The sequence below is a fragment of the Anticarsia gemmatalis genome, chromosome 1, assembly GCF_050436995.1.
Source record: "Anticarsia gemmatalis isolate Benzon Research Colony breed Stoneville strain chromosome 1, ilAntGemm2 primary, whole genome shotgun sequence".
Classification (NCBI taxonomy): Eukaryota; Metazoa; Arthropoda; class Insecta; order Lepidoptera; family Erebidae; genus Anticarsia; species Anticarsia gemmatalis.
In genome coordinates, this window is record NC_134745.1 from 15,010,754 (window position 1) to 15,299,111 (window position 288,358).

At 34.8% G+C, this 288,358-nt stretch overlaps 2 protein-coding genes across 6 annotated transcripts in view; both read right to left on the bottom strand.

Annotated features, from left to right (window-relative positions):
- Positions 1 to 832: 832 nt before the first annotated feature.
- On the bottom strand, positions 833 to 185,869 carry Dscam3 (Down syndrome cell adhesion molecule 3). 3 transcript variants are annotated; one of them, XM_076121587.1, is made up of 39 exons: positions 185,747 to 185,869; positions 162,376 to 162,491; positions 135,608 to 135,779; positions 102,300 to 102,442; positions 65,421 to 65,579; positions 64,056 to 64,205; positions 61,853 to 61,973; positions 28,313 to 28,535; positions 18,714 to 18,960; positions 18,282 to 18,435; positions 17,751 to 17,902; positions 17,507 to 17,597; positions 16,626 to 16,792; positions 16,052 to 16,197; positions 15,701 to 15,836; positions 13,596 to 13,715; positions 12,956 to 13,129; positions 12,490 to 12,634; positions 11,938 to 12,086; positions 10,714 to 10,930; positions 10,264 to 10,409; positions 9,696 to 9,864; positions 9,373 to 9,521; positions 8,968 to 9,114; positions 8,385 to 8,537; positions 7,931 to 8,060; positions 7,423 to 7,595; positions 6,788 to 6,967; positions 6,337 to 6,525; positions 5,865 to 6,053; positions 5,481 to 5,626; positions 5,060 to 5,201; positions 4,561 to 4,711; positions 3,994 to 4,145; positions 3,426 to 3,569; positions 2,932 to 3,054; positions 2,656 to 2,722; positions 1,833 to 1,910; positions 833 to 1,740 (listed from the first exon to the last, which is right to left on the bottom strand). In XM_076121587.1, the coding sequence occupies exons 2-39, from the start codon at positions 162,419 to 162,421 to the stop codon at positions 1,689 to 1,691; spliced, it is 5,592 nt and encodes a 1,863-aa protein (XP_075977702.1). In that variant the 5' UTR covers positions 162,422 to 162,491; positions 185,747 to 185,869; the 3' UTR covers positions 833 to 1,688. The 3 variants fall into 3 exon arrangements, 2 of the variants coding, with proteins under 2 accessions (XP_075977702.1, XP_075977694.1); XM_076121579.1 differs by having other exon boundaries at positions 2,932 to 3,084; XR_012959712.1 differs by having other exon boundaries at positions 1,685 to 1,740; positions 2,645 to 2,722; positions 2,932 to 3,084.
- An 8,371-nt stretch (positions 185,870 to 194,240) lies between these two features.
- Positions 194,241 to 288,358, bottom strand: part of LOC142981905 (cell adhesion molecule Dscam2-like) — a 221,668-nt gene continuing 127,550 nt past the window's right edge. The window contains exons 4-37 of one of the 3 annotated variants that reach the window (XM_076128169.1): positions 278,452 to 278,594; positions 252,664 to 252,825; positions 235,972 to 236,121; positions 235,487 to 235,604; positions 233,116 to 233,326; positions 228,326 to 228,536; positions 213,443 to 213,596; positions 212,950 to 213,098; positions 211,924 to 212,014; positions 211,249 to 211,430; positions 210,842 to 210,987; positions 210,635 to 210,770; positions 210,211 to 210,330; positions 209,709 to 209,882; positions 207,052 to 207,196; positions 206,716 to 206,864; positions 206,300 to 206,507; positions 205,859 to 206,010; positions 205,705 to 205,775; positions 204,211 to 204,451; positions 203,823 to 203,950; positions 203,382 to 203,550; positions 202,948 to 203,074; positions 202,506 to 202,678; positions 202,020 to 202,202; positions 201,267 to 201,455; positions 200,619 to 200,807; positions 199,660 to 199,947; positions 198,796 to 198,931; positions 198,259 to 198,392; positions 197,683 to 197,862; positions 197,143 to 197,274; positions 196,521 to 196,689; positions 194,241 to 195,927 (exon numbers count right to left, since the gene is read on the bottom strand). In XM_076128169.1, coding sequence (XP_075984284.1) covers positions 195,876 to 195,927; positions 196,521 to 196,689; positions 197,143 to 197,274; positions 197,683 to 197,862; positions 198,259 to 198,392; positions 198,796 to 198,931; positions 199,660 to 199,947; positions 200,619 to 200,807; positions 201,267 to 201,455; positions 202,020 to 202,202; positions 202,506 to 202,678; positions 202,948 to 203,074; positions 203,382 to 203,550; positions 203,823 to 203,950; positions 204,211 to 204,451; positions 205,705 to 205,775; positions 205,859 to 206,010; positions 206,300 to 206,507; positions 206,716 to 206,864; positions 207,052 to 207,196; positions 209,709 to 209,882; positions 210,211 to 210,330; positions 210,635 to 210,770; positions 210,842 to 210,987; positions 211,249 to 211,430; positions 211,924 to 212,014; positions 212,950 to 213,098; positions 213,443 to 213,596; positions 228,326 to 228,536; positions 233,116 to 233,326; positions 235,487 to 235,604; positions 235,972 to 236,121; positions 252,664 to 252,825; positions 278,452 to 278,594 — 5,362 coding nt within the window. In that variant the 3' untranslated portion in view covers positions 194,241 to 195,875. Of the gene's footprint in view, positions 195,928 to 196,505; positions 196,690 to 197,142; positions 197,275 to 197,682; positions 197,863 to 198,258; positions 198,414 to 198,795; positions 198,932 to 199,659; positions 199,948 to 200,618; positions 200,808 to 201,266; positions 201,456 to 202,019; positions 202,203 to 202,505; positions 202,679 to 202,947; positions 203,075 to 203,381; positions 203,551 to 203,822; positions 203,951 to 204,210; positions 204,452 to 205,704; positions 205,776 to 205,858; positions 206,011 to 206,299; positions 206,508 to 206,715; positions 206,865 to 207,051; positions 207,197 to 209,708; positions 209,883 to 210,210; positions 210,331 to 210,634; positions 210,771 to 210,841; positions 210,988 to 211,248; positions 211,431 to 211,923; positions 212,015 to 212,949; positions 213,099 to 213,442; positions 213,597 to 228,325; positions 228,537 to 233,115; positions 233,327 to 235,486; positions 235,605 to 235,971; positions 236,122 to 252,663; positions 252,826 to 278,451; positions 278,595 to 288,358 lie in introns of all 3 variants that reach the window. The other 2 variants (XM_076128079.1, XM_076128247.1) reach the window with 2 other exon arrangements.

The window sequence follows — 288,358 nt, forward strand, 5'->3', positions numbered from 1 at the left end:
GAAGTGTGAACAATAATTACTATGCTGACACTCTATCCAGACACATTTTTTCTTTTTAGTTGTTCGGAGTCAGAAAAGGACTGCGCATAAAATTAAAATAAGCTAGCTAAGAACGGTGGGAAATGTGAGAGCTATGGAAGTTCGTTCAAAGGTTCACAGGTGGCGCTGAACGAAATTTTTATAGGACGAAAACTGCCAAATTAATTAAGCTGGATTATACTATTATCAAACAATAAGATACATATTTTTTTGCTCTCGATATCCAATAGTTACTGAGTAACTTGGTGAAATGAAGGATGTTTTGCGTAAAAAATATAATTAGTCCATTCAAAAAAGCAAGTATAGAGTGCGTGAGCGGGATCCTAAGCAATTTCTTCAGAAATTGATTCAGGATGCTTAGAGAATAAACATATTAAAAATACCCGCCCCTAGGGAGGGCGCCGGAGTGGGGGGAGGGGGTTAAAGTTCCCAATTTTTAGTTTTTCACTAATATCTTTAACATTATTAATTTCGGGACGTTATGTCAGCAGTGAGAGTGGGCTCTATCGATTCTAGCTCCTTGAGCAGAGCTTCTCATTTTCAGTACCTAAATAACTGTTATCAAATAAATAGGTAGCTACGTACCTATAATATATGTTATTAAAATAATGACTGGTACCTATTTAATCTTTTTTTAAATGTTTTTATTTGCCGTTATCGTAATTGCCTAGGAGGACATCACCTTACCTATACTTAAGTAGGTGCGAACCTTTTATTAAGTCTGCTGTCTGATTGTTTTCCATGCACTAATACCGAATTAAAGATTCTCAATAAAAATAAAACTTCATACCACAACACACATCTTTATTTCTTTCCTCCGCACTAATATCAATAATTTTATTATTACACAACATGTATATAGAAAGATTTTTATACAATAGTGTATAATTAATACCTATTTAACTATATTAATCAACAATATAGTAAAAAGAATTACGAATTACTTATATACTGGCAGTCTATTTTAATGATATGTATCTTTTGCAGTTTGGAACAGCCGTTTAACATTACTTAGTGCCTAACATACTTTAGTTAATTACTTTAAAACGTATTTTATGTACTAAAAATATATTGTGTGCATCTCGGCTTACACGCTTTGCGCAATCGATACTAAGCCAGATGGACACACCATACTTTTACGGTTCAAATTTGCTGTGAGATCTTTATAAGCAAATAATTGCGATTTTACTTTCTATCACGGACAGCATATTCTCCATACACTCATCTTATTAATTTCTATGAATCTCACAGCAAACGGTCAAGTAGTAAGTAAGTAATTTTACAATTAACATCTGCTAATATTTACAATTCATTAGATACCATTTATAAATCTAAACTGTCATGGATCAACAGCATTTAAATAAATCACATTATTATAAATAATTTATTTAACAATTTTTAACATTAAGTAAATGGGGAGTCACAAGCGTGACATAATCACATTTATAAATTAAGCCCTTTTTACAAACAATTGACCGCAAACGATCCGTTTTGTTTTCTTCTAATAAAGTATTAGAGTTACTTGAAACTTGCTTAAGTCGCATAGGTATAGAAAAATGTCTTTTATATTTATACATTATGTCTTTTTCACTTTATTTACTCGTGATTGGACTTTTTTCAATTAGAAAATAGTATTAAAACATTTAATGCTACACATGGATTGTACATTCACGACGTTCTTGTTCTTTTCTTTGTTGATATCTGGGGAAGAAAGGAAAAGTAATAAATATTTAGACCACAAATAGTTTATTATTGTTTACAGTTAGATGAAATAGTTTCAGGCGATCCCTTACTTGTCAATTAAAGAAGATATATCAGCGGGGACCGGGGCGAAGCTCCCCGAGAGGCCGTCGCTCCCGTTCGGGCCTCCGCTGTCCAAGGAACATAGCAGAATTAATTAGTATGGTGTGCGTTTGTATTTTACTTAAACCTATTATCAAATTTCATAGCAAAGCTGGTTTTGAACAAGCCTTGTGTTGGATAATTTACTAAACTAAGTATAATAAAATAATATTTTTTATAAAAATCTAATAACAATCACTATTAAAACTCGGTTATTCACTTTATAAAATTAAATAATACGTTCAACTACTTAGAAATTATCCAATTAAGTACTAACAAAAACAAAATAACTACTTCTAAGATGGTCTATGACACTTTAATTTCTAGAGTGCTTTCTATTTTATATTAGAAAACTCGAGTACTATTCAGTAAAAATCATGATTGTGATGTGTTATTAGTCATCATGAGTTAAAACAAAAAGTGGGAAAAAATCACAATGAGAATTGGGCAAAATATTTCTATAAGGAGTTTACTCTCATGTGGGCCATCGAATGATCATGATCATTAAACCTGAGGTCGTTAGACTGGATTTTTAATACCTAAGTATGCTTTAGTGCAGCGGGGTAAATAAGGTTTATTTTTAATATTACGTTTCTTAACTCTTTATGTCCCTTTATTATTATTTCAGGAAATTACCTAAACATGCACGATCATGACAATACTTGAATAGTACGAGATTCCTAATAAGTGCGTTTCTAGGGTGGAGGCTTGTGAGCGTGGTGGCTCGTGGTGGCTCGTGGTGAGGAGTGAGCGGGGGAGGTACCTGAGTTCTACCTGCTGGTCGTGCGGGCGCTGCGTCTGCCGCTGCCGTACGCGCTGCCACACGGCGATGTCCCTGAACCTACACCAACGAAATACCGTTCTTAACATATTTTTTTTCATACGAAGAATAGCGATAAATTCGATTTCAAAGATTTCCTTCAATTTTGTCAAATGATCACTATTTTAGCTTGGTATAATTGAAAGTTTCTTGTTTTCTTTGTTATCAAAATCGGGCGTGTAGACAGTCTTGGTTTATACCCTAAAGATACTTTAGTTAGTAATACTAACCTTTTGTTGTAGTGTTAGCAGCACTATCGCTGTTATCATCAGAATCAGTGTGCGTGTCCCGCCAGTTGTTGGAGCCGGGGCCGGCGCTGGCGCAGGCTGCCCGCATCCGGTGCCGCGCCTCCACTGTCGAGCATTTAGACAGGCTCGATTCATCTGTCGGGCCAAATGCAAACATCGGACCAAGCGACTGCTTGGTGTAAGTAATACTAATCTTTGATTCTTTGGCCAATTGTACGCGACATCTGAACGTTATAATTTTGAAACCAAGACGAAAGTTCGGAATACTTTTTTGATTTTAGTGAAATGTATTTTGTATTTCACAATAATACATCATGAATCGACTATGTAATGTATGTACCGATATGTCACAAGACTAATTATTTTTGACAGATAAATAATGGTTCCCGCCAAAATTCAAAATAATTTTTCAACAAAATATAAATTGTATTGGATTTGTGAAAAAGATGAATTAGCTCATTTGTAAAGATAGTAACCGTATCGATAGTGATCGCAGGCACGATGTCGGCGACGATGCGGGGGCGCAGCGTCGTCGTCGCGGCGAGCTAGCGTGCGGAACTGCAGCGAGTGCGCTGCTGACACGCCGAATGTTGCGTATGGACTTATCTCGTACAACTCGGCTGTGAAAACAGCAGTAAACATTGATTAAGTTACACGTAATCAGTAAATATGTATTAATTAAATGTTTTAAATAAAAGAGGATTGATCTAAGTTCCCTTACGCACTAGCGGTTAACCGCGGGAACGGCATGCCGCACTGTTACAGTTTAGTATGCAGCCACGTAAAAATTCATGGCGGTTAAGTGTGTAATGCTATGACAAGGTGGTTGCATAGGAAACTGTAAAACGGTTAGCCGCGCGGCTAATCGCTATTGCGTAAGCAGGCTTAGAGTTAACAATTTAATACAAAGATGTTCTATTAAATGGCAGTGTAGGATTTTCTAGGAAAGATAGGACTGGTTACGGTCCATAATAATTGAACTTTTTATTGTTGAGACAGCTCCCGCTCTAAGGACTGAAAATTTCCAACCTCCTTTGCCCCTACCTGAAGAGTCGTCATTAGACTTTTCATTGCCGTTGATAGAAGAGGACGAGTATAGTTTCTGTCCCTCTCTGAGCTTTTCCCTCTCAGCTTCGTTGCTTTCGCTCAGTTTTCTGTCATCTCTCATGTAGTGGTCACTTGATATGCAGAAGAATCTGAAAGATAGTGAAATATATTGATTAATACTGTTCCTTTTGTCGACGTGATTGTGAACGCCTATTTTTGTGGTCTGAAGTTCGGACTTTAGCTTATCTTTTGTTCTTGCTATTTTAATTTCAGTATCATACATTTTTATATTTCTTTGGATACTAAAGATAGGGTAAGGTCACAAAATTGCGATGTGTCGACGCATCGCTAACATTTTATTCTTGTGATGCGTCGTCGCGACTCAGTGTTGTGGCCTCCCCCTTATTTCGAATCTTTTTCATAGAGGTGTCTTTTTCATCATATTCAAATTCGAAAGGAATGTTAACGTCGAATGAGCTCCCATTCGAAACGAGACGAACCATATATTGCGGCACGGAATCGCCTTTCTTTCTTTCAATACAGTTTAGAGAGGCAGGTACTTACTTCTTCTTGCCATGCACAAGACACACTATAGCCGCTAGTGTAACGACGATGACGACGCCACTCGCGACACACGACACGAGCACTGTCCGTAGTGATGCTGGACGTGACCCCCCTGATAGTGGGGATGATGGCTTCATTGGAGGAATACGACCTAAAAGCAGAATATTGAGTCCTTACAGTAGGATAGTTAAATACCAGTCAAATGGGTGCCTAATAGGTATATACCTAATAATGTGTCAGTATATAGAGGTAATAAATAAAGGTACTTCAATATCATTTACGCAAAAAATAGGCACAACTTGAGCATTTACCAGTACAAATTTAATAATTTATCGGTAACCCAGTCGACTACCCTATTATCCCGGTATTCAAAATTAAAAAAGTACCGTATAAATATTGATTAAACTCGTAAAGACTACTTTCGCGTAGAATGAAGAAAGCGTAGGAGATTAAACTCAAAGGACTTTTACTCTATTATATACATTTAAGTTTGTCTTACCTCCTGCCAAAGTGTGTGTATCAGCTCTGAAGGTGACCCGTTCTACTCCGGCGTCACTGTACGCTTCCACACACAACTCGTACCATGTGGCCGGCGTCAGCTCGCTCACCACGTGGCTTGCTGAACTAAGTCCATCGCCCACCTGATAACATGAATTGTAGATAAAATTGTGTGCTTAAGCATCGTTTGAGTTCTAATCCTCCAAAGCTGTAAAAAGATAAACTTTGTAAAAGTGCGCTATTTTAAAATAGGTGAAATAAAAACCACTTGGAAGTAGACATTTGAAGTGTCCGATAGTCAGAGTTTATCGCTTTTTGAGGAATGCAACTTATGTCATGATAAATTACTGTTGATGTCTGTCAAACAATATACATATTGATTTTAATGATTTATTCAAATGCTCAGTTGTTGGTCATGTTACCTTTATCCAATGTTCAGAGCCCGCTCTCCGATACGATACTCTGAATCCAAGTATGGGACAGCCGCCGTCTCTCCACGCGTAGAAGTTAATCTTTATTGCCGTGGAGTTCATGTGCACGTGGTCTTCTGGTTTCGGAGGCTTTGGACCTGAAAACGACCAATGAAAACCCTAAATTAATTATAAAGGTTTGCCAGGATTTTGCGCTTTAAAAATGCTTTTCTTATAAGGTAAGCAAAGCGGGTCTTACAAATAGAATTTTGTTTGTTTCATAATTTTGGGAATTCATCTTATTACATTTAGATCATTATCATCTTGCAATATGGCGTTATATTCAATTTGTACTATTTCTATTTCGACTCCTAAATTCGAGAATGATCCACTTACGTCCTCCTCTCGTAGTAGCAGTAAGCACTTCACTAGGTGGTCCTATAGAGATCTTGTTCCGTGCTTGTATCTTGGCATTGTACGTGGACCCACACTTGAGCATGTCCATCACGTAGTTCGTGATTTCAGGAGACAGTTCTACTGTGTGCCAGTCGGTCTCTGACGCTTGTTTGTAGTGGAGGAGGTAGCCTGTTGAAGAAAATAAAATATAACATTAATATTAGTTAATCTTGTATTGTAACAAGCAAAGAACAAGTCGATAATTCTATAAACAGTTCTTAAAATGAAGAAATGTCCTCAATCCTTTCTTAGCTAGCAAGGTGGACTCAAATCTTAACTCTTGCTCCCTTTTGGGAGGGTTTCCTTGCCCAGTAATGGAACAATGGCTTTTAGTTACTTAAACAAGACGAGTATAGGCTAAGTGCAAATAAATGAATGAAATAAGGAATGTTGCGTTATTGTAATGTCATACCTAATATAGGCTCTGCAGTGTCTCCAGGTAGCTGCCAATGCAACTTGATGCTGGAAGTCGTTGTGTATTGTAATGATAGCGCAGGCGCCGCGGGAGGCAGGATAGCTACCACCACATACACTATGGAATCTTCACCGATTGTATTGCTGGCTGTGCACGTGAAGTTGCCGGATGATTGTTCGTTTACTTCTGCAATAGAAAAACAAATCATGCTGTAAGAATTGTTAAGCAAAACTTGATTGATTTCTCATCAAAGTTAGTATTCTGTTTTTGGCGTTTTTTATTGAAACTAGTGGCGAATATGCTATTATTTGTAATACTTTGTAAAAGTCAGAGTGAAGGGTAATATTTATCATTAACTCTAAGATAAAGAGTAGTTTTGTTAGTTGCTTTCGTCAGTAGCAATTACTTTTTTTGGAAAGTGAGACAATTAAAATAGTCAGCCACATACCTCGTATATGTAAATGTCCGCTATGTGTGACTTGATAAAACTGATGATGTGTGACGGGCACTCGCGCGTGCTGCCAGCGAGAGCGTGGTGCGGGCGCCCCCACACACGTGCAGGCGAGCAGCGCCGCACGCCCCGCTCCCACTGATACCCAGCGACCGAACGAGGCTATTCGTGCTGGAACTGTACAAAAAACAAACTAATTGAAGAACTGCATTATAACTTTTAAACTTAAGCGTTGCATGTTTAATATATAATAGGATACGGGAATTAACGCGCACGAGCATTTCACCTCGAAATGCGTTTTGGCGCAGGTTGCACTCGCCGTGGTCACAGGTTGACTGAACTCCCGTATCCTATTATGTACTGCATTATTTTTGATAAACCTACGTATTTATTCGTTTTTTTCGTAACGCATTTCTTATTTCCGTAATAAGATAAAGATAGGCGAAGAACTAAGATCCTTTTAAGGTGTAATGTAAACATAGCATTGATCTTACGTGTCAGCATCTTAAATGCTACAAAGTACAGTTAGACTGTACCTAAAGAATATTGGAAGAAAGAAGCGGAAATTTGGATTTTCTAGAAATTTCTTACAGTTTTACTTGCAGTTAACAGTAGAGATATGAGGTACTTACTTCTTGAACTAGGTCCTTGTCCCACCACAAGCGTCGACTCGCCTTCCCCCGACCCTGTGGTGGCTGACACCCAGAACTCGTACAACTGATTCTCCATGAGGTTCCGCACTTGAAACATTAGCTCGTCAGCTTTCTTGTCTGCTGGTACCGTGAAACTGGAGTGCTTGCCTAACCTGAAGGCAAAAAGAACGAGAGTTAAAGTCTAAACTATCATGGTTTGTATACATAATATTAAATTACTAAACGGTAGCTCGATTACCTATCACTATCGACTACTGACCAGCCAACAATCAAGAAATTTTGTATGAAAATATGATCAGCGCCTGTGACGGACGTCGTCGGAACTAATTTTGTAGTACACTTTAAATGTCAAACTTTCGATACTCGACTGCAACGACTATATAGAATACCGCTACTGAGGTGTGTAGAGACGTTCTAAAAAAGACAAAAAAATCTAGCGTTGTAAATCTAACTAGGTTTTAAGAAAGAAAATAATTAATAAGTTTACCTTCCCGCTTCTCTGTAGTAGACCGTGTAATGAGATATAACTCCATTTGGGTGTAGAGGTGGCAGCCAGCTCACAAGCACTGAATCGCTAGAAAACGCCAGAGCTTTGATCTTCTCTGGTGCTGATGGTACTGTACAACACGACGTTGAATTATAAGTGTACATGGGATAAAAACTACAGAAAAAGACAATAGCTGTTTCAAAAAAATTATCGATATTGTGTAATATTATAATGCAACAGGATTTAGATGCATGCATGCAGGATTGAAATAAAAAGGTTATCCTATTAGTTTAACCGACGTTTCGATCGAATTACATCCGCCGCGCCAAGGTAATTTTCAATCGCGTTTAAGACCCTTTGTATTATCATGTTATGTGAACAAATTAAGATATTTTAATCGGTATGTGAATTTATTTTCCTATAAGCGGTTATGTTTAGCAGTTTTTAAACGTACCATCTTCCTCAGTCATACAATAGACCGCTGGACTTCTCTTCCCATCGCCCGCGTTGGTGAAAGCCAGGACTTGAATAGAATAGTTCGTGTATTTTCTTAGAGTGTGAAGGTAAGTGTCGGTTGTAGTCACTCGTTTTATCTCGCCTACATCCACTGAAACAATTGAAAAACATAATATAGATTTGAATACCAGCAAAGATTGTACTGTTAGTTTAAGTCAACCATTCACTTGTAGAACTTACAATGTAGATAGATAAAAAAGACAAAGGAATGGTTTCCCTTCACCTTTGGTTTCGTTTTATGGTTATTACAATTTACATATACATATAGTAGGTAGTACCTATAAGAGTATTAAAACCTAGTAAGTATCTATCGTGAAGTATGGCAATCTGATCAGCGCCTCTAATGTGTTTCGTAATTTCATTTAATTTGATTTGTTTAAACATAATATTATTTGTTTAGATACATTTAAACATTTTGGCAGTGCCCCGCAAAATCGTGCAATTGGATTGACTGCGGTGAGAACTGTCATAGTGCATTTAATTTAAAATAGACATTTTTTTCTGTAATATCCTTTACTCACCATGTTCAGTAGTCAAAGGAGAATAAACAACTTTATATCCTTGTATGAGTCCGCCGTGCTGTCCGATGGGTGGTGGGTTCCAAGACACCTTCATGCTGGAAGACGAGAGCGGGGAGCAGGAGACTCTCGTTGGGGGAGATTCTGGCACTGGAAGTAAAGGTAGACAGTCACATTATTGGAAACGTGTGTTAAGCAAGGGTGTTGGAATAATACTAAATCAAGTTTCAAGCCTGAGGATTGTGCCAGCAAATGTTTATTTGTGGTTAAAACGTCGGTCTGGAAGCTGGTTTTTGAAGGCAAAAGTAAGCACAGATCACAGTTGGGCACTATTAAGTTACTTCATCTTATTGCAGGGCTTATTTTTTGTGATTGCTGATATTTTTTAACTTATAAAATGTTCCCCACCTCCTTCTAAAGTAGTAGCAGACACAGGTGATGATGCTGGTCCGGCGGCTACGCCATTGAACGCTCGCACGCGCACTTCATACCGCGTAAACTTTCTTAGAGCCGACAGACTTAGCTCCGTGGCTGACCATCCATTTACAGTTAAAGTTCTGGAAAGAATAACATTTAAAATATTAACTAAGGTGATAAACTACAACTTCGACAGAAAATATAGAAAACGCGTCAAATTATCACATCGACAGTAACACTGGGCATATGGCATCAACAATATGAAATACTACAAAGTAAAGCGGAATAGTAGCTTGAAGAAATCTTGTTATTACCTGCTAGCATTCCTCATAGTCGGTGAAGCTGGACTGACTTCAGTACATGTAACTGAATACCCAAGCAACTCTCCATGCCATGCATCTCTTGGTGGTGGTCGCCAGGACACGTGGAGCTCTCCCGGCCCTCCGGGAGTTACGTGGACGTTGGTCGGTGCTTCTGATGGAGCTGAGGAACAAAGAAATACCAAATGTATTTTTTTTTGTTTTTTAAAAAGACAGCTGCCGCACTAAGAATTGCTCGTGTCGCGGGGACTTTTACAAATATACAAACAACGGACACAAATTACAATCAGACCCGAAACAATTTATTTGTGGATTGTACAAATAATTGTTTCGTGTGGGAATTAAAACCATGACCTCCCGATGCAATGGTAACGGCGCGACGACATAAACCACTGCGCCACGGAGGCAGTCAAAAGATATTTAATAGTAAACAACTGAATGGTCTAAGAAACAGATGACATCCTGTTGCTCGAAACATAAGCATCTCAAGAAGTGTAAAAAGTATTTGACACGTCATCGGTTTTTTTATTTTAAAGTTAAGTGAAATAAAATGAGGACTTACCTTCTTCTTGGGTCTTGACAACGACAGGGTCTGTATAAGCACTCCTGTCTATCTGGTTGATGGCTGCTATTCGTATCATGTAGGCCGTATGTGGTTTTAGGCTGCTCAGCAGAGCTTCATAGTGGACGTCCCCTTTCTTTGTTAAACTGAAATGGGATGAAACAAAACTCATTCTACTCATTTGAAGATAAAAATTTGGATTGTTCATTTTAGAATTCTGAATTTCTGCCTAATTGTTTAGTGCTTTGGACGGATTGGATTCTTCTGGAGTCACGTTCTGTGTTATAATTAAGATGTAAGATAAGTTTAGTAGCTTCGTGTTATAAAATCAAATCGAAAATGTATAAAAATATCAGTCGTTCTTGCTTTCTGACGGTTTCAATCATACATAAGTGTATGTAAGTGTTCTTTTAAACACTAACTTGAATTAAAAGATAGACTTGTACTCACGTGACATGCGAGTGTGCGATCCCATGGACGGACACATTGAGCGTGACAGCGGCATCCCACTGGTTGACTCGTATCGCTCCCTGCGCGGACAGCGCGCAGTACTGCAGCGTGTAGCCCACCAGCGGACTGTTGCCGTCGAAGCCCTGGCTCCAGGACAGACGGACTGCGCGGCTGAGGATCTCCGTCACGGATAGAGAGTGGGGGGTGTCGGGTTTTTCTAACAACAAAACGATTTTATTAGCAAAACTGTTAAAGCTTCAAAACTGTTAAATATTGTGGTAAGAACATCTACCAAGCTAGTCTTTTCGTCCAGTTATGCTGAAGTTGACTTCCAGTTTCACCGGATACCAGTATTTTACATAAAGTGACTGCCTATTGGACCTCCACAAGACCACAACCCAGTTACCGGGGTTATAACACAATACTCTTTGGCAAGACTGGTTGACAGACTTTCAAGCTTGTGACTACTGTTAACCACTGACAAAGGCAGTTAAGAACATAATAAAGAACTATTAGGCACGTATTTCTTAAGCAATAAGTTTGTTTTTTGTTTTTCAGGTAAAAGAGATAATGAAACAAATTTTTGGTAGGTACCAATAAATAATCTGAGTTCTAATGTCACAAGATTAAAGTTAAAGTATAACACGCGAAAGTAAAACATTTACCTTTTACAGAACTCTTGAAGAGACATTACAATTGTAAGACATGTTCCTTGCATAATTAAATACCGCACTTAAAGAAATTAGCGTCACAGAATCCTACTCTCGACCGAGATGATATTTGGTTTGCTAAGCCCTTAGACTTCGTGAATATTTTAAATGTCTGTATGTAGCTTCAAACATTAAGGAGTGGTTTTAAATGAAAATTCTCCTTATACTGCTACTTTATGTTTTCAATAGACAACTGAATTGACGCCTAGCTTGATTGTTTTATGTTCCAAAATAAGCGCTGCTTTAAAAATAATTTATTCCAAAAATAAACTGTTATTTGAGAGGGTACGTCAAAATTAACTACTGTTAATATAAATATAGATATACAAAACCAATCAGCGGGTAAGGGGGCGTCCATAAATTACGTGAGTATTTTTTTTTTAATTCAACGTAAGATCAGACGAGATTTCACTCGGCCCCCTCTTTCCCTTAAACACTTTACGTTTATTTGTGGAATAGTAAATAATCATTGACAAAAATCGAGCTTTTCAGTACATTTCTGTATTGGTCTTACCTTGGACGGAAAGATAAATATAATGGTCGCTGTGTCCGTACGCGTTGACAGCCTGGCATTTGTACACGCCCGAGTCTTGGCGGTCCGCACGGCTGATGTACAGCTGAGACCTTAAACCACTATCAGTCTTTGCTTCGGAGATGCTTAACCTGTAAGATAGAACCAAGTAGTTAAATGCCGTGAGCATCGGTGTCTACGAACGTCATTGAAAATAGCTCGTTTCTCTACTGGTATCGGCTACCGACAACAGGCTAGTCATCGAGAAATTTTGTATGAAAATCTGATCAGCGCCTCTAACGGTCGTCGCGTCGTAGTAACTATTTTGGCAGTACATTTTAAATGTCAAACCTTCGATACTCGACAGTACCCACTGCAGAGAATCGCGTTACAGTACATTGCTGTTTGACGTAACGTGTTAATCAATGTAGTAGGAGATGACGAGGTGTAACCTCGCGCGCAGCCTCGAGAAGATTGTCGTGTTCTATATATGTATATTAAAATTTGTTATTAGTTCGTACTTTTCATGCACAATCATGTGTACGATTTTCTTACCTATAAGTATTAAGATCTAAGTGATTCATGTTGTGTGCCCACGTGACTCTGATGGGGCTGTCGCCGCGCACGTCGCACACTAGCGTCGCAGGCGCGTCGCGGCGCGCTGTCATGTTGTGTGACGTCAACTCAAACCGGGCAGGCTCTGTTAATAACAAGACAAAAATCATTAACCGTAGTAAAATAGCATTCTAAAAACTAACTGATAGATTAGGACATAGATTATAGTACAATATTTTCAACCAAAACTTCGAGAATCTCTGAAATGTATATTATATAGGTAATTTAAAATGTTGAGTTAGTAAAGTCCCCCCCGCACTTGGCCAGCATGGTGGACTCATGGCTTAGCTCTTCATTCTAGATGGGATCCCTTGCCAAGCAGTGGGACATTGACGGGTTACATTTATTTATTAGTGTCGTCAAAAGTAGTCGTTAAAATAATTATATATTTATTGTAGTTTCATACCATTGACAGCCACGAAAATTGTTTTGGTGAGTGCAGATCCCACACCATTCTCAGATTTGCACATGTAGTTCCCTTCATCATAGGGAAGTGCTGACTCAATCCACAGAGTTCCATTGGACAGGAATTGGAATCTTCCACCTAGGTTTACTAGAGGCACGTAGTCTGTTGATGACCCTGCATAAACGCGAAAGAAAACAAGTTTACAAAAAATTATAAAACCGGCAATTAAAATACTTTTGTTGTATGAGATCCATTTTTTTTAGAGTTTTGAGTATTTTTTGTTTAAGCGGCAACAAAATCCTATCCAACCTGATTCTTGAGATACAACCCGGTGACAGTCAGGCAGACAGACAGATCACGAAGTTTCAGTAATAGGGTACCGTTTTTACCCTTTGGATACGGAACCCTAAAATATTGCAATGTCTGACTCCACGTTGCCATGATGATGTAAGCTTTATCAACATTAATTTACCTGTGCTTTTATTTGTAAGATATTAAAACCTGATAATTATATTCGACTTACTGAGCTTATTAAAATCGGTTCAAGCTTTTAATTCACCTAGGATTGTATAGACGTTATTTAAATTTGATTGTAACCAAACCCAAAAAACAGTGGCAAATTACTGGTTCAATTACTAACCTCTTTGTTTCAACCAAGTAACTTGAGGACTTGGTGAACCTGTAGTCTGACAGTGTAGTGCCAAAGCTTCTCCAGCCAGAACTGCTTCGTCCTTAGGTTCCACTACCCATTTGGGTGAGACTGCAGCGTGCAAGCAAGTGGAGAACGGTTATTTCTGTATCGAATACATGTTTGTTAATTACTTTTGGTACAAATGTGTGATTGAGCAATAGAGTGTTAGAGCTCTATATAAAGACGTCGTAAAATTTAATGTAAGCATAGTCCTGTAAATTTTAATTATAATTAAATAAGTCCCAATTTTGGTTCATTTGTATCTCGAATGATGACACCAAGACAGGCTCCAAAACTTTCAAACATTTTAAAAAGAATGTTATCCGTTCTAGGTTTTCACAATTTTAACAATGTTTTACCTTATAACTCGGCAGCAAAACATCGCTACAAAAATAAAGTCCTTTTTATTATTATCGTTCACTTGTATCCCAGTTGTGAGCTTATTTAAAAATATTATTAAAACAAAACATTGCAATCGAGATAGTTTCATTTTGAAACTTATTTTTATCATCCAAGTTTTCCACAATCTTAACAATATTTTACCTTTTACGTCGGCAGCAAAAACATCGCTATAAAAATAAAGTGCTACTCTAGTTAAAAATATGAGAAGTTGCCCGTTGTTTCTTGTTAAAATATTGTCGTCTGGTCCCATTACCACGGTTATATTGCCATTTTGTCGTTATACCTCATACCTCCTATGGATATCAGGCAATTTCGGAGATAGAACAATGCCAAAACCTTTTTCTTAATCTATATTTACAATATTAAACAGTTCTGGTAAGACAATCACATCATAGAATAATGAATAAATGCTTAACTTCAATATTCTTAAACGATTCACGGAATAAAAGTCTTATAAACAAAATTTACCGTTTCGTAAGCCATCTGAAATCCGACGCTGAGCAAAACAAAAATGTTCAACCATTTATACATTTGTGACAAAAAATATTTGCTGTTGAAATTAAATGTGCGCTGTGAATAAAGTGCTCATAAAAAGTGCATTTATTTCCAATGACATGCATTCAAATTGCGCGATATGAATGCAAAACTCGGTAAAATGAAATTTGAACGCATTAATTTTTCCATTAAACAAAATCGTAACTTTTTTCGACGAGTTTGACTTTAATAACCGCAATGTGAATAGCCATTGTTTCGACACTTTTTATGGTAACAAATCTACTGAAAATACACAATGTTATTGTAGTTTAGTGATCCTGCAAAGGAATCAGCTCATAATAGACAAAATAATGACAATTCAGTGCACGGTGCAAGCGTGATTAGCCTCAGTGATGATGGAAGCGCGGTTGTGGGCAAATAGCTATTGTATTCGTTTGTATCGTACTTGGTATTATACAATATTTTAATCCACACGTTCTTTCTCTCTTACATTTTAATAATTTGTTCTACATAAATTGCAATTTTTGACGTGCTGCTAAACTCGTTAACATAAACTTCACAGCAGACAACACAAAAAATTGTTAAGACTATAAATCAGTCACATTTTAATCGTGGCTGACTTTGATAATTTAACTTTCAGATTTTCTTCGGAAGCTAAAGTTACCGAAATTTGAGGTAAGTTAGGAATTTCTTTAAATACAATTTGAATACGGACTTCATTTTTCATTTATTAGAGGGAAATGCGAAGCGTGGAATATTTATTTGGTCTCGTTTCAGAAATATTGGGTAGATGAGCAGTGGGATTCATTTGCTGGGTAGCAAAAGTTTTGCATTATTCATATTAATGGTTGTTGTACGAAGTTAGAAATATATTGAAAGAAAGAAAGATTATTCATCCATTGAAATATGGCATTATGGCTTTAAAAGATAACATAATAAGATAAGACAAATAGGGAATGATGTAGCGCAGAGTTAAGTCTAATTCTAATGAGCAGAATTTACTGTGCTACCATCCACCTGGTCACTTAAGACTACAGTGGATATCTCTTTGATGTAGTCGTTTGAGAGATGGCCTGCCCTCCCTCCCCGCGCTTCCCCATCAGTTTCATATTCATGACAGTGCTCTGGTGCTTGGTGCATATTGACATGGCGGTTACCTTTCACCACCAGTTCGGCGGTATAGTTAACCTTGGCCGCGGTATTCGAGGCCACGCAAGTGTACAGCCCGCTGTGTCGGGCCGACACCTCTTTGAATACGAGATTGCTGAAAAAATCAGCACCTCGCTCTTCCACCTATATACAACCAGGCCGTGTTGAGGATATTTTTTATGTTATTATTTATATCCTGAAGATTTTAGACTTGATTCTTGAAGAAACTGAACGTAAGATCTGCTAAACATTTTTAAATTTTTCGTCAATCATCAATAAAAAAGTTTCATCAATTTGTCAGTGTTCAAGAATCATTTCCTCAATCTCAGATAATACATAGTAAAGTTAGTGTAACTGACCTGTAAGCTAGAAGGAATGGGTGCGTTGTCCTTCAGCCAAGTGAAGTGTACGGGCATGTCTCCGGAGGTGACGCTGCAGCTGACCTGAGCCCGCTTGCCTTCTTGCAAGTTAGCGGAGAAGGAAAACGGCTCGATTTCTGGTGGATCTAAGTGAAGAAAAAACGACCAGGTTTTATTTTGACTAAGAATTTTATGGCATTGAATTTGTGAATTATTTATATTTGGAATAAAATGTATTGTTCTTTTTAAAAAAAACTATTCGTTAATAATAAACCACTAATTTTGGCAAGAACATGGTAGATAAAAGGTTCTATGATGATTATCAAAATATTCGAAATAGTATCAAAACAGAAACGAAATAAAGCAGTTTATTATAGAACGAAAAATATTAAAATAAAAACAAAATATAAAAAATTGAGAAAAGAACATAGAAAGCATATAACATGCGGAGCGAAGTCGCGCTTCATTTCGTTGATTTCTACAACAACATTCGCAGACGAAACAAACATCTAACTTCAAACTTTATCTTTACTATAAAAAATACATCTTTTCAATAAAAAAAATCTTCACTCACTGCTAACAACAAGCTGTAATTCCCTCCTGGCTATTTCTCCATGGGGCCCCATAACAGCGCAGGTGTAGGCCCCCGCATGGGACGGCTCGACCCGGGACACGCGCAGGGCCCCATCGATACTGTTGTCCCATTCAATGGGATTACCGTCACGTTCCCATTTCACTGAACTGAAAGGTAAGGGAAAGTTTAGATAACTACGAAAGCAGCTTTTTTCCGTTATTGTGGGTATTTCGAAAATTTCACGACACCGGGTACCTATTTTTTTATTAGCTCTTTATGTGTCCCACTGATGGGCAAAGGCCTATAAAGGCCTGAGTACCTACTTAAAGAAAATTATTTTAGTTCGCGTGTAGTATAATACGTTTTTTTTATTATAAACTGCTGACTGTTATAATAATATGTATTTCCAAACCAATTGGGTACTTCAAGTTCAATTTACATCTTTAATAAGTGCTTGTCGTTTGAATACCAAACATGCTACTTTCTCTAATGTAAATTATTCTTGGGCCAAAATAAAACACATTCGGGAGTTATATTTCGGGATCATAAAATTATAGAAACTCGCTCCCATAAATCTAATTTAGTAATTAACCTATTTAAGACAAATCTCATTCAGTGCGATTAGATTAAATTCGGATGCCGGGAGGCACGATTTATCAAATCAAAACATCCCGTAAAATTGAATTTCTTCCATAGACGGTTTCTATAGAGGGTGAAAATATTGCCATCAACTCACATTTGGAAGCAAATGGTATTAATAATTATGTAGATAATAATATAGATTTATTTTTACAAGCACTAGTCCCAAAATCCATGTTATGACGACACACTGCCGACTTGACATACTAGTGATGATAATAAACAGTTTGAATGATACTCACCTAATGGGATAGCCAGAATAAGGACAATAAAGAACCAGCTCTCGACCTGATACGGCCCTTATAGGTCCAATGGATCTTACGTAAGGCGGGCCTGCAAAAATGCACTTATTTAAAAACCTATCAAGTTATAATATGGTTCAGAAGCAAGTCTCATAGTTTAGCATCTAAACTATGACAGGCGGTCAAGTCTTTCCTTTTTTCATTGAAGAAAACCTCCAATCAAGATAAATGTATATGTAATTACCGTAAATATTGAGTCTGGATGTATGTGACACTTCTCCCAATGAGTTGGCAGCTCTGCAAGTATACAGGCCACCGTCTTCCGATCTCACGGCTGAGATGTTCAGGTAACTGACGACGTCGTTGGTCTTTGTCGCGAATTGTTCCACGCTGTATCTGTCCCCAAAGAACAGGTCATATGACAGCTTTACAAAAATTCCACATAACTTTAGAATTAACGTACGTAATAAACTAAAGAATTAACTCTTTTAACCTCCCACTACTTGTTCACATAATAGTACAATGTAACGGGTCTTAAACGCGATTGATAATTATTAGGATACCTCATTTGTTTAGTTCGTGACCACAGTTGATGTGATTTGATTGAAACGTTGGGTATACATAATTAAATAAGGTAAGTAACCTATTCTTTAATTTTCAATCGCGTTCAGCATTATAATATTATGTAGTCTTAAGAAAGTAAACAACATTAAAAGTATTAAAAGTATTGAGCCTGTTTTGAGGGTTATGTGTGTTATATAAGAAAGTATTTCACCTGTGTCCTCTCGCCATGGTATTCAAAGGCTGTCCATCCAACATCCAAGTGAAGTGAGGAGGGGGAGATCCAGCCGCTGAACATTTGAGGGTTACCACTTGACCAGCTCTCAAGACTTGTTCTATGAAGGTGTATTGGAGTTCTGGCGCTGTATCTAGAAAGAGAGATAAAAATTATGTAAGGGGAGGTTGGAATTTTGTTTCAACATGGTTGCTGCAGTCGAAAAATACGACTTTAAAATATTTTTTTATGTAGATACCTATTTTATTTAATACGGTGTTATTGGTGGAATTATGCATAAAAAAGAAGGTGAGGTTGGAGACATTGGCATGTCTGAGTATTAAAAGCTTCTTTGGACTCGATAGAGGCCAGATTTGTTTTGAATATATTTTTTTAAATGTTACTTGATAAATAATTAGGTTTGATCCTTACCTCCTAACCTCAGCTCCGCGCTGGCTTGCGCCGAATCCCTCTCATTCCTGGCCATGCATTGATAAACTCCTTTATCAGCTCTATGTACTGAGGATATCACGAGCTGTTCCCCATTGTTCTGAACCCTGACTCTTCCACCAGCTACACCAGCTCCTAGTGGGATGCCGTTGTGAAGCCATTCCAGGCGTGGTGCTGGCCAGCCGCCCCATGTGCAGTTGATGATGGCTGTGCCTCCACTGTTCACTACCTATGGAAAAAAAACCTTCATTCATATGTTCGCTAATTTCAAGTGCACTAAATTAGTAGTACCTATACATCGATTAACAAATAATCTTGTTACCAGAGGTTATGCAGAGATAGCCGAGTGCTATAAGTTGGCATCTCCCACGCAAGTGGACGACGGTTCGGACCCGCAGCAAAACACCAATAACTTTTCGAAGTTATGTGTGTACTAGAAATTATTATCACTTGCTTTAACGGTGAATGCCCATGCCTAAAATGTGTATAATACGTTTGAAGGCTTGCAAAGTCCCCAACCCGCATTTGAAATCAATTTTCAAGATCGAGTCCACTTGAACTAAATACCTGGATGCTAACATTCAGGTATTTAGTTCTTGCTTATAGCAAAGTAAATTATGTTTTTAGTCCCTGAGGATATCATAATAGCCCTTGTTAACTCAAAGAAAGATGGATTTGATTACGTTCATTAGATAATGAATGACCAGGTTGATACCAGCAGATTATTCACAGCAATAGGTCACGAAGCTCCAAATCCGTTTCCGATAGCAATAAAACCACAGCGGGGTGACAGTGACAAAAACTTCTAGCGTGCACCGAACATGGACAAAACGGTCGGTTAAAACTTAAAACAGTGGTTCGTCACTAGGGTTGCCAGATGACTAGGATTTCCAGGATTGTCCCGGAATTTTGGGTGCTGTCTCATGTCCAGTCATTTTACTTGGCTGTCCCAGAATTAGAAAATACTAGTTTTTACGAAGTTGCGATACTATGTCTACAAAAGTCAAACTAAAAACCTTTTTTTTTCATAAAATAAATATCAGGTGACACTCACACACGGTCATTTGATTCCAAACGCAGAGCTTGTACTATGGTAACCAAATAACTGATAAACATATTAATATACTTCGAAATACATACTTAAATAGATACATTAGCAACTTATCGTTCTAGGTTGTTTATTCCTTTCCATTTTTTTAGTATTTCTCACTAATTGTAGTCTCGGACCGGAGACCAAAACTCTGATTCCATTCGTAGCCCTAGAAATGTCCAGGAAATGATCAGCCTAGATCTGGCAACCCTACTCGTCACGCGTGTCAAGGCAAATGACGTCACATAGCGTGACTTCTATCACGTTAATTGGAACGTTCTAACTGCCACAGTTCTACATGATTAGTTTTTGTTGATGAGGTCGTTTGCATCAATTTAGTAAACATTATGTTCCTTGTTTTACTACCGGGAATGTTGTCAGCGATTATAGTAATTTTAATGTTTGAAAGTTGTCGCGACTTGTACACGATATTTAATGAACTTTGGTTTGAACACGCGATCATTTGTTATGTCCTAGTTTACAGGATAATGAGTAAAATAACTAAGAATTTGCTGTCTTACTAACATCGGCGAAATTGAGTCTTTTAAAGGAGTAGGTGCAGTTTTTTAAGTTCACAATTATATCGATGGTGTAAAATTTAAATGTCCAAATATTTATTGCAACAAACATTGAATTTAATATAAGAATAGCTAAATTTCACATATATGACCGTCACAAGGCAATATTAACTGAATTTGTAACTTCTAGCATAAACTTTATTAAAGCATTTGCTTTAAAAAAATTTAAGCCATTAACCCATGTCTCAACATGAAATGAGGAAGGGTCTTTGAGTCAATGACGCTGGCTAAGTGCGGGTTGGGGACTTATTAAAATTTACTTATGTGTTATAACTTACTGTTTGTTTTATTAACATAGATAACTTTACTCTGAAAATATCAAAGTCAACGTAGATTTTACTACAAGCAAACATTTAGCACACAACATATACACAAGTAACGGAAGTAGATTGGATATCAAGTATGCGAATCATATTCGTACCTACACAGTACATAGTATGTATGTATATTTAAATATATACTTAATACAAAGGTGACTGACTGACGTAGTTATCTATCAACGCACAGCCCAAACCACTGGACGGATCGGGCTGAAATTTGGCTCGCAGGTAGATGTTATGACATAGGCAACCGCCAAGAAAGGATTTTGATCAATTTTAACTCCAAGGAGATAAAACAGGATAAAAGTTTGTATGAAAATTCTGTCCTTAGTCACAAACTACGCAGACGAAGTCACGAGCAAAAGCTAGTTTTATTATAAGTAAACACCATTTGGCACACAACATTTACACAAGTAGTGGAAGTAGATTGGGTATCAAGTATGTGAATCATATTCGTGCCTACATAGTACATAGTATATAATATATTTGCTAATAAACGACTCTATTTACTTTTACGAGGCACGTTTAATTAAACCCGATATACGCTCACAAATATCAATAAATTCGTGACATACGCCGATGTGCAAATAAGGTTGTCACTATTGAATAACAGATCTTTTCACGTATCTCATATATTTTAATGAGTATTTTTACAAGTCTACATATTATTATTTTTATACAGACTTGTAGTCGAACGTTATTGCTGTTGACTTCTAGTCAAATTGTAAGACGCACATACGTGTGTACTGACTGATAAATTACCTAAAATTTTGAGTTTTATTCATAATAATATTTATTGATAAGATCAATTGGTCGTGAAAAAATTTCCACACGGTCTTAAACCGTGAAATGCAAAAAATAACACATATATTTTTTTATTAAAAGCTTTAGCTTCTACTATGATATTATTTGAACTATTTTATAAATATGACCAAAAACTTTCTAATAGAAATCTTATTAAGAATGATTTCACTTACAATAATACTAAATCTTGCGTCCGAGAGCCATTTAAGTAACACATTATCAGATTTATCTTTTTAATCAAAAATATACCAGATGCGGTTTCCAAGTGACTAACAGCAATGCCCGTATCCCTATGTTCTGTATCATCTAATAACGAACGTCGGAGAGACGTAGGTAGAACGTCCTATGGGATTACTTGCAGGTAGAATAAGGAAAATAAAACTGCTTTATTTGACTTTGTGGTTGCAAATAGAAATTCAAATACATAGGTAAAAGGAATAAGGATTTTACGAGAGTCCATTACAATGTAATCTGAATTAATATATCGTTTTTCGTAAAGATACAATGCAATTTAAATGACAACAAAAGATGGGCATGGGTATCAATTAACTAATTCGAAAGTAAGTAAACGGTACAAAAAATAAATACAATAAAAAAAAGCTAACAAGAAATAATGAGAAACTCACATGTCTATAATTTAAGACAGCTCAGCATAAAATGCTCCCAGTTTTCAGTCATTCCGAAATACAAAGCAATTACCAACTTATTATTTGCGTCAACAAAACTTTCAAAACGCAGGTAAATATAAACTTTATATTTTCCTTCGTCGCTTATAATAGCAGCACTTGTAGTAGCGACAAGCGAGAGCTTAAACTTTTAACTATTCCCAACTACTTGATAGATCGCCGAGTGCCGGCGTTGAGCGCTAACAAGAACTTTTTTATTTTTCAAATCGGTAATCCAGGGGCCGGACTTTGTCTTATTAATTACTATACTTTCCACCTTCTTAGAAAAGGTTTTTATAGACAAAATGAAGACGATAGAGTTGCAACTGATTGGTAGGATAGATTCTAGGATAAAGAGCCTTGTACTAATGAGATTGCTTTGGGATTGGATGAAATTTTCTAGTTTTCTAGACGTGAAGAGTAAATGGATTCGATATCATCGAGTGCATAGAGCTGTTAAAATGTTAATCAAATTATTATCTCCGACCAATTTAGTTAGCGGCGAACATATATGAGCATATTTAAGTAGAAATGCAAATAAGTTTCACTCGTAATAATCCCACTAAACTAAGGCCCAGTTGTTTAACACTAGCCAACTACTAACCAATTTTAGTAGTGTCACAATCACTAATTGAAAATTGGTTATCTAGTTTCTGAATGGCAGAAGACAGAAGAACTATAGCCAGAAATGAAGTAAAATAAACGAGACTGTTCTAGCAATACGCTATTTTGTACCGAATAATAAATACTTTCAACATTCTCGTATTTCCATACACGACGGCATTTTATTATTTATCCTTCCCAAAATATATGGCGCACATTTATGGTGACGTATCTGTCGGTCCTCTCTCTAACCAAAATAATATTTTACTAAATATGACAAAGATAAAGTACCCTCTCCTTATTTATATATTATAATAAAGCAAAGAGGTTTCGGGATATTTGCAAAATGGTTGAATATTTGTACAGCCGACTCTGTTTGTTTACCAAACATCCTTTTAACTTCGACTTCTTAGTATGTACGTCTTAGATCATCTTTTCATATGTTTTTTTAGAAGCAGCTTTGAGGTAAATTACATTAATTTATTTATGAAAGGTTTAACCTAAATACTAATGAGATCTAGATGTTTTATGTGTGTGCGAAATAAAATTAGGCCTCATTCATGCTCTGAAAAATCGTATTCATATAAAAGCTGGCCAGTCTTTTATTTAAAATTATGTTTGTTTTTAGTTAACTCCGTCGAAAAATTAAAACCACAGCAAACAAAAAATAAAGGCCGCGTCCCTAAACGGCTAGTAGGTTCATATTTTATCTCACATGAGACAACCCTATCTATAATTGCGCGGGTAATGTTTGTGGAACGGTATCGGGACACATTTATTTTATTTTACGTCGCAAATATCCTGCCAACAATAACTTTGCGAAATACCCAAAAAGACCGAAATGCCCGGAAAGTCTGAAACGCCCGGTTTTTGCTCGCAATTACCGGTGATTGCTGTTGATTTTGCTGACGCCGCAATGACTTACATTTTGATTGCGATACGTTGTAATTGTATGTAAATCAATAAACTTGTGTGTTTACTCGATAAGGTAAACATTTTATTAAATGTGTAGACATTTCAATATTTGAGCTATGTATTTTGTGTCGTAATTACTGTTCTTTCATTAGTGCTATTTGTTTTGCTAAATAATTGAACGACTATTAAAAGAGACAGCTCATTGTAGTTAAAAAATATTTACTTATGTTATGTACTAGATATAACTTTGTTTAGTCTACTATTGTCAAACATCTCTCAATACAAAGGTTGTATCATTTAAATTGTCAAACTTTTATCAGATTTTTAGCTAATTGACGCCAATCCAAATCAATCCCTAATAAAACTTTTAAATAATATTTTTGAACCTCAATATGCAACCAACAAGTATAGATTTTATGCAGCTAAAATGTGGTTTTTAAAACATATACGATAGTGTTTTCAGACATCCGCGCGGACATTAAACATTGAAACAAAAGCTCCCTGGAGGGCACCAGCGCAATGCGCCATATATCCCATATATCCGACAATGTAATAAAAACCAAGATAAAATCTTTTAAACAGGAACATTTATGATAAAGCTATACGTTTATTGCTGTGATTGTTCAGTGCCAAATTTAATAACAACTGTGATGTGTTACAATTGCAATTTGTAAATAATTATTGTTTGCCAGTTGCGCTCACTGGTCGGTAAACGATCTGTGGGTTAAGCAACCCGTGACGTAGTCATTTCACAGATGGGTGACCGCATAGTGGTATTTGAGCCGTACGTCTCCGTGCTTCGGAGGGCACTTTAAAAGTCGGTCCCGGCTGTTGTCTACTAAGATAACAGTCGTTAAGCCATGTCAAAGGTCTCTCGTTGTATACATATTTTAAAACAAAATTAAAGTATTTTTACGCAAAATCATTATGAATTTACTGATTAATAAAACATTTATAAACTCAGCACTTCTTCACTACTCTTATCTTCCTACAAATATATTTATATTTGTAGTATTCAATCTCGTCTGCTATACACGGAGGTTTATGCCAGAGGCGTATGAAATCCAAAATGGAAATATACCTAATTAGATAAAACTGAAGTTAAAACACAACAAAATTAAGAATTTTAATTGTTCTTTTACAAACACACCCATTTGCTTCAAAAGTGATTATAAAGAGGAGATAATCCTACCCTGCTACTACATTCAACACTATTGCAGTTTCCAAACATTGCCGAATCAATAGGTCAGCTAAACACAATGCTAATAACGACAGCACTCGATCGAGAGCAATCATCAGCTATCGGCTATTTACTGCTATTTATCGGCTATCTACAGCTATCTATCGGCTATTTATTGCTATGCAGCAGTACATTGCTGTTTTAGCTCAGTAATGAGAGCTGATTTCAAAACTGAAGCACTGTTATTGCGCTTTGATATGGAAAATTACCAGATATTGGCACGTGTTCAACGGTGTTGTAATAGACGAATATTTCGTGCAAAACTGTGTTTAAGATAGGTCAGAATGATAGTAGATAGTCATAGAAAATGTTGTCAGGTCTATTGAAGAATCACGTTTCTTTTAGCATTATTGGTGTTTATATTGATTCTTAGTAACTGTTTTATTTAGAAAACCATCTTTAAAGCCTTTACTTTGACTCAACTTTCACGTTTTCACGCTTGTAAATGTAAAACGTACATCATTCGCAGTTAAGAAGTTACAGCAACATTCTTTCCGAGACTTCAAAATAACCACAAAATACTCAAGTTCTACACACACTTAAAACGTACGAAATTGCACTAAGAGACTCCTGACCTGACGTTTTATCTCCGAGCAAACATAAAGCCGACACTTCCCTACATTTTAGCCAAAGTACCAAGCCCGAATGTAACTCGGGCTATAACACCCCCCGTAAATGAGAACATAAAAAAATAAAAGCTTAAAGAGAGAACACGATTTTATTTTTTGCCAAAAATCTAGTTAAAAGGGTCCTTGGGATGTTTGAAACAATCTGATTTGCAATTGGCTGGTCTAAAAGGGTGAAGGCTAAAGAGCTAGGGGTCGCGGGTTCATCCGACATTTCGGTCCGATCTGAAACAATCAGGACGGGTCGTGTTTAACCCCGCTGTTATCTGGGCGGGTCACCTCATGCATAGTTTTGTTAAGATCCGAAGGCAAATAATATGATTCGGTTAGTTTTGAAGAGGGATATGTTTTGATAGAGCTTTCTAGCCACTGTGAATCTTGACCGAATTTTGTCGGAGAATATGGACGGTCGGCGGAATAAACCTCGAAAAACATAGATTGAGGTCGTTAGCGGGAGAGAAAATCTGGACAACAGTGGTACCAAAACGTACAACAGAGGTAAGAGGCTTATGCTATCCAGAGAGTAATAAAACTGTTTATAACGACCACTCCCTTTGGGACAAAGTAATGACTCAATCATATCAGGTCGTTTAATAGGAAGCATGCTTCTTTTAGTTAGTTGTGTGAGATAATTGATTTAAATAGTAATTATAAATATAAAGCATTTTGATTCTGCAATATAGTGGTGGTATCGAAAAAAAACAGTCAGACGTAATTGGAACTTCTTATTTATTGTTAACACAAATAATATTCTTTGATGTAACTCGCATCCAAAAATAGACAGATTCTGCGTCACGATTTCGATAATTTATTTCTGGAGGCTGTTTTGCTGCTGGCATTGATACATGAGAGGCTTGTTGCTTAGCAATACGTAGAATTATTATGATAGAAATATGATAAAATGAAGAAATATTTGATTTACCTTACACGAGTTCGAATAACTACACGTGTAATAAAAATGATCGTCCTTATTTGCATTTCGCAAAATGATTTTTAGCTGGTTGATAAAAATACTTTGTATGATTTGCAATGTGTAATTAGAGTACGTGATTAGTAAGTTGAGAAAAGTCATCCGAAACTCACAGGTTTTACACAAACGCAAGCAAATAAAAACGTACAAAAAAGAGACACAAAAACCACACAAACAAATCCCGAAATGAACTAAGTAAACACAAACACAGCCAAATTAAAAAGCACACGTTGAATCCGGAACTTTACATCAATATTCAGATTTCTACCTTCCCACAGTATTTTCTGAACCGAACGTTATTTTCTGTCCCGCAACATCCCGGCGAAAATAAAACAAGTCTCACGTTATTTGCCCCAAAGCCTTCACACTGACGGTTCAAAGAGCAAACGGTAAAAAACTCGCCTTTAAAAATCCGATTTCCGCGAAGACAAGTAGACTAAATATTTAATTGGATAAACGAGGTTAATCTTGGGCGGCAGAATTGAAGGTAGTTGAGCCTCGTACCTCCAACTACAATATTTACAAAGGTCTGTAAATAGCTGTTGGACCAAAAAAGTTGGCTTTATTGAATTAGATCTGAGGCCTAACGATGTAACAACGATTTACCAAGACGATGGCGTTCAATTGGATTGTGTAAGGTACACAGAGTCAGACAATAGTGGAATAGAACTATTATTGAGTAAATAATGGATTTGGGTTGTGTATAAATAGGCGGAGCTGTTATTGAGGTTGATTCTACAGTACTTGTTACTCGAATTGGTCCACAACATAATTTTTCAATTTTTAATGATTTATATATACGATGTAATTTGAATAAATACTGTTATTTTAAGCTTACATATTCTCTTTGTAGAATTTATTTGTTAACTTTGACTCGTGGTTGAAAATATGGCAAAAAATGTGGTTATTTTATAATAAGTATAAAACTATTCTTTCACGGAACACAAACGCGATGTTAACAAAAACCCACAACATATATTCCGAGTAAAAATCCAATAAACGGTTGATTCCGAATACATTTTGCAGTTATTCCCACAGTCCGTTGACCTCAGAAATGCATAAAAGTCATGGCATGACGTCAAGCCCTGTTCCATTCACCGCAACTCCAATTATACGGGCCCCTGCGTTAATGCACCTTTTTGTTATTATACCTGTTTGTTTTAATTAATTAAAAGGCTTTTACTTGCAGCCAGTAATTTCAGCATCATTGCAATAATAAACTGAGAGTATCGAGTTTATTACTGCAGTAGTTCAGTTCAAGAAATAAATGAAAGCAATTACTTAATTTGAAAGTATTTGATGTTTGAAAGCTTTTCACTGATGATATTCGGAGAGTGAAATAAAATAGAGATCAATATCTTTATATTTGAGTACGTACTTTAGTTCAAGAGTACAAATTATTTGTATTGAGTCTTAAGACTTTTGTGTTATCGATTGATGTATTTGTACTTTAATTAAATTAGACTAATACCTTTAAGACTTACCTCAATTTGAGCACGAGTAAATCAGGTCAAATATTGCCTACAAACCGTTCGTCTATAATTAACTTAACGTCTAGTAAAATTATAAATTCTCTCGCTTCCCATACTCCATAGATGTATTTATTTTACTTAATATTAATACTTATATTACTTTTCTTTCTGGCATATACATCTGTCATTCTGCTAAAAATGATCAAACACCTTCAGTTGTTTTGAGTTGAAGAAACAAACTCACAACCACACACAATTTTGAGTTTTCACCAGAGTATTTGGATTTTATATTTCTTACCTGAGTATGTGGCTGGGCGTGTGCCGTCAGATGGGCTCTAACAGCCAAATGGAGCCGCAAGGTCAGATGTCCATGGGCGTTAGCAGCTCGGCAAGCCCATCTTCCACCATCGGCTACTTCAGCGCGGCGGATAGCCAAGGCATCGTGGGACCGGCTGTATCGACCGCCGCCTTCACCGTCGCGGACTTCTCGTAGTACTCCACCACCCGTTTCTCGGTACCAGCTGAAACAAGAAGAATAGGTTAGAATGTTTTTTGTCAGAATGTGCAGTGTATGCTTGAAGATGATATAGAGTACTTTCATTGGTTCAACCAACGTTGCAGTGGTTAAACTGTTAAAGGGTAACATAGAGATATACAGATATGTATTTTGAAATAATATTGATGAATATGGTTAATTATATTATTTAAACGTACAAGTTACAAGCAATTAATTCGGTAGAAGTTCCAAAATACATCAACTGTTAAACACTTTATTCAAGACGATCGTTTTTAAATACGCAGTTAAAATAAAATTTTATCCAGTCAATTTATTTGATTCTTATTTAAACGGAAGGGTCTTTAAACGTCTTAAATAATTAAGATAACAAAAAGTTCGACAACCCCCTGAATACTTTCGCCAATAAACCTCTCGATCGCTGAAGTGTCTTTCAGTTCCCTCTCAACAAAATGTCTGAATACCCCCAGCTTCCTTAAGAGATTTCATCCCCTCGCGTCACTTCCGCCGGAAGTCCTCATTAAATTTATATAAGTTACGGTTAGTGGCGTTCACAGGGCTCTTACAATTTTGTGTATAATAAAGTACGAAATTTCCCGGTTTATGACGGTTTTTGCTATTATCAAAGTTTGTGAATATACGAGTGTATGTAGAGACTTAGAGAGGCTTGGTTTGTGGTTTTAGTGTAGAGTTTATAAAGGGAATGATTATATAAATTTATAATTTATTAAGTTGCGGTCTACTAAAATTAGGTAAATCATTTATAATATTATTTTTGAGTAATATATCTAATATTTAGTCAAATTAGGCACTTAGTTCTTGACCTAGTAATTAGACATAACGCACCTCAACCACTGATTTTAAACGATTCAATGTTATATTAAATCGTATAAAAGTAAAAAACACACAAACTTTACTGTATGAATAACACATTTAAACAAGGAAAATTTCCACGTGTTCTACAACAATCTTTGCACCCTCTTATATAGAACAAAAATGCCTCGTCACGCAATCTTACAAAATATATTTGAAACCGCAGTTTCATACATTGAGAAAAGCGCCTTGTTTAATGCGTTATTTCAACTCTCCCGGTTGCCTAGCAACGGCACGCGCTCGGTCATTACCACGGACAAAGAACGTAGCTATTGCTACGAAGGGGGCTACGGAGTCTACGAAAGGTGCTACGAAACGCGCTTTGAAAAGCTACGAATAGTTCGCGTTTTGATGTCATGAATGTTGAAGTTGACTCGAGAAATTCTACCTTTGTTTTCGAAATCGGCTTTTCATAAAGTAGGTAAAATCTTTAAGGTTACTTTTCTTCAGGAAATGTTTGTAAAATAGCTGGTTTGGTACTTCTCAGACTGGTAATAATTAGGTTTTGAAAAAAAGTAACTTTGTTTCTATGCTGTTTGATGGTGCCTACAGATACTGTGGTATACATCATGGATATTTTCTATAATTTCAAAAAGCCTAAAATGTGATATAACCCGTTAAAACCGCACTTAACTTAATCATAACTAATTTAAGAGCAAATTTCTACTTTTAAGTAGTTAGTTACTTATCGTATGGTTAGTAGTATTCGCTAAAAATAAACATCACAATTCAGTACACAGACAGAAAAACAAAAATAAATCGACAACTGTAGCTCGATTTCCTACTACTATCGACTACAGACAACCGACCTTTCATCGAGAAATTTTGTATGAAAATCTGATCAGCGCCTCTGACGGGCGTCGTAGGAAATATTTTGGCAGTACATTCTTAATGTCAAACTCTCGTTACTCGACAGTACAGATTATACAGAATTGCGCTACCGTTCTACTCACCTACTGACGGACTATAAAAAGTAAAATCTAAATTAGCTTAAAATATAGAGTAAGTCAATAGAGCGAAGTTCATCAACTCTTTGTAATAGTAGTCCCTTTGTTCACGGACGCCTGATTAACGCTTAAACTTTCATCAAACAAAATCAAAGGAATCTGCTACCTAATAAGAGTCGAATTATTTTACAAACTTTACTTAACAACGGAATTCACAAGTTCGTTAACTGTTAGATATTTTAATTAATTATTTAATTCTGGAAAGTAAGTAGTGTACTAAATATACTTTTTTTGTTTTTTTTTTCCAACTCAATTGTAGTATAGTAGGTCGGTCGGTAGTATATCCGACTGTTTATTATGAGTTCTCATGTTCGAATCCTAGGTCGGACAAAGTATATTATACAGCTTGTACAGATGTTTTATTGATCTTCGAATCTTCGAAAATTGAAAGTAAAACTGGACTCTTTCTCATGTACATCAAGAAATGAAGGATAAAATTGATTGAAACAACTTCACTACCAAAACACTTAATTAAAATCACAAAATAAAAAGTCAATTCAATTTCCTAAAAGCACAGAACCACAAAGGCCTACATGTAAAGTCAAATAAAACGGTTCAATCATGAGTGACGTATAACATGTAGGGTCCAAATAAATATCTTATTAACAATGGCGCTGGTCTTTTTTGTGCCCCGAGAGCATGAGACCCGTCTAATTAAGTTTGGGAGGTCGACGCGAAAGGCTGTGGCCATCGCTCTGTCGATGGATGGGACATAGATTTGGTTTTGGAGTAAAATGCGTTGGTACAAAGTAAACCTTATTTTTTGTGTTTTGACAGATAATTGATATACTTCTTGATACATGGAAACTAACCAGATTTTTTCTGCGGCTCTCCAATAGTATCTACTTCGTTTTTTATCAACTTTGAGGTTACTATAATATATAAACATATAAACTATCAAGTTTAGTAAAAAAAAATAGACAAACGCAGATTGACTGCTGTTTTGGTTTTATTTGCGCCTAATAATCATTAAACAAAAATATTACACATATTTATCTATAACCGGTAAAACGGAGATGGACAGTAAGCGACTGAGAAGTTAGGAAATCTACATATAGGAGATTTTTATGCAGTAGTGGGACACTGCAATAAACTTCAACGTAAATAGCTTGTAAATTGTACAACGTCCCAGCGCGGTGGTAAATCACGAACTATTACCAGTTACTTAAGCGAACGTCCGTTACAAAGAGTAGCCGGTGGCACAGACATCTAATTACCTTGCAGCTTGCCCTACAGCCGATACAGCCTTATTTCCTGTATTCTTCAGTCATTTGCATAGATTAGGTGCTAGAGAACGAGGCGATTTAAATATTATTAATTCATTTTTTCACTAAATTTGTATAATCTAAAGGTATAATTGGAATAATGTTACACGACCGATATTCAAGTAGAAATATGTAATTGAGACTTTTCCATTTGAAAACAACGACATCATCATATTTTGTTTTCAACTATGCCCTACTATTAATCGCACTTGTAGCGCGAGAACTTTAACGAACATACAAACAACAGACTCAATCTACCGCACCAAACAAAAATCTTTTAGATGGCGTAAATGGTAGCTCGCAGTTTTCAACATATTGTCATTTTCCAATCACATCGGAATCGACCAAAATAACCGATGTGTCACGGAGGCCATCCATAATGTTTAGATAAACAAATTCGCCAAACAAAACTCAAAACCAAACCATTATTTCAGTACAACACAATGAATTCCCCTTTATCCGTACATTCCAGAAATTCATAGCGACACTAACCCCGGTACCTGCGTCAAACAGGGTTAATCCAGCACACCGACAATACCGGGAAGAACTACAAACATTTATTTGTATTTGAACTAGCTATGAACTAGTTTGTTATATACATACGTGTATAAAGGTGAATGTACATTATTATAACCACTAGCAGTCGTCTGCGACTCTGTCCACGTGCGAATTTTCCTGATTTCACAACATTTTTTTATTGCTGCTCTACTTCTAAAAGTCATAGTTTGATGGTTTATAGCCTTACTCAATAAGTCGGCAATTCAACACAAACATACTTTTAAACAAACAAATAAAGCTTTACAAGATAGCCGCTCTACGATTACTTAAAGATATTATTTTAAAGATTTTGATTTCTTCAAATCTATGTTATTGATAATGTCGCGGCTTGAACTCGTAACTTGAACGACATAAAAGTACTAGCTGACCCGCGCAACTTCGCTTGCGTCACATAGGAGAGAATAGGTCATAATTTTCCCCGTTTTTGTAACATTTTTTACCGTTACTCTGCTCCTATTGGTTGTAGCGTGATGATAGCCTTCCTCGATAAATGGGCTATCTAACACTTAAAGAATTTTTCGAATCGGACTAGTAGTCCATGAGATTAACGCGTTCAAACAAACAAACTCTTCAGCTTTATAATATTAGTGTAGATTAGTATAGATACATCATACGTTCTACGCGTTGAAGTAGCCGCGCGCTGCAAATGCAACAAGCGCAATGGAAAAACAGCCCGCACCATAGCAACTTTCGTCTTCTAACATTATATTTGACGTTGCGTTCGTCATTTACGTAGGACAAGGAGCTAGCTCACCATAGAATGCTAAAACACCACTTAATCTTCTACTACAAGTAAAAGCTCTTATATATATTAACCTTAACACGTAATTCACGCACGCACTGACGAAATAAAGCCGAATTTACACCCAAAATTATTTTCCGTACATCAAAGTGTAGCGGATAATTAGTTATGTGACGTAACACTGTTACCGTGTCACCATATTATATGGGATATTATGGCAATGCGTTATGTTGTTTCATGTATGATGGTGTGAAAGAAAGAGACAAAATATGGCTTTATCGCTTTGTTTTTTATGATTATAAAGTTTGGTTTGGCTTGATCTGAGGTTAGGAATAATAATTATCATTTCATTTGATCAATTTTCAATTGCCTGTGCATAAACTTGAACATAAATTTATTAGCCAAAACTGTGATCATTTCACAAACAGCTAAGTTAACAATTGATATAATGTTTGAGTTCATATTCAAGAAGTTATTTGTATAATAATAAACAAATAAATTAAATCATTTACAAAAGTTGAATGCAGAATTTAAAACAATAATATTAGTTTGTTCAGTTAACTGAGTAATTGGAGCTGCAATATTTTTTTATCACTTAACGCGACTGGTAACAATTGAAGATGAAATTATTTTTGTCAGAAAAGTAACTACATATAATGCACTGCCGGTAAAGTTCTTTTGTTTCTATTCATAATCTTACATCAGCACGTAATGTAAATCCATGTTTACGCACCTACGTCACACACGAACAAACGCTTTAATTAAAGGTCTCTTTGTAAGCTTTTAATACTCGTTAGTTTAAATTAGTTAATGCACTGTATAATTGCTTACTATTGTTCAACCTTGAGTAACTATTAACTATTTAATAATGGTATCAAAGAGCATGTACGTTTTAATTTAGAATGTCTTCATTATTTATGTATGGGCTAAGTGAATTTCAGAATTTAAAGCTTGAAGATTACCTTTTAGGTGACGTGTATGAAAATATTTTCATACGTACTTTTTTTTACATCAATTGCATTATTTCTAAAAATTAACAATAAAAAGAGACTGTGATTAAAAAATATCAATAATGAAAAACTTAAAATATATACACATATAAACATTTTAATTTTTGCTGATAACAATGATGTTGAAAGTACACTTTACAAACATACTAACAACGGACACAAAGTACAACCAGACCCGAAACAATTATTTGTGGATAGCATAAATTATTGTTCCGTGTGAGAATCGAGCACAAAATCGAAATCGAAAACACACAACCTGATATGCTGGTAGCAGCGTAGCGCGACCTTAATCACAGCGCCACGGAGACAGTCAATATATTTTTGCTTTTGATTTTACATACTATAGAGTCTAAATAGACACGGTATAAATTATTGTGTCTCGCACGCAAAGTGGTTTCAAGGCGTTTATATCGAAAATATTAATATATTTAGTAATGTAGATTGTGAACAGCTTTGTACGTAATTTGTTAAGTAGAAACATATTACATAGCGTTTATTTTCAAAGTAAATTAATGAAGATACATCTAAATATTTATTTTTGCTCATAAATTGAGTCATTAACTTTTATTTGCAGATACTTAGGATAGTAGATTTTTACTTTATATTGCAGCGTTGCTATAACAATGGATTTGCATCAAGGTTTGTAACAAATGCAAATTTTCGAAACGGATTAGCTTTAAAGCTGCTGTAACGCTTCTTTCTCTTATAGAAGGAAGAATTATAATACTACTAATTATAACTAAACGTAGAATACAGTAAAAACTCGAAGTGGTGGACTTTTCTTTTACTTTTACCCAAGAAATCATCAATCATCAAATCCAATACGTATACTGGAAAAAAAACGAAAAATAACTTTTCGTAGTTTCCTCTAACCAAACGAAATCAGCGATTCAATACACAATCACGTCAGCATTCTCACCCTACATTTTCAAAGAATCAAGCTACAATAACGTGGCGACATTTGCTACAAATTTGCAGCAAACGAGCCACGTGGTTGTTCGATTGGAGGCTTGGAATCAAAGTCGCATGCGAGTCGTTGATCGAGTCCCCGGGGGCAGCACTCAGCGTGTGATGGATACAGCCTTGACTCGCCCCGGGATGCGGGAGTTGCAAGTTATACACTGAAAGCGATTGTTTTATGATTCTTTTGAAGTGAAATGTTGCAATGTCGTTTTTGTATCTGATTTTAACAATATTGCAACTTTTGATGTTGTTATTTATTACAAAAAAAAAACCAATTAAATTGTGTGTAATTAGATACGTTGGACGTTGATAATTAGACTCTTTTGGCTCTTTTGGCGTTGGTTAGGGTGTAGATAAACTAAAAAATTGTTTTGACCCATATTTATCGTTTTTTTTACGTAACTAATTCCGAAAATTTTATGTGGACCATTTTTTTACGATTTATTTTATGTCAAATTCAGTAATTCTATCATTTTTTTGTCTGCAAAATGTTGTAAATAAGTTACTATCTGTTCAAGCAATTATGGTAATGTTTGACATAAGAAAAATAAAAAATGATCTAAATTTTTTATAAGAAACAGAAAAGACAAAGAAATATACAAACAAAAATCTACCTCTCTAAACTTGAACCTCAAAAATATCCCAATATTATTTATATGATCGCGCAAAATTCGTTCGCTCCCCGCGGGGCGTGAGCGTCAGCGTGCGGTTTTGGTCTCCACATTCAACACGGCCGGTGATGTATGCTCGAGACGCGAGCAACTCTTACAAGGATTCTTAATGGTGCTGCGGTTACTGAAAACCATCGAGCAAATTGAGATTATGTGAGTAATATGGCGCTGGTTTATGAAGAGTGTTGGTTGAGTAGAAAGCGTTTTTCCTCGTTCAGAATTTGAGCTTAATAAAGTGAAGATATTTTGCAAAGAAAATGTTTCCAAGTTGCAGATATTTGTGGAATTCTTCATCTGTCTTTTTTTGGTTTTCAAAAAATATGTTGGGAATCTATCGAACCACTCAATTTGCGATATCAACTAGTACTATTTGTGCATGTTTACGTTAATTTCCCGTTTAATATTCTTATAAAATACGAAACCCGAAGCTCTATAGCTATTATTAAAATCACTTATTTAATTTATTGATACCTCAAACCCAAAACTATTTACGAAAATCTTGTTAAATTGATTCTAGCTAGGTGTATTATTAGTTGTTTATATTCAAAATATTTATTAAAATAAACAACAGACCAACAGTTGTTTTCATACACGATCATACTAATCCTATCCTGCTCATAATTTAAATTTACATTCGCATGAATTTTGTATCCGTTGGGATTTCACATTGCAAATTCATGTATGTGTACTTGTTATTCAATCTCCTGTTAACGGGTGAACGGATTTTAGGGGAATTCTGTTTAGAGAGCTTAGGAACCGGGATTAGAAGTCCTTTGGACTAGAATTTAGAACAAAGAGGGGAATATGCTAAGTATAATATGAATATTGTTAAAGTAGTGGATGGTGTGGAGGTGATGGCATCCATCGTTACTCTTTATAATTTTTATTCAGTAGGTGTTAATACTTTTTGTTTTGTTGTAAAATACTGGTGATCAGCTGCATCCGGTGTGACAAGAAGCCGACTCCAACATAGTTGGAAGAATGGTTAGGCTGATGTATTGAAGTGCTCATATTCTTAAAAAATACTTTCTAAGTTACTTTAACGATTTATTTAATCAGAAAAACAAAGTCCTAACTAATTTGTCGACTAGTTACTATCCACTATGAATATTAATAAATAACGCAACATTACATGACATCAAAGGTTTTAATCATTCTTCTTATTGTAGCGTATCTATATAGATACTATTTAACAGCTCAGAAGACAGGCCAGTGTACTGCTCAATCGCACGAATGCCCAGTATTCGCCGCTCGCACTCACTCGCTTCACCGAGCACCGAGTCGTATGTGCTCACGTTCAACGTCTGTGCCCTGTGGCTGTTGGTGACGATATCGGAAATATACTGAGCTATCTAGTTTGATAGCGAGGCTTGATTTTGACACGATTTTATCGATAGGCAGGTACCTATGTGTTTTATAGAAAGATGCACGTGTTAAGTTTAAAATGTCTTTAGTTTGACTTATTTTTGTTAGTTGATACACCGCTAGTATTCACTAGTCGAAAGAACGCTTTACGTATGCTTCAAACAAAACCAGATGCGAAAACTTTAAATATTACAGATTAATCTAACTTCAATTGAACGATTTTGATTATCTTTAACAGCATTACAAGAACCTAGTTTAACAGTTTTTGAAAAGGCCGTGTGATTTAGAGACTTGCAATTACAATTGATGCTAATTGCAAACAGGATGTTTACTCATAAGTCTATTTTTAGCGAATGCTTGCATAATTTCTTCTCAAATCAGGTTTTTCAAGTTATTCCGAGCAAGATAAAAACCGATTTCAAATCTCTTTATCCTAAGCGACCGTCAGCCGCGAAGCAACGTACTCTCAAACATAGAGACAAGTTAGTCCGACGGTTTCCCTCAGTTACGCCGAGATGGTAATGGAAAACGCTTGTTAAGCCTCCCGGGAGAGAGGGAACGTTGTGAGGGAAAGGGATGCAATTATAATAACAGCTTGTATTAGGTGTGTGGAGTGGAATCTTCGCGCTGTTTAAGGAAAATAAATGGGGAAATTTTGTTAATGTCGTAATTGAAAAATATTAAAATTGTGGTGCCGTCGATGGTATTATGAATGGGGCGAAATAATGCGTTGTTTTGTTTGTTGATGATAAATTATTTTTAGCCTGTTAGAATCAGGTTTTGTTAGCTAGTAAGGTTGAGATTGAAAGTGTCATTGCATTGATATTGAAACAGTAAAAAATGGTTTTTATGACAGCGATTTGCTAGTTTTATTTGTTTTTTTAAAGACTGAAGATTACATGGTTATCATATTATTTATTAAGTAAATACGTTGTATTTAACTTAATCATAAATGTATAAATCGAAGTATAAAGTATTATTATTAAAAAGTGCCTTAAAAACATGACAGACAAACAGTAAAAAGTTGATAACACACCAGTTAAGATATGATAAGAATCTGATCTCATTGTGTTGCCAACATAAGACCTACTTTAATAAAGTGACGATGTACATTAGTACTCCACAAAAAGTCGTAAAAAAAACTCACTTCAGAAAATTTTCTCGGAGGGTGCGAGAGTACATAACAGCAATTCATTACTTGAGGAGGACCGGAAGCGGTAGCGGTGACGTCAGAGGGAGCGGATACAGCCTCCAGCGCAGGATTTATTCGTTCCGGCGCTAGGTGGCGCCTCCGTCGTTTTAGAATAGGATCCAACGAGTAATAATACGGAATTTTCTCTCTCCCTTAAGATTTTTCCACCAGTTATTTCTTTTTGCTTCGCGCGAATTACAATTGAATTGTTGATTCATAAATTTCTGTTTTCTGGTGAGAATATTGTTGCAGATTATAAGGTTGAGGTTGTTTTAGCTGGGAAATTCTTTTGAACTACATGATACAATAAATCATTTACTTTAGTACTATAAAATGCATGTTTTTATTTACCGTTGAAATTTGGCGTAGCATGGCTTGCACAAAAAAAGCCTCTACTTCAAAAATTACCGATTAGCACCACTAAAACTTTGTCAAAACTATAGTTTTATAGTCCTTCAAATTATTTTCTTTACAAACACAAGGTTTGTAAATAATAAAAGATAGCCAAGAATTTCTTTGCCACTCAAAACTTCCTAAAAATTCTTTGTATATTTTGCCTTAATGTACATACGAACAAAATAAAATATAACCCTAAAAAACAAAACCAGACAACAATTAATACTCCACGAGACTTCATAAATCACTTGTCAAGCTCTCATTTCCATGAGCAAGGTCCCATAAATTGTCGCGAAATATTCCATACGGCCAATGACACGATGACGTCACTAGTTATAAATTGTTCGCGTGACGTATCGATACGCGGGCCGTGGACCCTGGGAGATGGATGGGATCGAGCACAGGGGAAATAACAAAGTGATGTTTGATACTTTTTGGGTTTGTTTGTTTTAAAAAAGAGGGTAAGTATTGTTTAGTATGAGTAGCTACTTCTATTTTGACGACAATCTTCTTTATGTATATATAATAAATATCTACCAATGTCTGTATGGTATATGCGTTTAATTTTCTCAAATATTCAGTTCCAATCTCCTGGTGTAAGACTGTTGATTCAATGTCTGTCCGCAAAAAAATATCCTTATTGTTGTGTCCAGAACAAAAGATAATTCTGGTTCTCTCGCGAACATACCTTTCAAAATCCGAGGCGTTACGAGATATTCTACATGTTTAATTGCTAAGTGGTAGTTGACTAACATAATAATATATCTCTTTATCTTATATTCTATGCATATCTAATACGATAGTCTAGTTTAAATAAACTACTAACTCAAAACAATAGCTCTTTCAACCCGTACTTCTAAATCGCAGTCAAACATTAACACTTTTTGAACTTTTAAACCTCACCAAAACATCAAGCAAACCAAAGTAGAACGATCGCGTTAATCCATGTAATATTAGCTATCTAGCCAACTACAAGTCATGTACCTACTAGTTCTAGAAACTAGAGTAACTGGCTCAGTTCAAAACTTCCATGGCTTTATTCCCAAGCTTCTAATACAATGAATTGTCACGAAACTTTTAACATTTCTAACTAAATGCAAGCTGTACTGTTTTACTGCTTCTTGTGACGTTTTATTAAGTTCTATGTTCTACGATTTTATGCTAGTATATGCATAGAAGTATTATAAACTATTTTAATAGCTACCAGTCTATCTAGTTATCTTTTTTTTGGAAATTTATTTCTGTGAATAGTACAACACAATTCAGGCGCGGAAAAATCACAATTAAACATACGAAAGATTTTTTAATAATAAAAAGAGTTGTGGTCTGTCAAATTGTATCATAATTAATTAAGTTGTTTTCATGTGAAAAAGGAACTAATCATTGAACGCGTTTTCACATTTTGGATTTTCCTATTACCAAGTTATAGTAGTTAATTTTTATTCTATGAACTCTAAAATCATTGTCTTAAATTCGCTTATTAGCTATATCACGAAGTTACAAGTCAAACTATATAACACGCATACTCAACTTTAAGTTCTATTAGCGATATATAAACTAACACTAAACTAATATTGCAATAACTATTTAGTAGGTTTAGAACAATTACTCGTATATTTTACAGTGAAATGTTCAAAGTAAACGATAAACGAAACGCGTAGAAGATTTGCCGCGGGCACCACTATTTATCGATACAACTTTCTAGTTACACGCTTTTCAGTTCATACTATTTAGTTTGGAGCATGTTATAAGCGAAAGCGGATAAGTGCAGGCAAGGCGTTGTCATATTTGAGCGACGCCGCGACGCTAGCTACAAATACGACAAACACTGGCTGTGTGATCACACTATGTCTACGTGGAGTTTGTTTCCTACTACGGCAAATACTACTCAAGATTTTTGCTCGCCTATAACAAGCTTTTCAATGCAAATGCAAGCCAAGGTGAAATAAAATCCAACGTAATGACAAACTTTAAAATTATTATAGTTCGTAAGTGGCACCTGCGAAATTTGTTTTTGTACATTTCTAAAAAAACAAAGGACACATGTCGCCACTACTGTACCAAAAACGGCTAGCCCTTGGTTACAGCTAAAATCATGGCTTGACATAAAATATGTACATATATTAGACAGTTTTTCTTCTCTTCATAACTTTCATGAGTTTATAATTATTTCTACAATACGGGCGAATCGAAAACGACATAAAAACACCCGAGTCTGACTATCGCTCTCGCTTTTACTTTAAACCCGTTTTGCATAGCCCAGAATGACAATAACACAGTGAGAGCATACTTAAAAGTTATAAAAGTGGCTTAGTTCGATACAGCAGTAGTTGAACAGTTGGACTCGTAACGTTGAAACGTGCCCCACTTACCTGCTATATAGCAGGTGCGTTGCTATATAGCAGGTGCGTTGCTATATAGCTGCTAGTTTAATGTTATAACTGCTATAGTTCGTGGTGACTAGTTTTACTTGCGTTTAACTTGGTTATTGCTCATTATTGTGTGGAAACTAGTACTATATTTTATGCGTGTGTTTAAAAAGGCAGTTTGAAAGATTGTTGATTTATTGATTTATGGGTTGAGTATTTGAACATTTCTTTAAATTAAAAAAGTTACGTTAAGGGTGATGTATTTAATAAATATGTCTCTTATTAAAGAGTACGCCAAAACAGATCTATTTTGACGTTTGAAATTTGTTATTTAGATTCACTCTAAAACTTATCTACTTCTTTGATATATCTGTTCATAATTTAATTTATCGGTATACTAATATAAGTAATTAAATACCGGTTTATTTTCATACAACGAAGTGATAGTCGTAGTTACTATACCTTGAGGCAATCAAATGTTTATATCCATACAAGAAATACGCAGAAAATCATAGTCCGACATCAGAAAATTTTACCATAATATTTAACATCCCATACCACGAAACCTCCATAGAAGATAATCACTCAAAACTCGCACCATGACGTTTGGTAAGCCTGAAGCAGGACAATTAATAACGGCGGCATCAAAACTCACTCGTGTAGCGTTCTTGATGTATTTCACCAGACGATCCATTAGCGGTCAGGCTCTCCCTGACACCTGACAAATGGTTGGGGTATTGCTCCAGTGAGGGTAGCGCGCTATTTGAAGCGGATCTTTAAAACGTTTGTGTGTGAGATGATTGATTGCTTGTCGTTTTTGAATATGTTTGAGGTGTTTAAAATATTGATCTGTAGTGCGATTTATAGCTGCAAGTGCTATCGACTAACAAGTGTTTGGCAACTACTGATCGGTTTCTGATTTTCATACAAAAAAATATCTATAGCTCCTCGGTTGTTGATAGGCGGTAGTGATAAAAATTGTCTCTTTTGAAGTTAATATTGACACTATGCATAGGTAATGCTACCGATTCTATAAGACGTAACATTGTCTGGGCTAATTTGCTCTGTTACTTAATTAAAATTGAATAAAAATGACAATCCGCAGTCTAACAATTTAGTGCAGAGCTTAATGCAAGATCCGCTGTTAATAGTGGCTAAGAAAATTCAGAATTAAGAACATTAGTGACTGGCAGACTCGCGCCGCTGACTTTGGTTTATATGATACAGCTGCTTTATATTAAAAATACATAGAATTCTTAATTTTATTCCAAAGAAATCCTGCATGTCAAGGTTTTCTTACAAGTGGTCGAACTAAAATATTATATCCATCGAATCAGATTTCCGATTAAGATATAGATAGATATTATTCTACAACGAAAAACTAAGTGATTAATTATCAAAAGCACCGCTCGCCGCTGTCACTGAACCACACGTGCTCACTGCCTCGTAGTACGAAACAGCGTGTGACGTCATTCGTTATGACAATGTGTCTACTCTACTCTCACGGTAATGTTACTACCAAACATACACATGGTGGCCGTGGTGGGGTTTAAAACATTGATACAAAGAGTTTTAAGTTTGGGGTTTTGATATTAAATACTTTACGGTTTATTATTTTAATCTTTTAGTTTTATGTACGTGTTTTCGTAATTGTATCTTAAAAATGTGACTGACTGAAAATAAAAGTGTGACTGACTAACATCACTTAAGACTATTTTATGAATTACATTGCTGAATTTACGAAGTTGTTTCGGTGAATCTCTGTGTGTCATGTAAGTTAGATTTATGAAATATCTATTTTAATGTAGCACGAGACGCACGAGTTTAGTAACTTTATCGTCATAATATTTAAAATGCGGTGTGTTATGTTTTTAGTCAAAATAAATTTTGTCACGCGAATTTATAAAAACGCATGGAGAAAAATTACTTTTAAAGACATTATTTATTTGAGAGGAAAACCTAATAAAAAGAGTTTTATTTCATTTTTTATCCACACTTATCTAAATTGGAATACTTGACACTGCACAAATCAATTCCCCTAACCCACAAAGTAATCAGTTGACAAATCATTTTCGATAATCGTCCGCCATTCGTCCACGTGGCCCCAAAATAAGAAACATACAATAGGAAGAGTTGTCACCCAATATAGGTCAATCCCATCTATCTTTGTGGGTCAGTTGAGGTCACCTGTGCAAATATAAAAAGTAGTTTTTGAGGTCAAATGTCGTGTTTTATTGTCAAAGGAACGGACAAATGTATTTTGTAGAAGGATGGTTTACTGTTTTGTTTTGGAAAAATGTAGAGTATGTAGATTTTTTACGTGCTGAATTGTTGGTGTTCTGTTTTAGGCTGGTTAAAAGGTTTTTCAATATGCATATTTTATGATAAATAATTGAGTAAACCAACAATCAAACAAGCTTATTTAGCTCACTTTCTCAGACTACGAGCTTATAGGAGACTATACTTTATATAATAAAAATCTTTATATTTTTAACCCGAACTTGGTCAGAGTGATTGATTGAAGGCCTAACCCCTACCTATATTCGGGACGAAACCTTTGCCCAGTCGTAGGATAGTAGGGGGTGAAAAAAAAAATAAGAATAAAGCAAAATAAGTTCACAAAAACAAGGCCGCGTTTTTTAGGTCTCCTTACCATGAGAACAATTCGTATTACCCGTATAAGACCTTTGTTTATTACATTTTATTATACTTCTAGCAGTAATACACTCTGATGTACAAAATATTAACAAATAAAAGAAGCCCACATAAAAGTTATAAGTGGCGATAAAAGCAAAAATACAGCGGCTTGAGCTGTAACGATAGACATTTAATTATTTAATGCCGCTTCCACCTTTGTTCGCCAATTAAAACATAACCGTAGGGCTTTCCAATAAAATTATATTGCGCACAGATGCGTAATTACTTTGGAACACTCTCCCCATGTGTGAAATGTTTGGAAATATACGCTTGTGTATTTTGTACGAGCACGAGGCGTATTACTGGGAAGTTTACATTGTAAGTTATAAATTAAAGTTACCGTTTTGCTGTTAATAAACTTGATAAATATAGAAGTAATGCTATTATTGTTAGTATCTAAAAACTTGAGTAAACTTCAAAAATGTACGGTTTACGGTAAAAATAAAAGCAGTATGAAAACAGCAATAGTGATATATATCCGATTGCGATTTCGACACATCAATTCTTTGTTGCACGTAATCGCATTTTATTTATTGCTACATAAAAAGTAGAACATTCATTTGCATTTTGACATTACTCTGCATTTGCTCATTCGTTCTAAAAATACTGCTAAAATTAAATACACAAACTCATTACTGTCCCACTGCTGGGCCAGGGACTCTTTCCTTAATGAGGGACGGACGGGGCCTTGAGTCCACCACGTTGTGCAAGTGCAGTAAAAAAATACCGTTATTTAATAAATTATTGCTTTTATCCGAAACTTTCGTATCTAGAAATGGGTTACGGCGTCTCTGTCCACATTCCTTCCCCGTATATCTTGCACAAACATGTGTTAAAACTTAGAAGGACGTGGGTTAACGAGAGGCAGTAAACGTGCGAACCTATCTGACATACTACTCTCCCGCACAGTTCTGTCTGTAACTCAAGTAGGGCTGCCAAACGGACTTAGAATTTTAAGGACAAATCCTATATTAGGATTACCATTACCTTTAGTTTTGCTTTAAAAATTTAAGACCTAAGTACATCTACGTCTTAGGCCATTAGAGGGGGAAAAGTGCCTCATGCTAGTTGAATATTTACTATGAAAAGGTTTTAAGCCATTGACAGTAACGTCTCAAAGCTACCTATGTGCTCTGAGCAGTGAGAATGAGACTGAAGATTACGATGTCTTGAGGTCCGACGAACTTTTGTTTTTTTTTGTTGGAATATTCTCAAAAGTATTCCGGAATTGGGTAACGATATGAGACCAACAATATTAATCGCATAACCTCACATCTGGTACAACAGGCGATGATGATGTAAGATCCTCTTACTGGACTTTAATACGTTGAGAATCCCGGGAACATTCCGGATTTTCCTGGCTATATTATGAGCCCTGAACACAAGTAATTGGATCATGCGAGTGTCAGTATTGCACCAGTAGTGATGTTCGTTTGATTTGAACAATATATGTGTGTTGTATGTTGAGAATAACGATGTGAGATACTGTTACATTCTTATTGTTTGTGTTCTATATATCGGGTACTGTTGTATTATTTGCTTTGCTATTGTTTACTGAAGGTGGTTTATATGCTACATAATAATTTGGAGAAGTCGACCGCTGTAACAGTGGTAGCTACTTTTCAATGAGGAACAATTTTTATGGCAAATGTTTCAGTAAATAAGAGCTCAATATCACTATTCTCTTTGGGAAGAAAATAAATCGCCATTTGAGAATTTGGAATAAGCCTAAACACTACTTGCTCTTCGAGGCACATGGACTTAAAGACCAAACTCTGAAAAGTCAGCGATCCCCGCTTTTTTAACTAACTTGAAAATCTTTCTTTTTCATCGGGAATCAAACCTAAGACGTTTGCGCTTTCGCATTGACTACATTTGCACCATGGATGCTGGGTGTACCCTAACAATATAATATGGTAATGTATATGTTACAAATATGGTCGATAGCTGTAATGACCACATAACTGCCGTATCAACACGATGCTCTAGAGAATGTCTTATACCTGCAATATTGGACGGTAGTCGTGTTGCGAACAGAATGGGACTCTCAATGTATCGTTTGTATTGCCTGAAACATTGTACTCCCATGAGGGGGAGGTATTTTGCGTATTGTTAGTCTGTTTAACTAGAATAGGCTTGTGGTCATCTAGAGGTAAAGAGTTTGGTTCTAAGGATGTTAATTGCGATTAAAAATGCTGGATACATAGGTCGAGTAAGTATGAAATCTGTTTTTGTTTCTTCTTATTAACATTAATAAGAATTATCGCAATTATACTAGAAAATCTACTAAACGAGGATCCAAAAATATCAAATTAGTCTATTTCCGTGTACACCTTCGATGTTGTTTTTATTTATTTATATATAGTGGTAGTTATATTGCCACATTACCTTTTGTAAATGTATCATGTAATACGTAAATAGAAGTTTATATGCTGATCCCATGTGGTATAATACTAAAACCTATCTTCATTTAGAATCACAAGTACTCTTAAACCCCACAAATTAAAACTACGATAAAAGAGCATGAACCAAGAACCTCAAACTATTATAATCCTAAGCTTTCACAATAACTCTGTCACGCATACATTTTAACGCTAACTTACACAATATTTACAAAGTATTAGAATGTAACGCGCGTTACAACCGAACTCTTGTTCGCTAATCTAATTTGGTGTTTAAGCATCGTGTGCCGCCGCCTAATCTAATCTTTTATTTACCATCTTTTCTTGTTTATGTATAAAATATATGTGCCGATCCCCATTTCAGAGAATTTCCATCGTAATTTATGTGTTCCGTGAAATACTCATGCTTTAATGGGATTTTATTCATTGATTTCATTAGTAGAATTAATAATTTATAAGTCATGCTTTTAAAATGATAAGCCTGCTTGTAATTTTTAAGCTCTGTGTCTAAAAAAACTTAATTCTATTTGAATACAAAATAACTTTAATTTCCTAAACTTCGTACAAAGTATTAGAAATAATAATATTTACCCGTTTAGGAAAAGACTAGTTGCGCATGAAAAAAAACGGTAAGAAACTCACCGCTTGATCTTTTTTAACTGCCAATATTATTTCTTACCATTTCATATTCATGATTTACCGATTTATTGATGTCGGAGTGCAGTTAAAAAATAAGACAAAAAAACATTGTTTGTGTTATTACAAGTCTACCAAATCTATAGACAAGGGAAATTCCTCATTGTTAAAAGTTTATTTTAGTCTTTCCATAAAAGATTCCGCTATTGTTTTCGCCATTAACGCAGCAACATTATCCGTTGATCGATGGAATATGAATCAAGCTGGAACATTAGCGTCGGGGTTCAAACCCCGTGATTAATAGAGAACATTGTGTGAAAGACAATGGCAAGTAATGTTCCCGCGCCATGGTTATGTTTACATTTCTTTATAATGCTAATTATGGTGTAATTTGTAAACAAATGGGTTTTTAGTAGATGTATGGGAGTATAATGGCTTTATTCGATGTTAAAATGTTTGGACAAAGGTATAAAAGTTTGATTCACAAATCGCTTTTAAGAGATAATTTACGGTGTTGTAACAATTTGGATTTGAATTAGATACACGTTTTGTATAGTACATTAGTTAAAACCTAATTCGCATAATGCCAATAACTCTGAGAAATAAACAAGTACTATATATTGATTTGCCGTGACAAAATGCTTTTGACTATGTTCGTGATAAAATGGTTCAGATAACTCCGCTGAAAGAGGAGGTTTTAGGCTTGGTTCTAACCAAGGGCAATTATTAATTGTAGAGCGTAGCGTTCTAGAGGTACAATATTAATAATCTACATAATAATATGTATGTATAGAATGTTTCAGTTCTGCCTCATCCGTTTCGTGTTCGATGTCTTATGTAAAAATCCTCGCGTACCAAGATCAATTTATAATGCAAATATCTTTTCATAAAAAAAGGTTGACATAAATAAAAGTTGCCAGCGCACAATATTAAACTCAATTTTATTTCGTATGTAACAGGAAGAATGTGTCGTGAATATTACATTATCATTAATATCCCGGATATGCCTGCTACTTTATGCAAGCTTCGATAAGCGGATCGCTTGTCCGGATGTATGAAATTTTAATATTACGAGACTTCAACACGTAACACTGTGTATATTTTTTTAGTTTTTGTGATACAGCAGAAAAATAAATAAAAAATGATATCACATCTTTAATATAGTTGGATGTGTATTCAATTGATGATCAGTATCCCCAACCCGCTATTGGCGTGCGTGGTGGACTCAAGGCCTGACCCCTCCCTCATTACGGGAGGAGACCCTTGCCCAGCAATGGGACATTAATGGGTTTAATTTATATATCAGTATACATTATCACGTATATTGACGACTAGTATGCGTTAAATTGATAGTTACTACTACATTGTTGATTTGACGTAACGTAAATGACGTCATGAAAATCATACAGTGCCATGCTTTGGGGTTTATCATTAACCCTTCTTATTCAAATCAATCAATCCCATTGCTTATTGCCTTGCAAATCCAAAATAGAAACATCATCATATCAGTTATCGTATACTACTACTACTATAGTAGTTATAGTTAGTTAATAGTATAGTACTAGTTAGTAGTTAGTAGTAGTAGTCATCGTATTTTGTAATTGACTCAGTAATCAAACCCAGATCCTACAGTACCGTCACAAACTCGTGATATTCTGTTCTCTACGCTGTCTATTTCCCAGACAAGATAATTGGGGCCTCCACAATATAACAAGCAGTCACACTAAGGGTTTAAACCCTCAAGTACACAAAAAACACACCCTTTAAAGATCCTGTATCACACAAAACTGTACGTAACGTTCATTTGTCACACTCAACTATGTCACGGATTACACTACAGGACGTAAAATGTATACAGTTGCTTTTTATTTTGTTATATTTTTTGGGGATGCCAATGATAGCTTGAAAATGAATATTTTTTGTGCTTAGTGTTGGTTTTGTGATTTTTTGAAAAAAATAATGCTTGTCTGAGATATTTTCATGTAGTTATTGAAGGTATGCGATATCTACTGAAGCTGTACTCTTGCTCAAGTTAGTGATCTACTAGGTTTGTATTTTAGTCATAACACCTATTCCTATGACGCAAAAATAAGGTACAGCATACTGTGATACTTTTTTATCTATATTACTTTTATCTACTACCATACAGTTAACCTTTAAATTTTGTGTGAGAAAATCTATACTAATATTATAAAGCTGAAGAGTTTGTTTGTTTGTTTGTTTGTTTGAACGCGCTAATTTCAGGAACTACTGGTCCGATTTGAAAAATTCTTTCAGTGTTAGATAGCCCATATATCGAGGAAAGCTATAGGCTATATATCATCACGCTACGACCAATAGGAGCAGAGCAGCAGTAAAAAATGTTACAATAACGGGGAAAATTATGATTCTCTTATGTGGCGCAAGAGAAATTGCACGGGTCAGCTAGTAAACTTGATAAATATTGAATTAATGCTATTATTGTTTGTATCTAAAAAAACCCATTCTCTCTTATGTGACGCAAGCGAAGTTGCGCGGGTCAGCTAGTACGCAATAAATCTAACATAATTCTAAAAGCAATTCTCAAATAAAACTCCAATAAGCCAAATTAATATTTTTAAACCTAGACTCGCTAAAATCTACCCATAAATCAAGTATAATAATACCCTTTATAAGTCAACAGTCAGCTATTCCGTTCACCATTTCGCTTGTTTTCACAAAAATGATTTATAACTGTTATCGAGCACCGCATTCACTGCCAATACTTCGATAGAAACATTGATAACATAAAATAGAGGAAATAGACCACTTATCCACGATTTATGTATAAATTAATAAATTTTATCTAAATGGGATATAAATTCATGCATAAATGATTTGTGCTTCAACTGTTTATGTATAAAATACTGCTCTATTTGATATTATTGAATTTTTTGATTGCGTCAGCAGTCATATCTCGAAATTAATGATTACTGTCGTTCTATTTTCTACCACTATAAACAACTTGATAGCTATGGACAATTTTTCGTGAAAATATAAACAACATTCTTAATATGAACTTTTTACTGGACATTTTAAATGTGAAACATTCAATAGTTGATCTCGAAATCGAGCATTAGAGACTGACATAATGTTTAAGGATTTATATTTATTTACATCACCAACAAACAATTCACAACTCATTAAATATGAAATTTTGAAAAGAGCACAGTCACATAGCGAAATAGTACAACACAATTGAAAACGTACTTCTCTTTTAAAGTTTGACAGACAGACAGACAGACAGAAAGTTTTACAAAAATAGGTTTGTGATAACAAAAATTAAAACACTACCTTACTTTTCTAGAACCTGTTTATACATTTCGTTGTTCTTGGTCATTGATATATTTCCGTAGCCGCTGCATTGTATAAAATTTACAATTTTGTTGACTGACATTTCAAATTTTAATTGGTTTTCGTGAATTTTCCTGTTGATATTATAAAATTATGGACGTTGGAGACCCGATATTGAAAGAAAAACAAAAATGTCCCCGTGGCTACTGGAAGGGTTTATTCATAAATTAATTTTTCGCATAAATTACTGCCTTGTTTACATCTTAATATTATGTATTTATAATCACAATATAAGTGGTTACAATTTTAGCAAGCATTCGGACTCTTTGAAAAAAGAAGAATTGTTTGAAGGACAAATACCATTCGAGGGTACCTTTGTACCCTCTTGTTGTCTTGGTTTTTTATAAGAGAGTAACAATACTAAACTACTTAGATATTTCATAGTGCATTCGCAGAGATTTTCCTTTAAAATTATGGTAAATTTGCGTTGGGGTTATGCGGCGTTTTAATCTTATTTGTGTACCAAAATCTCCGCTATTTCCAAAACCAGTGAACCTCGCCGTCAAAGAATAATATTTATTTTAAAGTGGGTGCAGCATCACGTCCTGCAGTGTAAACAAAGCGCAGTTAGTTAGCACGCGCGTATAGCTGTGTTCACGCGAGTGTAGTGACACTTGTGGCCCGATTTAAGTGCCCACAAGTACGGCGCAGTATATTTTTTTATATTTTATTTTTATGCAACGTTATTCGTGGTTTAATTAATGTTAGCTGTTGTATATGTCGTTAGTTGCGGTAGAAAATACTCAAAATAATTTGGTAGAATGTTGGTTGTGGTTTTGGGAATAAATTCAGTGTTATTACCGTATTATGTCCGACAATATCACTGATTTATGTAAATAAACATGGATATTCTGTTTTCAGTGTTATGCCCGTTACTTTATAAAATAGTATTTTATTAATTTTTAAGAGTTTATTGTCAGTTTTTTCATTTTTTTATTTCATTTTCAGTTCTTCTCTCCGGCCCTACCTTCCGAACTGGCGGAAAATTATCTCTCTGTACCATTGACTATTATAAGCAGGTGACCTATAGGTATAAAAAATGATTTGATTTTGACTTCCTTGGGTTTGAATTGTGCAAGTGATGAGAAACGGACGAAATTTCAATGAATTTTTATTTTTGTTCATTATAGTGAAGCCTCTGTGTATATACCTATGCGTGTGCTTTGCTTTGTTCAAAAACGTCGATATGTCCTCTTTATCTTACAACACAAGTATGTAAAAACCTCTAAAAGAAAACATTATTAATATTGCGTGGTTTCACTTAACAAAGGCATGGGGACGGCTCCCATGGGCGCTCTGAATGTAAGGAGTATATCACGGGCGGCTGTGGACGACAACTGCTTTGTTACCATAGGACTGCTATGGCTTTTGTTCTGTTCAAATGACTATAGAAGATTATAGTTAGCTATATATTTTTACTAGCGGTCCGCCTCGGTTCGCTCGGTTTAAACAGTTATTTTACAAAAACCTGTACAACTTTTACACATTAAATTTTCTCTTAATGCAGCCTATCTATTAGAAAAAACTGGATTAAAATCTGTTGCGTAGTTTTAAAGATGTACGCAAACATACATACAGACATAGACGTAGTCGCGAGAAGCGACTTTGATTTATACTTTGTAGTGAAGTGCGTAAAATGTTTGGTGGTTTTTAAATTGTCATTTTACTGACATATGGTTTTCATTTATTTTTTGGGGATTATAAAACTTGACGTTGTTTTAACAATGCATAGTTTTATGTAGGTTTAACACAAATAATAACGGACATTTAGTAACGGATTTCTTAACGAGTTTATCCGGATAAGCACAGATTCTCAAATATAAAGTTTCCAAATTATAAAGCAAGGCTCCAGACAAGTAGTATTAGGTTGATTAATCACTTTATAGCAAATAACTTTCTATCGATATTGTGTGAATCAGATAAGCAAAGCTAAGCTTGTCAAAATGAGCACTAGAACTAAAGTGATTAATAAAACTTTTAGTGTAAGAAAACAATTTTCTCAAAACCCAAGCAATAAATCAAACTAACTGTCAATATAACCATCCATAAATTTTAATCTACATGCAAAATTACGGTCAAAACTTGCCAAAATTTCATCCAAACTCAACTCTCTAGGCGCAAAATTCCTCAATAATAAAATATAAGTAAGAAAATCTTAATTACTAGAGTTTCAGGCACATTAAGCTGGGTACAGACTCGTCAAGTAATTAGGTTTTAGTGGTGACGGTTTACGAGGCGTTTGGGCACGCACTCAGTACTTACGATGTCGGGCCACGTCTTTATGTATAACTAGCTGACTCGCGCAACTTCGCTTGCGTCACGTAAGAGAGAATGGGTCATAATTTTCCCGGTTTTTGTAACATTTTTCGTTACTACTCCGCTTCTTATAGTCGTAGCATGATGATATATAGCCTATAGCCTTCCTCGATAAATGGGCTATCTAACAGTGAAATATTTTTTCAAATCGGACCAGTAGTTCCTGAGATTAGCGCTTAGCGCGATTCAAACAAACAAACTCTTCAGTTTTATAATATTAGTATAGATGTAGCGCGAATCTGTACAGTCGGTACTGTCGAATATCGAAAGTTTGACATTTGAAATGTATAATATTATAACTGACTCGGTCAGTCAGCTCGTGACTACAGTCGATGTAATTCGATCGAAACGTCGGGTGAACAAATAAGGTATTCTAACCTTTAATTTTCAATCGCGTTTAACGCCCGTTACATTATAATATTATGCGTACAAGTCGCAAAAGTTTAAAATCGTTAATTTAAAATGTACTCCCAAAATAGTTCCTACGACGCCTGTTAGAGGCGCTGATCAGATTTGCGAACAAAATTTCTCGATGACAGGTCGGTTGTCGGTAGTCGATAGTAGTAGAAAAGCTACAGTACTAACGATGTCGGGCCACGTCTTTATGTACGCTGTCACGGTACGAATGTTTTAAACAGAAGATAGTTTTGCGATAAAATGCGTTTTTTACGACTTCCTTTGAAAGTAAGGCTTTATAATGGAGTGTGTTTTATAGGTGTATTAAAATCTGTTATAGCGTACACTAACGTTGACTTTAACGCTAGCTTTAATAATATAATCATAAAAGTATTTCTTCTGTTATTATTATGAAAATAAAAATATTATTATTATGCATTACTTTAAAACTTTCGCCTTGCATATTTAATTTTGAAATAGGATACGGGAATTAACGCGAACACGCATTTTACCTTGGAATGTTTAACCTTAAAAGGAAATATATCTTTTCTATTCCCGTAACAAAAGAAAGATAGTAACATAACACATTAAGGCCCAGCGCAGACAGACCGGAATAATCCTCGCGCGGTCTCGAGCATTTTCTTTACGGCTCGCGGATGCTCGAGCATGCTCGCGACTGCTCGAGCCTGCGCGAGGTAAACTTTCTAGGTTACCATTCTTCATTAAACAGGCCAGTTTTCGTGAAAATTCGTCAACGATGGTAGACTGGGCCATGATTATAATTGCTCTTTTGACTGAAGAAGAATAAAAATGACGTTCTCTCTCTTTAAACTCAGTAACAACATTGAAATTTTTCGTACGATGCTCGCGCGTCCTCGAGTATGTGCGGGGATACCCGCGCATCCTCGAGGACGCGCGAGCATTTTTTGTCAGGTTCAAGCAATTATGCACTTTATTTTAATTAATTTAAAGTTGATTTTCAAGTGCGTTAAAAAAATCCTCTCCGCTGCGCTCCTCTTGGTCTGCGCTGACCCTAACCGTTACCTTCTACAACGCATTGCTACGCGTGATACTTGGCAAGTAATGTATAGAGCTGAAATATAACAGTCGTGTCGTAAATTCATGACTGCATTCAGCTGAGTACGATACAAATCATATTGTGCAAACTGTTGATTTATGTAATTACTTCAGTACACAGACATGCAACACAAGGTGATTGCGATTCAGTTTACTTTATAAGTCGGAATATAGCAGCAAGCCGCTATGTAGAAAGCATTATAAAAGATTTTGGAGAGGAGTGCAGGTGGAAAAACGGATGAACACTTTGGTTGCTACGTCCGAAACGAAACGAACGCTACGCCTATACGTCTCTTGTTTTTATCTTTTGGTTTCCTTTAGTGGTTTACTGCTATATTCAGGGACACAAAGTTATTTGGCGTTTGTAAATTGTTGCTTCTGTCGAATCGAATAAAACGCAACGACGCGACGCCAGCCTTCATCTGTGATATATTAAATTTAAGTTTTCACCACCACTCCTATTAGTCATAGCGCGCACCTACATATAAATAAATTAAATAAATTAAACCCATTACTGTCCCACTGCTGGGCAAGGGTCTCCTCCCGTAATGAGGGAGGGGTTAGGCCTTGAGTCCACCACGCTGGCCAAGTGCGGGTTGGGGACTTTGCATGCCCTCAATAAATGTATTAAACAAATTTTTAGGCATGCAAGGTTTCCTCACGATGTTTTCCTTCACCGTTGGAACATGTGATAATTATTTCTAATACACACATAACTTCGAAAAGTCATTGGTGTGTTGCCTCGGGTTCGAACCTGCGACCACTTGAGTGGGAGGTGTCAACTTATACCACTCGGCTATCACTGCTCCTACATATATCTTAATAATAATTATTATATATATTCCTCAATAAATGGAACAAAACGTATTTTTCAATTTAAACTAGTAGTTCCTGAGATTGATATTCCAATAAACAAACGTTATATTATACTCAATTCTTATTTTAAAGTCAACCCTAACTGATCAATGCTTGGCAATCATAAAACGTACTTCATATACTGTTACGTTTAATCTGCTTAATGCGAACACACCCTAACAGTCGTAAATTAATGAGTGCGCATTAGTTAAGTCACGTACATTTCATAGCTTGTTAAGTTTTGTGGAGATGGCCTTGGCTAATGGCCGACGTTACGTCGCTAATAAATAGCCAGCCGTGTTTGTGGCCAGCTTAAATGCATGTGCTTTCGGTTACTGCTTGTTTTACTACTTATGTTAGTTTTGATGTATGTTCAAGATATGAAAGGTTAAGTTGATAATGAGATAGTGTTGTAGCTATTTTATATGGATCGTTACGTGAGTTATCTTATGAGTGTTAAATGTATACTACATTTATCTTTTCTTGACGTTTCGGCCCAGCTTACACTGGCTGTAGTGTCAGGCTGATGACCACGGAAGCTAATAAATTCCCTTGTAAGCCACGCATATTTAAAATAAACTATTATAACAAATCACTTTTTAATATTGTCCTTCTTTCATTTCTTATCCACTTATTTGTATTTAACAATATTGTGAAGAGAAATTTATGAATCAAAATATGCGCCATGCGTTACTGCTTCATAGCAACTATATGTATTTGAAGTCATACTGCAGGATAAGAAAATTATAATTATAATAGTTGAGATAATACTACCATTTACTATTAAACCCATTTTACTTTCACCTTACAAAATTCCCTACTTTAAAGATAGTAATTAAAAACACTAAACTCAGGTAAGCTGTACATAGCTGCGGAGAATTTTCAAGAAGTTCTTTATATTTCCGTATTAAAAAGCTATTAAAGTTAAGCCGCCGAGGGACTTGTATGAGAACCTACTAAAATCCGTTACAACTATGAAATATTAAGATGCGGTTACACTACCGCGGTGGGCACGAACAAGATGGGTCTGTACTGCGTTACTTAAGATATAAACCTAGCATTGAGTACATCCTTTTGTTTATTATGCGTTAGACGGAATAAAACACCGTTTAACCGTACCGGTACCCATAAATGCATACTCCATTTCCTAAGAATTTAATTCAAAACGAAACGTCCTTACAATTCTACGAAAATACTAGAAATTAGAATTTTCCGCAAACTCTTTTAGCTTTAAGTCGTACCTAGATTGCATCTAAAAAAAAAGTCAATAAGTGAAGTAAAAATGACAACTAACAAACGCACGAAATATGCTCATCTGCAGCTTGTAATTTGGTCAATACAGTACAAATTCGTTCACGACTTACGCTCTTCTGGTTCAGCTTATAAGTGCCTTTATAGTTGGAGGTTATTGCTTCATGAATATGTATAGAGTGAGGTGTTCAACTCGTTTCTTATAAATATTTACCGGCTAACGCTCACGCTCGCGTGATAAGCCGATGAAAACTTCACTTTTTGTACTGCTGATGAAGTTATTAGCTTGGTATTTTACGCTTAGAATAGTAGTTGTGATGTTATTGCACCATGTGTTTTGAGTAATGAAAAAATGAATCGCTCGCTTTAACTAAGATTAGAGGACATTGGATCCTAACACTATACGTAGGTATATTGCAGAGGCACTTTATCTTTTTACGAATCAGAATTCATTTTTAATGTTGAATAATCTTAAATTTTAAAACAATAATTAACACACATAAACGAAATAATCAAAATTGAATAACTTATAAAATACTCCTTTCACGTAGTTGAATAAAAAGTTTGAATTTAAAAATAAATTTAAATTAGTTGTTTACAGTGATTTAATAGTCATTTATTATTCAATTAAAACATCGACATAACAAATAAAAGAATTACTTATCTCATACAACAAACTATTGCAACAGTAATAACCTATTTTTGTGTGAGTTCCAGCAACATTTGGCCAATGTGTCCCGCGGGTCGCATCGGCCCTGCCTACATTAGCCGGCCAGTGCGCAGATAATACAAATGAATCGGTAATTTTAACTGTATTGCCCAATGTGGGGTCTCTGAAGACCCGCTAGTTTTCTTCAGTTACGGTGCAAATGAGAATATAAAAATGTATGGGGTTGTTTTGCTGGGTGATGGGCTTGTGTGGGTATACGTATGTGTAAGTGTGTGTGTGTGTGTGTGTGCGAATATAATGAACTGTGAAATATAATGAACAGTAGAATACATATTATGATTTTTTATCGCATCGGTAATAATAAATTGAGGATTGAGCAGATTTTTTAAAGATTGTTTTAGGCTTTCAGTTTAATTCATCGTAACTAAAAAAATATATACTACATTTTAAAAACATCCGCACATCTTGGACCCATGCTTATTAAAATAATGTTTAGGTATAAAAAAATATTCATATTTCTTTCGTGTTATATTTAAACTGTAGTAATTATGATTATTATGAAACATGTGTCTGTAAAACTCATAAAATTGTGTTTAAAAAAAACATTAAATACCAAACGATTGTTTGTTTACTGACCAATATGAACAGTCCCATCCCTATTTCCAAAACAATAGCAACAAGCCATCGAGTCTTTACAACAACATGTAAAAGTCAACATATTTATAAAACTGCAGCTGTCTCCCTGAAGTATTGTGATAGCACCACTCCGGGAATATACTGACCTAATGCGAGCTTGTTTATGTAACTCCGAATACACAGTGAGATGTTTCTTTGACTTATACTTGGAAAATAAAAAGTCTTGGGAGAGTGTTGTCTTTTAGTTAATTTAAATTATATTATAGAATATTTAATTCGCTGTGTAGTAGCGTTTGCTGATTGAGAATACGGTCAGTAGTAAATTTACTGAAACGTCCAGTATTAAGCTCAAGTCAAGTAAGGGCAAGCCGTGAGTTTCTTGTCGTTTTTTACGTGTTTTTCCGAAACAGTGATAGATTTAAAAAGTCATATAGGTTTTAATGACTTGTAAAACGTTTATGAAATAACGTTTGGTTAATCGCTTTTCAGTGATTTTGGTTTATTTTGCTTTGATTTATATTCACAGATGTGGTTTAGTTGCTAGCTGAGACGTATAGTTACCAATCCTTGGTAATAAAATACAAAATGTAATGTAAGATTTTTTGCTATAACGTACCAACAGGGCTTTTCTAGACAAAAACGGGTAAAGGATTTTCCTACCACAAACGAACCACTTTATTACAAAAAACCTCAGCTATATGGTAAATAGGAAACGAGATCTTACAACTCATAAAATAAGGCACCTAATCTAGTCCCAATCTCAAATAAATACACTACTATGGTAGAGGTAGTAAAACTCATTAGAGACGTAAGTTTATTCGTCGCGTCGAATGACAAGCAGCTGACCCATTTCGCCGCTATTCTAGTTATATCGCGGTGCAGCCAATCTGTGATTACGTAAATAGATTGATTTGACTCCCGAGGACAGAGGTTATAGCATTATGCCGTTCCAGTTTCAACGGTGTGACGGTGTTTTTAGCGATAGAAATGACTTTAGTAAATTATTTTTTACGAAAGCTATAGTTAAGCTTTGATTAAGACAAGTTTTCTGGTGTGACGCTACCTTTTTGTAGCGTAACCATTAGGTACATTGTTCTTTTATAACTTTATTATTGCACATTATCATTATTATATTAATTTTCATTGATTTTAAATGGATTGCGAACATTTTTAAATAAAGATTGCTTTAATATTAAAATTTAGTTTCTATAATATATCTGACCCGCCTTGACGTGAATTGTGTTAATTACATCTTCAACATTGGCTTCCTATAATGATTGTTTTAACTTCCAGTGATGATAAATTCGGCCACTATAATTTGAAATGGAATTATTTATTTAACATTACTATTTGTAACAGTATGATCATCGCCTTATTCTTGTTTATTCTAAACCATAACACAGGTAATTTCTGATAATCAAAAAATGTAGCATATATAATATGTTACTGTAAAAGCCCGAACGGTGGTAAATCCTAAGATTTTCCGGTATAACCTAAGATTTACCAACTCGCAATGGTAAAAGTCCGAACAATTCTTTTATTTCGAACTTTTACCTATATTCACTTGATGATATCGAGATGTCGCCGGAGCCCCGCTTCGCGGGGCTCCTCCTTCTGGGTGGTTAAAAAAAAAATAACCACGAAGGCTAAGGTGGGAGCTTCGCTTCGCTCGCTCCCACCTTAGCCTTCTAACCTAACCTACCCATGTCGCTTTGCCCAAAACTCCTTCTTTATAACTATGTCACAGTATATAATTATACCATGAAATAGTTATAAACATAGTTATGAAGAAGGATTTTTTTATATATCGTAACATAGTTTTTAAACTCTGGCTTGTTCGGACTTTTACCATTGAGAGTTGGTAAATCTTAGGTTTTACTGGAAAATCTTAGGATTTACCACAGTTCGGGCTTTTACAGTAACATATACATCATATAACAAAAACCGTATGAACCAAAATAATAATATACAACAAGACACCGCCTGAGGATAAACACGTTATATTCCTTCAATATGTCATACATTTCTTATGACTTGTTATAACGTATCGAATATTGTCTCCCTGGACTTAAGCATACGTATAAACCTTTATATGTCACGATACTACTACGACACGATATCGTAATGATATCCATATATATTATCTTATCTTCGTTTAAGCTGCACGGAGATCTGCTAGATAGAAATTATTTAAATAAAAGTAGCTTACTTTTAAAGACGTCTTACATAGGGTCTTAGCAACCACTAAATTCTCATTTAGTTTTCCCTGTGTAAATACGCAGAGTAAACATAATACATTGGTAAATTGATAAGCTAAAATTTCAGCCATTAACAGGTACCTACATATATTACGATTCTGCCTAAACTTATAAAAAGTCCATTTGAAAATCGTATCGGCCATTATAAAAAACTCACAATATTGGTTAATGGTTGGAAAATAGTGTAATTGCCAGAGGCTTACTGTAAACAAAAACATGTTATTATTTTTTTCTACATAATGTCCTTTCCTTTTATGGGCACGTGTATGTGTGTTTTTTGTGTTTACTAATACTGGTGAAGTGACTGTATATCGACAAAGATTATTTGTTTTCAAAACCAGTGAGTCATGTAGAGATATATATATCAGCTTAGCCTTTCCTCCAAAATATGTTGGAGTCGGCTTCCAGTCTCACCGGATGCAGCTGAATACCAGTGTTTTACATGGAGCGACTACCTATCTGACCTCCACAACCCAGTTACCTGGGACATAACACGAGACCCTTCAGTAAGACTGGTTGTCACTTTCAAGATTCTGACTACTGTTAACGACTGTCAAAAATCTAAGAAAATGACAGATGAGATAATAAATTAAAATTAATGACCACAATATGTAATACCAAAAAGATAACAGGTACCTTTATTGTATTAGTAAAAAAAAGGGTTAATTCCGCTCAGTATATCTATACTAATACTAATATTATAAAGCTGAAGAGTTTGTTTGTTTGTTTGAAAGCGCTAATCTCAGGAACTACTGGTCCGATATGAAAAATTCTTTCAGTGTTAGATAGCCCATCTAACACTGCTATATATTTATAAGGCTATATATTATCATGCTTCGAGTAATAGGAGCAGAGTAGCAATAAAAAATGTTACAAAAACGGGGTAAATCTTGACCCATTCTTTCTTATGTGACGCAAGCGAAGTTGCGCGGGTCAGCTAGTTTAAAAATAATAATGAATCTGCAATTAAACTAAAACCTACATTAGTACACATTATCAGGCTACAAAACAAAGGCTTCACAGTACACGCGCGGAACACGCCACATAACAAATTAGATCAGCGGCACTCATATCTACCAACACCACACGTGGAAATTGTATTGTGAGATACCAAATATGTATTGATATCGTGAGATGTATTTACTGCTATTTTTGGAATCATTGAGACAAAGATTGGCAAGTTATTTTCATGAAAAAGCCAGATAGAAATAGAAACGTCTCTCAATACATGGAACTAATATTGTAAGTATCTGGTTAAAGGCCTAGCGTAAAATTAAATAAGAAAATGTACTACAGTAAATGTTTCTGAATTTAAAAAAATATATATAGATAATAATATGCGTATCTTTATAAATGCGAAATTTTGTATCGATTTATTTTGGTTGTTTTATAATTTTTTGTTCCTTATTGAACCGAAACAACGGGACCGATTTGGATGGAAGTCTTCTTAGTTATAGAGTAATTAGAGAAAGTACGCAAACTTAAGCCAATATTTTTTCATCCGTATAGGCTATTAACGTAAAAATAATATATTTCATCTGAATACCAATTTTTGAAATCATTATTCGTTGGTAATTTATTCGCAACTTTCTTAATAATACTAATCTTACTAATTTTTCAAATTAAATATATTAATCAACAATCTAAATTGTATATATTTCAAAATAACGAATGTAAAAGAAAACGGCCAACGATTATAATTACGAAACAGATTTACAAAACATTTTTGTTAAAGAAAAACCTTTTTGCAAGGATTTAGTAAATCTACCTTCAGGATAATTAAGTAAATCGGTCTAGAACGTATTTTGTAGAGAATATTTTTTGATTATTTAGTGACCCTAGTAAGACTGAAGGTTTGAGACAGCTTTTACATGGCGTAATGTGTTTTCAAAAAATCATTATCTGATTATTTTCTCAACATATTATTATAACTCATTTCGTATTAGTTTTAGTGTGATGATATATTCATAATATTCCTTGAAAATGGCTATGTAAAAAACTGTACCCATTTTTCCATTGTTCTTTTTATACGATCAAACCAATTGGCTTGATATAAAAATTATTCAAACTTACTCAGACAGTAAGTACGACAAAATTGTACTCACTAGTCGGTAAGCGATTATGTATTAAACAATCATTAGCGGAGTCTATCTTCAAAGGTGTCCGCTTATTCAGGCTGATCGCCTTTGTACATGGAGTTCACGTGAAAATTGGTCCTGGTTGTTGTCAATTAAGATAACAGTCGTTTTTCCAGGTCTTAGTACGATTAATTTACTCATAGACTATTTATGTAAAAAGTATGCAGATGGACATTAACCATACGGAAACTAGATAATTAAGTACTCACGTAATGGCAGGTGGTGGGTTGGCGTGGACCACACAAGGTAGTGTGACGTCACCGCCTCTTCGTACGACCGCCTCCCACTGTCCATGGGAGATGCTGCGAGGAGCTGATGCTACGCTCATTGCTGGAATAAAGAAGTGAGGTTAGATGGTGATACAAGAGGAGTCAATAAAGAAACAGCTATATTTTCTGTAAAGAGAGGTAGAAGAAATGGATATGCCTGACCAAATCAATGACCTTTTTATAGTTATTTATTCATTATAATATAAAATAGTGTTTTTCATTTATTTTTCTCGCCAAGCTATATAGCTTGTTGACAAGATACGCTAGTTGGCATTATGTAATAGAGTTAAGAACTTTACCTCCATTTACAGAGTATTGTACCTTTACTTCGATGGTACATTGCTGTGAGACAAAGGTATTTTAGGCTGCTACTGTTAATTACTTTAGAAATTATACTTAGCCATATGAAAATTACGAAAAGAATGTATACTTTGCCGTTAACAAAGTAAAGAAAGATCTCTTTTATAAAATATGTAGGTAAAAATCTAATATGATAATATTCGCATTAAAATTTCACACGAATTTTAAATTTCATAAAATTCATCGCATTACGTCGAGACAGGTGACTGTACCAATCAACGTTGCCGTCTACATGTGATCAACGTTTCAAAGGTATTTTATTTGAGTACAATATAAAGCGTTTTTAGTATAAAACATAATTAAATAATCAGAATAATTCTAACTATAGAATGAATAATATGACATAGAGACTTAATGCTCAAGTAATTAGAATTCAAAAAGTGTAATCTTTTTCTAAGGTTTTTTAAGTTCGTAGTACCCTTTTTGACTTAAGGAAAATCGGTGACTTAATACGCTTTTAACATAAGTATTTACACGTGTCAACCGTATGAAAAACTGAGCAGCTACAACTTTGTGTTTCTTTAGTATTGGCGCGAAAGACTGAAATTCATTAAATTGCGATCATCAATGATTGATTACAATCGTCAACTGAAATTTCTCTGTCATTATAAATAACATCCGGACAAGTGCGAGTCGAACTCGGGTACAACGGGTTCCGTAACACTTTTGTAAAAACGGCGAAACAATCGCGCTTTTGAAAATAACTTGATTTGTGAAAATTTCAACTATTTAACTATCATGGACAGACAGCGAAGTCTCAGTACTAGGATCCTGCTTTAGCTGGTACGGAAACAAAAAAAGAAACATTATTTCAGTAGGGACTTATGAATAAGTTTCAGATAACCTAACTGCTAGATAAAGTGACAGCAAAGTGTATGAAAATAATTGTAAAGATTCTACCTTTTATTTATTCAAATGTAGTGAGGGTTTAAGTGTCCACATGAAGAAATACTATTATTATTCCAAAGCATATTAATCTAGTTGACAATTTCCAATGTTGACAATTTCACACTAAAATATGTATCAATTCTAACAATTTTAAAACCAAAATCAATAATACAGTCACATCTCCCGTATACAATATTAGTCTATCGATGCGTGTATTTCACTGAAATTCAGCAAATGTTCGCAGTAATTCTGCTGTAATTCTCTCGGAACGGATGTTATGTGGACACGTTTAAGTTGTCATTGGAAATGTATTATTGTATTACGTTTGTTAGTTGGAAAGAGGATAATGTGATTTTGATTTATATTTCGCTTTGATGGTATTTAGAGCTATTATACTAACTGACCTATTGACTTGCGAAAGCGATATGCGCTATGTGACTCTATATATTATGAACCAACGTGTCGTTGCCAACATTTAAGATATTAATATAAATTAAACACACGATTAGTGAAGAATTTCTAATTGAAAATTCTTAAAATAAAAGCATAAAAATTATAGGTTACGTATATTAATTTTTTTGCTTACCGGGTGTGTGTAAAAAATTAATAACGTTTACTACTTTTCACTGCTGAATACATAGAACAAAAGCGATACAATACGTTCGAAATATATAAAATAGTGTTACAAGTTTAATTTATTCAACACTAGCTGATCCGTGCAGTTCCATTCACGAATTTTCTTTGCATTACTTTTTGTTTTCTCTGTAAAAATCTTACCCGTGTTTTATTTTACAAAAACAATAAGTTTAAGGCTATTATTTTTTTTATATAGAAAAAGATTACAGCTGCTTTCGCATAACAAACCAAAATTGCAGGTAACTAAGTGTATACTCACGAGCGACATCTATATTGACAGGCGTGCTCCTCCGTCGGTCCCCGGTCAGCGAGTCGAGCACTGAACACGAGTACTGCGCTCTTGAGTCTTCTATCCGCACTGTACGCACGATCAGCTTCCAGCCCTCGTCCACTAGGAGGGTTGGACCGGCTGGAACAATAACACAGGGTTTATATAACTGTTGAATATTTCATTTGAATAACAACTTATAATCTGATAGATGCAGATACAATTTGTGTGCATCTATAAAAAATAGTGTGGCAAAAATAGTTCTTACGGCGTCTACTAGAGGCGGTGATCAGTTTCATTTTCTTTTCGATAGCTAAACGGTCGTGGCCGATGAAAGTGGTAAAGAGTCGCGTTACTTATGTTAACTTTAGGTGATCACATAGATATTTTTCTGAAGAGGACTTTGGTTTCTGGGACCATGACGATCAAAAGCGTATTCAAAATGCTATCAATATGGCAGCATAGTACCTTAATTACAATGCAATCGTCATTAAAAAAAGTTCCAGTTTGTGACAAGTAACAATAATCAAATCTACCCTAGCTTAAACAACTTTGACACAAAATAATACATTTGTTCCATAATCCAGGCAACTGTTTTTCCTTAATTGACTCTTAATAAAAAATAAGTAACTTAACTAAGTAAAGATTATTCTAAAGGCACAGCGGCACACAAGTAAAGTCGGGTATAAGCTAGCGGTATAAGGGGGTGCAGTTAAAAGAAACATAAAAGTGTACTAAGACTTCAGTAAATGAGTCCCGAGACATTACTCTTTGGGAACAATTTTACAAAATTCTTGAGGCGAATTTGACGAGAAATTGTATTAACATTTTTGTCTTAAAGTGTACTTTGTAGAGATTATGGCGATTAGTTGAACTTGGAACTGTCTTTTAGATGGAGTAAGTGGTACATTGGAGCTCGAGGTCATTGACCTTAAATATAAGTTCAAGTTTTAAGTTCTTTGCTTCTTGGACAAAAACTACCAGTTATAGTAGACTATTATAATATACTTTAAGTTCCAATTTTATAGAATACTTGTCTACTGAGTTAAAAACGTGCAATGAATATTAAAATTATATTATTATCCCATCAATAGCAAAATGAGAGTCGTAATTTTAATTTTATTAACGCTTTTAAATTATATTGATGCTATAAAGATTTATAGGTTCTTTCAAGACAACAATTACTATAAACAAACAAGAAGTTAAGAGCTCACTTCAATCTCATCTAATAAGCATCGGTGGTCTTGGGTTTGATTCCCGGCTTGTGCAAATTGTTATTTGAGTTTGCTAATTTCTATTATAATATTTATCAATGGTTCCCGGAGTTTGACAACGTGTCAAAATAAAGGTACTCACACATATGATCGGCAGCAGGTAGCACAGAGTCGTCCCTGTACCAGGCTGCGACGGACGCATGCTCTCTGAGTGCTGGAGGCGCGACGCACGTGAGGATCGCTGGTCCTCCCGCCTCCGCTGGCGTGGAGGTCACGTGCACCTGCCAGTCTTGCCATACCACTGTGGACAAATAACATCAGCTAAGTAATTTAGTAAAACAAATGTTTTTTGATTGGTTAAGCATTCAAGATGAGACAAGCGCAGGATCGTAAAAAGGGAGGCCTATACTCAATAATGAGTTGAAATGGGCTGAAAATAGTTCGTTAAGAGATACGTAGATGGATAAGCATTCACCGCCAAACGAATGCTAATTGTTTAAAGTTAATTACTTTTTGTTAGAAAGTAAACTGCCTACTTAAATGTTAATTTAAAAAAGATAACCTCCGCACTTAGTATTTCTCTTGTGTCACAGAGAGTTATTACTAACATACTGACACTGTTTTAAACTCTTATGACTTGTACACGTCATAATATTTGTTAAACCCACGTCGGCTAAACAAATAAGGTATCTAACTTTTAATTTTTAATCGCGCTTACGACTCGTTAGATCATAATATTACCTATACTGACACGGAAAGAAATAATTGCTCCGTGAGGAAATAAAATCATCAGTGCAGGAGACGTATTGATAGTGGTGTGGCAATTACCTTAACCACTGCTCTATTACATACGTATATCTTCCCCATAACAGTAATTTAGTAGTTTTTTATGAATCAAATAAAGCAAATTGATAGTTAAAGCATTTTTTTGCGCTGAAACTGAAGGAAGTTAAAAATACAATCCGTATTTTTATTATTGTGACAAGTTTTTGTCATTCGTTTACATTTAAGTGTTATTGAAACGTCTTAAATATTTTTCAAAGGTCACCCAAACATTATCAAAAAGTTTATTTATAAAGGTCAAAGAAGCATCTTTAGCATTGTATGTTTGTAGACAAAACAAAACACCCAGTCAGCGTGGGAGTATGATTTCTAGCGCAATTCTCTATAGTCGGTACTGTCCAGTATCAAGAGTTTGACATTTAAAATGTACTGCCGAAATAGATCCTACGTAGCTTGGTAGAGGCGCTAAACAGATTTTTGTGAAAAATTTCTCGATAGGTAGTCGGTTGTCGGTAGTCGATGATGGTAGATAATTGCAGTACCGATCTTCAGTTTTACAGTTCTAAAAAGACCAATTACACTTTTTGCTACAGATTTTAATTAAATTTAGTACACATATGATGTTTTTAGGTGAAATATTTTCATGCAGTTGAAGCTGTAAGGCGAAGCTTTACAGTATTAATTTAAGGCAATTAATAAAACCATACGACAATCATTAACCTTTACTCAAAACATGGAAAAAGCCCCATAAATAAACATTACTAAGTCCATAAACAACATGAACGGAAAGTATCAATTTCAAACCAATCAAAAGAGCATTTAAACAGAAATAAATGTTTTAAACAGAGCCTTTGATACCGTCTAATTAACCGTAAAACTCTGTAACTGGAGGAAACCGCGATGGGGGTTTTTGCGGTGAAAAAAAAACGAGAAAAAAATGTATTTGCAAACGAATACACTCGTGATTTGAGTTCGTGAATAATTTCAGATTTTTTTTCGTAATGTATTCGAGGCAAATTGCCTTCGTTTCTTTAGTACAATTTGGTGACATCTGCGATACGAAATGTCAATGCTGTAATTTGTAATCAAAATTGTAATTTTTTGGCGGTGATTGGTTTATAGATAAGATACATAATATCACGCCTGTTATACCCAAAAATGTAAGCAGAGGTGTATGACATACACCCACATTTCACCATTAATAATGTTAGTTTCATGTAATAGGGGGCATGACTATTACCACATACTGGGCACGTTCCAAACTCCAGACCATTATTGAGAGGAATTTATTTCATTCTTTGACAATCATAAGTGTCTGTAATTGACCTATTTGGTTTGTTTACTCTGAAATTTGTAATGGGATGTGGAAGATGTCGTTGAATACAAAAATCTGAAAAACAAGGGAAAAGTTACAACCGGTTCTATAAATGGATACTTTATTGCTCAAGTAATTATGTCTCGACCTCTACAAACAAAATAATGTTCCGTATTGAATGTTTGTGTTAGGGTAAATACGCATCAGATCCGTAAGAAAACATTTGTTGCGAACAATATACTTGTACAATTTTCGTGGGGCTTATATTTTGAGCTAACTTGACACGAAAGTAGCTGGAAGTTGTATTGCTACAAAAATGAACGTAACACAACAAACATAGTAAAAGGTGAAAATAGACTGCAAGGCATATGCACTGGGCAACGCAAGAATAACAAATGCAAGGTATATGCATACATGCTATGACATGTCACCAAAATCATATCTTTAAGTGAAATTCGTTATATGGTGTATAATGAATTTCGGTTACAAAGGTGATTTGTGACGTGTGTCGTAAGGATTGCGAAGTCTGATTCTAACAATGTTAAACCACAACCGAACATTCGTCGAATGTTTAACAATTGGATGGTCCAATGCGTACTACCCTTATTCACCCTCAATTCGCCCCTTCTCAAAACAAGGGACAAAATAAAGGCTCTGAATCAACATTAGCCAGACGGTCCGCAACTTCTACTTTTTTATTTTTTGCCTTTTTTTCCTGCAAACTTTTTCTTGCATGCAGTGAAACTTCGAAGCAGATGCTTCCAAACTTTTGTGTTTCGTCCCCTTTGCTAACTTGCTAACTTTTTTAAGCGTCGCTCTTGGGAAATCTTCATCTTATATTAAACGAAATAGTAGTTAAATAAGTCAATTTTCGCATGCGTTCACTCGGGGATACAAGTTTTGTTTAGAAATTTTCAAAGTGACAGATGATAGTGATTATCAGGTCTTTGTCTACGCTAAATAACACTAAAATAAGGTTGGAACAGACCTTTAAGTTATCAGAGAGGTATTTTTGTAAATACTAATCCAGCGCTGTTAAAACGCGAAAAAACAAACGCGCTGTTTAAATGAGTATCGAGAAATAACAATATCTTACTGACTATTTGAGGCCTTGCGTCTTTCACGTTGCCTGAGTGCGAAGAATACTTTGCACACCTTCGAATACTTTCGAAAGAACTCTCAGACATTCATTGTTACATTATAATACTCATGAAAATCACTTAAAACTACCACATCCCTAATTTCTACAAGAACAAAATCTATCAGCGAACGCTTCATTCCTACTTAAATGAAGTCTTACCATCACATATGCCGCATGCTCCCCACGTACAAAGTTAAAGCAAGCTTGTTAACATCCCATGTAGGCAGTGTACAAGGATCTTCATGTTCGTCACTTTCGTCAACGTGTCGCTCAAACGTTCTGTTGACACGTCCCTTTTGGTTAGCGTGTTTGTTTTGTCGCGAAAATAGGTCGCTTGCGGTGCTTTTTGTACATTATTTTTTAGTAAATGTTTGGATGTATTGTGTGGTTTGTTCGTGTATTAACTGTGTGCATGTGCCACTGATGATCAATATTAGTTCTAACATTTTTAAATTTGTTTAATACATTTATTGAGAGCATGCAAAATCCCCTAGCCGCACATGGCCAGCGTAGTGGACTCTAGGCCTAACCCCCTCCTTTGTTTGGTCCCTTGTCCAGCAGTGGGACAGTAATGGGTTAAAAAAACAGTTTTACTACAAAACGTTACCGGGTCAGACAATTTGTGTTAGATTTTTACGATTGAAGCGATCCTTAAAATTGTACGTTGGTATTGTATTCATTATTTACGGTTGTTTCAATATTCATTTATTGTTGGTACTAACTGTCTGCCTTCGTACAGTAATATTTTGTCCAATTAATAATTATACCGAATACTGACCTCGTGATCAGTATTCGAATACTATCACTTAGAAACTCGAAGTTGTATGTTATTTAAATAAAACTTATGCATTTCAAAATGTATATCTATTAAAAATTTGCACGGGACACTTAAAGAAAAATGTTTTAATGAGCAAGGGAGGTAACGCAGAACTTTTCAAGTAATCTCTTGGATCTTACAGTTTTTCTCGGAATAAAACTTAACACTGTATAAATAGTTTAGTCTCTAAGTTTGTTTAATCGTTGAGTGAATAAGTAGCAAGTGAGAATAAATGTAATTTATTAATGTATATAATACAATAACATAAAACTGAATATCAAAATATAATCTTGAGAACTGCTGGTTCAAATTTAAAAAATATTTTCAGTTGTGTAGTCTATTTATTGAGTAAGACGATTGCCTATATAACCTCACGCTATGACTTATTAGAGTGCAGAAAACGGTAAAATTAAAGTCCGCGAAGCCGCAGATGGCCGCTATACATACATCAAATCTTGCATTTTCCCATGTCGATAGGCAAACACCAAAGAATCCACTTTACAAACTCTCTTGCTTTATATAGATACGCACATCATGTCATAATAATAATTCTATATTGCTCTAACAAACCCTCAAAGTTCAAGGTTACATAAAATAGCCGTTTCCGGAGGACGATTAGAAATTACAGTCGTTAGAACTCCGCGTCAAATACAATTAGACTCTAACAGTCCGTTTCCGCACTCGCTTCAATAGTAACGACTAAAATACCTGCGTGTATTTAAGGAGGGCGAGTTAAGTAACCTTAGTTCGGTTAGACAATAGATTGGTGACCGCTTTGAGCAGCTAATAAGCAATTGTAAGGGTCTTTGCCCCTTTTTTATATCTTTATTCTCTAACAAATGTAGACAACCGATGAGTTTTTCATAGTTTTGTTTTCGATAGCCTACACACTTGTCGATAGTCGATCATGGTAGTAAATCGTTCCTTTGTTTAGTTGTTTCGATGCCATCCTGCTATTTTAACAAAAAGTAGATAAATTAAAGTATTTTCCAATATGAACACTACCATACTTGTTCATTCTGAGCACGATCAAGTGACGTGATATTTTCTGGTGGCAGGATCGATGCAAGCATGATCGAATTTCCTAGAAGCATCGAATTAAGTGCGTCTCACATAATAGGAGTCTTTTGAGGTTTTTATTTTGAACTCTAAAAAATATTCTTATCCTTTATTCTATTTTTCTCTTTATCTAAATGTTAATAATACTATTATAATAATTACGTTCTTGTAAATAATTTTGTATCTTTTAATTTCCGCATTCCTAAAATCGGGCACGATACTGTTGAGAATATTAAAACAAAAATTAAAAAAACCCTGGGCTTATATTCCGGCCTGGAACCCAAGACCCCTTGGTCAACATGCAAAAGTAATTTCAGAAATATCTTTCGCTAGTCTTCTGATGTAGTAGAAAGCCATCGTAACATCGTAATATCAAACTTATTTTTTATTGTCCAAAGCGGCTTTAATACTTAACGCGTTTGAATGTCTAATATCTTTTTACAAGACCTCCAAACGACGTCGGATGATATCTTTTCTGTTCCTTGAAACAGTTTTATTGTAGAAATGTTTTACTGTCTGTAATGTTTTACCAAGAACTTAGGTTTAGCCTTAAGTCTTTTATTTAGGCTATTTGTATTGTTTTTGGTTACGAAGTTCACAAATTAATCTTGCACTTAGTTAAATATTTAAAGCAAACATTATCGTTTCGTAAGTAGTAATTTTTAAGTTTGTAGGGATCGTACAAAGGGGCGTTCTTTGGTCCCTGCCTACAGGAAAAGTGCGTGATTTTTTTTATGTATTATCAATTAAATAATTAGGAGTTATACAGTAATCTTAAATTGGGACTCACCGTTTAGTAGATTTGATACTTTAAAGTTTTAAAATCATCCTCGATTTAGCTATTTTAGTTTATATTATCGAATGTTACATACGATTGGTAGAAAAAACATATTATTTGGAATGGCTATGGACAATTCGTTACACAGCAGATATTAATGAACCTATTTGAATCTATATAAATAAAAATTCATCAACGAAACGTATGTACGCGCATACATTTTGAATATCTAAACTAAATTGGAAGATTATTTTTATAATAAGTTTGTAACGGTCGGGACAGGGTTTGTACGGGATCGATGGGATCGAAATTCACATGGCAATGGAATCAACGGGATAAAATTTTACAAAGTTCGGACGATGTCGGGCCAGTCCACTAGTCTTCAAATATAATGAAGTATCTTACTCCAGCACTTCATCAGTCTTCAGTACACTAAGTCTAGTTTATATTACAACTAAGCTCTACAATTTGGCAGTGTTGTACCTAAATCTAGTGCTAGATTTATTCTTGGCGGTAGACGTAAATTGTGGGCTTTCTTGTCGAGACCTAAACCTGTAAATGTATCAGCACAACGTATATTGTGTCGTGAAATGATTTAGTTAAAATTGAGGGAATAATTTAGTGTATTTTTCGACCGTTAAAGGGTAATTCCGATAAAGATTCGAATGGAACCTAAGAACTTATAGTAATAACTCAGGAATCGTTCGGAAGATAACTTTTGCGTAAAATATTTATATGAAGTTAGTAGTAGGTGGCATTGCTTTAACTAAAATTGCGTAAAAGTTATGAAAACAGTACGACTCAGACTAAAACCGATTGATTTGAGCACGTCACTATATTTCAAAACTTTGTAAAACCATTACTGAGAAGGTACACAACCTATGGAACGTGTTTTCCTATAAGAGTTCTTAAGAACTAACAAAACCAGTAAAACCACCACCAAGTATACACTAGTCAAACTACACGTGCACAATTCTCTTCACAATATATCGCGTCTCAGTTCCCGTTCATCCATTCGGCATTTAACTTGTCTGTCTCCAACTGTCCTATTGAAGGAGCACAGAGTCCCACCGAGACTGTGAAGTAGAGGACACCACCGTGTAATTCAGATAAAGACAAACTTTCATAAACACTCGAGAATTTAATGAAAACTCGTTAAGTTGTCGGCGACTGAGTGAAATGTACGGGAGCATTTCTTGGACGGTATGGATGTATCGGACGGTATGTGATATTGAATTGATTTCTTTTAATTAAAGATTTTTTCAAGCCTTCATACCGCAGTCTCTTTAACGTGTTATTTATCTTTCCTAATTTATTTCGTTTTTTGCTGACCGCATCTATTAATTGTTTTTCATATATCTCTCGAAGTCTCGTCAAAGTTTATATTTTAGAGGTTAGTCCGCAGTTATCCCAAATATTTTAATAACAATTTTAAATACTTCTTTTGCTGACTTTATGCTTCTTTTATTGTTGGAAATAAAACAATGCATCAAAAATTAATGTTTTAGCAAGAAAGCAAAAAGTCAATCTCATAAAAATTTCGTATCTTTTCCAATCAGGTTACGCAACAGAATTGCTTCTGCTACAATCAAAAGGAACTAAAAAGTAATCACCTTATTAACCGAATACATTGGCACCGTGCCACGTTTCCGCCCCGAAAAAGAAGCGGTGTGTTTACAAATTTACAAAATTAATATCCAGTAAAGTTTTGAATAACTGAAATGACCGGGGTCTCTGTGAATTTCAAGACTCGTCTTGTATGTATATTTGATTCAATTAAAACAGTCCGATTTACTCTCACTGAATATTGAAGCGCCACGCGGCTAAGCGTTGAATACACTTGGGGACAAATGTTCCACAACATTTGACGGCGATACGTCAAAAGAAACTGGGCGATTTATTCAGACATATTTGACGCCACGAGTAAAACGTAGCATGTCGAGCAAAATCTAGCAACGTTGCGCCACTTCATCCAACGCTGAAGACACGTCTCGTTGGACCTTTGCCCCAAAGTGAGACGAGTTCGTACGATGTTGCTAGACATGTTGAGCGACATTGCTCAGATGCGTTTGGCATGTCATCGACCCATGTCGTAAAACATTTTTCGCCTAGTGTATCCTTAGCTAAGTCATGAGGCACGTGAATATTCTATGATAGAAAGTTACGCGATGTCCCCAGATACATCTACCAAAATCCCTTGAAATGTCGCGGGACATTTTATTCCACAGTGTTCCCCTCCCTTCACGATTAGACACCTACGAACTAATCATGTTTATATTAGAAGGGTATTTTGGGGTTATGGTGTACTTCTGGGGGTTAAATGGGGTGAATGTGGCTGTTAGGGTTATAACAGAATGGTGTTTATGGAGAATGTTTATGAAAGTAGGGGTTTGTTAATGGAATACAGAATTAAATTGTCTTAGCAATAAAGGCATATTCAATTATGAAAACGTCCTTTGCTGATTGCAGTCTAAGGCGCTGTCTCCACGGGCGAGAGAATCGCGACGAGTCCGCCCTTGTATCGTCGGACAATCTCCACGAACGAGCGATAATTCCGCCGCGTATCGTCGCGAGTCGCCGCGGAATCGCAGAGATTCCGCGGCGACTCGCGACGACTCGTAACCCGCGTTTTCCTTGTTTAAAATGCTTCTCGAAACAAGAGGCAACATTGAAAACAAATGACGCTGCATTTGACAGCGCGCTCGCTGCGCGCTCGTCGCGATCGCGCGGCGGACCCGCTGCTTGTCGCGGCCGACTAGCGCCGATGTATTGACGTTTCGCACGCTCGTTGACACTCGTCGTATCGCGGCGATATTATCGCCGTGTGGAGACGGTTCCATAGAGAGTGTATAGAAATACGTGGCACGACGATAATATCGCCGCGATTCTCTCGCTCGTGGAGACAGCGCCTTACTCTTCTCTTACTCTTAGAAAATATTTCCTTTCATTATTGTTTACACAATCTTTGAAATGAAGTAAATGAGAGAACCCTCTCGATTTCTTTATCGTAAAGTAATTGATAAATTATTTGCAATACACATATAATTTCAACAAATCATTACTGGTAAGTACATTGCTTCTAAGTTTGAAACTCCATATTACTTAGCTAAAATAGCTCTACTAAATTATGAGAAAGGGCACGTTTTAAAAACGTGCAGTATTATGCAATTTTAAAGCTTGTTTTTCCGACTAATCCTTCACTTTAGCCTCACCCAAAGCTGCAGTTTCTCTTTAATGATCTTAGAACATCAAATTAGTGCTTGAACGAAACTCTATAGGCCATTAGTGCATGCAGACGTTTAAGATCCTCATTAATACAAATTGGGAACACTTTAAAACGGAGCCAAGTTGATATCAACTTTATATGACAGCTAGTCTATATGCCTAATAGCTTATATACTTCCTCGTGTTATTATCTATTACTCTGTCAAATTTTACTCAAATCCGTTTTGCTGTTTTAATGTGAAGGAGAACAAAAAAAGTTGTTTGGTAGAGACCAAACGATCTTTTTTGAGTTATGCAGAGGCATAACTCAAAAAAATCGGCCTATAAACAATCAAATACATAATGCTAACTAGCTTATGCCTGTGGCCCCGTCCGCATACCGATTGAGAATAGTATAAAAATAGCCAATTATGATATATTCCAACGATGATTCGTGATACGATCTATCACCCTGCCAAATTTTATCAAAATCGGTTAAGCTGTTTAATCGTGAAAGAAGTCACTACGAACTTTTAATTTTATAAAATTTTATTACAAACGTTTATTTGATGTCATGATAAAATTAATAGTCTAACCGGAGATCTTTATAACAGCTATTATAAATTGATGAATGAATCCAGTGAGTTATGAAGGAAGCGTAATTTAATATTATATTGTAAGGCTTTTGTGAAAAAAGACGACATAATTGTGACAGGATTTTAATTTTACAGATTAAAATGTCTTACGACTTACGGGCACCGCTACAAAATGAGTTCACGGGTAAAAAATAGTACGATGCAACAAAAAAAATTATACAACGTGCCGCTCCAATGGCTTATTTCCTTCAACCTATGGGTAGGTTAGGGGGTCCCTAGTCTTGTAATATACAACAATTTGTATTATTATTATTCATTACCGAATAATTAACAATTAACTTTATTAACAAATTTTCACAGCCTGTACGTAAACAAACAAAAGTTCGTTCGGCTCACGAGTCATATGATATTATTATGTCACATCTTCAATCGTAATGTTTTTGTATATTAATTGTATTGTTGCAACACAAACAATACGCAGTGTAAACAGTGTGCAGTGTGCAGTGTACAGTTATGAATGCAAAATGTTTTTAAAAATATGAAGATAATAGAGGCCGCCCGCGACTTCGTCCGCGTGGAAACACTTCCCGTGTAAATCTCGACCCCACGGGAACTCCGGGATAAAAAGTAGCCTATGTGTTATTCTGGTCCTTCAGCTACCTATATATCAAATGTCATCGTAATCGGTTTTGCAGTATTTGCGTGAAAGAGTAACAAACATCCATACATACATACATTCTGAAAAACTCTCGCATTTATAATATTAGTAGGATTTTAAAGTAAGTATAGCGATATTAATTAGAGCGTATCAGGCGTATTTCATTCTTAATCAAATATGTTTGGCGAGTTTTACAGGCATTCGTTATAACTTTTTAGGGAAGGACCAATCAACCCACGAATCGATCTTGTGATTCCCTATTACTTTACTTGCACTACCGAAGAGGGCAAAATAAAAATATGCTTTTACGTTGCTTTTAAGCAGATTAGATTCACTAACATGCGAATATCTTATAATCAGAACAGGCCGCATGGAACCTATTAAATATTCCTTTTTCATATAATTTTGTTATGTAATACATTCACACAAACAATTTTGAACTCTAGCACCTAATGATAAGGTATAAATTCCCATATAACATTGTTACGGTCAACGATTTGGTTTTCTAAATAATTCGTAGCGGCTTTACGGATTTGATAAAACAATTTTTTCCTATGTTATTATTTTATTAAATTTGTTTCCGTAATTTCCTTTAGATTATTTTTCAGGTCAGTTCATTTGAAAAGCGTTTTTATACTTCGCTAACGATTTGAGTTTTATTCAGTGAATACGACGAATGGTGCTGACAACAAACAAAATTTTATAGAACTTTTTCTTAGTAAGTTTATAAACTATAGTATGTAGTTACACAGCTAATCTTACGGCCGTTTTCAATAACCTATCTTCCACTGTTTACTTACTAAATAATAAGTTGATCTGTGAAGCTTTGAGGTGTAGTCCTAAATAGAAAGACGGCATCACTAACTTTAAAATCAGATACTTTAAAGCTATTACAAGCTAAAGATAACAAACACCATTACAATACATTAAGTAAAAAATGGATGCTTTAAAGTATACATACATAACAACACTCACGTTTTATCGGTCCCATGTAATAGAAGGTGAACTTATTGCCATTTACCGGGCATGTTACCAAGCTCCAGATATTGAATTTAAAAACGTCAGTTACATATACTTCGCCTGACCTGGAAATCAAACGCAAGACCACAGAAGCAGTTACCTATGCACTTGAAAGTATTCCTAGCAAAGGGTGTTTGTTACAACTCTGCCTAAACCTTCTGTCGTAAAAAGCGAGATGTTATTCGTAAGAAACACGTATGTAAAAGTGTGCCAAGTCCACTCGTTTGTTCGGTCAACTGAAAGAATTAGTCCAAACACTTGCCAAGTCGCCGAAGATAAAAGAAATTTTTATTTGAACAACTTCTTTCAAATTATTTTTGTTTTGTTTTGTTTTTTGTTTATAGCTGCGAAGTTTTAACTTGTGAATTTATGCTTTGAATGAGAATGTCCTAGTTTTTGTTTATCGTAAGGATAGGTACACATTACTGTGACATGTGTAATTATACTTGCAATAGAATGAATAAAATCTTGACAACTTGTTATACCTCTATAAACTGCTTTGATAATAAACGTTGTGTAAGTTCTTACTAGTACGAGGTGTCCATAGCCAGTTGCACTCACCGGTCGGTAAAAGATCTGTGGGTTAAGCGACCCTTGGCGCGGTCATTCCATAGATGCTTCGTGCTTCGGAGGGCACATGAAAAGTCGGTCCCGGTTGTTGTCAATTAAGATAATAGTCGCTAAGCCACTTCAAAGGCTTCCGGGGGGCTTGAACAATTTGGATACTAGGTTGACCACTAACCTGGGAAGTAAGATAGTGTATAGAAAAGTGTTTTTTATTCAGCAACTTTTTGTTGCCAGGTTTCGTTGAAATTTTGCATAGAGATAGATTAGAGCATAGGATTAAACATAGGCTTCTTATTTTCTCCAAAAATAAACTCAAAGGAAGCTAAAAAGTGGGGCGAAACTTTTATGCGAGCGGAGCCACGTGATTTAGCTACACATATAGACACGTTTAGTGTCTGTATTCTGTACATTCAGATCCCTAATGTGCCCACAGCTGACAAATAGATACATAGTCCAAATGTACTGTATCTAATGTAATGACACAAACTAAGTTGCTTACTTTTCAGACACACTACATTTAATTCACTCTAGAATATTGTCAACTAACACATAGACTAGATTATATTACACTTGTCTTTTGCGCTTTGGCAAGAACTGTAGAACAAATCTCTTCCACTATCGACTATCGATAACTAGCTAGTTTTTACAGCATTTTGTATAAAAATGGTCAGCGCCTCTAGCGGACGACGTAGGAACGACGTATTTTTACTGTACATTTTAGATGCCAATCTTTGGTACTCGATAGTAGCGACTGGAGAGAATAGCGCTACTGTGTGTTCAATATTTAGGACAACAGCTGACAAATAGATAATCTATACTAATATTATAAAGCTGAAGAGTTTGTTTGTTTCAACGCGCTTATCTTAGGAACCACTGGTCCGATTTGAAAAATTATTTTGGGTATAGATAATTATATGCATTTATCGAGAAAGGCTATATAACATCACACTATGACCAATAGGAGCAGATTACCAGTAAAGTCCAAATTTACAGTATCTAATGTAAGTTGCTTACTCAGACAAACTACATTTAGTTCACTCTACAATATTGTCGACTAACACATACAGTATATTAGATTAGCCTTGTCTTTTGCGCGTCGCTAAACGGCAAGAACTATGTGTTCAACGACGACCTTATAGCCAGTAATATGCAACGGTAAGCAGTCTATGAGAAAAGCTATTTTAGTTGAACGTGGCGTAATAGTAGGTATTGAAGCAATTTCCTATTCTCGGTACTACCTTAGTGCCTTCGTGTTGTGTATTTGAGTACTTGTCAGTAAGCAGTTCTTTCTAAATATTTTCATTTGTGTATAGGTAAATATATTCGAGTGGTTTTTAACGTTTTGACTTTCGTTGACTAAAAATTGTTCCATAACTGTCCATTGTCGCGGCAGCGTGTCAGGCAAGTTCAAGCAAAATAACTGGCTTGCAAGCGCTAGGTTTTTTCAATTACATATTACACTTTTTGACGATTAGCCGTATTCAATTCTATAATAATTTTTGAAGACCTGTGTAAACTTGCTTTTTTAAGTTGTCGGTTCTTTCCTTTTTATTAATATAAGGTAATAAAAATCCTGTTTGTCAATTAGTTATCGTTTCCGATTTAATCATTAAAAACATCAGTCGTTAAACTAAATAAAAGAGCGTATTTAGCGAACCTTTACCAAAGAAACTGAAGCCAAATAAATACATTTTTATCTCAAGATAGCTAACTAAGTTATTTCACGTAGAGATAATTTTCTGGTAGTTTTTGTGTTGGCAGTAATTGTGACGTGTAACCCCGTTAGGAATAATAAATGTCCTAGTGATGCCGTTAATGATACGACGGTCAGACGCTCGGCATAATCCCTAGGTAGCCTAGTGGAATAGGTACTAGGTAGCCTAGGTAAATATATGTGTGAGGTAAAAAACGTTTTTGTGTTTAGTTAATGAATTCCAAATTGTTCTTTTTGGGGTTTTTTTTATGTTCCAGTATAGTTTTGTAGAGGTTTTTTTTGTATTGTGTAGTATTGTTGCTTCGCGACTAGTGTTTGATATTTTAAATTATTCTTGAGTGCGTTTGTGGTTTAAGGTAAAGTACTTAACCGTGAATCATGAAGTTCCGGTTTCAATATGGGGTGCAGCAAGATATTCAATTTTTTATCACATTCTGTGACAATAGATCAGATATTTGGAATGTGCCCGACATAAAACAATGTGCTCGCTAACTTTAATGGCATGGGATTAACATTTCAGATAATGAATCATGGGGCTTTCTATATTATATACCTTTGATTACACCTTCGGAAACTAGACTTAACGTTTTCAAAAAACAGTGTACAATAATTCGGATTTATGTTTACTTTTTTCGTTATATGTATTGTTCTAATTGATTATAACTATAAAACAACTATCTTTGCATTATCTATCAACCCCCAATCAATACTTCGCAATTAATACTTCAAAACTCAATAACAACATCAACATCACAGAATCAGCAATATCCAGTAATAACAGTCAATCATTGCTCAATATTCACCCGAGTAAGGTAAATGTCTGAGTTTCCACTCCAACAGTCCGTTTTACTTGGTTAGTTAATCTGACAATTCCCAATTATTTCAACATAAAAATTGGATGAACTTTTCTTAAGGTTTTATTGCCGTCTGGCAGTGAGTTCGTGTTATATTTTTCGTTTTATTACTGGTCTTTGGAAAGTAATTGGTCTATTGGTGTGGTAAAATATTTTTTATTGTGGTCAATGGTTTAATAGTTGTGTAAGTGGGACTTAAATAGCCATCAACGTAGTTTTAGGGTCAAATATCACTAAAATAATTAATTTGATTGGGATAACAAATCGTATTTTCGGTAGTCGTTCGGTGGTACTACTTGCGGTTCTTAATTTTTTCGAAAACTATTCTGTTATTAATATTTAAAATGAATCAAGTATGACTACCACAGCTCAAATTTAAACTTTCGTGCAAAATATTATCGATAGCTAGCCGGTTGTTGGTCGTGATCGTGGTAGAGAATCGAGCTACTGCATAATTATTGTCTAACTCAAGAACAGGTGAAACAAGGCATTAGTCTATTCTAGTCACAAAAGCTTGTCAATAAGCAGTCGTTATCTCCATGTTGTATATTGTAACTGTCACAGCGTAGCTGAAATACCGTCAGCGCACTAATGGAAGACTTTCCGATGCACTCAGCTCGCTTGGTATTCTGCACAAATTAACTGTCCTAGCGAAACGAGGGATTGAGTTCGACGTTGTTATTCGGTTTTAACCAGAAATTTGGTAATATTTCAGCGAAATTGAAGGTGTTTGGTAAACTTAACAATGTTCTATGTTTAGGTGTTACCTACGTTGTGGGACTTGAGCAAAAAGATGACTGGAAACGAGTATATTTCTCGGAAAATAGCTTCGAACTGTATGTTACTTACTAATATGATTTGATTGCAATTTTATCGAATGATAAAATTTCGGAGCTTTGCTTGAATTTACTGTATAATAAATAGTGTAATAGTTGCTTATTCTATACCGAAAATTAGACTTCAAATAAATAAAATAACGTTATATGAGTTTAGCTCGAAACGTGTCCTGCTTGTAGGTATAATGGTATAGATTAGATTTTGTGTGATAGTTAAATATCTGTTTCAGATCTGGGGGCTATCATGTATCCCAGTACTTCGTTGTTTGTATGCTTATAAAAGTTCCCGCGACACGAGAGCAACATTTAAGGTGGTAAATGTCTCTTTTTAATCGAAAAGCTACTCAATTTTTGTCCCACTATCATTCAATAGACGCTCAAACATTATCATAGAATTCCACACAAACATTTTCACTAAACAAAACAAGCAAACAAACAGTTTTTCGTGATACATACGTCAGACAATATTGAATTTGGTTCGGTTTGGTTGTAAATAGCGGTGCGAGGGGGCAGTGGGGGGCGGGGGGGAGTGGGGGGATAATCGTATCTGCCCCCCGGGGTGTCGTGAGAGCCGTACGGATTGTACCCGCGGGGCGCACTTACATTTGTTCACTAATATTATTAAACTGATATTACGGTTATTTTTACTTTATTGGCAGTTCTTATGAAGTCATTTTTGATGGAGTAAATAAGGTAAAAAGTCAAGTCTACCGCTTAACAGTACTTAACGTTAAAGAATGTTAAGATATATTCTCGTGAATAAGCTAAGCTAAGTATATAGTTAAAAAAAAAGAGAAAAAATATATCAATTTTTTCGACACAGGAAAAAACCTACGATCTTGTGAATGACTATTACAATAGCACTTAACCGCTTCTGCATTCAACAAGTTATGGATTCGAACCTAATCCCGCTCGAAGCATATCGGCATGAACCATTTCAAGTCTTCAAGCAGTCAGTAGAAAGAGTGATCACCATCACGCTATTATTGCTCTATGAATCACTTGATGAATGTAAAAATAGAAAAAAATACGTGTTACTGATTGCCACTTACCCTAAATCGTTATGTATAAAAATTATATGATGATGTTCAAAGTAGATGAGGCATAAACATAAAAACGGGTGATTTGATCGTTCGTGTCGGTAACGCGTGAACGAGCACATTTTGCGATTGCCTCGTTAGTACGCAAGGGATGTGCTTGTTGGCATATCCGAAAATATCCGACGTGTTAAGATTTTTTCAGATTAGATGTTGTTACTGGGTATTGTTTTTAGGATGTCTTTCTCTTTTTAAAGATGATAGGTAACCTATATTAAAACTTTCTGGCTTATCTATCAAAAAGTATGTTAAAATTATTTCTCACATTATGTTATAATAGTGACAAAAATTCTGATCCTACTTAACGAAATCTTATTTCACCAGAAATACCTTACTGTCAAGACACAGTAAACAAAATGTATTGTTTCGTAAATCAATACCTCACCATCAAGAAACTACCCCAGTAGTGAATGAGATCTATCAAACGGCCTTCGCAAATATCCGAACGACATAAAATATCCGAACAAGCACATCACTAGTAGCAAAACGTCCGGCGTCCAATACTCGGAGAGCACATCGCGTCTATAACGACATCCGCTGCCAAATTTAGATGGTATCGATATACCACTGGTAATAGCTACATACAAACACATATACAGACATACATACATACATACATACAGACATACAGACATACATACAAATAGATAACGCAGTGAAGCCCTCTTGCATAGGAAATTAAGCAATATGTGTTAATTAATAGATCTGTGATAGGTAAATGTTGCACTTGTGTAGTAATTACATTGATTTGGTTTTAAGCAGTTTGCATGATTTTAAATTTCAAATGCCTTAACTGAATTATTTTCGTTTTATCATAAGTTTTATACTTTCGCTCCATATGCGCTGTTTACATCCTGCGCTGTAAAGCCAGTCACTTTGAGGTAAGATCTTTTGTTACTCTTGTTTTCGTTCAATCATTTACGCTATTTAATCATTTCTTTTAATGTCAAGAGTATAGATTTTTGTGCTTTTTTTTAATTATTGTTTATTTAACTTAAACTATTTTTCATTTCACTATGATTGACCGACAACCGACCGATATAAAGAATCTTTTGCAAATTTTCTTATTTTCAAAGTGATGAATAAAAATAGCAATATAAAATTTGCAGTAGGCTTTTACTGGCAGATAATCTGATTACTAACGGTTTATCAATGTTGTAAATGTTAGTCACAAATTTCATATCAAATAACGCAACTCAAAATAATAGTCGATTAATCAGCAAACAGTAGACCGGTGGGCATCAGTCATCGGTCGCGTCGGGCGGCGTCCGGTAGTTGTAACTCATCGACAGCGGCTGTAAATCAATTGTTGAGACTGATTTACGACTTGTGTGGACGTTATTCGATCGTTATTGTTATGGGATAGCTCTATTGTACGAAATTAAAGGTTTTAGGGTTTAAAATTGAAATTGTAAAACTGAACGACTGAAACTATGTTTTTGTAAATCGTAGACGGTCTTCTCGACACAGGCATGCCTAGTGAGAAGACCACCAGATATTGTTCCTACCGTTAAGAATGTATCAGCTCTAGATATAGAAATAATGTGAAGTGTTTATTTTAGAAACTTGTATTTGTCTATTGCTGCAATAAATATTTTTCATTTTTCATTTTCAAAATTAAGTTTGCTGGCGTAGAATGTTTGTTGAAGAGTCTAGTTTTCTGAGTATCATAATCTTGTTCCTAAGCCATTCCAAGCAAGATATTTCTTCTCTAAGGTCAAATATTCCATACTTATGAAATTCATGGTGTCCTCAATCCGCACTAGGCCAGCGTGGTGGTCTCAAGGCCTAACCCATCCCTTGGTGAATCAGTACGGAAGAAGACCCTTCCTCAGTAGTGGGACAGCCTGCCATGGGTTAAAAAAAGTCAAAGTAAAAATGACTAAATTATAAATTGGTTCAGCAATACCAAAACGCGTAGAGAATCGCGCTAGTGCTCCACGTTCAATTCCTAAAAACAAAGTATACAAAGTTGTTTTTTTAGTCCGATTGTATTTTAAGACCATGTTTTGAACGTAAATTAAGTTCTCCACAACCCAATGAAATTGTTAGCACGAAGTCTTAATATAGAAATTGAGTACAAAATTTCGTTATAAGCACGAAGTAAATTTTTTTAAGTACAGACCAATTTGTTCATTTAACTTCACTAAAAACTTTTTTTCTTTAAATAATTTCACTTTTACTATTCTTTACGTCATTTGCCGTCGTAGGCGTACACTTGAAATACAAGCTTCATACAAATATACGTCAAGAACTATTACTGTACCGTTTGAGGGTTCCCAAAACGTTTATTTTAAGAACAATTTCACTTGAACTAACCTCACGTGGGAGTAATTACACCTCCACTTACGAATGGGAAATGATGACGTTATAACCGTGTACGTAACTATTAGTAAAATGTACTTACATAGTATTTAAATCATAAAATTGTATCGTAACGACGATCATAAAGTTATATATCAGCTTAGCCTTTTTCCAAACTATGTTGGAGTCGGCTTCCAGTCTCACCGGATGCAGCTGAATACCAGTGTTTTACATGGAGCGACTGCCTATCTGACCTCTACAACCCAGTTACCTGGGATTTAACACGATACCCTGCGGTAACACTGGTTGTCAGACTTTCAAGCTTCTGACTACTGTCAGTTAATTACTGTCAAATATCTTCGAAAATGATAGCCGGGACCCACAATTTAACGTGCCTTCCGAAACACGGAGGAACTCGATATGTGTTAGATGGTCACCCATCCACAGAACAACCTCGGCAAGCGTCGCTTAACCTCAGAGATCGATCCACGCGGCTGTCGTTAACTAAGCCACGAGTTCCTCCAACGACAATCATAAAGTTAAGTCAGTCAAATTGACTTTTCAATAATTTGCTGAAGAGCATAGTAACAAATTGACGTATCGTAGAACGGGGTAACTTTAGGAAAAAAAGAGGTTAATTTGATAACAGAAATAGATAAATAGCTCGCACAAAAAGCTAGCAACGAGTTCAATAGTCCGGTACTTGATAGTAAACATTACTGTGAATAAAATTGTATCATTTAAAATGGTATAATTGACCATAACGGCAACACTCTTTCCATTTTAACGTAGTCCCTGAATTCAAAAGTAATAAATCTCAGTAAAACTGCGTTGGATCATCAAAATTTCCCTCCACTCTTCAATCTATGCGATCAAACGCTGCTGCAATATGATCTCAATTCCAGCGAAGCATAGTCTGCGGTAATGCCAGTAATACAGGGTGATCCCACGGGACGTTTGTGAAAGGCCAATATTCTATAGACGTGAAAGTTCATCGCATAATGAAACGTCGGGGGAACGGATTATCTAAGAACTAGGTATTGACTGTCAACGATAATTGGGAGTTTGGTAAACTTGGTCACTATGTATTTAGTACAAACTGGGCGATGCTTGTTTAGTCTGTAATGGGATTTTTATGATTATGTAAATAAATCTTCTTGTTATTTTAATTAATAAAATTTTATTATACAGTTATAGTTATGGGTGGAATGAGATGGAAAGTCTACACGAATGAAAATCGAATTTACATAATGCAGGCTTTATATTATATGCTTTTCAATAGAAATCAGGGACTTCATATAAATACCACAAGTAAAACGAAAAATGATTTAAGCGGTCCGAATGTTCTGAAAATTAAGTTACATTTGATATTTTTTTGCCTATTTGTATAGGTATGATTAAGTATACAAAAGTATTCTACTAACGAAGACCGTCATACCTCCGGTTTCCGAGTACATTAAGCGGTAGTTTATCTATTCAATTGTTTTTTTATAAGAGTTTAAATGCTATCGAATAGATAAACTACCGCTAAATGTACCTCAGAAACCGGGGCTAGACTAGTAAATTTATACTTTAACTTACTTTTTTCGGTTTCAGTGTACCGAGAAATTAATAATTGCTCTACTCGGAACCGTCAAATAAATACTTCTTAAAGAAAATACTATAAACAAGGAAAAAGCAATGTTCACAGGTCAAAGTTACGTTTTACTTATGCTTCAAAGAATCTTTTCTGTGAACTAATAAGGCGGCCAATTTTTATGGCAGTTTCCAAAAATTGTAGATTATTTCTCATTTCCTTGTCGTATTGGTAGTATTCAAACTTAGTGTCAGAGTTATCTGGGGGCACGGAAGTGCCCCCGCAAGTCGAGCAAAAAAAAAGCGGCACGGCCGTAACATCCTTTTCTCGAAGCAATTCGGGCTATTTTTGACACCCCTATAATTTCGTTGTGGATAAAACAAAAAGCCTGGATTTTCAGCAACTAATCAGTCATTGTATAAACACGGTATATTTAAAATTTCAGTCAATTTGAACCAGTAGTTTAAGAATGACAACTAGTTAAAATTTTGAATTTTGTCACTCACTGATTCACTGATTCACTGACTCACTGACTCACTGACTCACCGATCATCAAAAGTCTAAGGTACTTCTAGCAGACTTAGAAGCTTAAAATTTAGAATACAAATAGGGTTTAGTGTCTTAATCATGGGAAAAATTCAATATTTTCTAATTTCGGTCAAGTTTTCTAAATACACTAACTGCAACAATAACTTTGTAATCCTATATAAATGTATAAGATTACAAGGTTACATTTGCAGTTAATGAATTAAATTATTATTTCTGTAGAAAATAAAATAAGTAGGTGTAAATAGATACCTACTATATGAGGCATAACGGGAGAGGGTATAGGGTGGGTAAGGGTGTTTAGCCCATGAAACTGAACAACATTCCCATAGGAAAATATGTTGAATTATGAAAAAAAAACGTCTTTCCATACAAATTGGACTTATGTTCGCTCTACAAAAAGAAGTGAGATGCCATCAAAAACATTCTGTAAAAACCTCAAGTCTCGCCGTAAAAAGTTGTGAGATCTATATAATACCAAGTCGATTAATCTATTTAGTCTCTACTTAAAGGACCTTCTGTCTTAAGTTATTACGTATGTTATTATCATGCCAATTTTTAAAAAAATACCTTTAAAACAAATAAATCGACTTGGTCATCGCAAGAAAACACAAATTCGCCATTAACATTTCAGGAGTATTAACTTCTCGTCGTGCTGTGTAGTGTGATACATACTAATAATCAAATCATGCGATGGCCAGGTCGGTCTATTTGTTTTAAAGGTATTTTTTAAAAAATTGGCATGATAATAACATACGTAATAACTTAAGACAGAAGGTCCTTTAAGTAGAGACTAAATAGATTAATCGACTTGGTATTATATAGATCTCACAACTTTTTACGGCGAGACTTGAGGTTTTTACAGAATGTTTTTGATGGCATTAAATTTGACGTGACTATTTGACGTGGGATAAGGACAAGAAATAGAAAGAAGTTTCTAGCCAGAACTATCCTTTAAAACAAAATAGAGTAGAACACCTTTTAAAATTAATTGTAAAACATGTACGTAGAAATAACTAATTCATTCGTCACCCATCTATAGAACGACCGATGAAGGCAACTTGCTGTGGGCGCCTCGTAGAATACGCCTTATAGGACTCCATACAAAAGGAAATGCACAAAAATAAATCAAAACCACTCCATTCAAAACCAAAGGCTACTTGTCAAAACTCATACTAAACTTGAACAAAACAATAAAACAGTATTACTCGCTTTCTGACCACCATAATTAGTTAATTACATTGTAATTGCCATTTGACGAGCGACACAATTGTGGTTAATATAATAATGAGGTATCAAAGCAATTGTTAACAAGTTGAACAGATTCTCGTTTCAATGCTAACTTTTAATGTTTTGTCTTCTCTTTGAAACGTTTCTTAGAACTTGAGTTCTTGGAGGCAGATACTACCAGATACCTAAGATTTTTACAGTGCACTTTTTTATTTGTGTTCAGTGTTTTTTGTTTGTAATTTTCTAACGGCAAAAATCATAAAAATTACGTTTATGAGGTCTTTATTATAATTAATACGACATCTGTTTGCCTGTTACGTTTTCAAGGATAATCTGCTAAAATTATGTCGGTGAAACTTGATGAAGAACTAAACTATGTATTTTGACGCAGGGTGTTAAATATATACATTCTAATTTTTATAAAAACATCATCCCCTTAATACTAAAAAAATTAAAGAAACTTTGCACAGTGCGCTACAGTGTCACAACTTAGTAGAGAGCCTGAGCGTGGACGATTTGCCTTGATTGTTATTTATACTGTTGTGTATTTCCAAAATAAAGTAGATGTACCGAACCAGCCATCAATTGCAAAAGCTTGCGCCTCACTGATGTTCTAAATTATGAATATTGTATAACTCCGACAGCAGTGAACCATGGGACTAGACTCTTTACTAAGTTATTGAATTATAGTATGCTGTATTATTTTTTTTATCTTAAGGTCAAAAACCCCAGATCCCCTTTTGTTCAAATTATGCAGTACAAACATCACATACAACACAATAGACTCAGCAAAACGAATTACCGTACAATTAATCCACTTGATAATAATAATATACTCACCACGTGATACTACATTATTAATTATTACTATTAATTATTAAATAATACTCACTCTGTTTCAATAAACATACATTATTAAGCTTAATTATTAATTGCCATTCATTATTTCGAGCCTTTTAAATCAATGTTTGGGTAAAATACAAGCGTTTTGTTTTTCAATTGAAATCAGGTCATGACGTGTGTTGTGAAAGCTCTGGTTTAAGTGTGTTTTTAATGCTGATTCAGTTGTTTTTTGTGTATTTGATAAATTATAAAATGTAAATTAAAGATTACGCTGTTAAATAAAACTTATCTTTAGTCTTTACGAGTATGTCAATTTGTAATGTAAAAAAGGTGTTTTATCTTTGTTTCAAAAAAAAATAACAAAGAACTTTAAAATATTAACAATTCTATAATCTATCAAAGAGCCTTTATCTATTTTCTATTTTCTCAAGTACATATAAATTAACATTAAGTATATATCATTTTTCATAGCCGTTAATAGTTAGAATAAAATTAGAAAAAAGCATGTTACAATATTATAGACTAGATTTTCAGCAACAGCTTCGAATGTTGGTAGTATGTCCACCAATATGACAAGCTCTCAAGTCTCAAAAATCTAAATAAATATAGACAGCATCTGCAGACATATCTGTAACTTTGTAACAAAATTATTGAAGGAAATACTTCGATAGTGCTGCAATATTTATAATAATGACATTCCTCAAAGCAAATATAAAGCCGGTGCTCCACAGAACTGGAGCGCTCAACTTCAGTACAAGACAAACGGATGCTCAATGTTTTTCTTAACGGTACTCAAATGTGGTACAGTCATCTGCTAATATGTGTATACACTGTCACATTTCAATAGCACTTTTTGATATGAAAACACTTTTTGCTATAGAAATAAAAATTAAATTACTGTTATTTTTTTAACTTTTAATGTCACTCCACTCACTTGCCCACTGCTGGGCAAGGGTGTCCTCCCGAATTAGTGAATGAAATGAGTTTATCACGCTGTCCGTGAGCGCTATTAGTCAAAAATAAATAAATTGAAACTGTACTTACCCAAAAGTTAATAAGCAGTAGAAAATTTCTATTCTTAGTGATAGAAATGTTGCTTTAATTGACACAGTTTATACGAATCTTTGCTTCTGAATGTACCTTTACAAGTTGTAGTTTCAGGCCACGTCTACACTATTTATATTTGATAATATATTCAACGACATTCAAATGCTCGGTTCTATGATTGGGACATGTGGGGACGGTATATCTTTAGACTTTTCGGTTGAGGCGCTCGCAATCCAGTGAAAAACTTTGAATTTTAGATGACGTATAACGCGCGAGAAAATCGCTTTGGAATTGCTTTTTTATGATTTTTTTATTAATATTTCTAATATCTAAGATTACCAACTTAGCGGTTAAAAAAAAAAACATTTACTAGAACAGTGATTTTTCATTTTAACAAAGACAACACAGCTGACACACTTACTAGTTATACTTTTAGTTTCTTAATTCTGCTACTAGTAAAAAACAAATCTTAAGTTTAATCCTGAGTTCCAAAACATCTCCATGTTACATCAAAACAGTTTCATCATTTTAGGTTAATATTTCAATATCACTAAGGTTTTCAGAGCAGCAAAGGTATATTGTAGCCCTTAGAGCCTTTAGAGCAACAGACATTTGAAATGCAAGTAGATTTAACACAATTACACTGATAGAGGTAGTCTTGATTTATCTGACGCAAATGAAGATGGGCTGTGTTTTCCGCGTATACACCACCTCACCGTGTTTATACAGGAGGTATGTGTGGCGTGTGTGTGTGTTCGTGTGTGTGCGTTCGTGATTTATGTGGGATTTCTTCTGATTGACGCGTTTAATATGTTTTTGTTGTTCTTGTTTACGTATTTGGTCAGTTGGACAGTGTTGACGTTGTTTTATATTTAGATGGTCGTATTAGGATTGTTAAGAACATTAATAAGTTAGTTCTGTATGCATAGCGGGTGTGTGCTCGAAAGCATTGTATGTAGGTAGGTACTTTTAATATTGTGGGTTAAGATCTCATTCAAAACAAAATAAAATACACAGAAACACGGTTGCGATCTACACACGTTGCTTTAGTTGATGAATGAAGTTTCCAGATTATCTTCTTCTTTCATTATGTATGAAAATCTGAGAAACTAAACATACATTTCGAGTTCTGTTAAATAATTTTCGAAGCATATTAAAACATTTTTCAAATCTCAAGTAACTAACATACACAATTAATTAATCGAACAAAAGAATACACTACACTAGAGCGTGATATCCTGAATCAAATAATTCGTTAAAACTTTACCAACATAACCTTACTTTTAAAATTTTAAAAACATGATCTTGTATATGACAGTACAGTCAAGTACAGCGTATGAAAGAGGAAGTAATCTGTAATCTCTTTGAGCATCGAACTCACATGTTATCCAGTTCGCTAGAAAGTTTGCTAGTCGTCCTGAAATAAAAAATCCTGTGTTGAAAGTAAATGAGGCAGGAATGTTTGAAAGCTTTTTAAGGAAAAATCCGCTACTGAAAGACTAGAGCATGCTTCTATATGTATATAGGTATAAGAGAATCTGTATTAAGTTTAAAGTAGGTATATGACATCATAATCCGGCTCTCTTCTCTCTTATCGTATGGTTAGTGGTCAATCTAGTGTCAAAGTTGTTCAAGCCGCCCGAAGGCCTTTGACTCCGGAGCATTGAGACGCCCTGTTCAAATACCACTATGCGGTCACCCATCTATGGAATGACCGCGCCAAGGTTTGCTTAACCCACAGATCGTTGTTTGTGGATAATCGGGCTACAAATGTTAAAGAAATCATGTAGGGTTGACGTCAGACAGGCGGTCGGATGTGAAAACATCAGCCAAATCCCTGATAGCATGCTTTTGAGAAAAAAAACGTGCTGTGTCGACGCCGCTTAGCGTGAGATAAGGGTAAGACAGAGAAATGAGAGAATGTGCTGGTTCGACAAACAACGGACAAACAAAGCAATTAGACTTTAAACAAATATCTGTGGGTTCACACAAATATTTGTTACGTGTGGAGATCAAAACCGCTTGGATATTCCTCTGCCAAGTTTTATTTTAATCACTTTAGTAGAATTAACTACCAAAGCGAAGCTTAAAATAAATTTGATATATAATAGTTGTAGATATGGGATAATATGAAACTAACGTCCAACATCACCGTAGCGATAAGTGATTTCATATAACTATAAGCTATCGGCAGCCGAGTAGCCATTGAGTCTGTACAAAAAGCTGATCAGCGCCCCTAGCGTATTCCACAAGAACTATTTTTTGAATTCATTTAAACGCCAGACGCTCGTTTCTCTATAGTATTTAGTGTAGAAAATCGCGCTACAGATTAATTGTGCCAATGTTCAACACAATTAATGTAAGTAAGGAAATCGCTGAGCCCAACTTTGACTAAAACAATATAGTGATACAACAGAAAAGTGAAACTAAACCGCTATTATGTTTAAATGAACCGTGAAACGATAGTTTTTCCTTCTGTTTGTGATAAACAGGATAACTTTTCTTTTAGTTTATTAGCATGAAATATATAGTACAAAAACGTATTTGTCTGCTCTGATTATATTGTTATACAGGTTAAGAAAAGAATACACCAATTATTTTTTATTGTATATAGAACCTTTGATCTAGTAGTTGTGTGCTTGGCAGCATACTGTTACTTTCAAAGTTACTTAAGAATAAAAGAAAAATGTTTTTTGTGTATATTTCATGAACAATTTGTTGCTATTAGTTAACAATAAATACACGATTGAGGTATTTTACATACTTTGAAGTTAATAAAGATATTTTATTATCTACATGAATAAAAATGTGAGTGTATGTATTACTTACGTTAGGAAAATCTTTCTGGACGAAATATCCAATAAGATTTTTTTAAACACAACTAATGCCTAACCCCTTCGTCATTCGGAAGGAGACTATTGCCCAGCAGCGGGACTGTTATGAGTTCAAAAAAATTAGGACCACTAACATCTGCCGTAATTCATTAGCCAAAATGTGAATTTCGCGATTTAAAGGGTCTACATTGCAAATAACAAAATACATTTTAAATTGGTACACAAGGTATCATTCTGTTATCTTATCCAGCACTTCATATACCATTTACCAATAAGTGGTAAAACAAAAATATAATGTATCAAGGTTTGTACAGGTGTAATGTGACGTGCGACGGAGCGATAGTTACCGAAACGCCCGTCAGGTGTCGCACCCTCGTCTTAGATAAGTACACAAATACCCAAGTACCAAACACTTGGGTTATAGACGCAACGAGAATAAGGATTTTTGTAATTCTATGAACAGTTTGAAATAAATAGTGTAAAAATACTTATCATTTTTCAACTTTGAGACGTGTTAGAATAAAATTCTCGAAATTTTTAAAAGAAGTATTCTTAACCATAAGACCGGAATTTGTGGGGCCGTCTGGATTGAATTAGCACAGAATCGAGGACCACCTACTGTGCCTGCCCGTATGTTACTATGTATGTATGTATGTATGTATGCTTAGATACTTAAAACTACCTACACAATTACGGATTAAGATGCGGTTTTTACAAATAGGTTGATTCGAGAGGAAGGTTTACGTGTACCAGGTGAAGGTTTGTGTGTAATAGTTGTAAAAGTTTTGTTGTAAAATAACAGTTTAAACCGGGCAAAGCCGGGGCGGGTCACTAGTAGTACATAACAAAAACAAGTATTTTCTAGGATAAAATATTTGTCTACGTACTATACTCATCGCTTAATATATGAAATGAATAGACAAAAACAAGGTGCGGTCTAATTGATTAACGACCCTCCCCTTATTTTGGAATAGTTTCAAATTCTACCAAATGTAAGACATTTTATACCGACAGTCGTTATCATAAATCCTCTGATATCATTATCTTTGTTATTTGCAATGATGTATGATTATTGTTATGTTTGTTTTATTCCAAAATGTATGAGAACAAAACTGTTTGTGTGGACAGAGCTTTTTTGTTTGCTGAATTGACGTTCAAGATTACGTCAAAAACAAAGTTGTTCTGAAAATATTTCCCCGCAAAAATACATCCGGTAAATAAATAAATAAATTGGGAATATAAATAGAAAAATTGCACACGCTGTAAACCGTAGAAAATAATAATAATAATTTAAATTGAAAATTCAATGAAGTATTTGTTGCCGTAACAACTTTGAACTATCGAGTGGATAGCTCGCAATCGAAATTAATGTGACGAGAAACTTGATCAAAGCCCCTAGCGTAAATAAAAGGAACAAAATTTTCCAAGATTTTGAATGTTACTTCAAACTAATTGTGAAACGATATGAGTACATGGTGTAAAAAAATCTATACAGTACTCATATTTATACTATCGTTTAAGATAGCCAAGAGAATGTATTTTAATATTGTGTACGTTGTTTACAACGCCCTGTAAGACAAGGGTTGGTGTTATACTTGTCAAAATAACCACAAATTTGACAGGTCTGTACTTTGAGGTATTTGTAATTTTAGTTATTAATAATTCATGCCTTCTAATTTTGGTTACAATTGAATGGCAGCTATTTATATAACGAGACGACGTAAACTATATTTTTTTACTTGTTGTTTTGTGTTTACTAAAATAGGCTTATAACATAAATGTTATAAATAGGTACCTCAATAACTAATAGAGTAGACAACACTCTTCGAAAACCACACATTTATAAACAAAGTTATGCTACAATTATACTTGTAATCATCACTTGAATATTAATTTCATAAATATTATGAGTGAAGAAACAATAATAATAAATTGATCAGAGGAGCCAATACCAATTTAATACAACTATCAAATTATAACAACAAAGTAGTTATGTAAAAACGTTAACAAAAAACTAATTAGCGCCTCTAACGTATTCCGAGACATTTCAAATTATCAAAAAACAGTTTTTATAATTTTAAATGTCAAAGGCTAGCTCAAAAGTTCCAAGTATCGAAAATTGCGCTTCAGAAAATCAAACAAGGGTCAATAAATCGAGTTTATAACGAGGGTAGTTGTACAAAAACCCCGTCACGGTTGTTAGATGTCATGTAACGGAGCAACAAAATAATAACGTTGCTCTCTTTGTTGTACTTGTTTCGTTAGGGACACGCTGACGTTGTTAGTTGTGTACGGTCAAAGGTAGTTGATGTACTCTTTTAGTAGCTAATTGCAGATTTGGACAGAGATACTATATCTGTGCACTCAAAAGAAAGCAGTTTAACCCAGGTCTTTCATTAAAAGTTTTGACCAATTTGATAAGGGTTGAAATAAACCGATCGGTACCAGAGTACCTTCTACCTACCTTAGAGAGGTACCTTCGTAAGTGAACGTGGTTATAATATAATAATATGTACTCTAACATTTTCGATACTACCATAAACTACCAAAGTGTAACACACTTTTAATTTGTAAAATAAATGTAATATTCATATTAAAACTGTGGGAAAATTAAATGTATACGAAACGAAAATAAATAAAAATATGCAAATAAATAACAAACAGACGTATTTTCACACAACACATCAAACATACACTTGCACAACATAAAATAGTATGCAGCTCTTAACACACATTGTAGCTCTACCAAAACTCTACATAGGTAGAGACGTTCGATACGGAAGCTCTACACAATAGGGTTCAGGTTACATTGTTACCTTCACGGTAGAGACTCTATCGTCCTATGTTGAACGTAGAGCTCTATCTATCCGTTAAAAGAAGCTTTATCAGTTCATACCCCTACCGTCTCTATGGTGTTGAAAGAGGCGTTATTGATAGCCAATTGGTTTTAGTGATGTGCTGATAGCCAATTGGTTATAGTGGACCAAAGATAATTACTGAACTAAGCCAATTTTAGTTGTAGTTAATTTACTAATTGGTGATAAGTCACTCTAGCCTTTAGCCTGTTGCTTATAAACAATATAATTTGTCTTTACGTCTTTGACACTGTATTGGATATTAAAAAAAGCTGCAAAACATATCTTTCTAGGTGCGAAATTTTGTCCCTCTGTTACGCTTTCTCAACTTAACCGATGAACAAATTCAAACATACTCCACCCGCTATCAAATTATATAGAAATTACAGAAATCGTTTGTATTTGTAAGTATCTTACACGGAAATTAACATAAATATAGCTTGATATAAAAATCGTCACAATAATACATAGAGTCTTTACGTACATATATTATGTATATTATTACTAGCTGACCCGCGCAACTTCGCTTGCGTCACCTAAGAGAATAGGTCAAAATTTTCCCCGTTTTTATAACATTTTTCGTTGCTACTCCGCTCCTTATGAACGTAGCGTGATGTTATATAGCCTATAGCCTTCCTCAATAAATGGGCTATCTAAAAATGAAAGAATTTTTCAAATCCGACCAGTAGTTCCTGAGATTAGCGCGTTCAAACAAACAAACAAACAAACTCTTCAGCTTTATAATATTATAAAGTATAAAGTATAGATATGTTATTTTTATTTAAGAGTGAAAATAGAACTCTACTAATACACATATAGAGAGGAGAGTACAACATGAAGGCGTTAATTCCATTCACCCTCGAGGTTAGAACAAATTGTGTGATGTGTGACAAATTAATTTTAACTCTATCATACATAAAATCAGGGCTGAATTTCCCTGAAGAGTTTGATGTAAATTAATTGCATTTTGTCGCACATTTTGTATTAACAAGTGAGAGGTTTGTCATTCCTTTGGTAGAGTTTAAACCGGTACTTAACTAGTTATACAACTGTATTTAACTTTGTTGCTTGAAATAATTTTTAACTGCAAAAAGTATAACAGCAAAATAAACAATTCGTAAAGCTATTCAAGTGTTAAAAATTACTATCAATCTCCATAAAATCTAATCTAGAAACACCATTGCATCGGATGAAATGTAGTTACAAAAATCCGATAAGAAATCTCGACATCATCGGTGTGCATAATAAGGTATACCAGTCAAGTTAAGAGCATTCTCTTTTTTGAAGTCGCTTAAAAGTCACTCTGAATTTATTTAAATAATTTGTAACCAAAAATACTTGCCCTATATAATTTATTTTCAACCAGGATGCGGTTCAAATGAAGTAATCCAAAGCCTCTACATTTGCCAAGTCGCGTCCGGTCAGTTTTATCTCTAATTTAGCCCCAAGCTATTAACGTACTAACAGGTTGTTTGATTAAAGCTGGCTCTACGAAGCTCTACGTAACTCTACGAGCTCTACGCCTCTACGGCTCTACGGCTCTACCGGTATAAAAAGACGGGTTTTTGCACTACGGTTAATTACTAGGGCAAACTCTACATGTTATGGATGTATGTACGTAGTGTGGAGAGCGGTAGGTCAATTTGGATTTTGCGTTAATTACAGGTAAATTTTTTAATGAAATGTAATTTATTTACTTTTCTAATTTATTTTTAGTAGGTATTCGATTGGCTAATAAACCTCTCGTAAATTTACACACACATTATATGGATCAGGTAACATAATAAATAACGCAGCAGCTTAATCACACTTGTGATCGAGATGAATTTTAAAGACTACTAGCCGATCCAAACGATTTCAGCTTAGATGTAAAACGGTTTTCTTTTTTTGGCAAAGCAGTCTATTTATAACCGGGGTTTTACACTACACGAGGCTTTTATGAAATCAAATAAAGCAGTTTGCTTCCACGTTTGTTATTTTGATTGTTACATACATTCGTTTTCCAAGAAAATCATTTTCGGCGAATCCCAATTTGACTCAATTCACATTTCCTCATTTATCTATTCATACAAATTCTAAGAAAACATTCATAGATAATACTACCCTAATATATTGAAACGTGTTGATTTTATACTAAATTCCTGTAATACAGTGTTTGAGTTGCGACACACGACTGAACGCTTCAGTCGGTTCGATAATGTTGTTGCAATATCCAATAATACAAGCGTTGTTCACGGTGGATAACCGATTCTGTTAATAGTTCAACATTTGGAGAGATGTTAATTGTTATTTGGTTTAATAGGAAATGTTTAGTCGGTAAATTATTGAGGAGTAAGTAGCTCTAGAACATTTATTTCGAAAAAAGGTAGTCGTTTAATGTTAATGTTCCAGCTATTTGAATCTGTGTTTAAAAGTAATTAAAAAGTAGATCACACCTGTATGGTAAAGTCATATTAGTTTATGGCATTATAAGTTACATATGATATTATCCATTATAAGTCAGAGTAACCTGTAATTCTTGGCAACAATTTGACCGACGACTAACCGCATGAAAAAAAAATGCATTTTTGAGATAACTTCAAAAATTTAGTAATAGTCAGATAATAAAAAAACTTATAAAATGAGTTGTTCTTAAAAAAATGTAAACTTTACAACTGGCTTTATTCAGCTCAGACAATTTTAATTTATTCTGTATCACACTGTAATTTGTAAAAAGAGCATTGCCTAGAAATACTTACAGGTTTTTATTTTTGTACGTAAAATTCTTTACTTACTTAATACAATTACAATTGCACTTAAATATCATTAAAATACACATCAACATTTTGCTTTCAAAAGAGTTAACTTTTTCACCGATTCTCAGAAAAATATTGAACCCGCTTCAGTAACTGAAAAATTGATGAAATATACGGTAGTTTTTCCTAGAATTCTGCTTGCATCAAGTAAATCAATATAGGAGAATTGTAAACTGTTCCTATACAGTTCCATTGAAACGTTTGTTACCGATACGACTTTCAAGGCTTGTTCGGTTGAGCGAAATGAATTTTTTATAAAGGTTGCAGATATAATTGTTTGCATAAATTGTTCAGTGATATCGCAGAAGCATTGTATTTGCCCTGTTGGGTTAAATCAAGATGTACCTTACTGCTTAATGGTCATGATATTATTCTAAAATAATATTGTTTTGAGACAAATTACTCTTGTTGTATATTTGACTGTGTAGTGGTTAAAAGGTTTATAAGGTGTTAACAATGCGCGTAAGTGTTGTGGGACTTGTTAATACCAATTTGTTAATATGATTAAATTACTGATTTATTTTACATCGTATCCTTTGAGCAAAAAAAATGGATCAAGTAAATTTTACTCCCAATTTTATGAGCAACTAGCTGACCCGCGCAACTTCGCTTGCGTCACCGAAGAGAGAATGGGTCAAAATTTTCCCCGTTTTTGTAACATTTTTTGTCCCTACTCTGCTCCTAATGGCCGTAGTGTTATATAGCCTTCCTCGATAAATGGACTATCTAACACTGAAAGAATCTTTCAAATCGGACCAGTAGTTCTTCAGATTAGCGGGTTCAAACAAACAAACAAACTCTTCAGCTTTATAATATTAGTATATATAGTATAGATTAGATTGTATTTCTACATTACTAAAATGTTTAGTAACAATTATTTAATTAAGGGCCGGTTCACCAGTTCTGTTGTTCTACCAGATAATATGTAGCTTATCAAATGGAAATTGGACAGATCGTTTCTTCACTATACATAGAGTTCATCATAATCTAGACGGTCAGTAATGAGAGTATTAAGCGAGCCGCGGGGCAGACGCTCCACACGTCAGTAATTGTGCCTAGATTGATGAATTACGAGCTTGCATAGCAGATGGGGTTGTTAGTCATATGATTGAGCCTCGGGGATGAACTGGTTAGTGTGATAGGGTAGATAATGGACTTCGTTATGACCTGATGCATAAGCTCTAAACCTACTTTTTTCTTGTGTTTTACCCGAACTCAGGTCAATTGTATGACGATGATGTAAATTACGCAAGGGAAGTTTGTAAGGATCGTACCAAGAGGCGTTCTCTCGTATTTGCCTACCTCTATACACATTTTATTATAATGTACACAGATAACGTTGATCTCTGTTGTCTATCAGTATATGCGTGTGCTGATCATCATGTCTTTTGATCAATTCAAACAAAAATCGAGTAGTACTATAACCGAAAGTTTATAGAAATTTAAGTGTTCAGTATGGCAATAAATTATTTTTTATAATTTATTCATCCATATCTGTACAAATATAATAATTGCAATAGCGTGTTTGTTTCTTTGTCCTTTTCTCAGTCGAAATAGGCCTAACATTGAAATAGGGAAACTGGGTGAATTTTATACACGTCTGCCGCCACAGCGTAGTAGTATCAAAAATAAAATTTAATATTTATTATTCTTCTAAAATAAAGCGCAAACTGTCAAAGATAGTGATTATTCATAGATATGTAGATAGCACAGCGGAACGATAAATCTCCGCGTAACCAGACAGATCTATTCGACCGCTCCCTGAGGTATCAGACCAATAATGTTGGCTTTAAACTAGCTCGAGATCGTTATTTCATTCCAATATAGAGGCGAGTTATATCGATGATTATATTTTTATAATTGGTTAGATAGAAATAAAGTTATTCAGTTGGTGAGAGGTAAAAAATAAAGTGTTTACCAAAACACTTTATACTTGACTATTTTTTATTAAAGAAATATTTGAAAACCAAAAATAACTTACTGGTCTATTGTTTGTTTATTTAAGACAAATTCCTGCGATAAAATATTTATTCTTATAGACCCGAGTAGAGAGCCTTAGCTTGCAGGATTTGTCTAAATTGTAATTAGTAATTCTGTGTATTTACAAAATAAAGTAATTGTATCAAACACGGCACCGTCAGTTTAGAGCGTTCTTCTAAATTGTGTATAAATTCGTGAATTGAAAACCTCGCCTACAAGACTCTACTAAGTTGTGGGACTATAGAACCTAATTCATGAAAGCTTAATATTTTGCCCATAATTTAGTAAAAAAACACCAAAGATTATTATTAATCAAAGTCAGATTAAATCAAAACTGTACGATGCAACAGGTTAACTAATATTATTACTACAGTACACAGCATATAATTCGCGTCACAGCACCTTGCTACCTTGAATACATTACCGTAATCATTCACGTAATATCCAACCAAATCAAAAAGTCACGGGAGCTTAAGAAGTCACATATTCAACATATAACTACACACATAATCGCGTAGTACAGTCGTGGGCACGATTATGTACCATATTTGACTGCCCGTTTTGTGCAATGATTTATTTTGCCGGATTTACTATAGAGTTATTTTCTTGAGTTTTTCTGTCATTAAATTTTCAGTGGCATCATGGGTAGTATACGATTTGAGGTTGTAGATTACTGAGCCTTTTAGTAATCTCCAACCTTTAATTTTAGAATGCAAAAAAACAATAAGTTATATATACAAAAGGATCTTATATTAGGGTAGTGACAAACTAAGTAACCTTTTTCAAGCATATAATTTTACAAGATAGGGTAACATAACATATCGTCGATGTTGGAATACAGTTCCCACGAAATTAAGTAATTCTGGTAATAGAATATGCGTTTCACTAAAACAACCCTAACAAGCTTCATTTGCTAAATTATTAAAATTTAGTCATCGGCGGAAGATCTCTTAATTAATAGCACCTGAAACAGACAGGTACTTTCAAAACGCAGCTGTTATTTGATATTTTGACGCAAACGCATACCTTTTAAAGTACGAAGATGTATTCGTTTTATAGCTCTTTCGTGCTCACGACTGTACATAATTAGAGCAGGCATCGGCGCGTATGTGTAAGCAATTTATCGCTCGTTAGGGCACGATTTTGTACAAATAATTGCCACTGTGCCGCTACTAAGCCACCTTGTTTTCTTTGTGATGTAACTGTGAATAGTGTAATTCGTAGTAATGTGATTAAATATACGTGTTATACAATGTTTGCTAGTGTGTGTACTTTAGTAGCGTTCATATAGAAATAACTTGAAGATAAAGTACACTTTGCTCTTGGGCTCTACAAATAGAGAAAAGTTAATCTTATTTACTTAAAACGCTTTTTAGACGCCAATCCAAAGATAGTGGCTCTATTTGTTAATTTGTTTATAAATAAATTAATAGAGTTTGAGTACGAATAATATTCCACATACACGATAACCTTCCAGTCCTTATAATACTATAAGATAATTATTAGCGCCATCAAGGCAAATTATATAATTTATTTACCAATGTACCTCGAAATTACACAGATCCTATATTTTCTTTAACAAAATCACGTTGTACGTGTATTACAATCCCACCGAGCTAATTTAAAAACCTAAACAAGTCAATTCCCAAATTGTGCGGTAAAATTCCGACCTTGATAAGCCTTATTTCCCACTCCTAAAACTCATTACACGATATCTTCACACAAAATCGTTATCTCCCTCTAATCAGAAACTGCCTCCAAAAATCAAATTACCCACACGAAAAAGGCGAAACAAAAAAGCCTTCCCGGAGGGCTCAGGGTGTGACGTCACGAATTCCCTCCCACATAATAATATTTGGTATAATTTGTAAACATTTACTCAGACCTCTCTACGGAGTTCGTGTTTTAAATTAAGTTCGTGTGCACTCAAAGCCTCTCAAAGCATTTAAATTATTTGATAATTTGTGAAAGGTCTTAAGGAAAAAGAATTAAATAGATATTATTTAAATGTTGAAATGTGCGTTGAATAAGAATCGTTTGATAATAAAATGAATAGCACTTCCTTGTTGATTGAAACATTTTAGCCATTTTCACGATTAAAATTACAAAGATATCTGCAGTGCGATAAACAGACAACATAATACTCTGGGCTTTTGTAAATGAAATTTATTTATTTCAAGAGTCGTGCACAAAAATATAGTACAATGTTATAGAACCATTACATAAGTAGCGTTGTACCTTTGCTTACAACGTACGACGTATCTACAGTTAAGGTAAACCTGATAAATTTAGTTATCAGATTATCATATCAATTAATATCAGGCTCTGTTTACTAAGCAATAAATAAATAACATAACTCATATACATCAAACACACTCATCTTTACTCAACAAGAGTAAAACTTAGCACCTTTGAATCTATCATCCTTTCTTCCAAGCTCTATTGCTTGTGAATATTTTCGGTGTTATGATAAACGGGTTTGAAATCTATGACTCCTTGATAGTTAGTCCGATATCGCGTTAAACACCGTTATTTTAAAGTAAATAAAATGTTTTTTATATTGTTTACTAACCTGCCTGTGTCCTCATATCTCTGGTGACGATGGCGCCGTGCGCGTTGTGTGCTCGGCAGCGGTACACGGTCGCGTGGATGTCTTGCCGGTACTGCACCGCGCCGAACGGCAGGAACACTAGCGTGCCGTTGTCGAGTACTTGTCTGTGAAAGAAATAGATGTTTGATGTACGTGCCTTTTTATCATCAAAATGTGTTGAGCATAAAACAAAATTGCTTAGAACTGTTCTTGAAGGAATGCTAAACCGCCAACCAGTGACTTGGCCAACGTAGTAACCCTTACCCTATTTCGGGAGGAGAGAGAAAGTCAAATTTATTTATTTCCTTATGATTTAATTTAAGCTTATTTTTTTTGTACATAACTTTTAACCACAACTTTGCAACTTGTTCAATGTGTTATTAATGGACATATCTGATAATATTTACAACTTTTAATAAATTAACGTGCTTGCATTTTGTTTACCACATCTCTCTTTGCGAATCATAAAGCCAACATTACCTACACACTCAACCCGAACATTGTAAACCACTACATCAAACAATACAACCGAGTCAAACTTTTAAACAGCACTCAAACAATAAACCTAGTTCATTTGAACCGCACTCATTTTGGGAACAAACTCGTAAAAAAGTGCCGGAACTAATTCCACAATAAAACCTTCCGAAGGGAAAGGGAATATCTTAAAAATGTAACTAAAAGGAGACATAAAACAGCCGCACTCGATTCTTTGAATTATTCCATTGACTTTAATTCCCGCGATGAAAAAAGGGATAAGACCGAATTAGGGAAAAATGCACTGGTATTTTTTTATCGCGGTAATTGGCGTCGAGGGTCTGCAGAATATTTTAAAGTTTCATGATGTGTTAGAATTTTTATTGGATTATTTGATTTATGATGTATTATGCGAAGTTATGCGGATGTTCTCTTTGATCGGTATGAGGTGATTGAGCTAAGGCTATGGTTGTATCTTTTGTATCGTATTCTTTGACGAATATCGAATAACGAATTCGAACTCAATAATGCCACGCCTAAAAGCCAAGTGTATTAACATTTATGTAAGAATATGAACAGGCAATAAGTTTCCTTAACTACCGATTTAAATTTACTTATAAAACAAATAACTACCTACTCTCTCTTCGTATACATTCATTTCATTTTATTACAAAAATAACGTAAAATCTTGTTTGTAAACCTTAAAAGATATCGCAGCTTAAATTGTAATAGACTAGGTGTTAAAATGTCGGTGTGTGGGCGTAATCTTGTTGGACTTAAGACCTTTATGTACTGAGGAGAAGTTAAGTGGTTTTTGCTTAGGGATTGCCGAGTTCATTTTAAATTGACACCCACGTGTTTGAAGTCATTTTTGTCACAAATGTCTTGGGGCTATGTATTATTTAAGCGATTTAAAGTGCCGGTTTCACCACTTATGGTTAAAGTAATGAATAAATAGGGCGGGAACTTTTACAAAAGATTCGCTAAGATTTTTTTTTAACTAAATGATGCTTTTAGATATAGCGAATTTGAGGTATTCATTGCGTATCATAATAGTTTAGTAAATAATTACATGTTTTATAATTTTCCTTTATGCATTAATGTCATGTGAAAGAGAAAAAAATGTGTATTAACGGCTAATGCGCGTCTGTACTTCTCAATTTTTCCATTATCAAAATTTTCATTGTACTTTCAACTTTGATGACTATACCTATGCATTAAAATTTTAAGGAACAGCAAAGAATAAACATCAGTATTTCTACAAACTTTTTCGAATCCGCTAAAATACCACAAAAACGAACCGTACAAGAACCAGCTCTGAAATATAAGTCATTTATCTTCATTTACAACTCACAAAAACTTGTACAATTGTAGAATATATTCAATTGTGGGACAGACGTCTGCTCAAATGAGTTTTTATTTCGAAAGGGAAAAGTGAACGTTGGGAACAATTTTACCCGCGTATGTAATGTGTTTGAAAAACGGACTTTAATTTTCTCAGAAATGACTAAACCGATTAAGGTGTTGGGGTTTTTTGATTTTATTATTTGTTTAGGAAAATACGTTGTAACGGGCAAAAAAATATAAACGACTATGATAATTATATTCATTAGTCACTCATATAATTTGTACCAACTTTATTACACAAATACAATTCCTTTCTCACAAATAGAGATAAAGCAGTCTACTCTAGTTACCGCCGAAATCTTAAAAAAAACTTTATTAAACCTCTAAACAATAATCGTATCATCTGGCTATCGTTTTCAGAATAAATATCGCTATTTGTTAGAAAACCTTTGCAGGGATTCTCTTGAGGGTTAAATAGCCGATGAGTTGTAAATACCGTCAGCAGACAGTGATATTCGGTTTATATTAGTTAAAGTGGGAAGAAAAAGGGAAGTCCTGTGCCTATTAGTAGGACACATTAAGAGCTAGTAAAAAGAAGAAACACAACTAGCAGATTAGGCTTATAACACAATTCTCATACTAATGGCAGTAAAACTTATTGACACATTAGGTATGTGAAGTCTTTAACTTAGATCTACACAGGTTTCTTTTTTTAACTTAAACTAGTATGCAAAGTCCCCAACCTGCACTAGACCAGCGTGGTGGACTCAAGACCTGACCCCTCCCTCTCATTGGGGAAGGGACCCTTGTCTAGCAGTGGTACAGTCACGAGTTAAATAAAAACTACATGCGTGGCGAACTTTCGGCACATTTTAACATGTTCAGTGACCTTTGCTACTGACCGTACCTGAAGGGATGAGATAAAACTGTGGTATGTATAGTGCGGTGTTTGTCCTTTCGCGGTCGTTTCGGGTTTTAATTAAACTTGACTGTTGTGCGGTCGAGCCGATAACCTGCTTACGATGTATGAGTTTTGTTAGTTGTGGTTTGTAAATAGAAAATATTTAGTTTAAAGGCGTTATATTTTGGACTAGCTGACTCGCGCAACTTTAGTTGCGTGACATAGGTCAAATTTCCCCCGTTTTTGTAACATTTTTAACTGGTACTCTGCTCCTATTGGATGTATCGTTATGATATATAGCCTATAGCCTTTCTCAATAAATGGGCTATCTAACATTGAAAGAATTTTTCAAATCGGACCAGTAGTTCCTGAGATTAGCGCGTTCAAACAAACATACAAACAAACAATCAATCAATCAAACAAACAAACTCTTCAGCTTTATAATATTAGTATAGATTTAGTATTAATTTTATGAGTTCATATACATATATTATTAGGTTATACAGCATTCTGTTATTGTACTACGAATTTATTTTAGCTTTACATAATTTTGGCCTGAAACAGATTAAACTATTGAGTATCAAAGTTTGACACTTAAATAGTTTCTACGGCACCAACTAGAGGCGCTGATCAGATTTTCATAATTTTTTTTTCGATAGCTGCTTTTTCCCTGGCCGCTTGAGATAGCAGCAGAAAATCACAGCTCTGGTACTCGGTAGCCTTCCGTAGCTCCAATTAATATTACAATTCGAGTATAATTTATTTGTATTGTAATATTAATTTATAATATTTTCACATTAAATAATAGTCATTAAAATGTGAATATTGGTTCCCAGCTTTGATTACACATCAATATTCCGAGAAAAAATTAACCTTTTGCTGAACATAATGACTACCACAATGTTATTTATCTTTCACATTATTCGTTGAATATACAATTGAAATACGAGAGGAACTTTAAATTATAAAGAGCGTTATGGCACGTGTTTCCCGGAAAATGTCGATCGCGGACACTTTTTTATAATTATTATGAAATATGTTCATAAAATTGTATATTACTTTACTGCTAAATACATTTTTAAACTCAGCAGCTAAGATTTCCACGTCCTATAAAACAATAACCCCATATATGTATAACTCATTTAAAACTTATTAAAAATCCACAATACAAGTTTAGAGTTCCAAAGTTTTTTATTTTAAATTTGTTATTCCCGCAATTGAGATTGGTCTTCTTTATTTGAGCGCTTTGACAATTGGAAATTGCTGCATAATTTTCGTAAAAATCTTGAAATAACATTTTCACTTTGTTACCTATACTAAATATACTAATAAGGTTATAAGGTCGTTACAAACGTACGAACTATTAATCGAAAAAATAAGGAATATAACAATGTAAGAGCGAGTGAAAGACTCCGATAAAATGAAATGACTTACTTTGCACGTTTAAAATGACCCGAGTATAGTTGAAATAAGCTTCAAGGTTTTTCAAAATTAATTCCATCAACTCTTGTAAGTCCTAGCTATATACATATATAAAACTCAAAGGTGGCTGATTGTCTGACATAGTGATCTATCAACGCACAGCCCAAACCACTGGACGGATCGGGCTGAAATTTAGCTCGCAGATAGATGTTATGATGTAGGCATCCGCTAAGAGAGGATTTTGTCGAATTCCACCCCTAAGGAAATAAAATAGGGGATGAAAATTTGTATGAAGATTCTGTCCTAAGGCACAAACCACGCGGACGAAGTCGCGGGCATAAGCTATTCCAATATAAAGGTAAATAAAACATAACATGTAGGTGTAGTTATTTATAAAACGTTCGGGTGTTTGTTACCCTTTCAAGCCAAAACGTCTCTTAGAATTTCACGTAACTTGATCCGTTCCTAACTCGAGATGTAGGTTGACGTTAAACTCTTTTTCATCCCTCCCCCTTTCACCCCTCCCCTCCCCTCAAGGACAGGGGAATTTGAAAACTGTTTTTTCCTCTTATTTATAGTTGTTTGAATGATCAGGTTGCATTGAGAAAGACGTTTTGGATTGTAATTCTTGATGAATGTCAAGACATTATTTGATTGCATTCTTGTATCGACAAGGGTGCAATGAATATAATTTAAGGCATTTATTTAATTTTCTAGAGTCACTTGGCCAGCGTGGTGGGTTAAAGGCTTTCCTCAATCTGGGAAGAAACACCGTGTCGTTTTTCTTAATTTAACTTCATTTATGATTTATCAGAGGATAAAGGTATAAAGAGTCAAATAATATAAAATAGAGACCTACGAAGGGAAAAGTACTTAGTAAAATTGAAGATACAATCTTTTATTTATTGTAACTTTGTCTTCGTTTTAAAAAATTAAGCAACTGTTTTTAGGGATATTTGATACATATGCACATTACCTAGGAGTCTGTGGTATCAAACTAAGTAATGAAACCCAACCACGGTTTTACCTAGATTACTGCTACTAATATACTCTCTACTAGTTTATTGCCATCGATATTACACCAAAACACACTGCAATATCTTCTTACACAAAAAGCCCAATTTCCCTTCACCGTCTCCATAACATACATTATAACACAATAATATACAATATTAGAATACATTTACCGATATTACTCCGTCATCCAAGTTCTGAGGTACACACGTGTCATCACACGAGGTCGCGCTCATTTCCCGCGGGAAATTCACGGATAACTCCCAGGCAAGGTAAGAAGAGTTTTTGACTAAATTACTGCGGCTTTCTTTGTGACGTCATCGTAGAGGAAGTAGTTCGGATAGTAACTTTTGCCACCTAATAATAACAATTGAATGATACTATTTCTACAGTTTATTTTCTATGTCGTAATGTGCTAGTGCCGCAAGATAGTCGGCAAAGTCGAAGAAGGTCTTTACGGGTACGTTTCTAAAAGGATTGGAAGTAAAATAAGCAACTGAAAAATAAGTCTACGGGATTAACCTTCATCCAGCAGTACGACACCAGCATAGTCTAATACAAAATATGTCTTTAATGACAATACGAATATATCTCTTTATTTCTAGAAGATAAACAATCAGCAGAAATATTGGTGTATCGACTATTCAGTTTTCTTGTTCTGTTCTTGGGCCATGTCACACCTTCAAGCATAGCGGACAAGATCTTGAACATAAAGATAAAAGCTATCGACGCGTAATTAATAGTAGACGAATAATAGCCTAATATTTTCTTCAAATAGTCTTCTATAATACCTTAAATTAAAACACTGAATCCTAAATATCACGTAATCTAAATTATCTTCAATACGAGATACCACTAATGTCCAATAAATCAGAGTGGACATCAATATGTTGGACAAATGTACTTGCACATTAATTACCACAAAGCAACTGAGATACGCGCTATATACATGTATGAGATATATAGTACACAAGTATAGTATATAGTATTCACTATATAGTTATAGTGTATATAGAGTAATTACTGGTAATACGAATCTTGTGGTATCTCTCGATCGGTTCTGAGAATGGCTTTGATGATTAATTTGTAGAAAGTGTAAGTAATATAAATCTTAATTAGTGCAGTTTTAGATTAAATGCTTGAGGAGCAATATTCGAGTTCGCAAAAATAATATTCTAGAGATTTTAGTACACACTTGAACTCTTTTAACGTGCGTCTAAAATTTCTAAAGAATAACAATGCTTTAGAAATTTTAGACGCAGGTTAAAACTAGTACTTGGTTACGAACCAAGTAAGTACTAGTTTTAACCTGCGTTGTAACTTGCAAGGGTTGTTAACAATTACCCTCATACAAGGTGTGATATTAGTTATGTCAGTATTCACACCATTATTATACGAAGAAGATGTAGATATTGTTTTAACAGTGTCGAGCATCATCAGTTTGTCATTTGAAAAGTACTGACAAAAAAAAATGTTTTTTTGAAGAATTACAAAATTTCTCGATAACTAGCCGGTTATTGATAGTATAATTAATCAATAATAGTAGCGAATCGACGTACAGATCTTAACATTGATTCTTTACGAAAATTTAAAAAGTACGTATTTCCAGAAAATAAGCCACAAAAAATGATAACGCAAAAATTAGCGAAACCGCGAAGCAAACGCTCTAGCTATAACAATGTATCTAGTACAGGGTGTTTATAATTAAATCAAACAAGATAATCCGCGAGCCGCGCTCAAACACAGCGAGATTGCAACTAATCGCTATTGATAGATTGATGATGTCTCGCGTTGTGTACTCATTAAAAACACGCTGTGTAATCACTCGTTATAGTATATGTGTATAAGCAAGAAAAAACTACATTTTAATTTCGAAGTAACATGTTAAATGTTATACAGTCAGCCCTAAAGCTAAGCTCCTGTTATTTAGACGAAAAAAAAAAGCCATGGAAAGTCCTAAGCATGTATTAAAAAAAAAAGAAACCGTTAGCCTTCGAGTGTGTAGAATTGGATAGTTTTGGTCTTTCTTATGAATAAGGCTTTCAAAAATCTGGTCCCAGAGACCAGCACGCTCAAAACTACTTCAACTTTATTCTTATAGTATATGACAAAAACTACGATCTTTAAGAAGTAATGTCCTCTCATATAATACCCGGAACTGTTGAACAACGACATGCTGTGTAACGATACCAAGGCGATAACACCCTGTATAAATAATAAATCAGCATTCATCGATTAGTTATGAACTACACCTTAATACATAATTCAAGCTCACCACCGGCTTATAATCTTAACCAAAATTACCAATCAACATGCGCGCATTACAATCAATAACTAATAAATTATTGCTCTGTTTCCTATTAACTTGCCTACCTACGAGTTCTGCGTAAGTTACCTACTGCTAATATTGAGTTCGATTCTCCGGTTGGACAAAGTTCTAGTGCAGTTTCCTTATTCTTTTTTTTCTTTCTGTAATAAACATCTCCCGCACTAAAATTGCTCTCGTGTCGCGAGATCTTTTACTAACATACAAATAACGGACATAAAGTTCAACCAGACCCGAAACAATTATTTGTGGATCGCTCAATAATAATTGTTACGTGTGTTCATATTAGATCTTACAATAGCAGGTAACGTGTTTACTTTTCCGGTCTAGACGGTAGTGTACACAACTTATGACGAGGTTTCTTGTTCGATTCTTAAATCATGTAAAGTGCTACTGAGCTGTTCTATATTAGGAAATGATTATAAGTAGACCGGAGTACCGTAAACTGAATCATCATAATATATATGTAGACCGGAGTACCGTAAACTGAATCATCATAATATATAAGTAGACCGGAGTCGATAAAGGGTTCGGTATATGGTAATAGGTTCATTTTAACATGAGACTAACATTGTAAATAACGAAGTATGAGAGTATTTCATACACCTTTCAGGCAGAGCAAATTTGACGTAATAAACCAATAAAAATAACAATCAATAACAACTAAATTATGTTCAAACTATTTCCTATTAATGGCCAATTACCGTTAGGGTGAACCACCCTATTATCGGTCCAAACAAATGTTACTGTCGTTAACTTTTCACATAAATTTTTGTCACCCTATTAAATTGGTAAATGTAATTTGGAGGGATAAGGGAGGCTTTGGCTTAGCGATATTGCCTTTGTTTCGTACGTAATAGGGTATAAATAATATTGTAAATATTGCCCTGAATAATGATGTAGGTTTAATGTGAAATTGTGTTTTATGTCAGCGTTTAAAGTAAGAATGAAATCCTTTGTTTTTTGTACGACTTTTGTTTTTCGCCAATTACACATTTCTGAAGGCATTTATATTTTTCATATTTGAGTAAAAGTCTGTTGTCATCGAAAAGGGTACAACAATAACTTTTATTATAATATTATATATAAAAAATGGTGATTCTTCTTTCATCTGAAAACGGCTAAAGCATACTTTGGCAACGATTGGTACATATTTAATTATTAACATTAGTTACTTTTTATTGGTGGATAGAGTTGTGCTCACACTATAATATTCCTTTAATATTTGTGAATGTTTGTCAGTTTTAAAAGCTGAAAATAATTATAAGATCGAGACAAATAAGCCAAAACCTTTTATTTCGTATTTTTAAATAGGTAAGACATATTAAAATATTCTGCATGCAGATCAATTTATTCTGCCATTTTTGTCGGAATACGTTTTAGGAATATAAACTGGAACTCGTTATAGAGAGTAACTCACACGTGAAGGGATGTGTTCGTAAAAATTTTAATTATCTCCTAAAGATATCCTTCGTTACTTCGCCTAGTGTTTCGGAGCTGGTCCCAGTTTGAAGCAAAAGCGGTTAAATCTAACGTTGTTGTTATATTGATGATTACGTTTACATATTTATGCAGAAAGTTACTTGGGATTTTGTCTTCGAGTAACAATAGTTTATTTTTTGTAAAGAAAATCAAAATTATCATCTGAAAATTGTAAAACAATTAAGTATTGTATTTGAACTGCCAAGCATTACTCAATTTTTACATTTGAATGCAAGCATTGCATTGTATTGATTCAAGTCATTCATTGTGTGAATGTAATGTCAAAATACAATTGCTTTAATATCATAGTTTGACCAGTATTTAAATTCTCTCTTTTTTTTAATAGGTAATATTTAAATGATATCTCATCAGCTGCATGTTCAACTTCAAATTAATTATAACACCGCTATCGCTCTCACCTTATAACTTGTACCACACAACATCCGTTCGTAAATTTTCGCGGGCCAGTGCTCAAAGGGTGTCCGCGTTCGTTAGTCGCGACACGCTCCGTCTTTGAAAAATAACTGCCAAAGAATATAATATATACCAGTATGTACGTTATATGTTCATACATCATTATAAATTGGAAAATATTTGGCGAATGCTTACAAAGAGAAAATATAGTTTCGTCAAGTTTTCTCTAGCAAATAATATAATATATAACGTCTTGTTTTATGAGCTACGACGTAGTGTGATTTTTACAGACTTGAGTGTCGAGTAAAAATAGCTGATGACTGTCTTTGTGACGCAGTCGGTAGTGTATGCGATTGCCACGAAGAGATTTCGGGTTCAAATTTTAGGTTAGGCAAAAAAGTTTTACCTGAGTCTTTCTGTTAATTATTCTTCAAAGATTGCCTGGAGTTAGGAAGTTGAGGCAGTAGACCTTAATGCCTTGGAGAGCACGCGAAGCCATTGTTCTTCACCTGCCACCGGGCTATGAGAATGATGGAATAGAATGTATCTGTACTGTACAGTGTACATGACATACACTTGGACAATATAAACAAAGTCTTGCACAGTTGGCTGGTTTACTGGCTGATCTACTGGCTGGTCTACTGGCTGGTCTACTGGCTGGTCTACTGGCTGGTACGTGTGTTCCTGTATATTCCTCTAAATATTTTTTGCGAACGTAATAACGTTTTATTACTTCTTCGCAGAAAATGCTTCAGAAAAACCGTAGTCTCTCATTCATCACAAATACTGTATCAAACTTTACGATATTCACTCACATGTTACAACGTTAGGTTATTAAGAATATTGTAAATTGAAAAACTTTGATTACTTACAGTTTGCCCCAGTTTCGTGTAACGAGTAAGCACTTGACGCCGGTAGTTCCAAGTCATTCTAACTTATTTATTTACTTGCTTATAATAACTTTATGAATTCAATTATAACAGTTTATTTTTAACTTTTAGTTTAATGGTTTTGTTTTTAATGGTCATTCTATAGATCGTGGTGGGTGACCGTATAGTCGTATTTTAACTAGGCGTCTTCGTGCTTTGGAGGGCACGAAAAAATAAGTATGAGTCCCGGCAATTGTCAATTAAGTTAACAATCGTTAAGCCATGTCGAAGGCCTTCGGGTGGCTTCAACAACTTTGACACTAGGTTGCGGCATGTAAAGTCCCCAATCTGTACTTGGCCAGCGTGGTGGACTCAAGGCCTAACCCCTCCCCTTCAATGCAGACCCTTGCCCAGCAGTGTGACAGTTATGGGCTAAAAAAATGAATGAGATTAATAAATTAATGTGTTTAATGGTTCGTCCTTCTTTAATTCAAACGATAAACTCGGAGAAAGGACATAGGTTATAATTTGTATTATGTTAAGGAGAAAGGATATATGTTTTATCCACGAGTGGAGCTAGAGGCACGAGCTAGTTATGTAACAACTCAATACTCGAAAACCTCCAAACATCACAAGCTTAAACATCCAGAACAAAAACCAACAAAAGAACAAAATAAAGAATAAAAAAGACAATTTCGTTAAAATCCGATTAACTAACAACTTCTTTATTTTCTCAGAAAAAACATTCATTTTGGCATCAAAGAGCTGGAATAAGGTTCCTAATAGAAGCGGCCGGCTGAATCGAATAAGTGAATTATTTTGTCGGTTTGATAAATTAATATTTTGCGGCCTCCGATATTTATGTGTACGAGATGAAACAAACGGAGTGAAGTTTTGTAATGCTTTTATTTTGTTTTCGTGATTATTTTGAGAGTACGGAGTACAGAGGATTGGATCCGTTTTTAAATGTCCCTGTGAGCAAATGTTTTGTATGTGATTATAAGTTGTCTTAAGTGTATTTTATACTGTAGAAGTAACTATTGATCCACTGTCCGTTTTTTATATTTCTCTACAACTTATTTAATTTTACTTGTCATAGACGTGGCATACCTTAGCGACAATTTAAAAACTGTTTTATTTTTCAGTTTTTAAAATTGCGCATAATGACATTAAATTAATTGTTTCTCATTAAATATGTACCCCAGTTACTCTTTTTTTCCACATTATAATAATATGTCGTGACTAAACAAAAACAAAATCTATATAAAACCTGGTAACCAAACCCGGAACCACGTTACTACTATTACTGCAATTTGGACAAAAAAGCCGTCATTTTACTAAAGTACACTATTACCGTCCCACTGCTGGGCAAAGTTCTTAAGATAAATGATCAACAGTATCCCGACGGCCTCGTATAAAACAACTAAAGGTTTTATGACTTGTTCTCTAGGACTTTCACTCATTTCGTACACAATTTACTTGGAACAGTACTATTACCGATTGACCTTAGAACAAAACGTTTAGAACGTAGTAGAAAGGATGACAATAGGTTTTTTGCAGTAGGTTCTTTCAGATTAGTTTTTATATTGATCTCATTATTAATTACTCAAGAATACGTATCTCTAATACACAATGGAATTTTATTGAATTCTTATTCATTTGTTGTGGTGGCGCAAATCAGCCACAATGCATTCATCTCCATTTTACTTTCATGTTATGCTTCGAATCATGGAATTTCTGTTTGAATATTGCCAACAGCCTTGAGTTGTGGCTTGGCAATTTGATGTTTATGGAAAAAGCTGAACTCCTAATTATGAATCAAAACTATACGCAATCGGTAGCCAAAATCTTTGGGAATACCAGACGTTGCATAATAAGAAAAACGTTTAACACAAAATCATCATTATATTATTAAAATTTCAAAATCGTGCACCCCGAAGTTTCCACGATTCAAAGACTTCCTCAATCAGCAGTTTGGAAGTTATTTGCAATATTAACTTGGCATTCAGAAGGGTACAGCAATAAATTCACTTTCATAGAACATTTTCTATCAGCGCTTTGTAAAGGTGAAAGTACTGAATTTAATTAAACGAAATGCTTTGAATTCTGCGAAACAAGACTTAGGAAAGTGGTATTCTTTTTAAAGGTGGTAGCTGTTCCTGGAACCTGATTTTTACTTATTTTCACACTGTTTATAGTAATGTTATCTGTCAACAACATTATCGAGGGATTCTTGGTCACTTACATATTTGTATTTGACACTTTGACTTGTTTACATAAATATGGTACTTATACATAACTACATTATCGTATATATTATATATAGTATGACAACTCAGTGGAGAGCCTCAGTATGTATGATTTATCTACATAGTATCAGACAGATTCAGCCCCATAAGCCTGATGTTCTGAATCTTGTATACTTGCATCTAAGGCTCTCTACTAAGTCGTTGGACTATATAACATTCAAAATAAATATTTATTGTTCCATAGTAGCATAAAGCTCCTTCTATAGCAAACGGGTTGAACATACATGCCTTATCAGCAGTCTATATTAACCTTCAACACGGACTCTAAACTTATAAATGAATACACAAACACATTTAATATTAAAATTAACTTCAAAAATATACCACCAAAATTAAACTTAAAAAACAAACAGAACAAAAAGCATCCTATTTCATCCACTCAATGATAAATTACAGCTAAAAATAAAACCAGCTACAGAAGTGACCCTTGTAATATATTTAACTCGTCCATTTTGAAAGACTACAAATTATGTAAATTAGAGAAGAACTTTTAGCGAGGACTATTATGAAAATTAGAAATTCAGGGCTCGCCACGCTTTTGAAGCAGACCTCGGAATATTTGCACGACGAATGTTTCGCGCTACTGGTTCTTTGCAAATACGTGGTGATGTGTGCGCAGAAATATATGAATGGTTGTTTTATTTTAAAAATTACACATACATTGATGGATGTAATGTTTTAACCAGCCTTAAGACTAAAGATTTGAGGATGATAGTGTGTGGAATAGAATAAGTGTAATAAAGGATAAAAGGTTAATGTTTTTGTTGTGATAATTAAGAGGGAAAGCTCTGGACATTCACTCATTGCAGAAATGGTGCACAAATTTTTCTCCTTACTATTAAAATTGATGGGTTAAATTTATATTTATATATTATATTAAAATTTAAGTGGTATGGTGGCATACTGTAGGGTATATTGCTGTGATGTAATTGTAAATACAGAAGACGGTATCTACAACATTTATTTTTTTAATAATGTTCCTCATTTCATACAATTTAGTTTAATAATTACTTCGCTTACTGGGGAAGTTCTTGCAAAATAAAGAAGCCTTAAGTCCACTATGCGCAAAAAATGTGAATTCACATCTTTGTACTCTTTCACCAACAGCTTATGGAACTCAAGGACATAAGGTTTCATCATGTAAAAATCAAAATCAAAGTCAACTCTTCAATACCTACATAAAAGTTATAATAGCTAACTACACAAAGCCTAACGGTAACAAACTAAATCCATCCATTCAAACTAAAACGCTATCTAAACAAACGATGCCAGATATGAAAATGAACAGTTAACAGTTATTTAGTTCGGTAAATACTATGACTGTTTCAATATTCATGTAAAAGTAAATACGATAGGACACTGGTTAGTTCTCACGTTGAATACGACTGGGGCTTACTGTAGAGACGTCCATAGCCAGTTGCGCTCACCGTTCGGTAAACGATCTGTGGGTTAAGCAAACGTTGGCGCGGTCATTCTATAGATGGGTGACCGCATAGTGGTATTTGAACTGGGTTCTCCGTGTTTCGGAGGGCACGTAAAAAGTCGGGCCCGGTTGTTGTCTATTAAGATAACAGTCGTTAAAGCACGTCAAAGGCCTTTCGGGCGGCTTGAACAACTTTGACACAAGGTTGACCACTAACCATACGATGAGAGAGAACTGTAAAGCGATTTCCTACATACTACTATCGTACTTTTGACATTTAAAATGACTTAAAGAAAATAGTTCCTGCAAATTACGCTAGGGGCGCGGGCGCTGATCAACTTCTCATACATAGTTGATCATTCATAGTGGTATAAACTATTGCCCTCGTGTAACTATACTTCTTATTAGGTTTCTCTTAGTATAACTGAGAATTTACTGGTATCACACAATCATTTCAAGTTAATCTTTCAATTTTTGAAGTCTAGCTAGTGACTGGAAAAAATATGTATTTTTTTAAATTATACTGACCTTTGATATTTCGAAATTAGTCTGCATGCAAAGTCGATTATGAAGCATTTTTAATATATTCTTACGGTTTTTAATTTAATTACAGTACCTAATCCCAGCACCACGGATGTAACATCATCAGAATGTCATAATAAAGACGACGTCGCTCCCTCGTGTTGCATTAATCAGAAAAGCCATGAGAGATTAAGGTTTATGTCGTAAAGCTTCATAAAGAAAACTTTGGGGTCACCAGAGCCAGTGTGAGCCTCGTAATCCACAAACGGTTGAAGTTCCACTTTATACACCCCATAAACCTCTTTGCCAAACAACTTCTGTGATTTTTCCTTCAACCACACTTGGCACGTTCACAATCTAGACAATACGAAAAACCTTGCAGATTTCCTTCGAAAAAATATTGTTTTTCGACGAAATGTGAGTTTTTCCGAACACATAACGCTTTGCAAAAGTTTTCTCAGCAGTTTCCTTTACTGTCCAGTCTGTCTGCCCGCCCCGGATAAATCAAACGTCGCAAGCCGAAGATTTACGACGACACCCGAACGTTACCGAACAGCCCCGCTGACTTAGCACAGCTTACGCCGTAATAAAGTGAATGGCGAATGTTTTAACTGAGTTGTGAGATAATTTCGAAGACAAACAGTAAAATCCTATTCAAATTTACGTGTAATCTCGAGTCTGCTTTATATAAGTTGCGATACGGATTTTGAGAAGCGAAGCCGAAATTGTGAGGTTATTCGTTGAAATTTACAAGCGAAATGTCAAAATCACTCGGTGTAGTGAAGGTGTGTACTAGTGAACTGCAATATGACTGGCAAAATGTGGTCTGAATTTGGTTTGAAATCATTTTGTTTCCTTGCGCTTTGAGCATCAATCGGTTGTATAATTCATTTATTTAATTTTACCGAAATGTACACAATAAATATTATGATCGTTTTGTAGGGTTTTCTATATCAAGTTTCTATCATTGGGTCATTACCGGTTTTTAGAAGATTTGATTTCTTTTTCATAAGTTTCTTGAGCTTCCCGTATGACAAGATATATGGATACGAATGAGGCAAGGAAAGTTTGTAAGAATGGCATGTTTTGTTAGTAAATTGTTTAAGAAGTCCCACCCCACGACACGTTTATAAGAAGCTATGTATAAATTAACTAATAACATAAACCCAATTATATTTTTATTTGAGTAAAAAACAACTAAAAAGGTCTATTAAATCCATTAAAAACACAAGTAACGTTAATGGTCCCTCCGGTAAGTAATTTTCATAATAAGTTTGTTTGTTAAGAGCTGGTCACAAAGTAATTATGTTCGCGCTAATCTATTTATTGTACTAGGAGAACAGCCTATGGTAAGAGGTTTTTAAACCTGAGTAAATCTTAAAGTTGAGAGTTACTGAGGTGGCTACGTCAATACAAACCAGTCTGACAAGCTTTTGATAGTCTGAAGATTATTTTTCTTGTGTTATATAACAAAATATGTGTCTTGTTACCAATGCAAGAACTTTGTTTACTGTTCATTACTGTTCTTTAATACAGTTTCTTTTATAAATCTCTTTTCATTAATACTATACTGAAATGTATTGTGTTAAGAGAATTTTACCATAGGATCTCTAACTTTGGGGCTCTGTATAATATTTTACAAGCCTGATCACATTCTATTATTCTTGCCAGTCTTTATCGATCACACATCATGACGTCACGGTCTTGAGTATCTCACAAAACGACCATCAAAGTAACAAACTAAACAACGAAACAGTTTCTATTTTCAGCTTTCAGCTCAAACGAACCGCACAGCCTTCAATTAGAACCAAATCTCAACAAAGATATTCTCAAACAGTACTCTAACGAATATCAGCTGAGTCGGAGTTAACAGCCAATCAACCTGCAGCGCACTCTACAACTAACCCCCTCTAGCGGCGGATTCATGAGTTCATAACACAAAGTAAAACATAAAAAAGGAAATTGAAATAACTACGACAAAGGTCTCTACTTCGAATAAAAACAACACAACTACACAATCGAAAAGCTATCTTAAAGCAACGTACCTAAGATTCAATTTTGCAATACCATCTCTTTGTAAACAATACTAGAACATTTTCGCTAATTATCTCCACGGAAACCCGTAATTTCTCGGTCCTTTTAATGCTTAAATTTCAGTAAAACCTAAATGTCGATTTTGCACTTTATAGGGTTGAGATAAGTGTTATTTTGCATTGTAAAACTGTTTTATCATTTGAAATTGTGAAAATGCGAGTTTTTTTAAAGCATTGTTTTAGGAACCTTTATGTTAAATGTTATTTTTAGCGTTATCTTTGTGAATTTATCGTTACAGCAGAGGGAGGCAATTCTTTACTTATTTTAAGCTAAGTAAGCGTTCCTGTTATTCAAATAGGTATTTTTCTAATAAAAACCTTTTTTAAGTACCCGCACATTTATATTTACTCCATTGTTTTGTAAGAAGAGTATGGATTGTTCGAGATTTCTTTTAAAGTTTCTAATAAAGATACCTGCAATTTTTGAACTGAGACAGCTTTAGAGTCTCTATATTTTAGAGACATTAGCTGTATATTATTATACTGCTACTACTAATAAAAAGAACCACGGTCAACCAAGACTCAAGCATCTGAAGGAGCCCCTTCAATACGAGGATATATTCATATTAATGACGTATAATATGAGGCACCCGAAGTCTGGTAAAGAAATAACCACTCTACTAACATTCAAATTGCCGAGAGTAAAAAGTCACCAGACTGCCTCCGTGACCCAGTGATTAAGGTCACCACGCCGCTACTATTGCGTCAGGAGGTCGTGGGTTCGATTCCTACACAGTACAATTTATTATTTGTGCGATCCGCAAATAATTGTTACGGGTCTGGTTGTGCATTGTGCCCGTTGTTTGTATGTTTGTAAAAGTCCCCGCGGCACAAGAGTAATTCTTAGTGCAAGAGTTGTCTTTTTAAAAAAATGGGAACAAGAATAAATCACCAATATAATAGTCACTTTCTTCAAACATCGGTACAATGTAAAGGTTTGATTGCATTGGGACATGGGAATATTTGCACAAAGCACATTATTTGTACTATTTGCTGTAACCATATTTGTTGAGTCATTATTATTTATTAAACCAAAAGTTTTATTACTACTTTATTTGGTTTTTGGGCATATTTATTTCATTTTGATGTTGTACTTTTGGGTTTTTAAAATTGTATAAATTTTTGCGTATGTCACAAATAAATACGCTAATATGACAGTCTCGAAGTTTTTAAAATAACACAGCTCTCGAAGAATCATTTCAAAGTGTATCACACTTTTGGAAAAACTGTGATAATAGGTTTGCTAACAACCAAACACTAATAAAGAAACAATCTATCCAATATGAACATTATATAAATGTGTTTCTTAAAACTAAATAAACATAAACTTAACCATCCAATTCTTTATTTTCCACCTAGAACTAAAAAAACACCCGTCACCTAATTTACAACCGCTACAAAATGAGGCAACACACAAAATTAATTTTTTGTTCCAAACTACGTGCCGGAGTAAATCGCATTTGACATTACTTCATAGCAAAAACTAATTTGTCCGTGTACCCGGGTTTCGGGCCGGGTATACCCGGGTTTGCTCCGGTCCTCCCGGGTGTGACGCTCGTGGCTCGAATTATGACAATTCGCTATTACGTCGCCGAATTATGTGTATACGTGCCTTGTAAATATACGGGCTTTGTTTGTGTGCGGGCACGGCGCGGTTTTTATTGTTGTACCGCTTTTGTTTTACTCGGGTCGACGATTAATTAATTTTGATATTGTTTGATGGAAAGTAAATTGAAAAATACGTCTCAGTTATTGCGTAACAGAGGAATTTTGTTGTAAAAAATAGTTGGTTATAACTATATTTTTTCAATTGAATTACAAACTTAAGTGAATTCAAGCTCAGGTTGAATTATGAAAAATACATTTAAGTGCGTTGTTTTGATCGTAATTCAATAAAATTTCTAAGATACGGTCGTTTTCATTTTAAGGTTAAAGATATTGCCACCATGGGCTCCTTATATTTTAGCGATTTATCTTCACCAAGGTCAAGTTCTCAGTGTAGAAAACGTCATATACTACTCTCACTGCCGGATTATATTTTTTCAGTGTAGGGACGAAATACACTTTAAAAAATAATACATTTCATATTTATGACACTACTATAAACAGCAAAACACCGGTGGCCCTGTATGACAAGATGTATGGATGTGAATGAGGCAAAAGGAGTTTGTAAGGATCGTAACGAGTGGCGTTCTTTGGTCTCTTCTTACCCCATGTGAAAAAAGCTTGATCTTATGTTAGTATGCAAGCAGAAACAGCGAAATTCATACACTAGCAACAAAACGCAAAAATATTTTTCCAAAAAAAATTACAAATTCATTTCTAAAACCGCTATAAATCACTCAAGTTTGTTCGCGTTTTTTTTGCGAATATCCCCCCGTATTCGTTAGCGTGCAGGTGTACGGCCGCATTGTACCACATAATGTCTTGTTTTGTTTCGTGGCTCATACATATTCATGTGGGATTTATCCTCGTCCACGCGAGCCGTTGTCGAATGAATTAACGACGGTGCGCTCCGAAATATTTCAAGTTTAGATGCTGGATAGATTGGGATGTTTTGGGTTAGTTATAGATGATAGATAGTGAAGAATATGATAAGGTTTGTTAATCAGAATGTTTGGAATAAATAAGGGTTTATTTTTATGAAGTGTCTCTTTTATTATAAACAAAAAATTAAAAATTTAGAGGGTAGTTATGTTAATTGTATTCTAATTGTGACTTTTAGGTTTGACTTTTGAAAAATGTTGCTGTTATTGCAATTTTTTTTTGTTAAAATATGGTATACAAAAGATTTAATTTTTTATGCTCATCAATATTTTTAAAGAAAATAATTTAAAAAATAAAAACTTAACTCAGTATTTCTCTTTTTTTTATAAAATTCCACTATACTCGAGTATTAATGAAACCGGCAATAAGCTTTGCTATAAAATCCTTCAGCTGTACATTTTATAACCGTAGCTTACATGCACTTGCATAAAACCTGTGTTAATATGTAAGAGCCTACACGTTGATAAGGTCAGTGAACTTATTATAACTTTAGCTAAGCTGAAACGGGCTTTGAACTTTGTAACTTTTTATATTAACTGAGTTAGACGGTCTTAGTGTCCATGTTGCGATTTGAGACCGAATATGGACTACTGTTAATATGGTGACTGAAAATAACAATAGTTTTGGTTAACTTATTTTTTTAAGAACACACTTATAAACGACTGGATAATTGTAAAATGTCATAATAATAGTGAAGCAAGAAAAAAGTGTAAAAAAAGGGCCCTGTGTCAATAAACATTAAATACATATGTAAAAAGATTCCGCCTTTTTCTCATAGGTGTAGGCAGAGACTAGACTGATAACGTTAACAGTAAAATCCTTTTAAAACTTCCCTTGCTTCATTCACATCCTTGTCATACAGAAATATTGAATGGAAATAATAATAATATCGCAATTTAATTATTAAAATAATTCAGAGTGCTGTCAGTAATGTTAATGTCGTTTTATATTTTCATATCGGCAACACGAAATTATTCTCGATACAAAATTTTTGAAAATTTAATGTATCGACATTTTATAAAAACATATCATTTTACGTCACCCATCAAAGAATATTTCGATATAAAATATACATTCGTTATTTTCATTTGTATTGAAAATAAATATTTTAAACGAATGCAAGTAATGCCGTATTTTAACCCATCATGCAGATTTCAATTTATTATGCAAAAATATACACGTGCGAACAAATAATAGTGTATTGAAATTAATTTGTTAAAACAATGAAATATTTTCTTTTATAGCAGTACAAAGGATTTTAATGTTTTGTGAATATAAAAGCCCATATTATTTAAACACAAAGGTATAATTTGTAACGGTATTGATAAAATGTTACCAAAATATTTATATCTCTTCAATAAATATAATATTGATACGTACTTCGTAATATTTTTTTTCGGTATCACTATTTTATATTGACCGAGTCGTTGATTCATGTGAATTTTCCATTTAATATTTTATATATATTTTGTGCAAAACTACGCGTGTTTTCTCAAAATCTACCAGTCGGTAGAAAATAATAGATAATCAACATCCATAATTTACTAATGTTACTACCGCCCTCTTACAAATGTCAGTTTCATTGAAATTGGCCGACGGTGCAAGTTTTTGTTTGCAGTGTCCAAGTGTGTGCAAAAAACACAGGTACACTCTCTATTCCTTCACTATCATAGCCCGGCGGAAGGGATTGCTGACCCGACCAATTAAGTCAGGCGCAGGACCGACGGCTCTCCAAAACACGAAGGTCTACGACCTCAACTATCTTACTAGGGACAATCTCCAAAAAAAAAATCCTAACAGAAAAACTCAGAAAATACTTTCATCCCTACCAAGGATTCGAGACACTCACGTTGCATACTCTGTTATAACAAATTTGGTTTTAAAACGACAACTCCCGCATTAAGAATTGCTCTTGTGTCGCGGGGACTTTTGCAAACATACAAAAAACGGACACAAAGTACAACCAGACCTGATACAATATTTATTTGTGGATCACACAAATAAACTGTTCCGTGTAAGAATCGAACCCACCACCTCCCGAGGCAATGGTAGCGGCGTGGCGACATAAACTACTGCGCCACATTAGCCGTCAGATTAAATGACTTTTCAACTTTTAAAACTACCGATAAGACGTTGTTTACAAAACATCGATTTCTTATACAATGTCTTACTTTACTACTTTAGTTCTCAACTAACAATAGCCCAAGTTGATATTTAGTACCTTAATGTCCCAGGTTCGTTGCAGTTTTACATTCAACGGCGGTTTTAAATTGCGAAATGGTCGTTCTTGTTTCCTTTCGTATAAAATGTGGAGTTGAAAGATGATTATTTTTGTAAATTGCTTTTGTGTTACCGTTATGAGTTTGTTTGTATGAGTAGAAGTATATTTCATGTTGTATGACATAATGTCTTTGGTAGTTTGTGTAGCTGTTAAATATTGGGAGCTTTGACGTCTCGGGTTCGATTCCCAATTAAACAATAAAATATTTTATTTGAAGTTATGCGGTATGATTGATATGTGGATTTGCGGCTGTATAGTCTTGTCACTTTAAATAAATACTTATTAAAGTTTTAATTTATATTCTTATAATAATCAATTTTGGTATAAAAAAGGGGTTTGTTTTCTTACCTGTTTATTATGCATTACCAATGCCAATTTAAATGGAAATCATCTTTTTTCCATTATAGTATGGTAAATAATCTTAAAAGAATCATAATTATAAAATACATGGAGCTTTATTACTAAACGCATTATAAACTTATGCAATAAATTAATAGTTAAAGCCGTCTACGTCGTAGCGTGCAGTGAGACTACGTAGCGCTACAAGGCTACGCAATGTGCTACGCCATATATAATGCTACGAACAACAACTTTATTAGCAAAATGGTTAATCAGTTTCTTAATATAGATGTTCCTTTACTATGGCAATTATTTCTAATTACACAAAACTTCGAAAAGTCATTGGTTTATTCTGTTAGACCCAAATGTTCAGTAACTTGCTTAGTAGGTTAAAATAATTCCTCTTACTGCACCTACGGTTTTAGCATATATGGTCTTTTCTTGAAGCTTTCTATAGATGTGGGCAAATACCGATTTTAGTGGCATAATGCCACTAAAATCAATCCTTTTTTTTCGGTTGTTGCCAAAAATGGCACTGAAGCAGGAACAGATACAGATATTCATGATTTTCTGTACTAATCACTTGATATAGTTAACGAACATTACAAATAAGACCTGTATGTTTTAAAAAATCAAGACAAACTAAAACTATAAAATATTTTTAACTGCCTCGTTCCCAAACTTTAGTTTAATTCACAATCTTTGCACAAAACATGTAATATTTTGTTTAAAGCGAGAGCGAGATAGCGCTTTATCCTTCTACGTTGTCAGACAGAGATAGCACTATGGTACACACGTCGCAGAACAAAGGCTAGCTAGTCTTTGTCTCAACTATTTATGAGGCTATTAATTGCGACGACGCGAGTATCAACAATGAAATATTGTTGTAGTGCAAAAATATAAAGGAGGTTTTTAATACTTTGCATGATATATTAGTTTTATAAAGAATATTTAGTGAAGCTTATAATCGACTAGCTGACCCGCGCAACTTCGCTTGCCACATAAGAGAGAATGCGTCAAAATTTTCCCCGTTTTTGTTACATTACTCGTACTCTGCTTTTATTGGTCGTAGCATGATGATATATAGCATATAGCCTTCCTTGATAAATGGACTATCTAACACTGAAAGAATTCTTGAAGAAACTTGAAGAAATCGGACCAGTAGTTCCTGAGATTAGCGCGTTCAAACAAACAAACAAACTCTTTGGGAGTATATTGCGTGCCGGTTATTCAGTTTAGTTCCCTGTAAGATAGATAAAAAAATGTATTTTTTTTACTTTCTCTGTTACATTTCGGTAGAGTAAGCAGTGCGCAGAGGTTTCGGAAAAGCAAATAGTTACACCTCAGTTTTCAGTCACGATAAAATTTCGGTGGCTCTCTTGGTTATAAAAGATGAAGTTGTAATACTCCATGCCTGGAAGAGCAGATAAAATTGATTGCTTTTTTTTTTTCGGTGGTGTTAAAAACCTGTTTGACTTGGTTATAAAAGTGATTAAATAAGAAGTAACTATACGAAATAGCTTCAATTCAATAAATAGAAAACAAAAAGATCCTGTATGACAAGATGTACGGATGTGAATGATGGAAAAGCAGTTTGTGGGGATCATAAGCTCAATAAAAAGGGCGTTCTATAATCTTTGCACACACAATTGAAAAGTATACAAGTTTACTTATTACTCATTGAAATAGGAATAAATTTTATTTTATTTTGCAATTACCAAGGTAACTACTAAAACTCGGCGTAAATTCACATTCAAGTACACAAGATCACAGAATCTTTGGCATTCGACATCAAAGCAGAGTTTTTCCCACACTCAATCTCACCTCTCACACAAAGGGACGGATGTATTAATTAATTTGGGTTCCCAATTACAATGGTACCTCTCGAGGGCGTTCAACTACGCCCATGGCATTGTGTTGTGGTTGATCTAATCTTGGATGAATCTCGGCGGTATGGGATTGTTTGGTTAGAGATTTAAATAAATAAATTGGAATAAGCTGTGCAATGGTCATGTTTAAATTGTTTAACCACCATAAATGTCCGTGCAATTTGATGGCACGAACTCTGTTATTGGCAAAACGTGGGTGTATAATTACACCTCTGCCTACATTTTCAAGTATAACAGGCGCGATGATATGTACATAATAATTATGTATGTATGTACAAGGAAATTAAAATGAAAGTTTTAACTTCACACGATTGTGATTATTGGTATTTTTAGGAAGTCTTGTAATTATTATCCTGAGGGCATTTGTAACGTTTAGAATAGTTTTAATTTTGTATCAATTTCGATTAGCTATATGCTATTCGAGTATATACACAGGATTTTGAAACTTTAAATATGCGTGCTTAATTTTAACTCCCAATATCTTTCATTGGATATAAAACTTAGCTTGTAGAATATCAGTATTATGAAGATAAGATACATACAATTGACGCACTACAAACTATTTCCATAGAATTAGATAAGGAAATCTTATTGGTGATTCTTTTCTTTGTTCTTAAATCAAGAATGACTTAAAAACAAATAAAAAATCAGATAGCTACAATACAATCAGTCAGTAGTTCGCGTGATTCCGTGACGTGTGACGTTTTGTTCACAGATAAGCTAGAATTACGAGCGATAGCTATCACGAGCGCGAGTTCGTCTTTTTGACGGCTTCCGAACTAAGTGGTGGGGAAAAGCACGGCTTAAAGTGATAGTTGCTTTATGGCTGCCGACGTAAAAGTAACTATAACTTAAAACGGTAAATTCACCTACTGTGTTTGGCAATCATAAGAGTTTGTACTTTACCATGGATAACAAGGAAGGCCAAGAAAAATAAAATTATTTGAAAATATCATTCTGTAATGATTAAAACCGTAAATCAATAAACAAGGGAATTAAATTATTGAGTAAAATTTTGCTTGCAATCGTTCTAACATAGAAGTTTTCAATCAAAAAAATATAACTAATAAGATTTCTTGGTCTCTATAAAAATACCAGTAGTCGCTACTGCACATTTAAATTTCAAAAACTATGAAACTTTTTAAAATGTCACAGTAACTAATGCACACGTTCACCGAAAAATTCAGGTTAAACGCATTACCGAGGTCCGGTCGTACTAAGAGTTTTCATAGCCAACGTTTTTTACCCAATTAAAAACTAAAATGTTGTAGTTTTTCGTAAAAACTGTCCGAATGTGTTGAATTTCTTTAACGAGAAATAAAAAGTTGAGATAAATAAAATGTTTTGATGTAGTTTTAGTACGACTATTTTTCGAAAAACTTTTTTGCATTTTGATAGTTAAAAATAAAATAAAGTAGCCGCGACCACTTTCACGAACACGCATTTTCATAATTATTTGATAACTCGTGAATAAAACATTCGACATCAAAATGACTGTGGGTTAAAATAGAGTTCCCTTATATTGTTATTTTTAAAAGGAAATACTTTGATTCCAATACTTTAATTCTTAAGGAAATACTTTAATTCCATTATTTACTTTTCAAAAATAACTATTGGGTTAAATTGTTCGTGGATGCCAAAAAAGACAGTCACACCGGCTTTATATTTATTTTTAACAGTAATAATTTTCCAATTGCCATTAGATAATTCTGTATTATTCTCCATTCCACCCAAGTTACTAGTTTTCTACCAAACTTTAACAACCTATTCTAATATAACACATTTTACCTAAGTCCTAGCATCTTAGACATTAAAATTTGGAACCTCATGACAATAAAACGGGTCCGGCTTACATCTTGGCTTTAGATGGCTTAAAGCCTGTGGAAATTACCTCTGAAATATAACCCCTATTGTGTTCGTAATAGGGGTTATTAATGGGTACGTGTGGCGTGCGATGGTGAAATTTATTTATTAAATAGAGCATCTTGGCATGTAGGAGAAGAATGCTTGTTAATATTTGATCAGTTTTATGGAGTGGTAAGATCTTGATGTGTTTGTTTCAATTTGAATTGTTTGGGGGGGAGTTTTTTGAGGTGAATGTTTTAAAGTATTTTGTATGGAGTGACTATTTATTTTTAGTCAGATCAATGTTCATAGGTAAAGGTTGGGTAAAATAGACCAATTTGTGTGTTGAGATAAATTGTTGCAAAACAATCAATTTTATAAAGAATTCTGCAGTGACTAAGTTTAGCAATCTCAAATCTATGCATTATTAGTAAACCCAAATAAATTACTACCGCAATTAATGCAAGGTTCTTTTTTGCAATAAGTAAAATAAAATAAAGTAGTAGACCGCAAAATATGCATTAACATTGAATTGCCAAGTTAAATAAATACCCTCTCTTTCTCCCTCTCTTGTAGTCATCTACCAGATTAAAAATCGCCTATTAGATTGACTATTTTGTACACAAAATACCTTTTTTGCCAACCAATACTTTGTTCCTTCCTATTGAAACAACATGCTTTGTCCATATTTCTTTTGGCTATTTTTAAACCTGACCTCAGTCGCAAAGTCCATGATCACAAACGTCCTAGTGGTTCAATAGTAAAATGTATATTTAGTGGTGCCAAATATAGAGAGAACTATTGATCGGGTGATTCCGGGAGCGCTCGGGTAACTTCGGGAATGTATTTAGATGGAGGTGTTTTGTTTGAAATAATTGTATTTTGTTCGGTAATTTGAGTGTGTAGTGACGGGTTATAAATAATGCTTAGAATTGAATATAGATTTTTCTAGAAAGAGTTGGTTTTTTGGTCTTGGAGTAGGATTGGTAAATAGATAGGGTTAATTTTGCATTGCTATAGACCAGTTTTAAAGCTTATAAATAAGTGTCAGATAAAATATTTGCTGCATAGAGTGACAAAAAAATTAATGAAAATAACTTGCAATAATTATCCTAATCCCTAATCTCTCCCTCCGGGAGGAGACCCTTTGCTAGGCTGGCCAGTCATGGGTTAAAAAAAGATCAAATTTGACGCTGTGGTAGTCTATAAAATAGTAAGCAGTACAATTACAAGAGTAATAAAACACCAGTGTAAAATTCTAAAAATTTAGTCGCAAAATCCATATTCACCGTTAATCTTTGTAAACTGCTTACATTCAAAGCGCATGTGACCTATAACTGAATAGTGAATAATATGCGACAGTTAAGCAACGTTGGTTAAGCTCGAAGTTCAATAGAAACGGGACTGAATTCAAAATACCTGGCTGATCGATACTCTACATAAATAAGTTAAAGATGCACTGAGACAATATTGTTTATTTTTAAACCAAAGTCTTACATTTTATGGAAATCATCAAACGTGATCATCTGTTTAACACTAGCGGTCACCCGCGACTTCGTCGTCATGGACTTTACTTTTCAGCGTGGTGTTACATAGCCCTCCTCTACAAATGGACTATTCAACACAGTTTTCTTTTCAACACTTACTAGTACCTCCTGAAATTAGCGCGTTCAAACAAACAACCTCTTGAGCTTTACATTATCAGTCTAGATTTTTTCGCTGACTATGAGTATAAGATCATAAAGCGGATTTGATAAAACGTCACACGAAACCAGTTGTCGTAACAATTGTTGTGTTTGTTGCATTTTATGCGCGAAAGTTTATTATAACGACACATTAGTATACCAAGAACCTCTATTCAGTACACATGTACTAAATAGCATCGATAACAAAATAAGCCAGATTATTAGCATTTCGTTAATAAAATCAATGACGCGTGCTCAAAACAACATGACTCGTCATGCTCGATTAGACGTCAAACTTGGGATAAACATGACGGAATTTTATCAGCTTATTAGTGAACTCTAGTCTCTAGGGCTGTCAAGATATTGATGAAGCTTTATGCTGTCGGTGATGAGTAGAGCTGTAGACAAAATCTGGTACTATGCTGTCATGCTTAGATGAGCAAGGTGAGCATGATTTTTTATAGATTGATTTATCAACGAGTCATCTAAGTCCTCGTCTTCTATATATCGTTAGTCAAGGCTTTGAACAAAACCTACTGAGGATTCAAAGGTTTATATAAAGAACTGGTGTAGAGTGCTTGGGATATGCTCAAACATTTAAAGATGTAGAAAAGTAAGTAGTAGTAAAGTGTGTAAAAAATATTTTAAGTCCCAAGTCCCAAGAGTATTTGAATCTTAAATTCTTCTTAAAATTAATGTAAGACTATGTACTCTGGTGAACAATCAAGATTTTTTCAGTTTTTTACTAAATAAATTAGTACAATATATAATTCTGAATGGTAACCCTACTCAAGGATTTGAATCGACGTCCCTCCGGCGGCTTAGTTCACATTATAATATTGGATGTTAGTTTAGGCAGTCGGCTGGCGCAAGAATAACACGTTATTTTGCTTAGAGATGGGTCCAGACTGAGTGGCCCCGTGTTTTTGTATGTATGTATGTATTTAGGCTGATGGAAACTGAGTGTATTTGTTAGTTGAAATGAAGATTTATTGCTTCCAAGAAGACTGTCTTATTAGAGGTCCATTGAAAGATTTTATGTAAAGAAAAATATATTTTGTCGGGTTGGGAGGGTCTGTATTATAATTGAGTCTTTCTGAAACTGGTCAAATCTAGAAGTCGTTTTGCAATATACTTACCTATCAGTTAACATTTTTCATAAATTGTTCCTCTAAAGGGATAAAATAGGGGGTTAAAGTTTGTATAAATATTCATAGCTTCTCGACTGATTGCACTGATTAACCTCGATTCACACATAGGGATACTCTTTACCACGGGAAACCTTTTCACATGGACGAAATCGCGGGCGGAAGTCATTTACCACATAAATTCACACCACTCTTTAACCAAATCGTAAACTCGAAAAAACGGTAGAAATATGTAAGTCTGTATGTTCTCAGTACACAGCCCGCTTTAGTGAACAAGAGCGAACTATTCAAAATATCTGTTACATATTTCATGAGTTCCGCGCCCACATCCCTCCGCGCTTCGCTCCGACACTCGGATTATTATAAAGAGATACATTCTCACCGCAAAACTACCAAAATAACACTTTTTATTATGCTTTCTATCCTTTTGAGGCGTAATTCATTGTAGCAGTGTGGGAAAGAAATTGAAACATGAGACTAGTAGATTTTGAGTTGAAAGATGATTTTACGTAAGTTGGCTTGTGTTACGATGTCTTTTTATGAATAGATTAACTAATTATCTATTTTATTCATCTGTGGAATTTACACTCTTGAGCGCAAATTAAATTTATTTGTGGAATGAATAGTTTATACAAAAGACGCTGATTAGATTTTATACCAAAACTTGTCAAAAGTTGATCGGTCTATAGTCGATAGAAGTAGGTCATTGTTAATACGATTTTCATCTCTTGAATTTACCTGACTTACAAGCTGGTACAAATCCTTACTGACTAACTTTATCGCTACTTGAAAGTAAAACTTAACATAGAGGTAATTACTCAAAAGCGCAGAAATTCCTTATCGAATTATAATAATTAAAAATACGCTATTTTTAATAAACCCTAACTTTTAAACACATCAAAACACCAACGCATCGTTATTTAATACAGACGAAAACTCTAGATTTTCTTTTTTAAAATCCTCTAAACATATTTTTTCAAGTTTTAAAATATTTTTCAGTAAAGCTGTCCGTTAGTTGACGTTGCGTGTTACTCGTGTTAGCAGCTCTGTACCTTTCAACTTAGTACATGCATGCTTTGATGCCGATGTCCGGAATATTTTCATAGTGCTTGTCTCAACGTGCATGCCTTTTGTAACATATTTTTAAAGCAAGTTTAGACTCGAATGTGTTGTAGTATAGAACTTATTGTAGAAGATGATTTAAAGCAGTTGTAGGCTGTGTGAATGGGAAATGTTATTGATTGTTTGTCAAATAAGAATGTTTTAATGTGATAAGAAGATAAGCTTGGTGTAATTTATAAATTTGATGAATCATAAAATTAACTACCAAAATAGTTATATGAATGAGTAATGCATTGCCACAATCATATGATTATGGAGAAATTACGACGATTTACTTTAAAACAGCTGACAGCAATATTGTATGAAATCAAATGTAGGAACTATCACAAAACATAACATAACGATTAAAGCAAACCGCTATCAATATTAGTTTCCATTTAAACGCTAATTAAATTTTAAATCTATTAATCAACTACTCTAAATATAACTAAACGTTCCACGAAAAGATAGCTAAACCATTAACAAAATTGTAGCTAAATTTAGCTTAAATATTTTATTCTATCCATAATCTTGAGGCTTAGTTACGCTTAGCCGTGAAAGTTGGGAGATAATTCTCTACTAAATAATATAATTACACCGGCGTTGTTTATCGTTCTATAAATTGTTAAGTATTAGTTATTTAGTTGACACCTGTAAGAAGTTATGGGATAGAGTTTTGGGAAGGTAAGACACTTGAAGTTTGTTTTTAGATATAATGTAATGTTTTTTTTGAGAGTATGCAAAGACCCCAACACGTACTTGGCTAACGTGTTGGATTCAAGACCTTAACCCTTCCTCGTTGGTAAGGAAACCCTTTCGCAACAGCGTGACTCCTGAATTAATATTTTTTTGGTGCAATAGATAATATATAATGCTAGAATACATTTTTGACGTTTTTGGTTAGTTGATTAGATACTAAGTCACGCCTCTAGTTGGTCTAAAAAAATTATAAACGTAAGCCTTTTTTGTCAACTAACACAAAATGGGCATCTCTTTCTTCTTTTACACCTTAAATTCATCAGATGAGCTAGTATATTTCATACACTATATTTGATATTTTATACACTAGTAAGAAGAGTCTTATCTACAAATGATTTGTGAAAACCAGCATAGTAATTCAAAAACAGTATTTCTTGCCAACATCAAAAAGCCAAAAGCTTCCCTCCTTCCTATATTTGTTTCTGGTATTTTCCCCAAACACCATGAAATACAAGAAACAGACGTGCAAAACATCCATATTTTAAAATATACTCGAACCTCATTGTAATTCTTGGCCTTTCGTGCAAAACAGAATACTTCCTTTAGGCGCCGGCCACACTGTAGACAGTGTTCCGACCTCTACCTTCTACGTATCCACACATACAGAACTAGTCAGTGGCACAAGTTTCTGATACTATCGACTATCTTCTATCGACAAATTTAATGTGTAAAACTAATAAGTTGCAGCAGTATCAAGAGCTTGACATTTAAAATGTATGTAAAAATGTTTCTTACGGTTCATGCTAAAGGCGAAAGTCAGGTTTTCATATTATGAAAATTCTCGATAACTTTCCGGTTTTCAAGAGCTGATAGTGGTACCTACCTAAACGCACTAAAGCGCTCGTAACGTTACTCACAACACTTTTTGTCTATTAAGTAATTTGAAAAGTCAAAAAGTCACTAGACGAAGGTACCGACTGTCGACGCAAAATCTCGTTCAACTACGAACTTGAAAGTGGTATAGCTCAACACGCCACTACCATTGCATCTGGAGGTCATGCGTTCGATTCCCACCGAGACAGTTATTTATGCGATCAACAAATAATTGTTTCGGGTCTGGTTGTACTTTGTGCCCGTTGTTTGTAAAAGTCCCCGCGACGCAAGAGCAATTCTTAGTGCGGGAGTTGTCTAATAAAATGAGAAAAGGAAAAGAAGGACCGTCCAAGCAATGTGTTCTCCGCCTTAGAGTATTGAGTGAGCATCAGGTGTAGATATCTTACATTATAAAGAATTCTGAAACGTACGTGTTTATAAGTTGCGTCGAACTTTGACGTCGAATCTGAACGAAATATTTGGACCTTGCCAACAAATTATAGTCGATGAGATTGGATTTGTAGCACTACGTATAAATATATGTATATATTCGTATATTTTGTCGCCTTTCAGTAACGGGGTGTCGACTTTTTGTGTCCGTTTTTGATAGCAAAAAAGTAGAAGCAGCATTTGTTAGTATGTGATTTATGGATTTTAAACTAGGACTACATTAGTGGAAATATTCTGGCTGTGGTTGCATTATATACAAATGGATAAAAAACTTAGTATTTAGTTTAGAATGGAAATGAAGATTAAATATATTGCAGAAAAAAGCTACCTTTAGTACTTTTCTATTCTTAATAGTAATATTGTCACATCATTCAGTTTTCATACGAGTAAAAAAAGTATCACTAAAGAGTATTTTTCCCTACGTTTTCCATCGATATTTGGCGGCACTCCCAGTTTCCTTTGAACTCATAATACTAATCAAGTAATGGTCACAATCTGGTTCAGTCGCTATTGGATTTATGGCCTCTAAAATTTTATGACGAAACTCAGAACAACACCCATCTTATTGATAATTTGGCAAAGGAAGTATATTTTATTTATAGTTTAATTTTCAGTTTACTTCAAAATATATCTTTGGAGATCAAATCATATTTTTAACTAGCTGACCCGCGCAACTTCGCTTGCGTCACATAAGAGAATGAGTCAAAATTTTCCCCGTTTTAGTAAATTTTTTTACTGGTATTCTGCTCCTATTGGTCATAGCGTGATGATATATAGCCTATAGCCTTTCTCGATAAATGGACTATCCAAAACTGAAAGAATTTTTCAAATCGGACCAGTAGTTCCTGAGATTAGCGCGTTCAAACAAACAAACTCTTCAGCTTTATAATATTAGTATAGATACATGATTTTTTTTTCAGTTACTGACCCCATCGCGCTAGGTTAAGCAACCCTTGGCGCGGGCACTCCATAGATGGGTCACCACTCAAAGGTATAAGGGCTTAGTGTCTTCGTGGTCTGAATAGCATGTTATAAGTCGATTTCAGTGGACACCAATAAAGTTAACAGCAAATACATCGTGGCAAAGGTCCTTCGACTGGTTTGAAATTTTCTGACCACTGACCAATGGATAAGTCATAAATACATAATAATACGTAATAATAATATATAAATTGGAAACGTGTCAGGAAGTTCTCTAGAATTATCTACTAAGTTAAATTATTTTAACTCATTACAGAAGAAAAATAACAACTCAAAAATTCATAGGAAGTTGTAATTTTAATATTATACTTGAGTTTAAAGATAAACCAACTTCCGTAATCAAGAATATTATGAAGCTTAAGTTTACAGGCTGTAAACTGAAAATACCGAATAAATTAATTCAAGAAATATATTGATTCTGTTGTCCAATCTGTAGTAGTAGATTTTTACTGACGGTGAAATGCGGTTTTGAGGTTTTTTAATTACTGGTGATCACGATAGTAAGGTATTTATGTGTCAATTTTTTGGTAATAGACCTGTCTCTTATTTAATAGGATCAAGGTTATTATAATAAATAGCAAAAATTACGGACATTTCATTAATACAATGTACCATACAGATCTTAAACGGTCTACGCCTATTCGTGTAAAAAGGCCGCCCATAATTCGGTAAAAAAGTCGATAATTAATAATAATAATACAAATTGTTGTACTTTACATGACTAAGGACCTCTAGCCATACCCATACGTTGAAGGAAATAAGCCGTTGCAGCGGCACGTTGTATATTTTAATGGTCCTTATCAACTTAAACATTCAGAAAATAAATAATACAGTACAAGAATACTCTTCGACTTACCTCAAGCCCGGCACATCATCAAGCTGTGCCCCATCAGGCTGCTGCCACGCGATCTGTGGCGAGGGGAACCCGTGTGCGGCGCACGAGACCCTCGCGCCCGTCGTGTTGGAGAACACCAGCCGAGGAGGCGGCTCCATCAGGAACACTGGACCGTGCTCTTGGCCCTCGCCACCTGGAGACAAAGAGTATAAAGTTAGCAATGAGTTGGTGTCTGCTGGTGTGGTGATACAGGGGGAAATTGCTTTTAGTCGTAGTTATTTGGTTTTATTGACAGTTTTGGGTTAGAAGTTTTTTACTTTAGCTGAGCGATGGAGGCTTTTTAAGGTAAAAGTGTATATTTAATACATGAATATGTTAATTAATATATAAAAGAAGTAATTTAAAGTAACAAGTATTTAGTTATTATCTTTTTCGTCACTAGCTGGGTAATCAAGAAAGAATTATACACTACGAAAAGCTTTTCTTGGGATGATTGCTAGGAGAAAAATAAATAGCCAAACAACCTGTATTACTAAATTGTAACACTTTCAACTTATTAAAGCATTGGCTATGGCGTTACCAAAATCAGTGAAATGACATGCAAGTGAAAGGTGAGGAAATGTAAGTATTTCCTTTGTTTAAATAAACTTGTTTCGTTCAAACTGGACAGAACAACATACTTTCGCAGAAAAAGTAGGTGTAAGGTAAAAAATACTACAAAAGCAAAACTTTGTTTATAAACACTTTTTTACAAGTGACATTTAAGTTCCATATTTAACGTTACAAGCGTGGGTCCTTGTAATTCTATGGGAATTACTTCCGGAAACCCAAAAATAAACTTCAATGAAGGTCTTTTGCTACATAAAACAACAATCTATAAAAAGATCCTCTCAATTTGAAGTACAAGCTATTTCGGTTAGAATGTATTAAATTACGGCATTTCTAATTATGTTCAAGTTGTCTAATATTTCATCTACAGAGGTCGGTCTTCTGCAAAGGGATTTATAATTTGAATATTTTGTTAATTCTATGTAAGAGATTGTTTAAATAATGTAGACCGGAATTCCTTACTGGTTTAGGCTTAGCACTAATTACATTAATATATATAATTTTTATATTACTTACCCCCAGTTTCTGAGTACATTTAGCAGTAGTTTATCTATTCAATAGCGTTTAAACTCATATTAAAAAGCGTTATTTAATAGATAAACCCCCGATAAATGTACTCAGAAACCGGGGGATAGAGGAGGACATACTATTATATTTACGTATATGTATAAACATTAACAAATTCCTATAGCGGGCGTTGTAGAAACTATTCTTGTACTACATTTTAAATGTCCAACTCTCGATACTCGAGAGAGTAGTCGACAGTAGCCAATTCTGTACAGTCAGTACACATGAGTACCGAGAGTTTGGCATTTGAAATGTACCTCAAAAATTGTTCCTATGACACTATGGTAATTAAAAGTAAGTTGACATTTAAAATGTACTGCAAAAATACAAAATTTCTTGATAGCTAGCCGGTTGTAGATATAGTCACTAGTAGTAGAAAATTGCGCTATAGAAGTTGAATATTTGGGCTCTACCACTAGGTCCTATAATTAAACCCGTTTAGACCTACTGTTAGTTTAACGACAGTTAAATTCTAGATTAACTCTCTTAACGAGGTTATCACCCGGATCAAATTAGTTTGAAAAACTAACTTCGAATGAACAGTTAATTTTTAGGTACATTGTTGAGCACTTCAAGTACCCTGTCAAGATCTTTCGGCTTGATAACGGTGGGAATAGCAGTTGGGATTTAAGGACTGAAATATTTATTTATTACTAGCTGACCCGCGCAACTTCGTTTGCGTCACATAAGAGAGAATGGGTCAGAATTTTTCACGTCTTTGTAACACTTTTTTACTGTTACTCTGCTCCTATTGGTCGTAGCGTGATGATATAAAATATGCTTTTTTTTCACGAAAAATATTCTTAAAATTATTTATATCTCTTTATATAACGAAGTCGCGGTGAGGCATAGCCGCCATTAAAACAGTTGCCATGACAACGGAATTTTGTTAATTTAATGTCATTATAATATTGATTATTCGCGACTTCGTTCGCCACCTGAATTTTCCCGGGAAATGCGTCATTTTCCTGGGGTAAAAAGTAGCCTATGTCCTTTCTCGGGTATCAAAATATCTCCATACCAAATTTCATGCAAATTGGTTCAGTAGTTTAGGCGTGATTGAGTAGCAGACAGACAGACAGACAGACAGAGTTACTTTCGCATTTATAATATTAGTATGGATAACGTAAAAGCAGGCTGGTCTTCAGATTTTAATAGTTTTTTTTTGCTCTAGCGTTTTAGTAGCTCTAGCGTTGCTCTCGTGATACTGTGTTTAACTGTTGTGTATATTATATAAGTATGTTATGTATACCCATGTCTTTTTATTAGATGAAACTTTTTGACACCAATCGGTTAAGTGGTCATGAATCTGTGCCTAGAAAGCTGTTGTCGTTATCATGATCATTATCATTCATCACTAGCAAATTCTGTTTGCACCTAATCTTTGATACGCTTTTTATAGTCATTACCATTTTGTCCTCACTTGGGACTAGATCTTATAAACTAACTTCAGCTAAAAATTTTGTTGACCCATATCCATTCTGTACCAACTGTTTTGGTAATAAAGACAGCAAATCATACTTGTATAAGTAAATTCAAATTTTGGACATAGACTATAAGAAAAGTGTTATTTTTTTGTGCGACTGTCCGACTTTTGTATTAGTATGTCCTCTCAAACTATGAAGATATATAACCTTAGGTCTACCTTTAATGAAACTACGAATTTCCTCTAAGTCAAAGATTAATAGCATAGTTATGATAGCTAAGTCCACGTCACAGCAGTTTGCACACACCGATCGAACTCTAACATACTCAAAGTTATCGATAGAACTGTCCTAACAAGCTCTGAGTTAGATACAATATGTTCTGTTTGTACAATAACTGTGTCCAACGTTTTAGCACTAATCGGTGTCTTTGAATAGTAATTGATCTAGATATTTGATGGGATGGCTTTGTGAGTTACTGGTGACAGTTATATTTGATTACTCTTATTATATCAGGTTAAGGTCGCCCCAGATTAGGAGACGCGTGTTTTTCGAGCATGTAAAGTATTTAGAGGACGCAAACGCTGCATGCGGTGTTTGCACGCGGTTTACGGGCTGTGCACATTTCGCCCGCTGGCAAAACGTTACGTTCATGCCTTCTCGGCCAATGTGGGGACGGCTTAAGTGATTTTAAATAGTTTAATTTTATTTAAATAAATTAGGGTATGTTTAAAGATGGGTTCATATCAGTACGAGCAGGTTTTTAGGGTGTGCAAACAAGTTTAGTAAAATAATTGATATAAAAACTTTGTACTAACTCTGGCGACAAAAGTAAACAGATTGTTTAGAGAAAAACCTACAGAAGTGCTTTAAATTAATGTAAGGTTAACCCTCGAGTGCCTTTTAAAGCAAAATAACAGTATAACCCAAATAATTTAGATTCTAACCATTAACTAACATTAAGCTGAACAAAGAATAATAAAATAATAATATATTAACAGTACAGAATCCTACAAATTCCAAAATGCAAAACTAGAGGGCGCTTCTTCGGTTCTTGGTTTAGCCGAGATTTGTCAAATTAGACAGCGGGTTAACTGCCTTAACGCGGTTACCACAGACAGACGGGCCGCTTGATATGTATAATGCGCGATTTGAATTTCAAACTCCATTCTCCCGTTAACCGAGTTCAACTAGCGTTTGCCTCAATGTTATGTTGGGATTAACATAATAATGTCACATAGTTATGGAATATAAATTGGATTATTGTTCCAATTGTATGGGTTTGGAAGGTAAATTGAATTTGATCAATATAGTTCTGGTAATTAGTTATTTGATGTCCACTAGTTGCGTGTTTGTGCTATTTTGCTGTAGTACTGCTGTAGCACTTAAAATTATTTTGGGATTTTGCTACATAATATTTTGTGTCGAACCGACACAAACTAGTCATGAAGAATCTATGTACATTAATTTTATTTTTGGAACCTGCACGTTCATTTTAAAGTAGCACCTTTAACATACATAGTATATGAGCTATTTAAATGGTATGTATATGGCAGACATACTGGGGTAACGCCGGGGCAAGCCACTAGTTTGTATGATAATTTTAGTTTGTTTGTAAAGCTATTGTATTAAATTTCAGCATAGCATACCTAAGCCTTTTATTCCGTAACTTAAAACTAACGACAAACAAAGAAACAATGGCACGAATACTTTAAAAACAGGCCACATCTGTAGTCAAATTTCCTCGTACAACTAAAACACAAGGAGTATAGGTATCTCTTTATTTTCCCTCACATAAATATGCAGTTTGGAAACGACGCGACAGAACTACCGAACGAAATTTGATAAGTTCATACAAGTTTACCGTACGAGAGATGTATCAGTTTTCAGATATTGTGTTATTTTAACAAAAATAAGATATATTATTTATTGTTAATTGTATCCTATTCGTTACTGATGATAAGTGATATCAATGTTATTAACTAAGAATGTCAGTTTATATTTACATATATTGAATGTCACGGTAGACCCACTTACACTAGTTAACATAATTTATTATAGCTTTAATAATGTAATGCAAAATATTGTATAAAAGTATATAACCTTAATATGTGTTTGATGTGTTCGTAGTACAGTAATGATCAAAAAAGTGTATTCATCCTTATGTGATATTATTATTAAGAATAATTAAAAATTTTTGCAAGTTTTTACCTATATAATAACTTAGAGAAGGCCGCTACAAGACAAAGGTTCTTTATATTCGTGGGCTATGTTATGTACATTAGATTTAATACAAAGACCTGCGAATATTTACAAAATAAAAAGGAAAACGACAGGAGTGTTGTATGCATCGCTATACTCTTTCACGTTGCCGTGGACGTTCCCAGAATGCAGCACTGAAGTCTCATACATGTAAGAACACAGCGTAATTTGCACTGTTATGTATGAAATTTATGAAATGTATGAAATACAACAAAACATGTATGATAGTATTCCGACATTTGTAACTTTGTTAAAGTCTCCTTTGTGTCGTTGTTTTGTTTTTACTAAATGCTACAATGGATTTTATGTTTCTATTTTTAGCTTTAGTTGTAGAATATTGTTTGGTATTTATTGCAGCTTTTATTTTTCAACGGTATATCATGGGTATATAAAGTAGTTATCGTACTTTGAAGTTAAATTAGGTACAATATAATGATATGTAAATGTTGCCTAATAACCAAAGAACTAATTTAATAAAGAAAAGTTAAGTGAATACACGACTTTAAGAAAAACGTCTATCATTGATAAATCGTTATTTTCAGTAAGCAATAGAATGAATTTTGAAATGATAAAATTGGGTCATATCTATTATACTATTAAGTATGTATTACTATTTTTAGTATCTATTTAGAAGTATGTTTATCAGTTATCTGGTAATCATAGTACAAGCTCTGCTTAGTTTGGAATCTGATGACGGTGTGTGAGATATCCTAAAATATTTATTGTTTTTATACATTCATTCAGTGAGAGAGTTTGCTATAAGGGTAAAAAGAACATTCACTATTACCAATCCCGTAAAAAAAAATCTTATGTCCAGCATTGATACAATAATGAGAAAACGCTTCGACCACCGTGCATAATCATAGCACTCTAGAGAGAAGTTAGCACAAGTCCGAAAACCGCGTCCTCCATAAATTTACTCGACTAATATTTTCAAAACACAAAATTTTACCTTTTGCAGGAAAAAATACGGAAACTTCGAGGTGTTTTAATACTTTTTATCTCCACAGCGTTATTCGGTTTTGTTGGTATCTGCAAAATACCTCTTTGTGATGCAACAAAGAGCTCGCTCGTAGATTGTTTTAAAATCTAGGACGCAATTTAAGTGATCCTTTTATTGGTAGTTTTAAATTAAATTTCGTTACTTTGTCACTTTAATCTGCGTTCTTTTGGTATTTTTCATTGTATTTTATTTTGTCTTTATCTATTTATAAAATTGGTTTTCGATGCCTTTTTCGATAAGTGGGAAAAATAAGTATTATAAGAGGATTAACATGTAATTTTTGGTGTCCATTTGTGTTATGATTTCGCCAGGATCCAACGTCCGCGATCATGGTTTTCCTGTGGCTAAGGTTTAATCATTCTTCAAAGACAAAAAAAAATCACTATTGTTATTGGCGTACTAACTTCTTGTTTGGACAAGTAAAAGTTTGTAATGGGCACAATTTACTCCAGAATTTAATGAACAGTTATATAGACTCACCAAAACAAACTTTATTACTTGATGTCATAACTAGATTCCAAATTATTCATCATTCATCGTCTTAAGAAGATTAAAATTTAAAGCTGTTTAATTTTCAAACAATAAAAGTGTAAAGGCATTCAAAACTGCAACTAACTCCAACTATGCAGTAAACTTTGATAACGTCGGATTGTTACTATCGACTGTCGCCAACTAAATAGCTATCATAAATTTTGTATGAGTGGATCAGCGCCCCTAGCGTATTCCGCAAGTTCTCTTTTTACAAGCTGTTAATATCAAACGTTCGCTAATTTACAATGGTTACAATGTTTTAAAATCGACAAAGAATAGCGTTTTTCACTACTGTTATTAATGTTCACCATCGATAACTGAGTAGTTATTGAAAAAAAATTGTATGAAAACATATATGCGTATAACGTTTTTCATTTGAAAACTAATTATGGTTACACTATTCATTACATTGCTGCTTTAACGTAACGTGTTAATCACAATAATCTAAGGGAGAAAACAATGTACCTACAGCAAAGTGACTTACAAGTGACAACTGAGATACGTGATAGCCCCTTGATTAGCGTCCCTTGTGTGTTCCGCAAGAACTACTTTTTAAAAGTAATTTTTAACTTCAAACACACTCGAGTACCGAGTCGCTCAATAGTGCCAAGCATAGGAAATTCAGTTCTCATATTACGCTGTGTCACCCTCGAGTGCAAGCTGTTGTAATATTCCTGTCGACACTGTCCTATAACTATACCTCTAGTAACTACAGTTAAAATAAAAGGAAAATGTGATAAGTTCTTTTATGAGGTCACTGACTTGTTCTTTGCGAGTGGTTTTTGTCTCCCGGTATTTTTATTGCAAGCTTTATTAGTGAATAACTGTTTGTAGTTTACAATGCATTGTGTTGTTATTGTTTTTAACATCACTGGTTTTGCTCTGGGCTATGAGGAATAAGCGCCATTTATTTTTGAACTCCACTTTATAAAATAAGAAATTATAGCGTCTATGATTTTCCACTAAAAGAGGCAACATTTACATTGATATGTATCTGCTTGGTGTTATACTCATTAATGACGATTTCATACAACAAGAAGAGCAGATTTTCCAAATAAACGAATTATCCATACACTCAGGGCTTTATTATTAATTAAACTAAATCCATCTTGTACTGATAGCTAAAGTTGACAATTTGAAGGTTCTCTTAAAGTGAATAACAAAAATCACTGCTATGTTTAGTTCAACATAAATTAACTCAAAAATCTGACCCACAACTATAACTAAGTTCAGTACAAACATAACCACTTTACCTAAAAACTATTTTAAAATCAGACCTCCAGGACTTACGTAGGAGCCGAGAACTATGACAGTCGCAGAAATGTCCAGAATAAAAGCATCGCAGTCCCTTTGGGAACCTTCATAGTCCCTAAAAACTTTGCCAGACAAAGTAGGTCAACCCTCACTTGTTCAGCAAAGAAGTTACACAATGAAAAGGGTAACAATGTAATTAAAATATTTCCAGTTATAATTTGTGTTAAACTTATATTTTAGTTTTCTTAAAATTTTTAATTAGTCTGCCTAGGACATCTTTTGTTCTTGAGCTAGATTGTTGATATTTTATTTTTGGTAGTTGATACAGATTAGGGTTTTAATTAGTAAACATTACATATCTCAGTGTTATAATAACTTTTGTGAGTCGTCTAAGATAGTTTCACGTTGGAAAACCTTTGCGCACAGCGGTATTAGTATGGTCATATCGCCGTGAAAATTCTATAATTGAGATAATTCGGAGAACCAATAACCAATTTCAAAGGCACAACATTGACCTCAATTAAAAGCTTAAGGGCCACATTCTTATAAAATAAATTACAAATAGCATTAATAAGATAGAACTAGAAAAAATACTAGATATAAAAGTAATACACTCAGTGTTCCCAGACAGCCTGGAGCTAAAAGAAAAAACAGAAAAATATCTAACTAATAACACAATCGAAGGAAAAAATAAAGGTAGAAAATACGAAACAAATATAGCAGCTGTACACTTACTATAATTATCTATGAGCAAGACTAGAAAAAAATGAACGATTTTTCTGTATTTATTAGAGCGATCTTCTATACTCGGTACTATCGACTATCGATAGACAATCGAGTTTGACATTTAGAAATAGTTCTCTCGAAATACGCTAGAGGCGCTGATCAGTTTTTTATATAAAATTTGGAGAACGATCGGACGGATTTTGAAGTGTTTGAGCAACAATGCAATATTTTTTTGAAACTCATATACATGGCTTCATGACTTATGACATAATTAGGGTCAAATTTCCCTAATATTTTCTTTTCATTTGCCATTACTTTTTCAACAAAGTCGACAAACGCTTCAACTGGGGGCCATTAATGTTGAAATTGAAACGGAACGGTCACACTTTAACAATAGAGAACAGTTTAGCTCGTCATAACTCCATGGTCCTTTGTTTTTCATAAAAAAAACCTTAGAACAATGGGATATGGAAACATACATATAAATTTTCATCCAAATAAAAGTTTAGGAGTTTTTGAAAAATGGCCAAGTACTGCGCTAAAAATATCGCTTCCGACGTTACGTCACTCACAATTTGTGTGGAATTTCTGCTGCGGTACCAGCTCTCCTCTGATATGCTCAAAGGTTTTCTGAACCTGTTTTCGTTATAAAGTTTTAAAGAATCTTCTTCTAAAGTATATTTTACAGGAGGAAATCACGGTATTCTTCTTTTCGGACGCTTGTTCGTTGAAAACAGAGATAGATTAGGATGTAATCCCTATCACATATTCTTCAGTGAGTAAAATTTTTTAAACATTATTTTGAGTGTCAAAATATATCATCAAGAAAAAAGTCACGTTAATTTAAGATAAAAATACAAGCCTTAGGATAGTTTATCACCCCGTTAAATTTTGCCTTAATCAAGTCAACGGTTTTGAAATGCAATCGGAATAAAGAGACATACATTATCACTAAAGAAAATATTGAAGTCAAATTAAAATGAAACTGTCTTCAACTAGCCAAAACGGCCAGTCAACTTCTAACCTCATTAGATGATAATAGTGTCCTACTAAACAACGACAAAGCCTTTTCTGGGTCACTACAACTTGATATCACCTAGAAACTCTATTGTCCACCATAACTTTCAAACAACAGACTTGAGATAAAATCTAATCTTTGCATAACAAAGGTACAGTAGCCAATTGGTAGCTTAAGTTTCGTACACACTTACCGGAGATAAGCATCACAAACTATCCAGGTTTACAAAGCAATTTAAAGTCTTCGCTCCAACTAATTTCAAACTAAGTGTGTTTTTATGGAAACTGATGCTAACTTGTTAACAGTTTTGTCGGATGAAACATTTTGTTGATTACTTTTGATTCTGTAAACAAGAGTGGGGTGAATGAACTGTTAGTGACAGGTCAACTTTTATAGAGGACAGTCGTTTACATTGCCGAGTGAATGATACATTATGTATTAGTATAATCTGCCAGTACTGTAGCACGATTGCCTAAACTAGGTACTAACAACGTGTTAGGCATTTAAAAAAATAGTTCTTACGGAATACGCTAGGGCGTTGATCAGATTTTTGTAGAAAATTTATCGACAGCTTTTAAATTGTCGCCCGTTAGTACAAATGATGATTTTTTGTGTGAAACTGTTTACACCACAATAATTTGTATTTTGAACTTTTAGTCTTTTAATTAATTTGCTGGTTTTGAATATTATATAGTGAAAAAAGTATCAAAACAATTTATATTAGAAAACATAAGAAAGGCTACCAATTCCTACGTAGTTAATGTTAGAATGTAGCCAAAAACTACACAAAAATTAGAGAAGAAATCTATGCCAGACAGCATAACAATAATATGAACATACTATTACCTAAAACTTTCTTAATCAACATTCAACCTCACACTCTTTTACTAAAAGCCTAACAAAGAAAAGCATTGTCTGTATTATAAAAACTATTTGCTGACTACAAGAGAAGCGATAGAGTTTTACGAGTGCTGTAAAACATTTAGGTAGCAGGAACCGGAGTACTTAGGAATAATATTATGTGAAAAGTCGTGTTGTCACGTGAGGATTATCCGTGATATTGTACTTTGTTTAATATTAACATGTTAAAAGTATATAGAAATATTTTTAGGACATTTTAAAGGTTTTAAACCACATTGTGTTGAAGTACGTGGAAGAGAGGAAAGTTTTATTTCTATTTGTTTTTTTATTGTTTTACATATTTTAATATTAGTTCACTGTTTGGTTTCTGCCCAATTTTATAGCAAAACGGCGTGATTATATGTATCACATCAACTGTGTTTGAAGGTTTTTCCAATTTTGAAAAATATTCTCTTTGCCAAATTTTAAAATCTATTTCGTATTTTTTGGCTAAAGAATTTAAGCATACATGCTTTCTAATTTTGTCATAAGTAATATTGGATGTAAGTATTTCCGAATTAAGTTTAGTAATACATATTCTTCGTTCATTCCGTAATATTTGAGTAAATGTAAGTAAGAATTACTAAAAGTTTTCGGTGAGTTTCGTAAATTACTTAGCGTGATCATGTGAGAAGTAATTATGTACTAACATTTAAACATAATATTGTCATACGAGTTACATCTTAACTGTAACCTTGTAACACATGAGAGAAATAAATTTTTTTAAAAATTTTAGTTTCATTTTTTTTTTGTTTATATTTTGTAAATAACATTTTATAGTTGATACTATTCCTCATAGAAACTAGGCGTTGAATTACAAATTTTAGATTACATTTTTGAAAACTCGAGTCCAGCAAACTTTTATACGTTTTCCGTGTTTATACTTTGCACTTTGCAGCAATCTGACTAAAATACTTAACTACCCCCCAGGGCGTCGTGCGAGGGACTTTGACTTTAACGAAGAAATATAACTACAACACGGTATAGTTTATACTTTCATTTACTACAAGTACATAGAAAACTCTTAAATTCTCTTTAATTCGTAGTAGAAATGCAGTACAGGAGTATCTTATGGTAATTTTACTAATATTATTAATGCGAAAGTTTGGATGTTTTAATGATGTTTAACCGTCAGAGAATTATGTAAATATCGGTTTCTACATAATATCAAAAGTCATACCTCCATAAGCCACAACAGGCTTCTTACCTCATAGTAATACAACGCATAACAAGAAGGTATTTCACAATGTTTTCCTTCCATACGTGTGGTGCTTTCATTCAATATCTATGCACTTGATCCGAACACTGTAGTGAACATTGTAGCCCGTAAGTGCTACAGATTGTGTATTATTATTCTATATGCATTTTGAATGCATAGCTGTTAGTTTGTTTTTAGTATCTTTTTTCCTATTTTCTTTGTATTGATGCACTTAATGGTAGTTCTATGCATTGTTAATTATAAATTATGACAAACAGAATGTATGTTTTGACAAAATAAAGCCAAATCTTGATCGTTCTAAATGACAATTCCGTATGAACTGTTACGGAACTCAATAAGTTTTGTTGCAACTTAAAAAATTATGTAATTGAAGAAAGATAATTGGATTTTTTTTTTAACAAAATAATATAGTACTGATACATATTTGTAATACATTTTGTATGGCACTCGGCAATTCTAGGGATGGATTTAAATTATACACTAAACCAAACAACACTTTCAATTCAGTAGTTTACCGACAGATAAGATAGTACTGCTTCTAAAATATTAGCGTGAATTTCTATTGATTTCTCACCAGAACTTACTCAATAACCCAAAATCGTTCTAAGCTTAGCACAAAGACTGACCTAAATTATGAATAGGCTAGGTCTTGGGAACTACGTCCTAGACCCTCGTATTAGATTATCCGTTTCAGTTAAAGTTTGGTGATTAGATTACTGATATGTCTTAATCGTGGCTAGATTACTAGTTCAGTTTGTATAGGTCACTTAAAGGTCTATAGATAGGTAGATTCTGATTCTAATGTTATGACTAGAATCTTCTGTATACACAGGTCTGTGTAAGGGTTATGTACGTTTATATATTGGTAACTGTTTTCTTGTTTACGTTTGTAGCTAAATAAATGTTTAGATTTCGGTGTTTATTGTTAGGTTGTTTAAAATTGTTGTGTTTTGATCAGTAGCCCTACCATGAGTTGGCGTAGTTAAAAACTAGAGTAGTTAACGTGAGAACGCAACTACAACAGTGGGCTCAAATAGGGAAAGAATGAAGGACAAAGCCAATCTATATTCACTGTTGTTTAATTTAACTACACGTTATTAAATATGGCGACCCATGGTAGCAATTTTGGTACCTTAAATATCCGCTAGAGGCGCCGTTCGAGTTTTACGAGAACTACAGCGTCTCCGGAAGACTATAGTTACCAACTCATGGTAGCGCTACAGTACCTTCTTTAACGCTTCAGCAACATTAAAATACTTATTTATATTGATCTTTTATGTTATTTAGGAGTTCTGAGTTAGTAATTACCTCGTGTAAATCGAATATTTGATATTAACACTGTAACAAATGTTTATGGAAAGGGACTTCACTTACATGTATTATTTTCCAGACTCAGTGGTTTCCATGGAAGTGGGCAGAGACTAAAACGCTAACTAACTAACTAAATGCTAATTGCTACGTTCATAAAAAAATCGATAGCTCCATTAAGTTTTAAAAAACATACAAAAGACATTTCCTATTCACGCCTTCTTTTTAAAGCGAAGCAACCAGCAGAAAAGCATAAGAAAAGAAATAGGCCTGATACTTCGCAGTCGGTAATCTAATAAGAGAGTTGAAGCGGCACAATCGGATTGTCCTCGCAGACGGGACGGTAACGCAATTTGACGGCCAGTGAAATTGACGGCCGACGGCACGACACGTATGACGGACGAGTTTGTTGTTTTACACGGTTGGTCGTGTTGTTTGATAATATTTTGTAGGTAGGTTATTGGTGATAGATAAGAGTGATGTGTGATAGAGAAATCGGTACTAATTTACATTTCATATAATTTGTCATGTTCGGTAAAGTTTACTTTACTATTTAAATTAAAATAAAATAAGAGTTATTTGCTAAAGTATATTGTTACTATGACGCGCTGTGATAGCCAGCCCGATTGTCATAAAGGACGTTGTATGATATTTTTATCACCGATCTATTTTAATTTTCTTTGGTTTATACAAAGTTTTCCGAAATAATTCTTTACAGGAGTTAGTTAAGTATTTATTATTCAAGGAATTATAGTCACTTTGTTTTCGTACATATATTGCAGCAGTGCAAGCTACTGTACTACTACACTTGCGTACCTAATACAGAGCCCTATTGACTGTCTTACTTCGTCTTCATGACGTCACATCACAATAATATCGTTCATTATATCCCTGGTTAGTGCTGCCCCCACTAATTGGTTTATGGTTGTGGTGAGTTCGGTGAGATTGTTCGACAGCTGTCAGCCGCGCAAACATTGTAATCAACCGCATCAGATTAAATTGCATGCAAAACTATTAATTGGGTCAATAAATTGGAAATACAAAAAAATATAAAATTAATTTGTTTGGATAGAATGACAGAAGCTAATAAATTATTGACAGCGTATATTTGACAGGTCGCAAAGCCCCGGAAAAACGTGCACTATACTCTTTAAAATATAGCTTGATTAAAATGACAGTTCTAAGCAAAATAGATGACACAACTTTGTAGTGACATCTAACGAGTATTACAAATTGAAACACGAAAAATCTGTCTTGTCTAGCATTATAACTATTTTTTAAATACAGATCCTCAATAAGAAATCAGAATAATTCAGTACAATCAGCCTTTAAACCAAAAATCAGTACTATTTTCTTTAGTCTTAAAAATAAATCTAATAATTTTCATTATTTTCAACCTCTCTACAAGGCTACGTCATGTTGCAAAATTTTTAGTGAGGAGACACAATAGATAAGAGTAAATCGCCTGATTAATCGTTAATCGCGAAGTACACTTTGATACTATTTGTGACCAAGAATTAATAATTAATCTCCAAGATTTTTCCAGCGATTCTGATGATACCGATGAGAATGATACTGATTTAGGATGCGCACCATTAGCTGCGCATCCTGTATTACTATCATCCTCATCCCTATCATCAGAATTGCACCATTAACTGAATAAATTAATTTTTTTTAACTGTTTTCATTGTTTTATATAATTGATCCTAATTAATACTAAACTAGGAGAGGTCTCCGTGCGGTGTTTAAAGTAGGGCTGGTCGTCCTATACGAATTTGCTTAAACAATAAGATTCACAACAACAATTCGTAAAAAGCTAATTCAAAAATAATTGAATCGAATATAATTATTTTAGATTCGATTTTTTCGCTATCGATTTTGATCAATACTTCTACAACCCTAGTCAAAACAGTTTGACATCTGCCATTCTAATCAAGCTATATTTTAAAGAGTATAGGTACTATTCGATTAGGACAATAACCTAAGTGATACAGAAATAATATTTAGTACAAATTATTTGTTTGTTTTTCATTCATTTATAGCTTTACCATAAATACAAACATGTGTGAAAAACTAAAAAGTACAGATAGATTTTGTTTATTTTTTTTAACAAATGGGGTCAATAGAAGCGAGCTATTAATGTTCTTTCGACATCATCATCATTAGCCTAGGCACCAAATATTCAATTAGCTACATATTTATCAATAATCTGAACAAACAAAAATAAATAAACCAATTATATACCACAACCTTCAACGTACCCTTTATCTTCAAAACAAAATAAAACTTTATACACATTCGCCGAAGCTCCCAGCATTATACCTAACAGTAACGAACTCTTAACGAGACCACACAATAAACAGAAAAACAAAAAAAAGCAATATACGGAATCCTTCTAATTCCCAGAGACGTTTATCGTACCTCATTTTGACATTTGCTATGCAAAAATGAACTGTAACGTGCAGTTTTAGAGTCTTAAGCTGTATATTTGTGTTTCGTTTTGGTTTCGCGAGTCGAACCCCCAGTGTAACAAAGGAGTAAGTATGAATCAGTATTTTTTTATTTAATAGTACAAATACAAACCTAGCCACTAGTTTCGTAAAAACGTGTGTTTAAAAAACGATTTTGCTGCGGCACATTTAATATTTTGTACATTAAATATATAACGACTATATACCTAACATAATAGAATCGCATCAGGTGGCGTTTGTTGGTCTCTGTGTGAAAAGCCATGGTGTTTATGCAGCACGTTATCAGAAATTCAGAAACATAAAACAAAAACCTGGTTAAACACTTTTTTAGCTTTATTGTAAAACCTTGTAAAGTGAGTGATTCCCACTTACGCCTTTGTTTCTCTTAGGTTGCGACATTAGCATATAAACAAGAGAAGACAAGTTTGAGCGTCTTCCCGCGTGTTTGGAAGTTAATGAAAATGTTTAGCAAGCTCATTACATTTTAATAGAGCGGCGCGAGGATATGAAATTTGACGATGTTTTGAAGAGATTCGCGATAACTGTATCAATTTATATGAAGTTTATGAATGAATGTTGTTTGTTTTGCTTATAATAATATACTGTCTTTTGAGTTGGAGTAAACATGACCTGGATATGGTAAAAACATTGCTTTGGTTGGTACCTTTGTATGTATATGCGTAGTATTATAACATCATTATTATAATACGTAAACTTGAATATTAAAATTGGCATTGATGTTGCGTCTCAAAAAATAAATTCTCGATGTTATCTGCCCAGTATGCGTATCACGTACATATCTCGGTTGGCAACTAGTGTCACAATTCAGTACCTCAATTCTCTACCACTATCGACTACCGACAACCGGCTAGCTATCGAAATTTTTCCAACAACACCCGTCAGAGTCGCTGATCAGATTTTCATACAAAATTTTTCGATGACTTTGGTAGTCGGTAGTCGATAGTAGTAGCGAGTAGAGCTACTGTACATTGTTTCTTTGACGTAACGTGATAGTCACTATTACCTTGAAGAGAAAAGCATACATAACTGAGAGCGATGGCGAAGTCAAAACTACCGATAACGTAGGTATTTTTTTAAACATTATTACATAAGCGTCTGCATTATTTAATTAAAATAGCTAGCTTAGCGATGTGGAGGTGCTCTATGACAATATTTATGAGTTTTTAATTGAATTGGTCTCCTAGCTTTGCCATTAGTGTTTTGCTCTAATGTATCGCCAGTGAGATTCATTGCGTAATTATTATTAATTAGCGTGTAGTATAGCGTGAGTTAGAAATAATTATCTCTTGTTTGAACGGTAAAGGAAAAGCGACGTGATGAAACCTTGCATACCTAAAGGTTCTTAAAGACAGTGCTTGAATTAATGTTAAGTTTTCAAATCACATTTTGTCAGCAGAGTGGACTCAAGGAGTGTCATAATTCCTAACCCTATCCTCATTTCTGGAAATTATCTTTATCTTTTTCTTTGGTTCTTAATCTTAACAAATACATCTATGGTGTACATGTATTCATCAGTAAACAACGAAAGCGTATAGAGCTTAACATCATTCATATTTTACTTAATAAGAAACAAAATTACAGCTCTTTAACATTTTCTTATAAAATAAATAAGTAGTAAAGTAAAGTGGTATTACAATTACAGCTTTATACAATTACTTTTGTACAAACTGTTTTCGTTTAATTTCATATGAAGACTTAAGCTCAACTTATACTCTACACCAATATTTAGCTATTAAATCAAAATGTATAATTTATTTTATAAATTCTTAGAATATTATCTGAACATATACAGGGTACATAAAATCAAGACCTCTTTCTTTTAGAATAGGCACTTGGTACGATCCCTACACAATTCCTTTGCTTCATAAATCTGCATTATTATAATAATAATATACGTAAATACGAGTCTGCATGTCTTTTGAGTAGTTCCAGCTAAACCACTGAATAGATTTTGATAAAATTTAACGTGGAAAACTTAAGACCTAGAACCGAACTATTATGCCACAACGTAACTATTTTTCAAAGAATCAACCCTTAAAATGTTTAAACTTTGTACGCGAGAAAAACCGCAAGGGTCAGCTAGTGTTTAACAAAATAATGCTAATTTATTTAATAAATTCTTGGCAAATTATTCTAAATAATTCACACAAATTTAATGCATGAAATCACTAGGCCTTTTGAGGTGATGCTATTAGTGTAATTTAGTTTTACAATTAGAATAATTGTGATGTTTAAACTTATTTTACACTAGCTGACCCGCGCAACTTCGCTTGCGTCACATAAGAGACAATGGGTAAAAAAAATTCCCGTTTTTGTAACATTTTTTACTGGTACTCTGCTCCTATTGGTCGTAGCGTGATGATATATAGCCTTCCTCGATAAACCAGTAGTTCCTGAGATTTGCGCATTCAAACAAACAAACAAACTCTTCAGCTTTATAATATTAGTATAGATTTAACGTGTTCAAGTCTGTGTTTGGACTTCGATAATTTAATTCTCTATAAACAGATTTACCAATTTATTTAAAACATAGTTTTGGAGGTCCGATAGGCAGTCGATCCATATAAAATACTGGTATTCAGCTGCATTCAATGAGACTCGAAACCGACTTCAATATAGTTAGAAGAAAGGCTAGGCTAATAGATAGTTTTATCATCAGTTAAGTGCAACTGTTAATATTTTTGTTGCATTTGGTTTTATCCAATACTATACGGAAATTAATACAAATATGAATTTTACTGGATTGCTTGAAGATTTCACGCAGACTACACTAGCCAGCTATAGGTTGCAAACTGTCTGACGGTATGTCGTTTACCGTCAACAGGTTTTACCGTTTATTTTTCTAAAAGAAGACAGGAGAATAAAGACAGTAAAGAAAAGAAGAATTTTGCCTTACACTTTTATGCTATGGGTATTTTTACTCTGTTTTGATTAGAAATCTTTGACACTGCACAAAAGCCGTCAGTCATGTATTCTGCTAATAGAATAATTATGGAAAATAAAAGGCAGAAGAAGAAGGGAATGAAATGCAAAATGAAATATTTTAGGTGATATTTTCAAGTACGCTTTATTTGAAGTACTTATAATATATTTCTCATTATTAAAATTAAATGAGTGTGGCAACTTTTCTTGCCCTAAAATCGTATTATAAAACAAAATGTTGGGTAATGATTTCTAATTATCAGGTATTTTTTTCTTTTAACGGGAAAAAAATAAAGTTTGATTTTAAAATCTTTATTTTTAGTCTATTTCTTCTCACCTTCGAGTATAAACCTCCTCCTAAATAAACAAAATACTTCATAATGTAAATCAATATGTATATCTAAATATAAAAAAAAAATAACTTAATGTTACAAAAATATTTACTAAAGAAATATTTCAAGAAGAAAATAGCCACTATTCAAATTTTAAAATCTATTTATTCAAAAAAATCTTATAGTAATGAAATATTTCAAAGAACAAAGTCATAGCCTGAAAGCTGAACCATAGAACAAAACAAGTACAATGAGAATACAGCCTTTAATTAATTCCGAGATGGTCGTGGTGTATAAAGTTATATTTATTATTCTGTTTCAGTGTTGCTCGTAAAACTGTGTATTGTCAATGATCTGCTTGTAAGAGAAGGCGATGTTCGCTGATCGTAAAGTAGAAACGCTATATACTTTTGTATTCTAAAAAATGTTACTTCAAACACATTCTATAAAGAAAAAATATAATTAAGAATACCGTGTTACTATGGTTGACTGAAACCAAAAAACAGCACCATGTTTGAGGTAAACAGTTCTTGCTTGCAATATACTAACACTGCTTAATCCAAATTAACCTTGATAGTTGCCTGCTAAGCCTTTTTAAATTTTGAAAACACACAATACATGTATCTCCCCAACTATTATCTACAACTTTTTTTTGGATAACATAAAGTATTTATTTTTGTTCCGAGAAATCCATAACTTACAAAAATCGTACATTCCACAAATTACACAAAAATACTATTTTCCGGTTGTCCCCATAAGTTTGGCATTAGGCATAGCTACCTAAAAAGTTAACTTGTTAACAGTTAGCTAACTTTATCACAAGTTTGTATTCTCACAATTTCTTTAGGTACTCCAGCCGATCGGCAACTTCTTGACAGTAAATCTGGCCAACCCGTATACGAACCCGCCACACAGCACCCCATTGAGCCAATCGCTTATTCTTACTACATAATTTAAATCAGCAATGATCAATATAATCACTGAAACGAACCAATGTCCAAACATCTGTTTTACATGTGATGTAACATTGAGTGATCAAAGGACGCAATTACAGACACAGTCAGGGGCGGGACTCAAACACTACGGATATTTATGTAAATTGTGATCGACAGCTGGTTTGATTAATGAAATATATTTTATTGTAATCTGAGACATTGGAACAAAAATCTGTTACTGCTTGTTTAGGAAATTTAAAAGATCAGAATTTATTGTGGTCTGTGCTTAAACAAAACTATTTGAAAGCTATTGCAGTAAAAATACTTTTTTTGGGGGACGCGCAATAAGGTTTTACGATGGATTTGCTCCTGCAACTAAACGTTACAATATTAATATTCTGAAACAGGATCTAATTAAAAAATGTATTGAAATTGCCAATTAAAGCATTAGCAGCCTTAGCATACTTCCAGAATTTATTAATAAATCTCTATCCAGCAGCAATCATTTGTTTCATGTTGATCAAAGTTGTTTCCCATGTTGAAGACACTTCTAATATCTCAAAAGAATAAGTATAAAAAATATTGTAGATATTGCAATAACTCACAGCATACTTGACAATCTGCAGTCAAAGAAAGCTATTCGGTACTACAACTTTACAAGGTATTCTTTGCAAAGAAATTCATAACGACTTCCACACTTTTTAGGGTTCCGTACCCAAAAGGTAAAACGGTACCCTATTATTAAGCCTCCGCTGTCTGTCTGTATGTCCGTCGGACTCTAGGCTGTATCTCATAAACCGTGATAGCTAGAAAGCTGAAATTTTCAAAAATGATGTATTTCCGTTGCCGCTATAACAACAAATACAAAAAAATTAACAAATGAAATATTGAGGGGTCCCCATACAATAAGTATACGGGTTTTCTTTGTATTTTTTGGTACGGAACCCTTTATGCGCTTTCCGACTCGCACTTGACCGCTTTATATAAAACATTCTGTCATTGTAATAATTCTGTGAATAGTGTCTTTCACAATTTAATTCCAAACTCCTTTGTCAGTAATATTTTTGTTCAGTCTAATTGTTTTATTGTAGTCTCGGGTGAAATTCATTGCTTTACAAGTTTAAGAGCTGCCTGGAGGATAACTTAGGACATAAAAATGTTACGTTCTTGAGAACATGAATGTATTACACTGTTATGTATAGGGCTGTCGGTGTGTACTGTAACACGCATATATTTTCACGGTTAAATCTGTGTAGAGGTGAAAGATAAGTGCAAGTGGCCATTAAATCTTTTGATTTAGGTACGTTTGTGAGTCTGCGGTAACATTTTATTAATCAGCACTTAACTCTAGAAGTTTTAACTGTCATTAAAATGTAGCCCAGTAATGTATTAATGAGCACAAATATGTAATTTACCTTCTTATTATATGTATGGTTAGTGGTACACCTAGAGTCAAAATTGTTCAAGCCGCCCAGAGACCGTAGCTGTAGCTTAACGACTGTTATCTTAATTGCCCAATTTTTATTGAGCATTTGACATTACATTACACAAATATATACCCACTGGTCTTTTTCTACGTAACAAAGACACCCTCTTTTCCCAACAGTACCAATGTTGTCTTTAAATCAAAATGACTTCCAAAAAGCAGCATATCCTCTCTCTATGACGTCACAACGCGATGTACAAAGGGGTGTCGCGTGGCGTGATTTTTCATCGGATGTCCCGTCAATTAACATGTAAATTGGACCCGTGCTGATGAGGCCAGGGTTGCCTCTTAACAAACATTGACAATTAGCCTCCCTGTTGTGTCCTTACCGATAGGAGTTAACTTAATGGGATGTTTTTTAGTGTTGCTGTGCAAATTACTAGAGGATATTGACTAGTAGAGTAAGTTGTTATAACAAGCAGAGGGCCTTGATGGGTTAAACTGTATTGTTTTCAATTAATAAGTGATAATACGCTTTATTTAATACCTGTACAAAACCAGTTTGTAAAATGCAGTTCTTAAATTTTTCAACTTACTTCAAAAAAGAAGAAGTACTATGCCCAAATGATTGTTTTCTTTCAAATCACAATTAAAATAACAATCATCAATTCATATTGTAACCGTAAAATCACCAATCAATCACTCCACCAGGTACTTAATCGAATCCAAGACACCAAGATCCGTAACCACATACACCACTTAACCAACCTATATTCACACAATTAAATTCTCATAAAAAATACAAAGTCCCAACCCTACTCAATAACACATCGTATATACATCCGGAGTACACATTTTAAGCGGCAAAGAGGATTTGCTTAATATAACATCGGATTTATTTAATTCCGTGACCGGTGTTCATACAAGAGTTAATTAAGTTGCGGCTTTCACTTCCGAATATCGGCCAGCGTTCGGTTTGTTTTGCTTTGTGTATTAGAATACGGATGAGGACGCGGTTTTGATTTCGTTTAGATATGTTTACGGATCTGACAGGTATTTGAAGGTTTGAGATTTTGTATGTGATTTTTAGGACGAAAATATGTGTAATATATAATAGGATACGGGAATTCACGAGAACACGCATTTTACCTTAAAATGCATAACGTTTCGGGGCAGGTTGCACACGCCGTGGTCGCAGGCTGACTGACAGTCAGCCTGCGACCCCGGCAACGTTTTGCATTTTAAGGTAAAATGCGTGTGCGCGTTAATTCCCGTATCCTGTTATTTATTAAACATATATTATTATAAATATATATATACATATATAATAAACGCGAGAATTTAAAAGTTACGGAAATATGTGTATTACTTTTTTTTAATTTAAGGGTTTTTCTTAATTGATATCATACTCGTTATGTGTATCTTTTGCTAATATATCTTAAAAAAAATTGTCCTTGAAATCCGTGTAGTCGTCCTTGAAGTTTAATTTATTTGGTTTAATGTTTTTTTCTTTATAGATCAAAACGTCATAACAAGATGTTCGCATACTACATCATTATCTAATACGAAAGTTGTTACTAATGAAAGATGGTTATTGTAGAGCGGGAAATTATTTAACAGGAAACCGATTTATTGTTATTGTTTCTACATAAGAAGATGTTCGAAAAGTACTTTATTTTGACGTTAAAGTTTCTTGAAAACAATTTATAGTGTAGGTTGTATTATAAACCTAAAGGTTAAACTTAAAGGCTAAAATCAGGGTATAACATTTATTATAAACTTTTACTAAATTCGCATCACAATATGAGAGTGACCACAACAGCTCCCGAAAAATTGCAATTAAACCTTCAATCACGTTAAAAATAATGGATTTCTTCCATACCTTAGACAAAAGGCACCGATAAAGAGGGGTTATCCTCGTTGAGGGATAGGTTCAAGTGAAATGTCACGGGGAAATTGAATGGGGTTCAGGTCGAACCTTTTTACTAGCTTTTGTCTCCGGGTTTCTTTGTTTGGTGTTCTGTAGGGCCTGTGATGTGATTTCGGTATAGATAGTTTGATTCGAGATGAATTGGATGGTTGATTACTTTTGGTTGGTACTTTATGTTTCAAATGCTTCGTGTTACGGCAACTAAATAGATTCAAAAAATATGTTTCGTATAATTTTCTTTGTAATTTATAATGTCAGTTTTTTCTTTCATGTCCAAACATTTGAATCAATCAGGTTTACTTGCGGCAGGGTGGTGTGGTGATTCATAAATAATTAGCGCAGGCCGTATTCATTACTTACTTATAATATAGTAAAAAAAGTGATAAATAATAAATACTTCGGCAAAATGCTACTTTTTTTTCAACAAATTTCTGTTATTTGCTTCAACTACAAGCTTTTCCTCAACAATTAAGTGCCCTCTCAACACAAACATGATATGAAATTTTAATTTAATACATTAACAATTGTTAAAAAACTAAAATACATAACATTTAAGAACTAATGTAAAACATTCAGAAGCACACAAAACAATTTATAATCAGATATAAGTTCGTCGTTTCAGTCCCCTGTCTTGTCAGTCCCCTGTACCTGTAGTTATTAAACTTAGTAAAAACTTGTGCGTAGTTGTAGTAAGTTGTTAACTTTTAGATTAAAACATTTATATTGATTTCGTAGAAGTAACTTAGTGGGTGGTCACGTTAGTTTATGGTTTGCAGCCTTAGTTTGCCCAGCTGCAATTTATCATAAATTGTCAGTACAGAATGGAAAACCAGTAACTTGTAATATAAAATAAATAGATAACATTGGTCAACACGAATTTTGAGTCTGAGTTCTGTACCTTTGATTTTGATTACGTATACCTAACTAAATAAAGAAATCATATTTTTATCTAAAAAAGTTTGCTTTTGTAGCTTTTAGAACGAATTTTAAATTTTAATGGAAAAGCTCTTTATTCACATTCAATTATAAATATATAAAAGTAAAAAAGTTATGATTTATGTATTTTTATTAATTAAAATGATGAAATAAGGCATTAAGAAACACAAAATACAAAAAGGATACAATTTTTTTTTTAGAAACGAATTCTTTTGGTTTTTCTTGTGTGAAAATATGAACTTGATGTATCAGTAGGCTCTCTCCATATTTGTGGTAATGCAAACTTCATCTTTTTTTTCTCTCCTCAGTACCAGGCTGAAAAAAATATTAATAACATTAATGAACGATGTACACATGTAATGTATGTTTTAAAAAAATAATTATATAGGCATATAAATGTTCATTTAATATAAGGAGTATTTTCTTACCTTCGAAAGTGTTTTTGCAGTTATTACACAAGAAGTGAGGTGCCCATATTTTATCCTGATTTCGTACTGACATGTTAAAGTAAGCTTCATAGGCTTCACAAAATGCCTTATTTGATGATAAACAAATTTTATTGGCTTTCACTTTGATAAATTCATCACAAATGTAGCAAAAAGAGTCCACTTAGTTTTTACACTTTTTCGATGCCATTTTTAGACCCCGAGACGCAAAAAAATACGTTTTTCCTTAAGAATGCGCACGCGCATACTGCCATGATACTCTGCTACCACTCACTTCACACCCCCAGCCCCCTTACCCCTGGTTTTGCATCATAAATGCAACGGCTCTTCAAAAGATCTGCCAAAACCCCATATATTTAGGTTTCATTATATATAGTGCAAAAGCAAACTTAATTTATTATTAATGTTGTTCCTGTTTTCTTTTTGATTTATATTATCAGAAAATATTCATTAAAACACAGGCTCAAAAAAAAATTTTTTTTTTGTCGACTTGTGTAATTGATCAAGCTACAGACATTTTAGTTATGATTCGGACACAGGAGACAGACGTATCGCGTAGTTTTTTTTAAATAAGAGGCCTTTCAGATAATTATCTCTGCAATAAGCCGATACATCATTAAAATATAAATATTACAAGGTGAACATAAATCAAAAGATCAATGTCAACCAAATTATAAATTATTATACATCGGTACAGTCTTTATTGATACATACATTTCACTTTGTTGAGTAAGTCTCAATTATAGTCTCAATTTCGTAAGTAAAAACAAACATAATTTAGAAAAGGCCACATATTATGACGAAATCAGTTAATCAATAAAATGACATCAATCTTATATTACATTCAGAAAAATAAATATTACGTAAGAAATAATTTTACCCCATTATTATCCCAGTGCTGGATACTGGATACCTTCAAAAATAACTAGTATAAACTTCGAAAATCTCCTCCTTTTTGAAGTCGGCAAAAAGAGACATTGTTGCATTGAATAGCATTCTGTACCCTCGTACCTGTCGTTTTGGCTTACTCTAGTATACAACACAAACGACTGTAATATGTACTTTCTCTACAGATATTGATACCTATCGTAGTAAATGTACAAACTTAGTAAGATATCTGGATGAGCCAGCAAATCCTCGCAACTGTTCTCTGAATGCTTATTAATTGATTCACTTGAGACTCAGCTAATGTTTAGATAACTTGCTGCTTAGTTTAAAGCTTACGGATTAGAGGATGAATAACTTTATTAGTTTCGGCTATTATATTTAGATTTGTTGGATTAATTTGTTTACAATATAGTAACTTAGTAAGTGACAGGTTACTGACGGATATTCAGGCTTTTCGAGGTTTAGTTAAATTTAGTTTTTAATACTTTTACTATATTGAAAATTTTCACCCAAAGTAATGTTATTTTAAAACCACATTTTCCATAGCAATTTTTCATTCTTATAGAGTAACTCATCTATCAATCATAACTAGACATTTTTGATCCTATGACACAGGCATAAGGCTCTCCGTAACTGTAAAAAACTGAACAGTAGGTGTCGAAATACTCATATAGTTATAGTATTTGAAAGATAATAATTATAGTGAAGGTTATCAACAACACTGTATCTAAAATAAATTTCAGAAACCACTCAGCCCGTATTAATTTCACCGGCTTGTAAATCAAAACGTGTAAAACTTAGACTTCTACAAGTAACATGAGATAGTATAAAACAATTAAATTATTTAAACCAATGCCAATTACGAAAACGCCTTTTCTCCAAATTAAATATGTATAGCTACTAAAATACGTGCTCTAAAATAAGCCTAACCTCGGAGAACAGATAATTCCCTAGTTTTCCAATACGAAGCGAAGTTGTTCAAGTAGAACACGAGACTAATCAATTAGCAGGCAAACTCACTTAGTTGCCGCACTGAGACAGATATACACTTAGTAAGGAGCTAATTCTAACTATTGTAGTGCTTTAGAGGCTATTCTTTATAGTAAGATCTTTGATAATTGGGTTTAGTCATTTATGTTCTTATACAAGAGATCTATCAATTGACATTTGACGCAATTTGTTTGAAAATATTTTTTATTTTTTTATTTTCTTAAGCCTTACTATTTTGTTTGTAGATTTTAATTCTCTGTACATAAAATCTAAAATACGTATAAAATTCTCGCGTCACAGTTTTAATTGCCATACTCCTCCGAAACGGCTTCACCGATTCTCATGAAATTTTGTGAGCATATTGACTAGGTCTGAGAATCGGCCAACATCTATTTTTCATACACCAAAGTGACACAATTTTTTTTTATATGGCAAAGCAACGTTTGCAGGGTCAGCCAGTATAAATATGAATTTTATTGAAAATTACGTTTCAGAGTCAAAATCAGACTAATTAATTAAATATTAATTTATTGAAAGTCGTGGATCAAACTAATATTGCAATAAAACATACATAGTCATCGAAATCACTTTAAGACATTATTATTTTATGGAGTCACTACATTCATCAAGGTCACCAAAAGCAAAGTCACGAAGGTCAAGGTGAAACTTACCCATAGCGAACAGGATGATGAGGGCGGAGACGACCCACGAGCACATGATGGCGTCGCTCGCGGTCGCGTCACATCGCACGCGTCACACCGCTACACTATCACATTGAGTACGAGGCCTGCAACAAAAGGAGCTGTTACTTACACTGAAAGTAATATTAATAAGTAATAGGTGTTGCAATTGAATGCTGAAATATCTGTAAATTTTAAGTCGTACCCAAAAGATTTCGTGTGACATGTTAGTAGTTAAGAGACGTTTTAATTTTTAGTGGTTAACGTTGTTATTTTTGTGACATCTGAAGAATATTAAATGGCTATTTTTGCTATTACTGGGAATATAATATGTTTCGTCTCCATAAATATTTATAATGATTAGAGAAATACATTTTTTGTTTTTATATGGGAAATACTAATTCATTTTCAGCAGTCCACTTATTTCGTAAAAACATCTCCACAATTATTTTTAAATAGTCTGTATATCCTTCAATACCCATAAACCAGTATAGTCTTGGACTCAGCTTCTTAATAAAATCACTCTTAATCTCATTAAGAAACAAGAAAAACCTTATAAAAGCAAATAAAAAAAGGTTAAACAAGCTAGCTCAGATTGTTGCAACCCGATACCGGTCGTACGCACGACGCCAATTCTAGTTGAAAGTATTCAATGAAACGAAACTCCAACTAAAAGTAAATTCAATACTCAAAGTTGAGATTTCTTACGAATACTTTGAAACTCGAGCGTTTGAAATAAGTTGAGTCGGGGTAAGTATTTCTTGTTTATTTCAAACACTTATGCATTGAGATTGAAACAAAATTGAGCAACTGAATGCGTTGTGTAGTCTTTCGGAGTGCTTAGGTTAGGATGGTACTAATAAGGCGCTGAAAACGCTGCCCGATCACATTTTGCATTTAGAGTCTTTAGATGATCGTGCTTTTATAGTACCAGCACAGCGTAAACGCTTTCATTTGGGTTATTTCAAAATAATTGTTTAGTATACCTCGTGAATGTTTTTTAATTATTGTGTAACCTTAACTTAAATAGAAAAACTATACCGTAAAAGATGTGTCAAGATCGGTTCTATCCTAAATGATAGTTACATAATAATTGCAGCCACCGAAAATCTCTTAAAATTCGTTTCATCTGTTTTGGAGATTAGTCGACAAAAAAAGCAAAGATTTTTAAACCTGCGAGATATAACGGACATGTCATAATATTTTGCAAGCTACGAGAAATGTGGATGACGGAAATGTGATAGTGCCATTATAAAACGACTAGCTGACCCGCGCAACTTCGCTTGCGTCACATAAGAGAAACATAATTTTCCCCGTTTTTGTAACATTTTTCACTGGTACTCTGCTCCTATTAGTCGTAGCGTGATGATATATAGCCTATAGCCTTCCTCGATAAATGGGCTATCTAACACTGAAAGAATTTTTCAAATCGGACCAGTAGTTCCCGAGATTAGCGCGTTCAAACAAACAAACAAACAAACAAACAAACAAACAAACAAACTCTTCAGCTTTATAATATTAGTATAGATATCACAAAATTGGTACTAAAAGTAACCTATAATAACCGATGTTCATTTACAGCTTTACAAGCTAATAATTAAAATGAACATGATTAAAAGCATTCAACAAGCAATCAGGTGACCGCAGTAATTAATTACTTCAATTTAACACATAATATCATAATTGATACAACTCAATTACTACAAGTTGGCAAACATGTACAAAATACAGTTGAAAGCAAAAATATGAATAACACTCGCATTTATATCAGTCAAATTATAAAATTGTTACTGTTTTTACTTACTTTTAGTAATTTTAGAATCACTTTTTATAGAGTGTTAAATAATACTTTCTATAATCAATAGCTCAATTATTCTGTGCACTCGATACTAACGTCACACTATCTAGTAACATTGCTAACATTGTTATCGAGCTACTCGTTAGAAAACCGGCAGAGAATCGTGAGCTATCGAGTATCGAAAACTTGACATTGAACTGATTAAACGTGTGTTAGAAAAAAAATAGTTTCGTTCTGAAAATTTATTCTCTAAATTAAATGTTATTAACAATAATTAATAATTAATTGTGTATAAACTAATTTTAAATATTCAGTTTAGGTATTATTCACATAAATAATTATTACACTCTACATTAAGTCGTATTAGTAAAAATAAAAATACATCAATAATACAAAATATCGTAATGATTGTTGTTCAACGAACAATAAAACAAAAAAAAAAGAATCAGCGTTCTTTTTTTCTCTTGCCTTCGTTGAAGCAGGCAAAGGAAAGGTTGGGCAAAATGTTTTCTTAATATTAATAATATTAGAATAGTTTAGACTGCCGCTAGTAGCCGGCAGTTTGGTAATGTGCCCGGTATATAGCAATAGGCTCGCCCACTATTACATTGGACTAACATTGTCAATGGCGGATTGGTGACTCATATACCTCTGCTTACTTATTCGAATATTACCGATTGATAATATAGTGCTAAGACCGAGTCAAAATTATGTGTACTTACACCGTTTAAGTACAGTGTACACATAATTTTGACTCTAGCCGTGCATTAGTTTTCAATACATTGCAGCTTTAACGTAACACATTACTCAACATAATTTTAGAAAATAAACAATGTATAAAATATTAGCTATCAAACGGTTGTCAACTGAGACACACAATAGCTCTCATTACAACAAGTTGGCAAACATGTGCGTAAAATTGTTTGTTAATTAACTAGCTAGGTTCGCCGGTGTTGCGTGCGTGGTGGAGATTTTCCCCGACTTATGGGAATTAACTCCCCGAGGTCGTTAGAGACATTAGGGTAGCAACATTGTGGCTCCATTAAGTTTTTGATACAAGGTTTTTCCGTATAATGTATTTATATTAAATTACGTTTTGATATTATTGAGACAATATTTATGACTTTAACATTGTCATTGCCTTCAATATTACATTAAATTCGACCGTCTTTATACAAAATAATCGTTTGGTAGTTTACTCATCAAAATGAAACAGACATATTTTCGCGTTTAAAATAATGCTTTTAAAATGGAAATAATATAGAGAGCAGTTGTAGCCGAGTGGTATAAGTTGACACCCACCCAAGTGGTCGCAGGCTCGAACCCGAGGCAACACACCAATGACTTTTTGAAGTTATGTGTGTATTACAAATAATTATCACATGCTCCAACGGTGAAGGAAAACATCATGAAAAAACCTTGCATGCCTAAAATTTGTTTAATACATTTATTGAGGGCATGCAAAGTCCCCAACCCGCACTTGGCCAGCGTGGTGGACTCAAGGCCTAATCCCTCCCACATTACGGGAGGAGACCCTTGCCCAGCAGTGGGACATTAATGGGTTTAATTTTTATTATTTATTTCTAACATTTGTACGTTTAGGACTAAAATTAATCGTATATGTTAGAAATTCTATCGTGAGTGAACTTTCGTGAACAAATCTATTCAATGATAACGCTACGTTTCGTTATCTATCATGTGAAGCGATTCCTATAATATGGTATATATTCAGATATCCAATATCAATTTACTATGGCAACATACATACTAGTTAATATACATATTATTATGTCAAATTGATTTGGTTATAATATTACAGTCATGGTAATGAGCTCGTTCAGTAGTTTTCCATGCTGTCAGAGATAATAATTTTGATGTCAATAATCCAAACTTACTATTAAATATGAATGAAAGTTAACGGTTTTAAACTAATATTATAGTGCAACGGGTCTTAAACGCGATTGAAAATTAAATGTTAGGATGCTTTACTTTTGTACCCGACGTTTTGATCGGATCGCATCGGCCGTGGTCGCGGGCGAAGTGTCAGTTATTTGTAATTTTTCGTCAAAATAGATAAACAAGAATATATTCAGGAAATCTAATAAAAAAAAATAAAAATAATCTCTGTAATATTACGCTATTACGCTATGACTAATAAGAGCGGACCAGCAATAAACATTACTCATAAATCTTATACATTACTGTGTAGCTAGAACTGTCAAATCTTGCCTTTTCAGCACTTTGCTTGACTTCAATTTAAACAAGAAACCTAAAATTGAGCAGTCATATCATTAAGATTACTTACATCACTACACAGCGTGGAAAAGCCTTGAATGAACGCTTATTTTCAACTTTTCCTTGTGTACTTTCTTATATAAAGTTGTTATTTTCTATGAAAGCAATAAGTGTAAGTAAAAAGTTCCATACATAGTGTTGGTCATCTCCAAGACATATTGAAACTACTTGTTCAAGTTAACTTTACTTATTTACTGCGAATGAGACGTAGTTTTTCACGCTTGATATAAAAGATTTTCTTTTCTTAGAAGATTTTTGTAAGTTATTTTTATTTACACTAGTCTTGCCCTCGGGTTTATCAGTGTGAACTTTCTTTAAAAAATAGGTTTTAAATTTTATTGTTATCAGGTTATATTTAAAGCTGTAAAATTATTACAAACATGCTGACAAGTAGAGATATTGACGTTTGTCATAAACTAGGTCTAATATTACTTAACATAGAAATAGTTAACTGGTCACTGTGTAAGATTTTCTGGAACACGAAGACTTAGAGAAACTACATTACTTGTAACAAAAACCAAAAATTGGTTGTTAGCGTTTCAGTCTTAAAAATATTACTCTCTATCAACAAACAAACGCAAAACGTAGTGTAGAAAATATAGCGCGGTAAAGATTGACTATTCCCAAATGGATTCCGAGCATAGCCGGGCGTCATTAATTGAAGCTCAACATTACAGCTCGCAGCTCGATTTAGTGTTATAATCTAGGGTTTCATATTAATCTAGTATTGGCGGTAAAACGAACGTGACTTATAGCTAAGATTGATTGAGTTTAAAGAAGTAGTAGGAGTAAATGGTAAACTTGACGATGTACAAAAATGGTTACGCTTGTCACTATGCTCAAAATAACAGCGCGAGATTTACATACCCCAAGTTATTCGTATCGAGTCTACCTGTACACTAGGCCCGTAGTTTGACGTTTCAGGGACTCAAAAATATTTCCAAATGCAATAGCAAATTGAAAGGATTGTAATAGGTCTCAATACTACAAAGAAATTTACCGATTTTAGACACAGTACACAGTAAACGCAGTACACATTATTAAACTATACACGAATCTTACTCGCGACTAATAAAATAAGGTTTACGGTACCTTATTTATTACCTGATGTTTTAAACGAGTTACATCGAACATATTCACGGGCAGACTGATGTAGATACTAAACGTCGTCTGCTTGTGACGCAAATTTTCACGCCTACCCTCATTTGGTCTTCACTAATTTTATATTGTTCGAAATTGTCGATACTTCGACACACAACTTACACTAATACCATCTTCAAACTAAAAGAAACTGTTAAACTTTTAAGTAAAATTGCAAAAAATGCCGAATAGAAGACTAAAATTGTAGTATTTTTTGTAATACTTTTTCATCCAGGACGCCAGTCTCTTAAGCACTGTCCTTAACTTAAGTAAGAGTACACCAAAAATATAATTATAAGTCATAATACATTTCGTTGAGTGCAAGCCATAAATCTTCAAGACAAGTTAGTAAAACGAAGCTTGCCGATGATAAACGAGTGCGCCCGAGTGTCGTTTTACTTCTAGCTCTTTTACGAGCAGGCAATTTGTGTGGGTGGGAGAGAGATAGAGAGAGGTTTTATGTTTCGTCTTTTAAGTGGATTGTGCTGGGATTAGAGTATGTGTTTTGGGTGTCTTTATGTCGTTATAGCAAGGGTATGTAGCGATTTTGAACCTTTTAAAATTGTTAACGGTCTACTAGGTAAACAAAAGTTGGATCGTAGAAAACATTTTCGTTTTTTTTTTATTAATAAGATCGATAAAATTTTTTGTGTGAATTTCGTATCAAGAAACTGCATATTATTTCATGTTTTCTGCTGTTATTATGTATTAAAATCTAATCAATTTACTCCTTAAATGAGCATTTAAGTGGGATAATAATTCTTGATTTAATGTAATTTCGTAAATTAACTGATGATATGTGGTTGCATAAAGTTTATCTTAAAAAATGCATCCCTCTCCTTCTTTTAAAGGTGTAACAATAGATTAAAAAGTGAATTTTTAACCGCCTTTGTCAAAAAGGTCACGCAAGCAAGACAGCAGGGCACAGCTAGTTAACTCTAATATCTAAACTTCTTAACTCACTAGAAGCTTACGAGCAAAAACTACTTACGTAAGTGCATACATACATACATAGTTATATCTTAATATCAAGCTGGGAAAGTTTTAACCGTTGCCATGGGAACAGATGACCTTAGACGGGAATAATTGTATGAAGACATTCATTTGTTTTGTATGATTAGTTTGTGAAAATATATTATGAGGTAGAGTAAAGTGTTGTGTGAAAAATTTGTTTATGGTAAGGTTTTTATGTGTTTTAGTTTTAGAGCGAGATTTTATTTAATACTTAATCTTAGAACGTTAATTTTAAAACTGTAGTTGCTGTAAATTACAGTTAAGCTACATTTAATTGATGCCTGTGCAATATTTTATTATTTTTCGAATTGCAACGAGATCAACAGTACATTGGAATACCATTTTGAAAGCCTTGTTCAAGTAGAGATAAAACACAACAGCATGTTTTGTTGCGGCTATGGCCTTGGCGATCAGTGCCAAAACCTCGAGATTAAATACATGATGGCGTTAATCCTTATGTCTTGTTACATAATAGTCAACTAAAAGTAAAGACTCTCATATGACTCAATTAAGTTTCAAACCTAGCTTTATATAAATGTGGTTTTCCATTATAACACAGAAAAAATATTAATAATAAAAGTTTTCATATAAATATTTTTATGTATTGATCACAATGGAACTACACAGCACAAAAACTAAACGACTCTTTTGTCCTGTGTGACACGAGTGCTCACGTACACGGTACACTTGAAGGCAAAAATACGTGCACATTCGCATTATCTATTTAATCTTTATCACGTCACTAAAATCACTAATACAATCGCAGTTAAATATAAAATCAGTTATTAAGTTATCGCCTTAACTTAACTGTTTTTTTTTAAAGAAAAAGAGTTAAGTTACGGCTATAGCTTAATACTGATTTTATATTTCACAATAAGGTTTAATGAGTGGTATCCATACTGCCATAATTTACAAACGTTTGTTTGTTAAGCTCACAACTAAACTGTAGAACTTAATTTGATATAATCTTGTACGGAATTAGATGAAAATACTGGATTCATCATAACTACAAACATCATTATTCACCTTTTTTTTTTCAAGCAATCTGCAAATTGTTAACATATTTTTGCTCACGTCTGTACAATCGATAAATGAATAGTAGTGAAGTTTATACGTCAGTTTTATGTCTACACCAACACTATCGACATTTTATGATTACGAGTTGATCTTGAACAATGTATTATTGTTAGATGCTCTCGTCATTGTGGTCTAGATGGAGAGTAGTTTTTATTACTCATAGATGATTGATATATAAAAAACTTTTCTTCTGGATTTTTTATGACGTGTCTTCTTAATATAGACTTATAACTTTTGACATCTTTCTGAAATATGTAGATATTACATTTGACTATGTAGGTGAAGAACAGATAGATTACTAGATTTGTTATTTTTTGAAGGTTCGACTTCTAATATATTAATTTACGACCGTGACTTATGCCCGGTTTCTGAGGTACATTTAGCGGTAGTTTATCTATTTAAACTGTCATGTTTATATAATATGTTGATACATACCTCAGATACCGGGGGCTAGTCTGCTTAAAAAGGTTTTTTGGAATGCTTTCTTTAGTACTTAATATGCGTATTTGAGAATAGACTTGCCAGAGATTGATGTAACCTGAATTATCTACTATCGATCGACGCAGGCCAATAATATGTTAGCACATCTACCTATATCTTTATGTATAACAAGCGTTGTACTACAACAAATATAATTCTTTTCACCAATGCTTATCTAAGTTAAGTTATAAAAAAGAACAATTTAAATCCAAAATAAAACAAGACATTTAAATATTCCGACATGCAAATGCAATTTGTATCCCGCTAAATCCCAGTGTACGAAAGAATAAAAATCTAGCGATATATTAAACGCGATAGTTTCAGAGGATGGATGTATGTTTGTTACTAGAAAATTTAGCTACATACATACATACAGTCACGTCTTTTTCCCAGGAGTAGGCAGAGACCAGAGAACAAAAACTAGTAAAAAAATATTTTGATGTAATTTGGCACAAAGGTAGTTAAGAGCTTACGCACACATAGGGAACTTTGAAACTGCCCACACGAATGGAGTCAGGAGCTGAAGAAAGTATACATAGGTTAAAGTTTAATAAATTCGAAAATCTGTTTGTCGGTCTGCTATATATGTTCAATGTCTTAACTAAGTATAATAAGATTTGACCAAGAAAATCGTTGAAAACATAAGACACAGTACAAAAAAGCAAACCCCTAACCGCGATATAGAAATAAATTTAGCAAGTGGAGCAACCCCGTTCAGCTAGTCTAGCAATAAACTAAAACTTTTATTTTAAGACATTCTTTTATAAAAGTTTTGATGCAGATATTACAGAACTGTGGTTAATGGTGTTCGAGTCTCAAACAGTCGTTACGTCGTCGTTACGTTGTCGTTACGTCGTCGCCGCGTCGACGCCGCGTATGAATTAAATGGACTTCTGACTTTATCGTGCTAAAGAAGATCGGTTCTCAGAGGTTCAATGGTTTATTACTTACATTTGTTATATTGTTTGTGGTATGGAGCATTCGAATATTGATAGGTTTGGTATTATTCTTGATTTTAATAATAAAGCATTCATCCTTGTGTAATTGTAAAATCTAGTGGTAATTTAAAGTTAGATTTAGATTTGTGGAAAACTTACACGATCTGCCACACGAATTATTCCAAGTACTTTATTCGAACGTTTTTAAAGATATAATTCGAAATTATAGAATCTTTCATCATTACAAATTATTATTGCCTGCGCGCGTACATGCTACAAATATAAAATGAAGTCCCTTGCGCGTCTGACTGTGTCTGTTTGCGAGAAATTCAAAATTTATTGAACGGATTTTAAGCGATTTTTACATATAGTAAAGATAAAATGATTTTGGCGAAAGATTAATTTGTACAATTCGTTATGGTTAACCCAGTGTAAACGAGGCGAAGCCGCTGGTGAAGTATATAGTTAAAAATAGTGTCTGCGAATGTCACGGTAAATCTTCTATGCAAATGCTATAGCTTAATTAAAAATTATGTTAATCTAAAATAGTATTATAATGAATATTACAACAAAATTTTACCACAATAACATTTTACCACAAGCCTAGTTCTTGTCTTGTCATATTTTTCGGTACCCAATTCATCACCCCTCTGCTAACACCCTCATCACCTATTCTGACCCTTTCAGAACAATTGTTGTAACCCTAAAACAGCCCTGTAGAACAAAAGACATGGAACGTAACGAGAGGCTTGGGGTCCACCGCAAGCTGATTTGGGGTTGAGTGTTGCAAGCGCCAAGATTTTGGTACATTTGTACTTGTTATTTACATTCAAAGTATCACGTCTATTATAAAATCAAATCTTTTATTTATTTAGGTCAAACTTTGACACTACGTCGTACAGTCGTTACTGAATCTACCACTAGTTCGGAAAAGGAGGTCGATCCTTATGAGAAGAGCTAGCAAGAAACACACATCCACTCCTTTCTATAGTTCAAATTGGTTTACAATGTGGCTGTAACCCAAAAATTTAGGTTGAGGTGCACTAAATACACTCACGATTCGCTTTTTACTGTATAGTCTCATATAGGGGGCCCATTGCCAATTATAAGGCATGTTAATAAACTCCGAACTGATAAATATTCGAATGTAAATTTAAAAACTCTAATGTAAATTAACTTTATAGTTCTCCAATACACAAAACTAAAAACCCTTTGTTACATTACAACGTAGAACAAAATAGTATTTCTCTAACTAATTAGTGAGTTAATTAAGAATTCACGGGCGGTGCGTGATTTACGCGACGATCGGCGATACATTCGGAATTAGTTCGAGACAATAAGTATTCCACTCTGATTGTTATCAACATTTGATAATGGACTGTTGGCTACAGGAGCGAATTTTAAGGCTCGCTTTGAACTTATACTTTCTAGCAAAATTAGCTTCTTTTACAGTTCTATACCCAAAGGGTATAAACAAAAACCTATTACTGAGACTTATATTGCCAGCTTTTCTGTCACCAGACTGTATTTCTTGAACCGTGATAGTAAGACGGTTGAAATTTTGTCAGACAATGTATTTTTAAGAAACAATAAAATAAACATTTAAAGACTACCATTCAATAAACGTATTGTTTTTTGCCATTTTAATACCTAATGGTTTAAGTTCACCGCTTTTCTACAATATTTTTTTCGTACGGATCAAATGAGACGCCGAAAGTTCTGTGATGTGAGTAAATCTGCCTAACTAAAACAAACAAGGTTTCATCACGATGTTTTCACTCTAGGACTAATAAATAATAATATTTATTTAGTACGATGATATTGTGGCGAGCTTTTAATGCAATGTAATTAATGTAAACCGCATACTTCAATGTGGCAACATTAAAACATACATTACTCCGAATATTTAAACTACTATTTGTAATTGACGTTTCTTGCTCTGTATAAAATAATATCGATAAAGCAGTTTTAGAGATTTCTATTGTATTCTCAACTTTATTTCACAATAAACTAGCTATATCTCTGAGTGTAGCCGCGTGATTTTTGGGTATAAATAGTAATAGTACAGTGATTTTTGACTCCGCACTTAACCACCAATTACCTACCCTATATTTCAGTCACACAATTACTTCTGTAGTCCGTGAGACACCAAAAATACATCACTCTAATAAAGATAATATTTATGATTGTATACTTTAGTTAATTTAATTCAAACCTAAAATTGTATTTCATTCCAAAACTGACAAAGGTCATGGCCCATTTAGTGTGAAAACTATACCTACGGCGTACAGAAATAAAATATGGCGGGTATCAAAGACAAATGATTGTACTTTTCAATGGTAACTGGCGCATTATTGTGGCTGATGGGGATCATAAAAAAATAATAATAAAAAATTGTAATCTACTGTAATTGAAAACTTAACTTATAACTTGTGGTTTTAGGGAAGAGAAAATAAAATACATGTTTTTTTTTAATGTTTATTCAGCTTCATCAATATCTATTACATTGTCCAAGAAAGCAGCAGGTGTATCAATATTTTCTTGATGTCTGGCCCAGGATAAAAAGTATACTACGCTTGCAATATGGGCACAACTTCCTATAGTGCGGCGGCCGTGAATACATGAACAGTAGTATCCCTCGATACTCTCTCGACCATGTCGTGTTGGATTCACCAAAACATAAGTACTTATAATATTGTTTACTCCTGACATGTCGAGACTGACCGTAGCAAACTCGTTGTTTGCTTTTAAATGATGAGTGTGATGATCATATTTTTATTTAACAAAACAATGGCAAAGTAAGTCTGTTTGTTTCATTTTCAAGTTTAAACCACTGAACCGATTTTGATTAAATTGCAGTGTAGAGATATACATATTAGATTTGGGGACTGACATAGTACCTATACTTTTTATCCTAATGACATGTTTCCATGGGATAAAATAATTTACCGACGGGCGAAACCGCTTGTGCAGCTAATTATTTCCCAATTTTTAGGGGTCTTCTGAACGATCTCTCCATGGAATATTTTTTTTATTTTTACATATAATGAAAAGTGGGTTATACCTGCATTATTTACCACCATTTTCGTTTATGTACAAAAACATTTTTGAACCGGGTCGGATTATGGGCCATGACCTTTCGTACAATTTCAGATAATCCCATCAAACGAGATTGTACCCTCCACCGATCGTAAACAAACTCACTCGTCCCATAACTCGAATTGCCTCTTCAATACCCACTCGAATGAAGTGTGAATCCAAACTTCAACGCACACACACACACACAACAAAACAAACACAGCCACAACCAGACAGTCTGAAAACACTTTTTTCTTTTCCACTTCAATCTGCTTTTGCAAAATCTACTATTTGTCTAGGCATCAAACATAACTTACACATCCTTTATAGCTCTTAATCCGTTGTTTTAAAGTTGAAATTGCTCTGTATGGGTGGTTTTATAGGTGGTATGAGGCCAGCCACTCGTGAGCTCGGGACATCAATTATGCATGCCGTGACAAGAGAAGGGGGGTATAAATAATAGAGGGGATCTACTCAAGTGACGGCAGATTTGATACAGCTAATTATTTAAGTCTATGGATTTGAGATCGGTTGGATGTGTGAGTGAAAGTTTAATGTGAGTGATTGGTTTGTGCTTATTAGAAAGTTATATTTGGAAGTTGAAATCATAATGTAAGATGTAAAATATTGTTATTAATAATTAGTGCTAAGAAGTTTGTGGCGAAAATTTTAATATTTTATTATATTTAATAAAGGTTTTTTTAGATTTTATTTGCAATTTTATAAATAGACAACTACCTAAAAAATTAAATTGTATTGCGGTACTTTAAAAAACATATAAACAACGAATATAAAGTAAATCTAGCTCCGAAACAGCTATTTATGGATAGCACAAATAATTGTTACTTGTGGGAATTGACGACGACGAACGATCCCGATGCAATGATAGCAGCGTGGCGACCTTAACCACTGTGCCACGGATTTAAGTAGTAGGAATTTAAATAGGCTTTTTATTTATTAAATCGTATTAAAAGAGTGTATAATTGCGAACAGTAAATAGGCAATGCCTACCACTGTCTAATAGAAAATGATGAGACGATGTATAGTTTTATAAACTGTTTATTCACTAAACGAAAAGTAGTCTAATATTTCTTGTATCGTACCGAATTTGTAAGTTTACTTTCAAAGTTATGAAGTTTGTCACTCTGTCGGGACGCGGATTATATAAAGGTATTAGTAAAGTTGCTTACGAACAAATAACAATTCAGGTTAAGTACATTATAATATACGTTAAGATGTTCTAAAAAGGTGAAAATCAATAGTTTCATAGAGCTTTTTTATACTTTTAAGGATAGATTTATGAAGCTCTTTTTAATACTTTTATTACTTTCAGATGATGTTTCTTTTATCTGAATTACAAACTATACGTATAACTGGCCCCTAGATGTCAATTTCAGAGAATACTTTGAGACTATCGGAGTCATTCAAACTTTTGTTCAAATTCAATTGTTTATAGCAAAGTTTTGAAATAAATAGAGGTTTTTAAAAATATAAAACAAACACCTATACGAAGGCAATGACATGCAATATTTTTAAACATTCTTTGGTCCCATAGCACAATTTCCAAAACAAAAATACCACTGTTTAAAATTAATACCTGCACTAAGACAAGCTCATAGCTAGTGAGTCCCAGAGGATTCCCGCCGTCAATGGGACCTCTTTGAGGGGACAAGTCCTTCACGGACTGAAACAATTTGAATACATTAAACTGCGCCTGAGGGGAGGATGGTAAATATTATGAAAATGTCTGAAAGAAGGCTCATTGCTGGGCGTTTTTTATAACACTGTTTTTGATGAAATTGCATTCGTTTTGTGGTGAGAGCAAGTTTTAATTGAATAAATATCGTGATGCTTGGTAGGTTGCTTAGCAATCGAAAAAATACGACTTTGTCATTTATCGAGGAAGGTTATAGGCTATATATCATCACGCTACGGGCAAAAGGAGCGGAGTATGAGTAAAAAGTGTTACAAAAACGGGGAACCATTCTCTCTTATGTGACGCAAGCGAAGTTGCGCGGGTCAGCTAGTCAGATTATATAAGTATGGATATATGGATTGACGATTTTAATCACTAATTACCTTATCTACGGATAAGAAAAGATACCAGGTTGATTAGAACTAGTATTTCATAGATCACAATTAGTAGTACAATCTCGATCGGTAATCGCAGTCCTAATATCTTACCAAGGTAATATGAAATAAACTACTCTTGCTATTTTTCCTGTTATTCACTTACAAATAAGCCGACGAAAAACAATGTATTTTCTGTAATAATATTATCATAATAAAGTATTTATATTGATACGATATTTACGTAATATTATGTATTTTATGTAAAAGAAAATATGTGGCCATGTTGTATTGTTAATCTATACCTACTTACTACTTGTTTGTTTGTTTGTTTGTTTGTTTGAACGCGCTAATCTCAGGAACTACTGGTCCGATTTGTAAAATTCTTTCAGTGTTAGATAGCCTATTTATCGAGAAAGGCTATAGGCTATATAACATCACGCTACGGTCATTAGGAGCGGAGTAGCAACGAAAAATGTTACAAAAACGGGGAAAATTTTGATCCATTCTCTTAGGTGACGCAAGCGAAGTTGCGCGGGTCAGCTAGTGTTTTAATAAGATGAGGTACATTCTTTCAGTATGTATTAATAAGTAATTTGTGTGAGTGTGTTGTTCAAAATCATACACAAGGTATAATCAAAATCAAAATTTTGGAAATCGAACTCACGATCTCTGTGTTCAGCTATAGCGGGGTGATGACCAAACTAACCAAAACCCCCCCAAGTAGTTTTAGTAAATAAAATAATCAAGTAACAAAGAGTTACAGTAGAGGCTTGCCATTACTCGAAAGCAAAAAAATCATCTCATCGTCATATTGTTTATTGTAAACAAATGTTTTATTTCAAGCCCAAAAATAAGTCTAATCTCAGGTATTAATTAATTACACTTTTTTATTAAAATACAATTTATCAAAAGGTTAATTTATGTTAATTAAGGTCATAAAAAACTAAATTTCTAAAAGCCTTTTGTTACCTAAGTCGACCTTCAAGAAAAACTAATTTAGTATCTTTTATTTTATTTCTTTAAGTCCCAAAAGTACTTTAAAACGAACACTAGAAAAGTATTCTTTTACAAAATATATATTTTATTCCAAAGTTCACAAAATACTGCGGGCACATGACAAATTCCCTAATTACTCATTTGAACTCGTAGACGCGCTACGACGTAGCAGCGTAGACCTACGAGTGTCGTAGACCTCGTGCTTGAGATTAATTTTGATTAAAACTTCAAGTTTATTGGCTAATGAAATTGCTTTTGCTAGTTTTATGAAAATAATTAGTTAGTTACAATATTTGTTTCTATTATTACAATAATTACAAGTCACTAAAAGGAATGTAGATAAAAAGTAGAGACAAAGTATGATGAATATTAAAACTGTTATTTATTTATGAATTCAACACTTATTACTTTTTATATACCTGGTATTATGTTCATTATGGGTTTTTTTCATACTTGCTCTGGGTTGTGATGATCCGATAGACGGTCGCTCCATGTAAAATACTGAAGAAAGGCTAAGCTGATGATGATGATGATGTTCATTCTGATAAAGTGCAATAATCTTTACCGCACATGAATTCATATTAATAAATCTTTCTCAAAATAACGAAAAACACAAAAAATTAAATAAACAAATATATACTCAAATCATTTTTTATACCTTTTCTGTCAAACAATTCAACCGAAATAAACTTAGCACTTAAAAACAAACTCTTGTGACGTGTTCACCACATCCGTTTCCGGCCACAATCGCGTCACGTACAGCCTACACTGGCACTAGATAAAGCCTTCGATTTATCTATTATGTAGAAGCATGATGTTATTTGTAATAAACCTTCCGGTGTGAATAGTTTTTATTAATGATTTTCTGAAATATTAGCTTTTGTTTGTTTGTAGCAATCCTGGTTTTATGCCAAATGAAGCCAATAACATGGTATTAATAAAATAAATAATACATATTTTAAAGTCAAATTGTTCCGATTGCTAAGCATGCAACCATGTTAAAACAAAAGTCCCTTACCTTTTTTATTACAGAACAATGTTGAATTTTTATTTCCAGTCTGGTGTCAAAACTCATTAGTTAGTAATTAATTTTAACATTAAGATTGATTTATAACCATACTGTTACTTGAAAATTAATCAACTAGCACTTGACTTGGAGGCCTTGAGTCCGTCATACCGGCTATGTGGGTGTTTGTATACCCGCAAGACATGAAAACAAACTATTTAGGCATGCTAGGTTTCATCTATGTCAATAATATAAATAATTAACAGATAGATAACGATAAAGCCCATATCGAACAGTAGAAAGAATTATTCGGGCTTCCAATCACCAATTACAAAATCCAAAAACCAAATTAATCAAAAAGTCAAGGAAATACTCAACATGATTCAAGTTTTTAATAATAAAACCACAATAACGATTGAAAGGTAATAAGGTAATTGATGGATTTGAATTTTCAATCGTGTAACAATCACATTAGTGACGCGACATAAGTAATTTGTACCGGTCACGCGAGCCCACTATAAATTAAAATTATTTCATTACGCTTACGTACTCTTAGGAAATTATTTCATATTTTATTACTACATTAGTTGTAGTGTATTATTATTTTTTTGTGTGACGCAATAGTTGTTTTTTAATCACTGTGATTGCAATGAATTTAACTGTGTGTGTGACTTGGGGACACAAATAAAATTAAAATGTTTGTTGTGTATAATCAGCAGAGCCACCATGGCGCAGTGGTTTAGGTCACCACGCCCCTTCCATTGCCTCGGGAGGTCGTAGGTTCGATTCCCACACGGAACAATGATTTGGGCGATCCACAATGCAGATATGATTAAGGACCGGACCAATACACATGCTGTACGAACAACTAGATAAATTTATGTAATAAAAAGTAAATAATACCCACGTTAAGTAATTCAGGGCACAGCAATTTTAAAATATTGTTATTATTTGAATACATTATTGATACACAAATACACATCATCATCAATACATAGTAGAAAAGGTCAAATATTCAACAAAGTTATTACAAACCCTTTTCCCTTTGACACTGAGTGGGAGACTGCCCACGGTAGTTTTCTAACATAATAATCAAATTCATTCTACGGGAAAGTAGTGTGCTACAAACAACGGACGCAAAGTACAACCAGACCCGAAACAATTGCGCAAATAATTGTTCCGTATGGGAATCGAACCCCCGACCTGCTGACGCAATGCTAGCGGCGTATCATCGATTTGAAATGATGGGTCATGAAATACTTACAAATGGCAACAAAAACTAAGCTGTACTACTTTTAGCATAGCTTTTTAAAAATAAACCTGCCTCACACTAGTATAATTAGGTAAAACCTGCGAAAGAATTCCGTGAAGTAATAAATCATAAGATCCGGTATGTAACGTGATTTATTTCATGACTGTGCGTCGCAATTTTACCGGCTTACGCTTAGCACTGCCTTATCCGATTTACAAGCAGAAATTGTTTCAATATTTGCTCCCTAACGTAATTATGTGAAATAATGTTTGCGATGAACGGTTTTATTTTTTCGTATGTTTGGTGCAAAGGTTTATTAAACGTTATTGTGATGACGGAATAAGGATAACATTGCCTTCAGCGTAAATAACTTTAGTAATCTAAGACACACAAAACGACTCAAGCACTGTACCTCGATTCTCTATCACTATCGACTACCGACAACCGAAATTTTGACATTTAGAATGTACTGCCAAAAAAGTTTCTGCGACGCTCGTCAGAGGCGCTGAACAGATTATCGTACGAAATTTCTTAATGACGGGTCTGTTGAAGTAGTTGATAGTAATAGAGAATTGAATTTTTACTGAACTGATAGTAAAAAAATATGTTAAAAAAGCATAGTCGTATTTTTATCTGCTGCAATAAAGTGGACTGCACGATAACTAGGCCGATTTTTAAAGGCTCAATTTTTATTTATAAACTCTAATTAAGTATGACACTCAAACTTAAACATTTCTATATCCGTATAATATAGAAAACTAGTTGATTTACACAATAAATAAAGAAGATAATAATATTACCCGACAAGGTTTAAGCAATAAACAAAAGTAACAAAAGGATATCAATAGTTAATCAAGTGTCGTGAGCTGTAAAAGTCAGCTGCCGGCAACAGAGACGGTCAAGAGCGACCTTTCCTTGTATTTTACACGTGTTCCAGATATATACTATACTGCTATGTTTATGTGCTCTTGTATTGATGAACAACCGTTTACTGCGCGAAGTAATAAAACAACAGGAATTAATAGGATATTTAATTATTATAGTACATTACAGTATCTTTCTGAACTTATAGTTGTTAAAAAAAATAAGTAAGTACTGGTAAGTCTAGCAAATTATCTTGTCTATAAAAAAATCGAATTAGTGTTTTCAAATAGCTGAAAAAAGAACTGTTGTGGGCCGTTATTTAATGCAACAACTGAAAATTCTTATCCAAGAAATGTATCATATTGGTTTTCATTTTTATTTTCTAATGATACAGGTATTATTTGAATGCTGCAGTTTCTTTTAGAAGGTGTGGTGTCTTAGTGAGTTTTTAAGTGTTTCAGTCATGTATGAAGTGAGGTTCATAGCTTATATTTTGCGCCTAAATCTGCCTGTTCGTCTCGAGTCTCCCAATCGTGAATCATCCCCAATTCGGTTGTCAGCAGCGGTGATAAATTACGGTAATACCCTAATACCCGTACGTAGATAATAATCAATGGAAGAGTGGACAATGTCGGAATATCCGTAGTGGTTTAGAATGTTCCTAGAATTTTGTTTTGTATGATCGCTTGGTAAAGCTAGGGTGTAAACCCTCCCTATAATAGGAAGGAGCCTTATCCAGTTCTCTTACCCAGTAGTGGGACAGTAATAAGTTAATAAAAATTGAACAAATGTATGGATGTGAATGGAGCAAGAAAAGTTTAATTGTGATTGTAACAAGTGGCGTTCTTTGGCTTTGGTCTGACCCTATATAAGCTGCTCAATAAAATAATGAAAGAAAGACATGTTACACAATGACATGTCAAAGACTACCAAATTCAAAGCAGGTCGTATTTTAAATATTTTAATGTGTAGCTCAATTCTCTATTACTATCGACTACCGACAGCCGACCTGTCATCAAGAAATTTTGTATGAAAATCTGATCAGCGCCTCTGACGGACGTCGTAGGAAATATTTTGTCAGAACATTATAAATGTCAAAATTTCGATAGTTAGCCGGTTGTCGGTAGTCGATAGTGGTAGAAAATCGAGGTACTGTACTACGTTGGGTAACTATGAATCGACGAATAACTATGTTTTGACAGATTTTGTTATTAAAAACTGTCAGAAGTCTTTCCCTGTTTACAAAGCCCACCAATCATAAGAATATCAAGATTAAGATTTGAAATCTAGTACAAAACTGAGCAAAACTTGTCTAAATATTTTATTCTGTAAAAGGTTCTACCAAAATAAAGGTTTCTTTATCACAAATTGTAAAACTCGCGCGAAGGAAATGGGACCCATAATAGTGTTTTCTGATGTTGTCCAATTTTGCCCACTTTTGTCCAGATTACAATCTATGATCCGAGTTCAACTTATTTTTATGTTTAGCCCGAGTTTGTGGAAGTTATTGTTATGGTTTCTGTTGAAGATACAAACTCTATTATGAAACGCCAAAAACATTCTTAGTACAGAATTGTATGTGGTTATAGTATGGTGGTTTAACGTAATATTATAGTAGCGCGGTTCTGTACAGTCGGTACTGTCGAGTATCGAAATTTTGACGTTTAGAATGTACTGCCATAATATTTCCTACGACACCCGTCAGAGGCGCTGATCAAATTTTGATACAAAATTTCTCGATGACAGGATGTCAGTAGTCGATAGTAGTAGAGAATCGAGCTATGGCTCATAGCACTTAGCCTTTGGTATACTTATGCTTTAGAGCAGATCTGCTTCGAAGCTTTCAGTGCTTTAAAGCAGAAATGCACCCATGTGACTACTATCATGTTTTCTTAATTTTATACTCTTAATGTAAGCGGATGCAGTTCAAGCAACATAACTCAAGTCGGTGCATTTTTGCTCCAAAGAACCGTGACTTCCGGAGTGTTTATCACATGTTATAAAAATATGTAAAATAACATTTCAATGTACTCTTGAATGTTATAGGAGTTGTTATAATATGACATACCACACGCGTTTACGCTTCACTACGATGTCACGCCTACACCGCTGACTGATGTTTTTTTTAGGAAGGGTGAAAATCTACCTATAATCAAACATAGGCAATTTTTAGAAAAGTTGAAAAACTTTGTCTGCCAACAGTGTGAGTTAGCTAGCTACATATAAAATTGTAGCGTTCCTGCGAATGCTGTATTCGTGGAAATGCAAGCTTTACAAATAGTACCAGTTTTTCAGTTGCTGGTATCAATCGGTTGCAATCTTGATGAAACATTTCAGAGTATTCAGTTACAAGTGACATGCAATTCTGACACTCGTCGAAACTTTTTTAGGTAAGTTAGGGTCGAATCATTTTTACAATATGCATGCTGATTTATGATGCTATTATAAATCAAATTTATTCTTTTGTCGAGCCGATTAAGACATAGTTTGATGTAGTGATTAATATTTGATAACGGTCACGATCAGTGGGTTTAGCAACACAAGCGCAAATATTCTATAGATGTTCAGATGATAGATCACTTAATGATATGTGAAATGAACGTGCTTTGGAGAGTACGTTGAAAGTGGGTTCAGGTTGTTTTTAATTAAGACAGCAATCATTACGATATGTCAAAGGCCTAAATGCGGTTGAAACACTTTGACACTAGGTTGACCACTTAACATTTAAAAACAATGAATGAATTAATGCATTGTTTTTAAATCATACTATGATGAGCCTATTACTGTTGGGAATACTGTAATATAAATTGGAAAAAAAGCACTTTGTCCGATTTGGTAATCAAACCCGGGACCTCATGTTCAGCAGTTGGATCCTCTACAGACCGTGCAACAAAGACGGTCAAAACAAAACACCAAAAATCAGAGTTCGCTTCTTTTACAGAGCAACTCTAAAGCTCTAACATGTATGTACACTAAGGCTTATAAGGCTATTGTCGAAGTCCATTAGCTTTCAGTCGCGTAGTGTCTAATCAGGGGCCGAGACAATCGCTGTAACGCGAGTATCGGGAGCTCTTTGTTCTCAGTACATAAGGTTGTGGAGGCTTTTGTTTGACTCGATTACTATTAATGGTCGTAATGGAGTGGTAGTGTGTCAATTTTTGATGGTGGGGACAGTTGGAGAAAAGTTGCAAGGAGGGCAATAAGAATGTGCATAGAGAAATATTTGTAGGGACAAATATATATTGCTTCAGTTGTTTATGGTAACTGTTTTCATGAAAACGTTGATTTATTTAAAACATTATGTATGACAAGATGTATGGATGTGAATGAAGCAAAGGAAGTTTCTAAGGATGTGTCTCTGCCTAAGAAAGCGTGATTTTATGTTTGGTCTTTTAAAATATTTTTTGAACACAGTAATATTTGCGTGGTTTTCACCCAAAACTTATTTAGGTTGCAGCCCATTCACTTCAGAATTGAATATGAATCAAATAACCTCAGTATTTCCTGATATTAAATTGTATTTATATAGAATAGCAATAAATTGCAACCTCAACTACAATTTAACCATGTTTTACCTAATTCAAGACAATCCATCTTTATACTATTGAACCTACACCTAATGATAACCACAAAAACTGCCTTTTAAACCACCGAAACAGTAATTCACGCTGAAGGACCACAAATAGAGCAATTTCGTGATAACACAACACATTAGGAAGCTGTCTCGGTCTCTTCTATAAGGATAACGGTAATAGTTTACTATAAATAACGAGACACTACCTTTTTGTGAGTGTGTCGTTATCATATAAGGTAAGTTGTTTATTGTGTTGGGAAGAAGAATATATCTGATAAACGAATTTGACTGCCTCTGTGGCACGGTGATCATGTGGTCCCATATTCGATTAGGCAAACAACAGATATTTACGCTCATTACATAGATATAATTATGTCCTGGTTAGGATTGGAGGAACAGAAATACATCAGAACAGATATTCGTGTTTATCTCACAATTTTTGTTCCTGGTTAGGATTGGAACCCACCACACGCGGCGCTACGGTTATTGAGGCGAGGTGGTAATTGGGCTCTTTAACCATTGCTCCAAAAGTGCATAATATCTTGCCTTGGGCCAATGCGGTGTAGATGCAGTGTTTATTACATCACATGCTTACACATTAAACATACTCACGTACATATACATATATTTACACATATACATAAAATCGCACATTATTCCCATGCGGGTAAGCAATGACCGAATAGCGCCACTTGCTACAATCTCTACAAACTTCTTTTGCTTCATTCATGTAGACTATAATTTGAATACTTAGTTATTAATAATTATATTTTTTGTACGAATTTATAATGGAACGAGAGACTTAAGAGTGAAAAAAGAAGCTTCCTATTCTCATTACCTTTTTTTAATTTAATTTGTATATTTATACATATTTTTATTTGATTTTAGCAAAGTACAAAAAGATAAGAGATTGTAAATATTTTTGGCTATACAAAAAAAGTTGTTTAATTCTAAAAATAATTAGTGAAAATGAAAGTTTGAATATCAAATAAGTTATCTTAAGTACTAATTTTGTAAAATGAAAAGCAAGCCACTTATCACTCCTAAATTTAGTAAAACATTACAAAGCGTTCGCTTACACATCTGTTTTAATTGCTGTTACACAATCAAAGGTTTCAGAGCATTCTCCAGCGTCCCAAGGACGCTGTAGTTTGCTTAAATTAAGTTAGTTGCCCTAAACTAACCCAGGTAAAGGCCGTCTAACGAACTTAAGACTAACCCATTCAGTAAAATAAACTCACTGCTAATTTTAGAGTTCGTATTCTAAATGCAAGTATTATTAACAGAATCTAACACTAAACTACAGTGTACAGAACATCCGCCACAAACCCTGCATTTTGGATAAACTGTGGTTGCAAATTACATACCATTACGACAGCCTTCCCAGTCATTAACTACTACACGCGTACTACTCCCTCTGCCCTACCTCTTTGACACACTTTCAGATCAATGATACAACCAATTTTCCCTTTGACGCAATATATCGCAGCATCCTTTGTTTATATTGTCATATATTATCTCTCCATCAATTCATATACATCTCAAAAGTAATAACCATATTATAATAACACGCTTACCCCAGAATTAGGTCACCAAACAAAATACAATTATAATCAGCTGACAATTTGTACAAAACATTATAAATAACCTCAAAATTTCCACGAAAATTGACACCCGCAGCGTTTCACGAAACTCGTAACTCCGTAATATAAACGAGGGGTGCACTCATAAAGACTTTAACCCTGCATTCCGCCGGTCACACTTAATTACTACGTACCTATTTTAACGCGATTTTTTCCGTGCCTTTTCGCACAAGCGGCGTTATCGGTTGGCAGGAGAGGGATGGACAGAGTGGATGGTACGGAGCGCGAGGCGAACGACCGCCGGCGGTGGCGGCGCGAGCCTGACTAAATCTGTGTCCCTCTCAAGCCGGGTCAGGTCAGACGTTGAGCCGCGTCCAGAGGGCGAAATTTCCTGAATAAATTGTGTAAATATTTTAACATGGGCCCGGTGTTTTCAGCGGCAATTTGGCGGGACTCGGTGCGTTCTAACAAATTTGTTGCTGTCGGGACGAATTTTTATTGTGTCCGATTTGTTTGGCCGCACGTGTAAACACGACCGGATCAAACACGTTCCTTTAATTTCGTTTGATGTTTCACTTTATCGAATTGGACGGATATGTTACACTTTTAACGTATATTATGTGTACAGGTGGGTTCTACCGCATCAATTACGTGTCCCAAATCACAGTTACGTAATTTAGAACGATTATAGTTGCAGTAAATAAATGTTTGCTAAAGAGAAAACAATAGTTTAGTTTCCTTTTAATTTCTTAATAAAGTCTCAAATATAATATTCAAATATGATGACTACATCTTTTCTCTTGCACTCAATAACCCAATAAAAGTCTTTACACAATCAACTGAACTCTAAAAACAAACTATTTGAAGGCGCTCCCATTAACCGCTTCAAGCAGCGCCCGAACTATATTTATGTGGCGAATACACTCAGGAGACGTGTTGAGAATAATCGAAAGTATTCCCAATCTTGGTATAAGCTCTTCGCGTCTGTAAACTCCATATAATCCGCAGACTCTCGACCAAACAATCGTAGCAACTCAATCAGCGCGCGTCCATATGGATGCGGCTTTATCCAGCATCCCACGCACACATACACACTGTATACAGCTACACACACAATGACAAAATCCTTCGGAGAATTTGATACATTTTTGTATGTGTGCGTGACAAGTGCTTGTGTACATACGACTTTTACGCTTGTGTGCGTTTCCCTGAAAATGGCCGCCGCGGAAGGCGCGCATGCGTTTTGAAACAAATGACTGTTGCCGTTCTAACTTCGAATAACATTCGATATTAAACTTTATTGTTAAGAGAATATGGTTGTGTATTTGTTGTTTGTGTGGTATATAGTAAACTGGTAGTAAACACGGCGGGTTTTTGAAGTTCGGACTTGAGTAAGGTAAAGGACACTTCTTGACGTCGGTAGCGCATAGAGAATTAAAATGAGTGCTTGTAGAGGTACAAACTTAAGCGTGGTTACAACGATAGAGTCTCAGTACCTCAGTTGCTCGGTGCGTCGCTGAATATGTTACAGTTCAAAATCTTTTACTGACAAATACACATTTAACTTGTAACAAAAATAAATAGTCAAATAAATTTTCAATTCAATTTTTTTTTCTTACTGAATGTATTGGAACATGACATGGTACCTTACTGCAGTATATTGAAAGTTTATTGTCTCCTTTTGTTAGTTAAAACTATATTTTACTGTAAATTAATTCTGACTGTAACATGTAATATTTATACTATTAGAGTAAGCAATACACTCGCTATTATGGAGTTCATTCCCTACGTTTTAAAGGAAAATATCGTTGCGTAATTTATTCCAGTCGGTAAATATTAACTTTTGTACAAAATTAAGCAGCAATTTTATTAAATTGTAAAATAAAGTTAAACATACAAAATTACATCGTGCCTTTATTTTTCTGGAGCTGTTTAATACGATGGCGATATTAATTATCAAGCAACTTTTATTGGTTAAAATAATATAGAGTCATAGACCTCTAGGTTCCGAAAGTTTAAGGTTTGACTGCCTTTGAATTCTGGGTGGTAGTGTAAATAGCTGAAGACGATCTAGTTTCGGAACCGATTCTATTAGGGTTCGAAAAATGCAACGTATTTTCTTAGTTGTATTAGAATAAAAATAAAAAAAGTCCCCAACCCGCACATGGCCAGCTAGACTTAAGGCCTAACCCCTCTCTTGTTTGGAAGGAGACCCCTGCCCTGCAGAGGGACAGTAAAGGGCTATTAAAAAAAAATATTTTCCATAACTGGCTACGCGTCCGGTATGTCGCAATTTGCTGTTTTGTAACATAGTAAACAGCGAAATATGTCGGTATTTTCATATACCTATATCTAGATCTCTACGGGTATAACAAACGTGTTGATATATGTGTTCTGTAATTGGTGCAAGTTTTAGTTCGGAACCTTTTCTGAGATATTGGTTTGATTTTGATTGATTGCGAATGTGATTGGGTTTTCCTGTTACAGTATATAACTGTATATAAGTTTATATGTATGTATGTAGACCTTAATCTTCATTTATAGTTTGTTAGTTAAGATAGACGACTATATGAGACTTACTAAAACAAGAGTTACAAGTTACTTAGTTGCATGTAAGGCAAAGTTTTTCTGTTCCGATTCCGAATGTTTTGCTACTGCTGTTTTTTCGTTTTCTACAAATGAAACTTTAAAAATGTTTTCTAGAAGTTTTAGTTCAATGTTTTGTTTTTATTGTCCACAATTTATGCGCGATACAATAGCTTGATTCTCTACTACTATCGACTACCGACAACTGGCATATCATCGAGAAATTTTGTACGAAAATCTGATCAGCGCCTCTATCGGGCGTCGTAGGAACTATTTTGGCAGTACATTTTAAATGTCAAACTTTCAGTACTTGACAGTACCTACTTACTTTATTTAAAATAAAATATCGTAGCCAGCAGTCCTATGAAGGTTCAAAAAGCAAACGGGGATTGTAGAGATCGTAGCAAGTGGCGTTCTTTAGTATCTCTCAACCCTCGTGGGAAACAAGCATAATTTTATACACATGTATATAAATATTACATTTTTCTTCTCTTTTTTAACAAAAACTAGGTATGTTTATCAAAGTTACTTTTTATAACCTAAGTCATAACAAGTGTTTTGTCGTCCGCAATTAATTGCAATACAGCCTCGCTATTGACATCGGCAGTGAACGCAAGATTAGTCGCGCACTATCATTCAGCGTCTTACTGTCGGATACAAGGCGAGTGGTGATGATCCAGTGATTTGTGACCACTGAGCATGACATAGTGCGGGGTAACTCATACATTGATATCATTTTACGGCTGTACGGTTGAAAATCGTTCGTTGTCCGAACTAATGTCTTATATGAGACTAATATTAAGGCTGTTTTGCTTGACGTTTCGGCGTGGGTAACATTTATCACTTATTTAATTTATTTGTTTAAAAATTAACAAAATTACACATTATTCCAATTCGCTGTACATTCAAGGCATTTGTTGTACATTAATTATTCATTTATTATCATGGTTAGTCAGTTGGAGCACGGGCAGTACAATCAATACTAAATTAGCTTAACAGTCAAATTGATTTCCTCATTGTCTTATAAAGCTCTTCTTAAGTTTTTCATCTTAGTGACCATTATACAATGCTAATCCATATGAACTAAGCTAGTCTAACATCAGTCGTAACTATCAGTCGTGCACCTTAAAAAAGGCAATGGTTTTTAACTCCTAACGAGCAACGACACCTAAGAAAAATACAAATTTCTAGTAACTGATTATTTAAAACAAACAACTTTCAACTAACACTTACAAACCATCATGTGACTCGTTACACTAAGCCAATAATACTCGAGCATGTAGCCATATTGCTATCTCCCTCTACAGTAATTCCACACAACTTGATGTAAAACACATAAACGCGGCCATCAAGAGCGCTCCGACCGGAGATTGTAAAATTTTATGTTTGATCCCCTTCAACGAGTTAGAAGAAATCGCTTCCACGCTACTAAGGGAATGCGCAAATTAATTGGAAATATAAACGAAATACTGGTTTAATATGATGAAGGAATATTTTTTAAAGGTTGTTATTTATTGGTTTAAATATATGGTGTTTTTGGTACAGCTATAGATTGATGTACGCATGATTTTGGTATCCCTATTATAAGCGTGAACGTAATGTTACATACCAATATCATGTAAATTACATTTGTCTTATACGTATCCTTTGTACATAAAAATGTAATTTGGTAACACGCTGTTTGTCTGAGTAAAAATATAGAGTGCAGTTAAAGTATATTTTTTTACAAAATAACTTAATATCAGAAGTAAAAATCTCTCTTATTGCCAAAATTAATCGGTCCCCGTTGATCTATACAATAAACAACCCTTCTTTCTATCTAACTTAGTCAATTAGTCAACAATTAAGATGAAACACATCAAATCAAAAATTATGACCATCCTATCCTAGTTGTCACACGAACTCACAAAACCACTCAAACAATAGTAGGGCTCGCGAACCCAGATAGCCACTCTGAAGGAACTACAACTGGATGACCCACCCTTGTCCCCCCGCGGGGGCTAAATGTATTAACATTCATAACAGCGACTCCACTGCACTGCTGTTACGTGCAAATTGACTTGATTGTTTCTCCGCGATGTGATTTTTAACAGTGTTCCTTTGAACACTTTTCATATTGAATCGGAAGGTTATAGGATTAAGGTGTTTGAATTCGATTGAATTTCGAAGGTTGTTTTAAATGAGAAGACATTATAAGTGTTATGAAATTCGATTAGGTTTAAAAGGGACTTTTGAATGAGAAAGGAATTATGAGTATGGGGTAATTAAATAAAGACGGGTTGAACTGATGCGCTTGAGTTTTTTTGTTGTGTTTGGGTTCAGTATTGCTATTCGTTAGCCTCGCTAAAACCTTTAAGACAGATGGATCAAAATGGTTTTAATATGTTTGTGAATGTTTAAACAGAGTCTAAATGCTTTGTAAAGTTCGAGAAAAAAAATTGAAAATAAAAAACAATTTACTCGTCAGCTGAGCGGGTTAGCTAGATTATGATAAAAAAATATAATCAAGAAATGTAAATTAAATATAACTAGTTTTACTTACAGATGAACATCCGGACAGGTGCGCTATATAAAATTTGTACACTCTCAGCTTCAAATTCCAAAATTGAATTACCACACTTAACACTAATATTATATCTTTTCCATAAACTATTTAGTCGTCAGAACACATTATTTTATTATTACACTTTAACACGAAACTATCAATTAGTAACTAAATCAATCAATCAATGAAAGTACACAATTACGGTACTTTATTTGTTTATCCGATATTTCGATCAAGTTACATCGACCGTGGTCGCGAGCTGACTGATGTAGCTGCTAAGCGTCGTCTTCTAATGGCGCGAGTTTCTACAAGTACCCTCACTTAGGCTTCACGATTTTAAATTGTTCGAAACTATCGGTACTTTGACATACATCACTAATGACGTCATCATACTAGTGTGTTACGTCATGCTGGCGACCACTTCACTTGCTGATAACAGAATTACATATTGATGATAAGCGGTATCCATCGGCCCGGTTAAATTTTTTGTCTTTTTCAAAAAATATCACTTGACAACTCACACACGGTCATTTGATTCCAAACTGAGCAGAGCTCGTACTATGGTAACCAAATAACTGATAAACACACTTGTATACTTCTAAATACATTCTTATAGATATAAATTAACACCCAGGCTCAGAATCGTGCTCATTACAAAATAATTTGTCCCGGGAATAAGGAAGCCTTTAATTTTTAAATCATGTTTTAGACCCATTGCATCATAATATTATGTGTGCAAGTCACGAGAGTCAAAAATATTTCACATACGTTCTATTTTTTAAAATCACGTTAATATCGAGTACGTCGGCTACCCCAGTTATTTGGAACGCTCGCACAGAGCTATAGAAGTCGTCCCATTGACTAGTGCCTGCGGCGGCCGAGTATGGCAGGACCAATTTATCAGCCGACCGCCGCTCTGTGGCACACCAATTAGTGCACTTGTGTATGTGCTGTGTGTGCGATTGTGAGTGTGTGAGTGATTATTATGTAATTATCAAGTATATAAGTGTGTGTTTGAATAGCATGTATGTAAGTATGTATTATGTATATAGTAAGGTCTCGATGAAGGATTTGTTTTTTAGTTAGAAACAGATCTTGTGTGTGGATATCGAGTTGGGTTCAACACACCAACGAGTTTTAATATTTAGGTATTTAAGTGAAATTCATGTTTGAGGGTTTCGTAGAGAGTGGTTTAAATACTATGATGAAAATTAAATGGCGTCCAATTTGTTACAAATAACTATTAATATTAAATGTACCTATTCATTTTTTTTTCTAATTCACAACAGTTCCAACAACAAACAAAGACAAAGGTCTCACTGCTTTTGTTAAACAATGGTAAAGATCACACTAAAAAAATATAGAATTACGATATTTTATTAAAGAACCTGATTCTAAAATCTTCCTCCAACAAATTGCAACCAATTTCCCCCACTATATATTTCAATCCTGTTACTAGCAAACATCTCGCAATAATAGTCGTTGAAACAGATAATAATGTCCGTATGGCCGGCTGCCAGCCACTAACATGTCGTGTTGGCACTTGCTCGACAGACCCACTGGACGATGCCAACGACTGATGGAATGTTATAGGATAGATAACTGAGATTACACAAAGATATATTGGAACTTGTTTTCTTGTTAGGTATTTATTTTGATTGCAAATTAAGTGCCCTAAATGGATTGTGGTTATCTTGCTTCAATAACCCACGCTGCGTGTGTGGTGCCGAATTAATTCCAGGAGAATATTTTATGTGATGAGGACGATTGTCTGTTTCAAGTTTGTTACTTACTTAACCTTTTCACCGCCAGAGTAATATTGAAAATCGGTGTTCCCCACGCCAAGCAATAAATTCCTTCGTTTATACCTACAAAATAATAGTCACGGGAAAAGTGTATATCGATAAAACTTCGATTAATTTTACGTGTTCTTATATTATGAGTAAAAATTGCATAAAAGTACCACAAAATTTTATTGAATTTCTCCCATGTGTCAACTTTACACTACTCAGTACTCATTACCCAAAAATAACAATGATATACACGAACAATTTGCATAAAAAAAGTACTTAATTCAAATATTTTATTCAAAAAGTCACAGCACTAATCCCAGTTGTGACGACACCTTTTGACGTTAAGAAACGCCACTGGCGTGGTCAGCGCTGCGATTTCAAATTTTGCCGCCTTATATTAGAGATGTACCAGTGTGGCAAGTCGGAGTGAAGTATAATATATCGTTACGTTTAATCATTCATCTGAATACGTTAAATTATAATCAATACTCAATTTTGCACAATTGTTTCGTACTCGTATCTTACGATTTTAATAAATGTAGAAATAAAATTTTCGTAATATTTTTCTAGTCTATAAAATTTATTTTGATGTAGTAACATGGAAACACAGTTTGAAAGAACTCTATGACTCGGTAAAATAAATATGTTTTGTGCTCTGTATATATATAACATCATCTTCTACACCTTCTAACACTCTCAACAGCTCTTCTGTCGTCATTTGACTTGAAGACATTTTTGTGGCGCAGATGGTGTACGAAAAATTTATTATACACAAGAATTTATGTACCTATTATTAATAACGTATTGCAACAACACTACGAGTGTCCAGCAGCGCGGGTGACGTCAGAGCGCGCCGTCTGATTCCGTCAGTGGCGTACGAAGCACTGTAAGGGATTCCGCTAATAGAGATGCGCGAGAGTTGCCACAAAATGATCGATTTGCACTTATTTAGTCATGAGTTTATCACTAGATATGGTAGTTTTATTACATATTTAGGTTTGTATTGAATCTAATTTAAAACATATCAGACAAAAATTTTTTTTTTCAGAAAGGAGTGAAGTATTTCAATTTGTTTTCGAAATATTGCATAAAGTGTTTAGATTGTAGTCCTTTTCCTTGCACATCACTAGTTGTCGCGTCTTCACGTCTGTGGCGTGGATTTGCGGGCTAAATTTATACATTTTGCATGATGATTTACTTTGTTTTTTTTTCAGGTACAACTGTCTAATTATTATATGTCTTTGTGTAATAATGTAATAAATATGTTTAGGTAATAATAACAGGAGAAAGAAAACACTTGAAACGTATTGTTGTATGTTTATTTTGAACTATAAAAAAGTGATATTTTTGACGTGCTATCACGTCGATGGCGTCGTGAGCGATTTTCAATTTTACGTCTCTTAACGTCCGTGGCGGTGAAAAGGTTAAATAATAAGCATGTATTTAGAGATTGAAACCGAAGTACAAGTTCTGCTTATAGAGATTTTCAGTAATTATGGAATTTTATCCTGTAAAGCTTACAGGACTGACAATGTTCCTAGTCATATGATAAACTCTATTTTTCCATTCTTTATGCCTTAACCATTTTGGTTGAAACCACCGATTTGGATGAAATTTTCTTACAAAATACATTATACTCTAAGTACTTACATACAGGTACATAAATAATGTCAGTTTTTTACTATTTTCCTTTAAAGTTCTACCGTATTACTTTTTTATTGAGCTTCAAAGGGGTAAAATAAAACAAGTGAACGAATCAAACGATTTATTTTCGTTTCGTTTAAAATATTTACAATTGTAAACATATAGGCAGTGACTGTAACATAAGACTGAGTAGGTTATTGCTATTGCTATCTTAACTTTAATATTATCTGAGTACAAAACAACGATACACCGTTCAAATAAGTAGCGACATTGTAAATATTCCAAATGTTTTATAAGTAGTAGGTTTTTTTATAAAAAAACACATCTTCCTGAACGTTTTATTTTTAATTGAAGGTTTGGACATACAATTTGCAGAACAAAGTCACCAACGCGAATGTCTCTAATTTGATACTGGCAACTTTATGCCAAAGGTAGACTACAAGTCAATGACCTTTGAACTAAAGTGTGACCAACATAAAATCATCAACTCGGGTTGGTGATATTATTGGGAAGACTTCTACCTGTCATAATGTCAAAGCTTTCCTTCAAGTAATGTCATTTGAGATTAATAAAATGCCTTCAAAACTATTACTATAATTTGGCAACTAGAATAGTGTAGGGTTACATAAATTATGGCAAAAATCGTACATTTTAATTTTTTGAAAATTCTGATAAAATGCTTATAAAACTCGTCAAATACGAACAGTAAAAATCATAAGTAAATTGAGCGTAAACAATTCAATATCCACGTTTTGAGTACAACGCCAACTGTCGCTTGTCCTAAGAAAATTGTATTTTCATTTATCTAACAATAAAATTCATCTTGTACTTATTATTATTGACGTCTTACTTAGTTATACTAATTACTACTTTATACAGTTTCTCAGATATGATCAAAAGGTTTATTTTACTATTAGAGTAAGATCTCAGCGCCGACAGACCTCACTTACATTCTCATAGGCAAAACGTGTAAGATTGTGTTACTACTATCGATAGAGCCGATTTAGATAGACCAGCGGGCTTATTACGTATCTCAGTTGACAACTCGTGTATGTCAAATTGATGGTCACTATTCAGTACATTGCTATAATCATAGGGAAAATCCCATGTACCTACAGCATAATGGCTTTCAAATATTTGTGAACCGAGATACGTGATAGCCCCTCAGGTCATGTGCTTTAGTTAGAATGTTAAACTATCTTTGCCTACTAATATTATAAAGCTGAAGAGTTTGTTTGTTTGATTGTTTGTTTGTTTGTTTGAACGCGCTAATCTCGGAAACTACTGGCCAGATTTGAAAAATTCTTTCAGTGTTAGATAGCCCATTTATCGAGGAAGGCTATAGGCTATATATCATCACGCTACAACCCATATGAGCAGGGTACCACTGAAAAATGTTACAAAAACGGGGAAAATTATGATTCTCTTATGTGACGCAAACGAAGTTGCGCGGGTCAGCTAGTAATGTTATAAAGCACAAACCTACACGTTATGCTAATGAGAAAATAAGCAAGGTTCGACGGCCCTAAGGTCTTGAACTATACTGACGTGTGTAAATGGAACCAACTATGGACTACAAAACCTGGAGACTTTTGAATTTCCTTGTGACACCGAATAGGCCGCGTATTTTCGACAGTACAAAAACATCCTAAAATATGTACATTTTCGTTTAAAATCTCTTAACACTAAAACGGTAAATTAGCTAAATAACAATGTAATAGTATTCGCTTATAGCAGTCTTTATTGTCGTCGTACTTATACGTGTATCGTAAAATCTCTTCTCTCTTGCTCCTGCCGCTGTTGGTACCTGCAATAAATTATTTTCTGTACTAAAATGTTATATTACTTAAGAAATAATAATATATTATGTTTGATAAACGCGCGCTCTGTTGGAAGGTGGGAATACTAAAATGGGGAGTGTATCTAAGGGTTGAAATCGGGAACAAGGGTGGAAATACGGCTTGGGTCTTGGTTTTGCAGAGTACAAACTCTGTTCGATAGATGGCGGTAGACGAAAACTCCTAAATTGTTGGTTGCTGTTGGTGGGTTTTTATCGAGAAATACAAACTACCCTAAACCTAAACATTTCTGAAAACCCATTTAGTCTTTGGGGCTGTTAAATAAGAGTTTTAACAATTTTTTTTCTTTCTTTTATCACATAGCGCCCGTTAACTTATAACAAAAAAATGGTAGTTATTAGTTTCTTTGGATTTGGGACTCAATATTTTTGGGAAGCCATAATAATTTAAAAATTGATTTCAATCGCCAGAAATTGTTTGAAAACCAATGTCTTCTTATTTTGGTTTGTCACCTCCCATCATTGGAGAAGACCCTACCCTACTCACGTTAATAGATATAATAAAAGTAATCCATCCCTATGTTTACCTAAGAGACGTTTACCTAGACGAGGTGGGTGTGTGGTGCCTGCGTGGTCGCCGGCGCGCCTTGTCGCCGCCCGTGCCGGTGGAGCTGGTGCCCACAGTACCGACGGAGCCCGGGGCCCCGCGCCGGACTGACCTCGCGTCGGCGGACTCCGCGCTACTGTCCGTCACCGCGCGGAATACTTCCTCTAGAACAACAGCTTTTGTTTTGAGTTTGATTAATTTTGGTGATGTAAATAAGTTGCTAACTATACCACCTATAGTATTAACGTTTTTGAACTATCGCGGTTTTGTACCAAAATGCTTAAATACACAACGGGTCTTAATGCTTTGATTATTTTACATTTTTTACTTCATGAAATAATTACGGTACAATCTTTGAATATTACATTTGTGTTCTTTTTCTTTGGCATTTTGTAGGTATAATATTTAAAATTATAAATTTTTATACACCATTTTAAATGTTCATAGCACTTGTTAACTGACTTGATTTTGATTAGTACTATTTCTACTGTTCCCGTGTATATTTCCATATCTGTATTATGTTGTTGGTAATGAAAAACTTGGAGCACATTTCAGTTCCTGAAGGGTCAATATGAGGATACTTAAAATATTATATTTTAGTATGTATTTAATGTTACCTTTCCCCGGTGTGACGGGCATCCTGTAAGACACGCTGGAGTTACACTCAGCGCATGGGGAGCCGCTCGAGTCTGAGTCCGACTCCGAGCGACGGACCATTAGCGTCATCGCACGGGACAGTGTGTACTCATCTAAACAACATGATAGAAAATATAGTAATTGATTAAATGTAATACAGCGCATGGATCAAAAAATTGAAGTAATGGAATATAATCATTTAAATCGAAATCTTTTTTATTTTTATTTTGACGAGTCTTTTGGGACATTTTTTTCTGGTGCAGAAAGATTGTGCCAGGAGGTTTTTATGCTTGACGTCAACGTCTACGTTATGTTTTTGACCTTATATTATTAACGAACTCTTTAACAGGCCTTCCAATTTTATTAACAGTAAAAAAAAGAGGCTGATGTCATTTAAATTAATATGTGACAGCTGGGAGTTGTTTTCCAAAATACTGACCACGTCAGTAAGGTTGCCAACCCTAAAAACCATAACATCTCTTAATAAACCAAATAATTTAACGTAGAGCTTGTATACAGACCCGCGGCCTCGTGTGCATGGTGGTGCGCGTGCAACCTCGGGGGCGCGGCCTGCAGCGGCGGCGGCTCGGCGCGCCCGAACGTGCGCAGCGTGCCCACGCCCGCCGCCTCGTCGCCCGCCGCCGCGCCGCCCGCGCCGCCAGACATGCTGAACGTCGCGTACGGACTTATCTCGTACATCTCTGCAGAACAACCACCACAACTTACATATATCGATGATTGAACAGAATCAATATAAATAAAATCTTATACTAACGCACGAACGAGAATCGCTATATTTGGAAAACTCTCAGGAATTTTAGATTTCTTCACAATTAATAATAAACATTTAAGAATTACGATTTAGAGTAGACTCAGCAACCTCCAAACTTCTAGAATGATTATTTCTATTACGATGTAGTTTACTGTTTGACTTAACAGCATTGCCTTACTGACGCAACCGAATAAAAATCATTGTATCATCAATGAATAGCACGTCATTTTCAATTTGAATAATGCCATTCTAAATTGCCATATTCAGGGCGCTTCTACGTCTTCTTCATCGAATCTCTAAGCGATCGCAGAAAATATAAACCCACCTTGTTGTTCTTTCTTAGTGACAGGATGTTTGATAGGCGAGGAGGTGTACACTTGCTGGCAGTTGCGCCTGTTGTCTCTCTTCTCCACCGACTTGTCTTCCTCCTCCGATATGTCGCCCTGCTCGTAGCCCTTCCTGAAGCACGTTGTTGAAGGACTGATGAACAAATACAGAGAAAACTCAACATTTTACTTTATACTCTAATTTGGAGAAAGTGTAGTTTCAACAGCGATATAAAACTCTTTAAATCTGCTAGATCCGTTTTTGTAAGTGCACAAAGTTTCAACAGACGATTTCCTCATTACCAACATGGTATAGTAAAGTAAATAAAAAATAGCGCTTTTTATCTCAAATAAAAATATTTTTTTGAGTCTTGCTCTTAGTGAATTAGAAGGGCAAATACTAGTTTGTTCTGAACCTAACTTCTCAAATTTTGTCTCCATATCTTCAATGTAGTAAACTTACGCATTTATAAGCAATCTTTAAACTACTCTTCAGATGTAATAGTAGTATGATAATAATATTTTAAATCAATTACCTTCTCTTATAAGCCAGTGCAGCTAGCAGTAATAACGCAGCGAGTAGACCACACGCGGCAGCTGCCAGAACTGCAGTCGCTCGTTCTTCACCTTCTTCTCCTCCAGGTGGAAAATGAGCTGGTGCTGGTATACGATCTGAAATACACCTTGTTTTGTAGATTATATAATCCAAATCAGAACTATTCTTAAAGTCTAAACTGGAGCTTCGCCGCAGAATTATTATGCAAGATCCAATCATATGCAGCCAGTTAAGAATTTTTTTTTGTACAAAAACCCAGCCAAACTACTGTTAAGCCTGCACTACACTACTTGCGAAGTTACCTCGACGAGGTACTCTTCGAAGTTGATCGAAGTTCGAAGTATGTGCCTACACACTCGTGCAACTTCGCGAGGAGCTCAGTCGCCCGGCGTCCGCACGATAGGCATCATGGATGACGTTCCGTTGATGTTGGATGACGTTGATTGACGTTGGTCTCGATGCGAATTGAAGTGAGCCGAGTAGTGTAGTAGGACACTTCGTGTTCGAACTTCGGGACACTTCGAGTCCTTTGACTCGGGCGCAAAAACCGACAACGAATGGAAATCGTCCGAGGCGAGGCGAAGTTGCACGAAGCGAACCGAAGTGCCCTTCTACACTATCGTATTCGTTCAACTTCGATCAACTTCGCGAGTAGTGTAGTGCAGGCTTTACAGATAAAGCATCGCTTAGAGGAGGTTTCATAAGATTCTGTCAATGACATGTCATCGTCTATTTGGGCGAATTTCAGTTTATAGAAGATCTTGCATCGTTATATCTGATTTTTGTCACTACCAACAAAGAAACTCTAAATAAATTTATTCTTCGATCTATATTTCATCCTTACCTCCACCTTCAGTCAAAGTAGAAAAATAGTAATTTCCAAGCGTAGTCCCAGCGGCACTAGTTGCGACCACTTTCAAATGGTACCAGGTCGCTACAGTTAACCCACAAATGACCGTGGGTTGTGCAGCCGGAGACACCGTCTGGGTGACCCAGGAGGACTCGTCGAAACTCCTCACTGAGACCACGAACTGGGTGAGAGGACACCCGTTACTGTCCCAAGTTAGAAGGTTTAGACGAACGCAGGAACTGTTCGAGGAGATGAGGTCTTTTTCTGAAGATGCTTTTGATGCTGAAAGAAAAATAGGAAGTATGTGATTCATCATACTAGACATACTTCGGTATAAGAATTATAAGTATCAGGTTGTACGGTCTCACCGTACATACCTTTTTGCGCGTCAGCAATTGAACGCTTGCGTAAACGGCTCACATGTTATTTATTAATTATTTACTTTTTATTACTATAATTCAGTGCACATTTTGCATACAACAAGCAAAGACGCTCCAACAATATTATACCTATTGTACATTTAATTACTTACGTAAATATACTACTTTACAACTTTTACGTCAGAGTGTTTGTGTACTCAACAACAACCTACAACTTGAACCAGCAACAACCACCACCTAGATTCACGCTAGAATAGTGTAGGAGTTTAACGAACCCCTACACAGGTCTTGACTAGGGTAAATAGTGAGTTGATTCTAAGGTATCTTTTTCAATTTACCGATGTATTTGAAGTCATTTTAGAAAACCTGGCATTATTTTAAATTCACTTTTAGTAACCTATTTGGACTTCTCTCAAAACCACCTAAAAACTTAACAAAATCTTAAAGTTTCTCGACTTCTCTGTTAGAATGACCAACATTTTTAATTACTTGTAGACATCTTACACGATTTTACCTATCTTGACACTTTAAAATTTAAATCAGCTCTAACAAAAACAAGTATATTGTACTCACGTCCTCCCTGCGTAGACACAAGCAGCTCATCACTGTACGGCGAGGGTCCCACCGCGTTATACGCCGCCAGCCTCACTCTGTACAAGGTGCCGCACAGCAAGCGCTCGAGCGTGTGCGCGCGCGCGTCGCTCGCGAGCCGCGTCACGTGCCACTTGGAGTCTTCTGAACGAGCGTGTTCTACTATGTAGCCTGGAAGAAGATTTATAAGAGCGAAATTTGAGTGATGTTGCTTTCTTCGTAGATATCTGGGAGTTTAAGAGTACTTATCTAGAAAACTTACGTCAGTTTTATGACTAGGAACAATAAATTGGCATTTGAAATAACATGATGAAACGCACAGAAGACTTTCACGCTTTAGAGGACATTTAAATAGACTATTGAAAAGTTAAGCAGTCTCCATGCAATAGTCAGGCATACAAAAAAGGCATCTAATTAACGTGAGGTTCTTGCGCAGGCCATTTTTTAATTGAAAAGATACTAACTCTTAGATATGGTAGAACGTTTAAATTATTGTCTTTATCTATTGTATATCAAGAATTTATATCTACTGTAACAAAACAAAAGAATAACTTGATCCGCTAAAGTGTTTCAAGTTACTAAAATGAAGATAGCTCAATCTACATATATAATATTTTCAAAGAAACTTACCATGTAAATTAGACCCTCCCGTAGCAGGTTTCTCCCACACTAGATGCAGTCTCGCGGGCGCAGAAGACGCCAGCCTCAGCACTGGTCTACTCGGCACGGCTAACACTCGCACCTCCCACGTACTGCGCTCCTCGCCCCAAGGATTGCGTACTGTACACGTGTAGTTGTCTGCTGAGTTGCGGTCTACGTCTGTGTAAAGAATAAGGAAACCTTTGTTATGAATCGGCTACAAACCTTCGTAAATTGCAAATTGGAACACCGTGCAAGTGATTATCACTATCAATAAATGCTCAGTGCAGAAAGCCAGCGTATAAACACTTAATATACAACATATCTACATAGACTTGTGCACATAGATACTCGTGGTTATGGACTTTCTTTTTCTGAAGATACATTAGATGTTTAAAATTTGAAAGAGATAAACATTTTGTTTGTATTCTCTCGGAAACAGGCTAAACTAAAATTAGATTGTAGCTAATGGTGCTTTTAGTCGGACAGGTTTACGACAATGCAGTATTGATTTTCGTAAAAATACATCGGACGGAGCTGTTTTGCATTTGATATCAATAGTTCCTAGTTTTTCATTGTCATGTTATGTAAATAAACATATTGTGCAGAGTTAAAATAATGTTACAACAAAACTATCATTAGCACCGTTCACGAACTTTCACTGTGGAAAATCGTAGCATGTTGTTTGCCCGCAGTACTAAGTACGTAGTTCTTATGGTACAGTTGTGATAATAAGGAACTTACTAAGTATAACAAGGTACTGTCCATCGATGATATAGTTAGCATCATGTAACAACGGCGGGGCGGGCCGGCGGCGTGACCAGGCGCGCGCTGGAGGGGGGGAGCCGGCTGCACCGCAACGAACTCGTGAGCGAGTGCCCGCGCGGGCCTCCAGGCGACGACCGAATGATGTGATCTTTGCTGGGGCTGAAATATTCAAAGTCATAATTTATTGTTATGATTGGATAAGCAATATTCCCCTAATAGTCATCATCATTTTCAGCATCATCTATAGAGCGAATTCAAAAATTAAGAGATAAAAATAAATTAAATGGCTCCGGTATACTTCTTTATCAACGTAAGTTTAAAAAAAGGCCTGGATTTGAGTTTAAAATCATCTAAAATTATAATTATCTAAACATATTTCTCCTATTTTGACTGCTAATCTTGCGCTTTCGTTTGAGACTGATATAGGATCTAGGTTTGCTTGTTGACAATATTTAAACTCACCTCTTCCACTAGGCTTCCTCGCCACAATAGCACTCATCTCCCCCTCCCCGGACGCAGTGGCGGCCGTCACCCAGAACTCATACACCTGATGCTCCTGTAACCCTCGCACTTCGATCTGATATTCATCTTCGTCGTCTTTGTGAACCACCATCATTTGGGAGTGTTGGCCTGTTCTGTCAAATAAAAGAATAGTATTTTCAAGCGTTACTATTCATCAGTCTTTTTAGAAGACAAAGAGTTTTATATTAAGTCTTTCTTGCAGCCAAATATCAAGCAGGAGCACAAAAGGATTGTAGTTAAGAAGTAGTAGTGGAAACAAAATTAATATTCGTAGATCGTACAAACGTTTATTGCGTACTAAAATCGAACCCATTCTTTTCCCATTTTTTATCAATAAAATGCCACTTTCTTTTCCATTTTAGAAACGAATTTGGTAACGAACCTTTGTGGTCTATTGTATACGGTGTAGTGCTTGATTTTTCCGTTTTTCTGCAATGGTGACAGCCAACTCACTATCACAGTGTCTTCTGAGTTCGCTACTGCTTTGATGTCCATGGGGGCTCCGGGTACTAAAACAAATATTTCAAACTTCGTTTAAAACAGCTCTTGTATGCATTCGGTCAAATTAATTGAATTGGTCAAATTCTTGACCGCACTAAGAATCGCTCTCGCGGGGCCTTTTACAAACAACGGACACTAAGTGCAACCAGACTCGAAACAACTGGGTGTGGAATCGATCCCACGAACTCCCGTCGTAATAATAGCGGTGTGGCGAACTAAACCACTGCGCCATGGTGGCGGATAATAACTTACAAAAAATCAATGACTTATTTTCTTTATTGAAAATCTGTCGCTTTTCAACATTGAATTACGTACTGTCTTCATGAGTGATGCAGTAAACAGGTTCAGAAGCCGGTCCGGTCCCAGCCGCCGTCCTCGCTCGCACCGCGATGCTGTAGTTGACAGCGCGTTGTAACGCTTGCAATATCGTCTCCATACCGCCTGAACGACGGGTTTCTACTTGACTTTCTAGCTCGTCTACAGTCTGTGAAAGGAAAGAGCACAATCACTGAACTGATATTTGTTAATTTTGTAAATCCCAATATTAAAGTAAAACAATAAGTTTTACTTAATTTTGGTGGTACGAAATCGTGTTTAAATACAAGGTAATTCCCGTCCCACATTATTTTTTATATCATTATCCTCATTCACAGCTTTGGTAATTTGTCCTTTTTGGTAACCTCTTCGTCTACTTCGTGTATATCCATTACCAACCTTCTATTATGTTCAGATATAAAAGGATTATCGTCAACTTACCTCATAAAGTACTTCATACCCCAGTAGCACTCCTCCACGTTGATTGAGTGCAGGTGGCTCCCACCACACACGTATCGATTGAGCTGATAGAGGCTCACATCGGACACGTTCTGGAGGAGCCTCAGGAGCTAGAAATAAGAAACTGAATTTGATATTGGCGTATAATACTACTTACGTACTTTTTCTATTTTTATTGCTGATAAGTTGAAGTACATTGAAGTTAAAACGTTGCTAAACAGCAACCAATTTTGAACTGAAATACAAATCCACAATATCGGATTGAGGATACTGCGCTAAAGTGCTGTTAAATATTTAGTAGTTTAAATTCTAGCACCTATTATCTTAACAGTAACATTTTACGATCAAAAACCCTATTTAAATCACCAACCTCCTTCAAGAGTTGTAGCAGTAAGCGTGGCAGCAGGTCCAGCCCCCACCGCATTGAACGCGTTAACAGTAACACTATAGACCGTGTTGGTCCGCAGCGCCACGAGCTGCGCGCGCGCGACGCCCCAGCCCGCCGCCGTGAGCGTCCACGTGCGGTTGTCGCGCGCACTCACGCCGCCGCGCTCGCCCCACGTGATCACGTAGCCTAAGAGCTCGCCGTTCCAGGACTCTTGTGGAGGCGCCTGATGTGCGAAATTAATTTAACCCATTAATGTCTCCCTCATGAGCAGTGATAGCCGAGTGGTATAACCTCTCGAGCGCCCCAACGTCAAAATTCAAATATACCGTTAAGCGTCCAGGCCTAAAATGGCGCGCGGAATTGAATTGGCGGTTGGCGTTTAAGCGCCGATTCCGTCATATTTTAATACTAACACCCTAGTCATACCTTATATATTTGAAATCTACATAAAATTTGCTATAGATTAAAAAAATAAACCACAAATAATATTTGATAGTGGTAGTACAATAGTCGGTTTAATCTGAATATTGTGTGCTTTAGCCATGTGTTTGAAGAAAGTCTAATAAATATTTTTAGGCAAAAAAAATAATATGACGAAAGGTCTTATCGTGTAGTTAATGAATAATGACATTAAAATCCAACTGTAAAATATACTCAAATCTTTAAAATTAGTTAAAAAAAGGATTTACAATATTGGTCATAAAGGAACATGTCGTTGGGTCAGATATTGTTTAAGGTGCTCTCTGGCCTATATCAACCACTTATTCAAGTGTGTGCATTAGATCGTCGTCTCATTTCATCAGCTTCAATGTCAAATATGTTTGAAAGGAATAAACATAGGTTTAGCATTTCGTTTTTACGTTTTTTAAATGTAAGATCGTTTTGCCGTACCACGGTGGCGGGGCGCTTGACGGGGGTAGAACATTCAACCGTGACACGGTGGCCGGGCGCTTGAGAGGATAAGTTGACACCTCCCACGCAAGTGGTCGCAGGTTCGAATCCGAGGCAACACACCAATGACTTTTCGAAGTTATGTGTGTATTTGAAATAATTATCACATGCTCCAACGGTGAAGGAAAACATCGTGAGGAAACCTTGCATGCCTAAAATTTGTTTAAAACATTTATTGAGGGCATGCAAAGTCCCCAACCCGCACTTGGCCAGCGTGGTGGACTCAAGGCCTAACCCCTCCCTCATTACGGGAGGAGACCCTTGCCCAGCAGTGGGACATAAATGGGTTAAATTTATTAATTTATTTATTAATGTCTCCCTGCTGTAAGTGTTGCAAGTGTAGTGCTGTAAGTGCGTCTTCCCGTAATAAGGGGGAGGTTAGGCCTTGAGCCCCACCACGCTAGCCAGTTGCGTGTTGGGTACAAAATTAGTACTTGTTAATAGTAACACTTTAAACTGCAACATTGTTAAATATGCGCGGCTAAGAATTCGTGAGACTGAAATAAAAAAATTGACAATTTTTACCTGCCATTTTACTAGCAATTCCCCAGGTGCTGTTGCTTGAACTTGGACATTATGAGGAGGCTCTGATGGTGCTGTAACGTAAATAAAAGATAAATATAAATATTAACCGAATAATTCAAATTAAATAACCAATCAACAGAATAAGATTACTCACCTTCTTCCAAAGTTTGTACTATGACAGGATCAGAATAGTCGCTGTCTCCAATAGCATTAACAGCCGACAGTCTCAGAGCGTACGCAGTGGCCGGTCGCAGACCTTCCACGCGGTACTCCAGGTTTATTTCAGTATTAGAATCAGGGTCCGGCCTGCAAACAAAATAATTAATGACCGTGTGTGAGTTGTCCAATAATATTTATTTATTTAATTTTCATTTGTTTCTAGTATTAAACATTGATCGCAAACTTGGTCCAATTGGCATTGTGGATTGTGTATGAAATTTAAACCAGCCCTTCTCGTCTATTTTGTAATATGCTATTTACTAGTTGTCCATGTTTTTTGACTGTAGAGTTTAACTAGACGTAGATATACGGGAGCACTAAAACCTTTAAGCACTATTCTTTAAAAAAATATCATAATATGTATAGTTCTTCTTACCTCTCACTAACTCTATCAGCAGGCACGTCTCTGGTTGGAGCATCAGCCCAGTCACCAGCATCAGGTCTTCTCGCGTCACCCACTACTCGGTACTGTAGTCTATACAGTAACACTCTCGCATTACCATCGTAACCTTTACGCCAAGATATCGTTGCTCCGCGACCAGAGCGACGGGAGACGTGAAGACCTACGGGTGCTTCGGGAAACTCTGCAAAAGGGAAAAGTACATAATATGTTTGTGTACTGTGTAAAAGATCCAGTATTAAACAATAACAACAGAGGTAGGAGAAAATGTACTAAGTAAGTAATAACAAACAGTGAAGAAGAGGTTACACATTACCAAAATATTTTTACTAAAGCAAAAGACTATGACAAGAGTAACTAACTATAGCATAGTCGCAGTTAGCTAGTGTTACCTTGTACTGCAAGGTAAATAAGCAGTTCATCTCTGCCATAAGCGTTCTCAGCTCTGCAGCGATAAACGCCGGAGTCGTGTCTCTCGGCGTGTGCAATGCTTAGTTGAGAACTGACTCCACTCTCCGAACGCTTTTCTGATACTGAGACCCTGTAATTGTCACTACAATTAGTATTTCAAATCTCAACAGTGTTTTTTTTCCAAACATTAACATTTTCCTAGCATGATACCGCGATATCTTAAGAAGTTTAAATGATGAAAGAAGATTTCGTGCTTCTAATTAATAGAATAATACAACACATAGATAAGTATGAAAATAATAGATAATTTTTCTCACCTATACGTGGTGAGATCAACACGTTTCATATTATGAGTCCACTGCAATTGTATGGGCGCATCACCTCTCGCGTCACACTGTAACGTTGCCTGTGCAGTGCGCTTGACTGACATATTTCGGGATGAAAACTCGAAATGGGCCGGCTCTGGATGCATAAGAACACTGTTATAGTAAAATTATAGACCCAGAGACTTAGAGATCGCGAAAAGTGGCGTGCTGTAGGAGAGTATATAGCGGTGCATAGGAAACAGTGGTTGATGACGATAAAAACAGTTCTTTTTTTCTATAAAATACATATCGCTCCTTCAATGCAAAAGGGCCACAACTCAAAAAAAAATGAAAATCGTTTTATTGCAAAAATGACACCTGAACCGACTATATTTTATAGTAAAAAAAAAACCCCCATCATTTTTGCTTATATTATGGCTGCACTGACTTACTGCCTTTTTTGCATTAGCTCACTTTGACAGGTAATGTCAGTGCAAAACAGCCACTTTGCGAGTTGCGCTCGGAGATTCAACGCAAATGCTCGTCAGTTGCATGAAAAAGTGCCACAATCCAAAATATGTCTGTGTTGGGTGCAAAATTTCAAGTTAATGTGATTATATTTAACAATACAAAACTGCCATATTTTGGAAAACGTCCTTTTTGCATTCTAACTATAGTATTTGTTACCATATTTTGTAATACAAAAGTGCCATATTTCTGAAGACGACCGTTTTGCATTCAAACACTAGTATTTGTTATTATATTTTGTAATATAACAGTAGCATATTTTGAAATACGTCCCTTTTGCATTAAATTATTGTGGAATAAATAATCATTTTTAGCGTGCTAGAATGGGAAGGCCAGAAATATGACCGTTTGGTATGATAATAATTTTAGTTTTCGTTACAATTTTAAAAATAAAATAATACATTTTGATGCAGGCAAAGTAAAGAGGCACCCTTTCCTTTCAAATTCCTCTTTCAGGGGCAATATCCGACCAGTCCTTTTCAAATGCGTCTAGGTCATCCTGCCATCTCCATTTAAGTCTCCCGCGTCTGCTATGACCATCTTCTGGCATCCAGTTGGTAGATATGCGGGTCCACCTTTCCGAATGCATATGGATAATGTGGCCGGCTCAGTTCCATTTCAGCCAGGCGGTCTTCTCCCTTACATCGGCTATGCGAATTTGGGAGCGCAGTATAGAATTTCGGACGTGATCTGTTCTTTTGATGCATAAAATACTATGCTCCATCGCTCTCTGGCTCTTTCTGGTTTTCCGTAAGGGACCATGTTTGGGCAGCGTAGGTAAGGACGGGTAGTAGGTATAAACACGTCGACGAGCTTTCACTTCAGTGATAGTGGAAGGTTACCCTTCATTAGCTCTTTCCTGGACCAGGATCTCTTTCAGGCACTTGTGACACGTTTGTCCAACTCTTTGTCCCGTCGGTTGTAAAAAGAGGTTATCTGGCCCTAGCAAGTGTACTCTTCGACATAGTCTATGACGTGCCCGTCTACCTCGACCCTACGTTTTGTGTTGTTGGTCATAACCTGGGTTTTTGTACGGTTCTTACTCAGTCCAATCTGAAGGTTTGCCGTGCTCAGATCTTTGAGCATTGATTCGAGTTCCGATGCCGAAAAAGAGAAGAGGACTATGTCATCTACAAAACAATGGTTTGTTAACTGTTTACCACTTACAACTATGCTTTTGATTGCCATAACACCGCCAGGCTCCTGAACATTTCTCTGAGGGTGCTGGTAAATAATTTGGGAGATAGCGGGTCTCCCTGTTTCACGCTTGGAATGATATTGTTGTCTATTGCTTTGATGAGTTTGATGTATGAAGGTTCGATTCTACATAGTATCTTTAAGTAGGACTTGGATAGAGTGATGATTCTATGGCGGAATGAGTAATGCTGTCAAAAGCTTTGGAATAATCCACGAATGCTAAATATAAAGGCTTATAAAACTCAAAAACCTTTTCTATTATCTTATTTCTTTAATACTCCTGCTGCACTCAGTCTACTCGTCACGTTACCCATTGATTGATGATGATGATTGATGTTTAATTTTACTAAATAATGAAAGAAAATTACTCACAAAGTTGATCTCAATAATTTTACTTACTTAATAAAAAGTTAAGATTTTTTAATTTAGATTGTTTAATACAATATTTTCCTGGTCTATTCAGTTATGGTTCTACTTAGTAATTATTATTAAACTTTTTGATACGGTTTTTTTACCAAAAAAGTACAATTAACCATTTTTATTTGTAAAACTGTGTTTAATTTTTGACTTATTTCTCATAATATTGGTTCAAATTTTGAATGCAAAAGGGACTTATATGCTTTTTTCTCTTAATAGGTAACAGCTATTACAAAGTTTATTTTGTAGAAAGATAGAGCTAAAAAATACGCATCCAATGATATATTAACATCTTATGTTTAATAAATAAATATATGAAATATTATAAAAAAACGGTTTCAAAAATTTGTTTTGGCTCTCCTGTAAAATTTATAGATTTCGATTTGTGGCCCTTTTGTATTCAAGGAGCGATATATCTCTAAAGTAGCTGTACGTTCTGTCAATGTTAATAAGATATATGAAATATGCATTCAGATTTCATTATACATCCTAAATAGGTAAGTCATCCAGGAATTAATTTGACTAACCATTGACAGAAACAGCAATGATCTTGGACAGTCCTCGTCCAATCCCGTTGTCAGCTCGACACATGTACTGTCCTTCGTGATGGTGTGCTGCTGGAGCTATGCTCAGAGATCCGTTAGGTAGTACAGAAAATTGTAAGTCTAGGTTTGATACCGGTCTGAAGTCCACACCAGAACCTAGAATATATAACAGAATAGTAATTACGATACACACTTAAAAACCGTATTTGCATATTTGAGAGTCTCTCTCAAATACGCAAAGTTCGTAGTAGAACTAACATTGTTTACAACGTAATAAGTATTCATTACGTTGTAAATGTAGTAGGCTCTCTCTCTGTCTTTTGACCTTTCAAGACCAAACTCTTGGACCAATTTTAATTGGAAAACCGGAATCAAAATAAGAAAATGACTTTTTAAAATTATTATTTATTTTGTTAATATTCTAGTCTTGTTGTTGTTGAAATCTGTCTATTTATTATGGTTAATATCAGTACCTACTACCTACCGTGTCCCTTCAGCCAAGAAACTCTTGGCTCCGGATATCCCTTAGTACCACAATGTACTAAGATTTGTGTTCCGAGTAGAGCTGATATGTCTTGAGGTTCATATACCCAAGAGGGTGCCACTGAAATGAAATAAATACTTTGTAAACATCAGTTTTACCAAATTACCTATGTCTTGCAAAATGCTATAAGATGTATAGAGAGTAGTGATTGTGATTGTGATTATGTTTACGATCATGATTATTGGCCATTACTAAACTACTGGTAGTTATACGTCATAAAAATGTACCTCAAAACTGCAGTAGTTACTTGTCATTTTCAAGACTGTTCATATTGTTATTAACAATTTAATGCTTCTTGCTAACTTAAAAAATATATAACTACACTCATATAAAAATGCAAAAAATAAGCCAATTATTACTTTACCTTTGACCGCCAATCTTGCAGTATGATTCACTTCAGCAGCAGAGTTACTGGCCACGCACGTATATTCACCACTATGTTTAGACGTCACGTGTGAGAAGATTAAAAAACTAAACTCATCTAATGACTTCTCTTGGACCTGCAGAAGAAATAATGATATAGTAATATGAACTTTAAAACGGAAGTATTAAGGTTGAAAATGTATTGTACCTGTAAAGTGGACGGTATATGTTGCCCGTCCTTAAGCCATGAGAAGTATACTGGTTTGTCTCCTGATGTGATCCCACATAGTACTTGTATTGAACTTCCTTCTACCAAGTCAGTTGGGAAATTGAATCCTGCTATTTTTGGTGGATCTGAAAGTTTATTGCAAAATTACAAAATTGCTTCATAGCTGATTACAATGTGAACAATAAACAATCAACATTTGGGAGGCCTTTTTTGTTTGTACTTGTCAATTTCAAAGCATTTCATATGTTAACTACAATGAGTAGAATAAAAATTCTAATTTGTGCATACTAACTAAGTATTTTCAGCTCATTAGACAAGGACTTGATGAAGTTATACCATGATTGACCATTTACCGCAGAGCCATCTTTAAAATGACAATTACTTACTTCTAACAAAAATCTGGACATCCTTCTGCGCATATTGTCCTGATGGAGAAGAGACTCTGCACGAGTATACTCCGGCGTCAGCAGGCTCAGCTGGCCACAGCAGCAGTTCACCACCAACTCCTGAGAGAGCACGACCTCCAGTGGAACTTAGATCCATACCACCTCGTTGCCAACGAATCTCACTGTAAAAGTGAAAAATCAGAGTCACATAACCGAATATTATGAACTAGGTACGTTTTTTTTATTATTTCAATACGGCATTCTTGTCAAAATTAGAGGGGATTTTCTTTAAGGCATTATTATTTTGATGTTATAGTATACAAGATTTAACTGAAAGTGTCTGAACATAGCAACAAACCACTACGTAGAAGACGAAACACAAAGGACACTGAAGTTGTTTTGTCATGGTCACCTGCCTTCATTACCTCCGTCTTTTGTTTTTATGTTTCGCCTTTTGCACAACGACATGTTAATATATTCAGGCACTCAAAGTTAAATGGCGTATACTATAAGGGTACTGGCAACTAAAGTTACATCAGAAGGGAAAGAAAATATCACAACAGTTTGTCTTTACCAAAAACAGGTACGAAGAGGGTTACAAAACTAACACCAAACTACTAAAACAAAACAAAAATGAAACTTATAATTTTACTAAGCAAATGCACCTCCATCAACCTGATTGGAAATCCGGAGTATGGACAGTAGATGGTGGTGTTCACGCCGGCCACCACGCGGATCTGACCGATGCTCCTTATTGATGGCGGACCTGCAAAATAAAAACCAAATAAAATATTTATTTTGAACCTATTACTGGTCTACTACTGGGCAAGGGTCTCCTTTCAAACGAGGGATGAGTTAGAGTAGAGTAGAAATGTAATATAAATTAAACGTCATCCTTATGCTGCTGGACTCGGGTCTTCTCACGAATTGAGAGGAGTCTTGAGTCCGCAGTACGAGGTAGTCCATCTAGAGCACCCGTTCTAATAGCACCTAGCCTAGTCCACGAAGAGAACCTGTCAAATATATAGGTGAATAAGGCTAGGTGCTATTCGAACGGGTGTTCTAGATGGACTACCTCCACCGTACAGCTATCCAAGCAAGTCTAGGATAATATTTATTCAAAACGAAATCACAACTTATGTTTGATATGACTAAGCACAGTAAACAGTTCCTTAATGACTTATATGCATAAGATCAGTATCTCAAAACACAGAATTTTAGTTTAACATTGGCATAAAGGCAGAAAATTGTAATATCCGTAGTTAAATTCATAAGTTCTGTACTCATAAGAATTTGGCACAAATATCTGCCAAATTCTTCGTACGGAACCAGTCTGACGATATTAAACGGAATTCATTATTAATATTGAATCAAAGCGTTGTAGAATTTAATTACTATACCGAGAATTGGTCAAACTAACTCTAATTCAATACACAGTTGTATAACTTGTGGTAAATTGAATTAATGGCTTCTGTGTTCTGAGCGGTATATTGATGAAGTTGTGATCATGAGATCTCAGGTTCGAAGCTCGGGTTGGACACAAAGCTAGTGGTAGGCTTTTTAAATATTTTCATTGGCAGCTCAAAGTTTAGTAATATACTCAAAGTTTAGTGAGCCCTGTACATGCCAAGAATCTCGCCTCGTTTTACTCGGGACTAAAATTTTTAATGATGACATGGGGTGTTTTATTATTTAACTTACCGTAGACATTAAGCCTGGTGGAATGTTCCACAGCTCCTCTTGAGTTGTGAGCTCTGCAGGTGTACCTCCCCCCGTCTTCTGGTCTCACTGAAGTCAGGTTCAAGTAGCTCACTATGTCGCTGTTCGAGTTCATGAACTGGGTAATGCTTCTGTAAACAAATGAGAAGAAACTAATGAACTACTGAGAGGTTATTGAAGTGCTTTTAGGTGGTCACATGCGGAATGGAAACTTTCGGCACCTTCACCTTATGCGCACGTTGAAGTAGGCAATAGACTAATTGCTATTGAATTAGTTTGAAGAAAACGTGTATTTGAAACCTTAGCATTACTAACGTGAAAGCGCTCTAAGCACTACTTAAAACTATTCTGTATTAATATCATATTTGGTTATTCCCTAAAAGATAATAGTCAATATTTTTTGAAAATTTTTACCAGTTGTGTAGCATTGAATGTGATCATATACTGAAGCTTTTAAAATATCGAGGAGTTTTACCTTTGAGGCGTATTGTGTTCTTCAACAGGCTGCCCATCTAGTAACCAAGTAAACCTTGGAGGTGGAGAACCTGACGCAGCGCAGTGAAGTGCTAAAGCTGGTCCGGGGTGTAGCGCTTGTTCTATGAACGTGTAGTGCAGTTCTGGAGCCGTGTCTGTAAATAATAAAAAGTAATTGATTATGAAATAACATGCAGTTAACTATATAGTTTCGTGTTAATATGACTGTGGGGACTGTTTTCTTGATTAGTGCTTATGTATTTTTTTCTAAACTCAGATCAAATGCCGAGAATAACATGTGAGTAGACTTGCGTAAGTTAAATCGTCAGTTATTAGAGCCTCATGTAGGTATTCCGTTCATTTACAAAAGCGCACGTAACCGCTCGGAAGTAAATTGAATTACGCGAAATCGTTTGTTTTTGCGTCATCTTAAAAAAAAATGGTTTTAAAAGAAGTAGGAACTAGTTTAAAATACAAACTTAACACAAAGCAACTGCATAGTGAAGATAAGATTACAAACTCTCAAATACCTAATCGAAGAGACATTATTGAATAAACCAAATCAATTCATTCAACACTACGTAAAGAAACCTACTTCTAATCGTCCATGATCTCAACGTGGTTGTCTTCGGCACCTATTGTTTATGAATTGACACAGACTAAAACAAAACCAGAGGTTAAACAATACCTGTCAGCGGCATTGTGTCCTCTGCCCCCAATAACTGAACGCAAACGTTATCGTTGAAACTCTTACGTCAAAACAAAATCCAATCTACGTACAGTCATGTGCAAGAATACATGCTCATTAATATTTATTTGAAAGCTTATTTTACAAGTTAAACTGGTGAAATAACTGATGCTGTATTCAAATAGCTTGTATCTGCCTGTGTATCACAATCTCAGTAAAATTATAGCTAAGTTGTATTAATACTGGCATAACTGAATTTTTGATCCTGAAATTTTTTGCAGTACGTACACAATAAAATACATGCCAAAGTATATCACAACGACATACTTTGAATAGCATGGATGTTGGTATTAATTTTCATACATAAATATACGTTTGGTAAAGCAGCATGTCAGTATATTGTATACTTTTTGCTTTGTTACATTGATAAGCTACAAGGTACATATTTTTGCTCACGACTGTATATCTGTAAATGTACGGTTGCCGTTTATCATGGATCACAACCCGGTATCTGCCATTAGTGGTGGATTTATCGCACTCACGACGGCCACAGATCATTGCTTGCGTGATGTTAGATACCGAGTGATGCGGATCACGCATCGTATCGGGAGCTGTGAGTAGGATGTGGTCAAGAATGGTCGTAATTAGTTAGATAAATTCGTTTCTGTAACGACTCATAGAAGGCAATGGTGTTATTTATTGTATGGATTAAAGGTTTATTTATAAGCAGTATTACATTGAGACTTTATTATAATTTCTAAGTATTACTAAGCCTCCTCTGTCTGTCTGTCTCCAGGCTGTATCTCATAAACCGTGATAGCTGATGCAATATACGTGTTTTTTTGTATTTTTTTGGTACGGAACTGTGTGCGCGAGTCCAAGTCGCACTTTGCCGGTTTTCGCACTTTACACATTGACTACAAAAGATAATAATATAGGTGTAGCCAGTCACTAAAAACGACATATTTTATCATAAAAGTATCTTAGTATACCGGAATGCACAACTATTCATCGGAGCGGATTCAAATCCTATTACCTTATTAATTTCACGAGATAACGAGTGCTCGGCAGGGTAAAAGTGATTTAGTTTATTTTGAAGTCAAGTCAGTACCTGCGAATGACTAAAGACCACAAAAAGGAAAAGAACACCAAACTCATAAAATTATAATAACGTAAGTCTAACTCAAGAACGATTAGTTGTAAAGTTAGAGACGTTAAAAGTCCCAAGTATTAAGTAGTGCGGTTAGCTTGAGGCACGACACTTAGTACGTACATTACTCACCCACTTGTGCAAGTTGGTAGTTGCAGCTTAGTTGCACCTGAGGTTTTAGTTACAGTATTACACGGGTAGTTTGGTTCTTAATTCTTATTTGATGTAGGAATATTTTTTAGGAATTGAGAAACTAATACATACGCCAATAGCACTATTTTGCGATATATGTCCTGACCATAACAAGAAGAATGTCAGATTATTTAAATCGGAAAAAACTGAAAAACATTCCACTCGTTTTCCTGTCTCTTTATGTATCGGATAGTATTTCTCAAAAAAAAAAAAGAAATGAATCGGTCCGTGGGGTTGTAATACAACTTAGCTATATCAGAGTCATCGGGAATCATGCATTTAGAAGTGGTTCATTTGTCGTTTTGGCACTAACTCTGCGTTAATTGTACGAAGCAGAGTCAAATAGGAACAATGGTTATTGTAATTTTTAAGCCTTTAAGCTAAGTAAAATGCATTATTGTGGTGATTGCTACCTGCTACTAAATAAATTATAATAAAGATGCTTCCTTTGTAATAGCTAGAATTGATTCAATACTGTCTCCAATAATATTAAGTTCTAACCGTATAAAAGAATCATTACACTAATCCGGTTAGCTCCATGTGTCGACACAACTGCTAAACTAGAGCGAAGCGACATTCATAAATCCACGCGAGACTTAACGTAAGCGAGAGTTATGCTGCACAATATTGTTTCAGCCGCGGCTTCAGTCAACTAAATATGGAAATGGAACAACAACAATCTATTGTATGAGTCTGTTTTTATAGTATTAATATAGCTAGTTTTTGAAAATGTTAGCTAGAAACTGGTGGAAGAAATCCTAAATTCGGACTCCATAGTAGTTACTGTAAATTCGTATGTCTTTCGACCTGTTATGCTTCAACGGTTAAACCGATGAACTGATTTTGATGATAATTAAGACATTTGATGAAATGAAGAACATTTTTTTAACCCATTAATGTCCCATTGCTGGGCAAGGGTCTCCTGCCGTAATGAGGAAGAGGCTATGCCTTGAGTCCATCACGCTGATCAATTGCAGGTTAGAGACTTTGCATACCTTGAGTAGTATTGATCTTAAATAACACACGTTTGAAAAATCAATTATAAATTATCAAAAAGCACCGGAATGAAATAAAATGCTACTAATTTGTTGTTGCTATATGCGCATGTGTTAACGCTAGTGTGACGAGATTTACGAACGTGCATGCCGCCAAATGACTGCAGTAATGTATGCAGGGAACTAGGAACAAGGCGATTATTACGTACGATACACCAATGTGATTATGGCCAGTGTTCAATAATAAAGGTTAAAGGGCATTAGGGGGATTTTCTAGTACCGTTTAGAATCAAATAAATATCGAGATTTTTTATCAGAAAGACTGATCAGCGCCCATATTGCATTTTTGCCAAAAGCTAAACCTACTATTTTAAGATACCCGCGTTCTAGCTTTCGTATAAAGAATGAACCACGTATGCAGTCTTAACGCTTTCTGTAAGACTCTACCACCAGCAGACAAGAAATTTTTAGCATCGGTGTTGCGATTTAGCGACATTATGAATAGGTACTGCATCGTTTTTTAGCGAAGCAGAATCTGAGTCGCGTATTTGAGCAACTGTAGCTCGATTCTCTACCACTATCGACTCCCGACAACCGGCTAGCTATCGACATTTTGACATTTAGCTGTACTGCCAAAATGTTTCCTACGACGCCCGTCAGAGGTGCTGATCAGATTTTCATACAAAATTTCTCGATGACAGGTCGGTTGTCGGTAGTCGATAGTAGTAGAGAATCGAGGTACTGTTCCCAATGTAGATCACGCGTTTTATCGATTTTTTCCGCAGATGCCAATTGTTCCGATCGGAATTTGAATGTGTGTTGAGTGTCAAGTTTCTAAAAAGAGATCCAATCGCCGCGTTTGAGCGCAACACCACTCCCGCGGAACGTTTGCACGCTACGACTACATTCTGAAAAGCAGCTAAATCATCAGCCAGCATGTCTGCTATAGCCCTAAATTATAAAGAAAATTGAGATACAAAGCACTAAAAGCTAATCGTCCGTGTCGTTTGAGATCGGTGGGCGAATAAATTCAATTAGCAGCACTAACATAATAACGGCTGAATACAATAGCTCGGCCGAGTTATGATGGCTTGTGTTGTGAGCGGACGGCGATTGTACAGGCTTAATAACTGAACTGACAGACTGTGTGTCAGTGTGTGGTGTAAGATTGTACAGACCGGACATTGATTTTTATATACAAGACGATATTAATTATGTAACAAGTATCAAAAACTAGTTTTGATACTTGTTACATGGAATAATAATATAATTATGTGTGTATTTGCTTTATTCAAATCGGTGAATATGAATGAAATGAAACAAAAAAGTTTGTAGGGACCGAAACAAGGAACGTTCTTGGTCTACTACTAGAAATAAGGCGTGATAATATTTATCAGATCAAGAAAGATAACGCGAAAAGTATATTGTAATTCGTGCAAATCGTCAAAAGCTGCCTTAAGGTGCCTTAACAAAATGCGAATATGCAATGCTGTCGCAGCTAAACAGATTTTGATGAGACTTTAAATGCAGATACCCAAAAATCATTCTCAATTACCTGCGACGGAGCCGCTCTGTACTTTAACTCATAATAAATTGAGTAGAGTAAATCGCCGTCACTTGCAACCTCGACTAAACGATCGGCGTGTTGGCTCGGCGCCCGCTCACAGCGTTCTCTTGTAAACGTTGCATCGTTTCACGAATTTATATCAGATGCCCGCACTGATAGTCGGCTAATTGTATAATTGTACGCTTATCTCTGGCTTCTCGTGTTGCAGAGTTATTGTTTTGCATGTGCAATGCTTTTGTTGTTTACAACAATTGAAGTGCCTGGGTTTAAAAGTTGTAGTTGATCTTCAAGTTCGTGAGCCACGTGAAAGGTCTTCGGACGGCTGGGCGGCCTGAACAACTTTGACCACTAATACGATAAGAAGAAGAAATTGATCTTCTAATGATTGATAGCAAAGTACGTACTGAATAGTCATGTGCATATACAAATAAATTGTAAAGTGCAGTCTCTAAAATTTTCAAAACAAACTCAGTTCTGGTTATACGAAGTAAAATAAGCAAGATCCAGTGGTATTAGTATAATATCTTGCTATAAAATCTTGCAGAATAAAACCGAGATTCATAATATAATATCTTTGAAACTATTTTAATTCAAGCAAATCTTAAGGAGTTAAAATTAAATGGGCCATCGTGAAGTTGTGGAGGAACTATCTCCCAGGAATGTTGATCTTACGGAGAATTAACGAGACGCTTAGCTGTTCCACCGGTCTTTTCATACTTTACTTTTATATTATAAGTAGTTACTTGGTAATGCTTATAAAATATTATGTAGGTATTTCATCGAAATATTCTTAGAAATCTAATGAAACATGATAGAAAACTGATTGAAAAGAACGGTTTCATGTGTCAGCATAGTCAGAGGTTAAAAAACAAAGAACAACCCATTATAAATATGCAACGAGAAACAAATATTCTTTTTAATGCCGATGTAATACAAAACTTGCAGCATCTTGTGTGTCATTAACTCTGTTACCCACCTTTGACAAACTCAGAGATAACAGTAATTTTTATTTCATACAAGCAACAACAACCGCAACGTCACGACGTAACTTACATGTATACTTAGAACTATACATACATAGCAATACATAATATTACGTACAAACATGTCTACATGACTGTAGATACAATTCACATACAGGTACTCTCTCTCTCTCTCTCTCTTTCTCTCTCTCGCTCTTCTCCATGCTATGAATCCCATACAGTAGTGCCACAAGCTTCCTAAATCAAACCAATAAAGTTTCACCCTAGCCCAATCAACTTAAATTCACAAACAAACAATACAGAACAATAAAAGCCATATCTCTCTGTGTTACGTTGTAATCCAGGCTGTAGGTAAAATATATGACGTCATAGATCGTCTCTATTATTCCATTAGAGCGATCCGGATTATCCCGCAGTTTGACTTACGGTCTGTCGGCGACATTATTGCGAGAATTATGACCACCATAACCGAATGTGGAGTCGACGGGGCTATGTATAGTCGTGAGCAAAATATGTTTGTATTGACACATTTACGATCTAATTGGTTGTGCTGAATTTATCACTTGGAAGTTATTTAACAGCCATTGTTGAAATAGCAAATAGTAGAACCTACTCCCTGACAAGGGTCTCCTCCCGCGATTAATGAAGGGTAAAGTCTCGAGTTGACCATCCTGATCATGTACTGGATCAAGATTTTGCACTCTTTCAAAAACTGTTTTGAAATGGGCATAGAAATGTAAGGTTTCATTTCGATCGTTTTCTTTACTGTTAGAACAAGTAATAATTATTTACAATGCTGACATTTTTAATAGCTTTTTCAAGTCATTGGTGTGTTGCCTTATCGACAACTAGGGTTGGAAACAAATGCTTAGACCACTAGTCGATTATTAAGCTGTCACAGCTAAATTATACTGACATTCGTATCGAAGTGCTTTAACAGGATGAGGCTCTAAAAGGCAACTAGAAAATAAAATATAACATTTCAAATGATATTTAGTGAATTGATACATATTTGTGCCGGTGAATGTACTTCAAAGTACAGATAACTTATATGTTCACGGTCGTGTACACATTGAACACTTCACCAATAGTGTTCGCTGTTAGTTCGTCTGTGTATCCTGTTTACAATTGCATGTGTTTGAATAAGAGTCCTTTGTCAATTGCTATTTTTAGTTTTATTTTACTTCAGTCTTTTTTAAGCGATTACTTGCAGAGGACTATTGAGAGAGCTTGACATTTAAAATTGTTTGATAATAAATTGTTATAATACTAATGAGAGCGTTAGACATTTAAAAGTATTTGAAAATAAACTGTTGATCCGTTTTTTACCCATATTGATACTCGACCTTTAGTAGCGCGATGTTCAACTACTATCAAATAACAACCGACTAGTTATCGATAAATTTTCGTATGAAAACTCTATCAGCGCCCATTACCTAAAAAAATAATTCCTGTGACACCATCGGGATGTCGTAGGTATTAATCTTTAGGTAGAACGGAATTATCTAATTCCCTCTTCTTGGTAGTACCGACTGAAGGTACTGAAAATTTTAAGGTGTCTGCCCCATCGGAGCCAGGTTTTTCGGCAAATAACAGAGCACTTACGATCACCCTTTTTTAATTTGACTGCCTCCGTGGCATAGTGGTTAAGGTCGTGAAGTCGTGGGTTCAATTCCTATTACAAGTATAATTATTTGTGCGATCCACAAATAATTGTTTCGGGTCTGGTTGTACTTTATATCCGTTGTTTGTATGTTTGTAAAAGTCCTCACACAACAGCAATTCTTAGTCCGGGAGCTGTCTTTAAAAAAAAAAACACTTTTCCTTTCATAAAAGCCTGCTCTTATTAATTATCACACTTCAAATATACTTGCTATACGATTATATAGAAAAGATCGATCAACGCAAGCGAATAAACAAAACTGTCTTGCTCAGACCCTGAGATGAATGACCGCTGTTATATCGAGCTCGTTTACTGCCGACCACACAATTATTAATGTGTCGTTATACACACACACTGGACAGTCGTTAGGTACAGTGATGGTGTGAGATATTGCGTAGTGACATATAAGTGATACAGTTTGGAGAGTTATTAGCTTGTTATGGGGAAAATTATGTGCTTAAAATATTTAATTTTAACAATAAAAAATAAACAATATGATTACATACCGTGGAAATCTCTCGGAAAATCCATCCTGCCACTAAAATTAAACTTGGAAAGGGTATTGAGTTTAACTTCTATGCAAAAACGATTAAAAGCATCTAATGTATAATAGAATACGGGAATTAACGCGAACACGCATTTTACCTTAAAATGCCTAACGTTTCGGCGCAGGTTGCACTCGCCGTGGTCGCAGGCTGACTAGCTGCGACCACGGCGAGGTTTAAGGTAAAATGCGTGTTCGCGTTAATTCCCGTATTCTATTATACATTAAACATGCAACGCGAGAGTTTAAAAGTTATAAAAGCATCTACTTAATAATTCAAAAAGCATTTAATTTTATTGTAAAACATACTTTTGTGTCAATTTAACTAACTTCTAAACTTAATCCTAAAAAATCAATTATTAATCCTACTTAATTATGCATCATTGTATCCTATCTGATGACACCTCGTAAGAAAATCTGATCAGCGCCTCTAGCGGGCGTCGCAAAAACTATTTTGGCAGTACAATTTAAATGTCAAACATTCGATACTCGATAGTACCGTCTGTAGAGAATCGCGCTACAGTACTCTCAGTGTTATTTCAAATCCTTAAACAACCGTAGAAAGTAGAAAGTTAGAGAACTGTAAAAACAACGTGAGCTACTAAAGCCGTAGTGTATGCAGCTGTTAAGAGTTCAGTGCGGGGACATACAAAGTAATGCACTAAGTCTTTAAGTGGCTTGGTTTCTTCACCTCCCTCATTACAGAGAGTAGGTAGCGTGATGTCTTCAAAGGCAATTATAACTGTGGTAGATATTTCTCTAGGTTTTCTGTTGAGACTTTGATAAACAGATCTTGTATTTCCTATTGAGACAAAGACGGTACTGTAGAACATAGTTTGAACTACCGTAATTAGAGTAAGGTTGTGTGTATCAATGAGGACAAAACGAGAAACTCGCGCTTTTGCAAGAGACACCAATAATTTTGCATGTATTGTTGCTTGTAGATTCTTCTCTAGAGCAGAATCTTTTATCTGCACGTTTGGCGCAGTGGTTTAAGCGGTCACCTCGCCGCAACAACCAGGACAAATCTTTGTGTGATGAGCACGAGTATTTGTTCTGAGCCTGGATGTTAATGTATCTATATAAGTATGTATTTAGAAGTATATAAGTATGTTTATCAGTTATTTGGTTACCATAGTACAAGCTCTGCTTAGTTTGGAATCAAATGACCGTGTGTGAGTTGTCCAATAATATTTATTTATTTATTTTATTTATTAGAATATTTACGCAAGGGCGCGGTGATAGTATTCAGTATATTATAATACTTGCTATGTAGTTCAAAAAATAAAAAATACTTAGAATAGTTTGACATCGTGGTTATCACGCTTTCATAACAATGTGTTGATGGTAGTGTTAGAAAATCATACTAACCTTAGAATACATTTTCTCTATAGATATTATATTGTGTTATAGCTGAGCACCTTCTATCTCGTACTAAAGCTCTACAGTACTAAAGCAACTATATCGTTCGAGTCCAGCCCACCTTTGTATGCCCTTTGTACAAGCACCTATCTTAGTTGCTTTTGACGAAATATCCTCTATCGGCAAAGACATACTGCAATTATTCTGTGTGACGTCATATATTCCGTCGGCTTAAATAACATTGTGGGCAAAGACGGTACTGGTAAGCGCATGAGTAGTTATAGGTAAAACTGATATTGTCGAGGCGCTCATAGCCAGTTGCGCTCACAGGTCGGTAAACGATCAGTGGGTTAAGCAACCCATGGGGCTGTCAATCTATAGATGGGTGACCGCATAGTGGTATTTGAACTGAGCGTCTCCGTTCTTCTTAAAGCACGTAAATAGTTGGTCCCGGTTGTTGTCTACTAAGATAATAGTCGTTAAGGCCCATCAAAGGCCTTTCCGGCGGCTTGAACAACTTTCACTAGGTTGACCACTAATCATAAGACAGAATCGAATATATTGGCAAGCAAAAGTTAAAATCGATGGCAAATACGGGTGGGCCAAATTAATACTAGTGAGCAGAGTTATAACTGATGGGCAAAGTTGTATTTGATAGGCAATTTTGTTACTGGCAATGTTGTTAAAGATAGGTTATAAAAAAATAAAATTAAATATATAACTTTATAGTTTTGTGTTCGGTAATGAAAACCAAGTGTGTCGAGATTCCAGTGAAGTTGAAAGCAACTAACAACAAACCACATGACATGTAGGGAATTGCCTTCACAATCGGTACAGACTACCGACTAATAAACGTTGCAGAAACTTGCTTGAAAGCAGTTTAACTTTAACTAAACCGAATATATGTCATGAGCATGTTTACTGCATAAATTGTGATTGTTTTCTTGCTACTCATGACCCGAATATTGATCTTTAAAATTTTAGTATCTAGTAACATTTTAGTTAGTGGGTGTTTTCAGACTTTACTTTCAATATTTTTGACTCACTCCGTGGCGCAGTGGTTAATTAAGGTCGCCACGCAGGTTCCATTTGTCGTGGGATCTATTTCCACACAGAACAATATAATTGGTTATACTTTATGATTATTGTTTGTATATCTGTAAAAGTCTTTTTAAGGAAAAAAATAATCCGGTCAGAATAAGTCCGAATTTCCGATTACAATGGTCTGTACTGGAATCCTATAGTCGGCGAAACATTGGTTTATTTTACATAGCTCTACCTACATACTCAGATATAAAAATCATGATGTAACGAAAATACTAGTCTTTATAACGCTTAGAGCAGCGAGCGAAATTTCTCTTTCAAGCAAAATGTCATTTTTGCTTGTTTTGGAGGCTAATTTAACTTGAAGTGTAGTCGTAACAGTTTTACTGAAATTAGACGAGTTATAAAGCTCAAAGTCCTTCAGACCTGTGTCAACATACCGACTAGACTGGGTAAATATTTTTATGATGTAGTTTGCTCGTTTACGAGTTCTAGGAAATGTGTGTATTAAAACGTTTATGAGAAACTAGCTGACACGCGGCACCATTTGAGAAAAACGGCTATTGTGGGCTTGAAAAAATTTGCTTAAGTTACCCCGAAGTTTTATCTATCTACAATCTAAGTGCTAAATATCAACCGTTTAAAAGTCAAATGAAGACCTTTATATGATCTTGCCGGCTCTCCTTGTTGACCCTACCTTCCGAACTATCGGCAAATACATTTATTGTGTTTATGAATATCTTAAGTGACCTAAAAGAATAAATGATTTGACGAAATTTACAGTTTTAAAAGTGTCTCAACTATTTCAGCAACCACCTAACACATATTAAATTGTCAAGAAATTGCATCCGTACCAACTAATACTATCACACAATATACCTAGTACAAAGACGGAATACGTCCTTTGACGAACCTAGCGCTCAGTACATACTGCGCAATGTATAGTGCACAGTAGCTATGTGTCGTATTGTTTGTAGTTGATGATGTCTTTGTGCCGCAGAGGCCCACTGACGCTAGACGCAAGATAGATCACTGCCGATATAGGTTATTGCAAGGCATGGCCGGATGCGAGTGTGAATGATTTAAGGAAATGTTCAAGACAAAGCTAACATGACAGACAGTATCGTGTCGGCTTTATTAAATACTTCCTATTATGTATTACTGCAAGTTTTTTTTTATCTTATCTACAAGATGCTGCTTGCGTGCTACTTTGGTCAAGAGTTAATCGGTCCAGGAATAATAGAGTAAATGTTGAATATAAGTTCCATAAAAAAGTTTGTCGGACTAGTTGATTTAAAATGAAAATACCAGAGATACAGACATCGCTGAGATCAGAGTCATAGAGAGACTAAGTTAATAGTTAGCGTCGAGGATATTATAGAATCTATAAGACCTATAGAGCGTGCAGAAACTATTGTCAAAATAGTTTCAAAGATATTCCCGCTGCAGCTTGCAATTTAGGTCATCGGTTGTCTCTGTGCTGGCACAGCGTGACGTATGCCCAGTCATTACTACTACCGTAATCAATAACCCGGCGACACACGAAATCGCCGCACTGCACTCCGCAAAATTACACCATTTGTAATTACACGCCGAAGTGGCCGCTGATTGGCCAATCCGCTCTCAAAGGACGTTAATCGACCAATCAGGAAGCAATTTTCGTTTCCAGAAACGAATTTTTCAACTGACGTTTTTGATTTCTTTTTGATTGGTAATTTTTTGTGACGTTTAATCTCGTCTGTGTTTAGGCTGGTACTTGGTGGAATAGATTGCAATTAGCTTTACGGAAGTGATCTTGATGAAAACGCAGAAAGAAGGGTTCAATGACCTTAGATATAAAATAAGGTCTTCTAAAACTATGAATTATCTCCATGATTACGTTGTACATGCAAAGGTATAGGACTATAGGTATCTTCACTCGTAAAAAAGTATAACTAGTTTTCCACTGGATAAAATTTATCACTGCTTCAATTTTATCTAAACTGGTTTAGCCTCTTTCAGATGAAAAAAGAACACAACACAATTTCACGTATAAAACATTAGTATGAATTTTAAAAGTCCACATTTATTGAATTTCAAAAACGCTTAAAAGTCCATTACATTTAAAACAAATACTGAAAAACAGAAATTCAACTGAAACTCGTTTCAATAATTAGCTAAAGAAAAGAACAAAAGCACAAACGCGATGCGGTAATCCAAAACACAATTACGAACTGGCAGGTCCTAAACAAATACCTTTAGATGCCCTTGAAACAGACCATTAATTCCAAATGGACCCTCGAACTAAACATTTGTTGAAGGGAAATTAATTCGGAAGGACCATCGACTTTTTCGGGAGAATAAAAACGTGATCTCTGTGAGTGAAAGTTGGGTTTTCTGTCTCTGGGATTATTTCCTACCACTATTGGATGTAGATGGGTAAATTTTGCACGAGAATGTGATCAGCGCCCCTAGCGTATTTTACAAGAACTATTTTTGTTTAATGTTTCAATTAATGTTAAACACTCGTTAATCTATCTTCTATCTTTTCAAAGAAAACTCCCGCACTAAGAATTGCTCTTGTGTCGCGGGGACTTATACAAACATACAAACAACGGACACACAAAGTACAACCAGACGAAAAACAATTATTTGTGGATCGAACAAATAATTTATTGATCCCGTGTGAGAATCGAACCCACGACCTCCCGACACAATCGTAGTGGCGCGGTGACCTAAACCACTGCGCCACGGAGGCAGTCAGATCAGAGGTCAGAATCAGTAGCATTCAGGGTATGAAATCGCGCCATATGCAGACCAAATCCTTACTTTTGTCGCCTATTGACAACCCAGTAGCAATCGAGTTTCATGACATACTGATCAGCGCCCCTAGCGTTTTTTCCATAAACTATTTTCTTCAAGTAATTTTAAATATAAAACATTTCCTAATCGATACTAGATAGTATCAACTGAAATTGCGTTACTGTTGTATATGTATAGAATAGGGGTAGTTTCGTATCTCAATTGGTAATAGATACTGTGTGAATTCTCCGAGTGTTTTTCGAAAAGGGTCAAGAATTGATTTTGAGATCTGATAAGTAAAGCTCTTCTAGAAACCTTAAATAAAATGGAGACGTGACGGTTTTCACATGTACATGATTTCGTTTATCCCGATAGTTTGATAAAACAATCTTAGGGGGTGGGGGTGCCAGTTAATGCCTGGCTGACACTTCGACCATCGTCATTCCTTAGATGGGTGACCGCATAGTGGTATTTGAACTGGGCGTCTCCGTGCTTCGAAGGGCACGTTAAAAGTCGGTCCCGGTTGTTTTCTACTAAGATAACAGTCGTTAAGCCACGTCAAAGGCCTCTTGGGCGGCTTGAACAACTTTGACACTAGGTTGACCACTAACCATACGACAAACAAACAACAAACTTCGACCATTCCTGATCCTTTGTGTCAAAATTTATAAAACAATAGTATTCATATTAGGTATCCGAAAGTCTGTGAGTATATAAAGATGTTCGCTACTTAAATTACAACAAAAAATAACAAATAACATTACAGACATCTAGTTGAACAGTTTAAGATAAAACATACAGTACTTTTCTTCAATAATGAAAATTGTACGCAAACAAAGTCACAGATAATAGTCTAGTTTCACAACAAATAAAATATTCCCAAAAGTATGCCAAAACAATCACTTTCATAAAATAATCATAGTTAAGTTTTAAGTAACCACGGTAGACGAAATAAATAAATTAGACAAAAACAGAAACCGCAAAGTTTCAAGTATTCTTGTAAAAGGACTATTTGTTTAAAAACATTTCAACTAGAATTAACAGAAAGATCTAATAATGAATGACGGAAATGGAACGAAAGTAATTAGTACAGAAACGTTGAGACAATATAGACTAGGGTTTTAGTAATTGTGCTCTAGGACTATTTAAGTACTACAGTTAGTAAGAAATAGAGTGAAATTTAATAAGCATCATAGAATAGGTCATTGAGTAACAATCTCCAACATATGGAGAAATGAAATCTGTTATCTATAAAATAATAATTGTTTTGTTTCTTTCATACATATACTAGCTGACCCGGCAAAATTTGTTTTGCTATATAAATAAAAAAAAACTGTCATTTAGGTGTATGAAAAATAGAAATTTCATGAGAATCGGTCAAGCCGTTTCGGACGAGTACGGTATCATTGTGACATGGAAATTTTATATATAAGATTGGCTAGCCTATCTTCCGTTGTTAGAAATTCTTCCTTTCTTATATTGGAGTAGGCTTTTAGTCTCACCGGATGCAGCTAAGGATCTCAGTCATACATCTATTTAGCAATCCCATCAAACGTAGCTTAACTTGAGAAATCGCTTCATGTGGCTATTGTTACTTAGCCAAGTTCTCCTCTTTCTTTCTTCTTAATAAAAGTACCTACAACGTCCGTACGAAGTTCATTAGAATTTTAAATTCGGTGCTAAACCTTCGTATAATCTTGTACGTTCGCGTATCTATGCGAAAGTAGACGATAGTTTATAAGTCGAGAGAAAAATTTACAAACCTCTAAATACTTTGATACTTCAGGAATAGCAGAACACGGACAGAGTTTCTTCAATATTTTTCTTTCTCATGTACCCTTATATCTCTTTTAAAATATCTTTCCTATCGTAATTTATCTCTCCTTTCAAAAGACTATCAGTATTATTTACTAACCTCCAAGCCTTAATTCAGCAGCAGCCTGCGCGCTATCCAGATCCCTCTCAGCTATGCACTGGTACATGCCTCTGTGAGCCCTCACCACGCCGTGGACCCTGAGCACTCGCTCTCCGCCCCCCACAGGGACTCCGTCGTGAAGCCAGCGGACGCGAGCGTCTCCACCGTCCACGGAGCAGTTGAAGGTCACTGAACTGCCTGAGTTGGCTACCTGTAGATATAATGAAAGTGTACTTTAATACTAAAAACCATTGATAGTTTAGAGGTTCAAGCAATCGCTTTCAAGGCTCGTGGTTCAAAACACTTAGTTTTTGACGAAATCTAAGCGTGTATATTAGACTGGTCGTGATCGAAGTTTGGGTTAGTTTATTTGGAGCTGTATGTAACTGTGTTACCTGTGTTACATGCGCAAAAATGTATAGCAAAAAGAGGTAACATGCATGCATCCGTGATGCAAGCATGTACCCGACCCGCACTTTACCAGCGTGGTGAACTCACCTTAGGAATAACCTGTCTCCTTTTTAATCAGTGGAAGAGTTCATTATTTTTATAAAATGTTACGTTACTAATGCATTGACGATTAAATTTTCAAAATACCATATTCAAAGGCGTTTGTTTACAACATACATTTCTATAACATAATCAAGTGACAAAAACTAAGAACAAGTTAGGCCAATCACCCCAACTGTCGGAACTCACTGAACACTCGACAGCAACTCGAAGACGATGCGAGAGAATTTGGCCTCGTGAATAATTCACAGCATTACCTTGTGACGTCACGCTTGTCCGACTAAACTGGATTATTAGGGCTGCCCGAGACGATAGTATTGGGACGTGTACGATCCTTTGTGTTTGCTTTTATTACTTTTGTATCGCGTAGAAAGTAGCCAGGGTAATAAAATGACGAAATTTTGGTTAAAAATTTACTCAAATTATTGTTATACCTTTTATGCATGCCATACTATACTACATTATTATGTACCAAGTCCACACGCAATTGCATTTCAAGTTTCACTCTTAGATTTAATTACTGTTTAGGGGTTACATTTAATAAAAGTTTTCTGAACTGAATCTCAGTTTTCAGCTAGCTCCGAGCAGTAAAAGCATGTTACACAAAATTTCGTTCTCTTTTACAATTTATTAGTATTTTCTTTATCATAATGTATGAAAGGATGGATGTATATACCATCGATACATTAATGTTAATGGTAGAGATAGCATGGTAAAAATGTTTAAAACATTGTTTTATGTGGTACGTTAACTGCCAATCTCAATTAATCAAAATTTGACTTTTTTGTTTAAATCTCATTATATATTGTGACGAAAGTAGCAATATATTTTGATGCAAGTAACAGCCCTATAATAAGCAAAATAGGGCAAGCATTGATATTATTATGATGGAGCATCTATTCGATTACTTCGTTTGTGCGCAGTGAAGTTTTGTTTTGTGAGTTTACTTGTTAGAAAGATCACGATGATCATACACATACATATGATATGTAGAATTATTTTTAGAAGTAAAGTATATTGCTCTATGGTTAAACGTTATTTTAAGAAATAAAAAGCTACAACTTGACTTGATTGAAAACCTAAACAACACATAAAGAGTTTTTGATTTCCTCCTGTGTTTTGAGAAAATACCCTTGCTCAGCGATATGAATACATTGTAAAATTATTATGTAAACAAAGTATTCTAAGTCTCGAACACACACTTGGCTTGCGTGGTGGACTCAAGTCCAAAAGACCTAACCACTCCCTCATTCCGAGAGGGAGACTTGGCCAGCAATGGGATATCAATGGGTTATTTATTTATTATAAGTCTGTTGTTAATTGATTTTGGATTTTAAAACAATATACTTTTATCAATTACAGTTAAATAAACGTACATATACAATAATAGCACATTGTAAAGTTGTATCCAAGACGTCTAACTTCGCAGATACGCTTGTAAATTCATCAAGTACGCGCAGAAAGCTATTAACAAACTTTTGATCTCCAGATAAACGAATGAAAACACTTTTGTTCAAAGCCTTAATCAAATTATGTACAGCAATATTTACTTGTGAATTAAATTACACTGAATCAAGCCCGCTTTATTAAATTTGATGGACTCAGACGCAGAATTAATTAAAAAACAGAATAACCGTTCTTTAATGAAACAAAGTTTGTTTGGTTATTTGATTCAGGCTTTGAGACTGGTCTTTTAGGAGTGTTGAAGAGCTCTGGATTAATTTTATGAATGCGTCAAATATTGCGCAGTGGGTTGTAAATATTGAGAGTATTGGTCGTATGTTTATTTGAAATATGGAAGTTTCTTGAAACCAACAACTTAATTTAAAAGATTTAAGGTTATATGAAACGGATATTTTTTTACACATTTCTCTAGGGTTGCAATGCCCCTAACCCACTTATGAACTAGGAGATTCAAAGCATAATGGTTTTGCCATTCCATTGCCAAGTGTAAGTTTTGCTAAACAAAAGAAGCTTTAAACAATTGAGAAACATACTTTATTTAATTTAATATTAAACCTGTACACTTTCGAGTCATAATTGTTAGAATAAGTCTTGCTAAGTAAAGGCAGCTTATAAAACTGTAAAAGATACCTCAGACATGCATAATACCAATCAATAGTTACTCCAATATGTATTTCCAAATAAACAAATGTAACTTCCCACTTCAGAGTATCTACGTTTCCTATGTAATATGAAACTGTTTAAGCATCACATTGACAATCAATAAAGAATGTTATTACGTCGAAATAAGATCGAAATTCTATTATCTGTAGCTAAATAAACAATTCAAATAAGTTAGGCGCTGTGCGACTGACAGCGAGTTAGAAGCGATTAACTGTTTCAAAGTTGTTCTCGTTTTTGCGTTTTCTTCGTAAAATAGATGTAGACTCTTTAAATTGTTTTGTAGACTGTATGAGTTTAAATGTTTGTTGTTACAAATGTTAAAATGTTACTGAAGTATTCTCTTGTGTGATGGTTTTCAATTTGTATGTCTTGTTGTGATGACAACTGTAAATGTTTTTAAAGGGTAAACTTTAATGCAGTTGTTCAGTTCCTGAAAATAGTAAGGCCTTTTATTCCATCGTCAATGTGTCTAAGTTCAAGATCGGATTTTTCTTATCAAATAGTAATTCAAAATTTTACGACTTGGATGAGGAGGACTTGCAATCCACTTATTTTGCACTTAAAGGAAAGTTGAATTTACCCGTTACTGGTTTTGCTTTGCCTGACTAACATAACCTTATAGTTGAAGTCTACATATAATGTAACGATTAGAATTGATAAACTCATGAGACTGAAATACCAGTAAGTATGATTTTACGAATACGCGGTAACTCTTACTTATCTAATACATACATAATGTCACGCCTGTTATACCCGATGATGTACACCTGCAAAGGAGCATAAAATACACCCACATCTCTCCATTAACAAAGTTAATCCCATCTTCTTCTTCTTCTTCTTCGTGTCAATGGTTTTTAAAGTTTTAGATACCTCCAGTTTTATATAAACAGTAAATAAATACGGATTTGTTCCGATGTAATAAGAGAAATAATAACGTATTAAATAAATGATCAACTCGCTGTCAGCGGCGCCTCGCTCCACCTAGTCTATATTCGATGAGCGCGTGGTCGGGATCACATCGTAGCGATGTGTCTCGTCTTCGCGATTGTGCTCTGCATACTTATTTTTCAATTTTTGCAACGTCACCCACCGCTGACGGAATTTAGCTGCTATCTACGAAATACAGATGTCGAGACAATTCTGTTTTCTCTTAGCCCCTTTTAGACCGAGAGTTTGGGAACCTCAGACTTTTATTGTTTTGTAATAGTACTATACTACAAGTTCATGTGCATGTATTTATGTATCGTGTGGTTAGTGGTCAACCTAGAGTCCATTGGTCCATAGACATAACTTAGCACGGCACAACGACTGTCTTTTAAATAGACGTAAACCAGGGCCGAATTATTACGTAGGCTCCGAGGCAAGGCGACGCTTTGTAGAAATACCACTAATAAGCCACTAACCAACGGATTTTCCACGCTAATTGTTTTTTAACCCACCAATCATTTAGCGCAACTAGCTATAAACGACCCTTACCATTGCAGTCAGATATTAGTTCTGACTTCTGGCCAGACAAAAAATTAGCTTAATGTAGTCCATCATTTTTACCTGTGTTAGGAGTATGTCTTAACCAACTTTCATCTTTTATAAGATAACGTAGGTCTGGCGTTTCGAGCTCTTAGTCTACTTTATGTTATAACGTTTGGTACATACGTGGCTGTTTATTCTCTCTTGGAGGATAATATGATCAAGTCTTGTATTGGTCACGTATGAAGAAGATGTTAGTCTGGCTTGTGTTTAGGCTGTCCGACGCTAATTTATAAATTACCGTATTTTTCTATCTTCAGCCTAGAACTTTTCTTTAGAAAATAGGTATTTTGCCTTAAAGTTGGAGTATGTAGGGTACTTTAAAGCTTTCTTGATCTGTTAATTAAACTTGCACGCCAGCTGCTATTAAACCAAGACAACTAGTAGGTTTATGACAGTTCACTAGACAACTGTAGTTTTTTGTGTAAGTTGTGGCATTAGTTTGAACTTAAAATCACCACGTTCCGATGTAACAGCAACATATATGAACTGACAAGAACTGTGACAAAAAGTACTGCCGAATAAATTTTCGACGAATTTGACTTGGTTGTAAGTCAACTTACGACTAAAGACAAAATTAAAAGTCACGATGTTATAACCTCAAAAAATACTGTATCGTCATTTACCTGTAACTGTGGATGAACACTAACAACAAGTCGGGAGCGCACCCTCAACCTGGCGTCTCTTCTCTGCTCTCCGAACTGGTTGTGTGCTCTACACGTCCATACTCCTCCGTCAGACAGCTGCGCTCGGCGGATGATCAGAACCTGCTCTGATACCGAGATCCTGATGCTGTTGGATACTGGGCTGAGACGACCGTTGGAGTGACGGAACCAACTGGAAGACAAAATATACTTGGATACATACATAATAATATTATAATGTCTGTTAGGTATACCCGAAGGTGTAAAGGTGCGAAATATGCATTTGTTCATAAGAATTTAGTCCTATATTATAGGGAGCGAGCCTATTGTGAGGTACTATCGAGAAATATTCTAAACCAAACTTTATTTTTTTTATATTTTAATACTAATAGAACTTCCGTCCGTGAATCGAACCCGAGACCTCGTGAGCAGCAGTCAATGCAAAAAATGTGAACAAAGCAAAAATGATTTTAGCATGATGGGATCTATTTGTTTTACTAAGCTTTGATGCTAAAATAGTTTTATGTCAGGTTCGTGGCAAATCGTCGCTTCTTGGATCTGAAGGCAAAAACTAGTTCACAAGAAAGCGAGAGGATATTCAATCATCCCTAGAACTGGTGCAAAAACGTTCGGTTTCATAATATAATACACGTCGGAGTTGATCGTACTATGATTAATGACTTCAGTGCACTGAGCACAAAGGCTGGCTGTACGTAATCGGGTAAGCCGGACGGTAAATTCGGACAAACCTTTATGTCGATGAATTTTCGGTAATCAGACTATTCGGCTACCGCTGTCAACCAACTACCAACTTTGAAATGCTGATCGGCTTTTGCCATTATTTTGTACTTGCATTACTAGTAACCGAATTCTCTACTATTATCGACTATGGATGGCCAGCTAGTTATCAAGAAATCTCGTATTAAAATCTGATAAGCTCTAGCGGACGTCGTAGAAACAATTTTAGCAGTACCTACATTCAAATGGCAAACTCACAATCCTCGATGATTTTGCCAACCAGCTAGCTATCGATAAATCTTGTATTAAAATCTGATCAGCACCTATAGCGGGTATCGGAGGATCTGTTTTTGCTGTTCATTTTAAATGTCAAACTCTAGATAGTCGATAGCACCGACAGTAGAAAATTACGCTACTAATCGGCACAAACCGAATGATTCCAGATAAGTGCAGTTCTTCGGCTCGCGTTCATTGTTCGACAAATACCGCCGAACCAACAATGCTTGATTATGTATGCAGCTACCTCAACAAAAACTAACTATAAGCTGATAAGAGTATCTTTCGTAGAAGTTCTTAAAGAGATTACGTGTTAATCCCTGCAGACCAAGTGCAACTACATAAGCTCGTGAATCTTTAATCTTAAGACGCTGTTATTAAAAAACTTCAACACCTCGAATTCTGATGAGAAAACTGAATTAAGTTTTTCGTAGTTCGTGCTTATAAAGGTCTTAAGTATATTAGCCGAAAGGCGAGAATATTTTTAAGAACTAAGTCTTCGTACCTGTCTTCATCTATGCTCCATTCTGCATTTTAGTATAGTGAATTGTGAAGTGAAATGAATAAACAACAGTATTATCGTCTAAACAATTATATTTTCTGACGTTTTGATCAACTTATCTTAGCTAAACTTGGTCGCAAGCTGTTAAGGCTGTTAAGCGTCGCTTAAAAAGGAATCTATGTGTGTCTTTTATAGTTCTTTTTATCCCGAAGTCCATCAGCTACATTATAAAACACATTAGCGGCCTGTCACACAACTAACAAACGATTTTCACCAGTTTTAAGCAAAATAATAACTTAAATAACATACAAACTGTGGCACAGATTTGAGCACGAGTTCATTAATTTTACTGTGAAGGTCATCGTGGATTAGTGTTATATAATTACGTTTGTATTTTGAAAACGCCGCTGAATACCGCTCACGACTTAGCCGGGCTTTCACTGAGGATATAATTAAAAACGAAAATTGGACCTGGAACATTGTTTTATAATACTTTTTACCTTTATAAGTACTTTAGGTACGGTATTATATGTAAGAAGTACCTTGCAAAAGTTGTTAGGTATATTTCAAAGCAGAAACCTGGGTCTAGACATACTTAGCCTTTGTGTAGTTGCGTTTGCGACACTTTAACTGAAGTTAGAGACTACCAATGTCGAGTCACAGCCACTACTCTGTCACAGCTCTCTTCATTTTACGCTTATTAATAAGGAAGTTGACCTTAGCTGGACGGGTGACTAATAAGATTTCACGTATGACGAACGTTGCTATCCAAAGTTTTGTTTTCTTTTCTGACGGTTAGTTAAATTATTCTAACTCTACGTTTGATGATTGTTTTACCTGTAAGTAGGCGGCGGACTGCCAATCGCACAGCACACTAGACGGATGTCTCCACCTTGTGGTACCATCTCGTCTTCAGATACCGTCAGCATGCGCGGCGCCATACTTGATGTTGCATCTACAGTCAAAATAAATAATTATAGAATCATTCATTAGCCATGGTTGAATCTGAGGGTTTAATTCAATATGCTACCAGGCACTTAATCAAATTGAAGAAGCATTAATTTTATTTTATAAACTTTGAAAAAAAATATAGAAATACAGGGAATAGAGATAAACTATAATATTGAAAAAACTGTGAATAAAGCATCTGTTAGGTATAATCCTTCTAGATTGAGATTGTTTGTAGCTGAGAGTCAATGAAATATTCACACTATTCAGTGAAATATTATATTTTTGAATGGCAGTCCCTTGATAGTTTCAGTAAGTGTCCCCTCTCTAATCGAAAGTATTACATGAAAATGTTTGTCTTAGGTTATACTTACGTGAAACAGTGACGATAGCAGGTGGACTTCTTCTCTTCTCTCCAGTGAGCGCGTGTTGTGCCTCGCACGAGTAGGTGCTGGCGTCATCAGGGCGAGCGTCTCGAACCACCAGGATGTCGCTGCGACTACCGCCTACTATGTAACGACCACCTGTGAACAAGGAACATTTCGAACTAGAAGATTAAATTTCATGATGATTGTGTACGGTGTTTGCTATGACAATGTAGTGCTACTATCAGAGATAGTTTTTAGACCATGTTTGTTTTGATGTTTATACCAATATCGGTTATGAGCTAGTGATAGTTTGTTTTGGTTTTACTTTATATCCTTTGTGTTTTGATAACTAAGTGATATTGTTTTCATAACGTAAAAATTTCGCATCAAGTTTGTTGTCAAATGAGTTAATACACAGAAAGTGACGTGAGTAAAATTGATTCGCTTGCTTGTTAAACAGAATTTTAATGTTTGGTATGTTTAAAGCTTGTTTCCTACCACCATTTTATCGTTACCTCAACTATTTCTTACCACGCATCAATCCAAACTAAGCCATCACAAGCAGAAATTCCATATTCCTTTTATACTGTTCTCAAACATGAAAAAGTACATAAAAACTCGCAGGCACACAAAGGCGTCACAAATAGGGCACTATAACACGATATACTTGAAGCTAGATCTTATAAAGACAACGTGTCTAGCTCTTAAAAGCTAGACTCAATGTTTTGGCAAAGTCTACCGTAGTATCATATTTCTAACAGACTATTACTTGCTAGCTAACAACTAGCCTGTTATTGCAGATTTTGCACACCATCATTTCACAGATGATATTTTTGGACAATTTAATAAAGATATAGGTATTATTGATCTCTCTGGTCTCTGCTTATCCTCGTGGGAAAAGGTGTGAGTTTATGTGTATAAATATTATTGATTTTGTTTATGAAATGTTATTTTTCGCGTAACCAATTAACCTTGTTATCATGAGAAACCTATTTATTTGTCTGTTTGCCAGGCTTTTATGGCTAAACTTTGACGTGATGATGATTTATCAATGTGATAGCTTCCAATATAACACAAACAAAGTAATAGTAAAACTAGTGCTCAAATAATTAACACTTGTACTGCTTTACTACAACTTATCCATTCGTTTATATGAAACACATCGCACTTTTTCTACTCTCTAAAATCTACGTAACTTCTCCCATGCGTAAACCGAAGCAATAATAAAGGAGAGCCGGCAAAACAAGGCCACATATCAAACGTTCAACAACAACTATTTATTACGTTCTGTCACTAACAATACTATACAGGTCAGAGGTTCACAAACAGGCTCTCTGTTTGATTAAATGCATTTACCCATCTGTCAATATATTAAATATCGTAATTTTGAATACCCTACTATTGATAGCTATCGACGATATTTTGTATGAAGAACTCAACGCCCCTGGCGTATTCTGCAAAAACGATTTTTTGCAAGTAATTTAAAATGCCATCAAAAACATTCTGTAAAAACCTCAAGTCTCGCCGTAAAAAGTTGTGAGATCTATATAATACCAAGTCGATTAATCTATTTAGTCTCTACTTAAAGGACCTTCTGTCTTAAGTTATTACGTATGTTATTATCATGCCAATTTAAAAAAAATACCTTTAAAACAAATAGACCGACCTGGCCATCGCATGATTTGATTATTAGTATGTATCACACTACACAGCACGACAAGAAGTTAATGCTCCTGAAATGTTAATAATGGCGAATTTGTGTTTTCTTGCGATGACCAAGTCGATCTATTTGTTTTAAAGGTATTTTTTTAAAATTGGCATGATAATAACATACGTAATAACTTAAGACAGAAGGTCCTTTAAGTAGAGACTAAATAGATTAATCGACTTGGTATTATATAGATCTCACAACTTTTTACGGCGAGACTTGAGGTTTTTACAGAATGTTTTTGATGGCATCTCACTTCTTTTTGTAGAGCGAACATAAGTCCAATTAGTGTGGAAAGACGTTTTTTTTCATAATTCAACATATTTTCTTATGGGAATGTTGTTCAGTTTCATGGGCTAAACACCCTTACCTACCCTTTACCCCCTCCCGTTATGCCTCATATAGTAGGTACCTATTTACACCTATTTATTTTATTTTCTACAGTAATAATAATTCATTAACTGCAAATGTAACCTTGTAATTTTATACATTTATATGGGATTACAAAGTTATTGTTGCAGTTGGTGTATTTAGAAAACTGGACCGAAATTAGAAAATATTAAATTTTTCCCATGATTAAGACACTAAACCCTATTTGTATTCTAAATTTTAAGCTTCTAAGTCTGCTAGAAGTACCTTAGACTTTTGATGATCGGTGAGTCAGTGAGTCAGTGAATCAGTGAGTGACAAAATTCAAAATTTTAACAAGTTGTCATTCTTAAACTACTGGTTCAAATTGACTGAAATTTTAAATATACCGTGTTTATACAATGACTGATTAGTTGCTGAAAATCCAGGCTTCTTGTTTTATCCACAACGAAATTATAGGGGTGTCAAAAATAGCCCGAATTGCTTCGAGAAAAGGATGTTACGGCCGTGCCGCTTTTTTTTTGCTCGACTTGCGGGGGCACTTCCGTGCCCCCAGATGATGGTACCTACTGACACGCTTCGGAAGTATAATTTCCGAAAACTATCAACAATCGCCTAGCTTCGACAAATTTGGTACGAAAAAATGAGCAGTGCTCTTAAAAATTAAGTACATTGTTAGAATATTTGTTCTACTACTGCTACTCAATAGTGCTAAATGCAGGAAATCGTTACAACGAAATAATAACCTACCTTCCTGTATTGAGAACAGATTACCTTTTAAAAAATGTTTTACGGAGAACTGACCAACAACGCCTGTAGTTGCAAAGAATTAAATTTTCAAGTAGATTTTAGATCTCATCTTTAAACCAGATAATACGGAGTGTAGAGATCGTACTACAGGTCAAAGGACCTTGACAAACAGGCTTTCTACTTGATTAAATGCATTTACCCATCCATCAACATTCAGTGGTAGGAAGTAGGGGGTGAAGAGGGGGGAGGAAGGGGTCGAGTAGTGAGACGCTCATGACTTTGAAATTAGGAGACAACTTCGATCGAGTGCACTTACCCATTTATAGAGGGGCGACACCATTTGACCGACGACGTCCTCTTTGACTTGGATAGACGGGTACAAAACTTTTAGACAGATTTATGGGTACTATGTTATAAAAGGAGCACGAAGATTTAACATGTAATTATTTTTTCTTTAAGTAAGTAGTTTTTTTGGGTGTCATATACGTATATAACGCTCTTAAACATAAAAAATATTCAATCCCTGAGTAGGTGATATCGGGGATGAAAATTTTCCTTTATTTTACTTGCGCAAAGTTTTTTATTTGTTCCATTGTCAAAGTTTTTATAAGCATCTCGATCAATAATTATTTTTTCAGTTTGCAATTCGTCTCTAACATCTCAAAAACAAAATATTTTACACTTGAGAACTAACTAAATTAACGCGTGTCAGTTTATTCTAAACTAGGCTACATATTTGATTACTATATAAAAAAAAACATTCACATAAAGAAGAACGAGTTTTCTATATCTATACTAATATTATAAAGCTGAAGAGTTTGTTTGTTTGTTTGATTGTTTGTTTGTTTGTTTGTTTGAACGCGCTAATCTCAGGAACTACTGGTCCGATTTGAAAAATTCTTTCAGTGTTAGATAGACCATTTATAGAGGAAGGCGTTAGGCTATATAACATCACGCTACGGCCATTAGGAGCGGAGTAACAACGAAAAATGATACAAAAACGGGGAAAATTTTTCTCATGTGACGCAAGCGAAGTTGCGCGCGTCAGCTAGTCACGTATATGAAGAGTTTTTCCTTACGTTTTTTCTTTACGTATCATAAGAACTGCGTGTGCAAGTGTACAGCGAGGCGTCGCGCCGGCCGTCACCGTTTACGATCAGATAACTTTCAAGCGGGAGTTTTTCAATGAATTCTAAATGCGCGACTACCGGCGCGCCCTCACTGCAACTCGCTTTGTCTCTCATTGTCAACTGATCGTCTCGATACTATTGTGTCGCTTTTTGAGTTTCACTTTTGTGGAGTAGTTGTTTTATTTTAAAACTATTTTGAATTATTATAAGTGGAGATATAAGAGAGTTTTTGTTGATGTTGGGTAAATGTTGGTTAGTATAATGATGCGTTTGTGCTATAAAATTTTCGCGTTGCATGTTTATTACTTATAGGTATAAAAGGATACGGGAATTCACGCGAACACGCATTTTACCTTGGAAAGCCTTATAATGGCACTCACATATATCGATACCTCCTAATAATATAATAAGTACCTATTCCTACTACATATATAACTTCTTAAAAAGGCTTATTATTTGATATGTTTCTATATTACTTCGGGACTTATACCTTGGTGTAATATTGTTTGTTAGCAGTCAGTAGCTAAAAGAAAAAATAGTGTCATTCAAACAAAATAGTAATGGCAAGTAATATAAATATGTGGTGTTGAGAATTTTCAAAGAAATATTTTTTAAAAAAACGAATGAATGAATATTTTGCAAGAAGCCGTAACATGCAAAAACTCAGTACTGATGCAAGAAGCTGCTCAACTGAGATCCTTGTCGACAGTCTATTTACATAAATAAGTAAAACAAAGTTATCGACAATCGCAGATCGGCTTGTAATATGATAAACTCTTTGTGGAACATTTTCTAGGTTTCTTTCTTAGAAATGGACTTCAGACTTTAAATTCTACTTTTATATTCTGAATACATAAATTATTACTGCTTTAGTACAAAGAACGCTTTCGAGTTCCTAGAATATAAATTAATTACTCCAGACTATTGATTTAGTTTTAAAATTAAATTAATATTTTATGTTCAAATTGAATTTGTTATATTACATTATATTCCTTTTTTTAGATAATCTAGTGTCAAAGGGTTTAAACTTTCCTGGCGATAAAATACTTAAGAGTGGCCATAAATATTACACAAACAATTAGCTAAAGTACATAAAGCCCCTATCATATAATAATCTAATAACCTCTCTCCCAAAAAATTACTTCAGTTTGAAAACTAGAAACCATCTTTTTTTTTCTTTGAAACCTATATTCACCGATTTAATTCATATTCCAAAGTATCGTAGTAACTGCATAGCAATAAGCCTTTGAGCGTCACAATGACGTATACGTCACTCATGACGTCACACGCTCATCCTTGCCCGACAGCGCGGAAGAGTTTAACGAAGTTTTAATTAACTCGAGCTGTTTGTAGCGATGTAAATAAACAGTTATTGTGGAAGGATTAAGAGTTTCTGTTCCGTAAAGAATTTAATAAACCACTTGGGAGTTTTTTGTAGTTTATTATCGTTGCTTTATGAATATTTATTTATTATTATAAATGTAGAAGTCTGTGTAACTGTCAAGCTTTCGTTTAATCATAAATTAATAATTTCGCTGAACTGATTCTGATGAAGCATGGGACAGCAAAACAAATATTATATACCAATGTTTTTTAGCATATCTTTACTAATATTATAAAGCTGAAGAGTTTGTTTGTTAATGTCTGCTAATCTCAGGATCTACCGGTCCGATTTGAAAAATTCTTTCAGTGTTAGATAGCCCATTTATTGAGGAAGGTTATAGGCTATATAACATCACACTACGGCCCTTAGGAGCGGAGTAGCAACGAAAAATGTTACAAAAACGGTGAAAATTATGACCCTGCATTCTCTCTTATGTGACATGTGACGCAAGCGAAGTTGCGCGGGTCGGCTAGTATAAAATATGAGCATAAAATTTCTTTTGTTAAATATATTTTTCAATGTGAGACGCGGTTTGCTTTAAGAAAGTTGAGAATAATACAAAAAACATGTAAATAATAGTAGAAGAATAATAACGAAAAACAGTCCTAAAAAGTTAAGAATTTATTTTATAATGTTATAAAAATAAAGCAGAAAAAGCTTCAGTGAGACAAAAACTGCTGGGCAAAGTTACCGGTCTGTGGCTAAAATAAGGCGTAACTAAATATAAGAAGTACTTAACCAAACTTCAAGTTATTTTTAACAATAAAACTCAATATAATAAAACTAATAATAGACACAAGACACGAGTAGGCTAAGTTACTTATATACTGGGCAAAGTTACGGGCAATGTTAGTACTTAACATTATTTAATGCCAACAGAATATCATGAATGAAATTTATTATTTAAATTAGTTTCTTTTGAAGTAATTTAATTTAGTTCAGACAGTAGAGCGTGTACAAAAACTGAAATTAAATGAGAAGCTACGATTTACTTTTAATTTCTTTGTGGAAGTTCGTGTATTATTTCTTTCGGTGATTTCTATTAATGTTAAACTAAAGGCTTTTATTTGTTCGTCCTACATTTATCAGTATTTTCGTTTAGGGTGGCTCCTCCGATACCATTGCGTCGAGCGGTCGGGGTTCGATTCCGACACGGATCAATTTTTGTTGCAATCCTCAAATAATTGTTACGGGTCTGGTTGTACTTTGTGTCCATTGTTTGTATGTTTATAAAAGTCCCCCCCGACACAAGAGCAATTATAAGTACGGGAGTTGTCTTAAAAAAACAATCTAGTATTTCAGTATTTTAAGCTCAATTCCTGTATCAATTTGGGTGATTTATATAGAGGCGAAACATAATAGATTTTCTTTAAAACATTTTTTAATATCTAGACAGAATTTCGGTCTAAAGTTAGCTAAAACACGTAATGTAGAGATTGTGTTACTCTGACGTCTATTACTTTTTGCACCTAAAAATAGATGATGGATGTTCTGTTCTTTCAGTTTCTTAGAAAAAGTATTATTCTTAGATATAACTTTGACTTTGGTAGTATAATCTTTCTTTTAAACTTGTTCAAAAAAGGTCTAGGATTCGACTATTTTTGTAAGGCCTATTACGGATGTTCTCAAATGCTGTATACAGGGTATTGAAGTACGCGTTTGTATCACAGTACCTACAAGTATGCGGTATTGTACACCACAACTGGAGGAATACCGTGTTACCCTCGATTTTTGATCACGCAGGCCGATAACGCGTTCATAACTAATCAGCATTTTTATTGTGACTTACCTAAATGACAGACAACGCGGGAACTGTATTTTTAAAACGCGTGCTTTTTCACAAATTCTATCAATACATATCACTCGTAAACTCGTAATCTACATCTACATACAGTCACGCTGTCGCCTCGGAACTTGTTTACTTCAAGCGCGAACATTGGCGTACAACAAACAAAGTGATACGCAACAAAGACGCTAAAACTACCACTGCGTAATGAATACAAGGGACACATACATACTGATGATAATTTTAATTTCAACGAAAATTTACCTTTAAAATATCTAAAATTCTTTTCAGACTTTACGACACTAGAAATTCATTAAATATATGTAGCTGACCCGCGCAACTTCGCTTGCGTCACATAAGAAAGAATGGGTCATAATTTTCCCCGTTTTTGTTACATTTTTCGTTGCTCCTATTAACTTTAGCGTGATGATATATAACCTATAGCCTTCCTGAATAAATAGACTAAATATCTAACACTGAAAGAATTTTTCAAATCAGACCAGTATTTCCTGAGATTTGCGTGTTCATACAAATAAACAAACAAACTAACAAATGTACTCTTCAGCTTTATAATTTTAGTATAGATTTTATTATTCTTAAATTCATTTCATTCGTGTTGGAGGCCAATCTACATTGTTCTCTCGTGTCGGAGGCCAAGACTCATTTTGGGTCGTTGAGCCAACGGAGTAAGTAAGTACGACATTAGAACTACCTCTGGTATAAGTAGTATAGGCGATACACAAGTGATAGATAGGCTAGACAAGTGATGGATAGACTGCTGATACAAAAGTTTCGGGTTGGTATCTCGGGTCAGGCAAAACGCTATCGAGCTCTCTTCTAAAAAAAATATAAGTACGAAGTTTAGTAACGGAAACGGTATATTCCAATAGCTTCGCCCTTTGTGGACCAACAAATTAATGGCAAAACGTGACTGTATTTCTTACACCTCTGCTCTCTTACTTTACATACTGGGCTCGTTACTAAACTCCAACCTATTTGTAAGAATCCTACTAATATTATAAATGCGAAAGTTTGTGAAAATGTAGGTATGGATGTTTGTTCACAAAAACTACTAGACAGATTTTAATGAAATTTGGTACAAAGATAGTTTATAACCTGGACACAAAGAATACTTTTTACCGCGGGTTTTTTTTCATGCGGATGAAATTGAAGGCTAGTATTTTAATATATAAGACAAACCCAATAGAACTTTTAATCCATACTACTGCTAATCTTAGCAACAACGCACATTCACTTTCAAAAAATCTTAAGCGCTTAGATATTCCCAGTAATGTCGTCCAAAATTAACTGATCCCTTATCTTGTAACTTGTTTTATGAACATCGTTCAAATAACGATAAAAGTGAATGTTGGAACCGTTAAATGAATGTATATAGTGGGGACTTAAGCCGAGGCACGGCGCGTAATAACTTGACTCAACGTCTGTCTTTTGATGAGATAAAAATACGCTTAAAGACGGTTTAATTTGTTATAGACTATGATAGCGATGAAAATATGGTGACATAATAAAATCTGACTAATTTTAGATGCCATTGTGTTTAATTTTCAAGAGTTAGGTATCTCTACAATCGGTACTACCAAGTTTCGAAAGTGTAACATTTAAAATGTTCCTATAAATTTGTTAAGGGCGCTGATCAGATATCCATTTAAAATTTATAATTTGATAGTGGCAGAAAATTTCGCTACTGATCGAAAAAACTGCAATTAATTTTACTACAAAACACTATTTGGGTACTTTTGAGTAGATTAATGAAGTATTTTTACAATTTTTGTAAAAATCTGGCCAGTAAAGAACTGAAATACGTATTTTAAACTAACTCCGTACTCTTCGTTGAAATCGGTACAAGGGTTATTTTTGAAAGCGTAGCCGACCGACAGATTTTCACATTCATAATATTAGTCACTTAAGTTTAGGTCATCAGTAAAATATTGCAAACATTTACAAGTGTAACATTCGAAATGCTAGAAACAAAATGAAAAATTTCCAGCAAAATTTGATCTTTCCAAGCTTAAACTCTACTGTTCTGCATAGCCAGCGGTCAGTCCCACCGTTTGTGGCTAAGGTATGCATTTCAATCCGTTTGCCTGCAATGAGACAGAAGGTATGCATTCCAACGTTCCCAGGTTTTACTCCGGCGATGTGGAAGTGTATAAATCTTGGGCGACGTTACTCGTGTAATAAAACTGTCCCAGTATATTAGGAGAGTTGATGGAACGATGCACAAGTTCTGACTGTCGCTTCTCTGATCTATGACTTGGGTTAGCTGTTTGTTTCTAATAGTTATGTACTAATTTGGTAGAGTATTACACCGTTCTTAAATCTACAACTAATTGAACAAATTTCAGAGTTTATTTTTATGTATAATCAGTTGCATGTAGTACAACTAACGTCGTCATTAGTTTGATACTGTGTGCCACAGTCGATATTTTATATTGAACACCTTGTAGGTTCAGCTGTACAAAGAATATTAGTCAGACAAACTGTCACCTTATTTCCAAGTTAATGGGGTTTCTCGTAAAATAAAATATTAATTACACTTTGCATGACCCAAAAGTCTTTGTTTTTGACTGAAGAGACTTTTAAAATAATCGATTGGTAACAGTAAAAAATATGTAGTACTATGTAGAAAAAGCAGCCAAATTAAAGAGTACTCCTAAAATCCAGAGACTGCATTTGCAATGTGTTCAAGAGGCAATGAAAAGAGCAATTGTTAGAGAATACATTAGCTGTTTATATTCCGGAAAGTAGTTAAAGTCAGCTGAGCGAGATGCGTTTAATGACGCTTGTGGGGAATGTGCACGTCCATGAATTACTGCCAGCCGTCCTTGAGACACATCATCAAGGAATTTAGCTATTAAACGTTTTGTGAATGGATAATGTACTCTGCATAATATTATAGTTAGTTAGAAAAATTAAGTACTTTTCTTCCCAACATAAAACATAGGCCGTAATGATATGCCAAATGTATCTTTTGCTTTCTTATTTACCACTAGCTGACCCGCGCAACTTCGCTTGCGTCACATAAGAGAATCATAATTTTCCCCGTTTTTGTAACATTTTTCACTGATACTCTGCTCCTATTGGTCGTAGCGTGATGATATATAGCCTATAGCCTTCCTCGATAAATGGGCTATCTAACACTGCAAGAAATTTTTAAATTGGACCAGTAGTTCCCGAGATTAGCGCGTTCAAACAAACAAACAAACAAACAATCAAACAAACTCTTCAGCTTTATAATATTTAGTATAGATGTTTTGATACTAAATTTTGTCAAAAAAAATATTGATATTACTATAATACATAAACATGTTGTAACAATTTATAGGTTGTTGCTGTTTGATCGTCTTCGATTGCGTTTGCAACATAATCTAGCAGCTCGAATTTAATCCATACTAATATTATAAATGGGAAAGTAACTCTGTCTGTCTGTCTGTCTGTCTGCTACTCAATCACGCCTAAACTACTGAACAAATTTGCATGAAATTTGGTATGGAGATATATTGATATCCGAAAAAGGACATAGGCTATATATCATCACGCTACGACCAAAAGGAGCAGAGTCCCAGTAAAAGATGTTACAAAAACGGGGAAAAATTTCACCCATTCTTTCTTATCGGACGCAAGCTAAGTTGCGCGGGTCAGCTAGTATAAAATAAATTGATTTTAAATGACAACATAGATATTCAATTCCTCCGTAGTATAAAAACGCTCAAGTACAGACACCATCTGCCAATGAACTGGCCGGTAACAACTTTGCATCTCATAAACAATAAAAAAACATTGTGTAGAGAAGCTGCGGAGTAAGTTTTTCAAACTAGCAAAGAACGGATATTAAATCAAGCGGGTAATCTGCATAAACGCCGGCGAAACTGGCAACTTTGTCGCGAAGCAGCTGTGACGTCACTGGGTGGTGCAAATTAGCGCTTTTTTACTTTGTAGTCTTAGATCTTGAGCGATATTGAAGCGATGGAAGATGAACTTAGATTTTTTAGTTGGGGAAGAATGGATAAGTTATTTAAACGTTTTGTTGTCCTGAATATACTTGGTGAAAGTTTATCATATTTTCAGTAAGGTGATGAGATATATTTTTTATGTCAAATGGCATCTTATATCATCCTTCTAATATTATAAATGTATAGATAGATATTTGTTACTCTTTCACGCAAAACTGCGTAATAGACTCATGTGATTCGACTAGTTAGGCTATCAACACATAGCAATAATATAACAAACCTTCTCTCACACACAAAATAGAACACTGCTAGGTGAACTCCATAGCTAGCTCCTCTCACAACGAGAGCAATAAGTCTGCCATCTAAAATCTGTATAACACTGAACATTATTATAAACGATCCTATACTACAGTACAAATACAAATTTAAATCACATTGTTTAACTGAAAACGTAAATCAAGATTTATGTGACAGTTAGTTTGGACATCCTATTGCAAGCGCCATCTATAAATATAATGGCTTATGGTTGGATGACAGAAAAGCCCGCATTTGAATATCCTGCAAGCTGGCCAGTCTGTTGGATAAATTTGGACACGGTCCAGATGAAGCCCATGTGGCTGTACTGTCCAACAAAATATTGTTTAGCAGATTTCTAGCTTTGGTAGTTTAATAGTGTTCCTAATAAATATGCTTTAAGTGTACACCTACTTGTGTGAAACAGAATTAGTAATTTAAGAAAGACTACTAGAAGTTCAAGTTTTGATATTACCGCTAGGTGACAATAATATTTGATTCCGATTGACAATTTAGTAAGCGCCTTGTGTGCAAGTTTCGCAACTGGAAGAGGTAAACAAAATTCTAAATATTATACATCCGTGACTCGTAGGCTTATGCAGCTGATGCCGGCATGTTTGGTTCAGACGTTTATTTGTTTCAAGAGTTTATTTTGCATCCATAGATTAATTAACTATAATCTCGATAAATCGTGCATGCCAAGACTTCTTATTAAGTTACCGGACTATAATAAAACGACTCAAAAAAACAATTTAATTTCTCAAATCTGAAAATAGTTCTCTTGCAGAAATTTCTCATTTATCTGTCCAAACGGAGTGGTAATACTGCAACTGCATCAAAGGACATTAAACTTGCATTAGCGCTGCTTAACTTTTACATAAAGTTTGAATCTTATTGCCGCGCTCCGACAATTCACCGAGTTCTATTCAATTTGTACTGTTCTTCTTTATTAAAGGAATACGAATGAATGTCTGAATAATACTGGGAATTCTAGATGGGAGGATACGTTAAAGCATTTACTGGAGATTCTAGGCTATTTACAAGTTTTAAGCAAGTTACCAGTTATCTAGTTATCATAGTACCAGCTGTGCTCAATTTGGATTCCGATGTCTGTGAGTCATCCAAAAGATTTTTTTGCTAGTGGCCCCATCCAATCTTGGCCGGGTATATAGTACCTACAATGTAATCCCGTCGGACTAATATTAACGCTGTGATGATTGATTAGTTCTCTAAACATCTTCCTATAAAGAAAACTTTATTGGTTGACCCCACAAACATAGCATTTTTTTCTTTACTTTAATTTGGCATGGTTAATAAATGGTCACGAGTCATAATAATTTTGTTAAGGAAGACCAATACATATATTCTTGATCGAACACAATACAATTTGCTGGTCTTTTTTCATACTATCGTTTACCGTAAGATAACAAAAACCTCTTATCGTATATTCATCGTCTTAGAAATTCAGCAACTAAAAAATTAAAGGGTCTTTTCTCGTTTCGTGTTTAGTTCGCAGTTTGTAAACGGGTTAGACCCATATAAAAGATTTACTAGCATTAGGATCTTTTACGACATTAAACAGTGTGCTGTCATAAAAATTGTTTAGTTGATTTCGCACTATTGTATTTATATCACTTAACTTGAATTTTTCTATAGAGTTCATGAATTAAATAGTGCAATTGACTTAGGTCTATCTATCTGTCCGTCTGTCCATCTGTCCGTTGTCTGCCAGTCAACATAAAATAGATATTTGAAAAAAGCTGTCTTACAATAAGCTTTGTGGTAAGGAGACCCTGGTGCGCGAGTTTGAATACTTTTCGGGTTTTGTATTAATAATAACAAAACAATATTGACGTCGCAACAGAAAACTTCAAGAGTTTTAAAGTTTTTTAATGATCAACTGAATCTCTAAGTGCTTATTTTTTAATTTGTGGCATAAACACTAGTCAAATACAATATACATAAAGATTAAATAATATGCTAAGAACACGTAATTTCGACCAACATGAATATCAAGCCAGTACATCACACCGTATCACCAAACTAGTCTATTATCACATCAACCCATTGAACCCTATAAGAAATAATAGTCTTAGCGAACCGTCCCCAAGATACGACGCACGGTCCACCGAGTTCAATGACCCGTGAAGATACGGCGGGTGTTATCTCACGGTGATTATTAATTCAATAGTCAGCAGAATTGTCCTATTGTCGGGTAATTCTATAGCAGATAGGAACGGGTAAAATGCTGCTTAAAAACGGGGTAAATTTTGTGGGAATACACCATGGGGAGTTATGGTGGTCGTTTGTGGTTTTTTCTCTATTTGAGGTTTTTTTTGGATAGTTTTAGATCTATTTACTCGGAAACAAACTATGTAGTGTATTTATGACGGTATAAAAATGTTGTTATGAATTACGGATTGAGAGGTTTTATCATTTTAACTTTAAAATTAAAGTAATAAGTAAGTAAAAATAAAACATCGCAAATGAGCTTTACATGTCAAAGTTTTAAATTATCTTTAAATTGATCTCTACATCATGCTGCATATACAAAAATATTAAAATAAAGAAAAGGAAGATACCAGTATCGTAACAAGGCATAGTATTTTTTCTTTCTTTTATTAGAATGTAAATACTCCAACTCGCACATAAAAACACGATTAGCCAGCGTGATAGACTGAAGGCCTAAGCATTTCTCGTCCCGAGACCCTTTCCCAGCAGTGAAATATAATTCAATTAATATTCCCTCATTAGCAACATTTTAGCGCTCCACAGTACCGCGTCAATTCGACAATGTCTTTGTATTAATTAGGAAGTTTGACGCAGTGAGACAAGCAATGATAAGTAATTGTGTTACGCACTGTTCAACTGTGATGTTCTTATCCTTGATTTACATTCAGTAAGCATTTGATGTGATATTGTAGCTAATTAATACCGTAATTATATCAAATAAATAGTTTCATTAATAGATAGAAATTTCGACAGCGAAGTTATGAAAAATGTTATCTAAAACTCAATAATTTATGCGAAAGACTAGCTGTTGAATGTAGTCCCTATGTCTAGTCTATTTCAAACAATTCTTAAATGCTATATTTGTCACATTTAACTGTATCGTACTAACCGAAATTTGTTTGACCAATTCTTAAAACTTAAAAATCGAACTAATTAAGTTAATGAAATATATTTAGCCCCACTAATGGGCAAAGATGTCCCGAGATGAAGGAGAGCGAACGTTCTCAAGAACTAGGGGTTAAACTATATACAAATATAAATGTTTAAATGTTAAATTATTTTCTTCACTTTTCATAGACAATATTATACAAGTTTGTTAACTATCAACTCCTTAATACCTCATACCTAAATCAGTTACGTAACGTTATAGTTTCGTAACAAACATCAGCTTTACATAACGAAGTATTTGGTTATGTAAATAGCGGTGACCCATAGGCCTAACGGTCTGAATCGATCGTTGCAATATCCATTCTAGCGAGCCGTCCATGTAAGCTATCCGAAGCCACAGATTACATCAACGGATTATAAAATAATCCAGCTTTGTAAGCGGTACGCGGCTGAAACTTCCACTGTAAGCTAGACTAGAAGCAAAGGCTAGTTTTAACGTAGAGTATATACCAAAGACAAAGTGCTTTGTGATAATTAATGTCTTATTAAACCTTTGTTCAGTACTGGGATGTTACTTTTGAAAAGGCGTTAATATGGGTAGAGTAAAAGTGTTTTTGTTTTGGGTATTCGATGCTATCAGGAAGCAAATGTCGGGCTACATTGTTTGGATAAAAGGCAACTCCATAAATGACTATTTGGTTATGAAAATACAGCTAAATGCTTCCAATGTTTTCACAATACTAATTGCAAACTCGACTAAACATAAAGTAAGCCGATGTCAGAATCAGAGAGAACATTAACAAAAGTTCCAACAACAAAAATCAGTTTAAAAAACAATCTCTCGCAAAAAGTGTCCACGAAGTTGAATGAGTCATTACGCCGCACAGTAATCGAAAAGAGCGGAACCGTCCCTAAATGAAAACATTAATCGAATTTTCCACTTTTAATCGAGAACTCGGAACTCATAAAGCAAGTTCACTGCCTTGTTCCTGTCGCCGACAGCCGCTCCTACACTTGGATTAACGAAAAATTCTTAATTTTCGCCTTTGGAAAGCAATAATCGGCCGTTTGGCCCCTTGGCTGAAATTAATTTCGATTTTATAAGGCCCATGGACGGTATTGTTGGAAACTTTCCAGACGAGAGTATATCTATCGGAGTTAAAGCCGAGTTATGTTGGAAACATGTTTGACAGAGTCTCTTTATTGTCAAACATGAAAGACTCGTGTAAATAAAAAGTTTTCTATGATCATTACTTTGGTGGATAATTTTTCGATTGATATAAAAGTTTTGCTTAAATCGAATTATAGGATACTGTCTTTTTGATTCTATTTTGTGCTGCAGTGGTGACTTTGAACAATTTTTCGAAGAACGTTTCAAGTTCAAAGAAATATAAGTTAATCTACTTTCAAAAGTACATGACTTTGGGTATATCATTCTAACTAACTTTGGGTCTACAAAGTTGATTGATACATACCTAATATTGCGTCACATTTGTGTGAACACCAACAATGGTACATCGGGACAGCCAATAATACAAGCCAAAGTTTACTACTACTCGACCAAAATAATATATTCTAGACGAAAGCTTTCCTTCCAAACATCACACAGGCATAAATATCAATTTCAGCTTCCCTAACGACCCTAATTAGGCTAATTAATTTAGGAAAAACGGTATCTGAACTTCCAAGAGATTTTTCTAACAAGCACCTCCCACTAAAAATTAATTGTGTGTCACAAGGCACTTGACTAAACTACGTATTTCGTTCGTTACACAAAATTAAGCAAAAAGTGTCTGATTTTCTTTTACTCATGGTTAGTCTGCTGTTAAAGTCTTCCAATTTACTAGCCGTTCACTTAACTTAGACTTTGCCAAAACCGGAATATTATTTTTCTTATACAAATTGAAAGCATGTCTTGACAAAACATGTATTTTGTGACAAAAATATTGGATTCTTGTCAGAATGTGATATGCCCTAATCATATCTTGTGCAATGGTAATAAAGGTCAGCTATAGGTGCCACCAAACACTTTGACATTGATATATTGCAGTACACGGTTTTAAGATCAACTTCAATCGCGTCGGTCGAGATCAGTCAGGCTTTGAAGTGCGTCTACGTCCTGCTTCCTTCATACTTCGACTACTAGACCTCAATTTCTTTAATAAATTTTGAAGAATTCTTACCAGCTTCAGCAGCAAGAGGTGCCAGTACTCCCCCATCCTTGAACCACCTGGTGACAGTGATGTGGTGCCTCACAGTCGCTGGCACAGTGCATGTCAGTAGCGCCGCGCCGCCCGCGACGCCGTGTGAAGACTGCACGCGCACCTCCCATGGCACGTCCATTACTGTGGAAAAGATGATGGTTTTAACTACTGAGTTTAAACATCGTGTTGTTTTTTGATGCGATGGGGTAGCGATTGAAATGTTTTGAAAGTGAAACAAACAATTTACAGCCGCTATGATTCCGGATATTTTGAATGAGTAGAAAAATAAATGTATACATTTTTACATTCTTTAGAGGTATACAGAAGTTGCTAAGATATAGATCAAGTATTTTTTCCCCAGGAGGTGCAAAAAAATACAAAGTTTATTTTCAAACTAGCTAAACCGCGCGGTTCTACTTGCATACATAGTTTACTCCTCCATTTCAGTCGTTTTGGGCTGTATTTATTTAGATAAACAAATTTGTAGATAAAGGCAGGAACTGTACCAAGAAAAAAGTTTTCCAAAATACTTCTATGTTGTAATCATCAATTCATTATTATCGTAACTAAATAAACACTATCTAGTAAATTACACACATTACAGCATTTACACAATTCCGTAATCACTTGCAGTGAAACTAATTATCATTGTTGTTCATTCAACCGTATTTATTGCTTTACAAACCAGTAGTGGAATTAAATAATTATCAGATTACAAAGTATTTTTACATCTCCTGCATTTATAGAAAATATGATTTTTAGAACAAAATAATTATTTAGCTTTGTTATTTCTATGAGGTAAGATGTAAAAGTGTAAAATAAGTTAATAAGTTTGTAGGGATCGTATTCTTTGGTCTCTACCTACCTCCGTTGGAACTAGGTGTACTTTTATGTCTGTGTGTTCACACACAGTTTATACATGTTTACTAATTGTAATCAAAGTTACAATTGTTTATTCTATCACCGATTTCTAAATAATGTCATAATGTCGCTCTCCCAAAATCTTTCTTACCAAAAGTTGCTTTACCTGCCTACGAGCGCCATACTTCTTGCATATCCGACTCTAACCACAAAACTAGCCGAATCCTGGCTTCAAGGTAAAATCCCCAGTTGCAAATGAAACGGGTCATCGGCTTAACAATCAATACTAATCAGTGACAGTAACTGGGTCGTGTTCGTAAGCCGAACTCGATACCGGTGCTCATCGCTCTCATACATCACTCACTCATTATCCTTTAGAAGGTCTAATGGTGCTCGCATACCGTGGTCAAATAACATTAATTTATTCTGTACCTTAATCATTTTTATATACTCAAATTCTATAAATAGTTATCACTTGTTTCAACGGTGAAGGAAAACATCGTGATTTAAACTTGCATGCCCAGGAGTTCTTTAGAACAGTTATTGCTGCAGCTGTTGTTGCATCGTGGATACAAACATAATTCATTTGAAAGTTGTCTGTTACGTTTTCACAGCTAAACCGATGAACCGAGTTTGATAAAGACTACTTAGGAAATATTTCAAAAGTCATGATCAAATTTACGGTATTTTCCAAAATTTACTCCTATAGAATCAAATAAGGGCAAGAAATTTTTGTAATACCACTTGGGCCAGTTTGTAGTTAATATACAGCCTTTGAAACTTAGCTTAGGTTTCATGTTATATAACTATCTAGTGTAGTAGGTCCGTAATGATGACATGACATCGAGTGACGTCATTAATTAAACGGAGCCCACATCCCTCGGAATTGGGTTAGCGGTCGCTGCATACATCAATTACGTGCACACGAACGTGCAGGTTTTCAACTTTGCTCTGATGTTTGATAGATGTGATTGGGTTTTGGGTGGAGAAGATATCTATATGTCGAAATATGTATAACGCAAAGATGACTCATGATTGTATAAGATAAGGTTTTTGGTTTGAATGAGTTCTAATAATTGCAATTAAAAGTGTGTTGTAAATATAGCCTTTTATTACCTTACTTCAGACGCTTGTTTATAATGTTGGGGTAATGTAAAAAACTAAGGAAGTTATTTCAATGAAATAAAAACGTTTTGTGATTGTGTGATAAAGTATTTTCACAAGTAAGTCACATTGATGCAAAGATGTCAAATAAGCGCAGCCAAACTGTCTTATACATCTACATACCAAAATATTCGATCAACTGAATAAAATTCAAAATTTGTTGCTTAACTTATTACTAAAAATTATTATGTATATTTGCTTAAAATTTAATAGCAACGAGTTAAATACAAAATACATAAATCTTAAACCGCGTTCCATCATTAGCGGTAATTCAACAAAATACATTTAGTTTTAAGTCAATACAGTTGAAACTTACCGAGTAGAGCCTCCGAAGACTAATTTGAACAAACTTAAGGCTGTAGACACGAAAGTTTTACGAGAAATCGGAGATGTACGAATAAACTCAATTCATGATATTGCTTAATGTTTTGTAATTAATAGATTTCAATGATTCTAAAAGACAAGTGTGAATAAGGCAATTTAAATTTGTAGGAAATGTCACAAATGGTTATATTTGGTTTATGAGAAAAAACATTGTTTTAAATTAGATTTATTTGATTTGGAACTGCTTCTTTGATCTGAGTAGTGTGTGACTGATTACGAGTAGTACTAGGTTTTGATTTTAGATTTCGGCAAATCAGCGTGTAGGTATATTTGGTAAAATTTTATCAACCGAACCGTTATGAAGGATTATGCAAGAATTACCCTCATTGACTAGAATCTTGCTCCAGTAACAACGTAAATTAAGTTTTATTTATACAGCTCTGCTTATACCAGAGCAAGCATGCCATTATAAGGGGTTGACGATCATCTAAAAAAAACTACCAACGTGGAATTTTGGTTAACAGATTTTGTCGTAGAGCTATTTATAAATTCAAATCCTTAACATTCAAGGCAGTACACGAGAAATGTCAACACACGTTTCCAAACCTTCCTGTAGTTTCCACGAAATAGAAGTCGAGCCTATTGGCATTTACTGGAAACAGTTTTACTCACAGCTGGCCTCTATTGAGAATTCTCTCTACAACCAGAAAAAGTCTAACAATACTAAGAGTTGGTGAGATATTTCCGCATGAATTTGACCCAAGGTTAATAGATTAAATGGTCGGTAATTTATGTAAACAAATAAATAATATTGTTTCCTATTTTTACCTTATTAGCAGGCATATGCTGGTGAGAGAAAGGGTAAGCAAAAAGAAATCAGTCTATTAGCTATTCCGGAAAGTTTGTAAACTTTGAAATGCCAAAATTAGTAATACAGTATGGATGGATATCTATAAATTTGAGTGCCATCCCACTACTTAGTAATAATTTCATTCTGAAAGCAGACACGTAAGCCTATTATATATTATTATCTTTTAATCCAATTAAATTTTTAACAACGTCGTAGACAGTCAACTAATAAATACTTGGTATTTATAGATACCTCAGTAGTACAAAGTGTGTGACGTGAACTAATAATGCTTCGATCACAAATGCCGCAAATAAATTCAATCACCAACATTCCTTTGTAAGTCTACCCAAAAATATTCGAGTTGAAATCTTTTTATCTGTTTCAATTTTAATCCAATTCTGTGGTACGTTTGATGCGGTTTTCATTTGTGAGTGTGTCGTGTTCCGGGCGGCTAATTCTCAGCCCTTCTTGTGACGTCATGTGGAATGCAATAGCCTTGACGAGGCTGGTTCAAATTGTTTGTGCTGTCTATTGATGGGCATTTGATTTGGGTGGTATTTAGGTCATTTGCGTTGATTGGTCTAGTAAAATTGTTTTAAGTGATTTTATTAAACTGCTATCGGCAGATTTTCTGAAATGGTTTTTATTTGTACTATCCTTTCAAAAGTTTTCTTTTCCGTTTTTACTTTTCCGAAGATTCTACAATCTTCGTTTCATCATCACTAACTAATCGGCGAGATGGGAGACATAATATACCTAATCACATACATATGACTTTTAAAAAATTTAAAATTACAGCGTTAATATTATTTTATGCTACGGAAGAATGGAAACGTACAGCTTATAGCTCATCCAATCCTACGAAAAATATACACTATGCTTGTATGCAAAAGTTTTAGACATGTAAATCTTTTTACTAATCTTAAATGAATCGGTAGTAAACGCTACATCGGCAAACTGAATACTTACTAAACGTTCCAATCTTAAACAAACCTAAAAAGGTTTTAACAATTCCCTTAAAACACACAATTACCGAAGAAACAGTGTTAAAATTAATGAAATTCCTAATTGAAAGTGAAGCTTGCATTAACCCTTGCGCCGACTATTCTCGTAATCAGGTATCTCGCATTTGTGGGGAGCTTAACACGAATTAACCCTCACTCAGGGCGGAAGGTTGTATTATATCTGACAGCTAATGTCCACGTTATAACATGTGGTTGCTTTACTTATATGATTTTGTAGGAAATGAATATTTATGTTGAAAAGATGAAAGAGTTTAGTGCAGTTTAAATGTGAAAAGGCGCTTAAGTTGTTGATCTCCAGTTGATAAAATGGAAAATATATAATAATGTGTAATGCAGCATAATAATATAATTGGGTCGTGTAAAACAATAAAAAATATAAAAAATACCAAGATTTTAGAATCTACATTCGAACTTATAAACTTTTACAATTTACTCTCTGATCAAATATATAATAATATATTATATGGGTTAGGCATTTTTAAAATCAGAAAGTTAAGGACTAGCAGTGATTGATCAACGGTTAAGTACCTATTAAAATAATTTTGAGGCAGTAACTTAAAACTTACTTACTTACTTTTTGTGATTTGTAAGACAAATCACAACAAATCAGAAAAGCACTATCAAATTTAAAAACTATACCCAAAAATAGTCGCAATTAAACATCCATAAACAAAACAGTCAGTCAAAAGTAATAAGGTGTCAAACGTTCCCCCTACGGGGAGGTTCTCGTAATGAAATCCGCGGGAGTCGGTCATGAATAATAAACATCAGCCGGACTATGATTTCCCTCGTCGCCGATGGCCGAACAAAATGTTGGTTAACTCTCGCCAGACATTAGTCTGTCACACAAATGACTATGATACGGTATTGTGAAGGCAATTATCGCTGCGGCATAACTTTGTACATCATATCTGATGGTCTGTTTTATATCTGTTGTTTCATGGCTAGCTGCCTCTGCGGCGCTGTCGACAGTGTAGCCGACTTCTGATCATGAGGTTCCGGGTTTTAATTTCCGGGTCGGACTAAGTAGTATTTTTTTAAACTCATCTTTGCCCAACGGCTGAGCAAGGGTATCCTCTTAAACGAGGTAGCGGGTTAGACCTTGAGTCCACGCTGACCAAGTGTTAATGACGATAAGTGGGTGTATTTAAATAAACCTCTGCCTAAGCCTTCGTGTGTAACATGCGTGATATTATTAACTAGCTGACCCGCGCAACTTCGCTTGCGTCACATAAGAGAGAGTGCGTCATAATTATCCCCGTTTTTGTAACATTTCTCGTTGCTTCTCCGCTTCTATTGGCCCTAGCGTGATGATATATAGCCTATAGCCTTCCTCATTAAATATGCTATCAAACACTGAAATAATTTTTCAAATCGGATCAGTAGTTCCTGGGATTAGCGCTTTCAAACAAACAAACAAACAAACTCTTCAGCTTTATAATATTAGTATAGATGTGTCATGGTTATCTGGTACTTGGCAGTAAGTGTCACCACACATATTGAGTGTGACTAACTTTGGCGACATAAACAACTACTACTTTTGTCAAAAGGTCTGGGGGTTCTAGGCTTAATGATGTTGCCTTGTTTCTTAGTTCTTGGTACCTTGATAGAGTTCAAGGATTTCTTATTAGATTGATTTAATATGTCCGTACTGAAGTAAACATTGTTTCCTATTAGAGTAAAGTTGGTATAAATCCAACACACATGAATGTTATAGCAATTTGTTTTGTAAGCGATTTGTAGGCGACAGTTATGTAAGATATACGTCTTTGTCTTTGTCGCTCATACACCTGATGCACTTGTTTTTCTTTTGGGTTATGGTTTTATCTGGCAATAGAATAAGTTTTACTTGCCGTATGGGTATAGGCAATATAACGACTGCAACTGTTTGAAAATTCACAACGTTATTTTTAAATTAACAGTAAATACAATTTCATTATCCACATACGTATTCTCATTTCAATTGCTAATATATTTAGTTAACTTGAATGCAAAATGTAACAGTTGTTGGTTAACTAATAAACAAAACAACTAAAGATTAACAGCACCGTACTAAGGAGTTTACTTAGTATCGGATTGCGCAAATTGACTGCGGGACAAATGGCGGCGGCGAAGTGTTAATCTTTCTCAGCCAAGTTTTAAATAAACATTCAACTGCCGCCGGAAAAATAGCATAAAGGAAGAGAATCCGATTGGAATTTTCTTTAATCGGCTCTCCGCGATTTATTCTTAACCGGATAAAAATTCAATACTTCATTTCCTCAATGGAACGTTCGCGAAATCGGTTTCTATAATTAATTTCTTTTTGTACGATATCAAAGTTTGTTAGTTGTTTGTAAATTAAAAACGTGTTCAAGCCTGTATTGCGAGGATTCCTTCCATAAACAGACTCGATTAATTTTTGTAAAGGAAATAAATAGATTGTAAGAACGGTTTGCCCTCCGCAAGGAGCAGCGGTGGGCTTTTTTAATTATTCAAAATATTTATTGGTTCCTGGTTCGAGCGAAACAATTGCGCGGAAGAAAATTGAATTTTGTGTGGGCGTGAAATTGTTGCGGGCTTTACGAAAAACCTTTTGTTTTGTACATATTTTTTTATTTTAACAGTACCCATGGGAGTCTCTGTAGATTTTGGGTCCGCATTAATTTATTTTTCTGTGAGAGTGAATAAATATTTTTTAATTGTCTATTTCTTATTTCGTGCTGGGTAATAATAACTGAGACCAACATTTTGTTGGTCATCCATTGTCGTTTGTTGTTATTTATACAAAAAAAATATTTGGACACTGTGCAAAGATGAAAATATTTTTCTTTTACAAAAACCTGCGAAGCCCTTAGATTTTAAGAGGCGAGCAAGTATATGGAAGTGATTTTTTAGATTTCTTACTTACTAAACTATATAATTATATTACTAAAACTATTAATATAAAAACAGAGTTGAGATTTACTAAACAAAGCGACGCAACTTAAATAAAACAACCTAAAAATATGACTTCACTCGTACATTTTTATTAACCCTTCGAGCATCAAACCCGAGCCCTCCCATTGTTTCCTCAGCTATTTATCGAGGTTACCTCTCCGCGCCCTCACATCCGCCACAACGCGCGTAATCTCGTATGTTCTAAACGTTTTCCGTTCACCCCCTCCCCTCCCCCCACTCTCTTACAAACGCTCTTACTTGAGGGACATTATATTTAACGAGTGTCGTTTATTGCAAGTTTTATATGTATTTTTTAATAGATAGAATCTAAAAATATACTTTCGCCCTGCGGCTTTGCACTCACTGTTATGAGACTCTACTTTTTTATTTCCATCCTTATAATCGAATTATAGTTACGTCACAGATTTTTTTACTTCCTATGATAACAATTTCATAGAAACATTGACGCATTCTTAATCGATTTTTAACCTGAAACGTAGATAATAGTGCTTCAAATATAGAAGCCAACTTTTCTAAAAAATGTTCTGTTTATTTTTTTTATAACCTCATCCCAAACAAGGGAGCCTTGAGTCCACCACACTGGTCAAGTGCAGGTTGGAGATTTTCTATGTCCTCTTGAAATATGTTAAAGAACTTGTAGTCGTATTTCATCACGATTTTTTCTTAATCGTTAGAACGGAAGTCATTGGTTGTGTCACATAGGCTACTCGGCTATCACGGCTGTGTTTTTTTTAATAACTTTGGTATCATATTTACTTTAAAATATCCTCATTCTTCTCGGGTATATTTTCAACTGCTTCGTAAAATAAATAAATGATTGGTCCTTTTACCGCGTACAAGGCATCTTATTTCGGTATTTCACTTGTGGTATTTCTCAGTAACTGACTAACTGAGTGGAAATCAATCGTACATGTTGTGATTCCACGAACTACCAATATGTGAAATTGTGAATTTACCTTCGTTCGTAGATAAAGATTCTTTTACACCTTTTTGATATTACGTATGATTTTTTTTAATATTATAATGTCGCATGTTATTACTGAAAATAGATTGATAAAGTTACTAGGCCAGTGCTTCGTGTATACAATTTTATGAAATTGATAACCTTAGAATAGGTTTTAAAAGTTTCAGTATATTATGTCTTCAAAATTATACAGTAAAAGCAATTATGATAAATACAACATCATCACTTTTTGACTTTCACTGGTCCTGGCTGTGGGCGATAGTGTATATAGTCAAATACAGCACCGTCGACCGTAGCGACTTCGTGATCGCTGCAGTCGCTATAAGCACAAATTATCGCGTAAGATTCCCGAGTCTAAGTTCTATTCAATACCTATTCTAAAAAGTAGCCTAGAGCTTTGAAAGCTGTATGTATATGACAATAGGCTAGCCCTATTACACGTAACCGACGATGATGTATAAAAAATATTAATATTAATATTTACCCATCTTTTATAGACTTAAATACTTCACAACACGATTGACAAATTAATTTGAAACAAACTCCCAATATAAAAGTCACGCTCTCTTATAAAAGTTGGTCAGCATCGTTATGTATGTAAAACGAACAGCCATAAGCAACATCTGGCTGGCATTACCGCCCCCGACTTTCCGACTAATTAACTTGCTCCCTTCAATGTTGCAAGAACTCCACTTAACATTCTAATCACATTTTTTTACAGTGCCACATAAATTTCCTTAAGGTCCAACGGTAAAAGGACTTTGGTTTGAAACTAAGTGTTTTTGTCGGATTTAATGAAACTTTGTTCGAGTGTAATGAATTAATTTCCATTTTGTTTGGTATAAATACGAGTGGAACTGTTAATGGGAGTTATTTGAATTTGTTTTGTCTCTTGTGGAACTTTTTCAGGTAATTATATTATGTAAGACCTTCATTAGTTGTATCGTTCATTCTTATCTATTCGTATCTTCATTGTTTATTAGTTGTACCTAATTTAGTAAAAGGCCTAGTGGTAAGGTAGTTTTTTGCTGTAAGTTGTTGCAGTTAAAGCAACATAGTTGCTATAATCACTGTTGCTTAATATCTTCGCCCTTCAGAAAACTTGTTTTAAGCTTTCCAATAGCTATGAATTCAGAGGTAAGTCAATTAGACATGGCAAGTCTTTAAGCTATTTAATACTTGAATATATACTACAATCAGACCTGACCATTGACACAACATTCAATTAAGAAAAACTTTACATAAAGTTAATCATACCTCTCATAACACTAGAAATAGGCTTATAGTAGCATAAACATTAACAATTACTAAAACAGCTTATAGCATGTACATTTCTTCTTTCACGTTTCTTACAACTAACCAGAGCAATTACAACGAATCTAACTCAATTATACGAGCCTTATCTTCACTAAACTTGATATAAGTGGACAATACAGAGTGCAAAAGACGCTAATAGTCTTAGTAGTACGTTGAAGACATTTCCCGTGTAAATAAGGCAGCAGTTTGGAATTGTTCCAACACTAACTACGTGCTTAGCTATTACTTGTTGAATTTATTGCACCTTGTTACTTATATTGCCGTGGTTATAAATGTTTAGGACTGTGTCACTAGTAATTTGTGATTTTTAGGACCAAAGAAGACCTACTGAGACTTTGCCGCCTGTCCGTCTATCACCAATCTGTATCACACGAACCATGACCGTTAAAGAGTTAGGCTTTTCACAGATGTATATTTCATGGTGTATTTCTCTTGCCGCTATTAGAACAAAAACGGAATAATATACTTTATGGGGGCACCATTGCCGTTCTTAATAGTTTTTTTTTTTTTGTTAATTATTGTTATATTTCAAAATTGATTCGAACAGTATTGTTTTGATTATTTTCTAAGTAACTTAGTTAATGCTCAATTTGTGGGTACTTGCTCAGGTCGTACCTTTTGCATGGAGATGTTTAGCTCAATTCTTTACCTTTAAATACTTAATACCTTGGGCTAACAATCACTGACCGACTGGCTACGAACAGATTCAGTCAACGACCTGCCAACAAATCCCTTTTGCATTCATTCGTCAGAAAATATCTCCACAACAAATCTAGTCCACACTCATTAAGTATTTATCATCTCAACTAACATTAAAGGGGTTCGTTGTATATAGTAAAATGTCTCCTCAACGCTGGGTCTAAGGTCCTTATGTGACAGTTGCTTAGTGCGCACCACCCTTGCGAACAAAAGCCCTTTTTAGCCGACAGCCAGAGGGCCATTAATTCCACTCCCGACTCAAGTACTTTTCGAAAAGGCTTGAGTTCATTTGTTTAGTCGCAGTTATAAAGCGGGATTATGTTTTGTGTAATTTTGCCGATAAACTCACAAGTTTTGGGCTCACTTTGATTTACTGGTCGTTCTCAGTATTTCGGTAATGTCAATAAAACTGTTTTGCTTGATTTACAGTTGAAAGTTTTGTTTGCGAATGATGTTAATTACTATTTACGGTTCTTAGTGTATAGTAAACTTAGTAATGTATATTGGGTCAAGCAACTTTGGTGCTAAGTTAAAATGTTAAGTAACAAAGTCTAACATATTGTTCTACCGTTAAAATATAATTTAATCAACATTCACATATTAATATTTATGTTGTTTGATAAATTTAGAAATACAAATGAAACAATAATGCCATCTTACATTTTCTAAACTCAGGTGCCAATCATCTCACCATGAGCCTTCTTCAACACTTTTTTTACTCTTTCAAATTGTACAATAACAAACCATTTAATTACAGGTGCAATAAAAACAGTCCAGAAAAAATAGCCCCAAGTTAATAAATTAATATCTCCATCAAAAACAAACTCCAGTCTCTTTTTTCTCTAGAATACAACAATAATATAAGAGTAACACAATAATTCCCGGCATTATTCCGCGATTCATTGTTCTAATGTCAACAGTGCTCTGTAAGTGTTTGTGCAGACAGTTAGTTGTCCTACTTTAGACAGTTAAGCCAATCCTAGCGACTGCTGTACACAGCTATAGGAAACTTTCATGTCTGGAGAATTTGCTTAATTAGTTTGAGGATATTCGTCGTTTTTTTTTTTTAATTTAGGGCTTGTAATTAATCTTATGAACTGTCTATCGCCTGAAACCATCCAAAAATAAAAAAAATATTTACAGATTTTCAAAATAAAGATGAACATTGTGTGATGTCATCAAAATTATCAAACGTTAAAGATGTGTAGTAAAAGTTATAATAACATTCATTGGATATAAATCTATCTATATAAGTATGTATTTAGAAATGTTTAAGTACATATATCAGTTGCCTGCTTATCATGGTACAGTCAAGCTCTCCGTAGTGTAGAATCAGATGACCACGTGTGATTTGTCCAAATACATATATTTATTGATTTCCATCAGGAACTTAGAAACACATTTTTTCTTCCAAAATTTTAAGGTATTTTGTATTCAAACAAACTGCAGCAAAATAAATAACTATATCATAAATATAAAAGAACACTACAAAGTTCCATATTTCGAACACAAAACGCGTACAAACACCGATACAGCTAAGCGTCCACGTGCCTCCGTGGCATTGTTCACAGCAAAAAGACGGTGGAGTGGCCGTCGAGAGCGAGTGGCAAATCGGCTGATGCGAGCCAGATAAGTGCAGCTGACGACGCGATTGTACTCACGAAGGTTATTGCTTCCCGCCGCTCGTTGGACACTTTTTGATGTACGAAGGTGTTTGAATTGAATTAGATTTTGATGATATTGGGAGGAGTTTTTGAGTGTGTTTGTTACTGTTTTAAGTGAAATATGTTGAATGATTTTTGATGATATGTGGCATAGATATAGTTGAAAACATAAGGTTAAATATGGATAACTTTGCTTTTCAATTTTAACCCTTCATAGTTCAAATAAGGGATGACAGTTTGTAGACGAGCTTCAAACCACTACTGGTCAGCTAATAACAGTAAGTTTTATCTCTTTTCTTATTTTGTATGATGTTTCAGGGGCCGGGGTACTGCATATAAATAACTAGCTGAACCGCGCAACTTCGCTTGCGTCACATAAGAGAGAATGGGTCAACATTTTTCCCGTTTTTGTAACATTTTTCACTGGTACTCTGCTCCCATTGGTAGTAGCGTGAATATATATAACCTTCCTCAATAAATGGACTATCTAACACTGAAAGAATTTTTCGAATCGGACCAGTAGTTCCTGAGATTAGCGCGTTCAAACAAACAAACTCTTCAGCTTTATAATATTAGTATAGATTATATACTATGTCGTTCTTTTTAGTTTCTGATTCTCTAAACATCTAAAAGATAGCAAAACTATAATTACCATTATCAAGAAATGTTAATGCAATACTATACTGTTACGTGTTATCGAAAACTTTTACATAAACGTATACACAAGGTAGATTAATATCGATAAAACGCCAGATCCCGCGACTACCACTCACCATTATCTGGCTCCCATCTTCAAGAGAACCGAACGGCCGCAAATCCCCAATCCTCGCTTAATTCTTACACCTTAGCATAAAAAAAAATCCTGCGAAAATTGAACCCGAACATGGTTCGTATTTCGCAGAGCCTGATTCCATTAACGGACCTTTTTCGCGCCATGCACAAAGCGAGGATATTGAGGGGCACGGACCTCAATCTCGAAGGTTTACGGCGGCCCTCCAGACCTCCGATATAAAGAATTGTATTTGCATTCCGAAGGCTGCGAGATTGATCCTCGACTTAGCATGTCAATACAGGTCAAGGGCTCAATGAAATAGTCGAATTAAAACCTTATTTGTAGTTCATTAAGATTGATATTTGTTTGCTGTAGTATTTCGAGAGCTGTAGCTATCGGTCCTTAGGTCAAAGGTTGAAGTAGTCCGACAGTAATTGTGCGAGTTGTGAGAATAATGTATTCGGCGCTAAGGGTCGAGGGATTTGTTCCGAGACTTAGCTAACTCGCGTGTAAACACTACGGAACCTGTTAACGGTTTCGTGAAAATTAACGCCTCAAGAAATATATGGAGCACGTGCTGATCAATATTGATTGTTCAAAAGTTACACGTGCTTGTAAGCTTAAAACTAAAGTAACTATTATGTACAAAACTAGGTTAATCCTCCTTTTCACCAGTTTTTTAAAAACTCATTTGTTTTTCGATTTTATCGTAGTAATGAAATACACATTTATATAATAAAATTAATAGTCGAATGTATAACCTATCTGGAGGGTTGGCAAAATATGGCCGAATATTACGCCAAAAACAATGATATAGTAAAAATTACGCCAAAAATAGACTAGTGAAGAAACTAATGACATACTTTACCACATTTTTTTTACAACACAGTATTAATTCCGAAGTAAAAGAAAAGATATTACACTCCCAAGTACTAAGACAAATTAACTTCAACACAAGTACATAATATACACCAAAAAATAAACCTTACTGACATCAAAAAGCATACCATAAGCCATTCCCTCGCGTCAAATCCTCCACACTGAACCAAGACGACAAACACACGCAGTTTTCATTCCCACTTGAAATTCACATCACAGCTCGGTCCCTTTAGGTGCTAGATTGAATATAAACACACAGGTCACGTCGCCACGTGTTTTTCTGTCCTGAAGAAAGGACGATGGAAACGTTTAGTGGACGTAATCAGATATATAAATTGAAAGTGCTGATTCGATAATACTTGAGTAAATTGTGTTAGGCCTTTGTTGATGGGATGGAATTTTAATGGAGGACTATTTTTTTTGTATTGTTTCGTAAATAATACGTTTTGGATATTTATGTTTTGTAATAATAAACTATTTTCAGTAAGTATTACGTAGATGCTTAATGCTTTCTATTAGCTATTGTTAGATTAGTTTAAATGGATCTAATTTTACAGTTGTTGAACAAAAGAAGTTGGTAAGGATCGGAAATATTTTCTATCTATGAACGGAGAAGATAAAATATGTTGTTCATAGGAATAAGGCGTCTTTACGGACACTTTTGTATAAATACGCAACTATATTAACAAACTCCACTATTGAAAAATCTGAATGGCAACTAATAACTATCATTTTTTTGACCCGAGCACTGAACTTGAAGCCTCGTGGCCACTTTGTATACACCCACATAACTATACTACTGTACAATATAAAGTTATGGAGACATTTAATCAAATTAGTGCCCAAATTTTAATTTTTAAACGAAATCCCAGTCTTATTCTAGCTAAGTTTAGAAAAAAACCTTTATATTCCTGACTTCAATTTCCTTCAAGGCTAAAAGACTAAAACTAAAAAGATTTAACAAAAAGGTTACGAAGAAAACATGCGCGTAATACGAAATTGTATTTCACAGTCCATCGTCGGTTTTCTACCTTTGTCTATTAACATTTAAACAGTTAGGAAGCAATGAATAGCGAAATAAGAAGTTAGAAAGTGTTTCGGAACTACATGTTTTGAATACTTTAGTGATTTGGAAATCTTTTTAGATTGTTTTACGAAGTTTGAGCTCTGAGGAAAGTATTACTGTAGGTAAAATCACAGATTTATGTTTTGTGTGAGACTAGTTTCTGCCTGTGACTTCATTAACTTAGAAAGATTCCATTCAAAGAAAAGATCATACAGCAATGAGATCTGGGATGTTTTCAATGATTTGATTTAAAAAGCTATGTCTTCCCTACACATTTTACTTATACATTAAATTATTAATTACTGACCTTTTCAAAATTCAAATAGCAATATCACATTTCGTGTCACCGATTTTGACAATGCCTCTACGTTTTTATAACATTCTCATGAATTTATAAATAGACCGACTCTTTTTTAAGATGACTCCGAAACACTGAAGTACTTTGTAAATACAGCATGTCTTTTTGGTATAAGACAATAATACAATTCCACGAAATCCGATCAAAGACAGAAGATTACAAAAAGAATTTTACATTCATATTGCGTATTTCAGTTGACAAGTAGTGTACGTCATTTTGATACTCACTATATATGTAGTACATTGCTGTAGTGATATTTTCTGCAGGCAGTACTGTCTAGTATCAAAAGTTTGACATTTAAAAATGTACTACCAAAATAGTTCCTACGGCGCTCATTAGAGGTGCTGATCAGATTTTCATACAAAATTTCTCGATAGCTAGCCGGTTGTCGGTAGTCTATATTGGTAGAGAATAGAGTTACTGTTTTAACGTAAGGTATTTATCGCCATCATTTTAGGAAACTCAATGTATGTACCTACGATTGCTTTTTTTTACAGTCTTCTTCTTCTTGTCGTATGGTTAGTGGTCAACCAGTTTATGTCGTTTTTTTACAGTTAGTAGTACAATCGAGTGTGACGTTTAAAATTTATTAGTGTTTGACATTCGAAATGTGCTTCAAAAATTTGTTTCTACGACACCCGCTAGAGGTATTAATCGAGTTTTCATTAAAAAATGTTGTTGCTAGCTGCAGAGCTAGTCGGTGGTCGACAGTGGTTGAAAATTGTGATATTAGTGGTGCAAGTTCGGCTATTAAATTGTTGTCAACTGAGATACGCAATACACCCGCTATTCCACCTCCATACAAAATTAATTCCGAGTAATGAAAAAATCAAATGTCTGCGAAGTTTTTTCGAAAAAACACAATTTAACAGCGATGGGCCTTTAAGATGGCTAAGTGCTTATTGGTGATAGACCGACGTTAATGGAATAGTGTGACGTCATATTGGTATTTCACAAAGATTATGTATGTTGTAGAAGGTGTGTGATGAGAGGTTAGTGCTTACGACCAGCAATGTAATGATTACTAATATTATTATACAATTTATACATGCAATAATCTGATTCTGTCTACCAATCCGCTTGTTTGACTGGTCGTTCCGTGAATGGGTGACCATCTTAGACATATCTAATTCCTCCGTGTTTCGGATGGCACGTTTAATTGTGGGTCCCGGTTGTCATTTTCAAAGATCTTTGACAGTCGGTAATAGTAGTCAGAAGCTTGAAAGCCTAACAACCAGTCTTACCGAAGGGTATATATAGTGTTAAAACTCCGGTCACTGTAAAATACTGGTATCTAGCTGCATCCGGTGAGACTGGAAGCCGACTCCAAAATAGTTGAAAGAAAGGCTAGGCTGATAAACAGGTCTACATAAAAAGAACACACGATACTAAAAATGCAATAAAGAAATAAAACATAAGTAGGTATACTTAATATAAACGGCAGAACATTACCTGATAGATTAATATCAGAGAGTTTCCAAGCTACGATATAATAATTGTAATCGGTAGAAGTTGTTCAAACGTTGGCGTGGAGGCAGAGGCACAAAGTTGGAGCTGGTAGATAACGGTATTAGATCGTAATGGCAGATCTAACGCTAATGTTACCTTTATTCACTGTTCTGTAAAACTTTTGATTATGTTCGATTGCTAACTAGCTATTGCTTATAGTAATTCTCGAGTAATAACTAGTAAAAAGTGCAAGTTAAATTATCACTTCGTTAAATTACATTAAAATAGATTCTGCCATTTAGCCATTAAAAGTTTTATTGGGACAGTATAAATTTTATACTGTCCCATTTTTGGACAAAGGTTTAAAAAGACAACAGTTTATTTCATAATAATACCAGCCGACTTCTGTGATCTTATTGGTCTTTAATAGTACATTTTATGTCATTACCAAAATAAACCGAATTGGTTGAGCTATTTTTACTTGAAAATTTTAGATGAAGACACAATATCGTGTTTAATTCGAATGGATAATATACGGATAGTATATCCAGGGTTAATCTTCACAAAACATCGGAATTTTTAGCCAAAAAGTGAAAAACAAAGGTTTGTATCAGAAGAATCAGTGACTTGTGATAGATCCTGCGTCCCGAATCTCGCATGATAGCTTTATTTTACTCGATCTATTTGACTAGTGGGTCACGGGAATCGTGTCACTGAGTAGTAATTGAAACTGAATGTGTTGTGCTATGAAGCTTGCATTCCAGGGTACGAGTGTCTAATTCAGAAAACATGATTTTTTCTTACATACTAATACTGTTACTGCTCTCGAAATAATTTGTTTTCAAGGAATAAGGCATAATCTTGCAATATACATATCTACACGGATCAATTTATTTAAAACGAAGAATTTAAAGAACAAACTATTTATAAGACACAATATAAAGTGCTGGTTCAACAGAGAATCACAGAATGTCCCATGATCAATGAAAAAATAAAAGTTGAAAATTATCCTTATAGTTATTATTAAAAAAACATTATTTCCAGTTATTATTGTGTATTACTAAACATGCTACGTAAAAGTTAAAGTTATATAAAAATTGCATTACGGGTATCAAATCCATAACCAGAATTCCAAAAATCATAGCTCTACACCAACCTTACCTAAGTTCACTTTGTACCTACACCATTCATCACAACACCGCGTCTACATAATAATCTACCTCGGTGATATTGTTTGAGGTATTTTGCGGCTCGTCCCCGGATTACAAGCGTTTCGCCACGGCCGACATGACCGACACGAGCGACGTGTGAGGGCAAGATTAACTTCAGCAAATCTCCTCAAGCATTTCCCATTACATGGTATGACGTCATACACGATGTATTGGGAATAGGGGCTATTGGGAATTTTATGTGAAGGTAGAAATTGTGAAAGGGTGGCTATGGCTATACCACAAATCATATACATATAAAACAAAGTTGTATGTTGTTTTAGTCTTACTAATTGTGGGGTGTTTTTCAACAGTACATACTTAATTCGAAGTTTTCAATAAAAAAAATTAAAGTACCTAATTTTTGTTGTACTTTTGTTTCTCATTTTCAGTATGCCTGTGCTTTTTATGCTCAGTCATATAGATCACACACGGTATCTGATCTTTAACCAAACTTTACAGGCTTTACATGAGACATTTTGACCTACAACCGTATTTACAAACCAAAAACAAATTTTTGAGTCTAAAAACTGTCTTGGTTATCAAAATATGCGAGATTATGTCGTGAGAATGGCACTGCTAAATGATGTTCCATAACTTTTGAAAGCTTTGCCCTAACAATGGCCAGTTAGAAAAAGACTTTCCTTTTATTCTAGACTTTCATCCGAGAAATATTCTACAGTTCAACAGATTAAGGAAGTCGGGATGAAATTACATTTTTTGATTTAAAATGTTGCTTTGAGAATGTTATTCATAACAAAAGTAAATAACACTATTTCTTGCTATGTAAAATATTTTTACAACGAATATTTTATGCATTAGTTTGGCTTCTACATTCTATAAAATACCTGCTGACACCCGCGACTCTGTTCGCGTGTTTATCCTTTCGGCAAGTTGGGTTAGTTTAACAAAAAAATAAGAATATTAGGGCTGACATGAATGATCGATAATCCTAAATTATGAACCTTAAACCTAAATTTTAAATCTTAAAACCTAAACCGTAATCCAAATCCTAAATGCTATAAATAAATGTAGCAGTGTAGTTTATAAGAAATAACAAACAGACAAAAGCTTGTGTATGAAATTTTGGAGATAAAAGCTTCATTTTAGTCACAACTTATTCAAGTAATTTCACTTAAACGGTCCAAAACTACAAAAAATATATACTCTCCCGTTACAAAACACACAGGACATTAATCGCTTGTCTTCTAAAATATTCATAAATACAAACATTAGCGGGACTGTAATAGCAGATAGGAATTAATGGTGGCACGTGTCGACTGCGGTTCACCGCAGACTGTGTGAGCCTCAATGTTGCACTACCTATTATTTGTGTTATGTTTATTAGTTTCATATTAGCTACATTTTGTATTTCATTTTAGGAAGTTAATGTTTTTTGGATAAAGTTTGTGTTACATGAGTAAAAGGAATTCATACAGTCGGCTGTCGATCGACACATGACGGCGATTTTACTTCAAAAGAATGAAGAAAACGTAGAATTTCTTTGAAATTAAAAAGTCAAAATGAAGATATCAACGGGCTTAAGAATGTGGTGTGTGTAAATTTCATAAGTTTTAACAATGATATTTTAGTTTGTTTAATGGTATTGCATAAATGTCGTTGCAGTCACAAAACAATGGAAAATTGTTCTGAAAATTTTGAAAAAAAAAGTCGAAACGTTTAGTGGACGTAATCAGATATATAAATTGAAAGTGCTGATTCGATAATACTTGAGTAAATTGTGTTAGGCCTTTGTTGATGGGATGGAATTTTAATGGAGGACTATTTTATTGTATTGTTTGGTAAATAATACGTTTTGGATATTTATGTTTTGCAATAATAAACTATTTTCAGTAAGAATTACGTAAATGCTTAATGCTTTCTATTAGCTGTTGTTAAATTAGTTAAAATGGATCTAATTTTACAGTTGTTGAACAAAAAAAGTTGGTGATGATCGGAAATATTTTCTATCTATGAATGGAGAAGATAAATGTTCTTTATAGGAATAAGGCGTCATTACAAACAACTTTGTATAAATACGCAACTAAATTAACAAACTCCACTATTGAAAAAACTGCATGGCAACTACTAGCATTTTTTTAACCCGAGCACTGTGAACTTGTAGCCTTGTGACTACTTCTTATACACCCACAGAACTACACTAATATACAATCTAAAGTTATCGAGACATTTAATCAAATTAGTGCCCAAATTTTAATTTTGAAATGAAATCCCAGTCGTATTCTCACTCAGCTTAGAAAAACCTTTATATTCCTAACTTCAATTTCCTTCAAGGCTAAAAGACTAAAACTAAAAAGATTTAACAAAAAGGTTACGAAGAAAACATGCGCGTAATACGAAATTGTATTTCACAGTCCATCGTCGGTTTTGTACCTTTGTCTATTAACATTTAAACAGTTAGGAAGCAATGAATAGCGAAATAAGAAGTTAGAAAGTGTTTCGGAACTACATGTTTTGAATACTTTAGTGATTTGGAAATCTTTTTAGATTGTTTTACGAAGTTTGAGCTCTGTTGAAAGTATTACTGTAGGTAAAATCACAGATTTATATTTTGTGTTAGGGTAACTTCTGCCTGGGGCTTCATTCACGTAAGAAGATTCCATTCAAAGAAAAAAAATCATACAGCAATGAGATCTGGGATGTTCAATGATTTGATTTAAAAAGCTATGTCTTCCCTACACATTTTACTTATACATAAAATTATATTAATTACTGACCCTTTCAAAGTTCAAATAGGAATATTACATTTCGAGTCACCGATCCTTTACTTTCGTTTATATAACATTCAAATTTATAAATAGACTGAGTCTTTTTTAGATGACTCCGAAACACTTAAGTACTTTGTAAATACGGCATGTCTCTTTGGTATAAGACTAATAATACAATTCCACGAAATCCGATCAAAGACAGAAGATTACTAAGAGCATTTTACATACATAATATTGTGTATTTCAGTTGACAAGTAGTGTTCGTCATTTTGATACTATCTATATATGTAGTACATTGCTGTAGTGATATTTTCTTCAGTCAGTACTGTCTAGTATCAAAAGTTAGACATTTAAAAATGTACTGCCAAAATAGGTCCTACGGCGCTCATTAGAGGCGCTCATCAGATTTTAATACGAAATTTCTTGCTAGCTAGCCGGTTGTCGGTAGTCTATATTGGTAGAGAATAGAGTTACTGTTTTAACGTAAGGTATTTATCGCCATAATTTTAGGAAAATCAATGTACCTACTATTGCTCTTTTTTACAGTTAGCGGTACAATCGAGTATGACGTTTAAAATTTATTAGTGTTTGACATTCAAAATGTGCTTCAAAAATTTGTTTCTACGACACCCGCTAGAGGTATTAATCGAGTTTTCATTAAAAAATGTTGTTGCTAGCTGCAGAGCTAGCCGGTGGTCGACAGTGGTTGAAAATTGTGTTAATTATATGACACAAGTTCGGCTATTAAATTGTTGTCAACTGAGATACAAAACACCCGATATTTCACCTTCAATATAAAATTAATTCCAAGTAATAAAAACCTGATGTCTGCAAAGTTTTGTCGAAAAAACACAATTTAACGGCGATGGGCCTTTAAGATGGCTAAGTGCTTATTGGTGATAGACCGACGTTAATGGAATAGTATGACGTCATGTTGGTATTTGTCAAAGATTTATGTATGTCGTAGAAGGTGTGAGGTGAGAGGTTAGTGCCTACGACTGGCAATCCTTATTTATATTCCACTACTGTGGGCTAGGCCATCTCACTGAGTTGATTTGACAATTTAGCAACGCTTGTCTATGAATCTTTGCGATGCATCATCGCAGCGCAGTATTTTGGTATCGATTTTCATTTGAAATTGTCGCCTTCAGTTTTTACTAATACTATAATGCTGTTGAAATAAAATCTATGTTTATCTGTTATGTTACCCTATCAAGGCTCAACTACTGAACGGATTTTGGTGAAATATAGCATGACGATAGTTAAAGACACAAATCCGAACACAAGCTAAGTTTGTTGGTAAACTTAAAATATGGCCTTAAACCCAAAAAATAAGACTTATATAGGACCATCTAACGCGAGCGACTAAGCTTGCGAGCGAAAAATATATACAGACAGACCGATTGTCTGTGAATGTGATTCTAAAAAAGTATAATAGATACATGCAGTCTGATTTTTACACTTATGGGTAAAAGAAAGGAACATTAAAATGCAATAAAGAAATAATACATAAGTAGGTATACTTAATATAAACGATAGAACATAACCTGATAGATTAATATCAGAGAGTTTCCAAGCTGCGATATAATAATTGTAATCGGTAGAAGTTGTTCAAACGTTGGCGCCGAGGCTCAAAGTTGGAGCTGGTAGATAACGGTATTAGATCGTAATGGCAGATCTAACGCTAATGTTACCTTTATTCACTGTTATGTAAAACTTTTGATTATGTTTCATTGCTTACTGCTAACTAGCTATTGCTTGTAGTTACGCTCGATTAACAGTTAGAAAAGAAAAATGTTTAATCAATAATATAACATAATATAATTTAGAAGTGCATCTACGCTTTGCTCAATTAGATTTGAAATAGATTCTCCCATTTGGCCATTAAATCCTGACAGATTTTTTTTCCTAACATAATTTTACTGTCCCATTTTTGAACAAGTGTTTTCCATAATAATTCTAGTCGATTTATGCAATCTTTAAAGTCTGAAAGAACAATGGTATTTCATTTTTAGAGCTACATTTTATGTGATAACCAAACTAAACCGAATTGGTTGAGCTATTTTCACTTGATAAATTTTAGGCGGAAACACATTAGCAATTGTTTTACTCGAATGTATCAAATTAAGATGGTAAATCCAGGGTTAATCTTCACAAAATATTAGAATATTTGGCGAAAAAGTGAAAACACAAAGGTTTGTATCAGAAAAACCCAGTGACTTGTGATAGATCCTGCGTCCCGAATCTCGCATGATAGCTTTATTTTACTCGATCTATTTGACTAGTGGGTCACGTGAATCGTGTCACTGAGTAGTATTATTGAAATTGAATGTGTTGTGCTATGAACCTTGCATTTCAGGGTACGAAACTTTAGTTCAACATGATGTTATTTTTTCGACATACGATTTTTACAATCGAAACAATTTACTAACACGAAGGAAATATTTAGATTTTTATGAAAACAATTAATGTATGTTTATAAAGATTTCCCACGATCAGTGCAGCGTAGTAGCGTGGAAAAGTTCAGCGCGATTTAAAAAATGAAAATAATACATATAGTTATTTAAAAAAATAATTATTCACATTTATTATTATGAAGTAGTAAACATGCAACGCAAAAATATGAAACTTATTAAGAAAATTGCTTCACAAGTACTAAATCCACTACCTACACTAACCTAAACTTTACATTGTACCTACACCCTTTATCACAGCACCGCGTCTACTCAATAATCTACTAAGGTGATATTGTTTGAGGTATTTTGCGGCTCGTCCCCGGATTACAAGCGTTTCGCCACGGCTGACATGACCGACACGAGCGACGCGTGAGGGCAAGATTAACTTCAGCAAATCTCCTCAAGTATTTCCCATTACACGGTATGACGTCATCCACGATGTATTGGGAATAGGGTCTATTGGGAATTTTATGTGTAGGTATATTATGGAAGGGTGTATGGCTATATTTCATGTATCTACTATATATCATGTATTTGCTAATATTACTAATTGTAGGAAGTTTTTGAAAGTACATTCTTAATTTGAGGTTTTCTATGTAATATTTAAAAGTACATTATATTTATTATAATGCTGTACACACACATTTTTTTCAGGATGTCGGTACTTTTAGTGCTAAGTTATATAGATATCACACACGGTATGGCGAGTTTATCACCAAAAACTGATTATTAACCAAACTTCGGGCTTTACAGGAAATAGAAAATTGTGATGCACATGAGACATTTTTACCTACAATCGTGTTAACCAACCAAAAAACATATTTGAGTCTAAAAACTGTCTTGGTTATCAAAATATGCGAGATTATGTCGTGAGAATGGCACTGCTAAATGATGTTCCATAACTTTTGAAAGCTTTGCCCTAACAATGGCCAGTTAGAAAAAGACTTTCCTTTTATTCTAGACTTTCATCTGAGAAATATTCTACAGTTCAACAGATTAAGGAAGTCGGGATGATATTACATTTTTTTGATTAAAAATGTTGCTTTGAGAATGTTATTCATAACAAAAATAAATAATTCTGGTCTAAAAATATAAAATATTTTTACAGAAGAATTTGTGTTTTAGTCTAGATAGAGCTTCTTTTGTAAGGAACAAGTTGATCTATGCAGTTCGGTTCGAGCGCATCTCCTATGTTTCAATTTACAAAAGATAAGTAAACTCACAGAACTTTAACTACCTTTGTGCTTAATGTTATCTATTTCTCTTCAGCGGTTTAGTCATAATCACCGTTTGTAATTTTAACAGAATCAGATACATTCACAGAGACCAAAGAACGCCATTTGGTGATCTTTATAAACTTTCCTTGCCTCATTCACATCCATACATCTTGTGACACAGGACTGCCGATTAAGATTATTAAACAAACCAAAGTAAGAGTCGCGTTAATTCCTGTGTTACTAAAAACACTACATTTTATCTACAATACATGTAAGTAATTTCACTTAAACGGTCCAAAACTACAAAAACATACACTCTCCCGTCACAAAACACACAGGACATTAATCGCTTGTCTTGTAAAATATTCATAAATACAAACATTAGCGGGACTGTAATAGCAGATAGGAATTAATGGTGGCACGTGTCGACTGCGGTTCACCGCAGACTGTGTGAGCCTCAATGTTGCACTACCTATTATTTATGTTATGTTTATTAGTTTCATATTAGTTACATTTTGTATTTCATTTTAGGGAGTTGATGTATTTTTTTTTGCTATAGTTTGTGCTCAGTTAAAAATTGATAGGAGTTTAAATGTCGCCGGTGATACACGACGGTCATTCTCTACGAACAAGCCAAAATCAAGTTGCTAAAAGGTCTACGAATTTGGTATGCAGGGTTATGGAGCTTTAACAATAGAATTTTAGTTTGTTTAATGGCATAGCATATGAATCGAAATCTGCAGTAGCACAATTCTCTCTCATTATCAACTATCGCTAACCGACTAGCTATCGAAAAATGAAGTATGAAAATCGGTTCAGCGCCTCTAGCGGACGCCGCAAAACTATTTTTGTAGTACATTTTAAATGTCAAATTCTCGGTGTCCGATTGTAGAAAATCGCGCTGCAGTTTGTATAAATCAACGAAAAATTGTTGTGATAATTTTGAAATAGAATTTTATTCATATTTTGGCAACAACTGCTTGTGATTCCTTTAAAAGGTTTATTTTTTGATATAGTATCAAAAAGGTTTACGATGTAAGCTGTAGGTTAAATAAGAGACATTTGTTCCTTGAATAGACAGCCAGTGCGATGCAATACTTCATACGACACGTTTCAGTAACTAATTTACTCAATGATTTTATATAGCTACCTAGTGTCTCCGGTAACAAACGCACAGCGCGTCTGTTTGCGGCGACAGACCGCAACGTCGCCGCGTCGCCGCGTCGTCGTCGTGTCGTTGTCGCGCGGCTGCGGTCGCCGAGACGCGGTTGAGTCGTACATGCGTTTTAATGCTCCCTACTCTTATTGTTTAATTGGAATTGCGTAATTTATTTCCCGAAAGGAGGAAGATTAAAATTAAGAGTTGTGAATTGTTTTTGAGAGAGTGCAGTGAAGAGGATATTATAATTGTTACACGTTCTTATATTTAAAAATATTTATAAATATGAGACTACGTTAATCATCCACGACTGACTTAATATTGTCTAGTAAAGGGCTTTGTCGACCATTGACCGTGACGTACTAGAATACGAAAATTTTTTTGGCCGACTGTAGGCAACCCTTGCTTACCTTTCAAAGAGAAACTAACACGATTAAACAATAATATTTTATAACCCGTCCGCAGCGCGATTTTCTACGATCGATACTATCGACACTCCAGAGACGAACATTTAAAATGTACTGCAAAAATAGTTCCTAAAGCACCCATTAGAGGCGCTGATCAGGTTTTCATGTAAGATTTTTCGACAGCTAACCAGTTAGTCGATAGCATTTAAGGTACTTAGATACCTGCAGATGGTAAGGTTAGGATGGTGCTACGACTGACCTGCCTCCAGACGCATATCCCGCGATAGTATAGTCCCCGCAGTGCTGGCAGCTCGGCAGCGGTACACCGCCGCGTGCACGTCGCTGCGGTACTGCGCCGCCGAGAATGTGCCCAGCCATAGCGTGCCGTTCTGTAGTGCGCTCCTGTAACAAACAACATAAAGATATTTATATTTAGACACTATTCTATATTACATCTGATCGACTTCGACCGTATGAAAAGATTTTTCGGGATAAAAAATATCTTATGTGTCAGTCTAGGCTATATAGGTACATACTGTGTGTATAAAATTTTATCAAAATCTGTTTGGTACTTTGGGCATGGTTGAGGTCCAACCCAACATCTAAATATTAGCATCTTTAAAAAAGCTTATGCCAAAGCCTCCTGGGAACCATCACTGTATTAATAAAGGCATGATAAAACCCATTATATATAGCTGTGTAGTAGACTTGTAAAAAGCAAAACAAGATTGGAAGAATGTAATGCAAAGCAATTGAAAATTTTTAAACTCTTCCTATACCAATCTGCCACGACTTGTATAACGTAAATTTACCTTAGACTATCTATTTTGGGTCGACCAAAAGTATCAATTAAAAATGTTCATAATAGCCATTCTTCAAAGGGTAACATGAAAAGTGAAGGTAATTTTAAAAGCGAGTCTCACAGAACAAAATCAGTAGTTGGAGTAAAAAAGGTAACGCCATTAACGGCTGATGTCAGTGTTCAGACGACGTTCATTAAAACGTTTAATAACTAAGATAAGGTATTTTAAAGATAAAAAGGATTTTTAAGGAATTATGATCACAGTTTTTTTAGTTTTATCTACAGTGTGATGTATTTGTAAACGAGAGATAATGGTATATTAGACTGAGATTAGAAAAACGTTAAAAAATCAATCGTTTTAAGCAAAATAAAAAATCTGTAAAAAAATAATATTCCCCATGCAATAGTGATGCGGCGGTGATTTGTGTGCCTGGTCTAAACTATTTTATTTTATGTTTACTGTGCCTATTGCTTTGTGTGTGTTTGTATGTTTGTTTACTGTGTCTAATGTTTTGTGTGTGTTTATGTTGTAATTTAATATATTAACATAGTTTTTAAGGAATATTGTTACTAACCCAATGAGTCACTGTTACTTGAAATAAATGAAATTATTATTATTATTTTTTTTTTTTGTATATCTCGGGACTATAGAGTCCCGGACATTTGGAAGGCATGCGTGGGGCCGAAGCCAACACGTAGAGGCCCTTTTTAGACGGCTTTAATCTATCAAAAATGTATGGTGTCACAATCCGGTGATTATCCCTGTTTACACTATAAAATGCACCCAAGGACAATCACCGGACTGTGTGGAACTATGGCAAAACTAATGGGAAAAAACTACTCGGGCTATTGGGATGGGGTGCTGATGGACTGGAAAACTATGTATCTACGGGGACTATGGCGCCTGCCCATAACAATGTAAAACACGTATAAATGGCAGGCGGAGACTCGCCAACTCACAAACTGGGCCCCCCAAACTAGTCGCTCAGAATGCAACAAGGGGGCAACAGGGACGTGAGCGGCTGAAGGACGGAGAGGCCTTGCTGGACGTTAAACTCAGATCACTTGCTCCCTGAGGGTCCGGCATCACTGGCCCACTAGCCACTTACGCTCAGCATCCGTCCTCCGAACAGAGTGGGAGCTCTGCTCTCGCGACTCCACTCTGGACGGCCAATGAAGGCAAGCCAGAGGCGGGGGACCGCTTCCTCGTCAGTTTTCACTCCGACCAGCCAACTAAGGCAAGCCGGAGATGAGGAAGGGTGACTTCCCCCTGGAGCACTCAGGTACCGCGGGGTCGCTACTCCCCGTCACCTCGCCTCGAGGTGCCCTGCGGGCTTATTATTATTATTATTAATAGAGGGGGCAACCTATTGGCAATTATTGAGCCTGTAAATAATTGCCAATAAACTCTTCTATTGGAAACATTTCACCACAAATTGTTAACGCAAATAGCACTTTAGGTAACTCAGGCTTAGAACCCCAAATGTCATCGGCGAGCAACCATTGGAATCAAAGAGGCAATCAGTTGTCCAAAATTGGAAATAAATATCATACTCAATACTTACAAAACTACATACTAGAACACTAAAACATCTTCACACTTAAACCTAAGCCTACTACAAAAAACTGTTCCAAAGCTTTAAGGTCTTAAATTTACGATAGATAAAAGCCCCTCGAACGGTAAGGGTCTGTTCCTCAATCATGGACTTAACGGCTATCGTGTCTGAGGTCCCAAAGAGTTACGACAGACCTCCTCTGTAATAACTTGAGGTCTTGCGAGTGACTTACTCAGACCATAAAAGAAAGGTGTCGTCAATTTTATTTTTGATACGGATTATAGAGTATTGAAAGAGTCTATGATTTGCATTTAAAAGACCAGATACTTAATCTCCACTATTCATTGCCACTTATGTTTTTAATAAGATAGTAAAAAAGGAGTGATTTTTTATGAGTATTGTGTATCCGTTCTCAGTTTGGAAATCAATGAACGAATTTCTCAATATCTTACGGTATTTGGAAGGTGCATTATTACAGATAAATATAAGCTGTATATTAGTGTATATTTATAGGTATGTTTTTATAGGTGTATATTAATAACCGACTAGCTCAGGCAAAACGAATGCGAGAATAAACCATAGGGCACCGCAGACTAGCTTCTTTTAAACATGGGCGATCGGCGATTTAATTTTTATTTTGATATTATTTCGGCGTTTCACAGTTGTTAATATCTGTCCCATGTGATTGAAGCATATTTTACTTACGAGCATACTTCACGCAGAGCACGTTACCAAAATAGAATTTCGAAAATCTAAAATTAATTTCACTTTAACTTATCCACTAGACATTAAATTGTTTATATAGCATCGGTTTTTTATATTTATTTATCCAGAAACATACCTCATTCGAAACCTCGCAAGCATGATTATACATAACCGCTTAGGCCCTAAAGCAAAGAAAAGAATGATGTAATACACTGTCAATTTTTACAAGATTTGTTACAAAGAGTAGGAAGTTTTACCACAGATATTGGGAACAAATCGCTGAGGGATCTTATTTCTTATAGATACGTAGTAATCCCATCTCCCAAATCTTTTCATGCAACAAGCGTCCAGTCCGCTTCGTCAAGCATACCAAAATTATCATAGATTTATTCTTTACTAGATATGCCTAAAAAGAGGTACGCTGGAAATTTAGATCAATCGGTCCCGGTATTCATATAATAAACTGTTCGAAATTTGAGCGATTTGAACAGTTGTAACCACAATTGTCGTCACATATATTGTAACCAATGTACATCTTATACACCTATATTACTCATTACTAAGTAAAGGCCTTTCTTTGACTATGCCACGATTAATAAATAATTTAAAAAGGCTGTATAGTCAGATGATTTATCTTAAACCTGGCAACGACTATTATATTGCTTCGTTGAACTAAGAATCTTCACGGACTGCTCATTGTAATTCAGACAATATCTTCTAAAGCACTCAGAACAATTTAAATTTATAACATTTTTTAAATAAAGCACCATTCAAGCGAACTGTCAGAAGTTTCCAGAACATCTTTGCAAACAAATGATAAGTTAAAACAAAACACTCTGACTGTCATATAATTAATCACGGGCATCACGGGCGATACGGCTCCCTTCCATTTAAATTCAATTCCTTGGCGTTTTTGAATAAGAAAATCTTTTTAATAGAATCCGTGGGTTTGTGAATAAGATAAATGAGGTACGATTTTTGGTTTGGATAAAAAATGTCGGTGAATGTAAGAAAAATAACGTTTGAATGGAAGTCGGGTCGGACTGTGGCTCGCGTCATTTATACACGTCGCGTTTAAAACGATAGTGCACGGAGCTGGTGGGCTAGGCGAATACAATTTATGGTTACACAATTTTAGAAGCTATATTAAAAATATTTTCTGTGATAGGTTGCTGTATAAACTGTCGTGAAATAAGTAGAGATTGTAATAGGTAGCTTTTATACAAATTTTTCATTGTCGTAATGTTTACTTTTTGTTATTGTACTGCTAGGCTAAGTATTTAGTCAGTTAAAATACAATTTAAAACAGTTTTAAACGTAATTTTGACGTTTAAAAAAACTCTTTTTGCAAACACATAAACAAAGAATTGAACAAATAAAAATCTCAAAAATTGTAGCAAAATTCTAGTCAATCGTTCATCTCTTTAAGATTACGCATTGTAACTCGGTCCTAATATACTTACATATTACATAAACTAGTGGTAAGCATTGTGTGAACACAATAGATAAAGAAAGCCATGTATTATGATAGTAGAGTCAAAGTTACACAGGTATGGTATTATGTCTCATGTATAACTTGCAGGATAAAGGGATAAAATACTGAGCGAATAAAAAAGAATAGTTTTTTTAGGTCTATTCTAGATTTTAACACATTAGAGTTTATAACAAGATGGATTGACTGTATTGTGGCTGTTCGTTGTTAAGAAAAAAATTATGGAATTAACAAGTTTTTATAATCAATTTACGTAAAACTATTTAAAAAAAGAAACAAGTTAAATCTGAATTATTAGGTAAGCTTTTTTTGCAAGAGCACAATTATGAACAAATAACTTTCGTACTTTTTTATGTTGATTGGAATAAAATATTCTTCTTATAATGCAATTACGTCGTTGTACAAAGGGCGGTACAGAAAGTACAGAATGGCGATATGTTATTATTAAACTTTGCAAACACAATACAGACTTATAATGCATTTGTAAGAATATTATGTTACAAAACTTTATTGTAACCTTAAACAAAAATTAATCGCTAGAACAATAATAAAAACAATGTGTACGCGTCAACCAGAACGTTAGTAAAACCGACGTACACTTATTTTATCGCACACAAAGGATCGAAAAAGCAACTCGATTGAAAACATTGATAGGTCAGGTTGTTACGTAATAGCCGAGGGATACAAAAAGTCATAAAAATACACGCGTCATAGTAAAATGAATCTAGCTCTCTACGAATTCCTAGAATACTGTGTTTCTGAAATCCGATGCTGGATTGCGTTTGTATGTTTGGAAAATATTATCATAGACACGGATAAATGTTTGTGAATGTATTTTTGAGGTTTATATAAAGTTAAATGTATGAAGTATTTTTTTTTTGAAATTATTCCATTGAATATATATTTTTTTTTGACAAGCGGCTATGAAATAGCAGTTCTTTTTTTTGTTACAAATTTTAAAAATGTTCCGGAAAAGTCAATAAGTCACAACCAAAGCGATTTAACGCAATTGTTAACGGGTAGTAAAAAGTATGTTAAAATAGGACTTCCCTGCGCGATAAGACCGCCAATTATACCCTATTTTAATATTTTCCCTGTAGAGATTTTATTTCATAGTACTTATTATTGACGAATATATTGTTTGTTAATTACTAGTAACTCTCAATTTCAAAAGTCTTTTCTTCAACGGTACACGTATGTAGCAATTTTAAAACCATAGCCGTCTTTACCTTTCCCTGAAATCCAGAACCGATTCAATCTTAACATAGACCGATCAATCACGAACTACTAAATAACTCACCTTCAATTAATCATTCAGTAATCAGTCCGTTAATTCACAACAACAAGAACGACATCCCTCAACATTAATTATAAACTTAAAGAAGATCCTAACTAATTTATATTACAAAAGACTTACACAACGCCGTCCCAATCTCAACGTTATTATACCGAATTTTGTACAAAAAGATATTGACAATCTTCCGAGGCAATTTGCTTGAATTGTTACCGGGGTTTAAGTTAAACGTGACACAGACAGAGAACGGGAGCGTGACGGGACGTTTTTAATGCGTGACTCGCGCGGTTACTGTGTCACACGCAACATCCTGTATCTCAGCTTACGCCACCTTCATCAGCGTAGAAAGAAAGTTCGCCTTCATTGCCAAGCGTTTAGGAACACTCAGATGACTGGTCAAAACGATGATGTAGAACGCGTGGTAGTTCACACTGGCATATTAGTTTTACGATAGAGCAACTGTATAAAGTTTACTTTTTTCTTTAGTGGGCGTACACCAGCTATTGTGGTTGCGATATATGCTGAAACCGCGCGTTTTATGTAAGAGCCGCTAAATAACGCGGCTTCTGCGCATCGTTCGACTAGCGTGCGTTTAAAATCACAGCCGTCTTACTCCCGCACACGTCACGCAACCGCGTGATATGTGTCTTTGTGATTTATTAAAGACTTGTCTCTATATATAAAGATATTGATCAAGTCGTTCGGTGACAAATCAGATTTTAATGATGACGGTCTCAGTAAATTGAATGTGACACCGGCTTCTTTGAGATAAAGTATTTAAGTTTTTGTTACGAAATTCGGATCATAGTTAATTAAAGTCAGTTTCTTAATAGACGCTGCTTAAGTAAAAGAAGTTGTTAGATGATATACCTACCTACATATTTAAAGTAGGCGTAAACTGTTCGATGAAAAATACATTATATTGATTAAAAAAAAAAAACAAACGCTCACATAAAAATTTCAAAACAGTTTTTCGAGATCTTTTTGAAGTCGCCACCATCTTAGCCTAACATTTTACAATTCCAAAAGACACTACTACCCAGTTTAACAATAATAGTTACATATTATTTTATCCCAGCAATTCTACAGCAACCCTAGGCTTTACCACAAAGCCTTAAATATAAGGTCACAATAAAATAATCATGCGTGTGTTTACGTGACTTCGACCGTCAAGAACCGACATGAGTCGACATGAATATTGTATGGGAATGTGGATTACGACTCGCGGAGACAGCTCCAACTTTTATGAGCCCATCATGTACGAATGTCAAACGAAGGCTTTCATTAGGCTGCGAGATATTTTTGATTTACATACTCCTTGGGAGTTTGTGTTTTGAAAGGTGATTGGGACAGACTTTTTTGGAGTCTGTTCGGTTTGTAAGTGCGTGTCTTTTTGAGTAAAATATTAAAGAGCATAACCGCAAAAGTCACCTTTGATATAAGCAATTCAATCTCTAGACATGAGAGTGTAAATAAACTTTTTGATATTTCGTTGAAACAAACGTAAAAACATCTGAATTAACATACGACCAGACCTGAAAGGCCACTTAAATACTGCTGTGTAGTGACCAGTAGCCCAATTCTCTACTACTATCGACTACCTACAAACGGCTAGCTATCGATAAATTTTGTATGAAAATCTGATCAGCACCTCTAACGGGTCCCATAGGAACTATTTTGGCAGTACATTTTAAATGTCAAACGCGACAGTATCAATTGAAGAGAATCGCGTTACAGATATTGTCGAAATTTTACTTAAAATGGGACACTAATGATAAAGAAAACTAAACACTTTGCTACTTTTTAAACTAGAATTAAACCCGTTCAGAAGCAAAATATTCATTTCTAAACAACTGCTTTCTAAGGCACAACTAAAGCTCAACCCAGATAACCTCTACTACAAAGATACACCAACATTATTATAAACCCAATACATTTAATGAAACACACAAACATGACGTCACGGTGTCAGTCCAAGCGGTTCAATCTCACTAATGATATTAACAGAACGACATGGAGACGTCATTTAATCAAACACACGTGCTAATGACGTGACTGAGTCGTGACGGTGTCGTGTCGGTGACGCGCCGTGAACGTGAGGTTAGTTAAGGTGCAGTGTGAGTTTGTTTAAAGTAAACTCGATCGAGATGATTACGACGCTTGGTGGTGCGACTGGCCTGTTTCTTAATGGTAGCCAATCAGCGGGCTTATCACGTATCTCAGTTGACAGCTAGTATACGTCTATGATCACTATTCAGTACATTGCTGCTTTAACGTAACGTATTAATCACTATAAACTAAGGGAGAAAACAATGGACAGCATAGTAGTTTTCAAGTGATTGTCAACTGAGATGTGATAGCCCCCCTGTTAAGCATAAGTGGCAAATATTTTGAAAATGTAGATGTCAATAACTCGCATTATATACTGTTAATCTTAGTTTGAGATACAGGATACGTTTCATATCCAAGATAAGCATTTATGTGGTAAACTGGGGGTTAAATTGATGTATAAGAAGTATGTTATCAGTGGTATCACCACGTATTTGTTTAAATCTTTAATCTACACATTTCAAGAAAGCGCATATAAAATGAAAATAAGCAGAAAAATATCAAGGCAAGGGATAACCAGTTTCATAACTGTACAATCTGTTTGTAGGTCACGAGCAGTTTTCGTTTCAAATTTAACATCCACATTAAAACCAGATTCATTACGACTACATTTTGTCTCACAGATTCACAAACCATACAAAAATTGCAGTCCGTTGATTTATAAGAGAACGAAATTTGAACACACAAAAACCAACGTTCGCAATTCACGAGCAAATTCGCTTTAAACGTAGTTGAAGCACTGACACTTAACATTAGATCCGTTCCAATTAGTAAGGCTTCAAAGTGACGTCACTAGTTACCTGTCACCGTGACGTCACGTGGATAAACAGTGACAACTCGCAACCAACTCTATTTACCTCCAGAAATAATGAACGCTGACGAAATTATTCCACTCTTTGAAATGTCAGCGAAAAACGGACGTAAAACTGCGAGCGCATTACAGATTCAGTTGTTCTGAATTTTAATTCGCGACGTTCAAATGTTGCTACGTTGTATGCTACGGGGCATATTGCTACGAACATTTCGTAGCGTATTTGCTACGGAATAAATGCTACGGTGCAAGTTCTTGCTTTCTATTCGTGACTTGGAACTTGTTATACTCGTCTTACAGTAAGTAAAAACTAGGTTTTCTGAATCTTTATTTGAATTTGGTTTTACAAGTGGTTTTGTATGGCTTTGCGCTACTTTAGAAGTCGAATTGAACGTTCATAAGTTTACTTTGCGTTAGGATTTACAGTTAAGCAGTTTGACGCCGGAACATAATGGTGTTAACACACTGAAATGTGTTTCAAGCACAGTTCATGTGTGTCATCAGTCTAGTTTCATATTTACAACAAGCCCGAATCAAAAAATATTAGTTCCACTAAACCAATTGATCTTCAAGGCCATAACTTCGCTAATACAATGATTTAGTATCTAAGCAATATTTTAGCACTAATACAAGAATTTACGATACCAACTAAATCACATTACAGCCAACATAATAAACAATATAAACCACAGATAACAAAACCACAATTTATTTATCGACATTTACTAGCTAAATTAATTCTACGACACATTTATTATCATCCCATAACAATGATGTTATCGCCGTCTCTTTCTCGCGGGTATTTGCAAGTGTAATCCGAGAGGGAGGGGTATAAAATCTGACTTACATCCTAATCGTATGTTGGTAATACATGAATAATTCAGTAGGAATATTGAATAACGCCACGGCCACCGTCGGTGTTGGACCACTGAGGGTATTTGCTTACTCTGTGTAAATATATCAAGCTTTGGGTCCGAGTGTTGTTTCTTATATTGCAATAAAAATATAGGATTTAATACCATATAGTTTTTTTGAAGCTGAGGTATAAAACAATACATGATTTTCTATGATTTTATTGCTTACGTGATTTACTGATAATTAATACGAAGGGCACGCTATAAATGCAACTAAATCGCGTAAACGTAAGTTACAGTTTTGTATCAATATAACAACTATATCAAGAAATTGTAGTATAAATGAGCCTGCAAGAACTATTGCTGATAATTTAAAATTACAAACACTCGGGACTCTATATACGGAGTGCGTAAAATTTCACTATTGTAGGTAGTGCGTTTAGAAAGCACTATCACCTATCGCCAGACTAGTTATCGAAAAAAAAAACAAATCTACTAGCGTATTCGGCTAAAACAATTTGTAAACGATTTTTTGTCTAGTAA

Bases quoted from the DNA above. Each gene is read 5' to 3' on its own strand.
- Dscam3 (XM_076121579.1), bottom strand. From the start codon at position 162,421: ATGTGCTCGTGGGTCGTCTCCGCCCTCATCATCCTGTTCGCTATGG. The intron at 10,410-10,713 runs GTGAGTACAAGT...ATCCCATTTCAG, and splicing joins ATCGCACACTCGCATGTCAC to TTTAACAAAGAAAGGGGACG. The intron at 3,085-3,425 runs GTTACTATCTTT...TTGGCCCGACAG, and splicing joins CTGCGATCACTATCGATACG to ATGAATCGAGCCTGTCTAAA.